The sequence below is a fragment of the Apteryx mantelli genome, chromosome 1 (assembly GCF_036417845.1).
Source record: "Apteryx mantelli isolate bAptMan1 chromosome 1, bAptMan1.hap1, whole genome shotgun sequence".
NCBI classification, from domain to species: domain Eukaryota; kingdom Metazoa; phylum Chordata; class Aves; order Apterygiformes; family Apterygidae; genus Apteryx; species Apteryx mantelli.
Genome location: NC_089978.1, coordinates 25,964,648 through 26,253,005, shown reverse-complemented (window position 1 = coordinate 26,253,005; position 288,358 = coordinate 25,964,648). Strand labels below are relative to the sequence as shown.

Here is a 288,358-nt window from a genome sequence, read left to right as displayed (position 1 = left end):
ATTAGTCACCAAATGCCTATGGTTAGCAACTAACTTCTGGATTTAACTTGCACCCACACAAATAAAACAATGAAAATAAGGCTTGACAAAGATGTGCAGAAACACAGTAACACTAAGTACCAGAAGTCCACCAAATCTACTTTAACTTCTATGGATTTATGCACAGCTATGGGAGATCAAGAATGACAAAACAGCTCTTGCCTCATTAGAGAGTTTGTGTGCTATCCATATACAACTTACTATATGAGGACAGTTCCTTAAATACATCAAATATAATAGGCTGAACATTAGATTATGCACAAAGCAATTAGCACCACAGTTTGGTTATTAACACAATGCATAACACACATCCTGTTCTGATAGGACCAGGAGAGTTTCCCACTTTGTGGATCTTCCAGCAGTGGCATGTGGCAGGTCATATTTGACTTAGCAAAAATTTTAAGCCATCGGAATTTCTGCTAGTAAAGAAGTGCATAATATACCTGTGGTTTAGAGGAACATCTGGGCATTCCCATTCTGCGGCCCTTTACAAAAAAGGCTATAATCGAACAAAGGAACAACAGAATTAAGCTCTGTGGAGCTCCAGACTGATAAGCAATTTTCTGTGCTCCAACAAATACAAAATGCTGATAACGATGAGCCAAGTATTATTGTTTAAAAGAGAGAAAAATGTAATTTGCTAGAAGATTCCAGCAGGACTCCTGGCAGGCCAACACAGATGCAGTCCAACTGCTTATGAGACTGATTTAGCAGGCAATATACAACTATCACATTGCAAGAAGAGTGTCTTTGGGTCACGGCTGTTCTGCCCCTGGAGCAGGTGGGCAGGAGTTGGTGCCATGCCCCTGCTTTGGTCACAGGGAAGTGGTAGGTCCCAGGGCCTGCAGAGCCACCAGCCGGACTGACCACGCTGGTGGTAACACACAACAATGCCAGTTGGTTCCACCCTACCACTGGGGTTGGTGGCCCTCCACTCCTACAAGCGGCTCATACTTTAACAGTAACCATGAGAATCAACAGCATTATTAACCTTTTATAATCCTGATAAATGGAAAATGATTAAGCTACAAAGTAAAAATGGATCTGCCACAAATTCTCATAAGTATGCTTCAAAGGAGTGAGATATACACTTTTGAAAAAAAGAAATACTTCCTCTGCTAATCCCTATACAGCTTCAAACACAACGCCTGTGTCAGCCACCCCCTGGAAAACTATTTGTGTGGTATCATGTCCAGAGTTGCAAGAGGAAGAAACTGGTTATTAGTTTTAGATATAGGTTATATCTAGCCTATTGGCTCCGGCTCCAGGGCTGATATTTGCTGTTTGTACTACACTGATGTGGTTGGATTGACACTAATCCCCTTGTCCCAGCACAGAGCAATATTCTCCATCCCCCTTGATTCATCATTACTCCCCCACCCAAGTGGACATGATTAGGGTTACTGAGATATTTTTGTTAGATGAAGGCTTGTGAGAAAACCTTGAAACATGCTTCAGAGCAGTGACGTGAGTGCTTCACCTCTCTCTTTCAGCAGCACTCTGCAGTGCAGAGGCTTACAACCACAACATGGTGCCTCCTGCCCTCAAAAATTTAACTCTCCGCTTCACTAACCACAGAGATCCCACTGAAAGCAACAGGGGAACTACCGTAATAGCTCATGTTAGTGCTTCATCTAATCCAGCATGCTGCCTATTCATTAGCTTGTCACAGATGGTTTGACAGAAGGTGCAACAATTTGACAATGGACAATTTTGGATTGAAAAAGCGTCTTTCCAGTTCCTCTGTCCACTTTGCTTGTATTTTGAAGCACAAGAATTTACAGCAGAAAGGACTTACAAAAAATCCTCAAGTAATTTATACATTGCATATGACATTTAAGCATCTAATCTTCTGTTAAAGAAATACCAGTATCTTCTCATTGCCCAAGTACTTTTGTCAATGAATTACACAAACTAATTACATATCATGTAAAATGATATTTGGGGTCTTTCAACTTTATTACACACACTTTACTCTTATTAAAGAGGGTAAACAGAACACACAGTTCACTTTTGGCATAAAGGCTAGTATTCTGTATATAGTTCAAAGTGGAAAAAGTTAAAAAGTGCCAATCTTCTCAATCTTGCTTTTTATGGAAGGCTTTCCAGTCTATTTATCATTGTTGCCAGCCTCTGACTTCTACTTCTGTTCTTTTTTTGGATAGCAAATGGCTGTACAAAAACACAGATCTTCATATTTTGCTAACAACTAATTCATATGGCTGGGTCAGGAAAAAAAAAAAAACATCTTTTTTGGCCTAAATTATCTAGTAAGCCACCAACAGAGGGGAATATTTACCCTGATATCTCAGCAATGTATATGTATTTTATTCCTTTTGTTGAAGAAATAGGTCCTAATATCTGTCAACACTGAATTTAATACATTAACTTATTCAGAATATTCTGTATTTCCAATAAGCAAAGTAACATGCTATCCACGAATGTACTTTTTCTCTCTCTTTTTCAGACTAACTGATGTAAACTTTTTATCCAGCACCGTATCACAGTACTCCATTAATAGATAAACATTTAATTATTGCTTTTTAAAATTCTTTTTCTATCTCAGGTTTTATAATATAACAATAGGTCAAAGTTTTATTTATTTATAATTTTAAATTAATCTATTATAACTGGTACTGTAATACCTCCACAGTCCCACAAATTGTATAAAGAACCACCTGCCACAGCAATGCTTGAATGTGGCTTATGTGCCATACTAAGGATATATCTATTCTTCCCCTCCTCCCAGGAAGGAAAAAAAAAAAAAAAAAAGAAAAAAAAAAGAATTACCACCTGTGCAGTTTATTTAAGTCTTTGAAAACAACAAAAAGCAGCCCAGCCATTTCCTTCTTTCCTTCATCCACTAGTAGCAGCAGAAATTAGAAGCAGATTCATAATGTTTACAGATTACTTCAGAAATCCATTTGAATGCTGCTGCTTCTCAGAGGGATTCGGTGACCTAAGAGCCCCCACACTTTCACCACTCACAAACTGTTCCGGAGTGCTGGAGACAGTGGGTCCTCCGGAGCTCCAGTGAACAAAACTGGGCTGCGCAGAGGGGAGTCTCATTTGTGAATAGGAAAACCTTAGATACTGCTATCCCATACCTCACAGGTAGGTATTAGCATATGAATTGCTAAACCAGGAAAAGGGAAGAGACTAACAATTCTTCCAAGACAGAATGCACTAAAAAAAAGTACCGATAGGAGAAAAACAACATTAAAAATGACTTTAATGACAATGAAAGAGGCAGCCACAGCAATCTTCCCTTCCCACAGCATGTTTATTAAAGGAGAGAAACATGACAGTAGGACTTGAAGGAATCAATCTTTTCCATTTTTATAACTAACAATGCATAAAAAAATTAAATCTCTTAAAAATGCTTATAAGTTTTACTTGTAAATTCACTCGAAGAGAACAAAAATCAGTGGAAAGCTAGCAAAAACCAGCCATGTCATCATATTAAATACCTGTATTTACAGAGAGTTTTGCATATTGTTGTTCAATGTGTGAAAAGTGAGAATACGTTCTTGCCTGTTCCTTTTGGCTTTCTATTTGTGTAAATTGCAGTAGCACCTGCAGATGAAACCTGATGCAAACTTCATCTAAACAGTCTTGTTCCTCTACCCTGTATCATTACATGACAGCACAAAAAAAACCACTTGAAAACAAATAAAACAAGCCCTAAATCACAGTCAAAAGCCTTCAGTCTCTGAAATTATATTTTATTAGAAAACAAAAATAGTAACCTTGAAGAATATAACTGTGCATTTAAGAAGAACCCAAGCTGACTTGTTGCTTATTGACTCTAAATGAAGCTCAAAACCAAATCTAACCCATAACCACTATGTCCTCGCAGGAACTGTTTTTTCCTTTGGTCCTTATTTTCAATCCATCAATTTTCTGTGGCTTCCTAGGGAGAAAAATCTCCCTATAGCCTCCTCTGTGGACTTATCAGTCACTTAGGACCTCCTGCCTAACAGCACCTTCTCAATATCAGCGTGGTCTCCAGTCCAGGGTCAGGCCCTGACCCTCGCACTCAGCACGCAGGAGCTGTTGCAGGTTGCCTGCAGGCCTGCTTGGCACAGAGGCGGACACGTGCTTCTCCAGCTCCGGGCTCACGCTGGGGGCTGCGCCACGCTGGCTGGCTCTCCTCCCTGCTTCAGGCAAGTATATCTTTCCTGAGGGCACCTGCTCTCTCCTCCTCCTTTCCAAAGGAGTCAATCTGACCCAAAGGACAACAGCCAGCACTAAATCTACAGGCAGCTGTCCTCTCCGCCCTTCACGATGGCAGCATTTTCCACCTAACATACTGTACATATGCAAAAACCTGGAAACAAATGATATATTTTTACCTTCTGAGATGACATCAGCAAGCATTTTATGTACTGCAGGAGCAATATACAACTATTATTTTTGTTCTGAAGGGCATCTGCTTATGTTCTCATGAGACTATCACAAATTGCCCTAGTCCATTTACTTGCCATACTTAAACTATGGAAGAAATACCACTGCGGCATGACTCTCCTAAAGCTATGTGCCGACAGAAAGACCTCATTACACCTTGAAGTGCTGTCCCTAGGCTATTAATATTAGCCCTGTAAGATACTCGGGAAGTTGTGACACTGATTGCCCAGACTTAAAATGTTTTCCATTTTTCTTCTCAATAGATGAAATTTGAGAAGAGTGAAGAGTCAGTCAGTCCCAGGTGACTTACTACTAGCAAATTAGATACAGCTAACAAATCATAAAATGAAATATCAGAAGTTGGCAACTATTAAAAAAAAAAAGCAGCCTAAGATGAGCTAAAATAATGCAGACTCTTTTGAAGGAAGCATTAAAATTAGTAGACAAATAGTAATGAACTGTACTTCAATGGGGAAAGCAATAAGCACTGCTGATTTTCCAAAGGCTTTATCCATCCTCATTTCTCCCCATCCTCAAAACGCTAACTTCTCCCTTTGTCCTTCATTATGCTCTTCATTCACCCCTTCTACATTCAAATCTGTTTTCTTTTCCCACCATCAAATGCCCTTACATCAATCTACCAGTTTTCCTTAACTTACAAACTACATTTATTTTTACAGTTTTTGCCTTTCCTTTTCTAGTTCTCATTTGGATTTTGCTTTCACTTCTCCTTCGTTTTTATATTGTAAGATTAAACTCTTCAGGATATACCACATGTTAATACCAATAGCACACTTCTGAGTGCTATGAGGTTTAATAATAATTAATCTTTATTGATAGGAAACAGTTTTCCATTCTCCTTTCTGCAATTAAAAGAAATAGAATATTGATTTTCATTTTTGAGAGATTATTTCCTTTTTGCATGGTATGGATTAATTTCAAGACAATTTCTGTAAGAAAAGCTCCAGATTAGATTATTCAATGACACTGCAATAGGCGAGAACTGAAATAACACTTTATAAAAATCCCCTCTACTTAATCTGAGTCAAACATTGTGTGGAATATGCGACTCCACAAGTATTTTTAATAAACTGCAGAAGTTTTACATTTGCATTATAATTAAAATTTTTTTTTTTTTTTTTGGACAGATGTCCCAATCCCATGTGTGACTCTGCACTGCTTATACAAACTCTTGCAAAGATTTTTCAGGATAAGAACATTAAGATGTAAAGCACACAGTCATCAAAATATCCTGTCTGAATAATTTGTAGCTATTACAGCTTTCAAAATATCCATGAAAATTTATGAGAAAATCTTATTTTAAAATATGGGTCAAGTATTTTATTAAAAATAAAGCAATATTTTTAGCAGTCTGGTGCTGGCAAAAGGCATTCCAAGAAATGTTATCTGGTTTTGGCACATTTTAAACTTTTATATACAAACAATTTCTTTGAGATCTCTCTCAAGAAGAGCATCAGAATCCAAAGTGTTGCAGAGTAATTCAAATACAGACTTCTGGTCTGCCTTGCTAAGGATAAGAAGCTTATGTGATCACCAGGTCTGTGGATGTGTGTCGCTCTTCCCCTCTCAGTAATTTTTTTCAACTGCTTTGGCATATATTACCAGTTTTTGACAGGATAGTGACCTCAAAGGTAATTAAATTAGTACATGCTTTATGAAAACATTCAGCCAAATAAAGAACAAGCTTCTTATGAATAGCTCAAATAAATGCCCTAAAGGAAAAAAAAGCTGAAGGATGGACTCACATCATATTACACACTAGAACAGCACATGGAGAGAAACTTTACCATGTCTTCAACACAGTAAAAACATTGATCATGGCCACTAAATCTACCATAAGATATAAATTCATAAGAAACTGAGCTTGGCTAGTTCCAGAGCTCATGGCACTACAGATTCGTTCTTAATATTAGCCACAGTTAAACAGAAGAAATAGGCAAATAAAATGTGAAAGATGCAGATGATCCATTTCATTTTTTATTGTACATCTTCTATATTATCTAATGAAGACTATTATTTTTCATGGCGAAAATAACCTCTCTTTCAGAATGTGTCTTGCAGTAAATATCTCAAATGTGCAATGTATACAACTTGTAATGTATATAAAATGTAGAATATTCAGGTACTGAAAATGTTCACTAAACAATAATCAAATTGAAAGTGCATCTATGTACTAATCGGGATCAATAAAACAATTTAGGAACAAATTCCAATTGAGTTAATGCCTACAGCTTTCTAACTGATTTCAAAGCTCATCACCCTGAAAAAGAAATGGAAAGAATGATTGATTAGTTATGTGAAGTCTGTTAAAACTATCTTATTCACCAGTATTGTATGGAATTACTCATTTAATGATAGCCTGTAGCGCTTTAGTAGAATTGAAAACAATTGTTACATTACCTGTTGTCTGTCATTCCACCCTCAGTGCCAGCACTAACTGCAGGGTCATCTGTGGCATTTCATCACATGCACTGAGGTCAAAGTCAAAGCCACACTCTTGGCTCTTGACAAGCAGCAGCATGGTTATCACTCTCACCAACTTAGCCTGCTTCTACCAATAAGAAAAACAGCTTGCTTTCCGCAAGTATCAGTTTGTGTTTTCTTTATACTAAGTCCAAAAGCCTGTAGCAATTTATCCTAAGTACAATAGCATCTATTCAAATTATTTTTGCTTTTGTGTGGAAATAGATTTTCAGTGAAGACATCTGAAAGAATTAAAAGGATATGGTAGCTGATTTCGTCCCTAAACAAATAAAACCCAGTTGTGTGTTGTTTTTATACAATATGTACAGATACACACATGATGATCGCAGTGAGAGTTATAGAGTGAATACAGATATTCTATCTCCCAAAATAAAGCTTTCTACAATTTGAGATAAAGACTCTTTTTCAGAGCTCTATTGTGTGAAGAGCATATCTTTGAAAACCAATTGCTAGCTAAATAAGTATATTTGGTATTCCATTCAGAAGAGGGCAATACCATTGTACAGCAGTGCTAAGTATCTTCATTCCCTTACATATGGGGTATACAGTAAAGTTCCAGTCTCACCCCAGAGGGATGCTCTGAAACAGCTCCAATATCAAGTTTCCATGCCTTGCCCTGACCTGGCCTGGAGGCCTTACAGTATCTGCTCCAAGACAAACCACACACTCTGATAGCAAGAATAAAATAAATCTACTTCCTCACAATCACTAATTTAACAACCAAGACTGACACATGTATTTAAACTCTTTTAAAAGTACTCTAATTATCATGCTCCTGTACTCTTACATAACTAAAGTGCTCTAACTTGAAGTATGGGATAACATTTTGTAGATGTTAGCAATGTTATCAATATTATGACATAGCCATACCTTGTTCTAGCTCATTTAAAAATATAACTAGAACTTTCATAAGAAAAATACGTAAAAATTTTTAAAGAATTGAGTTTGAAGTATGAAAATGAGCATATACTACGTTTTTACCTCTATGCTTGTAGGCATCTGCTGAGGACATTTCTTGGATGATGCATTTAAATTATATATAAAAAAAGTCAATAACAGCTACAAGTTTTAATGAAGCTGTACTGAAGAAGTTTTCTTTCCTAATTGCCAGGGTCAGAAATCCAAGGTTTAAATTTAGTTCTTACTTCCTTTGACCATAAAGTCACCAAAAATTCTCCCATCATTTCTTCAGACTAACACTGTCATCGATGCTAGGAGTAAGGACACAGCCAGCAGAGAATATAACGAGCAGCTGCATTTCAAACACGCACATGTTCTGTGGAAAACAGGTTTTAATGTATTGGTACAAATATTAGTGACCAATCACTCATGGTGGTGGAGCTGCCATTGATTAGCACAACAGCCTACAAGGGGCTGACACTCAAGCAGGAACCACACCACTCCATTCATGGCCAGTTTGGTACATATATGCATAAGTCATGATTTTTCATTTCTTGTTCCAGAAAGAAATCTGAGCAGCCAGTCTTTCACAGAAGATGAAGGAACACTGATCCAGAACAGCCCTGTGCAATTTCAGTCAAAATGTTCAAATATATACATCCTCACTTGTAGTGTGGAGCCTCTCAGGAGCTCACAGAAGGTACTGCAGAATTTCACCAGCAAACTGTAAACCTTTCAAACCCCTCTATAGGGCAGCATGCAAAGACTATAAAGTTCAGAAAAGCCAGCAAAAATTCCTAAGCAATACCATAATGAAATCTAAGCTTAGGTTCACGGGTATTTACTGAACAACACTGCCTGGTACCACTGTAACACGTGTTATTCTGACATGCTCATACATAATCACACAGCACAGAACTTATTTTTACTAGAAGCCATCAACACTGGGAATCTTGACATTATTCAAAAATGGACTGTAGGATTAAATGTCAGGTGCTGAGCATCCCACATTCAGGATGATACTGATATTGGAACTGAGCAATATTCAGAAGTGGACTGTACTGTAACAATGCTTTTTTTGCTCAGCTTCCAGTACAGGAGGGTTTTGAATGAAGATCTCTCACAACTCTGGAGAGTTATCAGTATCAGGCTACAACATCACTTTGGTCACTAGTTTGTTAAAGCTGTTCATATATAAAATATTTGAAGATTCACTGAGACAGCTGGGAACACAAACGCCACAAGTTTCACATTTCCAATGTAGAAAATCTAACTAGGAAGCTATAGGCACATCCTCCTCATATATATATGTGTGTGTGTGTGTTTATATAAATAATATATATATTATATAATATATATAAAATTTTGTTTATATATATATAAACCCCTTTTTTTTTTTTTTTTTTTTTTTTTTTTTTTTTTTTTAAGTAAACCACCACCACCTTCAACTCAATAGGAGAAGCTGAACACCCATCCCAGAACACCCCAAAAATTGGTGATTACGGGAATCTCTGAGAAGGGGGTTCTGTTCCAGGCCCTGCTCTGACACAGGTATAAAAAGAACTTGCAACTAGGCATATCACATCCAGATTAACGTTGTAATCACTGCATTTCCAAGTATAAGGAGGTGGGCAACTTCTTTCTTTCTGAATGCTATGCTAGTTCCTAATCACTGGATTTAATGGAAATTATTCAGTAAGTCTGGCCTGAATCTGTAAAAATGTGGCATTAAAAAAAAAAAAATCTAAATAAGCTAGCTGCCCCCCAAATTAGCCACAGATCTACACTGGCTACTTGTATCAGCAACAAGTATATCCAAAATTATCATAATTATGCATAATATGATCTGAAAAGGCTATTAAACTTTGTTATTTGGGTTTTATGCCAATTCCGAACTATAAACCATCAGGTTCATCTTGAATGTGGGATGCAAATTATCTCACATTTCTTCTTACAATTCCCTCTGAAGCATCTGGTATTAGTCATTGTCACAGACCCCAGGTTTAATTCAGCACAGCTGTTCTTCACTCCTCCAGGCCGTGAAGCTGAAACTCTATGAGCAGCAATACAAAATTCTGTCCTATAATAATAGTGTTAAAACTACCAACAATCTTTCTGTACACACTATGACAAGCAAATCATTCACAAGTCTTGTCAAGGGAATTCCCAGCTTTATGTTCTTGTCCAAATTAAGACTGAAATTTATTTTTTTGAATCACTGCTATCCTGGTCTGCTTACAGACATACAACCATCTTACCATCCAAGATTTTGGCCAAACAGTCCAACATAAACTATTTTAGCAATGATGCAAATCATTTCCAAATAGTGTCAAATCAAATAAAGCCTTTATACCCTCCCCAAAAGTTATATATTTATTTTATTGTAATGACCTGTAATGGGAGATTCATGAAGGTTAAGGAAAAAATAAACAGATTAAGCAGTCCATTTCTAAAACAGAAAATATGATTTTAAAAGGCTTAAAACACTAACAGAGGTAAATTTTAAAATCCCAGATAATTTAGGATCCAATGACTCTACAGAAGAATCACAGAATCGCTGAGGTTGGAAGGGACCTCTGGAGATCATCTAGTCCAACCCCCCTGCTCAAGCAGGGTCACCTAGAGCACGTTGCACAAGAAGAGATTTACACATTTCAAGAATATCTAAGACTCACACAGGCATTACATGACTAAAAACAAAACAAAACAAAAAAAAACAATAAAACTCATAATTTGATTTCTTCCTGAAGTAGAAGCTCACTACAAACAATACAAGCCAATAAGCATAATGTCAGGTGTTCTAATAATTATAAAATGGCAGATTGCTAGCTGCCATTAAATTATTTATCAAATGATTCCAAATATCATCATCAAATTCAGTGTGGCCAGCCAGTCAAACTGCTTCTAATAAATTATTTGATGTGGTTCTAATCGAAAACATGAAGTATTCAGAAGTATTCAATAATAAGCAGCATCATACTAATGCTATGAAATTCTAACCAGACATGTCCAGAAGTGGCATACTATGAATCACATTACAAATATATTTTCCTGCTTTTGAAATATTATCAGGAAAATCCAAGAATTTATGCAAATTAAGACTCAAGAAATTGTGGCAGTTGCGTTACAAATATATTCTTCTACCTCTGAAATATTATCAGCAAGGTCCAAGAAATTATGCAAATTAAGTCAAGTGATTGTGGCAGTCGTATTACAATGGAAAACATGTACATTTTCATTCTGCACAGCTGAAAACACATTTTTTCCACTGTACTAAAAAGATGCCTGCATCATTTACCACATCAACAGCATCATAAGTATCAGCCGAGGCTCCTCTAGAGCATTAAACAGTACCTATATAGTACAAAGGCAAGTTCCTAGCGATAATAAGCTGTATTGCATTGTTCAAAGCATATCACTTCCTGAGGAAAGCCTATTTCAAGATTAAAGTATAAAAGCTTTCCTTTCATTAAAATATGAGTAGACTCTTCATCATCCAGAGAGACTGTTTGACACAAATTGGTAAAAGGACTCTAGCAGAAGGTGGGAGCAAACTGTCTCAAATTCAAGTTAATGAACACAAGGCCAAGGGAAGAACAGAAGTGGGTAAGTTATTCATGACATTTATTTGATTTAAAACAAACAAACAAACACTCTTCATTGATGCTCCAGTGTCACCTTGTGAATATTAAATTAATACCCTAATCTGCTATTAACCACATTCCATAAAATGAGAAATTTAAAGCAAATACTGTGGAAGAATAAATTTCAAATTCATGATTATGTGCTTTGTAACTGTGACTCTAAATGAGAGCCTCATCTCAGAAACAGAAGACCACATGCTCTGCATAATCAATCAAAATAACTCAAATTCAGGAGTTTTCTAATACAATGTTTATTAACATTTTTGAAGCATACAGCTGAAAAAAATATGAGGAAGGTAATTGGCTCAGGACAATTTTTGAACAGTAAATAAGAGTCATGTTATCATACAACTTTTTTGCTAGGAATTACTTGTTGCACCCAAAACTCTTTAGAAATTGTCATAGAAAGCCACAAACTTCGGCACTCTAAAATTTAGCAATAATGCTCAGAATGACATAGTGAAACCATCAACCTGTAAGTCCAAAACATTGGCATGGTTTCCACTAGCTCCTAGAACTACAGATGCACACGGCCATGATCACCCATGGATGGATGCAAGGTGTACCCTGACAGGGCAGTGGGAAACAGAAATGAACTGCAACACAGGAAATTGCAGTTAGATATAAGGAAAGGATTTTTCACCATCAGGGTGGTCAAACACTGGAACCACCACAACCAGAGACGTTGTGGGATCTTCTGCCTTGGAGATGCTCAAAACCTTACCTGGACAAGGCCTGAGCAACCTGATCTAAACGGACCTGCTTTGAGGGAGGTGGCTGGACTAGATGACATCCAGAGGTCCTTTCCAATCTAAAATACTCTACGATTCTATGATTACTAGCCTTTTTCTTAAAATACTCCTACTTTTCCTTTTACACTTTGAGAAGTCTCCCATCTATTTGGGCTGGATTTAACATACAAATCAGAATTCTCCTTTGTGAAACATCATGTCTATGTCACTGAAATATAGTATTAGGTTACACCATTTCTGTTCAGTGTATTTTCAATAAAGCTGGTATATTTTATGATAATACTGCCACTACAATCAGCCAAAACAAAATCAAAAGGTTAACTTGCAAAACAATAAGCAGTACTGATCCTTGTTGCCTATTATTACTCTTTTTGTCTGTACCACCAACATATTGCTCACGTTCTGAGCAGAAGTGACAATACAGAAATGGAGAAAAATTACAGAACAAAAAAGCTCAAGTAATCCTAAAAAAGATGTGTCACATGCATACATGAATCAGGTATATATACATATATGGATCAGACTTTACATCTCACACTGAAAACACAGCCTCTGAGAGGACAAAGCAATGAGTACCTTCATGCATGTGCTTAAGTTGTGACTATAGAGCTTTCAAAATAAAGGGCAAAGTGTAATGCGTGCAAAGTGTGATGTCCAGAACATTACCTGTGGATATTAACAGGTCCTTAAGTTCTTTGGCTATGTGACTGGAACATTTTTTGCCATATAAAAATACATATTGGCCTTTGCTTTAAAAAAAAAAAAAAAAAAGTCACCCACGTGCACTTGCTATTTTTGATAGATAAATAATTCAGCTCTTTGGAAAGACAGCACAGACCTAAAGGGCAGTAGCGCACTGGAGCCAATGCCCTACAAAAAGGGCACTACTTAATAATGACCACACTAATAAAAACAACCAAAAAAAACCCAACCCACCCCACAGGGGCCTCCAGAAACAGAACATAATAAACACGCCGGAGCCTCCAAAATCACTTTCCCACTAGTGAAATGAGGCTCAGGCTGTTTATAAATACACTCAAATGAGAAGCACGCCTAAAAATAAGTTTGCTGGCACCCCCGCCGCCCGCCGAGCCGCGGCGGCCCCGCGCGGCCCCGAGGCCACAGCGGCGGCAGGAGCCCGCCGCCACCCGGCCCGGCCCGTCACCGGCCGCCGCCGCGGGGGGAGAGGGGCTGGGGCGGCCCCGCGGGGCCCCGCCGCCGCCGCGCGGGGGGCGGCTTTTGTTCGGCGGCCTGGGGCGGGCGGCGAGGGGGCTCCCGCCGCCGCAGAGACAACAAAGCGGCCGGGGCGAGGCGCCGGCGGCAGCGCCGCGGAATGGGCCGGGGGCGGCCGGGGTCCCCGCGCCGGCACGGCGGCCAGGGCGGCGCGGGGGCGAGGCGCCGCGGCACCGCTGGGGACAGGGCTCCCGCCGGGCGCCCCGGGACGACGCGGGCGGCGGGGGGGTCTCCGCCGCAGGGCGAGCACCGCCTCGCCCGCATCCCTGAAACTTTCTCCCGGGCCGCGCGGGGAAGAGGCGCCCCGCAGCCCCGGGAGCGGGGCCGGGGACCCCCCCGCCCGTATCCCCGCCCCTGCTCTTGGACCGGAGCACGGCCGAGCGCCGCCTCCCCCTCGGGCACCCGCCACTGCCGGGGACGCGCCGGCCGCGGCCGCCCGCCCGTCCGCTCCGCTCCCCGCCCCTCCCCACACACGGCGGGGACGGGCGTCGCCGCCCGCTCGCTCGCTCACTCACCCGCGACCGGCGAGAGCCGCGACCGGCGCCCCCTCCCCGCCCCGCTCGCTCCTGTCAAGTTGAGCCCGGCCTCCCTCCGCCCAGCCCCTCCTCCCCGGCCGCCAGCTGGCGTCGCCGGCGCCCCCGCCCGCCCCTCCGGGCCCGCCCCGCTCTCACCTGGCTCCTCCTGCCGCCGCCAACGGCCGGGCGGGGCACGCGGGAAGATGGAGGCGCGGGGGCGGCTCCGGGCGGCTCCCGGCAACGGCGAGAGCGCGCGGCCCCGCCCGCAGCTCCATGCGCGAGGCCGGGCGGGGCGGAGCCGGGCGGGGCGGGGCGGGGCGGGCGCACCCGCCCCGCCCGGCCCGGCCCCGCCCGGCGCCTGCGGCTCCGTTTTTAACGGTAGCACTGAGCGATCCGGGTGTTGTGAGAGACAGCGGCGAAGTCCGTGGGGAGCCGGACACGGTGCTCCCCACGGGAGGGGCGGGCAGGGCGGCACCTGCCGCCGGGATGCCATGCCATGCCATGCCATGCCATGCCATGCCATGCCATGCCATGCCATGCCATGCCATGCCTCAGCGTGGAAAGGTGAATACGGGGCAATGACCCTAGAGCTGCATGTTCACAAGCGCAGAAAGTGTTTGGGGTCAAATAACACTGCTCCAGAAGGGAGGTGCTATGTATAAGGGAAATGGAGAAGAGGGCATTAAAGCAGGTATAAAAAGCAGGAATGTGGAGTGCAGCAGGTAAAGGGTTCAGGGACCATGCTGCGGCCGTGGGGCTGGACAAGTGTCTTTAAAACTGAAACCTCAGCAGGGCTGTGCATGTGAAGTGAGTCAGAATGGTAAAATGAAATCATAAGGGAGAAAAAGGAGAAGCGTGCAATAATACATCTGCTTTGCAGTCAGAAAGGAACAGAAATCTGTATTTGCTTCTGCAAGTCATTTATGCACACTACTTCATTTGCCATTAAGTGTGTGAGCCAGGGAGAAACTTAAAAAATTGTGTTTTAAATGTGTGGCATCAGATGATTGCAAGGTGAGAATATGAAAGGAGTCACCTGTTAAATATTTTTTATACCATTTATGTTGTTTTATATCATTTTTCTTAAATTAGGGAAGTTTGAGCGGGTTGTGAAAAGGCTGTTCTGATATTTTATAAAGGTGAAATAAGTTTGCTCAAGAAGTGAAAAGTTTGTCAGCAGTGAGTTACTAAGATTTTTACTAATGTCTACTCAGCTGTAGGAAAATTGATCTTACAAAAGTAGCTTTGTGTCTTTTTGCTGAGAGAAAAACTTATTCCTTGAACAGCATAGCTAATGAGGCCTGGTTTTCTAGAGATGGAGATTTTTTTCTCCTCCTATCTTCCTCTGAGTTTTCTGCGCCTTTCCCTCCTGACAAAGCAGTTTGTAGTTTTTTTCCCATGCACACTACATACCGGGCTGCCATCCAAGTGCAGAGCTGTATGCATGCTGAGCAGCTGGTCAGTGGGCATGTGCCATTAATATTTCCAAATTAATGATGGCCTCACAGTAAAACTGTGAAATTAGTGGTGACACTAATTAGTGGAGAGACTAATTGGGGTGTCTCTTCTCCTTCTCTCTGAATTCTTATGAATTCTTATGAAACTTTGAAGAATATAGTGACTTTGAGACTTGTATCCCCTCTCTTCATTTTACCTGTCAAATTTGGTTCAAATTGTCAAAGGTTTCAAAAGTTGTTAGGGGCATGTGTTGATATACAAATGGGCAGGATAAATAAATGATCACATAAATCCCACACCCTTTAGGATAACAAGCTAAAAACAGAGCATATATAACTAATATTAGCTATAGCTCTTCATCCATTATAAATCATACGTTGGCTGGATTATAGGACACAGACACCTCCATGGCAACTAAATTATTATGTGTGACATACTTCTCAAAGGTATAATATTAATGTAACTCATAGTAATTAGTTTTAAAATTAACACACTTGAATCTCAAAGAGTAATTATGAATGGGAATTCTTATCCAACAAAGACCTACCTAACAGGGTGTCAGGCTGATGAAAAAGTAGGTAGTGTTGTCTATATATCATCTACACACCATCTGTGCTGCACATTACTACCATGCAGCACAGAACTGCTATGCTCCATTTGGGAAGAATGGAATAATAGGATTTCGCCTGTCTTTTAGTGTCTGTCATTGTTCTACCATGCAGGCTTTTAAATATTTTGGGTCTACGTCAGAGTAGTTAAAACCCTATCATATGTCCCACAGAGGTTATATAGTCAAGCTTAGTATATATTCAGAATGAGGAGGTAAGAAATAGTGTTTTCTACAGGTAACCGTCTAATTCAGTGCTTCAGCCTACCCTTAAATCTTATCAGTGATATTCTGTAGGAAAACTGAATGACAGATATTTACATCTGAGCACCAGTATTGCCCCTTACTGTGTGTTTGGGTTGTCTGTTCCCTTTTCCTGGTTAGCCAGATTTATGGTGTTCCTCACTGGATCGCTATACTCTGCATGGGAAGTCATTTGTTTGTTTTAGTCTGGAAATACCTCATCTTCCCAGACCTCTATCCTGAGAATTATTTTTTGAAAAAAATCAGCTTCTTCATTTTAGACTTTGACTTCTGTAACAATTAAGTAACAAAGGTGCTGTATAATTAGCACAGAAGGAAGGGTATTCTGAGGAGATACAGGAAAGGAGTTGTCATTAGCTGTAGCATCTACAGTATCTTTTCAAGCTGCACTATCTTGTAGGTTGATGCTAATTTCTTGGAGAGCATCTTGTAATTTTGCAGGGTGCCTTTTTGCATGAGAATCCCAATTAAACCTCTCTACACATGCAACTCTCAAAAGCCACTGGGATCCCAGAATTTAAAGGTTTTACACACAATATTTTTCTCTGAGAGTGAGTAGTACGGGGAACAAGTTAAGGCTTGGCTGATTATGTAACCTAGGCTGATACACTAACCAATGCAGCTGAGCTGCCACAGGACTGGTTGTAATTGCTGATTGTACGTGCCTGGAGAAGAACACTACCCTTTGGGGAAAAAAGGGAAGAGGGGAAATTGTGCCTTAGAGAGGCTTCAGTAAGCCCCTGTGACTCTAGGGGTACTAGGTTTGTAATAACATATAACTGAATTGCTGTTAAAGCTGTAGTTTAGACTAAAGCTGTTTTTCTAATGTTTGTGGAAATCAGTTTTGATAACTGGGTGCTACATGTAGAATGCAACTCCATCCCATCTATCTTTAGATTATGAAAGGGTGGGCCTATGGCAATATAGTGCTATATGGGAACATTACTCTTTGAAAATACTGACCTTATCAGAAGGATGCTGAAACCCATTTTGACCCAAACAAGTAGTTGACTGTGGAGGTGCAATATGTTGGAGAGTGAGCGTCTGGAAAAGCACCATAATTAAGTTGGTGTCACTCAAGTGCCCCCACTATGAGATTTTTCTTTTAAAAGAATTAAGCAGAATATAATTGTTTGTTCATGAGTTTGCCTCTGGTTTGTGTGTTAGAATGATTTAGGATGGGGTTAGGATGGTTTTATTTCAGATATCACTCATTTTATTGTTCACCTAAGTGGGAAATCTCATTCCTCAAGTGCAGAGGGGCATCATCCAGCTTTTTTGCTATCCAGCCCATAAAACACAATCAGCTCTGTTTATTAATATGCCAAGAATATCTTATAACAAGAGAAAGATAGGTGCTTATCTCAGGACTTCACTGATTGGGTAATCTATTCAGTCATTTATTAAGGTGTGGATCAAAACCTTGCTAGAACAAAATGCTAGGAGGCAAGAGCAGTATAAGCTGGGGGAGAAAAAGTGAATAAGAAGAATGTGATGACAGGGGCATGTGTGGTGATGAAGGAATAGAGGGTGTTGGGATGTATATTTCAGGAAAGAAAATGAGTGAAATTAAGGGAGAGACTGAAAGTGTAAGAAAAGTCTGTATGAAGTTACAAAATGTAGGGTGCTGAAAGAAACTCAGAAACGGGAGACTGCAGTTTAGGAGGAAGCTAGAATGATAGGGAGGATGGAGAGAGATGGGTGGGTTGAGAAAAAGAATGTAGAGTTGAGGAAGAAGAATAAATATGTGTTGAAGGAGAAACAATGAAAGAAGATAAGGTGATATGGGAAGATACTGAAAGTATTGGGTAGGTGAATGCGGGGACCAGGACAAAAGATTACAAAATGGAAAGCTGAAGGAAGTTCTAAAAGAGACAAGATAATGTGGAGGAAATGCAGAACTGGAAGCTGTGCAAGAAAGGTCACTGACGGAAGAGGATGTTGATCTCTTAAGATCCCTTCTGGCCTTATTTTCTATTATTTGTCTAATGACAGTGGCAGCTCTCAGTAATACTTGATAATGATACTTAAGTCCCTTGCAAGAGAATTAGAATGCCTGTGTTCTTGCAAGGATACTGACAGTTGAATTTCTAACCTGAAATGATTACTGATGAGGTGTGAATGCTGGATGAAGAGCTGGGAGCTGAACTGTCATTTAATAAAATAGCCTACGCACTTTTAAAGATGATGTAATTTGTCTGGAGGCCCTCCATAAAGCTCAGTGTGTTTCAGAGTATGAAGTTGGTTTTTTAATGTTTTATTTCTGTGTCTTTTGGTTTTAAAAATACCTATTTTGATGACTTAAGTTATTCTGAAACCATGTGTAATACAAATATTATAGCACAACTTCTAATGGGAAGGAATTTCATATACTGACAAGAAAGTGATATGATATGGCAGTTTGGGTTTTCTTGGTTTCTTCCTTTCTCAGTTACCAGGGAAACCAAGAAACATGCTTGAAATGGATGTCTAGAAAAATCAGCCAGAATTGCAACTGATAATTTATCGGTTTGATGATGTTAATGACAATTTTTTTTCCTAGTTCAGGCATTTCAGTACACATAGCAGAATATTGTTACAATGTCTTTTGGAAGAGAGAGCATCTCTCACAGCAGCTAACATGGCTTGTAGTCCCCACCTCTTCTACTTCCTCCCTCTTCTTCAGTTAATGGCTTATCCACAGGGGAGGACAAGGGCAACCTTTAGAAAGTTTCAAAATGTTCAAATTCAGATGATTCAAAATGATGACAGGGAGAAGCCAGTAAACATCTTTCCACCTTAATCTTCCTTATAGAGTACAAGTGCTCTTCAGCTGCTGCATTGCATTTACTTACACATTAGTGACACTCAAAGGTCAGCTCTCTTTGCTCACAATAGTTGTGACAAGTTCTGTCAAATATGTGATTTTTGCATACTCCTTTTCCTACACTGACAAATACTAAATTAACAGAGGGATGAGAGAGGAAGTTGTTATCGCTGACAGCTGACACTTTTTCCTGACATTGAGAACCCTATTTAAATAAATTGCATATATCTAAAATAACATCATTTTACTTTAGGCAGAGCTTGCCCATTTATTTTCATATAAGATAATCCAATAAAATCTTGTTTTCATTCACTGAAAGTCAGGATCATGGAAATGCACAGAACTGACATTCTCAAATACAGTCTCAGTTATTTCCAGTGACTGGAAAGGACCCTACATTTTAAAAAAAAGTTGCATTTTGTTTGCAGAGTCTTCAGTCCAGAACTATCTTGTTCAAACAAAGACATTTCAAGCAGGAACTTGACCACTTCTAAGTCCTCAGATGTGGAAGCTGACCCTTGTCAGTTTTGTTAGTTGAGATAAGTGTGGACAGATTGAACAAGAAGATGATGACAGAGCTAGATTTGGCATCTGTCAGAAGTGAGGGGAGATATAGTTACTGGCTGTGTGTCACCAAAGCACCTCCTGGCAAACATCCCACCTGGCAACTCAGCTTTTGGGGAATAATGGAGGAAATGTATTTTGATAATGGCCATCATCAGTTTGTGAAGGGAGGCACTGTTTTGAGGTGCTTTTAATCACCATGGAGGGAGCACACATCCTTCAGATGCCTTCCAAAAACTCTGCTTACTATGTATCTTCATCTGAATTGCACTGATTTTTCTGTCGGGGGAAACAAAAGGTAGAAACTTGTTGCCAAAGTTTGAATTAATAATGCTGCAGTCATTTGTCCCCTCTAAGGGACTCAGGGGTGCAATTCTCTGGGGCTCCTTGCTGTTCTTTGTCATTTATACCAGTGCAAAGACTGTGCAAAAAAGATGACATGACACTTTGCACAAATAACTTCCCTAATAACATCCTTTGATGAAGAGCAATTGTGAATAGGGTCATGTAGTGAGTTGGGAAATCAACCCTAAAGAAGTAATTGTAGTTATTCAGCAGGAATTGCAATACTAGATTAAGCACTAAAATGATGTTCCCAACATTAGAACATTTCAAGAGCCGTAAGGAATAAGATGTTACTAGCTAAATATGTACTACACAGGTTTTATCTCTGTGCTTCTTCACTGATCTGCATTTGACATTGCTGGGTCTTGAAGGAGACATATGGGTTCTAACTTCAGTCTGCTTGCTTGGGTTTGTGTGTAGCAGCAGCATTACCAAGATAATGACACACAAATACTTTTACTCGTTAAGATCTGGAGAGAACAGAGACCCTAATTTTAGAACTAAGACCTCTCATGCTCCCCTGGGAACACCATCAAGAATAAGCGGAACGTGTTAACTCACAGACTCTCTGAAACTCATCTTACCACTATCATCTCTGTTATTATGTCTTGTGTCATATGCTCTACTGTCTCAGTAATGCTAGGGCTGGATGGATATTACTGCAGAATGAGTCAAATAGTGAATAAGAGACCTGTCTCACTTTCATTTCATAGTGTATACCACTTGTATTTCTTAGGTATTATGTCTGTGGAATCTGAGTTTCTCCAAAGTGGGAGATGAGACCTTTTTTAATGAATTGGAAATCTTAGTAGAAGGTTGAGGTGACATGCCTAGGTAAGGGCCATGTGAGGAAGAATGGAGTAGAAGACAACTGTATGTATGTGCTGCTCATGTAAAACTAGTTCCCTTTGCTGCCTGAAACATCGTGACATCATCTCTAGAAAGAAAAAAGATATAATTAGGCCTTGCTTTCATGTCTGTGTTTATTATCCAGGTGACTTAAGCAACTGTCCCATTACTTACTTACATAGTTTTTTCCATTTATTACAAATGATGAAGCTGTTTTGCCAATATAATAAACAGTGGAGCAATGAGCAAGAAAGGCTTTTCACTTCAGGGCAAAACACTTATCCCAATAAATCAATTGGACAAACAGGCCAAGATTGAAGAAGTAGCCTAAAGCAGACAGACTGCAGCCCCAGACTCTGATTTCATTTGAAATACATGTTGTTGCATATATCACAGGCATGTGTGCGTGCACACACGCACACGCCCACAACCCAGTGTATTTTTTGCCTTTTTAGCTAATCACTCTTGTGCTGAGCAGTAACACATAACACCAGATTCTCCCTTGTACTCTGTATTTCCCTGGGCTAGAAGGAAGGAGAAGGACTATAAATAATACAGTCTGCTTCAGCAACTGGTACAGTCTTCATTCCTGCTTCATGTGGGTGGAAAATTAATTCCGCAGCCCCCTCCCTTCTACTGACTCCTGTTCCTTTGCATCCCTCTGGCACGAAGGAATCACCTCCTTACACAGTGCCGTTCAGTACAACATGGATAGCAATGACTCTCATCTTTGCTAATGAACGTGCTAATGACTGCAGACCAGCAAGGATGAAGTCGTACGAATCAGCAGTGTTTTTACCTTGTCCATGATTAGCCATTTCCACAAACAGGTGAAGATGTGCAGGGCTGCACACATTTCCGGCTCCTCTAGATCCAAAAAGTCCTCACAGATTCTGCTTTCTTCTTCCTTTAGACCCAAACACACAGCAGGAGAGGAGTTTCTAGGTTACCTTTCTGATGTCATTTAATTCTATACCTGAAGTCATCACATGATGTGTTCTGCTGTAATAATCTTATGGTCTCTGTTGCTTAGGCTCAGTTTACATAAATGCTTAGTGCGTCACCATCCTCATGTGAAACTGGTTATTATTAAGGTCTCTTCTTTCTTATGCAATACAATCTTTGTAGTAGGAAGTTGTAATTTTTAGGGCCATTGACAGAACATATTAACCTAAAAACTTATGCTTAGATAGATTAAAAAGTGGTTAGATGTTTCAAATAAGGAATAAGGCCACTTTCTTTAAACATGTTTTGTCTATGGGATAAAATTAGTAATTAACAATAGTTACCTTTTTCATTCCAGAGTGTCCGTACAGAGGAATTTCAAGTTATCCTTAATTGCATTGTAGACACTTTGAGTGGGATCCAGCTGCTTGAATGCCATTTGAGAAGCCCTGTGGTAGCTAAGACACCTGCACGAGGTTGCAGGTATGGTACAGGAACTGCAGAGTCTCCCACCCGCCTAGGGCCCAGGCAGGGTACCTAGACTTCTCAAATGGCATTAGACACCTATGTTTAGGTGGCTGAATTGCCCCCTTTCTGGCAAGGCCTTGTTTGGCACGATTCCTCTGTTACACATTTCCAGGCTGTAGGTGTCCTAATGTTCATTTGGGGTTTAATTTTAGTGGGACTTTGCTCAGCAGTTTGTAGAGATTCTTTTGCTGTCTTCTGTCATTCCTGTTTTGAAGAGGCTAGTTTGATGTCTGTCTGCTTGATGGAAATAAATGTGGGGAAGGAAGGCCTTGAATCTTTAACACGAGGAATTGTTTAATTTAGTTTTTTGTCCAGACCTGAGCTTTTAAGAAGCAAGTATTTTAAGCCAGATTCAGATTTCATTTTTTATACTGAAAATTCAGAGTAATTTTATCAATTTCAGAAGCATTGTTTCAGTTATTCAGCAAAGTAAATGAGGCATAAATTTATACAGTACTTAAAGTACAATAATCCTCTAATCAAAGATATAATTTAATCTCCAAATTATGCCCTGTGTTTTAAGGATAAGGACAAAGGTTTCTACAGTTAGAAAGAATTACATAATTGCAATTTTTGATTCATTCATTTTGTGTTTTTCTACCTCTTCTGGAAGCAATTATTTTATAGCCTCTTCTATTAAAGCCCATTTGACAACATATTTGTCACTGCATCAATACCATCTTCCATTTGCAATAGAAATTTGAAATGAATTCTGGGGGATCCTGAGATGCCTGATTGCAGTAGAGCCATCAAAAGTGTTTGCAAGTGCTTCTAGTCCCTCTCTCAAGGGACTGGGAGTAGAATTCAGCAAAGACTGACACTGTGGTTTTACATTCAGTTAACTGATCTAATGGTTTGCTGCTGCCAAAAGGAAGACGACTTCCCCTTGTTGCCCATTTTCTCCTCTCCAAGCTCCTGGTTGCACATTCTTGTTATTTACCCTATGCCAACTCTAGTGCTTTTTGAACTCTGCACAGGCTCGTATAATTTACCAACCTGATAGAAAATTAGTCCAGTGGGAAACTGAATAGCTTTTTGGTGAGTTACAATTTGAATTGGCTCCCAAGGAGGACTGACAAATGCCAGAGCTGATGCAAAATAAGCCAGAGTTTACAATAAGAGTGGGGCCACATGGCTGGGCATTGAGGAGGGAGAGAGAAGGAAGAATGGGTAAAGAGTGAGAGCCAGGAAATCATTATAAAGTCTTTAAGTCCAATGCTTTTAGAACCACAACCAGAATTCAGAAGTGAAAGTGTACTGGGAACCGGGGGTTACTCTTGACTCTTTAGATCTCATGGTCAAAATATGTGGTAGACTATGGATTTCATGAGCAGTTAAAATAGATTTCTGCAGAACCAGATCCTCTGGAGGAGCTAACTTGAACCAGTTTAAGGTATATACTTCATCAGATTTAATATGGTCACTGCTGGATTAGCAAAATTATGAGATACTGATTCATGTGCTGGCTGGAGTATGTGGCACAGTGCTTGCAATCCAAATGTCCTGCCCTTTTCCCATCACTTGGCTTCCCTGTGGATTGCCAGGGGCCAGCCTTGCTGCATAACAGGACTTTTCTGTGCGATTCCTGGTTGGTTCTGCTGTTGGCTACCAAAATGCCACTCCTGGAAGCTGCATAGCATTTTCACTGACTTTAGGATATTTCGAAGATAAGATTGAAAACCTGAATGCAGGTTTTCTATACAGGTGCACAAAATACTTGCTTTTTAAAACTGAAGGGCAGCACACAAACATGTCATGCAACAGAATATTTCTGTGTACTGAAAATGTATTAGATATAACGCTCTGAGCAGATCAGTCACTAGGAGTTATATACTGCTCTGTATTATTCATACATCTTTCTAGTTATAGGTGAAAATTAGGCAAATAAATTTCATATGAGGTTTGAGGGTCTTAGCATTATAAGAATCTGGCATTGGAAACAAAATAAAAAAAATGCTTAGATTAATAGATTAATAAATTGGTTGGAAATTAACTGCTGGCTCATGGAGGCTTCATCAATATTTCCATTTGTCAAAAGCTGAACTTATTCCTAAAAAAAAAACCCCAAAGCTTGCATACATTTACTAAACTAACACATGAAAATAATGTCATAAAATGTGACTTTTTGGGACATTTCGTTAAGAAGCCGATATGCTATTTGAAATCTGACTGAAAATGTTTTCATCACTTATATTCAGGGCTTTTGAGCTGAACTGGGAATTCAGTGATTAGGGCTTAAGTAGAAGCCCAGGAATATATATGTAGCTTTTGGAGGATACTGTTATCTACATGTTCATTAGAAATTATAATTATAAATATTGTTGAAAAATGCACACTATAATACACATTTGCTTTTGAATGGACATTGTCAATAAAACCTTTTACTTTATAAAACTTCCTGCTTAACTCTGTTACTAATATCATCTTGAATATTAACACTGAAAGGAACTTTATTTACTTGTGCCTGCTTAGTTACTATTTGAATTTCACTTGGCTTACGTGATGAAAAACAACATTTTTTTCAGTCTGTTTCAGTCCAAATATCTTCTCTGAATACTCAGTTTTAATTATAATGCAGCACAGGAATATTTGAATGAAAAATTATGGATTTTGCAAAAAAATCATAAATAATGACTTTCACATCTACAACTGAACAGTAACATGTAGGAGAAAAATATTTGTTAGTTATTTTCATATTTAATATTTCTTTCATTCTTTTTTTCTTCATCCTTTGTTAGGGTACTCATGAGCGTTGGTTTGAGGGGAAGGGAGGCTTTTGTCTTTGGCCCTCCTTTTCCCCTCAGTTGCAAATACTAGCACAAATAATCAAACTTATATGACTGCAGCTTCAAGGAGCATTATGTGAATCTCCAGCTGTGCTCCCATTGCCTGTGTAAGCCGATTTAAATGTGATCTGCAACCAAAAGTGGCCCATACTCTCCCCCAGCACTGGCTGCTGATTCCTGGCCTCCCCTTACTGCAGTGCTAGCTCCTGTCTGGTTATTCAGTGAGCTGAATCAGGGCAGTGATGTGGCTGAACGGTAGCCATGCAGAAAAAGCTAACTTAACACCAAGCTCTTAGATTGGCTGAGAATTGTTGCAGTCTCCATTAAAAGAAAAAGCTGGTCAGGTGATTTAGGTAAAATTTCTTCCTTTGCTATCTTTTCCTTTCCATAGCATCACAAGAAAACTTACATTATTAGCCTACAATTTGGAGTCTGAAAGTAGTCAACTCCATCTCTATAAGATAGCCTATATCATCAGATTCACTAAGGATTTTCAAGCAGAGCTGAATTAAAAATGATCATATAGCTAATTTTCTGCAAGACACAAATCTGAAAGAGCTGTTTTGGTTTAGTAGAACCTGGAGTATTATGATATTGAATAATATTAAAAACACGTAAATGTCATTCCTACAGGATGACCCACAGGACAGCAACAGCTCGAGAAGGTGGAGCAAGAAGGACAAAGAGCATTTCAGCAGAAAGGAATGGAGACGGGGTGCAGGGAAGCACCTTGACCAAAAGTATTTCTTTGCATAGCCCATCTGCTGAAGCCGTGTACTGATGAGAGGATCTGCTTGTGTGTTTGTGAAGAAGGATCCTTCCAACAAAACCACTTGGAGGCAGAAATCCCTAGACACTCCTCCATGGAGAGAGCTGGAGCTGAACTAAGGCAATGGGTCTTGATCCTCTGCCAGCTTCTCTGCCTGCTCAAAACTGATTTACATGACTGATGTTAAAAGACCCCACGATATCATAGCAGAAGAGTTTTACACCCCCAAACAAAATTGTAAACTATTCTGTAGGCATGAAACAGTGGAGATGCAGTGTGTTATTGCAGCTTTTGTATTTGGTTATTCCAACGCTGGAATAACATTTCTCTCGCACTAAGTGGAGCTGATTTTAGGGAACTTAGGCCCAGTTTTGTAGTAGATGGCAGTGGATTGACATTTCCTTCTCTGACTATTTTCTTACCCAAGCTGCACAGCAGACTGAAGGAGAAGAAGTAGTAAGAAAAATTTCATAGATACTTCATGTAAAACGCTCCTGCTTTTTCATCAAAAGCCACACTTTTGGATCTCTGTCCCTTTGAATTTCTCATAGAATCTCACAGCTGGAGAGCCCTGTTCCCATCTTATCCCATCCATCTGGGAAACTTCCTAGCTCTAAATAGCTCATTTAGGACCACCCAACCTCCAAAAGTGAAGCTGAGGGACTCTTTCCCTTTGAATAACTATTCTGCAATAAAAAGAATCTTCAGAAAATATTTGCATGGGCTGACAAAGAACGCTTTACCCAGACATTATTCCCTCAGTAGCTGTTAGGGTGAAAAGCAAGTTTCAGTCTGAGTGGTTATGTATAGGAGATTTATAAGATTTATGTCATTAACACTTTTCACTATAATGATACTGATAAATGCAATGTTCAATAACTTCTTTGCACTTAAATTGTATATGGTATTGTAGTATTGTATCTACATATATCACTTTAAAAATCACTCCCTACCTACAGTTTAGTTTCTTCTAGTCTGTTACAGTTGATATTATTCATAATCCAAATGCCTCTGATGCTTTTAAATTTAATACTGCCTGTGTTGAAAAGCAAGACAACAAGCAGTCCCTGGGGAGCTGGATTGTTCTTGACCAGCACAGTCCTGTGTAGAGAGACCAGACTGTGGCAAAGGACTTCAAATTCCTGCAGTGCTCAGGGATGTCACGCTGCAGTCATAGCTCTCTTCTTACCCTTTTGATAGGTACACAGGAACTCTCCTTGCTGCATGACCAGCTGCTGCTGACTGATGCAAAAAAACCCTAACTGGCTATGTCTACAGTCTTGTTATACTGCTTATGCCAGTTCCCGAAAGAATAAATTCCCTGCCTCTTTCCTTTGCCTGCTAGCCCTTGGATAACCCTCGGCCATACTCACAATGCATTGGGGAACGCCTCACCCAAACTGTGGCTGGTCTCAATTATGGTGGTGTGACGCCTCAGTTATTCTATGCATCTGGCATTGTAGAGCGACAGATGGTGCTTCTGCCAATGCCTAGAGCTATTTGAAGCACCCAGCACCCCTTTTTCCCTTTTCTCAGTTTCATGGGTATGTCACGTGGTGACCTCTGGGATCAGTGTGGATGCTGAGAGACTGCAGCAGAAGCAGCTCCTTGGAGCTGCATGGAGGCACCCCAGGGCACGATGAGGAGTGTGAGTTAGAGCTGATGTCAGATGGGACATGTCATGGATGCCACAAGCCCTGGTGGTGCACTTTTAGTGCCCGAGGGCCTCTCATGCTAAATGATAAATGATATGGTAAATTTGTTCAGGACAGTCTACATGGAGATGTCTGAGACACCCCTACAGATGTAGTCTCTGGGAGAGTATATGATACGTATTAAGTTGCAATAAGATACTGGGACTGCTGTTATTTTTAATAGTGCTATCATGAAGGGCAAAGTTATCTCTACTAAAAGTGAACTCCCTTCTTGAGATACCTTTTCCCTCACAGTGGAGATCTCCCATATGTTAGAGACGTGATTAAGGAGCTATTGTAGCAAAGCCAGCAGAGCTGCCATGAACATCTTGTTAATTTATCTGTGCTGTACTGCTTGGTGAACCTTTACAAACAGGATTATTCACTCGCCAATTCCTCTATTGTCATTCTGTTGCCCCTTTCTATGTGTGGTAGCAAAAGCAAAGCAAAAGAACCTAATATGTCAGCTTCTGAAAAGCAGTATTTCATTCAGTTACATGATGTTATCATCAGTGCACAAAAAGCAGAGAGCTGAAAAATAATACGGGAATAAAATGCAGATGGAGAAAAGACAGTAAAGAGCAGGGAGCATAAAAAAAAGTTAACAAGCTTCAAAAGAGGAGAGCTTCTTGCCTCTTCGCAGTAAACTTTATTTTTCTTTCTTGTCCTGCAATAACATGATGAAACAGATAGGTAGCATCATAACAAGCTTCAATCACACCATGCTTCAGGATGTGCAGTGTTGGTTACAATCCCTAAAACTCTGCGTCTAGGTGGAGGCAAAATTCCCAAAATATTGTTGGGCTTTACTATTCTTTTCAAGGAAGGAGGGATGTTATGTAGGAGATGCTTTTACTATTTACACCTTTGCTTTTATTAGTGAATACTGAATCATAAACAGACACATTAGTTTAAAAAATAACTGTCAACTGATGTGTACCATCAGCACATCAACATTTTACCATATATGCAGTGGCTATTTCAGTGCTTTGTTTTTCTTACATTTTTAGGCTACAAAACAAATAGTGTTGAAATGCTGCTCACACCACTGAATGTATTGTGTTTGACCTTTCAGAAACTATTGATATTATTGATTTCTAAAGAGTAGAATAATAGGAAAAAGCAGCCTAAGTCATGAATATGTTTTTGATGTAACACTTCTTTAGAATTAAGAGACTCTCTTTTGAGATATAATTTATTTAAGGCATCTGTGTATTTGAATGCAGAGATGTGGTTCAGCATTTAATCCACCACCACCATCATCTATCATACTGAAGTACATTTTGTAGATTTATGCAGACAGGAAGGTGACTGACTTTACTTTCTGTTCCATTATTCATGTGTTGTCCTGAGGAGACCTTTGTTTATATTACAGTACGCCTCATGAACAATCTTTGTTCAGAACAGGAAAACTAAATACTTTTATCCTGGACAAACAATGAATAATGCAAAGTCTATTAGAACTATCCTAAGGGCACATACTTACTGTAAAACACTAAACTTTGAAAATACTGAATAAAATGGGTTCATCTAAGAGCATCTCCATTTTAAAATACATCATCCTCTGGACACAGTTTTGTATCATGCAGCCAATCCTGTCTGATCCATTTTATCTTTTCTTTCAAGTAGGGAGATAATGTAAATTATTACAGTTTAAAAGATCTGGCTCTGCGTTTGAGTATCAGCTGTTAGGATTTCCAAGACTTGAAAAGTTATGTTGGTCAGCCATTCACTGGTAAAGCTACAAGGGATTGTTCTTTGCTTCTACCAAGCTTGTAACACAGAACCTTAAAAAACTTCCCTGTGTTGCAGTCAATTGAACTGCACTTGGCATTTTCACTATTTGTCTTCAGTTCCTGCTCCTATGTTTCATTGTCTTTGATCACTTATTGACTGTGAAGGACAAGAAATGATTTTATTCACCACTGTGATTTGTCAAAAACATTTTCTTCTGAAGTCAGCCATTAGGTTTTTCTATTTGCTTGTTAAACACATGCCAGTGACAATAGAGTAAAAATATTTAACACAGTACAAAGGCAACTCTCCTTTCAGTTCTTCATGGTGGGCGATTATATGAACAATATTTGTTCAGGCACAGCTGTTTGTTCTACTCTATTTTTTTCTTTTTAATTAAAAAGTAGACAAAAAGGCTGGGAAAATTTATAAAGAGTTACAGTAAGAAAGGAAAAAAATCCTACAAATCTTCTTAGCCCCACACAATATTTTATATACTAAGAAACTGTGTGAGTTCATATGAGGGGAGGTTTCTGAGGACTGGAAGAAAGCAAATGTCACCTGTATCTTCAAGAAAGTCAAGAAGGAGGATCCAGGGAAGTACAGGACAGTCAGCCTCACATCCATCCCTAGGAAGGTGATGAAGGAACTAATCCTGAAAACCATTTCCTAACATATGAAGGACAAGAAGGTGATTGGGGTAGTTAGCATGGATTTATGAAGGGCTTGACCAACCCAATAGCTTTCTACAATGAGAAGACTTGGCTTGGTGGATGATGGAAGAGCAGGGGATGTTGTTTATCTCGACTTTAGTAAGGCTTTCAGAAATGTCTCCCGTAAAATCCTCATACACAAACTGGTGGAATATGGACTAGATAAGTGGTCAGTGAGGTGGACTGAAAACTGACTAAACTCCCAGGATCAGAGGGTTGTGATCAGCAGCACAAAGTCCAGCTGGAGGCCAGTCACTGGTGGTGTATCACAGAGATCAATACTGTTTAACATCTTCATTAATGACATGGACGATGGGACAAAGTTCACCCTCAGCAAATTTGCAGATGGTACAAAATGGGGAGAAGTGGTTGATGCAACAGATGATTGTGCTGCCGTTCAGAGGGACCTCAAATCTGGCAAAATGGGCAAACAGGAATCTCATTCAGTTGTGTGATTCTGTGTATAACTTCTCCTTTTTTTTTCCTTTTAACTGTTTGTCTTTCATTTTTCACATTTTATCAGAGGAGGACATGGCCATTAAGTTTCACAACCTATAAAAAAGAGTATTAGTGTTGCAAAATTAATTTAAACACCCTTAACATTTAATGTGTAAAATGAAATAAAGTTTCAACAATGAGAATTAGGCTAGTGAGAAGTTTTTAGTCTTTCACATTCATAGGAAATTCAATTACTGCAAGTGGAAACAGCAAACACAAACTTGAATTGATTTGCTTATTTTTAATAGATGGCGTACTTTAAAAATCTGTTGGAACAGATTACCAATGGGTGTAGAAAAATATCCTTCTGTTTCTTCAGATCTGAAGATCCCAGACAGTGATATAGAGCAAGTTTAGATGGAGCTTCATGGCTAGATAAAGGTCAAGTTCTACTTTAACCCAAAGTTCAAGAGAAAGAACCAGTTGTGTTTAAGTGAAGATTTTGTCGAGGTGAGGAAAACATCATAGTTATGTCTATATTATTCTAGAGGATGTGCCCTGAGAGGCATATTCAAGACCAATTTCCCTTTTCTTCCACATTATTTATCTAGTGAAATGCCCATGGCTTGCTCCAGAAGGGCAAGAGTTGGGATGCTAGGAGTGTGTATGTAGGGATGGGACTTGCCTCTACAGAGCTCTCAAGGGCAGCCACAAGAAATCTGGCTGATCCGTAACTGGCAGCACCTCTGTTTGCAGAGGCAATATGTATTTCAGGCAGCACAGCGGCCTAACTGGGTGCTCCCCTCTGACTTCAGCATGCGACCACCCTTTCTGTGGCACCGACAGTGGGACTGCTTTGCTCCTTTCCTGGGATATCCATCCACTGTAATAGCACGGGCATATCCAAAGTGCTGCTGCCTCTATTGAGGACTCTTCCTACAGCATTTAAGGCAGCCAGAATCTACTTCGCCTGCACAACTATGAGCAGAAAACCACCACTACGAACCTGCAAGCTGCTGTAGCTGCTTGGAGTCCTGCTCTGCCATCACCAGGTAAATGCTGAACCAGAAGGCCCCGGGCAACGTTCAGGCCAAATGGGATGGCGTAGTGAATTAGGGAGCCAAATGGGTTAGGCAGTACTGGAAAGTAGATGGTCTGTATCACTGTCTGGGATCTTCAGATGCCTAAAGGCTAATTTAGATTTCATCAGGCAGAATCCCATGCTGAAATGTGTGCTGTGCAAATGCATGGGTGCAAACCTCAAAGGTGGGCTCATTGCCACAGTACATCACGTTATTATTGGACTTGACCGCCTGCCTTCACACGTATACATTTAATTTCACAGTCTGGGTGGGCCTGAATCACATATTCATTTTTTTTCATCTCAGTTGAGAAATGTTAACTGTTCAGGCTCTTCATTATTTTCAGTGATATATCCATACACTTTGGGGTTATTCTCTCTTTCTTGATCATCAATGCACCGAACTCCTTTTGTCTGATAACACTTCAGAATGATTTATGAACTGGAGCTTCTAAAACTTTTACTGAAGTTTACTTTAGTAAATATTAAAAAAAAAGTTAAAGTTTGCTGAAAGTTTTGCTTTACTCTTTTTCTAAAATCTTGAATCTTTTCTTTGTAGTAGGTTGGCAGCTCATATGTTATAAGCCGAAATACAGCTGAGATGGTAATGAAAACATAACTAATAAAGGTGAATTGTTCTTCCTTAAAAGTGCTTGAGTCCCATAAATGGTCCCCCAAATATGCACTTACCCATGCTGCCAGCATGCCTATGCTTGGTAAAAACTGATGCAATGAAAACTGAATTGACTGCTTTCAAGGATCATTCTGAGAGTTTCATTATTTAATTTTTATTTCAGTCTGGGTTCTGTTGCTTGCACAGGAAATTTCACTTGACTTTTAGTACCTTAAAAAAATTATAACAACACTACTCGGGTCTTGCAGTTCTGAGTAGTGACTTTATGTGCACAAAGAGACATCCACCTCTCTTCAGGGCCCACATATTAAATCCTACAGGATTAATACAGATTTTCATGCTGCACAGAATGTTCTGGCCTTTTCCCCCAGGAACCTTCAACCTTAGGAGAAATACTTCTCCCCAAGGATATATCCTGAAATTGGTAGTACAGTCCTAATGAGACAAATGCTCTTGAAATGTCATTTGCCTTAACTTAATATATGTTAAGAAGACTCTTTCTTGGCAAGTACAGGTACACTGACCCTCTGGGGAAGCTGGATGAATAGTACAGAAGTATTGTTGTCTTCAGCCCCAGTACACAGTATGCCTGTGTTTCAAACTGTAACACAAATCTCACATGATAAATGCAACAGTTGTCATTTTATTTTCCAGGAAGATGAATACAGAGATGGTAATGGCCAAAAAGACACTACATATAAATGTCAAAGAAAGAGATTAATACAGCTGTAATGCAATTAGGTCTGGTTTCCATGATCTTGCTGAGGAACAACCACTCAGAGATTATAAGAGTTAGTACCATCCTCAGGAATTTTTTTTTTTTTTTTAAATCCAAGCTTAAATGAAGAGCTATGGGTGAGGGAATCATCTGTCCACAGGACCGAAGTGGCCAAGGTTTTTTTGTCATTTTTGAAAACTGCCCTCCTTCAACGTCTGTCCAGTGACTGCTTTAACTTCTCCTTAAAGAAAGTAGCTGTGAGAGTATAGAGAATGGGGTTCAAGGCACTGTTTATTAGCAGAACAAATATCACTATCCAGGAAGTGGCAGTGTCTAGGAAAAAATGTAAGATATTTAGTATGTTCTTTTGTAGGAATGCTAAAGAAACAAACATGTAAAGCCTTTGCTTTCTGTCATTTCTGCAGAACTCTACCATAATATCATTTTTACAAGAAAGGGGTTTGAATTCAACATTACTCATTGTATTTTTCATTAAGCTCACAATGGGTTTTCATGAGAAGGGAAAAAAAGGACCTTTTCTTTGATCAGAGTATGTCTTTTTTTCTGTCTACTGGAATTTAATAAAAGCACTAAACATGAGCTAAAGTCTATCCCTCTTTATGATCATATTTAATATAAATTCAAATTCCATACCTCAGTAAAACCTGGTCATAAAACCAACTTCAGTAATACCTATATTTTACATGGCCATTTTCATCAGTAGGTTTCAAAATGCCTTACAAAGAGCAATCATTATTCTGACTTCACAAAGGGGAAACTGGAGCACTGAGGAACGAAGTGACTTGTTCAGAAGGCCCTGACTGAGTTGTGTGTAGGGCCTAGGCACCTTGAATCCCGCTCCGGCCATAGTGGTACATCTGAACACTCTCATGACAACCATGTTTTATTTTTAACTACCTACATGTAATCTCTTTCACCTGGCTACACAAACAGAATTTGGTGCTACTAATGAGGGTAAATAGGTTTTACATTAAAACAATTGACAGTGATGTACTTCATTTCTTTAATGCCTTTCATATTATGGGGAATTATTTACCTAATTTTCTACAAACATGAAATATACATTTTCTAGACTTATAACAGGAAAGCAGGATGCCTTTATTACAGTGTTATCATTTAGCAGCTGCAGGGTTAGCAGGGCTGCAGAGGCAGAGCAGTGATGGAGAGCTGCGAAACTGTGCGACTCCTCCACTGTCCGGTAGCTGAGAGCGTGCCCTGCGTGTGGCAGGAGGGAGGGCCCGTGGCCTCCTCAGGACCCCCTGCAAATCACTGCCTGTGCTTACGTATGTGCAATCTGGGTTGCTTAAAAACTCTCTTGTTACAGTTTTGTTTTCCAAATGGTCAAACTAATGGACTTATTCATATATAATACAAGGAGATTTTGCAGCTGTAGCAGAGGAAAACCTCTTCACTGGATAACTTGTGCTGGTTCTCAGATACACACGTGGATTTGAGGTGATATGCGTATACTTTAAAGCTCAATTTCAGAATGAAGAAAAAGTTAAATATTTGGGCAATACTTCCTCTCCTCCCCCCCACCCCCACCATGATTAGCTAGAATTCTGCTGGCAGAATCAGTCCGGTTTAAACTGAATCATTAACAAAAAAAAATCACACTCTTAGGCAGCATTACCTAGAATTTCCACCTGGAATAAGGAGAGGATTTTAATGACAAAGACAGGAATCCAGCAGATGGCATCAGTGAATACTATAAAAAAGAAACAATTGGCAACAGCAACATCCCTACGAATGTTACTCCTTACTTCTGATGTCTGAAGGGCAGTTTTTTGAATGGAACAAAACATGCTGACATATGAAAACACTATTATGATGAAGGCTAGCAGGTTCACACCTGTGGGGAAACAAGATTCAAAGCAAAAGGCATTAAAATGATATTTCTTCTCTCCCCTCTCTCCCACCACTTTTCTGTTTCATTCTCTTCTGTAATTTTATTGTAATTTTTACCAATAAACATTAATAGATACCAATTTTATGTTAGAAATAGATGCTAAATATTGTCAAGAGTCACACAGCCTACTCACATGCCACGTGTTCCCATCTGTTACACAGGGAGATGTGAATAAGTTGTAAGAAGTTACTATAGAAACAGTTAATGCACAGTGTGGGTGGTCTCATGATTCCACGGAGAGCTAATGTCCTGACTAGTAATGCTGCAATAAATCTGAAACAAAATTTCCTGTAGGACTCTCACAGTAATGAAAGAATGACACATTCCCTATCAAAGTGACAAACCCATCTAAAGCATATGTTGATATCAGATCGGCTTCTTCAGTTTTGTAAAAATATCCATCCCAAATTACTGGTGGAAGAATATATGCAAAGCGAGCTATGCAGCTTGGGTTTTAAGAATCACTCTACACTGTGTTTCAGAACAGGACTTTCAACCACTCATCAAATGGCAGCTCCCATTTGTCAAATATAAAATGATCTTCAATAAATAGGTGGTAGCCTTTGGAGAAACCATTTATGTCAAAATCCTAGCACCTGAAAACAGGCTGTTACTTAGAAGTATGGATGAAAATAAACAAAACAAATTGAAAAGTATAACAATAATTTTACTGATTGATGGGAAATTGCTGCTTGAATATCATTTGACATATGTGTTGCCTTTTTTACTTTCTAGTCAGTATAATTCTAAACAAAAAACAGTTTTATCTTTTGGTATGTAGGGATTTTTGCCTTTCTGATATCAAGAGACAAAACCAGCAATAATGGTTAAATGTATATGTATTGGCTACATAACCCACACAGCACAGCAAATACAGGTCAGAGAGAAGAACATTTTATAGCAGTTTGAAAAATGCTCAGTTTTTGCTGTGAGTGAGTGCTCTGAAGCTGAACGTAACCAGTTCATACATATTTCAGGATGGAATTTCTGCTTTTTATTGTGTTTATTTCCAGGTTATTCTATATATTTGATCAGTCATTATTCTGTGTCACTATAATGCACATAAAGCTATACTTTTATAATTTCATCCCATGTTATTTATATTATCTTAGTTCGCTGCAACACAATAAAGATGATTCTGAGTGGTAGTTGAAGGCTGCTGATTTTACTGATTTTTTAAAATGAAAAGTTTTCAAACCATTGTGCTGTGCACCCAGTACAGCTAAGTAATTGCATGACCTCACTGTTGTTATCCAAATTCTCTTCAATGTTTTCTCTTCTTCTTTCTTACACTCACTTGTATTTTGTTAAAATTAAATCCTAAACTCTTCATTTGACAGACCCTTGTAAGTGTCTGTGCAGCCAGCACCCAGCAGATGAGGCTGTGGTCCTGTTTTGTGCCTTTGGAAAGTATTACAATATGAACAGTAATAGTGTAATGAGTAATTATAACCTGATAAAAATTCAACTTACCAAGAAAAATACCAAGAGAATACCCATTGCCTCCAATTTCTTCTATTCAGTCAGAATTCAATGGGTAACAAAAGCCATTTTTCCCATAATAATTTCCAAAAAAGTCCTCATCCCAAAATGGGATTATTGCTATGAAAAATCCAGCAATCCATATAGATATAAGAATCACTATTGTCTGCTGCTTTCCAGGACAGATATTACTGAAGGTAAAGACAATCACTAAATACTTTTCCAAGGTCAGATATGTCAACAAAAGGACAGAGACCTCTGTAGATAGCATGGCGATGAACCCCATGATATGACATGGTAAACTTTCCATCCACAGCACAGCATATTTTTTATACTGTCCACGGTATTTAACGTCAGAAACGCCAATGAAGAACAAATACATCCCCATTAGAAAACCAGCACCTATTTAAGAAACAGATTTCACAGTTTACTGAAAATAGCAGTGAAATGCTTCATGTATAGTATACTTCTATGCCTAGCCAAACTCTAGCTGGTATACAAAAATAAGTTAACCCTGTGTTTGCAGCATCAGAAGTCATGTGCTATGGGGCTACATGTCCCCTGGTCATGAATAGGAGAGTGGAAGCTGGTGTGAGGATGTGGGGAGAGGAAGTGTTGCCTAATGGGACTTCCGTGAGCACGCAATAATTTGGGGTAAAACTCCCTGCTGTAGCCAGTACTGCAGCTTTTGTAGAGAGCAGGGTGCTGAACCCCTTCACTGGCTGTATTTGGCACATAAGCGTGCAGCCCTGGAGCACTCCTGCAGCAGAGCGTGGGCAGCACTCATGGTTCAGACACTACAGTGGCAGAGTGTAAGGCAGGAGCAAACTGGAGGAGTCTCAGGCAGTGCAGACCTGGCAGGTCTATGGCACTATAATAAATACACAGAAGATTTCAGACACCTTGCCAGGGATTCACCTCTTCTAATTTCACGCGTCCACAATATATAACTACTAACAAGGTGAATTCATTTTACCTGACTTCAGCCATTTACAAAGCTGAGGATCTGAGCCAGTCATGCCTTGCCTGTTTTCACAGTTAGTGAAGTCAATAGATACTTCTAGGACATGATTCATCTGGCCTATTTTAAATATCTTTGTTTAGAATTAGATAAATTACATCTTCCACTGACTATAAAGAGAGCTCAAGGTGACTAGTTCATATATGCACATCTGCATTGTAAGCATCATTAAGTGAGGCAAAATCAAACCTTTCCTGCGTGAAGTTAACATACAGTCAGAAAATAAAGCTTATAGGCTTGGCCTACTTGAACCAAGAAAGAGATATTAACCTGGAAGTAGTAATAGGTCCCATATCTTTTTAAAGGGTTAATCACCAGAGAACAGTATCACGCTATCACATCATGAACTTGCAATGAAGTAGGACTCAGTCTCAGCAAGTCTGAATTTGGTCTACATTATTATTGGTTCCAGGTCTCTTAATCTGAAAATGACTGCTGGACAAAATACTGTGCAACCGTTTGGAAGTAATCGCATTTTCTGGATAATTATGAAATATTCAATTCAAAAATCACAGAAGGATTTATTAGTTCCTGTGTCAAAAAAAGACTATGATGATTTGACACATCACACAATAAATACAAACAGTAAGTAGTCTAATGCTAGCTAGCTTGGGCATAATCTTTAAGGCAAAATGAACAGTAATAATTAATAAATAAAAATGTTTAAGCTTTGTAGGCTCTTTGTATACATCTTAACTATCTGAAGTCAAGGAACTGAACGACCTTAGTTCTTTTGTTACACTCCTTTTCATTTAGAATATAAGAAGATGTTGCAAAAATAGATAATAATACATAGGATTAAAATTTTGATACCAGTATATTCACTTATGTTTGTATCCATAATGCAGATTGAAGATACTGGAATATACACAATATCATATATTGTACTATACATATTATATAATATATAGTTTTGGAGCATACATAATATTATATATCTCATCAATTTATTATAAATCCCTTTAGTATATACTTACAACACAAAATTTTGATAGACGAGGTGTGAATCTTGTTTTCTGCTTTGATAAATGATTTCATTCCAACGACAAAAAGATTTCCAAAACATGTAATACAAGCTACGACCCACACAAATACTCTCAGAACATTGTTAGCTAAGAGGTCCTCAAATGATGAAATACCATCTGTTAATGGTGTGCATATTCGCACATGCAGAGCATAGGAGCAATACTGAAACTTTCTGAAGTAGCTGAAAGTAAAGAAGTGAACATGTAATACAGCTTGGTCAAATACAAGCCAATGTCATAGTTATATATCAGTTATGCAATCAGGTGCAAGGAATTAGAAGAGAAGAAACTTTAACAAAACCGTTCCTCATGCCTCATATAACAGGTATGATGTGAGAGGTGTTTAATCAAGGGAGGACTTATTAAGGTGGAGCTTAGGAGGTTTATAACAGCTCATATCCTTTTGGTCCCCCATAATGAAGCTTAGCTATAATGGTTGTGGTTGCAACTGCCTCTGATTTCCTTTAGGTCAGTGTAATATGTAAGTAAGGCATTGCTGTTTGTTGATTCCTGACAGGAGAGGAATGGTCAGTTTTGTTTTCACCAGCCTTTTAAGGACTTTGCTACTCTTAATTTGTTGTTGGTGTGTTCAGGCTGCTGTGCTTCATGCTAAGGTGCTTAAGAAGCAGATCTTTTATCACCCCTTGGCAGAAGGATTTTGCCTACATTTACAGATTGTGGAATGTCTGTGGAATGACTTAAAGTTGGTAATTAACATTTAAGGATCTCACTGTATCAGATCTTAAGTGTCCTAGTTCCCTGTTCACTATTTGAGTATAGTCCTCTGTTTCAGTGGAAGTGCATTCATAAAGGCTTGTGGGACAGGACATAAAGGTTCTAATACAGTAAAGCCTGCAAGAACATGGTTCTTTTAAAATGTATCTTTACATCCTATTGATTTCTGCCAGGTTTAAACATATGGTTTAGTGTTGTCTCAGTACTTGGATTTAAGGATGTCTAACATTAAGCCTGTCTATAAATGATGCTTTTTTATACTGGGAAACTGCTGTGTAGTGACTCAGTGTTAAAGACAAAAAAGAATCAAAAAGCAAATACTTAATCCTGTTCTTGTATTTATCTTTAGTTCAAAAACTTCTCATTTTATTTGTGAAATGGTGCTGATGAAAAATAAAAAAGAATATAAAAAAAAGAAGAGTGGATCTGCAGGTAAAATTCAAATGTGATATAATTACAACTGAAATATTTGAACAATTATATATCAAATTTTGCATATTGGTGTGGTCCTATTGATTTTATCCACCCTCTGCTGGTAGATAAGGGGATGGACAGGAGCTGATTTATTTTTTATTTTTCAAGAAGTAGTAAAGAATGGAAAACAGAGTATAATATGAGCTCTTTAGAAATAAAGTCAGAAAGAGCGCTGCACTGTTGATCAAGATGCTTATTCATTGTGTAGAAGAAGTAAATATTTATATCTGGGAGTGATTCTATACTGAAGACCAAAATCAAAAAAAAAGAAAAAAGAAAAAAAAAGCCTTAAGATTTATCATCAAGAATGACCTTTTAACTATTACTTTAGAGAGGTGAAAGACGTTTGAGTATATAGCCTCACTGGCATTAACTGCAAAAATATGACACTCCAAAAGCCCTTTGCCTTAAATCAGGGACTAAAGTTCAGAGGCACTCAGTATTACTGACATGTTGCTGTGGCATACTATCACAGAATCACAGAATGGTTGAGGTTGGAAGGGACCTCTGGAGATCATCTAGTCCAACCCCCCTGCTCAAGCAGGGTCACCTAGAGCACGTTGCACAGGATCGCATCTGGGCGGGTTTTGAATATCTCCAGAGAAGGAGACTCCACAACCTCTCTGGGCAACCTGGTCCAGTGCTCTGTCACCCTCACAGTGAAAAAGTATTTCCTCATGTTCAGATGGAACTTCCTGTGTCTCAGTTTGTGCCCGTTGCCTCGCGTCCTATCACTGGGCACCACTGAAAAGAGTCTGGTCCCATCCTCTCGACACCCTCCCTTCAGATACTTGTACACGTTGATAAGATCTCCTCTCAGCCTTCTCTTCTCCAGGCTGAACAGGCCCAGCTCTCTCAGCCTTTCCTCATAAGAGAGATGCTCCAGTCCCCTAATCATCTTTGTAGCCCTTCGCTGGACTTGTTCCAGTAGTGCCACATCCCTCTTGTACTGGGGAGCCCAGAACTGGACGCAGTACTCCAGATGGGGCCTCACCAGGGCTGAGGAGAGGGGGAGGATCACCTCCCTCGACCTGCTGGCAACACTCTTCCTGATACTATGAAGGAACAAGGTATGTTTTATGACAGCACAGTAAAATGGCTATGTAGAACACATTTCATCTTCTCTATAAACCTATATGGCTTTTACTCATGTCCAAAATATAAGCACTTTTCTATTTCTAAACTCATTTCCCATTTTTGGTGCACCTGAATGCGATTTTCTATTTCTGTCTGCTCGCCTTAAGGCCACAGTATCTCCAAGCAAGTGAGCAGGGTTGCATTTATCCTATTTCACTCAGAAAAAAACATGCAATGGGCAGAAAAAGAAGTGATGTGATGCAATGCAGAAATGAGGAAACTAAATGAGGAAACTAAATGAGGATCATGTTTCCTTTCTCCTGTTTCCTTAAAATAGTGAAACATTTAATCTGATGTTGAAGAAACTGGGCTCCCAATATGGAATATTGGAAATATTGGAAATATGGAAAAGCAACGCATCAGAACAGTTTTGCACATTTTTAAATGGTAGAATTATCATGGTGTCTTCTTTTATTCTGCCTACGTACATGTGGGAGAGGTTCTTCATATGTTGAAACATTCTTGTATTTATATTTGGAATCTCAATCATTTTCAGGTCTCTGGAAAATATGTAATGTCATAATATGTAAACAAATTATATGAAACAGGGCTTTCTGTCGTTATCATATCTTGAATTAAACAAACAAGTATTTTTCTTAAATCATAGGTTTCAAAGAAACTCCTTTATGGCAAAATCCATATATATTCAGTAAGAACGATCCTACTACTTTCCATCACATAGAGTTTTTTAATGAAAGATTGTGTCATAGGGATATGCATTCAGCCTAAACTCCCTTTTTAGCTATGCTATTCAACAGCTAATGCACTATCTATTAACAGAAACACAAGAAGTGAGTTGCAGAGGCATTTTTTTGGTCTCTTTCCTCAGGTGCTGAGCTTAGCTGCTCACAACTCCCACAAGTGCCAGAGAAGCACATAAAGACCAGAAGAACGTAATAAAGGGTGGATGTGGCATGTTCACAGCAGATGTAGACTGCCTTACACAAGGCAAGAGAAATGCTGAGAAATGCTGAGCACTCAGAAATGTTAGTATGGCATGCCATGAGGCAACCCACTTTGCCCATGTAGCAGGCCAACAAGAAAGCACAGGGTGTAGAGGTGCAAGGCAAGCAGCCAGAGGGCACCTGTAAGTGGAAAAGTTATACAGGGTTTTGGGTTTTGTTTTGCTGTAATACAAACAAGAACAGGACCGAAATGGGTGTATGTAACTATCTGAATAGATCCTGAGCAAATGCTAATGGCAATTAAAAAGAACAGCAAAAACAAAATACTGGAGAAATATAGCCCTCCTCCTGCCTGTGACAAGGACTTCAGTGGGACTTGCTGACTAGAGAGGACACACACTCCATACAGGGAAATACGCTATTAAATATCAGCAAAAGAAAAGGTCTTTGTAATATTTTCTATTAAATGCATGCAAGCAAAACCAATATCAGCCTTAAAAGCATTCAACTTGATAAAAATCCTAATGGCGACAGAGCCATGAAAAGACACTTTGTGTACTTGAATATATTCAGTAACGATTTCCTGAAGTGTTTGAAAGCAAATCTTCATGCTGCAACATCTCGAAAGAGGTTTGGTCTACAAATTCAGTGTCAGGAGTGCATTTGCTGTGAGGATTAGCAAACCCAGTAAGGCCAGAAATAGCAACACAACTTCATTATTTTATATATTTAGCTATAATGGAAAAAGCAAAGAAGCCATTTGAATGGATTATTTGATTAGTTGTGATGCAAACAGGCAGAGAATAAGCAAAGTGACAGATAGCCACCTGACAGAGATGAAAATGCATATAGAAACCTACTATATTGAGTGTGTCCGTTGTTGTAGACATTCAGTACAGGTACTGGTATATTGGCCCGCAGCTTATCATTTTCACCTCTCCAGTTGGACAATTGCTTTTCAAAAGATTATGTTATCTGCACTAATGATATTTCACAAAAAAAGTGCATGAAATAGTAGAAGCGTGGACAGGAATTGAAATCTTCTCAAGGATGTTCTAGCAACATGAAAAACAAAAACCTAGCTGTTCTATTCATAAGATACTGCTGGCATAACCTGAAACTGATTCACAGCAATGGCAAGACAGTGTACATGTAGCATCTAGCAAGGCCTTATAACCAACACGGTTGCGGCTGTGTCAAGAAGACCATAGGAATGCTCATATCAGATATAAGAAAAGATTAAACCCCAAGCCATAAACCTCAGAAAAACTTTGGCCCTAGGGCAGACATGCATTTGAAACCTAATCCAGGACCAGGAATCCCTATATTTCCAAAGACCTAGTAGATACTCCTGCCTCAGCTATTCCCAGCACCCACTGAAGACACCTTATGAAATTAAGATAACTTAATTAAGGCTCTTGTCACTGTAGTTAGAGAAACTGATGTGTTGTTTGTCTCAGTTCTAGGAAGCTACAGGGGAGATTCTGTTGCACAAGAATTTCAAATTTTATTTGAGGATTAGACTGAGATTTGGTTTGGCTCTTGTTCTGCCCTTTGCCAAGTGACATGGCTTCACTTCTTTTCATGAGATTTTCACTTTAAAAGTTCTGGTTTTGTATTATATACTGTCTATCCCATGAAATAAAAATGCCTGTCATCCTGTCAACATGGCTTCTGGAAAAATGAATGGTTACTGAGATCACTTTGTCCTGGTTAATTCTAGCCCAGTTAGATTTTTTGGAGGTTGACACTATGTCTGTCTTGTGTTCTTTGTTCCTGTATTGCATGTTCTGAACTGAATACGCAGATCAGACAATCATTTTGACAGGCAGGCAGGTGGTACTATTACATTGGCAGTAACATATCTATCACAGTTAATGTGCTCTCAGATTAAAAATAACTGCACTTTTCCTAGCTGGTCAAGGTTTATATAGCAACAAAGCACATCCCATCCGTATTTCAAAACAATGTCCTGTCTTATGATTACTCTCTTGCCCCTGTGGTGGCTTATGGACTGGAATACTGATAGTAACAGTTACATTTGCTGCATTAATTCTGTGAATAATAATGAGACAAAAGGCTGTAATGCTCTTCAAAAAGAATCTAGAAGGAAAAGTTAATCTGACGCAGGTGCCACATGGTTGATTCAGTTATCTATCAAGAATAATTTGAGTTTCTGGAGTATTTGAGGCATCCATATGGAGCTGGCTGGTACAACACAGGACTTAGAGGAGACCTGTGGCCTCCTGGAGGAGCAGGTGATGGCCAGGTGGGATAGATATCCAAGGCACCTCAAATGACACCAGGCACCCACATGTGGGCAGCTGAACAAGCCAGTGGTCAACACAGTCAGTGAGATCTGGAGAACAATTCATGTCAGTGTAGACTGGCTTTTGGTTAGCTGAATCACTCTCCAGACTCTGTTTTGACTAGGGCTTGATTCACTTATCTGATCATGGGTGTCTAGTATTATTTGACATGTCCTGTGGTATCTGAGATGTCTCTGTGGGCAGGCAGATATGACACAGGACCTATGAGAGACCAAAGCCTTTCTGGACTGGCAGCTGGAGGCCAGGTAAAATACTTTAGGGATCTCACATAGCACTAGACATCTGATCTGTGGCACTGAGCTGATCTCCTAAATTTCCTCTTACTATAATGGGAACCTAAGACACCTTGCTCACCTTGCTACCCTTGGGCACTTACAAATAAGGGTCTACAAAGAGGAGCTGAATACCCTATGTGTTGAGTTCCTCACATACTTAAACACCATCAGTGTTTTTCACTGTGTGGCATAGGAGAAAAATATCAAACAACGCATTGCAGGAAAGCTACTAAGAACAATTTTTGGGTAATCAGCTCCATTTTGAATTATCTGAGTATTTCCAGTGAAAACCTGACTTCTGCTCAAAGAACATTTTGAACATTCATATTAATTCAAGCTATTTGTCTTTTGCTTAATAAAAAGTGGAGTGAATTGAGGCCCAGGTATTTAAAAACAACATTTGGTTCTTCCTTTCAAGAGATTTTCCATAAAAAGTCATATAGCACAGGATGGCAGTTAATCTTAAAAAAGATGATATCCTCTTGCTTTTCAACACTGAATCCAGTGAATTTAGAAGATGCTCTTTTAGATGAGTGTGAATCTTCGCAGAGAGCCACACACATTTACTAGAGAGCCACCAGAGTGATGCAAATTAAAGAAGAAACAAGAAAACTTTTGAATTCAAGCTTTATGTAAAATACTTAGTTTAAAAAAATAAAGTGGCTGAATCATCAGTCCTGTGAAGTCATTATTTTATGAACCACCTCAAAGAAAAGTTCACCGAGGTTCTAAAATACTTGTTATATTTGTTTATGTCCTTCTCATCTGCCCAAGTACCCTAACTGTGTTTGCTATATAATTTGCTCTTTTTTAATGTGTTTTGATTGCTCCTAGGCTCACCATTTGCGAAAAACAGTAAAATTTAGTGAACTGTACATTGTGCATTTGGGCCTGCTACCTCAGTGTGTTGAGCACTCCTGTAAGAATAAAAATTAAAAGTACATCCAGCATCTCATAGAATGATGATCAATACTTCACATGCCTTCACATGTCTGATATTATTTAGTGTACTATGTTAGTAAAATATTTCAATTTTTACTTACAATGACTGAAGTTGCTGAAAATTTTCAAACTGATCCTCACAGAGGTGAGAGAGTGGATTGAAAGACAGATTGCTAAAAGAAATCAAAACTGTTTCTTACTTCAAGAAAAAAAGGCAAGATAAGTTATATTCTAAAATTCAATGAGGAACTCTCATTTATAACTTACAGCTTTTGTAAATACTTCAGGTCTTTAAAAACATAATGTGGTAATTCTGTAATCAAGTTGCTGGACAGATCCCTTGGAGAAATACAGAGAACAAAAGCAATCAGTTTCATTATCAGTGTTTCACTCATCCGTTTCAACTTACAAACTTGAAGAACTCTAAGACACAAATTTTCTCCATTTTTATAGGCAAGGAGGCAAGCTATCTCACTTAACATTTCAGTAGCATAAAAATTATCTTTTATCATTACTTCAGTTCATCCAATACTTTCTTGCTCTAATTTTATCCATAAGTCACTTTGAAGCCAGCCACTATAGGCACTGATGTTTGGTGTTTGCTAAACATGGATCTTTTAGCTCTAATTCATCATAACTAATTCAGCTGAGGTATCTAATTTGGGAACCTGGTTGCCTGAGGGTTCCTCTATAATTTATGAACTTAATCATTGTTAAGAGGTGAGATGATGCAAGTCCTAATTACATAGATGTGAAGTTTTCACATTTAATATAGGTAGAATATGGAAAAACAACAAAAAACACCCATCAAAAATTCCTCAGTAAATTCAGCACTGAAAACTGGCATTAGTGAATGACCTGTTCTTTTCCTGGGAGTTTTCACCCAGCAAACCAGTGCCTTTAACAAGGCACATTAGTTATCACCCTCCTTCAACAGCTAGTAACAGCCTGTTTCAGTCACTCCTGTCATTGCAGTCACTGACAGCTCCCCTTCTCCTTTAAGCTTTCTCTTTTTTTTTTAGGTTTCTACACCTTCTGCAGCCGTTTTATGTTTCTGCCTAAACATGTCATGCCAGATAATGAGGTAACCAAACCCCAGATGCTGTGTGACTACTTTATATGCAGATGAAGCTAATGCATACATGCTTATCCCTGGGGGGAAGCGGCAGTCTCAAATCTTAAAATAAGTACCTAAGTTCCCCAGACAGCTGATGGGGAAGAGATTGGTTCACCTCCAAAGCACAGCAGGGCTTCATGGGTGCCCTACATATCCTTCTGTAGGCTGTACAGGGAATCTAGGTATCCACAGCAAGTGATCCAAAAGAAGTTAAAAACGTAGCATTGGCTCCAGAGGACCCAAATGAAGCTGGGCTACTCTAGGTGTGGAAAAACTATATGCCCGGAAGGGAGGGAGCCTGATTCTCACCTGGATGCAGAGAGACCTTGTTTTTCAGCCTATGCATTTTGGACTGTGTCTGTTGTAAAAAACAGGCGGTCTTATAATCAGAACTATAAGGTTCTTCTCTCCCTACTACTGCCCTACTACTATCTATAGCTCGCCCTGGCCCAGTATATTTCTGGCCTTGTGCCTGTGATTCTGCATGGCCTCCTGGCCCAGCTTTAGCAGGAGAGGTGAAATACACTCACAAATTACAGATATGTAATAGCTCAAACTCTATAATATAAAAATAGATTTTAGAAAACTCACAGTTCACCCAAATCTTTTAATGAGGAAAAGGTATTTGCAGACACCAAGTGTATTTGATTTCCATGAAGAAACCTGTAAAGTTAAATATATATTAGAATAAGTATTTAATGATTCACTTTAATAGAGAGTTTAATGTTTCGGTATGACTGCTTAGCTTTTTACTTTTCCTAGTCGTATTAGAAGTTACATAGGACCCTAGTTAATTTTTACAAGCTGTAACAGGGCCTATTATTGTAGTCAATGTAAAAGAAACCTATACAGGGCTAAGTAGTTAAGTAGAACTTTCCTTAACTTTAATTAAAAGTAAGCAATAAGTAATAAGTAACAAGTAAAAGAGCAATAGGGAATTTTGTTTGATTAAAGGCCCTGGGATTTGCTGTCCAGACAGAAATTTTACATGTTCAAATTTAGATTTTTTGCTCTTGTTCTGGCTGAGTTTCATACAGTCCTACTTTAGGGAATTCTGTTTCCTCACTGATAAAACATCACATATATAACACCAAGGAACATCTTGTATTTCTTAATCTGCAGAACTTTTTCTTCATGAACATGATCCTCTTTCAATCTCTGTTTATCCTGTCCTGTGTAATTATACAGGGATACAGTTAATTTTTAAAATGATAGAATGTTATTACCATATACCAATATATTTAATTTTATCAGGAACAAGATTTTTTGCTCATGTTTCCTACATGGGGAAAGCACACTCTGAAGGAGGTACTAGTTCAACAAAAAAAATATCTGCAGGTTGAGATATAGACACTCTATATTGTTTCTGCTTTGTGATCAGAACGCAAGTAAAAGGACTTAGCAGAGCTTAAAAGCACTCTGGAACTCACAATCTGATCACAAGGCAGAAATAATACAGTATAACTATTTTGTTTGTTGGAACATGTGATATCATGACAATTGCCAAAAAGTTCCATACAATAATTTAAATAATTATAATGAATACCTCCTTGACAAAAGCACAACTATTTTGATTAAAGTTTATAAATTGAGACAAATCCTGTGTTGAGCATTGTGAGTCACACATATTGAAAAGGTTTTTATTGTTTTATTTTTATACTTTTTTTTTACTTACAATACAGTGAGTGCATCACATTCCAGGAAAGTGGTATTAGTTAAGGCCTTAATACAATTGCCTTCAAAATCCCTAAATAACAATAAGCAAAGTGGTTTTATAATATAATTTCAAAGGAGGGAGTTTAAGCTCTGGGCTCATCTTGTCTTTTAGGATCTTCCTTTATTTATTTCTTCTCAAATTTGCCCCAGTTCATTACCTAGTTTCTGAACATGAAGGTAAATATCAAACAAAGCAAATTATGCCTTTTTCTTTGTTATGATTTTGTTTCTGTTTATGGCTCAGCTCACCAACCCATTCCCTCCTCCTGCCCCGTTGTCCCCCTATTTCAGCAATAATAGGCCAATACCTGTGGCATTTCTTAAGTGTAGTCTGTATACAGGGAAAAATAGAGAACACTAGGTGGAGATTTTACATTTAATTTTTTGTTCTTTTTCTTAGAATGAAGTAATATTTTAAGTAATATAAAAGAACATTACATTATTACTACTTTTAATGCATAGACTCTGGGGGAAAGCTAATTCAGGCACACATTTTGTGCCTGGTTTTACCCTGTCTACTTGGAGGAAGCTCTCAGGGCAGAATGGATTCTCGAGAGCTGGGGTATAGATTATGACTAATAAAAAGGCAATTGTCCACCTGCTTTTTGTGATTGCCCCAGGTATTATGCTAGTATGTGCATATATATGATATGTACCTACACACGCATGTTCTGGTACATGCTGGTATTTAGAAATGCCAACATTGACGTTTTGAATTCCTGGTGCTCCCTATTCCATCTGATTTTACTTTGAAGAAAGTTCTGATACAATTGTTCCAGGTGGGATTTCAACATATATTTATATACTAGTCCATTGCAATGTATGTCTGTTTATCCTGAGTTACTTAGGATAAACATATATTTGCAGTAACTGATGTTGTTTTTATTGGAAAACTAAAGTGAAAGACGGAATTTTGCTAAACACATGAGAGTCATGAGAACAAGAAGCAGCTCTAAGGATTTATATTGGCAGATAATTGATAATTTTCAGATCATCATTTGAAACACAGTAGAGTTCAACTTTCAAGGTTATACTTCTTAGATTTTCACACCTTTAAAAGTGATTTGGTCTAACAGAATAAACAAATGTGGAATTTTTATCTTCACCGAAAAGATATATTTATTTATCAAAGGCAACTTTTGCATAATTTACTTACATCCAGTTAATAAGAGGCATTTGAGTATAGATTTTCTTGGGAAGAGACTCAAGTGAATTGTTTATCATTGACCTTCATAAAATAAAACATGATTAGAAAACAAGACATTTTATCATACTTTATAGCAAAATATGCAAGTATAACAAAGATATGAAAAAGAAAGCTTTTGAGAAAAGCAGCTGGGATTCGATTTAGTTATATTACTTTAAAATTTGAGGTAAATTTAGATTTTATAGAAGCTACACAAGAAAAAAGATTTCTTAAGTTTACAGTAACAAACCATATTATATTATCTTTTGATGCTAGCTTATTAATGTGTTTTATTTTTAAGGAATGATTACACTGAACGACTGAGAAAGATGCTAAATTGACCGACTTAAAAAAAGTTGTCCATTGAAAAATTTACATTCTCAGTACTAACACTGTGAGTTTCCCACACACTCTATGACCTTCCTCAACCCATTTCTGGTGGGAGCAGGTAAGGGTGGAAGGTTCCTCCCCAGTTTGTTTCAGTGCTGGCTCTGTGGAGTCTGGTCTGAAGGCTGCTGGAGACAGCTGTGACGTCAGCCACTGCCTTCCAGAAGCTTGGGTGAGACAGCTGACTCATTGGCTCATTAAAGACACAAAGTTTTTCATCTCCTCTGCCCTGAACCAATGGATTAGTAGTGAAATCTTTGTTTTCCATTAGCAAAACCCAGTCATTTATCTCCCTGGATAAAGAGCTGTTATATTTTCTAAGAAACTGAGATCATACTTTTCAGGTGCCGGTTTACTTCATGAGGATGGTGGAAAGAGCTTATAGGACTTAACATCTTCTCCTTCCTACCTATGATAAGCTCCACCCAATGTTGATTTTTCTGTTACAGTCATCACAGCCGTATCTGTGTGGAGAACTGTCTAAGTGCCTAAATACTATTTCTGTTTTCTAAAAGGATAGGATAGGTTTTTCTCCTGGTTATAGCCAAGAATTTTCAGTTTAGATCATGAGTTTCTGGTAGGCATTCTGAGAAAGGAGATATGATTGTAAACAGTTTTACAACTTCAAGGATGTACTTTAATTTTAACAGAAGCATAGTAAAGATTGTCATAGCATGAAAGATGCATATGAGAAATCCAAATCCAAATCTGAATTCAGATGATTTAAGTATGGGGAGTTGACAGGTGCAATTCCTTCATGAAAATGTTTGAAAGTTTTAGCAAAAAAAAAGAACTTAGAGGAAAAAGAAGAAAGAAAAGAAAGCTACTTGGAGATTGAACAATACTAATATGAAAATGTGCAAGAGTAATACTTACAGAAAAAACAAAGACTTTAGCCCAGTAAATAACTGCTTCGAAATTTTCATTATTGGGTTATAATCTAGAATTCTGGAAAGAAATAATAATTTATTAAATCAACAATAATATAAAAAAACAATGAAAAAACAGCTCAGATGAACAAGTCATGAGGAAGCTAAATGACAGCTTCTCCTCTGCATTTCCAAAATAACTAGATCTACATATTATTTCCAGGAATTAAAACGTAGTCTCTGTAACAATGATAAGGAGTTGCAAGCTGTGGTAGTCATTTACAAGATTCTGCGAAGACAGCCATTTACAAACACAGATTTACTGCTTTGTTCCTTTCTGCTTAGATCAATAGCATATACATACATTACCACTGATGAGGAGTGCTTTTACAAATGAAGAGAAAACCAGTATGTACAGCCATTTCAATTTGTGCAGATCTCTGAATACCCCAGGTTTCAAACTGGTGATACAGTTATGACTGAGATACCTGTTGAAAAGAATATAATGCTGAAACTAAAATAATGCTGTCTAAAAATGGATAGACTAACTTTAATGGGAGGGAGCAGAAAGCTTTCAGATAATTGATGAGAACAACCAGAAAGATAAAGGAACTATGGCAAGCAACGTTTGGTTTTAGAATGCTGACTGAAAACATTTTAAGCTTTTTGGCTCATAAAAGGCTGTCTGTTACTGCTAGGGCAATAGCATTTGACTTAATCTTTTAAATATTTTATTTTTGGAATGATAATGGGTAATGCATTAGAAAAATGTGCTTTTATGAATAGTTTTGGACTGCACAGGGTTTTTTGTGATGATTCAATGAACAACCTCTGCCTAGGTCTTAAACATATCCTTTTTAGAGTAAGACAGACATAATAAAAATGCTTTGTGTTTACATACATTAATCTATCAAAATGCCAATAACTATTTTTTATTCAAAACTTGATAAGAAACCTGAAAAATTAGTCTGATTTTCAAAGGCATTGAGCTTGTATCAGCTGTTGGAAGTAGTAGAGGTACCTGGATTTTGAGAAATACTGCTTAATAATCATGTAAAAAAAATTGGCCAATATGCTTTGTGAATATCAACTACTGAGGCTCTGTCAGGTAAACATACTAAACGAAGTTTATGATGGGTGAATAATGGTATGAAAAAAAGTTCCACAGTTTGTCTTTGCCCCAAAGTACAAGTAGAGTAACAGTAGGAGTAAAAATCCAGGAAGTGCTCACTTCTAACATATTTCTCGAGCTACTGGATTATGCTGGATAGTGATTGAATGAATGTTTGAAGGGCTGAAGTGTAGATGCAATTCCCCCTTTTTGTGGAAGGATGTTTCCTCTGTGATGCCCTAGAGGCAATCAATTATATGAAAAGGCAAAATAGAGCAATATTGTACTCACAGCTTCTGAAGCTTGTATAGTCCAAAGAATGCTTTCCTTGATATTGTTTGAAAGCAATTATGTTATAGAAGTCTGGTACAGATAAGATAAGAAGGCCAGGGTAATCATGCTGCATTAACTTAGAATTGTAGATGTTTCATAATCCCACTTTTATCCCCTTCTGCCATTTTAAGCGCACTACTAAATTAATGCCTGGTGTAACACCACGGAAGTCAGATTCAATATTTTCCACCAGAACAGAATGTTCTAATGACTTCTTTTGAAGCTGTTCTCTGTGTGTCTGTCTCCAGGGTGTGTCATTTCCCTTTTCTTGATTATACTTTTGGAACAGAAGATTGTAGGGTATAGAAAGAAGATATAAAATAGAAAGCACTGGAGGCTGACAAGAAAAGCCAATACTATTCCAGAACACAGGTATATTATTTTGAATTGTGAACAATCGTTAGCCGTCCTTCTTGGCACACTTATATTAATGTAGATTGTGCCTGGTGATGCACCTCAGCTGAAAATTAGTGGCATATATATTTTGATTAAATAAAATTGATTCTAGCGCATTTGGTTTGCCCACTTGGTTCTTGCCCATTCTTCAAATTATACATTATATTCTGAAGACTCCTAATCTGTTCTGAATGGAAAGCAGTTTGAGCTGTCATTAGGAACTGTCTAACAAAAGGCATATACCTTCAAATAGGAATCAAGAGCTAAACTCAGATACTGTGTGCTTAGAGGATTTGTGAGGATTTATTTTATGCCTGGTATATGAATTCTTACTCTTCACTGTTTTCTCATATAGATGACATACCTGCTAGTTTTGTATGTGTGCCTTAATTCTGTAAGAATTTATCTGAAAGATGCCAAGTACGGAGCACATCATTGATTTTTTATTAGCAACAGCTGTACTTAAAAAGAACACAGTTCATTCTGCCTCACAATGTGATATATACAAATGTTTCCCTTCTTTGTAACTTGGTGAAGGGCAGACTGGTTCCTACAGGAACTTAGAGGAAGCTGACTTGAAAGCTCTCCAAGTCAAATTCCAATAAAAAGGCCATCTTACTATATAAAGAACGTGGAAGACACCACCCAGCTTGAAAAAATGTACCAGTGGTCTATGAGAGGATTGACTACACAGGAGAACTTGCCGTATTTACAGCTTATTGCATAATTTTGCAATTAGTTTCTGTGGTAGCCTAGCACCAGAAAAAAGAAAAAAGGAAACAACCGAAAAGGTTGCATTATTTAACCTTTTAAAACAGTAAGTTGCAGTTTCACCACAAAATGGCAGTATTACTTATAAGACAAGCTTATTTTCTCCTTACTTATTTTTCTGTGACAGGGAGGGAGACCAGATCTCTGTGTATTGCTTACAAAACTGCCTGCATCTGTGCACATTTGGCTAGACAGGGAGACCAACATGATCAAAACATCAATTTCAAAAACAAATGCAGTGCTATATAGCTAAAAAGGTGATCACCCAGGTGACTGTATGTTGATTGTATGCATTCCATATATGCCGGTACCCATGCAATATTTTAATAAACTGTCAAAATACTTACATTTTCTTCACTTCTGTATACTTGCTGAAAACTTCATCTGGAAGAAAATGGATCTGGCTGTGTTTAAGTGACCTAAAAAAAATTGGGAACCGATATTTAAATTAGGTCTAGGTCTTAATTGGTCAGAGTTGCAGCTTTCAAAAATTAGACCTCAGATCTGGGCACAAGTGACAAAAGATCAGAGCCTGAAAAGGCCCTTGGGTGCATTACATTGCCTGTGAAGCCTGGGTAACATCAGCTTCCCCATCATCAGTTCTTGTTGTTCAAATCCTGAATGCAGGCTTGAGTGCCCTCCCAGGGTTAGCTGAGAGAAGACAGTCCTCCCTTCAGTCTATTTGAAAAGTAAATGTATTTGACAGTTGAACAAGCTAGCTGAAGGCCAGCAAATTTCAAGTACTACTCTTTTAAATATTCTCCTTGCTTCTGTCATCCAGATATATCTTTGAGAACTTCTCAAACTAACAAGTATTCAGCCTTATGTAAATTTTGACAACTTATAAAATAGGAGCTGGCAACATGAAATAGGGAGCTGTTAGTCATTGTTAAGAACCAATAATCCTGAAATTCCCTCTTTGGTAACTTCGGTACATTTTGGTGGCTGCCCATTACCCAACTTCTGGTTGCAACCAGTGATCTTTAGTGAGTGGCCTGGGGCTGACAAACTTTAAGCAACAGGAATGGCAAACCCAAAGAATAGCATTCAGCCTACCTATTTGTAAACATCTGCAGTACAAATACCCACATCTCAGCTAACACCCCAAATTCTCTTTAGAGGAGAGAAATAAACATGTTCTGTGTGCAATTCATATGACCTGTATTAGATGACTGGTTTACACTGCTGACACATATAGTTGGTCAGATGAACCCTGCCCTAAAGTGAACCTTGTAGCAAAGCACTCACAGCAGTCACTACATCCTCAAGCCACCTAGTAAATGTCTACAGTGGGCTGGTCCATTCTGCAATCTCTCTGTGAAAGCTGAGGGTCCATATTTGGTAGTACAGAGGTATGCAAAGTGTATTTAGCCATCTCTTCGTTTCTAAAGCAGCTTTATGTCTGAGAGCAGAGGGAGCTCTTCCTACAGGAGGGTTACGTTACTTGAAACAAGTGGAACAGACTTTAAATTAACAGCAGCACATTCTAGTTCTGTTTCTATGCAGCTGCAACCTTCTGCAAATTTCTGGGTATTGGTGGAGACCTAGGAAAAGGGATGAAAGATTTCTTGATTGTATATCTAACATATCAGTGGCCAAGCACTTCTGACCAGATGGAGTGTCATTTTGAGATCTCTTCATAGAAGGGATTGAACATCTAGATGCAAAAAAACATCCAGAATTACCTTAGTAAGGTTCACTTATCAGGAAGGCTATAAACACTGATGTTGCACATTCTGGGACTGCAGTACTTTGAACATAGTGAAAGCAAACACAAGTAAAAGATAAATTAAATTTAAGATCCTGCTCTCCATAAGCAGAATACCAGCTAGATAAGGGTAAGTAAGTGAAAAACAATATGTGCTCGATGTACATATATATATATATATATATATACGTGTGTGTATATATATATGCACACACACATGTGTATTTGTGTGTGTGTGTGTGTACACCCCCCTATACAAATGTGAACATCTGAGAACAGTTTCCATTGGAGAATGCAGATTTCTTAAAGTCACAACACTTCACAGAGAAACTGGATTTTAGTGCAGACCAGAGGGGCACAGCAACTAAACTTGCCACTTTCTTGTCATGACACTGTCCTTGCTTTTTGGGATTTCATGCAAGGGCTTTTTGGGTACCCCAGCTTGGCAGTCCATCTGGACACCTGTCTCAGAGCTGTAATACTTTGACTGAGCTTAGGCTTTTGGGCTTATGACTCTTCATCAGTAGACAAGAAGACTATTTTAGAAAGAATCAACATAAACCACTTCAAGCTTTTAAAATCTATTTTTAAAAAGCTGTTTCACAGAGAAGCCTTTCTTTTTTCTATCGTTCCAGAGTGGAATGTTGACTTTCTAAAAGTTTCCAGAAATTTAATTACCATTTTCCTGCAACTCTATAAAGCAGCAACCTGCCAGTAGCAAGTACATTCCACACTGCATCATTCTGTTCTGCTCCGGTGTGCAGGTACAAAGCTCTGGGAAATTAAAGAGGTTCCCTGAGCTGATCTAAAATTCCAGATATCTCTATAATTATGGCAAATGTATACAAATATATATACATATATGCAGTGAAAAGTCTTAAAAGTGTAAAATAGATTAAGGATACTAATAAAGGCATTTAAGTGCATTTAGGATTAAGTCAGAATGGCAATGAAATGGAAAGACAGCAATTACTTACAGCATTCTTTTGTTAAATCCAGATAATTAGGCTTTCCATGAACCATACCAAAGATACTTGCCCATCCACTATTATCTCCTATAAAAAGTATTACCATTTGTCAGCTGTACTTTAAATTGTATATCAGTTTATAAATGAAAACCAGAGCAAAGGTGAAAGAGGGAGAGGGAGAGAAATCTAAAGTTAATGAGCTGATGCAAAATATTATTAAAAGATGTGTTTACAAAAATAACTGAATATTAAAACAGGATGATTAATATAGCAGAGAAACTGGTATTGCAGCACAGAGAGTTAGAAAGAAATTGCAGTGAATATATGAAAAATCTATATGAAAATGGAGATGATTTAGAATAAGGTTGAAAGACAGAAAGTGACTCTGGGAAAACAGAAAGTTTGCACCGGACTCAATGAATGAATACACATGGAGACCTCAAATTTCAGGCAAAACAATGGAAAATAATGAGGCCATATCATGACTGGAATAGCTAAATGAATTGGCAATTTTACAAGTTATATGAGATTAGAGAGGAAATCAGTTAAAATTTATAAAGCATGGAAAATTATTTTAAATTGGCAGAAGATGGGAGTCTCTCCTACATGTGCAGAGTACCAGCCTTTGGAGCAATTACTGTTGGTACACCAGGGTGTGGTTTGGAGCTAGTACATAGGTGAATGGTAAACAGAGAAGGTACGATGTGGAAAGCCATCAAAACACATGAACACATCCAAAGTTAGTAGCTGAGAGATGATAGTAATGAAGAAGGAAAGAAGCATATGGAGGGGATTTGAGATATCTAGCGCAAAGGAGTGAAAGAATTGTAACTTCTCTAGGAAGTAGGTGGAGAGGGAGGATTGAAAGCAGGAGATAACAGTAGAGTTGACACATTAGCTTCTGACCCAACATGTTGTAGAGTCACAAAAGAAGTCAAATATAATGCAGGGGGAACCATGCACCAAAATAGGGATCATTTATTAGGCAAAAAAGGAGAGTGGTCTTGTTGCTCTGACTTACTCATTGCTCTTTTGGATTGAGGGTGGCCATGGAGATCAGTAGGACAGAGAGGAATGGTGCATATGTGTGCATGCATATATATTGACATATTTAAGTCTAAGACTCTTACAACACTTGAAATCATAGTATAATAAAAATTCTTCTCTTTCACTAGTAGAGAGCCTTATGGAGTGAAGTACCCTTATTTATCTATGGGAGTCAGTGCACCCACTTTGAAGGTTTCCCCACACAGACATGGGTGATTATCCACTGTCCACCAGCAGAGACTAATGTGGCCAGGACTCCACAGAAATTTCACCACTGGAGTCTGCCTGGGACATGCCTTTAAACACTCTGTTTTCTTTCTTGCCCAGCATAGTGTAATTCCTTCATTCATTGAAGAAATGAAGATATAAAGAAATTACACTGAAACCCCAGACTTCTCAGGCTTGTAGATCTTCTGAAGACTATTTGTGATGCAGTGTGTATTAGCTGGAGGAACACATCCCAGAACCAGATTTGGCTTCTGCATACTATAGATATTGCTGTACTTACCACAGTTTTCTTCATCTGCACCATTCCCATAGTCATTTACACTATCACAATGAAATGCCTGTGGGAGGCATGTTGTATGATTTCCACATGGAAAATAACCCTTTTGGCGGACAGCACCAGCAGAAATGCCTTCCATCAGCCAGGATGCTGAAAAAATATGGGAAGTCATGTTCTGTATATGAGAGCATGTTATGAACTAGAAGGGTCTGATAAAACTGCAACCACAGCAAGCAGTGGAATAATTTCATTCTCACTTTAATGTACATTGTATGTCATTTCAATTTTGGCACTTGTTTTATGGCATCAGCTAGAAATGGCTTATCACCACTGAAATGTAGAAAGGACAGCTTAAAGTTTCTGTTTGTTTTTCTTCTCTTTTTCCATCATCTGCAGAACAAATTGCTAGCTAGAAAAAAAAATCATCAGTGCACTTTCCTGGTAGACTGATTCCTCGATGGTGTGGGCATGAAGTAGCAAAACCCTGCTGCATGGCAGCTGCTGAACAGGGTAGTGGTATTTTGGTGTTCCTAAGGTGGAGTAATGGAAGTCTCATGCGAAGAGAGTTTCCAGATGGAGCATGTGGAAAGCCATTTCCCATGCTGAAGGCGGCTGAGTGATGGAGAGATATCCACTTAACCATTAGAGAGATACAATTTGTAAAAAAATCATCATTGCTCCCAGTTACAGTAAAAGCTTTGGGCAATTTGCAAGTCAAATCTTGGAACGAATCTGCAAAGTGTGGTCTCAGATTTATGGTTGTTCTTTTGGGATTTTTTACAATAATGGAATTAGATTTATAGTCTTGTGAATCATTTAGACAAGATGTTCAAAGCAGGAGAATGGTTTTTATTTCCTGTATAGCACACATCACAGATGACTGGAATTCTGCAGAACATTTGCTGAAAATCTGCTATATCTTTTCATCATAGTTATGAAGAATATGTCCATTTCAAAAGCACTTTTTCCTTTCCACAAAGTCTACAGGAGCTTTTATGATGAAAAAAACCCTAATGAAATAACTTTAAAACTGCAAAAAAGCAAAACAAACAATACATAGCAAAGCTCTCCCCATCATACAGAACTGGTTATTATGGTTTTTATTCATTAATGACTTCTTTGAAAAATGAAGTTCAAATTTGATCAAACAAATATAGTCTTTGTTGAACTGATGGGTCTATGGACCCACCTTGCAAAGACAGACAGGCTGACTTTAAACAAGACTCCTTTGGGACTATGTACAAGATTAAAGTGAAGCATATGGGATAAAATTACAGGGAGAAGTGACAGAAACAAAAGGAAGTAATCTAATTCCTGTGAGGCCAATGGACAATTAGGAGCTATGTAATATCTGCACATATGGAAAGGGTAGGAGTTCAGCTAAACAGTAATCTTTAACAAGTGAGTATGTTTTAGTTTTATCTAACGAACACTGTCCTAATAATATTATTTTTTGCATGATGCAAAGAATTGAGGTTGGGGCACAAGATGACAGGAGATGAAATATATAGTTGGTTTCAAAGACAGACTTGAGTTTCAATACTAGATTCATTTTGGGGGAAAAAAAATCTTGTCAAGATACACCTTGCCTTTCAAAGTGAGATACCACTAACATTCTCTTGCTACAACACTTACAGACTGAGGAAGAGTTTTAAACTAATTTTTCTGGAAGATCTTGCTGGAATTCAATATGTGAATAAAAACAGATAGTTTAGACTGGTAAAGCTATAGATCTTTGTACATCAGTGTTTAGAATAATGTTACAATTAGATTCTGATAGTTAGCTGGTTTCATCAAATTCCTTATGATACTGTCAGCACTTTTATTTTTTGGACCTATGCTTTCATGTATCACATATCAGAGAAAGATTTTTCCTTAGAGTAAAATAGTCTAAACTTCTTTATAAGTTTGTACAATACATCAGCCTTGGGTATATTACAAAGAAAAAAAGGCATAGTTGTTGGAAAAGGTTTCATTCTTATTATATACTGCATTCTAATCACTGTTGTGGTAAAGACAATCATATAAACAAAGCTATTTACCAAGAGCTTTATGCTGTGCATGTCTGTAAGTATTGCATAATGTGAAGAAATAAAACTTTACAAAGCTGTTCATATGAAATTATATATAAAATATGTATATAAGTAGGTTGAAGAAAAAAGAATTATCTTTAAAAGTATATATAAATGAATATAACTTAGCAAAAATAGGCAATTTACAGCTCAGCAAGAGGTGGGGGAAGTAAACCATTTCATGATTTGCCATGATATTGAAATAGATTAATTGCATAAAACAGAGGGGAAAACGGAATAAAACAGCTGCAACTGTTTATGAATGACTTTACCGATGCATTCCTAGAGAAGAATACCATAAAACTTACTTCACTATGACTAGTTCCCAGATGAAATATATACTGGAATGGCAGGCTTCTACCAAACTGAAGGGCAGTTTAAAGCCAGATTTGTAGAGATTAGTAACTAAGGGAAGGCCCCATGCTCTGTATTTAAGCCGCAGGGTATTCTGGTACTGGAGAACCCTTTCTTTCTGTATCAATTCAGAAATAGAAAAAGCACTGTTATGAAACATTCTTTCAAAGTTCACATATATGTTCAGTGTGGCTTGACAGCCAGTTTCAAAACAACTGAGTGTATGCATTAATTCCCAAGAAAAGTAAAGATACAACAGAATGAATGTGTGGTAGTGAAGCTGAAAATTAATCCTGAGCCTCTTCACTCTCAGCATTCATTTAATTGCCCTTATAGACAAGATATCAGCTACTACCCAACAGAAGGGGCTTGCTCTTTTAGTTTTCTCTTTGAGTCTCCAAACTCATTTTAACTTGTCTTAATTTGCTCTTTTATCAAGCACAGTGTAGTTACAGAACTGACAGATGCAATTGTTTCTGACACACTTTCCATTAAAGATCACACACAAACAGTTGTGTCATCTGTTGGATATCTGCATCCATTCTCATCAGCGTCTGGAGTAGTATATGAAGCAGTCTGTAAGACTCCTGACTTACTCCCCCACAGATAGCACTTGGGCTGATGAATACACACAGATAAAAGCGGCAGCTTCTCTTTCAGAGCAATAATACCATAAAAGCAGTTTTCATTCACTATGTGATAAAATTCAGTCTTCAGATTTCTGCCTATGATGGAGTTGTTCCAATTCTCTAATCTCATCTCAAATTTCTGAGGAACTGAAACAGACCAAACCATGTTACACACCATTGAGGCTCAGGGAGGTTCAAACAACATGTGCACAGCTCTCAAACATGTCATTGTTATTCAGCATGCTTTAATGGAACAAGTCTGTAAATTCAGTGCAAATTTAGTATAGTGCAAGTAAGGTATATGGTCTGTTTCAGTGGTTGTGGTTTTAAGAACAGTTTTGGTTAAAGCAGAAAAACTGAAACATATGCTGCTCTCTGGTGCAGTAAGACAGACCCAGATGTTTCAGTAAAGGCTAAAATCTGTACTGTGAGAGCACCTTGCTAATAGCTTTGAGCCATTGTAACAGATGTAAATAAGGCACATTTCAGATGACAACAGACTCTTTTCTGATCCCGTTGTCACTTCTCCAAGGTCACAGTGAGAGCAGACAGGTCGGTTTGCTTTACTCAGCTTCAAAATCACTGAAATATTGTATCTTGAGAGCCCAGCTATCATTTAGTTCACATACTGCTTAGAAAGGAATGTACAAGAAGAGGCAGAGGGGAAAAGAAGGAAAACAATCAAGTGATTAAAAATGAATTATAAACACATGGGATTGATGGAAAAAATTGGAAAATGAAGAGAGCAATCCTCACATTTCTGGATCCGGTTTCAATGCAGACACACACTAAAACACACAAAAAATTATTTATTTGTGCATAAATCTAAGTTTTCATGAATATTCCCCTCCCCCCATATGTTTCTTTAGCTAGGGAAAGAAAGACTTGTTTTTATATCAAATTTTCTTTGGAAAAAACAACTCCATAGATTCAAACTACATGTTAAAATGATGTCTGATGAACTGCCAGAACTTCTTGTGTCACAGAATTTTGAGAATTATTTTTTGATTGTCCATGTAATGGCCTGAACAGTAAGCAGGACTAAAATGACAATGCAAATTAGATATTGCCCATTTGTGAATTTTACAAAATCTGCAAAAATTGGCTCTAGTCATCTGAGTGTGCATTAATCTAAAACATGCTTGCCTTAGGGTTCCTACATTTACTACAGTGGCAGACTTTTCATCTGCAGGACTCCACAGTAAACCAACATACATGAACTCTCTTTTTGAAATAAATTGAGCCTTTACCAGGTTACTCTTTTCCCCTGGTGGAAAAGTCAGTCACACTATAATTTATGCTCAGTGGATGTATGACACTTAGAAATGGTTCATTGTCACATTTATAATAGCCAGTTGTTTATTACCAGAACTGATAACATAACCCATCACTAGCCTGCATTGGTACTGGTATTATTGCTTAACCATAATATATTGCATAATTATTAAGGTCCAGACTGTAAATCCCTTCCTGACACTGAGAAGCAGTTACTCACTGAAGAAGTCCTATAGCTGCTGTGAACAGCAGTTCACCAAAGAAAGAAAAGGCTTAAAAATGGTGTTTAAATATCTTATCTTTAAATTTGTCAAGCATAGAATCTCTAGGCAGTGATAAAAAAAGCCTGAAACCAGTGTTAAAGATACCTATTCTCTCAATTACGACAGAAGATCATCCTGAGTTTCTTATCAATTCAGGCTAATAAGACTTACTCAGGTGCTGACGTCTTAGCCACAGTTCTGCATGACACAGCATGGCAAAGTTAGGGCTCTGATCCGCATAGCTCTCCTCCCACTCAGCAGCACCCGAGTTTCGTTTCTCCAGCATGCCTTGGATGCGGTGTAACTACTTTCCACAGGTCCCGGCACGCTCGGGAGCCGTCTGTGAAGTCGCCTTTTGGCTGGAACACTTTGTGTCACAGTGGAGAGAGTTTTTGGGGCATAAACGATGCAAACCGGAGTTGTTTATCGCCAGCCATTAGAGGGCAGTAAAATACCATTTTTTTTTTATGTTTCCTCAGTTTACTAGCACTAAATTCTAAGGGCACCTTTTGAAGGTTGACCAGCCATTCAATCAACAGCATTTATAATCAAGTGATATTTTCCACTCTTTTAGAGTGGGATCATATATTTGTGCTAGGAATTTTAGAGTACATATCTAAAGCCTAAACAGCCCATATTCAATACCCATTTCATATTACAGACTTTTTCCCCTGAAACATGCAGCAGATGTGGGTTTCGCAAACAGTGTCCTTTGACACTCCCAAAGTTGCTATGTTTAACATATACATTTTTTAGCTATATGTAAGGGGAGAGGGCAAGACTAAAAATGCGTGGGAGCTGAGCAGTCATTCCCTTTGCATTTCTGTACCTCCTGGAGCACAGTTACACAAGGACTTGTCCACACAGGCAAATTGCTCTGAGACAGATCTTCCTCCCTGACTTTTGCCTGTACCTGTGGTTATTCAAGGCATTCGAGCTGCGACCTGTTTAGGATGGAGGCTGCAATGTCTCTGAGTGCCCGGTCATTTTGGATTCACTCCTCCTCTAGTGCAGCCTGAACTAGTCTGACTTGGCTAATGTCAATGAAGAGTTTGTTGTTAAATCAAGATAATTTATTGCAAAATTGGTTCGATCTTTTTCCTCTATTATTGACTGGGAAGCTTATAAGAAATATTGAGCTCTCAGTAACACAGCTATTTCCTTCTCTGCAGTTTTATTTATGGCAAAAGCAATTTGAAAGAATGGTAAGGTGAATATTTTCATTCTATCACAGTAATAAATAAATAAACATATGTTTGATGGTTTGTAAATAGGCAAGATAATAAGAGGCGTTTTGTTAATAAATTATTTCAAACTTTTGTTTCTGCTAATCAAACTTCTGACAATGAAAGAATATGTTGATCTGTGTAATGAAAAGGTGTGCCATTATATGTTCTTTATTAATCACACTTTATTAAAGCAAATGTGGAATAACAAAATAAAGTGTATTTTAAAATAAAAGTTTTATATGAGTAAAATGTCTTTTAACAATAACAAAATGTAGTGATTTAAAAATAGTTCTCATGAAAGAGTAATTAATAAAATTCAACGGCCTCCTGTATATTCCACTCCCTTGTAACAGGGCGTCCACAGAACAAATAATTTATTCTCCAATACTTATTTTTTATTTCCAACAGGCCAGCAATTTTTTTAATTCCCTTTCTTCCCAGTAATGTATTTACTATTTAAGTTTCTAACTTTGATCACACTATATCCAGACCTTTATGCATTATTAAAAAAAATCCTATTTAATTAAAGAACTTTTCACAAGCAGAGAAATTACCATTCATGAGCTAATTACAGTAAGAACCATTTACTCACTTTTTTGTAATGCTTCAGGAATGATTAAGTATGAGGAAACTATTCATTATTAAAAATGAAATTGTGCAGGAACTGAAAAGTTTTAATTTTGAAAATTTTGTTTAAATGAAATACTGGTGCTTCTACTTGTATGTTATTATTAAACCAGTGTTTCTATGAAAAAGAACTTTTCTCATAGAAGCAAATTTTTAGGCAATTACTTCTGATATTCAAAATTCTTTCTCAAATATATAATTCTAATTTTTAATGTGCTTATGCTGAAAGGATTTCATGGCCAAATTACCACAAATTTTGTTGCAATTGGAGAAATAATGAATTAATATCTATGAAAACTCAGTTGCTAAATTAAACATTTATTTTTTCACAAAATATGTAGAAAATTCATTATGCTAGTGGTATGAAGCTTGCTGTTTACCATAATGTTTTATTAATTTAAGTATTTTTTCAGAAAGGCTTGATTTATCATTTAGTCTTGCCTTCGATTAATTTCCTTTCATCAAAATTTAGAGTAATCTTGTTGGACAATTCAGTCATTTCATGAAATCAAGTTTCTTCATCTGTTTTAAACAATTTTTTTTTCTAGAACTGTGTTTTACAAAATCATATAAATGAAAATTCCCTACAGATTCCTTACTGTAAATGAAACTCCTTACTGATTTCTTACTGTAAATGAAAATTCCTTACTGATCCGCAAAGGTAACAAAGAATTAAGAAGGAAGTGGTCTTACCTTTGATTTCTAACAGAACAACAAGATGGAGCAGAAATAACATTGCAGACAGTCTGAAGTTAAAAAGATTGAGAGAGGAGTAACAGTATGTTTACGGCCACTGAATGATACTTAAGCTCTGGACACCTTAGTAGCTGCTCTCATAACGAAATCTCCGGTTCGGCTACCTATGCCATTGAGCACGCTCACAGCCTGCTGCTTACCAGCTCTAAGGGAAAAGTCTCTTGTCACCCATCAGGTTGTTAGCAATTATTTAAACCATAGTAACAGTTTTGTTGGGCTTCTGGGTTACTACAGGCTGTGTCTGAGAAAGGGTGTAAAGGATTTTAATTTTACTGGATGCATGTGTGATTTCTGACAGGGTAATTTTGGGATATAGTAGATGTTTCTTTTCTAATAATTGTAAATTACTTTTGTAATGGAGATGAAAATCTCTAAACAGCTTGCTGTTATTATTTGGCAACTGGCATTACATTTTGATTTTAGTTATACAGTCATCTAAGTATTAGCATCCAAATATTTAAACATGTAATTAAACATTGCGTAGAGTTGGTAATCACTGAACCCAGTTACTTAATTGTCTTCAAGAGTGATTTCTGAAATGAGAATTTCTCAAACAGGGATTATTACCTTTTTTTCCCTAATTACTATTCTGAAAAGTTTACACTTTTTCTGCCCCATGTTATGCTAGCCTTACATTATATGTGCCCCTCACTTAAGGAAACCTTTTTTTTACCAAAAGAGGATACTACAGACATCTAGAAGATCTTTTCCTACATCACTATCTGCATTTAAAATTAAATAGGCCAGACACATTGCCATAGCATTAATATGTCATTTGGTATAAGTTTTCAGTGCATTTCATTAAGATGTCCGACTAGTGGCTCCATGTTCTTCCACGGTGTATTTTGATTTAAAAGGGGAAAGCAAATGCATAAAGACCACAATGCATTTGCATAAAATCTCACCAGAAATTATTGATAGCTTTTGTCTAGGATATTTGAGAATAAATGGGATAACACCAGGGATGCAAAAATTTCCCCAAATAGGGGCTAGGAAATGCAAATCGTACAAGTGGTCCACTGCATAAATTACAAGCCTGCCATTCACATCTGTGCAAGGCAGCCAACAATTAAAATACAGAGGGATACTCATACAAGAAAGTATTTGACTTCAGTAATAGTAATATCTGGGATACATTTACCATCCCAGCTCATGATGGTGGATATTTTATAAAAGTTAGGATCTCTCTATGCTGAATTAAAAAAAAAAGATAACTCAATCTAGCATGAGAGAAGGTGCATAAGAAACTGGCTGTATTGCTCTGAACTGTTCTCTAAGCGAACTGAAAGCACACTCTGGGGCAGAATTGAGGAACCGAGCCAGCTTCTGCAGCCCAGCTGCAGGCTTGCCTTGGTTTGGGGGGTTTTCCTGTTTGTGTTAAGTTGTGCCAACCAAGGAAGACCCTGGGGATGGTTGCCTGCTTGTAGGAGGAGAGTGCTGTGATGCACCCACCTCTTGCACTTAACCCACACATTGTCTGGGAGTGCTAGCAAGGGAGGTAAAGGAGCAGCTATGTAAAGTCACCTGTGCCACAAGCCCTCATGTGCAGAGTTCTCCTAGCAGGAACTGAAGGGAAAATTTATCCAGATCAATGCCTTTGTGTTGCACCAATGGTAAAAGAGTATGCCCACTTCTGTCTGAATATGCCATCCATCCTCCTGTTCCTAGTAACTCATAGGCCTCCTCATCCAATGTGCATCTGTTGCTTCCTTACTTCCATAATGTGAGTAGACCTGATGAGGACTGAACAGAAGTGCATTTAGTTTTAAGTCTCTTCTAACACGCATCATGTGATAACTGTGAATGTTATAGTATAGCCCACTTGAAAACCAGGTATATATGCAGATCTGATATCAATTGGATCGATGGGAAGAGCAGAGTGGAGAGGAGGGACTTTACTCTGTAGTGGGCTGTTGCCTCATCTGAGATCACAACACACTGCAACATAGAATGGGAGGTGAATGAAGGTGGGAGCAGTACACAGCACACACACACATTTTTCTTCTTGCAGTATAGCACTGCAGATTTTCCGCAATTTCTGAGACAACAGAAGCAAATATGTACATTTGCCAACATTGCAATGTGGAAGGCAGACGTGTGAAGCAAAAGTTGGTGGAAAGGTCTAAAGGCTCTTAGCCAGCATGTTAAATTCACATGTGTCTTGGCACTGTTTGGCTCTCCTTCTGTTTCCTACATAACTACCCTCCCCACCCTGGCACTTGAAGAATTCCTAGCCTAAGAGGGGTGATGGGCAACATTTAGATTCAGCACATGGAAGTGACATGTGTAATAGATAATAGTAGTCATGCAGACCTATCTGGGGATCCCATGAAAAAAGTGAAATAACACTGATAAGTCTCCTTGTTGGTTCTTGCCATCCCGTTCCTAGTTTATACTCAGCAAGTTGCCTGAGCAGTGTGGCTACAAGTCACTAGCTAAAAAGGAAAAGAGCCACGCTGCTTCTCAGGTTCTTTTGGGACTCTGTTACAGATTGCACACAGAAATGTAGGCCTTCAGGGATGTGTCAGTCACAAAAGTAACAGTGATAAACACCATGTCCACGGTAGAGGTGAGACTGATGAAATCCCTAGGAATCTTTTATACCTCTGCTTACCATCACACCAATGATGAAAAGGGCAAATACCTATTAAGGAAGGTCATGGCTGATTTTGCTGTCCTGACATAGAGCTCTGCCTTAGAGTTCAGTATAGAAGAACCTGGCTATACTTGGTTTGAGCCTGTGTACTTACTGAGTTGCATTTTTGAACAGTGGTATAGTATTATCTAGATGACACATGCAGCCTAAATGTTGGTCTCTGCACAGATGAAATATGCAGTGTTCTGCACAGGGGACTTCCGTAGAGGCCTCAGCCCTTTTAGGTGTTGTTTTTTGTTTTTTTTTTGCCTAGATTCTCATCACTACCAACACTTCTCAATTTTATGTAATCTCCCTTTTCCCCTTTCAAAGTTGCTGATATGTCAGGCAGAACAGGCAGGGAGCAAGGGAAAAATGTCTACTGAGAACTGAATAGACATTCACCTTCGATCCTGTCAGCTAGTGTTCAGATAGGGGTGTGAAAAAGCAACATAAGACTGTGCCCAGAAACACAGGGGCATGGCTTTTGAGCTAACGGTTCTTAAACTGCATTCTGGATATGAAGGAAAGGTGTGGACTGAAGTCATAAAAGGTTGGTGTGCAGAGGAAGCCTTTCCCCACTCAATGGGTCATCTAGATTGCAGAGAGTGCTGCTGGCAGGCTCAGCAACTAGGACAGCAGTCCTGTCTACTGCCAGCACAGATGAATAAGATGGTTGAAGCTATGCAATGTCCTGAATTGGAGAAGGGAGATATAAAAATTGAGCTAATTGGAAGGAAGAATAGAAAACCAGAAGAAAGGGCATCCATCATTTGTAGTGTCAACAAGGACAGTGGTTACACCAGTGTTCCTGGTTACAGAGAGAGCATGACAGAACTGAGCCCACCTGCAGGAGAGGTTGAGCAAAAGCAAGGCCAAGGGAGGATACTGGAGTAAAGGCAGTGTATTGCTCTGGCAGGAGTCCCTTGTTTCCAGACAATAACTGAGGTGCTCCTGGTGGTAAAAGTGTAAGAGGACGCTCAGGAGGATAAGGGGAGATGTTGAAGAAGAACCTTGGTAAAATAGAAGGGAGGAGGTCCCCCATGAATGTTAGACATTTTATACTGAATCCCTGAAACAGACATGAGATTCCTCCTGAGGAAATGGACCTGCAAGATAGGATTAAAAAAATGAAAATGGAAACTCATGACTTCAGGTCAGTCTTCTGACATTTTTGAATCTGTTTAGTGATATTTGAATGTTGCTGTGTTGGAGTCACTGCTATTTCTCATCAGGCTGTGAGGAACAGTTGTATGTTTCTGATGATATTCTGTTTGTTGGCTAATTAAAAACTGGCATCAGGACAGTGGCTCTACAGTCACAGGGAGAAATTATTTCTATACCTGTTTCAATCCTTTAAAAATATAAAATAGTTGCTTCCTCCATTCTCTGCTGCCAAGCCACAGGGAACCCCAAACAGAAAAAAAAATCCCAATCTCAGGCAGCACTGTAGACCCATCACCATGGCTGGAATAGCAGTGTGGACAAGACAAGGCATTCTCTTGTGCAGGGTTTTCCTGGTACAGTGAGAGGGGTGTGCAGGGTTTTGATCTCATTTAACTCTGTTTTCTGAGTCTATTTTCTCAAATAACATTGTTTATCATGTTCTTGTGATGTGACTAGAGCTAGTTAGGTTTTTTTTAAGGGAAAGCATCAAAACTGTTGATTTGCAACTGGTGAATTTTTTTTTCTCAGACTTGTGTCAGCTAAATATTTATTCAACTAAATTTCTGTCAGGAAATCTTTCTTGGCTCCAGGAGAGAATTCTTCATCAAAACTGAAAAAGAAACCAATGCAAACTAAAAACCTTTTGGAATAGGAATATTGTTTTTGGCCCTGTCTTGCTGTGATTTTCAAAGCTTCCCTTGAAAATGTGTCTCTGTATACTGTGGTTCTTCTGAACAGCAGATAGGAGTAGGTAGCATCAGATATCTGTAAAGCATGAACAGCACATTTAAAGCACACAGTCTTGAACTGGCCTAACAGTGTTATCAGGTTCCGTCATTGTCAACTATCTGAGAGGACAACTCACGTGATTTCTCCCACTATTTCTCTTCGTATTGGCAAATATAAATATTTCTGACATTTCATTCATTTTTTTCTGGCCTTATTCAAATATTGAGTTACCATCTGGTTACTCAGCTCTTCCCACTGGATAAACCAAATAAATGGGTTTTGACACCTGATATTCAGTACTCTTACTGCCATTCTCCTGAAGTAATTTTTGACATCTATATTTTATTTGGCTTTTTTCTTCTGGCTCATAACACCAGCTTTCCTTTTCCCCCCAACACTTTCAGTATGCTAGCAGACTTGTAGGGAATGTCTCATGATTATTTTCCTAGGGAGCTATACCATTTTAGAAAAATCCATGTTTTACCTGTAGCTAAAATCTTACCTGGCAACATTTGTAATATGGAGTTTTCTGAGTTGATGAACGTGCTATCAGGTCAGCCCTCCTTGTATAAGAGACATTCCACAGTGCTGTCATCAGGTACTTTTCTTATTCAAAAAGTACTGGACTGGCTTCAGGCAGGCTATGAGATGATGCTGTCTGCATTTTCTTGGTTTACCATTTTAATAACTCTTTATACTTGCAGGGACAATAACTGATATGTTTTCATGCTTTATTATAGGCTGAGCCATGTACCCTTAAAACCATGTTGTTTTACTCCATTCACTTGTAGTTGTACTTATCTAATACAAGTCGTTGAAACCCCAAATACATTGCTGTTTTAAATGGGAAAGTAGAATAACACAATGCTGAATATGACAGATATCAGTGATTTCTGAGGAAGTAAAATTTAATTATTGTTCATCATTTTCAAGAGTTTCACAGGGGGAACCCTTTCTTCTAAGAAGTCAATAATATGCTCAGATAACTGTTCAGCTGCCACAGTAGGCCAGATCACCAAGTCATTGTTTCCATGAAAGACAACACAAAGTTCTAGATAAAGCCTGATGTTTCAACATCAGGCAAGGGAATAATTGAAATCTCTGACTCCTTTGAATGTTGAAATGGCTGGGTTCACTGATTGTGCTGTAGGTGTCTGAGGCCTCAATTCATGGAAATAGGAAAAAAATGGTTTTGCAGTCAATTAAAAATGAAAGTGACAATATAAAAATGAGCATGTTGCATGTGCATGTTCAAGATGCATGTTCATTTTTGGTATATCCAAGAAAGCTCTAAGAGTATTACCTAAACACAAAGTAGTTGATATTTTTAATGTGTAGTCTTTTGTAACTGGAAACAGGTGTAGTCAGAGTAAACTGAAGCCTCTGTTTGTTGAAATTGTTGCTGCTTTCTGTGCTGCATTTTATTTTGATATTAATATGGCATTGCCTCACAACCTGACTCACTCCAGGTTGAACTGCTGCTTGCCAGCATCGCCGTGTTTGAAGTTGTGTTTTGTGTATCACTGTTTAAGGAATAATGCTTAAAAAATGTTTCTTCTGTCTTCTTCGGTTGTTTATTCCTTCCTTCGTTTCAGCATACAGCAAGGGCATCAGCTCTCTGTAGGTTACGCTGTAGAAGTGAATTGTCCCAGCATGGCTGTGCTGTGCTGGCTGAGGCCTCAATCGTGAAACAGTGGTAAGTTCCAAAGCTTCACACTGCACATTTAGACCTGCTAGATGATGTGCAGTATGGTATGCATTTAATACAAAGGAAATCTCTAGAATTCATATATGGTATTGATAATAAGATCACTGCTTACAGTGGTATGGCAAATTGGACAGAACTGCCTTTCAGTAGACCCTTAATTTAGTCTACAGTTTGGTGCTGTGTTGCTTCCAACCTCTTTCTCATAACTGACTGAAGAAATATGCATTGGCACTGCTAATCTGATTTGCCACTTACATGTGTGAGAAAGTATAATTCAATAAAAGGATGCAAAATGCTTACGTGTTTTTCAACCACTGTCTTGCCAACTGTAACAGCTATGTCTGTATATAACTTAATCAGTGCAAGCTGATAAAAAAAACCCTTTTTTTTCCCTGAATTATTGTGAGCTTAAGACTCTCAGCAGGCCTGGTACACCTGTTCACCTGGAGAGGTGTGTGTGCATGCGTATGTGCATGTGCTTCCAGGGGTTAGTGAGTATCCCATGACAATTGCCCCAAAGACTTTTGGGGGCTCCAGAGTCTGCCAAGGATAAATGTTTTTCTAGATCGTCAACTGCATCTGAATCTTAGCAATGAAGTCTCCTGTTGTACCAGAGCATTGCTGTGTAAAAATGTGAGAGGGCATTAGGGCCTTCATGCTATTGGGTCTTCTACCATTTGTGACAGGAGAAGGATTAGACAGGATGCCACTTGCACTGTCCCATCTGATCACAGAGACAGTGATATGCCACGGTAATTGCTGCCATCTGTCTTTTCTCTTTTTCTCTTGTAGATGGTGATGATGGTGGCATGTTTGAAAACTTGCTTTGCTTCTCCATGTTGACACTGCAGTGTCTCTCTGTTGAACGAGATAATAAATGTATGCGGAAAATTGTACTGCCAAGTCTATTATCTTTGCAATCTGTATTCAGTTCATGAAATCAGAGTTTTAGCTACATATGACTTTATGAAAATAAAGAAACAAACTATTTGCTTTTGATTGAGAACATCAGTGCTTTGCTGGCATGAAGTTGAAAACCAATTAGACGCTGACAGGTCACCTGAAAAATCACCTGTGATATATGTGGAATGTTAAAAATTCTGTCTGTCCGATCCACCAATTTTCAGATGTTTATCTGAAAAAAAACCCCCATATACAGTGCATCTTCGGGATGCACTCATCCACACCTCCTTTTCCAGTATCAATTTTGAGAATAACTTGGAGTATTCCTCACCTTTGTTTCACATTAACCCTTCCTCATTCCTGCAGGCCTACCTGATAACATTCAAATTCAAAGTCTCTTTGTAAGCCTCTTGTGGAAGCAGCTTTTGTGCCCTGCCAGGGCAGATGGCAGCACGCAGAGGATGGCGGAGCAGCCCCGCCAAGCATGGTGAGGCCATGGCCAGGCCACTTCCAGCACTCGTACTGCCGTCGTGGCTTTGACTGTGGGTAGACGCTCCTTGAACAAAGGTGGCCAAAGAGGACCTAGAATAACATGAGGGATAACTTGCATGAGAAACTGGAAGGAAACATCAATTCTAAAAATGTCATTAATGTAAAAGATGAGCTCTGTGGCTGAGAGGCAGAGGCCTGGGAGAACATGGCTGCCCTCTGCCCCAAGCCCCTCAGCCCCTGGCCAGGCTCCCTCGCGCCACCTGCTGGCTCCTGAGGAGAGCAGCACTGCCCACTGTTAAAAAAAAAAAAATCACACAAGAAAATGTTCCTTTTCCTCCTCCTTGCCCTACTGATCTCCCCGCTAGCCCCCTGGGAATGGCGCCTCGCTGCCCTCCCCCCACCCCCCCGAGCGCACCCTTCCGGCGTCTTCCGGAACGTTCCCTGGCTGTGGCCACGGCCGCCCGGCCGGCAGGGCGAGGCTGCCTCAGGCTGGGTGCCGGGCGTGAAACAGGGGCGTCTGGACCAGCCTCCTCAGCAGATCGCACCGAAGAGAAGCGCTCACAGCTAATGTTTAACACCAGTATTAAAACAAAAATGAATGCTCTTGAATTTAGGTACCTGTATGCTCAGAAATGCATACAATAATGATGCCGTCTAGGTCGGGAACAAGAGGCAGTCCCACACAGTCTTCGTGATGCTCCCAACCTGAATTTCAGATATTCGATATAGATCTTTGTGGTAATGTTTGTGACAACCATATGCATAAAAATTCACCAGAATTGTGGAAAAATAGAGCTTGATAGAGCTGTCACCTAGCTTGAAAGGAGGAATGAATGCAATGTTCAGGGTTTTGTTATGAATGATTCATTTGGCTGCTGTCAGCAAGTCAGCCCCTCCTTCACCTCCTTTCCTCACCTCAGTGAAAATGGTGGCGTTGCCGGGAAGGCCGTCAGCCTCGGCGGTGCAGGGCCGCCTACCCCTTCTCACTGCTGGCTGAGCCACTTGCTAGAACTCACCGCAGGCGCCATGGTCCGGGCTGCCAAAACTGGCTCTTGCGGCTAGCCTGGATCAGCTTATTCGAGCGCTCAGTGGCTGGTGAGAGTGGTAGCCCCGGCCGGGGAATGGAGCTAGGACCGGGTGGGTGAGCTCAGCCCTTCTCATCCTTTTAGATATCCAGTGTTTCACCCCTATCTCAGGTTATGTTAAAAACTAAATATTCCCATAATCCACGTAAAACTACAAGCTCCCTGTTCTCCTTTATGGTTTTACCCTCAGTTTGTAGACAGGAGGTGGCAGCGGCTTTCCAGTGTCCCTCTGCTTCATTGTGGGTGGCTCCAGGGCGATGCTGGCCGCGGAGCCCCTGCTGACCCACTTTCTCCTGTGCTCAGGCAGGATGGAGCCTGTGGCACCCGACTTGCTTGCAGCCTGTACCCAGCTCAATAGCTTCGGGGTGGCAACTCCTAATGGAGGCTGTAAGGACAGAGATGTCTGTGAAGCACCACGTCGTGAGAAAAAGTCCAAAAAAGTCCCGAAAGAAATTAGTAAACCTGTCTTTAGAATAGATTGGTGAATGTGCTACCATTTCAGTGCCAATTTTCTCTGCAATTTTTCCCATTTATTTCACAGTCTAGCGTTTTGTCACCTTATTCTCTGGCAGTTACTTTATCCCTGTACACCTAAAAGAGCCTATATCTTCCTTAGCAAAAAACAAAGCCAAAAAAATCATACCTGCAGCTATCCTTGAACTCCTACTTGTAACTTTTCACCCGCTGCTGGCATAGGAGACTCACTGATTCAGTTTCTGGTCTTTCTAATCATCACTTTTTATGCCTTTGACTATTAGCTCATCATATATCTACTGGACCAACCTAATTTACTCATCTTACCGCTAATATCTAATCCTCCCTGCCAGTTCATGTTAACTAGATTTCTGGAAGTCTTGAGATTTTTTTTAAAGGCAGTAGCACAGTTTATTCAGATATTGATCTTGACTTGATTTCTGTTGAGTGCATCGAGGAACTCCATGGAGAATTGGGATCTCAGTGAAACTGAAATGGGCTCCATTAAAGACTGACATCTAAAGTGTTTTTCTATGGGTTATTATCAAGGAGCAGGAATTCTAACTGTGTAGTCCCAGAGTTAGATGGTTTCTTTTCTTTTTTTTTATATATATTTTTGTCCAAGATAGCTGTGGATAACTGTTATATAATTTGTAAAAGGAATGAAATAATTTGCTTATATATAGCATGGTATATGATAAATCAGTTGTCTTGAGCATGGCAGGTCCACGTGTGCTGTGTTGCATATCCCTTTACCTGATATTTCAAATAGCAATTCTGGGAGGTTGGGGAGGTGAAAGGGAACTCTGCTAATCTTTCCTCAGCTTTCTCATAGCATTATATGTTACACTGATGGTTCTTTCACAGACTGTAGTATGTACATTGTTCAAACACAAAATTTTTGAAGATGCCAGCTTCATTACACTTCAGTCAAACACTGAATTCTCAGAAAAAGCCTTGGTGTAGCCCATCCATTTGGTTGTTTTCAGAATAAGCACTCAGAGAAGCTTGGAGATGAATTGTTACTGGCAGGGAACACTTAATACCTGTGTTACAAAAGCATCACATATGAAATGTAGCTGCACCAGCACCTGCACACAGTGTGCTGGCAGGAAAAAAAGCACTGTTCCTTCAGTTTTATGTGCAACTGTGTTGTGTTCCTGGTGTTATGAGAGTATTTTTGTGCTGTGCACTTGTGCTCACAGGGCCTGGAGTGCTCGCTCAGATCAGGCTGTGGCTGTGCTTAGATCTTCAGGCCGGAGCAGTCCGAGAGCTCCTCTCCATGCCTACTTTTTATGACCCCTCTGGCTGCCTCTTCTGTTGGTCCTGCACCAGTGTTTGTGTAGCTGAGCAGTGAACCAGCTGAAAAATAGGTTGGCAACAAAGGAGCCAGGCAGGTTTCCTATTCCAAATGGCCATGCAGCCTACAGATTGCTTTGTCAATACAACAGGAAGGTCAGCATAAGGGTGAAGATAAGTGATGGGGAGTCTGGGGAGCGTCCGATACTGCTTAAGCTGGCCCTGCCAGCAAGAAACAGCAGCTGCCTGGCTCACCTGTAACAAAAAATGGATCCTGGCAGAGTAAGCTTATGCCATGCTAATACTTAAATGGCCTCTAGGTCCTGTTCAGAGCATTTTCCTGTGTCTGGTCAAGCAGTGTGTGAGAGACCTGAACTGAGACTTCAGACAATAGAGGCATTTGTGTTCAAAGCTGCACTGTTAGCTCGGCTTGTCTACATTCGAACAGGGACATTCAGGCAGGAAGCACAATTGTTCTTAGTAATTAGCAGTATCCACAAGTCCCTGATAAATGTTTTGTTCTTTAATTGTTGTGTTACCAGGCTGCTGGATAAGGGTAAGGTTTCTTCTTAAGGCCAAGGTGTCCTGACGGTGAGCTGGTCTGGCCCCTCATCTCCAGCTCCTGCTGGTTTAGCTTCCTGAGCACCAGGGAAGCGAGGAAAGTGGTGGCAATGTGCAATCAGGACCAGGTAGGGGCAGGCAGGTCAACCTACTCCTGTCAGGAGTCACCATGAGAACTTCTTTTCAAGATTATCAAGGATTATCAAACAAGAGCAGGAAAATAGTCTCTAGCACAATTTTTTAGCCAGGCTTTGTTAGTGATGAGTAAAAAAATCATTTTTTGTATCACTAGACGTAGGCATTTCTTACTGCTAATTTACTGCTACCTCTCCTAGTTTATATAAAGCTGGGGGCACAGTGGGAGGAATAGTGCCTGAGACTGAACATGACAAGCTGTGAAGCAGCAGAGGAATGCTGGCAAAGTTGGGGATGGCCCAATATCTGAGCAAGATTTGGGCTGTCCCAGGTGCAGGCTGGATAATGACTGTGCCCAGATATGTCAATGACTACTCTCTTGTACAAATAAGGAGTACGGAAGATGGAGGACTTTCTTGGGAAGCTGGTCAGCAAAGGGGAGCAGAACAGACTGGATGGCACTGGTATACCCAGAGATCATCTCTCATGCTTCCAGAGCTGCAAGTAGTAAGCTCCCTCCCTAGGAAGCTCCAGGAAGGGAGCAGCTGGCTGGAGGAAATATTAAGTGCTATGCTGATGTTGGTATTTCCATGGACGAAGAAAAGAAGAACTAGTTTAGGCCTACAAAGACATTCCTTTTTTCATAGCCATCAATAGAAGGTGCGAGCAGACTGTGGGACATGAGCTAGGAATATCTGCAAAACGACAGGGGGATATGGAGCCTTGAAAAGTTGGTAGAGATATACAGATTCTCTTGACCAGGTCTCATGTTTAGGGATCCCTAACTAGGTGATATCAAGTATCCAAGAACTGGATTTTTAATTTTTGTTTAATTTTACATGATATATAAACAAGTAAAGCTACAGTCTGCTCTATCAATCCCATACCAAATATCATGTCATCCCTCATTTGTAGTCAGAGCCGATTAGGTGCAGTGTTATAAAAGTGTTCTACAGGAGAACAAATCACTGCAAATGCCTCCTCTGCTTCCTTGAGAATGAGGTGGCTGGAAACCAGCCAAGTGTGCAGTACCTCTCCCAACCAGCCAAGCTCTCCCAGTACTCAGTACCTCTCCCAGTATGTTACACAGAATACAACATTTACTCTGTTGTACTGAGCCAGAGAGGCCAGTGAGTATTTTTCATGGCCTGGCATAGATGGTGCTGCAGCTCCAGTTTGGGGTTTTGCTCATGTACCTGCTTTTTCTGACAGAGCCTGTGAAGTGGTGTCCAGTGAATACATGAATATACACAAGCACAGGTTTACTGACAACCAGAGAGATGTAATGTCACAAGCAAAATTACTTGCTGAATAACACATATCCACATAATATGGAAGTATTCAAAATATGCTTGCGTTACAATAGATTTGTTTGAAAGCTGGTCTACAACCATTCAAGGGGAAAGATGCCCTCCCTAATAATGTACCTCCTGCTCTTAGCTGTTGCCTGCTAAGGCTTATGCCATACTCAGTGCATTATACTGTGCAGTCGTCATGCAAGAAGCCAGAAGAAAAACAGAGAGAGTCAGAGAACAGAGCAAACACAGTGCTACAATACTTGTGGAAAAGTAAAAGAGATTTTAAACTACAAGATCAAGATTAGGTGAAGCGAATTCCAACCCTAACATTGGGGAAATGGTGTTTGCTACACATGGAAGAATGAACTTTCATCATATGGCTAAAGGCTGAATTGCTACAATGAAAGCTGTTTTTTTTTAATTGCTGAGTTCAGGGTAGAAGCATCTCATCTGAATCACAGCAATTTTCCTCCAAATTTTGTATAAGTATTGGTTAGCTACCTAGAGGGCATTTAATGAAAATTAAAAATAGAGATATTATTAAAAAAATAAAGAAATCTGCATGCATCACTGCTGACATTTGTTGAAATAAGAAGGGACATGAAATATTAAAAAGAAATTTTGTGAGTTAGAGAGGGATGTGAAATACAATCAATATGACACCTGAGGGAAAATTTTTATGGAATATGATAATAAGCCAAAGCATTTGTGACAGTAAGTCAAAGATAAGAAATATTCAAAGAATTATTGAAAGATTTAACACAATAGACCCATATGCATAGATTTAAAATATAAAAAATATATCACACTAAATGCTTTAAAAATATATTTATTTGAAAACTACCAAAATTTCTGAGTAACTGCATAACTCACAAAGCCCCCAGGCACTACAAAATGGAAATAAAATATTAACGAAAATATTTTACGCTGCCTCTATCGTAATCAGGCTAGTATATATATATTTTTTTGACAAGTACAAAGAAACTCCATGGAACTTGCATTTTATTTGTAAACAGAACCAAATAAGTAGGACTTTTTACCCAGAGGTTACTTGTGCCTTCAGAGTTTATGATCCATGTCATGACTTGACTAAATCAGCATAAGCTGAGTCGACTTACTTTTTCCTGGATTTTAAATAAAGAATAAGCAAATCAACAGACACTTGAAGAAGCCAAGTTAAAGATGTAATAGTGCAAGAACCATATTGAGTTTACAATTAAAATTTAATCAATAGGCTAAATTGATCACCAAATTAACACAACAGGTAATCAAAACAAACTGTATGGTTAACTCTAGCAGAGACTGTATTATTTTGCTTTCAGAGATTTAAACTTGTTCTGCCTACATTCTGACTACCCAGAGCTCTAGTTGATATATGGTGTTGATATACCTGATGAAGGACATTGGTATCTTTTGGATATAAAAACGTTACAGGGCCTAAGTGTCAGTTCTGGCCTTAGACATTTGTCAAGGAAATTTCTCTGGTTCTTTTCAAGGAAGTACAGATTGATGAAGGTCCTAAATAGCTACGCTTTAACACTTAGGCTGGCCTCAATAGCTCTGTCTCAGCCACCCAGAAAGTAGCACTTAACATAGAAGCATCCAGCCTACCAGAGCGAAATCCAGACACCTGTTCTTAGTGCTTTATACAGGTTTTAAGGAAATTTGGACTTCCCCGGATGACAATCCCCAGCTTTTACACACAGAGCTCACTGACTCACACTCGAAGTCAATGTGATTAGCAGGCAGCTTTCAAAAGGATATGCAGAGAACAGAAGAACATTTGAACCCCTGTGGCCCTCTAGTCTGTGAGCACTTTATTTCAGATGCATTGAAGCATCTCTGTTCATCAGGCTTCTGCTGTCCTGCAGAGAGACACTTATAGCCTACCTTTCAATTAACTGAACTTTCTCTTTCAAAACCCAGCTAGAGGCAGAAGAGCAGCAGTGACCTCCTTTTATGTGATGGCCTATTCCTTAGCACATGCACATCGGAAGGAGAAGGCCTCTATACAGTTTGCTCCTCAGCATGCAGGGATTGACACCTACTGCTCTCGCAAGTGTGTTGAATCACAAGGCTATTGGCCTTAATAGGCCAGGCAGTGAGCAGTTTCCAGCTGTGTCTCTACGAGCAAATCAAACAGCCCTCAGCAATGTTCTTGAACACTGAGTCCAGCTAGTACAAACTGGCCCACATCTGTGCTAGTAAAACTTTACTCTGTAAGCCCTGTTTTAACAGGGCAATGGTGTCCAAATTGCCTACCTGGAACTGTACCTGCACTGTTAGATGCTTGAACACCCTAGCTGTGTCTGAGAATCAGGAGACTGCTAGCTGTCACAGGCCAGAAGTGTTCCAAATAACAATACAGACCATTGCATTCTCACACACTGTTTAATTTACTGTATAAAGGCTAACCTCCATGTCTCCTATAAAGTTGTGCTTCTCTGCATGGAGAAATTCAAAGTCTGCTGGCGAATGAAGTGAAGGCAAAGAGAGGGAGGTAGCAGGGCCAGGTACTAACACATTGGGCCCTCAGTGTTGTAGCCATCCTTATTCTCAGAACTTTCTGCTGTAATAGGGATTAGATGAAATATATAAACAACCCCCCAAGAAAAACCCATTTTTTTTTGCTTCCAAATGAGCACTCAAATCACCTGTAGTTGAAGAATCATATTCCTTCTACCCAAAAAAGAGCAAATCTTGCTTATGATTGTAGTAATTTCACAGCTGTAGCCCAATGGGAGAATGCTCTACCCAGCCACGACTACTCCTCAGGCATTGTGCTGAGAGGGAGAATATTCAAGAGGAGATGTGATTGAAAGAAAAGTTCATACAGAGGAGGGATGATGTGTCCATATGAGGTGTGGAAGGAGACTGGGAGGGGAGAAGGTATGCTGTACTTGCAGGGTTGGCAGTAACATGCTGAATAAAGTGGATTCATTACACTTTGTTTCTGCCAGGTCAGCATACCGTTCCTATAAGGTTATTTTTATTTTTGCTTTCCATTTCCTCAGTAACAAGTGCCTTATCATGAATAGAAGAAACAGCTATTTATTTTAACATTAGGTAGACTGAGACTGTGAGGCTGGCTTTAAAATAAATTCATAGGTGAGATCTGTTAGGCCTTCAGAAGGCCTCAAAGTTACTTATCTCACAAGGTAGGCAGTTGTCCAGAATATCTTGTGTAGAGTCTTTGAACCACATGCCTTTTGATTTGATGTCTAGAAACATACCTAGTAAAGCTCAAAACCCTGATCTTTAGAAGCAAATTGTCCACGTATTCTTGTCCCCATTTTTACTTTACAATATAAGAAATTAGTAGGTAATTTGCATTTTCAATGTTTTGATAGAAACAAGAAGTAGATGTTCCAGAAATGCCAGTGAAAAGGTTATCAGCAGGGGTTTGGTTAGGGGATTTGCAAGAATAGCTGCAGCAGTTCCCTAGCTCCCAGCAAGTCTTTGGCTGTTCTCAAATTCATTGTTCTTTGTGGGCCTCAGAAGAGCAGTGATTCAAAACCACTACATCTAAAGCCCTCTGCATGTCATTCCTCCCAGCACAACACTTTCCCTCTTCTTGTGTCATGTTTTCCTAACTCCACAAGCCTTTGACAAATATTTGCATACCAAGCACATGATTAAACATGTTTTCGTCTTCTAAAACTAGATGCAAGCTAAAGATAATGTTAGAGTTCACATTTAAACATTTGTTTTTTTCCCCTCACTTCCATTAGAAAGGAACTCTGCCACAGTAAATGACTGACATGTAAGGGCAGTTTTCTGATTTGTTGAACTTAACATGGACATATACCAAAATTTCTTTGGATGTGTCAGTTTGCATGCTTAAATTCTCTCTCTCTCTTTTTGTATGTGCTCATGTAAAACAAAACTTTCATTGTCTCCTTTCATTAGAATCTCAAAAGTCTCATGATTTCTTCCTCCTCCACCCTGAACTAGTTTAGTAATTTGATTAACTACTAAAATTATGGTGGCACTTTGGAATACTGCCCTTGTTGGCTTGGGAATGTCATGTTAGCAAGGCTACTTATTTGTATTTTATATCTAAAAATGAGTTACCTTCTACAAAGAAATCCTTGGTGCGCATCCCAAATATATTAGATGAGTAAAAAGATGATCTCATATCCTTCGAATTAACAACCTGAATAGACAGAGGAAGGCTGCAGAAGTGATGCAGGACAAACTTTTTTCTCCTTCAGAAATTACTTGAAGTTAATAGCCAGTACAAAGACATATGGCATTTTTATGGTGCTTTCTCATGGTGTAGTAGGACAACACTGATATGCAATCCTTTTCAACTACTTATAATCTCTGTAGTTAATACTTTTCATAGTGAAAAGGGCGGTAAGAATTATAACAGAAAAGGAGAAAAATTAGCTGTGTCAAACAATACAAGGAGAAACCCTGAACTGTGTTTATTTATGACAGCAAAATCTGGAGGTGAATGAATTCTGTGCTTTTCCAGTCAAGTTCCCCATTTTAATTTTAGCCCCACCCTTGCTCCTTGGACATAAATCTGCTTTCTGCTGGCAGATAAAAAGGCATGCTTTGTTAAAAAAAAAAAAAAATGCCAAAGCATCGTTTTTTAGCGTTCAGACACTTACTTGTCTTGGCCAGTGGTGGTACTGCTGTCAGCTGAAAGTCTTTCCCAGACAATAGGCAATAACGCAAAAGGACATTTTGCTGTTTTAAGGTTGCTCCAGCAACTAATTTTGGATATCTTATCTCCACTTGCCTTTGGTCTCATGCAATTTTGTTTGGTAAAGAGGTTCAGAGCTGCTCCCTTCAAGAGCTAGCTGGCTTATAGAAAAGAGGATACAGAACTTTAATAATACACTGAAACACATACATAAACATGGAAAACATACGGAGCTTCTAAGAGAAGAATACACTACCTTCTGGAAGAAGAATATAATAACCCTGTGTGCAAAATGCCACTGAGTTTTGAATGAGAGGCAGTAAAAGATTGCCTGTTTTTTCCAGAAGTCCAGGGCCAAAACCAGTGGAGATTTCCCATGTGGGATTGGGAACCATCTACCTTGAAAATTCTGCTGCAATTAGTAGATATGTGCCACTTTCCTGCAATGAGAATTCATTTCTTGCCAGTGTATCTACGTGTCAGACCTTATTATACCCTGCACATTGCCTGGCCTGAACTGATGTTTGTGTGGGAGCAGACTGCAAGAGGCTATCACAATAAGCCCTGCCCTGGATGCTCTCCAATGCTTCTGGAGGCACCATGCTTACTTCAAGCCTCCACCCTGAATTCTTCCTTCAGCCTCTGCTCAGTTCTGACAATGACTCAGATTGAATCTCTGGCTGTGTTTCCAGAGCCACTGGAAATTTCAGTTACATGAATGCGTCTATTGCACAATAAAAAGCATTGTGCGTTTTGAGTTTTTTTTTTTTTTTTTTAATTATTACATAGACATGGATGACTCCATAGCCACACTTCAGTGACTGAAACATGAACAGATGTAAATGCAATTCTGATTAAGAAGTTTTAGTAACCTTTCTCCTGTAGCATATGGTAAAGATTACTGGAAAAGATTTTGAAACCTGCCAGAAGAAATAGTGAAAAGACTGTTAGATAGAGCAACCTAACTGGCTTGAAGTAAACAGGAGATGCTTAAAGACAATAAGCATGTTAATTAATATTTGAGACTGTGGGATTGTCAGAAGCAGTGTGACTGTGTGTGGTCAGGAAGTTTTCATGCCTCTCCCCTGAAAATATATTCTAAACTGCTATACCTCATTCTCTTTTTTTTTCAGTTTGCTTGTATACTTATGATGAATCTCAGCTCAGTACAGTTCAGTACAGTTCAGTACAGTTCACTTTCAAATTCCAAGGCTGTGTTCTTGAATGAGTATTCTCATAAAAGAGAGAAAAAGAAAGAAGAGTACTCTGTGATTTATCAGAGGCATCAAAATAAGGCACATTTTATAGATACTATGTCAGAGTAGATTTTTTGTCAAACTATCCACAATGTTTATAGCATGATCTCTAAGTTTCAAGAGCTCTGAAAGAAAAATTGAATCATTTCCCTGCATAAAGCAATCTGACATCCAAAATGGTATTGTGTTGAAGCAATATGACATATTCATAAAGTTTGTGACAGGCAATAAAATTATTTTCTGAAATGTACATAAGCCAAAATGCAAAACAGGAGAAGGCCACCACACAGCTAACTAAATCAGTTGTCATTTTGCAGGTCACTCACTGCACAATGCACTAGGTATATAAATCCCCATCCAGTGAAATGTGAATATAAACCTTACTGCATCATTTGCTGCAATGAATGATTTTACTGGGAACTGATAAACTGAACTAAATACTAGATAGAAATTAGCTGGCAATTGGAGAAAAGAGAACATCTAGCAACCATTTTCTGGGGAAAAAAGAAATAGCTGGCACACTGTTTTACCAGTATCCAAAGCAATGGCTGCATGTTACTATTCCATGAGCTGCACAAGTGAACCTTTCCTCCACCAAAGCTGTCTGTGCCTGCTCTCTCCTAGCTGTGCTGATTGCCTTTGTGTGGGTAATCTCCAACCCTGATACCAAAAATGATCAAGCTTCAACACACAAATTTCACAGATATGGTTATAAAGCAACTGAGAAGTTAAAAATCTCTCCTGGCAGGGGTGAGTGACACTGGGGATGGCAAGGGGAAAGAAAGAGAGAGGAGAGAAACATAAACAACCACTGTGAAACAGTAACATGTAAGCATAGATGTTAGAACGAACTAGGGCCTCATTTTACTAACGCCAGAGGCTTCAGAAAAATGTTCCTGTTTTGGAAATTAAGGTCAGAAATGTTGAAAAGGCTAATAAAAGTTACCCTTATTTAAAATGAGCAGCTGAAATTATGTTGATAGATTTTAATAGCAAATGATTAGAAACAGATTCATCTTTAAAACAGGCAAAAGCACACCATGCTGAATACGTAAACTAGGTCAGCTCTCTTGGCTAAATTCTATATAATATTCTATATTCTATATTTCATTCTCATCTTTGAAAAGCAAAAATAAGAAAAATAAGAAAGCACCCAGTGGTAGGCTTTCCTACAGGGCCTTGGCTTGAGTTTAGTAATATGCCTGTATTTACCCCATAGAGAATGCCAGTGCTGCCTGTGCTGTCTTGATAAATCATATCAGCACTGCTATATTGAAGCTCTGGGGTATATTTTTAGCACAACGTTAATTGTTGCAACCATCTGGATATACTGTGAGAAGCTATCAGTGAACATATCAATCATATCAATGAAAGTACTTAGCCAAGAGTAACGCTCCAGCTTATTGTATATTGTTCATAAACTCCTAATCCAGTGCTTGCAAATATTCTGTTGGTTTTTTTTTTTGATCATCTTTTTCTCTAGTAGGCTCTCTGTGTGGAAAACTACTGTTTTTTTCTCTAGTAACAGTTGTTTCTGCATTATGGGGTAAAAGCTGCAGAACTACTGGCCAGACCAGAAGACACACACTAAAATAACTGAGAAGTAGCTGAATCATAAAAAGAGTGGAAAAAATTAAGGCAGTGCATGAGGTATGGATTTTTATATAATGCAAAAAAATAACAAAAAGGTAAATGTACACTGAACATTAATGAGAACACTGTTTTCATCAAGGTCTGTTACAAACAGGAGAAATCTTCTGTATGCAGGAAAAAAGTCTCACAATATCCATACCTTTACTAGACTAGATAAACCCTAAAAATGTTTACCTCAAACAAATGCGTTATGACTAGTGAACTGGACTGATCTAATGCTTCTTTTCACTTCTTGTTTCATGATTGCAATAATAAAAGGTAATCTCTAAAAGGTATTTCAGAATTTTTTGAAACATTTTATATGCTTTTAAAAGATTGTCTGGTCAAGTTGAGCATTTTGTCTTTCCAGCTCAGAGCTTTGTTAAAGCCTGGATGCTACCAAAACTCTCATTGTTTTAATTTGGTAGTTTCTTGTGCTTCATCCTACCTTCTCTATCGCTAATGGGAGTTGTCTACAGAAAATTGAATCTGTCCCAGATTAATTTTAAAAGGAAGCTTACACCCATAGATTCCCATTTAAACATAACCAAATTGCAGACTGTATTTTCTCTTATTTTCTACTGGTGATCCTTCTTCCTGTTTCAGAGGATCCCTCTACCACATTAAAAAAGCTTATGGCAGGTTTCTCTTTCAGGAAAACATTCTACTGAAACACAAACAAAAACATATTCCTTATATAGATGCCTATAAAAGACCCTTTTTTTTGCTTAATAGGGAAATAGTACAGTGACTGTTGCAGCCAATATAGCATATGTTGGCGATGGCTCCATATCTCTACTGGGTCAAGCCCTAGAACTTGGAAAAATGTAATGATTTTACTCTAAAATCCACAATTTGTGATATAACTGCTCAAATTTGTTCAGCTACTAGAACTTCTTATTTAAAGGTTAGTCACAGTACTCCATTCTATTTACTGTTTTATATGTTTTCAGTTTATTTTAACTCTTGCTTTACTGTAATGTCACACAGTACCCCCTTGTAGAAAATTCAGACAAAACTATTAGCACTTAGGAAGGTTTTGGATCTATTAGGCCTGAAATTTAAACCCATGTGAAGCCCTTTGAAAAATCCTGTAAAGATAACTCTGTCATGTTCTTCAGGGGATGGAAAGGAGAAAAAAATGAAAAATTTTAAATTAATTTAATATAGACATATAAGGAACTGGATTTTTTATCTATTCCTAGTTACTTTGGTTTGTTTCTACAGTTGAGTGATTTTTTTATGATTATGAGAAAATTGCAGAGAAACTTCCTCTCCTGAGTATGTATGAGACATAAGTTATTTTATTCTGTGTTTGTGCTCTTTCTGTTTTCCACGGCTTTGAACACAAGAATGTGCTGCATTTTATGCCGATTAGATTTTCTGCAATCCCCATGATAACGACTGATCAATATTCTGTTTTTGCCAACAGAGTACATCAATGAGCAAATGCCAAAAGCATTCCAAGCATGATAAGTTACAGCAGTGGTCAATACCAATATTATTCATTGTACAAAAGATATTATGTTGCCATTGCTGTTTTATTATTTTATAAAGCACTGGCTGTGGGCTATGGACCAGATCCTGATGACAAGAAAATTGATAGACAATCTCCTGCTGATTCAGGGGATTTTATCTCCTCTGTTTAGCAAGAGCAATTTGAACTATTGCAGATTGAATCAAGACACACCAGATCTTTAAATGCCACCCATTTGGCTCTGTTCCATTTCCACCCCTTTCTTGCTTGTTTGACACTCCTTCTGCTCCACTGAGACTCACAGTCAGAGATTCACAGGCATCAAATTCATGTGACAGTCAGACTGCTAAGAAGGCAAACTGTTCTCCCTCTCGAAAAGACCATAAACCCCCTCCAATTTGTAGAAGAGTCAGAAATGCAGCCTAGTAACTATGAGCTGTGATTCCTGAAGAGCTGCTCCCCTCTTTGGAGGGAGGTGGTCTACAGTGGATGCTGAGTATGGCAAGATGCCATGGTCTTTGGGGATATGGTATTTGCTAAAAGTTGAGTCAGAGAAAGGAAAGCCCCTCCAAACAGCTGCTTAGCTGCTGAGCAACATCAGTATATGCTAAATCAAATGACAACAGGTTGGTACATCAGAGATAGCTTTTCTTGGGTTTGGTTTATCCTTTGTAAATCTGAAATGAAATTGGGAACTACATGGTCTTCTACTAAGATCAGGAAGGTAAACTAAAAGTCACTAACTAAAAGTGACTAAAAGTCACTTCCTTATTAGGTCCAAGACTTCATCGGCGTTCATGCCTATACACAATGGCCAATGCAAGTTGAAAAAGTTTACAGAAGGCATATGAAGAATGCTATGGCTTTGCTTGTTGCTTATGTTTGTTGTTTATGGCTAATGCAGTCTCTGTTTAGAGCACTCTGTGGTTCCTTTATATGACAAAAATAGATAAACTGTGCTAATGAGACCTGCAGGCTTTGCTGGAGACAGAAAGGGCAGAAGTGTGCAAAACCTTCCAGCAACCAAAACTGCTTTGCTTCAGCTCACAGGACACTGCTGAGGTCAGGTACTGAGAGTCGCTTTGGAGACTTCCTTGCCCATACAGCAGGAACTAAGAGCAGAGCTCTGTTACTATCACCCCTCCCAAAGCAGGTGAGAGTTTGCATAGACTCTGAGGCTGCAGCTGTGGAGCAGGATGCCCAGCACAGTGCAAATACTCAAAGGGGGCAGTGACTGTGGCGGGGAGTGCATTGTGGTGTTATTGAATATTCACGGAGGCGGTACAGAAGAATTTTTTCCTTTCCTAATTTCACTTAGTTTGCATGTTTATGTAAGTGTCTGTGTCTGGCTTTCCCCTAAACACTGATTATTTTTTGTGTTTTTTGAATCATGATAATAGCTGCTATGATTAGTCTTGAATACAGTAATTAGTGAAGAGAAATGTGACCTTTTGTTCATGGTAGGGAATGTGTAAGCTTGTGTTCTTCAGATGTGATAAAAATTCAGTTTAAAACAATTGACTAATGGCTAAATGTGAGTTCAGGCTCAGTACAGAGCAGGAAGCCCCTAGAAATACTAATTAGTTCAATCACAGCTGTCCTTTGAGGGCCATAACAAATATCAAAGTGGCTAGAGGTTACCTTAATGTTAAGTTCCTCTAGTAAATAAACTCAGTAAAACTAAATAAACTTCATTGTATTTGAAGTGGTGCAAAAGTTGAGACAGCTCTTGCAGTAGACATGTGTCTCTGTCAAGCCCCGGTGTCCCTTCTCTGCCCTTGCAGAGCCCCAAAGGGTCCTTTCATGGACGGGTGGGGTTAGGACCTTCTAAATGGTGGATCTACTTGTGCAACTCCTGAATCAGCTATTAAGCATAACCAGTAAATGCTATACGCAAAATCAAGGTATTGCTGGTCCTTTCCAGTTTAAGCTCTCTGTCCTGCATGCAATGCGTGTGAGGACACATAGCCTTGAAATCAAAAGCTGCATCTGTTCCATATTGGCCAAACAAAAGGAATGGTTGCAACATGAGGCATATTGGTTAAACAGTGCTTGTCATTTCCAATGTCTTGGAATTTTTTTCTGTTGTTTTCATTTTTTTGTCTGCTTTCAGTGGCAACAGATGTAGAACATCCTGAAACCAGTCTGCAGTTTGGTAACCAGGAAATGCAGCAGCTTTTACATAGAAAAAAAAAAGTATTAGGGTCATCTAATCTGATTCTTGATCTGAGTTTCAGAGAAATGAAGCTGTCTACTCTTAGCAATCTTTCTTCTAAAGATTTGTATACATGTCACAGTGCCTTGTTGTAAAAAGAATGGGGTGGGGGTAAATAACAGTCCTATACCCAGACTTGTGAGGAACGTAGAGTTTCTGTGGTTTTATTACACAATATGATTACAAGGTGCAAGTGAGTGTACAAAGTGAAAAAAAGACGACATAATAAAATGAGACTGTTTATGTGTAGATCATATACTCCAGAGAAAAATGGCTTTGACTTGTTCAGTGGAAGAATCTGGACTTTTTCAGCTCAGCTTCTTCCAAGAATAAATCTTGGCTGTTTACCATCAACCTCAGATTACTGTGGAAGTAATACTGTGACTCCATTGATAAATTTTACAGATTTATAAAGCTCAATACTATTTTTCACTTAAAGTAGGAATTCATTCTCTCTTTTATGTGTGAGAAATGAGTATATCCTTCCCCAAACAGTATTAATATTCTTTTGAGAGCTGAATGAATTTTCTGAGATTTTACAATGCAATCTGCTAGGTAGGTTAAGAACAAAAATTAATGAAAACTGAGCCCGTTAAGAAATTTAGCATCTGTGTCAGACTTTATTCTTTCCCCAGATGAGCTAAGTAGTAGAATAACACAGATGCATCAAACTTCCCATATGGTTAAGCTAATTGAGAAATGGTGCATAGGCCATATCTGAAGAAATTAGCTTATAATCAATTCATAGTTATTTACAGAAAAGGAGCTGGAACCCCTTCCCCTCTTTATTAGTTTCACATGTTGTGCCGCCTAGGTAATGTGTCATTATAGTTGTGCCTCTGATGTCCTACCTTGTCCACACTGCAGCTGCCTGCAGCCCCAAACTAATGGCTTTGCTTATATCTGTGTGTAGACCCCTTTAGCACAGTTCCTTCCATTGCCACAATACTTCCCATGGAATGAGTTTTATTGCTTTTCTGTTCTTTTCAGTATTTGCTTGCTTTTTCTGGCAACAGAAGTGTAAGGTCCAGGTACAGCTGTCAATGCTAGCTTTGTACACTGGTTTTTGATATGCTCCAGCTTGCCCGCATCCCGCTTAGAAGAAATAATGGGAATAAGACAGAAGGGAAAGAGCAAGGCTATTTCTCATTCAGTCTTCTTTTAAGAACATTTTCTCTAGGTCTCAGAAGTCATATTCCTAGCAAATATCCTCAATATTCCAACAACGATACCACTGCAATAGATTAGCCCTTTCCTTTCCAGATTTCCATTGTGTGGGGTATGTCAATATTTTTATATTCAATTTTCTGTCACAAGGACAAAAATCAAAATATGGAAATTTTTAATGGACTAAAAGTCTGATTGTTTTCAAATATGAAACATTAAAACACCTACTTTTTTTACATTTTCTGTTTTAGAAAACGTCTTTGCATTCTCTGGACTCAGCCCATTGCCTTCTGGGAATCGTTGCTGAGGAACTCATGAGCCTTATTCTCCTGCTGCAGCACATCCTCCCTGGTGCACTGAGGTCTCAAGACACCTGTGGTCTTGCCTCCGCAGTATATCTTGGGGAGGGAGGGACCATGCCGAGTCTGGTGCATTGGAGGCTGAGCATGTCATGGGCCCGTAAAGGAAAGCAGAATCAAGGCAGGAATTGGATTACGACCCTTGGATTCTGAAATACTTAAAATAGAAACAAAGATTTATGCAGATAATATGTCATTTGGATTTTTCTGACATAAATTTCTATAGAAAGCAAATTCTTCCTACTAGAAAATTTCAATGAGATCCCGCTTTCCTACAGGAAAGAGTTTTACTTAATATATTTATTAGCTCCTTGATACTATTTAGCATTATGGCTAACTAATTATACAAAAAGGGATAAAAAAAATAGGGTTTGAATCCTAAAGTACATTTATTTGGATCATATGATTAGTTTCTTTATTCATTCTATTTGCAAACATTGTGTGAGCTGTTTTATCGTTATCTGAATGTTTCAGGAATGACTGCAGGATTGTTTAGTAGTTATGATGGTAATGAACGAAAAGGTATTTTCTATTTATATTCTTTATTATGCAATTCTAATTATTCTGGCCACCCAGACATAGCCTTTATACTTAATTGACCAGTAAATCTTTGCAAATACTGAATAGAATATGCAACATGGATATTTCACTGACAGATACCATCTGCTCTGCCAACTTAATAATAATACCGAATAACAAATAAGCAGAAATCACAATCAGTTCATGAGTGAACAAGATAAGGGCTATTTTCTCAATGAACATTATTATCAGTTACTAGTTACCCCATCTCTACATGTTTTATGACATTTTGAGAGCCAAGATTTCAAAAATACCATTATACAATGCAAAGACTCCATTAACATCACTACAAATTTTATTAGAGTCCTGAATTGTCTGAGCTTGAAGTAAAAATGAATATAAAGCACACAAATGTAATCTCTGGTAAAGACTTGAGCAAACTCTTAAATTCTTCTACCTATTGATGAATGTTAACTAAAAAACACCTTCTTCTGTAACATAGTGCTATGGTGATTTTTGATTCCAGGTAGACTGCTAGAGACAGGCAGATACAATTGGTCTCTGCTTTGAATTACCTGATTAGCCAGTAAAAAAACCCCAATTTTAATAATCTTAAGACTTATTAAAAATAAATAACCCACTACAGTTTAGCCAAAGCCAACTTCTATTAGCTGATACAAATGGTCAGAGGGCCACTGAAGTCCAAAAAAAAGGAATTCAAATTTAAGTCATGCAAAATTGGATGCTGGGTTTTTGGTTCAAGTCCAAATCTAAATTAAATGAAAATGCTTATGGTTAAAATACAGATTTAGCAAAGCCTTTTAACATGTGCTGTGATCCTATTCTCAAACACACTCAATTTTAAAAGTCATTTAAGATCTATTGATAACAAATTGGCACACCTTGCAACTTGTCATGTATTTTTCAAACTTTAAATCATTTCACTGTTAATGTCACTTCTGCCATGTGAATCTGTTGCACTGATGTTCTGGCCACTCTCTGCTGCATGCCTTAGGAGCAGGGAAAATCACACTCTCAGCCTCAGAAGTCCTCTAACTTCCCATAATTATGGGATACTACTGTCAGCCAAGTAAGCCTCAGAATCACAGAATCACAGAATGGTTGAGGTTGGAAGGGACCTCTGCAGATCATCTAGTCCAACCCCCCTGCTCAAGCAGGGTCACCTAGAGCACGTTGCACAGGATTGCATCCAGGCGGGTTTTGAATATCTCCAGAGAAGGAGACTCCACAACCTCTCTGGGCAACCTGGTCCAGTGCTCTGTCACCCTCTCACAGGAAAGAAGTTTTTTTTGTGTTCAGATGGAACTTCCTGTGTTTCAGTTTGTGCCCGTTGCCTTGTGTCCTGTCGCTGGGCACCACTGAAAAGAGTCTGGTCCCATCCTCTTGACACCCTCCCTTCAGATACTTGTACACATTAATAAGATCTCCTCTCAGCCTTCTCTTCTCCAGGCTAAACAGGCCCAGCTCTCTCAGCCTTTCCTCATAAGAGAGATGCTCCAGTCCCCTAATCATCTTTGTAGCCCTTTGCTGGACTTGCTCCAGTAGTGCCACATCCCTCTTGTACTGGGGAGCCCAGAACTGGACGCAGTACTCCAGATGTGGCCTCACCAGGGCTGAGGAGAGGGGGAGGATCACCTCCCTTGACCTGCTGACAACACTCTTCCTGATGCACCCCAGGATACCATTGGCCTTGGCCACAAGGGCACATTGCTGCCTCATGCTTAACTTGGTGTCCACCAGCACTCCCAGGTCCTTCTCCGCAGAGCTGCTTTCCAGCAGGTCAACCCCCAACCTGTACTGGTGACTGGGGTTATTCCTCCCTAGGTGCAGGACCCTGCACTTCCCTTTGTTGAACTTCATGAGGTTCCTCTCCGCCCACCTCTCCAGCCTGTCCAGGTCTCTCTGAATGGCAGCACAGCCCTCTGGTGTATCGGCCACTCCTCCCAGTCTGGTATCATCAGCAAACTTGCTGAGGGTGCACTCTGTGCCTTCATCCAGGTCATTGATGAAGAAGTTGAACAAGACTGGACCCAGTACTGACCCCCTGGGGGACACCACTAGCTACAGGCCTCCAACTAGACTCTGCACCACTGATCACAACCCTCTGAGCTCTGCCATTCAGCCACTTCTCAATCCACCTCACGGTCCACTCATCTAACCCACACTTCCTGAGCTTCCCTATGAGGATGTTATGGGAGACAGTGTCAAAAGCCTTGCTGAAGTCGAGGTAGACAACATCCACTGCTCTCCCCTCATCTACCCAGCCAGTCATTGCAGCACAGAAGGCCTGTAGTTCCCTGGCTCCTCCTTCTTGCCCTTTTTGAAGACTGGGGTGACACTGGCTTTCTTCCAGTCCTCAGGCACCTCTCCTGTTCTCCATGACCTTTCAAAGATGATGGAGAGTGGCTTAGCAATAACGTCTGCCAGCTCCCTCAGCACTCGTGGGTGCATCCCATCAGGGCCCATGGATTTGTGGGTGTCAAGTTTGCTTAAATGATCTCTAACCCCATCCTCCTCCACCAAGGGAAAGTCTTCCTTTCTCCAGACTTTCTCTCTTGCCTCCAGGGTCTGGAATTCCTGAGGGCTGGCCTGAGCAGTAAAGACTGAAGCAAAAAAGGCATTCAGTATCTCTGCCTTCTCTGTATCATTCATCGCCAGCGCCCCTGCCCCATTCAGTAAAGGGCCCATGTTCTTCCTAGTCTTCCTTTTGCTACTGATGTTTTTGAAGAAGCCCTTCTTGCTGTCCTTGACATCTCTAGCCAGATTTAATTCCAAACGGGCCTTAGCCTTCCTCGTCGCATCCCTGCATACTCTGACAACGTTCCTATATTCCTCCCAAGTGGCCTGTCCCCCTTTCCACTTTCTGAATACTTCCTCCTTCTGTTTGAGTTTTGCCAGGAGCTCCTTGCTCATCCATGCAGGTCTCCTGCCTCCTTTGCTTGACTTCCTACTCATAGGGATGCACCGCTCTTGAGCCTGGAGGAAGTGATGTTTGAATATTAACCAGCTCTCTTGGACCCCCCTTCCTTCTAGGGCCCTCACCCATGGGATTCCTCCAAGTAGGTCCCTGAAGAGGCCAAAGTTTGCTCTCCTGAAGTCCAGGGTTGCGATCCTACTTAGTGCCCTGCTGCCTCCTCGCAGGATCCTCAACTCCACCATCTCATGGTCACTGCAGCCAAGGCTGCCCCCGACCTTCACATCTCCAACCAGTCCTTCTTTGTTTGTTAGTACGAGGTCCAGCAGCACACCTCTCCTTGTTGGCTCCTCCACCACCTGTGTCAAGAAGTTGTCACCAATGCTCTGCAGGAACCTCCGGGACTGTTTGTGCCTAGCTGTGTTGTCTTTCCAGCAGATATCAGGGTGGTTGAAGTCCCCCATGAGAACCAGGGCCTGGGATCGTGAGGCTACTTCCAGCTGTCTGTAGAAGGCCTCATCAACTTCCTCTTCCTGATCAGGTGGCCTGTAGTAAACACCCACCACAGTGTCACCCATGCTAGCCTGCCCTTTAATCCTTACCCATAAGCTCTCGACTTGCTCTTCATCCACCCCTAGGCACAGCTCAATACATTCCAGTTGCTCTCTCACATAAAGAGCAACTCCACCACCTCGCTTTCCTGGCCTGTCTTTCCTAAAAAGCATGTAGCCATCCACGACAGCACTCCAGTCATGCGAGCTATCCCACCATGTCTCTGTAATGGCAATGAGATCATGGCCCTGCGACCGCACACACAGATCTCTAGTTCTTCCTGTTTGTTCCCCATGCTGCGTGCATTGGTGTACAGGCATTTCAGAGAGGTGATCGAGCATGCAGGTTTCCCAGGAGGGATACAAGAGGGTCCTCCATAGCCACATCCCATGCGCACTTCCCTGGCTGCGTTCACCTGCTGGAGGCGTCCTGACTTGAGCTATCTTTTGCCAACTACCCTGGCACTATAACTCTCCCCTTCCCCCGTCTTTCCTAGTTTAAAGTCCTCCTTGCCAAGTTGGCCAACCTGTTGGCAAAGACATGCGTGCCCCGCCTCGTGAGGTGGACCCCATCTCTCACCATCAGTTGTCGATCTTCAAACAGGGTCCCATGGTCGTAGAAACCAAAACCCTGTTGCCAACACAAGCAGTGCAGCCAGTCATTAACTTGGAAAGTCCATCTCCTCCTCCTCTCATCCATCCCCCTCACTGGCAGGATTGAGGAGAAGATGACCTGGACTCCCAGACCCTTGACCACCATCCCCAGAGCTCTGAAATCCTGCTTGATGGTCTCCAGTTTGCCCTTGGTGTCATTAGCACCCACATGGAAGAGCAGCAGTGGGTAATAGTCTGAAGCGTGGACAAGCCTTGGCAATCTTTCCATGACATCGCTCACACAAGCCCCTGGCAGGCCACAAACCTCTCTAGATATGAGGTCAGGTCGGCAGATAGGTGCCTCCGTCCCCTGCAGCAGGGAGTCCCCCACAACAATCACCCGCCGCTTCTTCTGGGCGTTCCGGCAGGGCACAGGGTCTGTTGTCCCAGGTACTTCCCTTGCAGCCATGCCCATCTCCTCCTCATCCTGGAGGGCACTAAACCTGTTCTTCAGCTGCAAGTCTTTGGGAGGAGTAGGAGCCTTTCTCCTCCCACGAGCAGTGACCAGTTTCCAGCCTTCTTCTACGATGTTATGATGTACCGTTTCACACAGCACAGAGCCCTCCATCAACTCCACTGCTGTGAGGGGTTGGGACTCCCGAAGCTGCACAGTCTCCGAGAATACCCTGTCTATCATCTCTTGCTCTGCTTCTCGGATGCTGCGCAGCCTACTGACCTCCTCCCGTAACTCCCTTACCTGACGACACAACTCGCCAACAGCAGCACACCTCCTGCAGGAGAGCTGACTGCCAGCCCAGGCCTCCCGGAGAGGCCCCAAGCACTCCCTGCAGCCTGAGACCTGGAGAGCTGCATCTACTGTCAGAGGGTCGGTCTGGGTCCCAGCCTCTGACACAGCAACTCCAACAGCCACTGGGGAACACGCTCTGCGGCGTGTCACAACCATACTTGAGGAAGCGTACACCACAGGGAACAGGAACGAAGGTACCTTCGTGCGCCCTTCTGTGCGAACTGCTGCGCAAACTGCTGCGTCTGTTAGCTGCCTCTGTTAGCTGCGCTCTGTCCAGGAAGTCCAGGAAGGTTGGGCAGTTCCTCTGGACTGAGCAGTAGTGATGAGTGGGAACAGGCACCACTGGTTGAGAAGTGAGGTGAAAGTTTTAGTTGCCAGAAACAGCTTTCAGCTGCCCTCCTGGTCACACCTGGTCACACCTGCCTGCCCCTTAGCTCAAGTTACTCTGCAAATTTCACATTAAAGTGATGAAACATCACTTTAAAACAATCACTTTCCCTCTCATTGTTGCACCTTGCTGTGGTAATTTAGATAGTCTATTATTTTTATTGTATAGTATTCTATATAGAGCCTTCTACAGATTTACAATATTGCAGATAAGGAAGTAGCAAGCTGCTGGGGAAATCTAAAACAGGTCTTCTGGCTATTCTCCAAACAAGCTTAGCATTACTCCCCAAATAAATGGGCTGTAACACATTTAGAGGCTATCTTGTACAAGATAGCACACCTTACTGTTACTGCTGTGCATTGAAGGCAAAGATAAAGATAGGATCAAGAGCCATTTTGATATGTCACAGTCTTTTTGTTTGAGAAAGACTGTTAAAATGTTAAGGTCATGGTGTGGGCTGAATGTGACAAATAATGGTGGAATTCACCTAAATGTGCATGTCTGCATTTGAACTGATCATCTTTGGCTGAGTTTATGATCAGTGAAAAGAAACAGGCACATCCAGACCACAGTTCCTCTTGTCCTTATAGGGACATCTAACATAGGTCAGATGGATTATGCCATAAAATGTGCCTATTTCCTACCACTGACTATAAGGGATAGTGACTTAGACATGCACGCCAGTACTGCAGACAACTGAAGTTACACACATGACAGAGCTAGCCAGGAAAAACTAACTGCTGTTGGTTTACAAGCAATTTTCAGACGCTTTTGCAACCATTTTCTAACTTGTGACAGATCCTCCACCTCTTTTCCCCAAAATATTGTAAAAGCAATTTTTGTAGAGCTGAGATGGTGCAATATATTGTTCTGAAAATACCAGATTATATATTTTTTGAAACAAAATACATTTGCAAGGTTTTCTGGAAGACAGTGATGAAATTTGACTTCTTTGTTGTTTTTGGTTTCATTGCTGCTCTTACTAAATAATAGTGGATAAATGAATTAGACTAGGATTTCCAGCTGTACTTTGCATGTGTGGTTGCATGAAGCTGACTCTCACTGATTGAGGAACCTGGGGCTTCCAGCTGACCAGGCCAGCCAGATTCCCAGGTTGCCCAACTTTTAGCAGGGTTACCAGGAGTCTGGAAAAGTCTCTAGCCTTGGGACGGTCCATTGGACAGGATTGTCCTGAAAGTAGGGGACTGCTGCTGACAAAGAAATCTGACATTTGGGCACAAATACATGTAGTTTCTTCTTTTTATAAACATTTATTTTCTGAAGAGTGTTGGTTATCTTTCAAACTTGTACTCTGAAATCAGTCAAAAGGGGACAAGTTCATGAGAAGGATGGGGAAAATATGGTTGATGCTAGTTTGTGAGACTGGGTCATCAAAAGGAAGTCAGAAAAGTCAGGTGCAACATATAAGGAACTTGCAGTTAAAAAAAAAGGAAGAAATAAATTGTGGGAAGGATGTATTTTAAGGTACAAATACTATAGTATTGCTGTGGCTGATAATGCAAACTCAGATTTAGCACACGTATATCTGCAAGTCACATCAAACTAAGTGATGCTGCTAAATCATAGAAACATAAAAAATTTACAAACCCCAGTGGCAACATGCTGGGGCTGGATGTGTTATGTATTTTTGTTTTTCAAATTAAATGTAGGCTTGACTCATGCCCTTGGCCTGAGAGGCAACGCTTAATAAAGGAATGCTTTCCAGAGCACTGGAAGGGGAAGCACAGTCAGAAAAGAAATAGCAAACAATTTATAGAGTCATCAGCTTCCTTGAATTGTTGGTGAAGCAGCAAATTTTCAAGGACTTCCAGAAGTTGCCTAATTTTTAGTGCAAAATTACCAGCAGAGGGGCAATACTTACAAAATCACAGATGATGGTGCAATGAAATGCCTCAGTTATGGTTCTTTTGCTGTTCTGGGTGACTGCAGCTGTAAAAACTGTGTACCTTTCAGCACTCCTTAGGTGACAGTCATGCAAGGTGTTCTTCATCCAAAAGGCAGTAGATCTCTGCAACTCCTTGTTTCAGGATGCTGAGGATAACAACAGTTTATGTGGGCTCAAACAGATAGCATACAATTTCATGGAAGGAAAACTAGAGGGTTCCTAACTACACAGAAACCACATCTGTCTCAGAAAGTCCCTGGAGCTGAAAACAGTCGGAGACTGGGAGCATATCAGGAAGAAATATCATATATGCTTGTCTTGTTCTCATGGTATATTCAGGTACTTGCTAAAAATTAAATTTGTGTACATTCTTTGTAACACTTTCCCTATATTTCTCATCTCATTCATATAGCAAATGACGTTCTAATAGCAGAGGATTCTGGCATCTTTAGCAAAGTTAATTTCACAAATATATTCAAAATCACAACAAAACAAGAAAAAAGGCTCTTTTTGATGTTTTCCTAAGGAGTATAGCAATCCAGAATTGACATATGCCCACAACAGTGGGTTTTCCTGGTTGCTAGGATCAGAATCCTAGGACACACTACAGCCAGGGAAATGCTGGCAATTTCTTCATTTCTAAACAAAGGGATACTGCTTAAATCCTGGGTCAAAGTAATGGCAAATAAAGGAAAATCTATGCAAATATATGCAAATCTTCATTTTTTACCTTCAAGTCTCAAAAATATTAATAATATTCACACAAATAAATGGGACAACCACATGCTTGAGTCATAGGATGACATAATTGCAAACAAGACAGAGTTCTTATGTAAATAACAAGTCCTTCATGTTGATGAAAACTTTAGAGGAGAAAACTGAGGAATGTGATGTGTTAAAGGAAACAATGAATATCTTCCATAGGCTACTAAAAACACCTCCAGATGTTGAAAGACTTAGAGCTAAAAATGGTAAAAGGAAGATATTTAAATACATTTTTCAGAAAATTTAAAGCAAGTTTCATCTCTAAATGGCAAAAGTATCTTGGTACATAGAGATAATAACAGTATATTATCAGGAGAGTGGACAGCAGCCGTTTCATAAACTCGGTACCCTGGTTTTGTGTGTAGTATCTGTCTTGTACATCTGTGAATTCCCTCACTTTATTTCAAAAAATCCAGAACAAAGGATGAATTCTTCTCTCTAACAGGCACATCAGGGAGGAATATGCTTCAGTTTTATGAAGGCATTACAGGTGACTTCAAAACATTGAGGGAAGATGTTTCTTGTAGTCCTGGAGAATGTAATGCCACCTGATTCTGACAGAGAGTTACAAACAGAATATATATTATTTTACAACCATATAGTCAGCTTCCATCTTTCTTGTAGTTGAAATGTACATGAAATTATAATGAAGATTTTCTTTTAGTTCTTCAGCAGACTCCAAACTGAAGTTATAAATAGGCAATCATCAGTGCTATGTTCAAAAGTATAAATATCTAATTAATTTAAAAACTATTCTCAATATGATATTCATAAGTATAGTTTTAGCATATGAACTACTGTAGACTAACATATCAAATGAAATATGGTGTTCACCAACACTGTCTTTGATTAAGAAGCTTTCTAAATTTGTGTTTGTCACTTTGATATGAAATTGATGAAAAATTGTAATGCACAGTAAACATTCATAAATCTATGTAGATTTTGGCTGTTGAATTTTGTTAGAGGTTGCAGGATCCAACGGACTCAGGACCCAGGGGCTTTTCCCTGTTGCTGTCACTAACTAATAGTTTTCTACAATCCCCAAACTCTCTTCCTGCTGCATCCCAAAATAAGGCCAATACCCCTCAAGGCAATAATCTCTTTATTTTCATGGCTTTCTGGGGAGCGAGTGTCTTTGCTTGACCCCTTTTGGCAGGTTTCCCATGAGGGACAGCGGCTGACTCATTCCCAGGGGATGGGCTTGAGGAGCAGCTGAGGAGGTGGACTTCATCTCTGGTGAGTGGTTACTGTGATTCCCCACCTGTCATAGGTCCTCTGAGCCTCACTGGGCCTTTGGGTTTATAGTCGTTGGCCTTTAATCAGGTAACCTAACAAACTTAAGTAAATTTAAGCAAACTTAAGTAAATACTAATCCTTCTAAGCCTATTTTGACTTAAGACTAGTATGAGAAACATAACTCTGTAACTGTAAATGTACTGTGGAGATCAATAGGTGTCCTAGGCTGAATACCTTGGATGCAATGTCAATCTTTGTATAAATCCCCTGTGGACTCCAGGCAGTGGAACAGACCTCAGGGTACAAAGGGAGACCAAAATTTCAACTCTACCTGCCATTCTGACATGTGGGGTTGGGGAGGCAGGAGAACTCCTGTCTCAGGTGAAATCTGCAAAACAGCACAGCATTTCTGAGCATGAAGCATTTGCTTCTGCAAAAGCCAACAGTTTTTCCATCCTTCAAATTACTATCTCCAGTTTATTTTTATTATGCAACTGAAACAACCTTTTGATTAAATTTTCATTGCTTTAAGTTTCCACTGCCAGCATTTCAATCCAGCTTGTAACTGAACCCTCCGGGTCATGAGAAAAAGTAAATCTGCTATTTTTCTTTGCTTCTCAATGCACACAGTTTCCAGGGCTGTTATAGTCTGACATTACTATAATATTGATTTATTGCACAAAAGGAGGAGGAAAGAAAAGAAACTATGGAAACCTCAGGCTCTATTAAAGGAAGCCTCAGTGTTTGTCAAATGAAAGCGTATAAAACATATAGATAGAAAAAGAGAGGAGCTGTTTTCCACGGTTCTATTTTAATGCCTTTCAAGATCAACCAAGTATAAAGCTCCTCGCTGATGTAGTTTCTGTAGTGTTATGTTCTTGGGGGAATCTAGTAAGTGACAGCAATTTTAAAAAATCGTTGAACAAACATATATCCTATCAGTCCCAGATACTGTAAATGCGTTCATTCATGTTTACATGCTTAAGGTCTATCGATGAAATGTCTGGGGGTCTGCAAACCTTCAAACCATTATAAAACATGGGCAAATCATTCAATGACCAACGAGTTCCTGCAACCTGCCAGAGCTTGCCACTTAACAGGCACCTTCATGCATCCAAGGCCTGGCCCTCACCTTGAGAATCGTTTCAGCATGCCCCACCACAGGACGTGACCAAGGGCTACAGCCTGGTTGTATGGAGGGGCAGCAGGGTTGTCTGCTTAGATGTTTCTAGAATCTCCTGGTGGCTGGAGGAGGCATTTTCAGGAGCCTGCTGTCGCATCCTCATCTTCATTAATGCCTGACTTTGTGTCACTAGTCCAGCTACAGCCCATAACATCTTTGTAAGAAGACTTGGGGACACCAGCACGTGGACTAGCAGCAGGTTTCTCTCAGAAGCATTTCCAGGGGTACCACGGACTTGTGGCAGAGCACAACTTCACCAACAGGGACAAAGTGAAGAGCAAACTGCATGTAGGAGGTAAGGGTGTAAATCCTATGAATAGTTATTGGAGCTACTACCACTGAAGTACAGATGGACAGTGATTTGTGAAATGATTAATCCTTAAATGATGACACAGGAAACAAATAATGACAGCTTAAAGAATAATTGGCATAAGGTGTAAAGTATGAGTAAATGTAGGAACGAAAATTAGATAAAGTGAGAAAAAAAGATTAATTGTTATTTTAGATTTTGCTAGTCAGCTAACTGGTATCCAAATCGGAATTATGGTACACAGCTAGATAGCTGAGAAAGCAGAACTTGTAATTCTGTTGTGAGATGACATAGATTTATGACAGGTGAGAATATAATGAAAATTGCAGTCACCCCCCCCAACACACATACTCAAGAGGAATAGCTTCAGTTGGTAAAGCAGGGACCAACATCAGTCAAGGAAAGTTTAGTCTTTACTGCTACAAATATCACTTTCCTGACTGTAGATTTCCATGTTGCTTGCAGAAACTGAGGGACTAGCAAACAGTAGCCAAACAGAATAAAAATCAGCATCAATGACATTCCCAGAAAACAAAGAAAATATGAATAACCTTTATTCAATGCAAAGGATTCGAGCTATCTTGATTATATTTTCTAATCTCACTTTACTGTGATTGTTATCTCTTGCACTTCACTCTTCCCGTCACAGCTCCTTTCAAGCTTCAGAAACATTTAATGTATGAATACCACAGAATATTTTCAGGAAATATTTTTATGAAATAAATGTGCTTTGACTGATTTCACAGTTGTTCTCTGTTCATTTTCTGTAGCTATGCTTATATCAAAATTTAATGCCAAAAGTCTTTTTGAGTCATTTGTCTTGAGCATCAGTCAAAATGTCCACAAAACACACTTTTTTTTTTTTTTTTAATTAAGGGGAACTGGGGGATTTTGTGCACATTAGATTGCTGGCACTGAGAAAGCTGTCCACCAGCAGGACTTGCAAGCCATGGGTCTGCTCCATGCTGCTGCCAAGGGAATCCATTCTCTACAAAGTGCCTGAGAGTCTAAATTATGGTGGAGAAAGAGGAACTGTTTGGAGACTGAGTTACCTATTTCAAACACAAATCTATGTACAAACAGAAATCCAGAGACATATTCCCTGGGGAAATGATTTCACTAGGGCTGGTTCTCCTTTCATGTAAAATGGTGCAAACCCACAGCAAACTTGGAAATATCTATATGGAGGCATTACTGTAAAAATGGTGAAGATCAGGTTCAGGATGATCAATGACTTATCTGAACGGGAGACCAAACTGTAGAACAGTTATTAGGTGACAGACCCCAAATGAGAAGGCAGCTGAGGTACTTGTAATTGCATATGAGGAAATACCAGTTCCCAGTGGTTTCCACTTAAGCTACATCTAAGCTGGAATCCCCCTGTTGTGGTCAGTCGATGGATGGGTGACTCTAGCACAGATTCAGCTAGAAGTAATTGTCACTTTTTTTCTCCTGTTGAACCTGTGGTTCAATTACCTCCTACTTGACTCACGTAATTTCAAACCCATTTGCAGCAGTTCAAAGCAATTATGGGCAATTTCCCAGCTAAACAATTTCAATAATAAACAGAAGTAGCTATTTTATTTACCTCAGTCAGGTTTAGATTTACCATAGGTGTTTAAATTTTATTTTGACAGCTGTTTCTACACGTACCTGATTGGAGGAATGAAAGTGACAGGTGGCAGTAGCTATAATTTCTACTTCCATGAGGTTTCCTGCAATTCTAAATAGTTTTGATTAATGCCTGTGCTTCCTACTTTCTATCCGTGATCACTCATATATCAGACAGATCTGACTGTTTGGATGAGTAAACAACTGTTCCCTTCGCAGTCTAGTTCATGTGTAGACATCTCTGATTTCTGGAATAGCTGATACAATACATTTTATGGACAGGACATTGGATTCTAAAAGAGTTTTTAGATATGCTGCTGTTCCAAACACTTGGTGTTTAGTCTTCCTCAGGGAGGGCTTCAGCAGATATTCTGTAACAAAAAATTCTGTAATAAAAAATTCTGAGAAAAATGTCATTTCCTCCCTCCTCTCCAGGTCTCACATCCTCATTAAGGAGTGTACAACTGGCAAAATTATTCTTTAATCTGCAACGGCTGCTGTAATTGGAAGCAGGCAGTACGGCTTTTAAATAACTTGCTCCAATATCTCAGTCAAGTATTAAAAAGCTTGTTATCATATGACATGTTCATGAACAGACAAGAAAACCTACCAAGATTTAGTGGATAACTGTTTGAGCTATACTGATTTTAAAAGTGATCTTTTTAGCAAAGAATACAGTGTTCCTCAGCTGTACACTTCATGTTCTCTGGTTCTCAGATTTAATTACAGTAAGATCTTGACAAAATGCGTGGAGACTCTAATCATCTAATGCATAAAAAATGCTGATTCTTCTTCAATGGAAGAATTTTAGAATTAAAAAGTTTCTAGCAGTCAGTGACCCCTATTATCTTTAAAAAAAAAATCCCATGTTTGCTCCAACATGTCTCCAGAAATAGCAATCATCTAGCAACCCACAGAGTTTTCCATATGCAGCAGAAAAAGTTGTTATACATTTAGATGGGATTCTCTGCTTGTTAACAAAGTTCTCTCTGCAGTCTATCAATTCAGTCCATAAGGCTGTAACACTGATTTTTCTAAGATGTCCTTAACTGCACTCTTTCCCTTCCTCCCTTCCTCCCTTCCTCCCTTCCTCCCTTCCTCCCTTCCTCCCTCTCTCTTCTTACTGAGTAGAGGTAGCCCTAATGACTAGCTTAAAACACTCTTTTTATATAGTTAAGGCTAGATGCAGTATGTATGTACAAGGTTACACTTTTCTCACCTGTCTTTCAAAAAAGCTGTAACTTCAGTAACCCGGGAGCATCCTTTGATTCTACCAGCTTTTACTGCCAATATCAGACAACAATGGTAGCTCACTGATACAGCTGGACAGGGAATGAGCTTTAGGATAAATCACCTAAATTTCTGTGTTTCTATAGCGGGCTTTACATGTGAGCAAGGAGTCTATGTTTCAGTGCCAGTGAGCAGAGATCTAGTTGGCACTGTTAGTAGAGTCCGGAGAGCCAGGGACCGTTTCCTCAGAAACACATTCCTGAGAATAGTGACAACAACTGTTGTGCTCTGCTGGAACAGCCTGAAGTTGCAGACATAATCAACACATTTGTCTTCATAATGATATTGGGATCGATGCTAATGCATGTAGTTTTGTGATTAGAAATTATAACTTAAAACAGTAAGTTATAAATTCTGCCAAATAGGAAGCTTTCTTTAATGAATTCTCTGAAATACATAGCATGGTCTTAAGTCTCAAAGATCACATTGAAAAGATGACATTTTGTCTTGTAGGAGTTTTATTGTTGGCTTTTCATTTATTTTAATACACACAAAGCTGCACACACATTGTTCTCACTGACTTACTTGTGTCAGGGAGAAGATACACAAACAGGAGAGTGGAATGTGGTGAGTTTCCAATAATGTAAAACTCCTTTGATCAGAAAAATGCTTGTACTTCATTAAAATTGTGTTCATGTCACTCTTCTCAATGACTCTGAAAACAGTTGAGAACTGTTGGGAATTTGTAGAATATTCAGGATTTCAACTTGTTTGATGTAACATTTTTCCAGGGACATGGGTGAGTGTTACTTTACAGTGATTTATCTGAAATCTGTAGAGAAAAAAAAGATTCCAGGGAGATCTAAGTACATGTATACTTTTCCACAGAGAGGAAGGGAACAGCAACAGGAACTAAGATTTCAGGTCAAGTTCTGACATCAGATACAGGGGCCTGTCTCATTCATCAAATCAAACTTGCTTTATGCATGCGATGAATAGCAAACACACCAGGGTGCTCAGGTGAATTAATGTTTAGCCCTCTAAGGCCATCAGTAAGAGGGCATGAAGGGAGGCAGAACATGTGCATGCATAAGCTGAACATAAAAATTATCTGTCTTTTACTATATTCTTCTAGAGGCCTGTTTTTGTTGCCATATCTTGCACTAGAAAATCAGCTGACATGGTAAACACAGAGGCTCACATTTTGTAATAGGCAAAGAAGGGAAAATGCAGTCACAGTACCTCTTTCCGCAGGAGGCAAAACCTGATTGCAGCCAGTCAGAAGCACTGCTAGGCAATGGCCAGTGTGTCCGGGGGTGAGAGACACACGAGAAATGGACACAAACAAGAGAAGTTCACTTCAGTATATCACACACGTTTTATGCCCATGTATTTTTGTTAGGAAAGAAAAGCCAAGAAGGATCCTTTTATAGTCACATAACCTGCTTTCAGCTCTGGAATACATTTTTTTCTCAATAATGCTTTTTTTCATTGTGTATGCATATTGCTAGCATACTAAATCATGAACACACTATAGTAAAAAGGAAAATACTATTTCTCTGCCAGTGAATAAAATTGTCACTCTTATATTCTCACTGATTTTATTAAGCTGTGATAACTTTCTGTTTTGCCATATCTCTTGGCCTCTCTGTGTCCATACTAGAGAACTTACCCAATACAGAGAGTTACTAGATCATGCAGCCTGGTGTATAAAGCCTTCCCTGCAACTGAGATAACATTTTCAAATGCATTGCAACTGCTGCCAGTCCTTACACTATACTGTAATAGCAGAAGTTACTCTAAATGACTGAGCAAATGCTGGACAGCAGTCAAAACAAAATACAAGAGAACAGACACACAGTATCAATTTTGTTAACTGCCCAGAACTTTTTATTACTGTTTTCACCTTATTAATCGCTTTCAGTTTAGAAAAAACATAAAAAAGCTAGAAAAAAATCTAGAAAATAGATGGACTCTTGAAGGAACTTTAATACCAAAAGACTGTGAAGATTGGAGGTTATTTTAAAAGAGGTTCAAATGAGCCATGCACAATGGAAAGAGATATAATGAAATGAATTCACGTACCTTTTAACACATTTCTATAGTGTAAAAATTAGGTTAAACTCAGTGAAGCTGGGGACTTATGCTCTGGGGAGAAAGAGAGGAGGTCTGATAGCTGAATCTGGGCTATAGGTCCAGTGGCAGGAAGACTGCCAGAATGGGATACACCCATAAATATCCATCTAGCTTGGAAAAGCCACTGGAAATGGCTGTCACAGCATAAAATGTAATACCAAATCAACAGATTTGCTGGCTTTAATATCAACCAGGCAGGTGCCATTCTCTGCTGACCCCAATAGAGTCTCAACCAAAATGTAAAGCTGCGTCACCCTGGTCTCCTCTTCTACTCTAGATTCAACTGCTCTGTAAAGGCAGGGAGGTGTGATTTCTTTTGCTCTGAGCCTGCAGGGCTCACTCTGTACAGGAGGAGGGAGAATTTTGCAGTAGAATGGGAGAGAGTCCATTCGAGAGTGTGCAAATTCATTTATTTGTCTTTACCACCAAACAAACACAGTGAGTGATACAGTAATTGTCCACTGATGATCAAAAACACAACTGAGGTGAGAGTAAAATCCTTAGAGAAAATTATTTCTCTGATGACTGAGGCACAAAAGCTCTTGTCACATCCAGATTAAAACTGAATGTTTCTCAGCAGCTTCTGCCACTGCTGCTGCTAAGTGGCCTCTGATGTCAGAGAGATGCAGTCAGCCTGACACAACTGATAGGTCCCAGCAGCACTGGGGGCATGGGTATGAGAGACCATCCCTGTATTACGGAGTGGGTTTTGACTGAGGAATTCTGTTTTAATAATGACTTTCTGGCAATATGTTTTTTGTACTGCATTTTGCAAGTAACTGGGTTGTAAGAGTTCAGTACTGAACATACAGAGTTTAGGAAGACTGAGCTCAATGAAAACTCAGTGGAAGGTGGCATCTCCAGAAGCCAACCCGGGCCACAGGTAGCTTAAATCACTTCCCAAGATGCCTTCCCTCTTGTCCCTCCCCTCCCCTGATGCCAATCATCTGACTTGCCTCAGTTAAATTCCTAACATGTGTCACATAAATACGTGCTGCAATTCTCTGGCTAGTGCAGCAAGCAAGCTTGATGAGCAATTTCAGTAACAGCCATTGTATCTGTTTCTCCTTTGAATTTTATGCCTAAAATCTCCTTTGCCTGGCTTCGAAAGAGCTTCCTGGCTCCTGTAAGGTCACCATTTTATAACTGAGTCTTCACTAAGTTGCAGTCCTTGTCCATCTTCCTCCCTGCCCCTTGTCCTCTCTACTCAGTGCCCAGACCTGGTTTCCTCAAAGTTTCATTCACACACAAGCCACCTGCTCCTTCCTATTCAGTCCATTTCTAGAGTCAGGTAAAGGTCAATTTGTGTTTTTAAATCTTTACACTTGATTTTCCTGGGTATTCTCCTGGGTACACATCAAAACAGCTCTACTTGAACAAAGCTCAACGGGTATTTTGCATTGGCAGCAATGAAAGGAAAAAAATTCACATGGTGAAAGTTGAAAAAAACTGCCAGCTGCCTTACATACACTAAAGTTCATAAGTGGTGTTTTCTGGCCATGGTCCAGCATATGGTAACCTATAATTAGCTTTTTCAATTTTTTTTTCAATTAATAAAAACCTTAAGAAAAAGTCAGGAGCACAATGATGGAACATACAAGCTAACAGCTTTTCTCCCAGAAAGCTACAGCTCTTGATTTTTTACCAAATTTAAGAGAAAAATTCAGCCACAGGATGATTAATGGCATGTAAGTACTTTAACTTTGGAAGTTTGAAGAATAGAAAATTTAAAACTGTCTATAGCCAACTAGTTCCACTTCAGCAACATTTCTTGCTTTGCAAGAAGTATATCCTTGTCGCATGAAAGGGAGGGAAGGAAGGCCCTTCCTTATCTTTGTAATTTACGTTTGCCTGCCAGAGCCCCCCTGTTTGAAGACTTTCCCTGAGTCAGGTTCACAAAGTAAAAAGAATAAGATTATATTAAAGCTACAGATACAACAGGTTCAGAATTGCCGTTGATAAATGCACTTGGTGCTACAAATGTTCTTTCTATGAGCTCAAACTAACAATTAAGCGCTTTCAATAATAATATATTTCCCTGGGCAACATCCGACGTCGTCGGAGGCGCAAGTCTTACCAAAGAGGCGTCCCCGTTTGGGGGAAGGGAGAAGGAGGCTCGCTCGGCAGCAATCTCTGGTGAACAGGTCGGGGGTTCGGTTTTCTTCCCTTCCAAAAACTTTAGCGGGCTGTCCTCTGTTTTATAGTTGCTGAAGGTGGGATGTGGAAGTGCGGCAGTCACACTTCATTGGCCAGATTGCCATTTGCGCGGTTGTTGGGGGTATGCCCCCCTTATTCACATATCGCTATGCAGCACGGGGTGTGTTTTTTAATAGGGTAAGCAGGGATAAGGAGGCTAGGGGTACTATAGGTCAACACTTAGTCTGTGAGCAGCAATTATTTTTTGGGATGCAACCCTTTGTGGTCAGCGGCGGAGGGTGATACCTCCATATCGCTCCCTCCTCCGCCGTGCAGCTGGAACAAGCTGTCTGGCCTTCACCAGCTAGTTTGTTACTCATGTTGCAAAAGGGTGGTGTGCTTTGGCTGCCACGTACTGTTTTTTCCTTTGTGCCCCCTTATCTTTCTCCCTGAATTCTCTCTTGATCCCACAATCCTAAATCATTATATTTTGTCAAAAATCAAGGATTCACTATCATGGCACTAATACTACAAGAATAGCTCACAGTGTTAGCATTGGTATTGTTTGAGTCTGGGATCAGAGTTTATATTATTCATCTTGGATTGTGACAATTGTTTTCTCATACAGAGTGAGAGGAACCAGGTGAGAATTTCTATATCAAAGAAATTGCTTGTGGAGAAGGTAGCTATTGTTGTCAAATTCTATGCATGGTCATCTAAGAAAAGCTTCTTTGTAGGAAGTACTGTCATGAGCTGCTCACGGAACTTTCTTCTCTTTTTAAACATGTGCAGTTAGGCTGCAGGACATCCTCCTTGTGTCTTGAGCTTTTGCCTTCTAGACATCTTTTCAAAATTCTGGCCCTAGGGCTTTGTGCATGAATGAATTTGAGGTCTAATCCACTGGCTGAATCACCTAAATTTCTCATTTAAAAATTTTGTGCACAGAGCTTCTTGATGAATAATGGAGTAAAACTGACTGGGAGCAAGAAATCCATTTTTTCTTTGAAAAGGAACAAATCCTCTACTCCCTCATCAGCTATGCTTCCTACAGTGTTCATCTATGTTCTATAATGTTTGTGGAGCTTATGTCTGAGCTTAATGGCCCCATTTGGGGTTATAACCCAGAGATGGGTGAGCAAATGGGGAACAGACTGGGCCTGATGGGAAAGACTGAGCCCTCCATAGGGGTCATGAGCTTAAGTTAGTGATTGAATACATGTGAGCCCTAGCACCAGATGCTGAGGAAGAGACCAAACAGTGGATCAGTCAGGGTGATGTAGGTGTAGAAAAAAGGGCAGAGGACTCAAAGGTGGTGGAAGGAGCAGGTATGGTCAGTAACTTACCCAAGGGAGAAGAAGGTGTGCAGAGTATCTGAGGAGGGCTGGGGGAAGTTCACACATGGGTGTGGAATGACAGCTGCAGAAGGCAGAAGAGACGGAAGAAGAAACAAGGGAGGGAGAGAGAAGAAAAGGTGAAACATTGGGGGAATGCCAATACAAGGGAAAGGCCATTTTTGTGAGCATTGATCTGCAATTGGGTTCAAACAATAGGGAAGAGCGAGGAAATAAGAGTCTCTGGGGATCAAATGAGACAACAGAAAAAAAGGAAACTATCATCACCAAGAATAAGGAGGAGAGAAGATGCTCCTCAGAGGCTGATGGCATGTGGTACCCACAATGGAAGGATCAGAACAATTAAAAGCCATTAGGACAATATAGGCTGATACTGGTGGCATAGTTGAGAAGTATGGACTCCTTCAGACTCCATCACCTTACAAGCAGCTTACTAGAACTAATCAGAAATCAGGAATTATCTTCTACATAAAAATTCAGTTTTCTTCTTGATTATTTTTGGCTGATTTTCTTCCACATCTGGATGCAAAGCTGAATTTTCTATGTTTCTAAAGAATAAAAATTCAAAAATTGAATAGTTGGACTAACTATTTCTTTTTTAACACTGAAACCTTTCACTGACAAAGTTGGATCAAAATAGGATCATTTTACTTTTGTATAATATTAAATCCAATACTAAATGATATATGTATAAATTGTATATAAACATAAATGAACACTAACAACATAGGAATTGTCATATTTTAAAGCAAAGAAAGATAGTTAAAATACTGTTTCAACTTTTTTTCCCTTTTTGCATTGTTTCTGCAAAAATCTTTTCACTATATCCAAACTACAGTTTTCTGATGAAAAGAAGTTCTCCATGAGAACTTTTTAAGTGGTTGTGCTGACTACTCTGGCAATGGGAGACTAGATTGTATCAGAAAGAAGCCCACAAAGCACTAATTTCCACACATAGGTCCTCTTAACCCATGCAATCTGCAAACAGATTGTCTTGAGAACACAGTGTCTTGAGAACACTTCCTGACAATTTTCTACTTGTGTTTATGTTTTCTTAAAGGTTGAGTTTTAACCTTTAAGAACTGTCTCCATTTTTCTGCTATCACAAGTAGACTTGGCATTGCAATGAGGGCATTCAAGAGTAAGGTTTTCTCTGCATTTAAATAAGCTTGTGGAACTATTTTGTACTGAGACTTTGACGCATACTTCTGTGACAGTGTTTTGACTGTATTTGATGTTCAATCTTCATTCACAATCTTTTCAAATGCTGGAAGAAATGAAACCTAGTTTCAACTCAGTATAACAGAAACTTTGCTAAAGTTAAAATACATGTTATTAAAAAAACAATTTCTTCACTTGCATTTTTTTTTAATTTCCATCTCCCCCTTTGCAGGCATGCATACACATGGAGCAGGAGTGGGCACAGCTCAAATCTGGCTGTGGTGCAGCAGGGCATAGGCTGTTGGGGAGCCCAGTGCATGGGCATGATACAGAAGAGAACATCACACCAAGCAGGGCTAATGGGGAAGTAAGAAACTGAACTGGCTCACCTCATAGACTACCAAGAAAACCTCATACTTTCCACTGACAGTCACAGCTGAACTTGTGCCCTAAAATTAAAAGGTCATATGTGCTGCCACCAAACCTCTACTCCCTAATAATGACTTCTTATGCTGCTTTTTCTTTAGGCCAAATTTGTCATAGGATTACAGGAAAGCAGTTCAGATAATGAATTTCAATATTCCAGTTTGTGTGGCAGGTGGACAAGGGATTCTGAAAGAGCTCTCCAAACAGAGGCCAAACTCTAGCAATTTGTAGTTCTGGGACTGGATTCTGAGAGAATCAGAGAGAGCCCTGCTGCGGCCTTACCACAAAAGGGAGACACTATTATATGGAGTATTTTTATCCCTTTGAAAGGCATAATATGATTTAGGTTAGATGGGCTCTCTGGAGGTGATTTGGTCCCGCCCACAGTGCAAACCAGGGATAGTATCAAAGGAGGGCTGCTCAGGGCCTTGTCCAGCCATATTATAAGTATCTTCAAAGATGGAAGTAACCAGAGTCTAAATACTCCCACTCATCTAGTCCATATCTCTCCACTTTGGTTACAAGGATGCTATGGGAAACCATGTCAAAGGCCTTGCTAACATCAAGCTTTGCAAGAAAGCTTTGGTAAACTCGTCCTGCCGTTTAGCTTGCCTGGGCTCCTTTGCCTTGACACTGCAGGCAGTAGATGTGGTTGGAGTGAATTGACTGTCCAGATGCCCTGGACAGTCCTCCTGGTCTGCCGCTTTCAAATGTAATTACAAATGTTACACATACCTCAGTGTCCGTGTTACCCATGGGCCTCTGCTCATCTGACGTTTCCAGGAAATTCAGTGCTGCTCTTTTCCCTGCTTACCAAAAAGCTGTGCCTAGCAAATTTCCTTTCTAAGGCTTTGAGATGCCACATTTATGTTTGTTTTATTTGCAAAGGTCATTTTCTGAACTCTTAGTTAGTGCTCTAAGACCTGACTTACACATGCCTTCCTCCTGAAGCAATCATAGATACCCCAGTACTAGATAGCTTCAGTGCATTTCCTTATTGTGAGTTAGCTGTCCGCTGTTTCATATACTGGTTTCTTATAGAGTTGTGAGCTCATGCTCTCTGCCCTTGTCTGCAAAGGGCTCGGGGGTCTAGACTCAGGATAACTACTTTTAGCATGAATTTTAGAGTGAAATTTTAGAGAGAGGTCAGCATTTCTCAGATGGGACACAAGTGTTTGCCATGGAGTCCCAGGGAGTAGTCAAAGACTCTGGGAACTGAGACCTCTCTTCTCATGGTGTCACAAAAACTGGTCAAAACCAAATTTCCATTCTGCAGGAAATGGCATTTTTCTAATTCTGAATCTGAGCAAGAACTTAAGTGTCCTGTGGAATAAAAATCCAGAAACATTTCAGTTTGACACCAAGGAAAGGTTTTGTTTTGAATAATGACTTCCTTATTTTCAGTCATGTTGATTGTTCTTTTAGCATTAAGATTGCATTAAAATGTTATAGACAATGTAGAAAGTAGTATTTTTAAATTATTTGAATATAATATGACTAAATCAAGACAAATAATGTCAAAATGGACATTTTGCCATTAAAAAATCTGTAACTGAAAACTTGACTTTTATCTCTTAAAATATAATTGAAATGTATGTTGGTAAGAGAGTGAAAACAATTTTTGTAAAAACTGCATTTTTTAAAGGAAAACTGTTCTAGCCATTTCTTTAGGCTAGGACGCTAGTTGAAAGCATCTCTTCTTTCAACTACAAAGCACACATTTTTGACTTGTTCTTCATTATTGGAAAAAAAGAGTGACGTACATATAAAATATATATATCTCAGCCAACATAAAAGACCAAAACCAACTCTTCTCTTGGAATGAGATGAGTGAAAACAAACTTTGTGATAGATTAAAGCGATTACCTGAAAATTACAAGCAAAATATTGCATTTCACTAGTAACATTACAGGTTGTCTGAAACCTCCTTAAATTGAATTTTGGTACCTCAGTCCCACATATTGACTCAGCAGTGATCAGTCTTCTATGATCCAGAAATCAATAGTTGCTCCTGTGAATAGCATGAAATGTCTCTTGGCAGCTGGAGCCAGGCAGTACATATGCTCATGAAAAATTGAACAGAAGGAAGAAAGAGAAAGGAGATTAGGAGTGATTTGTACAGTTTGCATCTAGCTCTATTATTTTAATTCCTTATAGTCAAATAAATTCTACTATTATTCTCCATTTTCTTACTTCTCATTTTAGTGCAATATTGATCTCCCTGCATTACAATATGGTCACAGATTAAGAACACAATGGTGGTCCATGAGAACCACAGAGAAGTGAGACCCTTGAATCCAGCTGAGCAGTTGACAAAATAACATTTTAATATTGACCAGAGAACCAATTTAGAATTGAATGTGAAAATAAAAACATTTATAGTTTTGAAAAGGCAAAATTTAATTAGAACATGCCCTAAATTAGAAATCAAAGTTATGTATTGTCATAAGCAGAGTTTGCTTCCATCATGTAGCTGTTACTTCTAGCCATCTGTTCCTTAATGGGAATGGAAATGCTCTGTCATTGACAATAGAGTTATTCACTGGAATAAATAGTCTGAAAGAGTGTCAGAGGAAAGGAGGAGGGTTTCTGCTTGGGTTGTGCGTTATTAAAAAGTGCATGCACAGGAAGTGTACACGAAGACCTCGTGAGATCAAAAACTGAACATGTACCCTATTTCCCCTTCCAGGGCAAGGATGTGTAAACCAGAAAGTTGTCTTTGCAACTTAGAAGACAGTTTCCAGCTTTGAAAAAGAATAAGGAGGAGGGGGGAAGACGCATCTCACTTTTGCAGAAGTAACTGGCACAATTCTATGCATAAAGAGGATTTTATTGATTTTATTGAACACAAATACAGCCCTGGAGAGAAGAGGGGTCCAGGAGTGTTGGTTGATTTTCGGAGATCACCTCTCCAAGCTCCAGACTGGTCCATCTCCAGGTGCAGAATGTCAAGCAAAGGTGGCAGGGGGCCTGCATGGATGAACAATTTGCTCCTGATGAATACTGAAACATAAAAAGGAAGCACACAAGAGGTGGAAGCCAGGTCCAGTCACCCAGGAGAAATATAGCAATACTGCTGGAGTGTGCAGGGTTAGGAGAACCAAAGCTCACCTGGAGTTGAATCTGGAGACAGATGTGAAGGGCAACAAGAAGAGCTTCTGCAGGTTTATCAGAAGCAAAAGGAAGACTAAGGAAAATGTGGGCTTGCTGCTGAGTGGGGCAGTGGACTTGGTGACACAGAATACATAAAAGGCTGAGGTCCTGAATGCCGTCTTTGCCTCAGTCATTACTGGTGCAATCAGTCTTCAGGGGCCAGTGGCTACCTGAGACCAGTGGGAAAGTCTGGAGCAAGGTAGACTTACTGTTGGTGGAGGAAGATCAGGTTAGGGAACACTTAAACAAACTGTACGTACACAAGCCCCTGGGCCCTGATGGGATGCACTCACAAGTGCTGAGGGAGCTGGACAATGTCATTTTGATGCTGCTGTCGATTATCTTTGAAAGGTTATGGGATTAGGGGAGGTTTGTGAGGACTGGAAGAAAGCAGATGTCAACCCTATCTCAAAGAAGGGCAAGAAGAAGAATCTGAGGAACTACAGGCCAGTCAGCTAACCTCAGTCCCTGGGAATGTGATGGATCAAATAATCCTGCAAACCATTTCCAAGCATATGAAGGACAAGAAGGTGACTGGGAGAAGTCAGCATGGATTTATGAAGGGGAAATCATGCCTGACCAACCTGATATAGCCTTCTGCAATGAGGTGACTAGCTCACTGGATGAGGGGAGAGCAGTGGATGCTGTTTATCTCAACTTTAGTAAGGCTTTTGACACTGACTCTCAAAACATTTTCAAAGACAAGTTGAGGAGGCATGGGCTAGATAAGTGCAAGTGAGATGCACTGAAAACTGGCTGAACTGCTGAGCTGAAAGTGTTGTGATCAGCAGCACAAAGTCCAGGCAGAGGTTACTAGTGGTGTACCCCAGGGGTTGGTACCTGGTCTAATATTGTTGAACAACTTCATTAATGAACTGGATGATGGGACAGCGTACATGCTCAGAAAGTCTGCACATGATACAAAACTGGGAGAAGTGGCTGATGCACTGGATGGTTGTGCTGCCATATGGAGGGACCTCGACAGGCTGGAGAAATGGGCAGAGAGGAAGTGCATGAAGTTCAGCAAAGGGAAATGCCAAGTCCTGCACGTGGGGAGCAATAACCCCGTGCACCAGTACATGCTGGGGACTGACTGGCTGGAAAGCAGCTCTGCAGAGGAACACCTTGGGGTCCTGGTGGACAAGTTGAATGTGAGCCAGCAATGCACCCTCATGGCAAAGGAGGCCAGTGGTATCTTAGGCTGCATCAGGAAGAGCGTTGCCAGCAGGTTGAGGGAGGTGATCCTTCTCCTCTACTCAGCCCTGGTGAGGCCACACCTGGAGTGCTGGGTCCAGTACTGGACTCCTCAGTACAAGAGAGACATGGGCATACTGGAACAAGTCCAGTGAAGGGCCACTGGAGCATCTCTCTTATGAGGAAAGACTGAGAGAGCTGGGCTTATTCAGCCTGGAGAAGAGAAGACTGAGGGGGGATCTTATCAATGTGTATAAATAAGTGATGGGAGAGTGTAAAGAGGAGGGGGCCAGACTCTTCTCAGTGGTGCCCAGAGACAGGACAAGAAGCAATGGGCACAAACTGAAATGCAGATAGTTCCATTTAAACATAAGAAAACATTTCTTTACTGTGAGGGTCATCAGCAGGAAGATCTTCCTCACCATCAGTTATACATTTGGCATGAAGAGAGTTTGCAGGATGACAAGTCTCAATTGTTTAGTATATATATGATGTACCTCAGTGAGTCTATTATACAAATAAATTGGTACTTGATGTCTTTGCAATATAATAGTAAAGGCTTATGGAGAGGAACTTTATTAACAATATAAAAGGCATTTATTGGTGTATTTTTCTCTGCTAAATCTAATAAATTGATTTAGCAACTGTCTTCATTTTTTCCCCAATGTTTTTTTTCTGTAATGGCAAATTCAGTATGCTCCATGGCCTATCATTTAATACCAGTATATCCTTTGAGGTAATGGTAGAACTCCTAGGAAGAGTCTGCGTGCTTTGGATAACTTGTATAGCTGACAGCCTTTCCATTGAGGCTGTGGATGCATGACTAGCAGGCTTGCTCACCTTTAATGTAACTGATCAATTTTATTTCACTTTAATGAAACTGGCAATTGCAAATAGGTAATGACTGCAGCTATTTAAAAGCCAACAAGAACAGCAGACTGTGCTTTCAGTTGCCTGACTCACTTTCCCAATCACCTTTCTGTAGTGGGTAAACAGCAGAAGATTGGCGAGGAGACAGGAGCATGTTGACCAATCAGTTATTCCAGCTGCCAAAACACTTGGTGTGCAGAACCCACAAAGAATGGCAGGTCGCAGCCCTTAGACTTGTGCCACATAGGTGTCAAACTGGACTTGTGTACTCCTAAAGAATTACTGCTTCCCTTGTTATCTGTATACCGAAAGAATTATCTCTTCCCTTGCCATCTGTAGCACATGTGCAGTACCCCATAGTGTAACCTGTTAATTCGCCTTACACCCACATGCCCCCCCCCGCCTTGAACCTCGCCCTAGGCTGATGCTCTGCACTGCCTGGGACAGCCCAGTCGCTTCCCCACAAGGTTTCTGGGTTCCCCTTGCAGTTCAGGGATTTCAAGATAATAAACATCTAATAACCTCCAGAGTGGTGTCTTCTACCTCTGCATATTCCAAGTGTCAGTTATTGCCATTAACACTTTCCCAGCATGAGAGATTTATTTGTAATCCCTGGTATCAGACCAACAATTTCCAAAGCTAATTCATTCCACTATCTAGAATTCTGCTTCTCCTCATCAAGCTGAACCATGGTTTTTACTCCTTCCTCAGATTTCTATTTCCATAGTCTCATTCTGACTATCCATCCTGCCTTTACCATCATACTCAAAAAAACTATCCCACTAAAAACAAAGGCAACTTATGCTTTTAGTTAGGGATCTTAACTAGATTGTTTTCAGACTGCCTCCTCACCCTCACTGAATGGCAACCCTGCATCTTTTTCCTTTTAATTCATATGATGCAAGAAGTATTTTCCAATTATTGCAGTGTAAATAAAGTGTAATGTAATTTCAGGGTATAATTTATGTTGCCTTTTGGCAGCTTTCACCTTATCCCAATGCTTCCTGACCTCTAAGGCTGAAGGTGATTTAAGTTATTTAAGTTAATTTACAGTTACTTTGCTTTGAAGCAGCCTGGAGTGCTTATACAATCAGTTCTGATGTCTTCAGCCCTGGAGGCAGTAGCTTCCAGGTGACAATAACCATTTGAACCACTTCTGTTGGAGATATGTGAGCATGTCTGTTAACACCATCTGGCATCTTGGAGTGCTTGCTTACTTTGTCATTCAAAGAAGATTAACATCAGAATGACAAAGTAATAGCTGTAAACACTGATGGGAAGCATACTTTAACTGAAGTGCCTACTATTTAAGGGTCTAAAAACCTAAGTATCAAAAAATTAAAACTCAGATTATCTTGTGGCATTGGTAAATACTGATTATCTGCATTGCTGAGGTATAATGAAAACTATAAAAAACTGCATAGAGAACTGATATCTTCTGATAATAACCCTGTATTTCTACCACAGAATGATTTTTCTTCCTCTAATATCATACAGTGAATGTTGGAGGAAGTTACAATAATAAAGAAGAGGGAGAGACTCATTCTTCTCATGTAATTAAAAATTATCACAGAGTTTGGTTTTGTCAACATCAATACAACAGACAATATCTTCTGGAGGAAAAATCCTGTATTCAACATTTATCAAGAAAGAGAGACACAGAGAAACAAAGTATATTGGATTAGAGCCAGGAATCTTAAAAGTGGATAGTTGGTCTTCAAATTAAAAGGTGGTGTTAAATGAAACATTTCCGTTTTTGTGTATAAAATTCTCTAAGCAGCTGAATTATTTATATGCTGTACTATTGCAGGATGTTACTCATTTTGAGCAGACGAAAATAAAAATCATACTGCATTGTCATAGCCAAAATCCAAATACTATGACAGCTGTCTAGCAGCTGTCATAAATTTTTGGCATGTGCATGTAACAACATCTCTTGGAACTACAGCTAGAAAAACGTCTGCTCCCACTAGAAAATATGCTTCCAACCAAGAGACCTTTCATCTGAGTTTCTTTTTAATGTTTCTGCAGCCAAGATGAAGTCTTACATTTGTATTGTTTCAGTTACGTTATTACTCCACAGGTTATGAATCAAAATAAAAAACTGCAATGCCCACCCAACTCTGAAGACCTCAATGAAAGAACAAAACCTGCCTGCCACTGCATTTTGCCATTGGAGAAAAATCAATACCTGGAAAACATCCATTAATTTACAGCTATGAGTTTTTAATATATCATCTGATAGCAAGATGGGGTACACTTCTCAGCAGAGGTGTACAAGGTGTGTCAACCTCCACTGCAAAGAATAACCCAGAAGCTGTAAATAAATCACTGTTCTCAATATTTCTGAAAAAGAATGCAGCAAACACACACAGATCTGGCTCCTCTACTCTAGCCTCCCAGCAGTATGCAGAGACCTCCCAACATGGGGCTAGCTCCTGGTTATCTCCCTCCACAGTCCAAGGCACCTTGATATCATCATAGAAACAAAAGTTACTTGCCCCTAACTGTAGCTCTACAAGGCATCTCATGATGAGTATTTAATGCAAGATATGTCTCTGCCCCATGCCCTTCAATAGAAGATTTTTGCTGCTGATGTCTGCTTGCTGAGGTGTCCTGCCCTCCTTGTCCTCCTGCTCTGTGCCCAGCTGCCAGTGGTGCTCCTTCTTCACTGCAGACCCCAGGGAACTACAGGACTATGGCTTACTGGTTGCTATGCTGCAGCCAGACCCCGGCCTTGGATTGCCTCATGCTCCAGGCAGAGAAGTATCACTTGATGATGGCCATACCTGCATTGCTGTTGAAATAAGGGGCAGCAACCCCTTCCTCTCACATGTCCATGGTGCCAGTTCACAGGCTTAAGCTCACAGGCAGGCATGAACTCCCACAGCCACATGGAGCTCTGCACATGACAGCAACATTGCTGTCATTTGCCTCCAGTCCCTGCGCAGACACCCTGGAGAAAGGAAAGAAGAAACTGCTTCTGAAGCTGGCTCAGCTAGGCCACTTGGGGAGAAAGGAGTTTTGGGGAAAAGGGAAGGAGAGCATGTCCTGAAATATGTGCTGGGGAACAGCCCTCTATGAGCTCCAGGAGCTCCTAGCACTGTGGCTGTCCCCCAGCACTGGTCCCAGTGTCAGTCTCAGCTCTGCTGGGGTATTTGGTGCTCCCAGTTTCTTCATTAACTCACCAGAACACTTTTCCTCAGCAAGACAGTTATAAATCTCCTAGCTTCCAGGCAATTTCATTGTGATGAACATAAAGTACGGAGTAAACCAATGTTCTCCTCATATAGGTATAATTCATTACAAATTCTGGATGTATCCCTGCCTCACAGAGGTTTTATCCTTCTAAAAGACTGCGCCAGGACCCTAAGGGCACTACTGGTCCTGATTGGCCCTGACCAGCTTCACCTACACCCCTGGACCCAGGAGCCCCATTTCAGCTCAGCCCAGGGTCTTCATTCCCTGCCTGAGCTATGCTTTAGGTGTGTCTGCCTCCCTTCTGTGGTCCTACCTCCTGGATTAACCTTGGATCTATGCTGCAGGTAGTTTGTCTCCTGGATGGACAGCTTGTACACATGCTGTAGGTCATCTCCAGTCCTGTCATTGGCCCTGTCTCCTGGAGAGACTTTGGACCCATGTTGTAGTCTTGTCTCCTGTCTTGTCTCTGGTCCTGTGTCTTCTTGTTCCTGATTGGATCCCTGGATTGACCCTGGACCTGGTTCACTGCTTGCCTTGCCTGAGACTGTCAATGGACCCTGTTACCAGCACCTGGCTCTGCCCACCGTGTTCAGCCCCTACAGAGCTGCGCCCTGTCGATGAGGACTGGAGGATTACCCTCAGCTCCTGGCTCATCTTCCCTTTGGGAGCAGCCAGCCCTCACACCCTGACAGAGAGGGAGAAAAACCAACAAAATCTGGAGCTCTCCTCCCAAGCTCAGCAGCATGGTGGATAATCCATTTGTTCATGGATTAATGGAAGAAACAATGTCATGCAATATAAGCTTCAAAGGAGACTTCGTTAGACGCAATAGAACTGTGCCAGAGCCCAGTTCAACACAGGTGAGTTTTATCTAGCATCACTGTGCTCCTGCAAACCCTTTAAAAATGAATAGACGGGGAACAAACTGAACACCTATTAATTGAAGTAAACTTAGACCAAAATGCAAGGCTTTCAGTGAAGAAATACAATCCAGCATACCAGGTCAATGAGACACTGAAGTCATTCTTTGCACAGTAAGTGGCATATCTTCTCCATTTGGCTACCCAGTAAATCCTTGCATAGAGTTTGTACTCATAATCAGTGTCTTTCATACCTCTGGCAAGTGTTCTTCACAGTTCTGTCTTCCACCCAAATCCGGAGACATCATGATGGAAGATTATTCCTTCTCTTAGATACCAAGTCCCAGCAGAGAGAACAGGTGAATAAAAATGAAAGCTGACAGGTACAGCAGATGCAAGGAAAATCAAGCTATTTCTGGCTTTGCCCTCCTTCATTTTCCCCAAAAACTGCCAGGGAGAAAGACTGGACTAATGAGAACAATATCCAGAATGGTTATAGAAGGAGGACTTTTGCTAATGAACATGCTCTTCGAGCATCTGTGGGCCAGATAAGCAAATATTTCTTCTGTTTTATGCTAAATCCACCATAATTTTGTCCTTTTCTAAGAGAGCATGACTGTGGTCTCATTGCTTATATTTAAAAAAAATTACCAAAAGCAAAAAGGCAAAAATACATCACAAGCAGTCACACTGTCCGAGAGTATCTGTAGCCGCTGGTGGAGTAGCATATGCAGGAGTAATAGACAACATTGAGGCATGGTGCAGTATTTGCTCCCCTGGAGTCATCCTACTTCAGACAATGCTCTAAGCAACACATCCATCATGATCTTGCTGAAGGACACTGCACTTGAGTTTTTCCTCTGAATGATGGAAAGAAGGAATCTTTCAGAAGAATATTACTAGCACATTCAGAGAAAGCCTACTGGGCACATTCAGGACAAACTTGCCATTGTTCAGTATGAGTTGATGAAGTCTGTGTCATTTAACCCTGAGACAGGGTCACACAATTTCTGGTGGAAATGTCAGGAGTTGGGACAGGTGTAACTTTGAACCACCTAGGAATATTGTGCTAGAGTCCCTAGAGAAGGAACCAAAGTGGGAGCTGATTCAGCATCACATTTACATTCTTCATGTAGGGGATGAGACAAGTTACAGTACCTGCAAAATAGCATTCTGTTTACCAACATTCAGATATCTGATTATGAGCATGCAAGAATTTCTTAAAAGGAAAATCACAATAGTAATTTAAGAGAAGTAAGATATTTGCTTATTTAATTAAAATAGGAACTTCTATACTCACAGTTCCACAGCTTATCTTTTTCAGTGCTTAGCAAACAGTGACAGTATACCTTACGTGACCGAGTATCAAAAACAAATTTGGGTCTAAAAGAAGGTCCACTCTGCTGCAAGGCCATGGAGAAGTCTTGGTAAGTCAGGCTGTTAGTCTGTCATTGCAATATTCCATGCTGACAGGAGAAAAAGAATGAACATTATTAGGCTGATGATATGCCGATTACTGCTTTTACTCCATTCAAGAACTAAATCATCAGAGAAAAAGGATTAGACAGGTTCATTTGAATAGGCAGATTTAACAACAAATAATAGCCACATCCCATCTTCAGTTTCCTCAGAGTCCCTCTGTATTTGACAAGGAATAAATTGAAGGGATGGGGAAAAGCCCATACAAAAGTATATATGAAACAGGGAGTATAGAAGGAGTGAACATACCCTGAGTTCAGGAGAGAGAAGAGGGGAAGAAGTAATGTTAGTTGTTGAATTTCTATAAGGTTTTTCATTCCGCTAGTATTTTGTAATTAGACTAATCTAGTAATTTTGCACTAATTAAATCATATTCATTAATAAATGTAAGATTATTAGCAACATTTTTATCTGTGTCAAGGATTATTATTAGAAAGAATGAATAATTTTTAAGTCTTTACTGATCCTAAGATATAAAACAGCTCTCCAATAGCATATATATTGAGGAATGCTTTCAGGAATAGTTGTAAGAATGACAGGCTAAAATATCTAAACTATACTTTGCTGATATGGATAGCAAACTTTCTCAGTGTGTGTTTTAGCTTCATGTTGCTCACTTGCATATAAAGCTTTAAAGTAATTTATAGGAAGTTTTCTCCTGAGGCTCTTTTGACTTTTTCGGAATTACAGAAGTGTCAGGATCTTTCAGTTGAACAATTATAAGAAAAAGAACCGAATAGCATGAGACAGTGCGAAATTAGCATTTTTGGCCGGAACACTGGATATTATTGACTATATGATGTCATATCTTCATTGTGATGAATAGATGAGCAGTGTCCTAAGAGAGATGGTAACTCAGACCTCATGTGGCATAGGTACAATGAATTACGCTTCCTACTGAGGACAAGCATAAGCCTGCTCCAAACCATGCGGCCAAAGGTTGCATAAAAAATTTCAGTGTTTTGAAAGGATTCTGAGAACTACCATGGAGGAATGCCCTGGCATAGTAATATCAGTACAGTTATCTCAGATCAGTCAATCACAACATCAAATTCAAGGTTATTATTCTTGAAGAATTCCACTAGAGTCCAAGTGTGATTTCTAGCCTTATTAAGATTAGTAAAGATGTAGTAAAGATGGTAACGATTAAGATGGAAAAAAGTGTTTTTAGGAAAGAGATTAATGTTACCAAAGAAACAAAAAAACAGTATTTGTCAACTACACTTACAATTTGTCCTCAGCATTTCTAGTGGTGAAGTGTTAGGGTTCATTCCTGGTTCAGTTTAAGTCAGGAAGAATGAACTCCAAAGAAAACAAAGAGGCCCTTGGAAAGGAGCACAGATAGATCAAAACACCATCAGGAAACTGTGACATTCACTTATTCATTTCTGATTCTTCCTAAGGAATTTTCATTTTGCTTTTTTTGTAGCCTTATTCATTCATAAAACACTTCTGAACAATAAAATAAAATATTTTAAAACTGTTTGTAACTATATTATATATGTCTATATTTTCTGTCTGTACAGTTTCACTTAGGCCAGATTCTGCCGCTCTATTCACATTAACAGGTAACGTTCCTTTACTCTTTGCTTCAGTGCTTGCAATAGCATGACTGAGCCAATGCAAATCAGTCAATATGGATTCAATGTGTTTTTTTACAGCATAGTGAATGGAACTAGTCAGTGGTCCTAATGTGACAACTATTAGGATCCATGGAGGGAATACTTCATTTTTCCATGACATCAATAAATGCTACTTTCGCTAACCTCAGCCAAAATGCTCAGTACCCAGACTCCTTGAAATGGGAGCTTTACCCCTTACCTCCAGTGGGGCAGACCTTAACTGAATGAGAAGCTACATCAAGCTTCAAGGAGGCTCCTGAGGACTATTTTCATTGGTGTTGTGACAGTTTTCCTTGGGGGACATGGTGACAGGGCTCTGTAAGCAGTTTGCTCAGTTTAGCAGGCTGAGGAGCAGGAGGAAACAAACTGCCACCCAAAAAAGAGTAAGAGAGCAATAAGGAGCACAGAGCAATATGGAGCAATAATGAACAAAGAGCAGGAAAGAGAACACTATAAAGAACACAAAAAAAATAAATGCAAAAAGGCAGAGGAAAAAGAGAACACTTTGTAGAAAAGAACCCAACAACCCAATGGGTAGGAAGAGCCTGGGAAAGGGAAAGAAGCAAAAATTATTATATGATTTATTAATTGAATTGATATTATTAATTAATTGATTAATGAATATGAATTCATTAATCATATATTACTATGTAAATAGTCCCAGAGTCACCATGTGTGACAGTAAGCTTTGAGTTCCTGGGGTGGCTGGGATATCTGACTCCTAAAGCCCCTGCCTGGGGAGGGATTTTCTATAGCAAGTATAAACTCTGTTCCTTGGTTTTATCAGGACAGCATCTCTCCTAGGGAAAAGATTGCTCTCCTGGGCAGCAAAGTATTAAATACTGAAGTTTTCAGTACTGAAGTTGTCAATAACATGTTAGAAAAGAAGCAAGGAGACATTTGGATTCCCTTTTGCCTAAAACAGCAACTGTTCATTGCACTTCCCTGGAAAATAATAACATAATAATTCTAGAATTGGCTAAGATCAACTTACTCATTACGGTCTTGTAAACATCTGAGCTTTTAGTAAAATAGAGCTACAGCTTTCCACTCCATGGAGTCACAGAATGCAGTTTTCTTGAAGACTAACAAAGATAAAATGGGTGAGATCAAGAACTCTGGTGCTTTTAACAGGAATACAACTCTTCTTTTTTTTGTTCTATTTTGGGAATCTTTGAGCTTAGTTTATTTTATATAGCATCTCTGAAGACATGCATCTGGGTAACAACTTTCTTAGTAATAAAATGCTGCTTTGGAATCAGCGCTGCTAAATGCATCCACCTTTTGCAATCCGCAGAACTTGGGGCCCAGACACGTTGGTTACTGCTGGCTCTGATCAGTCTTAGGCACAGAGGAGAAATGAAAACACAAGTATCTTGGAAAGACTGTGGGATTTGGGGGGACCTGTGGTGACTGGAGAAAGGTGAATGTGGCACTTATCTTCAAAAAGGGCAAGAAGGACGACTCAAGGAGCTACAGGCTGGTCACCCTCACTTCAGTTCCAGGGAAAATCATGGAATACTTCCTCTGGAAGGCTGTTTCTTGTCATGTGAAGGACAAGAAGGGGATTGGGGACAATCAGCATGGATTTGCCGTGGCTAAATCATGCCTGACCAAGCTGATTGCTCTCTATGGTGAAAAAGCTTGATCTCTAGATGAGGGGAGAGCGTGGGATGAGGATGAGAGAGGTCGATGTCATCTGTGCTGACCTGAGTGAGGCCTTTAACACATTCTACCCTAGTATGATCCAAGTGAGATGTTGCAGTCCGGATGGGTAGACAAGTAGATGGGTGAAAAACTGGCTAGTATTCTGGTAGTGATTAATGTATCACACTACCTGGATGCCAGTTACAAGCTGAATTTCCCAGGGGTGTATGCTGGGACCTGTTTAATATCTTTATCAGTGACCTGGAGGAGACAGGCTGCCCCATCATCAAGCCAGTGGGTGACATGAAACTGAGGGGCAATTGATACACTGGTGGGCAGGGCTGCCATCCAGAGGAACCTAGACTGGCTGGAGAAATGGGTCAACAGGAATCTCATGAAATTCAACCAGGACAAATGCAAAGTCCTGTGCTGGGGATGGACTGACCCCTCCAGAAGTGGCACAGATTGGGGCTGACTGGCTGGGAAGCAGCTCTGCTGAGACAAGCCTGGAGGTCCTGATGGAGAGCAAGCCAAGCAGGAGCCACCAATGTGCCTTGGCAGTGATGAAGGTTAACAGCATGCTGGGTGGTATCAACAAGTACAGAGCCCGAGATCAAGGGAAGTAATCATGCCAAGTAGATGCCCTTTTACTCAGCACTCATTAGACCATATCTAGAATACTCCATCTGGTTTTGGGCCTTGGTCTGAATTCCTGCTTTGAACATAAGACCTCCTGACATCCTTTCCAAACCTGAATTATTCTCACATGGGTTATGATAATGGCAACATGACCAAGTTAAGATATACCCCAAAAGAGAAAGCATTGGGTTTTAATGGAACATAGGATTTGTTTAGTATGTACCAAGAAAGATAACAGCAATTGCCCTGAGGCTTTCTATAGTTTATCTGGAAAAAGTTTTTCACTTGCTTCTGGTGGGCTCTTAAATGTAAGAGAGCATTCACAAAGAATAGATCACAAAAGCATTACTGTCATTGCTTCTAAGAATTTTTTTTCTAAAAGTCTGAATGCACAAAGTGACAAAGCGGCTGCTGCAGGAGTCAAGCAGTATGACAAAGAATTATCCATAATAATTCATTTGCTTCTAACAGCAAATTAAATGGTGCTGTCTTTCAAGAGCCATAGCTAAAATATACAAAGCTTTTTTTTCCTTATGAAGATATATTGCCTGCAATAAAAGGACTCATGTTTCAACAGAGAAAGCAATTGAAGACTTAGTTGAAAAGGGTGTTTTTTTCTTCATAGCCGTTAATGCCTCAAACACAGCGACATCAAAGCTTTTCTAATATTTGTGTGTAACTACAAAATTGAAGAGGAAATTATCCACTGCTTGCTAGATAATTTTGAAAATGCCAAGCAATCTCCATCAGGAATATTTGAAAATAAAAGAAAGCTATTGCAATTGAAGAGTTTGAACTTTGCAGCTGAGAATGATCACGTTAACTTCAGGAGACACCATTCTATGTACCAACTAAAGGAAAATGAAAGTGAGTATTTGTTGTGGATAGCTGCTGTCCATGGCATAGTAATACGAGGTACACTGTGGATGGCTCTTCACTTCTTTTGGAACATTCTGCAGCAGATTCTAACTACGTTTTCTCATCTGCCAAAAGAGCATCAGACTCATAGGATATCTCATTTTGTCAACTTTTAAGATGCGAAGTGAGACACTTCCCCACTAGATGGTTCTCTCTCCATCTAGAATTTTACATAAACTTAAAATACTTGCCAGCTGCCGCTAGGTATTTTTCTATATTAGATAAGACTGTCCTATTGCAGTCAAGTTCCTTATAAAGGATGAAGGTGGGAAAGGTGAAGAGATTCTTTCAGTGTCTGAATACTACTTCACTTTCACAAGGTAGTAAATATTACTTTATGATACAATTTTACAATTAGAACAGTCCGATCTTATATGTTTGTGTTCTATGACACACTAATTAAAAGGTAAGATAAAACAAAGATTTGACATTGTTTAGTCGTGTGTTTACCTACAAACACATAACGAAGCAAAAACAAAAATCCCTAAACCATAAGCGGAGGTCATTCTAAGCTAACAGTAGATGTTTTCCCACTTTGACCTCAGGAAAAAAATCCATTGAGACACCACCAATAAATTATTTATTTTCAAGAAATAATAGGCATTACTGCAGAGTTACTGTCTCTTCAGTCATCAATTTCTACAGAGAAGTTTTGTATCTTTGGGTAGCTTTAAAAATGTGACTTACAATCATTTTTCTTTCTGCAGCAGAAGGGTTTTAGGTAATTATACTCAATTAAACAGTTAAGCAACAATTTTATCATTCTCCAGCTAGAACTCCCCCCACACAGTCCTTCCTCCCTCCACCAGGAGTGGGCAGTTCTCAGCTCACAAGGAAAATGGATTTTGCACAAATTGTTTTGAGGACCGTGGGCATCACATCCTGAGATTGCCTTATGGGAAGAAAATTTTTCTGCGTAATGTATTTTTTCATCTTCTGAGATTACTGTGTTCTGCTATAGCTTGGAAGAAAGCTGTGTCTGTCCTTCAGAAGGTGTTAAAGCCAGTGGGGCTTCACAGGCATGTCTGAATATTTTCAACACGTCTAAGTTATTTCAGTTTGATATTTTACCCTTTTAAGAAGACATGAACAAAATCTGAGCAGGCAGCTAGATTGGGCTAATTTCACTTATCTTCCAATTCGACTGCACCTTTGGTCAGAATTTGCTAGTTTAGCATAAAGCTGAAGAAGCAAGAAGTAACCCACATGGAGGGAAAACACAACGTCTCCCAAGGGCCTGCCATATCACTCAAGCTATTGCTTATAGGAGGCATCTTAGCAAGATAATGCCCAGGAATGGTGTACTGGGGCAGTAGCACTCTTGTACATGTCTGAACACAGCCATGTCTCTTACCTTTCTTTGTGCATTCTGGTCTGGTTTTCAGTTCCCCACTCTGCAGTCAAGGAACTGGCTGTGGATGTGAGGAAGACACCTATGAAGAAATTCTTTGGGAAACACATATTCTCACCTGAAAGAAACAGTGAGAAAAAATATTCTTTTCACTCTCAGTAATAACAGTTAGGTCTCAGTGTTTACCTTTGGTTTAATGTAACTGCTTCAGATATCATATGTGATATCTGAAAGCTACACCCAGAAAAAAGGCAACTGGTCTTACCCAGACAATGTCAAGTTTTTTTAAGGCAATATAAAAGCTGCCTTCTTTGAAAGTAGAGTTTAATTTTGATGACATCATTCTTATTACCTGCCTGATGATGTTTGACTGTATGAAAGATGTCATTTTTGCTATTTTTTTCCAAATAAAAGAAGGCTTACATGGACGACTGTCCCTAACTGTTACAATATCCGACATTTGCTAGCTCTACTAGGAAGCAGGAACAAGACAAACTAAGAGGCAGTGATTTATCTGAGTAGATGGTAGCATGACTTGATGGATTTGGCGAAATCCCATCATAAAGGTTTAAAAGCTGTTTTGTAGATGTCTGCAGGAAACTTCTTTCTTAAAACACATGGAGAAGTGAAGTTGTTAAAAAAAGCCTTCTGCACAACTCAGCATTCCAATGATGAAAGTTGAGAAGCAGTGTAGAGGTAAATTCTGAAGAGCCTTGAAGTCCCTGGATATAATACAGAAAAAGGATCTAGTGGACAGATGTACAGAAAGATATGGCATGGTTAAAATGGTACACTTAGAAATTATTTTTAACAGCAGCATTTTGTATGGCTAGGAAAATGGCAAAATGAATCTATCCAGGTCTGAGCAAGAGTATTGCAAAACGCACTGCAGACACACACTTAGTTTTCAACCTGAGCAAAAGTCAGGATGGTGATCTCATCTCAAGTGACTGAGAGAGAAGGTCAGAGAAAAGAGTCTAAAATCTAAACTTCTGTGAGCAGTGCCAGAAAGAAGGGCCAAAGTTTTATTTTGAAGAGGCATCTGGAATAGATGTTTAAATATGCAAGTAATCACAGAAATAGCAACTGAAGCCACATTACCAATGAGGTTCCCCAGAATAAGCATAACTGACAGAGAAGGGGCTGCCAGCCTCCAAAGAGGGCTAGTCTGCAAAGGGTGCTCTGAAGGACACCCTAGGAGGGCGACCAGCAAGCCGAGAGGATGGCAGGGGAGTAACAGAAGTGTAGACATTGGGGAGACACAGTTTCAAGAAGAGCACAGAACTAGATCTCAGATCTGGTTGAGAGGAGCCATTTCAGAAGTATTTGCTGGGCAGAAAGGAGGGACACCAGGTGGCTTGGGGAAATCCAGTAGGCAGCTGTAGACAGCGCAGTCTGGAAGCTTAGAGATGAACAGGAGGAAACCTAAGGAGCAGTCATTAGGTGAAGTTATCCCCGATCCACAGGCAGAGCACAAAAAAGGGACACACTAGACCTAGGCCTACACCAGCTTTGCAAAAGGAATTCTACTTCCAGTGCACATTTTACTTCTCCAGCCCTGGGAGATAGCAATAGCGAGCACAGAGCAAGGGGTCCTCTCAGCTCATGCTTCCTTGGGATATTCATCTGCGCTCAGGGGAGCAGTGTTCCTCATTCTCCCTTTCTCAGGTGGGAAGGTGAGAAAGCTGTTGTAGCTCTTTTATAAATTTCTGGGCAATTTACACCTAACAGCCTCAGCTGGAAATCTCCTAATTCTTCGGGGTTCCAGCTGTCCCAGAAGTCCCACTTACCTTATTATATCTACTTTTTACCCAAAGAAGACTTATGTATCAACAAGCTTCGATGATCTACTTAGTCAGCCCAGATGTGCCTCTGTCCCTCACTCTCTCCCACGTATTGTTTACTTTCTGCTTTAAATGAAATAACATAATCCCTTGAGATCAAGCAACAAGAAAACAAAGAACAGCTTCTGTGTCTCATTACTACTCCTGTCTTTGCTAATTGGTCATTCAGAGGCAGTTCTTTCGTATCAGTAATTCAGTAACCTGACACATTGTGAACACTCTTGTTCAAGCAGGGACCAGCGTTATTTGGCAAGAGGAGGGGAGCTCTCTCCCAGTGACCGTGTGGCATTTTGAGTGGTTAGAGGGTGAAAGAAGGATTACATATGTGTTGTGCTTGGCCATGGATTTGTTACAATACTCAAAGTAGACTTGTACAGGAATACATGGCCATTCGTCCTCTCTTCAGAATTCATCTTACGACAAATCTTGAATTTAATAAAGGCATAAGATTATTTTGAAAAAATGGAAAGTGCAGCCACTATGTTTATTTTGAGGTAACAATTCTTTTTAAATGACAGTGATTTAAACCAATTCTTATTTAACGTGATTTTTCTTTTCCCTTCCGACAATGTGGTAAGACAAGATACTCAACAATTAGTCAGCAGTTGCAGAAATAAATTCATAGTCAAACAAATTCTTATTGATGGGATATTCTACCTCACATATATCCTGGGAGTGCTTTTGAGCTGTTCTAAAGCCCATTCAAGTTGAGGCAACAAATATTCTTGACTTCTGTAGGTCTGGATTTCTGAATTAATGTTATGAAATGAAATTATGTTAATAAAATAGAGAAGTCAGTGCTTGGATAAATATTATGTGTTATAACTTCAAAGACCTATTCTGAGTTTTCTTTGTATTTACTACAAAAATAAAGCAACCTCTATTCAAAAGGGAATATTCTGAGAAATGAAAGGACCTACTTAATCCAGTCAAGTGGACAGATGGGTTTAAGGTCTTGAACGTGGAGAAAACTTGACATATCTTTAAGCCAAAAATACAAATAAGATTTGGAATGTGCATCTCAAGCAAGGATAAAAGCTCATAAAAACAGAACTGCAATTTCTGATTGTAGGTGAATATTATAGAACCAGGTTAATATTCATCTCAAAAAGAACAGAATATGAAGTGATTTTACAAAGAACATTTTGGAATTCAAAAGTATCAACAAATTAAAACTGTTAAAAATTGAGTTGACTCAGGCCTTGCAATAGGAATTAAAATAAAAAGTGAGCATTTTTTTAATCATGTAAATGAAAAGAGGAAAGCTGTGGGCTGCTCTGTAGTGAGGTAGAGTTTATAAAAAATCCTGGAGTGTCCCCAAAGCTAGGGAATACCTTGTCCCAGTTTTTGGGCTCCCTGGTGGCTCTGCTGGGACTCTCAGGAAGCCAAGCGTCTGTGAAAGGGACACCATCGATGGCTTCATCACTGTTACAAATGTCTGATTCACAGAACAACTGTAGTTCTAAGTGCATTTCATTTCAGAAACCATGTCTACGTTTCAGGAGCAAAAAAAATTGTCAGTGCTTTTGTTTCAGCCTTACTCGGAGCCAAGCCATTTTTTTAAGCTGCTGTGGAGCAGGTATGATGGACAACTTATTTGTTCTTCATATGAGCCATTTTCCTGTAGGATGAATGGCTGCTTGCACCAGACTGGGGGAGATTATGCTTTTTTTTTTGGAGCCATATCACACCTACTCCAGGGAGAGGAGGATTCAATGATCAAGGGATCCTGTAAGTAGGAGATTGCTGCATGAAGCTGAGGGCCTCTGGCTTGTGCAGAGACACCAAAATACTTCACTGAGGATCAGATACAGCCAGGCTTCCCAAAGAAAAAGGACTCATCTGGGGACCAGAGGAGACTGGGCAGAGTATGGTGTCTTTCAGACAGTGAGTGAGCTGGAAACAAGAACTTGCCCTTGAGGATGGGCAGGGGGAGATTTCATCTTACATATATACACACATATATAAGACAAAATAAATATTTTAATTCAGTCCATCTGAGCTAGACACACAGATTTTTTCTTTTAAAAGATTCTGATTTTTATTCAAATAATGTTTGGGTTTGGGGGGCTTTAAAGCTTTCAGTCTTTTGTGAGGAGCTTACTGCAGGGGAAGGTCTAGATCTAACCATTTTGTAGCTCACATATAGGATGATGCATAAATTAATTATTAATAGCCAGTACTGTTGTAGATCTCATTATCTAAGAATAAGGGAGTCAAAGTTTTGTAGGAAGAGAGAAATTTATTTCAAGGAAACACCTGATAGAACTGGAAGGACAAAGAAGATTTTGGGCACACAAACCCTGGTTCAGGTCTGAAGTGTCTCCTCCTCTCTGTTCAAGGTTTCAAGAACTTGGATACATGAAAACTTGTTTGATCTTTGCATTTTTACCTGCTGGGCTAATCCAAATGTTAATATAATCTTTACCTCACTTACTTAAATAACAGTTGCTTAATTCTCTGATTCAAAACCTTGTGTTACACAACATACAAACATGAGCTTGTGGTTGAAGGAAATCCTGTGTCTTTTTTATGCAATAGCCACACATAAAAATCTGATGATACCACTTTATTTAGTCCCATATAACACAATGAGGCTTGTATTGTGGGGGAGAGCTGTCTTGGCCATCAGCCATACTAAGCTCTTTTTCCAGTTCGTCTTTTCATCAGTTTACTGCCTCCACAAGGCTGTTGAAAGACTCTGATGAAATGACAGGGATTAAATTAAAGCTGTGACATATAGCTACCAAAATGGTGTTTTCCCCCCATTTTCATAGCACTCTGTTGGCCTGCTTTGAGATAAAAGGTTTGCCATTCCTGAGGACAGATGCAGAACTGCTCTTAAGAGAAGCAAAATCCTGTATGAGCTGAACCTTTGCCTCAAGCCCACTAATGGGAAGGAATAAAAGAAAGGAGAGAAACATGCTGAGCATGTTTGCGTCTGACAGATCCAGCTGGGAGCAGCAAAGCATAAAAGTCGAAGATTAGACTGGAAATGCAGCAGCTGAGAGTCCCGGGAGGAGTATGGTGATTGCATGAAATAAGACAGAGGTTCCCAGGCTTCTTGGAAGCTGCTCAGTCCTCTGCCTGTGTACTCTCTTTGGGTGAGATACGCGACGTCGCTACCTGCAGCAAGAGGCTGGAAAAAGCTTTCTAATGAATACTAATAAATTAAAAAAGCTGATGGGAAAAAACATTGACATCATTCTTTGAAAGTATGTTGTATTTATTACACTTGATAAAACCAGTTTCATTAATAGTATAGATTTGTTTGACTTTTACTTTAAAAGAGTAATGGATATTAATAGCAAATGTTAAATGGCAGAGAGTTTATCTGGAAGTTTAAAGTAATTCCTAAGTGCAGAGTACAGATTCATGTTTGTTCTGATTCATGCATAGAAATAAGGACTCATTTTTCCCACTGGCATATATCCCTGTGTGGCCCAAACAGAATTATCCTACTTAAGGATTGCACAGGACACGAAACATGAAATAAGTTAGACATAACTCAAACAAAGGGCTTTACACAGTTTTGCAAGATCATAAAATTGAATCGGAAAAAGGCAAGAAATTTGTGCAGCAGATTATAGACAACCCCTCAGCAATGCTATAACACTGGTGTCCTGACCATTTACATACTACAGTGAAACCATCAATTAGCAGAGATTGAGGCAGCTTCTACTAGAGGAGTGTGCTGGGGCAATAATTCACCTCTTGCTGTGATCTATTCTAATGCCGCTACTGTAAAACATTGCTAAGTACAATTAGCAGTTTTTAAAAGGAGAGAGAGAGGTGAAAAATGGAGGAAAGAAAAGATCCCAAATGCCTTAGCTGCAGTATGAAAAGTTTAAGAAAGGCATCTGGGAGCCTGCTTTCCTTGCAGTCACTGGGGCTGCACCACAGGGAGGCCTGTGCTGGGCAGCTTTCCCAGGTTTGGGATGTTGGGTGTTTGCACTTCTGCTGAGATTCACAGATATGCCAGCAAGAGACTGGCTTGGTAACAAAGGGAATCGTATTTTTATAAAAATTTTATTTTTACGTTAAATTGGGCAATGGAGCTGCCCTGAAACTGTATGGAGGTGCACTACGCTCACACAACAAATAGATAAACCATTCAGTTGAGGGGACTGATAAACTAACTCAGTAGGTATGAGGTGAGAGGAGAGTTTGTTGGGTGAATGAGTGTAAAGACAGCGCATTATAAAAAGATCAAAAGACTTTTGGATATTGGATGTTTAGAAGCACCTGTAAGCTGCTGAGCAAAAGTTTATGAAAAAGCAAGCTGGGAGTGTTGTAGGCACAGCTGGAACAAACATGAACACAGAATTACTTCTTCAGTGATGGATACGGTGCCACTTTGAGGTCATTCTTTGCAATGCTGAGCACCTCGGTATTCTTGATCCGAGCTTTGTCTCAGGTATTAGTCAAAACAAATGGAAAAATTTGTGCCCTGCCTGTTTCTATGCTCAACAATAAATGCAGGGAAAGGTGACAGAGGTCAGAAGCCCAAATACACCAGCATTTATGTTTACGTGCAAGAATTATGCATAGTTCTGTACTAGGATTATTAGGGGCTTTTCTAATGGCTTATAATTGTGTTGAATTTAGTTGCTCTCAACTATTAGAAAAGCTTTCACACAGTTTAGACTAGACATTTTGAAAGGTTATATTTAATTGCTTATTTAAGCAAAGCCATATGTAGTTGGTAACCATTTTATCAGATTGCATATATGTTCTTTTTCTGAAGTAAAATAAATCTTTGCAGCAATTTTACCAAGATAAAGTCAAATGTGGGTCACACAAAATTTTTCAAAAGAGACTGTAACTAATGATTTGTGCGATTTGGATCTGTAAGGTACCTTTCATAACTTTTGGGCCTGTTTTACCTGATACTGTGCCTTTTTTGCATAGCTGCTAGAACTGTTTCAACTGAGGCTCTTTAAAAATGACGTGTTCTTTAGTGTCATTTCCCTTGCATAATTAGCAATGTTTGTTAATTCTATTCATAGTGCATAGCCAAGACACTCTGGGAAAGCCAGCTGAATTCTGTCCTACTTCATATCAAACATTATTCTTTATTTGAACTCTAGCTGAAGAACCCCAGGCCAATTTTTCATTTATGGCTGTTTAAATAAGAATAAAAATCAAAAACCTAGCAAAGAACCAAGTATAAAGACTTGCAGAAACATTTTTGATCTGGTATCTTTAAAGATGTGATCTTCAAAGATGCTAAGCGTGTGCAGCTCCCACTGATATCACTGAAAGTTGCAAGCAATCACTTTGCCCAGGGACCATTAGAGCTGGCATGACTTAAAACAGTGCTAGATCTTCTCTTTGTTGCAGCAGGAAATATGAAGTCTTTTGCTTTCTAGAGGCTTCCTTACATTTAGGCTGTTGCTTTGAAGTGTGGACTCGTAATTTCCCTTACCTATTGATAAAATCCCTTTTAAACTGTATTCTTGTGGTCAAAGCCCTGTAGGGCTCACACCTGATAAAAGAGCTCTGCAGTAAGTGATCCCATATGTTTAGGGAAGGAAAAAAGAATCGTTGAAAAATGACAAGGCTAGAAACCTGAACCTGACTGCCTGATTTTGGAAGGGAGAGGGAGCTCATTTAATGCAAGTAAAAGCAACTATGTTAGACTTTAGTCATTCCTATCCATTTATCCCTTATGAAGTTAACATATTAAAACAACCTGCTCATAGGCAAAATTTCCAAGGGAAGATTCTCACAAAGTTCTCCCCAGACAGTCTCTGGAAAAAAACACATGTACCAGTAGTGCTGATATCAGCAAAGCGGGGCCATCAGCAGACTAAAATCTTTGCTGGAGGACAGTGATCAGCATTGCACAGATTCAGAGGAAGCACAACACACCTGCGTCAGGACTGGCTGTCTGCTTTGCCTTCCCTTGCTTTGCTCAGTTCACCTTGAGAGAGCAAACAGTGACTGCAGTTCTTAAAGAACTTAAAGCTCTTGTCCCCGGTGTTTCTTGGAGGGGAACAGAGGCAAACTCAGTTCTGAATACCTGTCTTAACTATTTTAAGAAAGACCCACATCTTCAGAAAAATAAATAAATAAAACATGCAAACAAACATACAATATTTTACTGAGAGCACAGCTAACAGAGGCAGCGAACAGAGGCAGTAGTTTGCGCAGCAAACTAAGCTCTGCTTAGAACTTCTGAGAACCTTATTGGAAGGTGTGGAGGCTTTCTGGGGACCCTCTGAGGAACTGGAGGATGCTTGCTGTGAACAGGGAAGGAGAGCTAGGCAAGGGCAGCGGATGCAGCCCTGAAGCTGCTGGGAGTGCCTGTGGCCTCTCTGTGAGGCTGGGGCTGACAATCAACTTTTCTGCAGAAGGTGTGCTGTTGTTGATGAGTTGTGTTGCCAGGTAAAGGAGTTATGGGAGGAATTAAGCAGGCTGTGTAGCATCTGAGAAGATGACTGAGAGATAGATAGGTTATTCTCAGAGACCCTACAGCTTCAAGAGTCTCAACTTCCCTACAGCAGTGGAGATGCAGGTGGGCTCTGTGACATGTGGAACAGTAAGTCATAACTCTGTAGAAGATGAAGGCTGGAAACTGGTCACTCTTTGTATGAAGAGAAAAGCTCTTGCTCCTCCTGAAACCTTGCAGTTGATGAACAGGTTCAGTGCCCTCCAAATGGAGGTGGAGCTGGGAATGGCTGGGCCTGGCTTCAAGTGAAGCAACTGAGCTGACGGACCCTGTGCCACGTAGGAACACCTGGAAGAAGTGAAGAGTGATTGCTGTGGGTGACTCCTTGCTGCAGGGGACAGAGGCACTCATCTGCTGACCTGACCTCTTGTCTAGAGAGTTTTGCTGCCTGCCAGGGGCCCGGATCCAAGATGTCATGGAAAGGCTGCTGAAGCTTGCCCACTTCTCTGGCTATTACCTCCTGCTACTCTTTCATGTGGGTACCAATGACACCACCAAGGGCAACCTCGAAAGTATCAAATGGGATTTCAGACTCTGGGAATGGTGGTCAGGAGTCTGGGGGCCCAGGTCATTTTCTCCTTGATCCTGCCAGTGAAGGGGAAGGATGGGAGGAGAAGTAGATGGATGCTCCAAGTAAACAACTGTCTGTGCCACTGGTGTTGGCAGCAGGGTTTTGCTTTCTATGACCATGGGACCCTGCTTGGAGATTCCCAACTGATTGGGAGAGATGGGATCCACCTTACTAAATGGGGCATATGAATCTTTGCCAACAGGCTGGCCAACCTGGTAAGGAGCGCTTAAACTAGGAAATGCTGCAGCATTGATGATAACTTTCTGACACAGGTGATGGAGGAGCCAATGAGGAAAGGTGTGCTGCTGAATCTTGTACTAAGAAACAAGGAAGGGTGGGTTGGAGATGTGACGGTTGGGGGCAGCCTTGGCTGCAGTGACCATGAGATGGTGGAATTTGGGATCCTGCGAGGAGGAAGCAGGGCAAAAATTAGGATCGCAACCCTGGACTTCAGAGGAGCAAACTTTGGCCTCTTCAGGGACCTACTTGGAAGAATCCCATGAGATAGGGCCCTAGAAGGAAAAGGGGTCCAAGAGAGCTGGTTAATATTCAAGCATTATTTCCTCCAGGCTCAAGAATGGTGCATCCCAACGAGCAAGAAGTTGAGCAAAGAGAGCAGGAGACCTGAATGGATGAACAAGGAGCTCCTGGCAAAACTCAGACAGAAGGAAGCATACAGAAGGTGGAAACAGGGACAGACCACTTGGGAAGAATATAGGAACGTTGTCAGGGTATGCAGGGATGGGACTAGGAAGGCCAAGGCCTGTTTGGAATTAAATCTGGCAAGAGATGTCAAGGACAACAAGAAGGGCTTCTTCAAATACATCAGTAGCAAAAGGAAGACTAGGAAGAACATGGGCCCTTTACTGAATGGGGCAGGGGCGCTGGCGATGAATGATACAGAGAAGGCAGAGATACTGAATGCCTTTTTTGCTTCAGTCTTTACTGCTCAGGCCAGCCCTCAGGAACCCCAGACCCTGGAGGCAAGAGAGAAAGTCTGGAGAAAGGAAGACTTTCCCTTGGTGGAGGAGGAGTGGGTTAGAGATCATTTAAGAAAACTTGACATCCACAAGTCCATGGGCCCTGATGGGATGCACTCATGAGTGCTGAGGGAGCTGGTGGATGTCATTGCTAGGCCACTCTCCATCATCTTTGAAAGGTCATGGAGAACAGGAGAGGTGCCTGAAGACTGGAAGAAAGCCAGTGTCACCCCAGTCTTCAAAAAGGGCAAGAAGGAGGAGCCAGGGAACTACAGGCCAATCAGCCTCACCTGCATCCCTGGAAAGGTGATGGAGCAGCTCATCCTGGAGGCCATCTCCAAGCATGTGGAGGACAAGATGATGATCAGGAGTAGTCAGCATGGATTGACCAAGGGGAAATCATGCTGAACCAATCTGATAGCCTTCTATGATGGAATGACTGGCTGGGTAGATGAGGGGAGAGCAGTGGATGTTGTCTACCTAGACTTCAGCAGGGCTTTCGACACTGTCTCCCATAACATCCTCATAGGGAAGCTCAGGAAGTGTGGGTTAGATGAGTGGACAGTGAGGTGGACTGAGACCTGGCTGAATGGCAGAGCTCAGAGGGTTGTGATCAGTGGCACAGAGTCTAGTTGGAGGCCTGTAGCTAGCGGTGTCCCCCAGGGGGTCAGTACTGGGTCCAGCCCTGTTCAACTTCTTCATCAATGACCTGGATGAAGGCACAGAGTGCACCCTCAGCAAGTTTGCTGATGATACCAGACTGGGAGGAGTGGCCGATACACCAGAGGGCTGTGCTGCCATTCAGAGAGACCTGGACAGGCTGGAGAGGTGGGCGGAGAGGAACCTCATGAAGTTCAACAAAGGCAAGTGCAGGGTCCTGCACCTGGGGAGGAATAACCCCATGCACCAGGACAGGTTGGGGGTTGACCTGCTGGAAAGCAGCTCTGTGGAGAAGGACCTGGGAGTGCAGGTGGACACCAAGTTAAGCATGAGGCAGCAATGTGCCCTTGTGGCCAAGAAGGCCAATGGTATCCTGGGGTGCATCAGGAAGAGTGTTGTCAGCAGGTCGAGGGAGGTGATCCTCCCCCTCTCCTCAGCCCTGGTGAGGCCCCATCTGGAGTACTGCGTCCAGTTCTGGGCTCCCCAGTACAAGAGGGATGTGGCACTACTGGAGCAAGTCCAGCGAAGGGCTACAAAGATGATTAGGGGACTGGAGCATCTCTCTTATGAGGAAAGGCTGAGAGAGCTGGGCCTGTTTAGCCTGGAGAAGAGAAGGCTGAGAGGAGATCTTATCAACGTGTACAAGTATCTGAAGGGAGGGTGTCAAGAGGATGGGGCCAGACTCTTTTCAGTGGTGCCCAGCGACAGGACACAAGGCAACGGGCACAAACTGAAACACAGGAAGTTCCATCTGAACATGAAAAAAACTTCTTTCCTGTGAGAGGGTGACAGAGCACTGGACCAGGTTGCCCAGAGAGGTTGTGGAGTCTCCATCCTTGGAGATGTTCAAAAGCCATCTGGACACAATCCTGGGTAACATACTCTAGGTGACCCTGCTTGAGCAGGGGGGTTGGACTAGATGATCTGCAGAGGTCCCTTCCAACCTCATCCATTCTGTAATTCTGTGATTCTGTGAAAAGCAGCTGTTGCCATAATCACTATATGCAAAGAACAAGAGAAGTGCAAATCCTAAGAACTACATCCTGCAAAAAGTCTGTGTAGATGTAACCCTAAGACCTCATGAGCCTAGTGGGACTCCGTACAGCTAAGCAACATGCTGACACAGACCAGTGGCTTTAACATTTTGCAGTCCAAAACTCGGCTCTTCCCATATTTTCATCTGTTTGTTCCAGCCCTGTGAATCTGGCCCCTGAGAGCCAGACAGCTAATAATAATTAGCCTGATTAGCTCAATTTTCTGGCTGCTTGAGGAAAGTGTTAACACATTCATTGAGTCCTACTTATTGGACAGAGACTATTTTGCACATATTTGGCCTAACAAGGGCAAAACATAGTGCCAGTTATGGCTTTTACCAGCTAAATCTACCTCCTAGAATTGGACCATATGCAGTATCGATTCATTCAGTCAAAGGGTTTCTCACTGGGAATCTAATTATAATGCAGAGACAGAGCTGGGTGGCTCACAACAGTGCGTCAGTGCACAATACACATCAGAAGCACACCAAGAGACAGAAAGTAGCAAGAAAGCACTAGGCAAAGCTGTAGAAGGACTCCTTACACAGTCCTGATGGAGCTACAAAAGGGGGCTTTTGGGGCAGGGTCCTGTTTTAAAAAGGCAAAGGTTCAAATCTAATCAGTTTTGCACACCCAAGACACTGCATTTTGGCTGATGGCTCACTGAAAGCCTGTACCTTTCTGTTGCATTTTCTGGATCAACACTGAGGCCAAATAATCACTTAAGTAAGCAGTAAGCGGGGGAAGGATTGGTCCCCAAAAAGGTCTTGGGAGGAACTATATCTTGACATGAATATTGCACAAACTGATGTATGGTGCCAGAGTCCAGAGGCACAGATGTATATCACCCTGCCATGCACAGGGTGTCGTTACTAGACTTTTACTACAGAAATTCAGAAGTTACAGATTATTTGATGACTGAACCCTGAGAAAAGCTCAGTGACCTGTAGAGGTTTGGATTCAGTCCAGCCCGCCCTGCAAGGGAGATCTCTGTATACTTACCGGCTTGAACTTTCAAATAAGGTAGGAGAATTTTTCTGAACACAGAATTTAAGCAAACATCTCTTGTCCTTATTCAGATTATTGAAATGAGGAGAAAATGCAAGGAATTGTTCTGAAATCCACTTCATTCACATGAAAGACTATCCCAATGGCTAATAAAAGGGACTGCATAATACACTCCAGAGCCTGAATGATATTCAGAAAGAGAAAGGACCCTAAAACCATCAGGTCATACATATTCTGCTTTCCATTAGTTGATAAAAGAGTTGGTACAAAATAACTCCAAGAGCTTTAAGTAAAGCCAGCTTGCAGGGGTATTCAAAGGCATAAACTAGATTTCAGGAACACTTCCTCAAGTAGTTCAGATTGCTGTGTTTATTTCCTTTATCTTGCTAAAAGTGGGAAGTTGTTATTCAAATACTACATTTACAGAAATTTCCATTTCTGAGAGCTTAGTTTGTGATGGCCTTCAACTGCAGAGCCAAACAGAGTGCCTCTGGGATCTGAAATAAAAGCCCTAGCGATAGGTTTGAACTTGGGGACGTTTGTATTGGAGCCTTACCTGCCACCTCCTCAAACCAAACCCAGCTTCAGTCTGCTCTTAATTTACCCTAGGCCACAAGACAGTTATGTTGCTGTCTGCGGCAAACAACCTCACATTAATCATGGGAGATAAGACCATCAGGCAGCCCTGCCTTCTGCCCAGCTGCTGCTGTAACATTCATCCATCTTCCTTTTTTTCTTTGAAAGCAAGCAATTCACCATGGCTTTGAATCTTGAATTTCAGTCAAGAGGAATATCTTCTTTTTTAACCTTTAAAAATATTTTAATCTACTTCCTTTCTGACAGACAGCTATATCTAGAATTACCACTAATGGGTTTCAATACATTAAGTTTTATGACTCATTTGCTGACACTTTATATCACGTGGGTTTTCATTTACCTACACTTTGTTTGTCTCAATTCCCAAAGCCAAATTTATTAACAAATAAGAACTGGCAAAGCTGATGTAAGGAGCCGTGTTTAAAATATATTTGTCAGCCAACATGCATCTGTGATATAATGTGCCTCTCTGTGGGTTTCATAAAACATGCCTCTTACAAAGCTTTTACTGCAGGAGCCATGCAATTACCATGCTCATATATATACGCACATATATATGTACCAAACAAGTACTGAGTACTCATGTATCATGTATAGTACACAAGCAGAAATAAAATTTACATTAACAAAATACATAGCTTTCCAAGGCTATGAATTGTTCCAGTGACCAGAAAACTAAGGTGATATAAAATGGACACCAATATTTCACTAAGATTGTTTTGCTTTCTGGTGTCCAGCTTTAGATATCTGTGACCTTACTTTCAAATGTGCTGCAATCCACAAATTTCTGTAATAATAAGGCCCTGTAATTTCTGGTACCTTTGAGTACCTCTTACTTCTAAGGAGGGGCTACTCTAGTAGGGATGAGAAAGTACCAAACACATCAATTTGCAATGTCTCAGGGAAATTGGAAGCATTACTTTAGTGTCTTTATTGTTTAAGCAGATAAAAACAAATGAAGTTACAGAAAGTAAACTCTTCCCACGCCCAAAGTGTGACAGTCCTGATAAGAGAACTATAAATTTCAGTTAAACTCAGTTAAAGAAATATACAGAGCTTGAAAGAAAATTTGGGGTGGGAAAGGGGCTTTTGAAGGTTTTATATTCAAGAACAAAGATGAAGCATCCTTTTCCCCTCTCAATGGGGGGAAAGGGGCTTCACATGCCCAGAGGGAATGACCCCTCTTCCTGTGAAGAATCTGAAACTTGCTTTTGCATTTTCTGCTGAACTGGAGCAGAGCACTTTTCAGAAGTCATACAATTGAGTAACGAAAGTCAGTTAGTAAAGGCTCTCTGAAATCCTCCAGATGCTGCTTTGGGCGTGCAGCAAAAGGAGAAAGCCGAAAGGGAGGTATGAAATATCCAGCAATGAATGGATGGGCTTCATATACTGAGGGTGTTATGGATGGTGCTGTCACAGGACAGGGAACTGGTGGAAACTAAACATTTCCCCGGACCCAGCCCTATGGGGCCAACAGGTGGCTATAGGGTTCCTGTCCCTGGATGCTATATGTGTATACAGGGCCCAGGCTGCGTATGGGTCCCACTTGCCCTTGTGACACACAGCTTTGGCCTTCTCCTAAGAGCTGCCCTGCAAACAGCTCCTCTGCCCAGGCTATTGCAGATACAGATGCTGGTGGCTGGCCTGTCCACGCCGGCATGGGGTTGGGGCAGGCTGGGGTCTGAATGAAAGGCTGGAGCAAGCCCCAGCTTTCTCGACACTCTGTCCCGAAGGTCCCTGGTGTGGGCACCAGGTAAAGCTGGTCTGCCTCAGGCTTGAGCCTGAGCAGAACACCCCTGGGGACCTCCCCATCCTTTCAGCACTCCAGCGTAAGACAGCCGTTTGGTGCCTTCAGCTGGAGACACTTAGTCATAGCAGAGAGCAAAAAAACCCATGATTTCCTGGGAAACTGGCTATGGAGAATTTTTTTCCAGTTTTGTAGAGACACAATACAGCTGCACTATTGATAGGTATTTGAGGAACTGATTAATGACAAAATGATAATTGTGGGTTGGTATTGAACATGCTGCAAACCATCCCCCTTTTTCACTGATTTTTTATGGCTCTGAGCTCTGCCTTCTTCTGTAAAGCTATTCCACTTCGAGTGTGTTCACCAGGAGTTTATAATTATTCCTTTACAATGATACTTAGGCCAAATTCTAAACGCATTCAGCACTTACATACAAGGACCACAACATTAGGTAAGGGATGTGGCTATTAAAAACACAGAAAGCAGATGTGCAAAGATGTTGCTAAGGTGGCTGATGACTTTTATGCAAGAAAATATCACATTTTGTTTTTCAGAGTATTAATTGCAGCAGGGGGACTAGAAGCACTGATGCTCAGCGTACCTGGGATGTTTCTTTAGATCATCCCTGTCAACTGATGGCACAGCTATTTTCTCTGTGGAAGCAAAAAGAAGTAAAATATGCTGGCACCTGAGTAGGTAGCAAAGAATGGCAACAGTGACAAGCAGAGAGAGCGGGAGAATAGATCTGAGATGCTCTGGGCATTTTCTGCTTCACGGATAGGCTTGGTCTCAATAAGAAGGCTGTGCAGCTGTGTGACCTACTTACTGATATAAAGTACACTCCAGCCTCGTCTAGGGTGGAGTAGGTGACTATGGTCCCCCTCAACCTCCCTGGTAAATCTCTGCTTGAATGTTAGTTTCATTAGGTGAAAAACAAGCTGTAGGGGGAAAAAAAGCTTTGAAAAAAAAAGGAAAAAATAGAATTTATTTTTGGCAGGGAAGTCAAATAAGGCTACATGACAAAGAGCTTCTAAGAGTCTTATATGCCAAGGGATTTTATTAAGCAGTACTGGTTCTGAGATCCTACTGGTATGAAAGTTTAAAGAAGTGTTTAGGAGGAGTTGACAGCCTTGCAATTATCCCTGCAGAACTGATGAAATGTCTAGAGCTTCGTAACATGCCTGTGAAGAAACCCCACCAGGTTAATTCACCTCTGTTTTGTTTACAGAATACTTCGCCCTGCCTGTCTGTCAGGGCTTACGTACAGCCCTTGACAAATATTCAGAGAAATAAAAAAAAATTTTGTGTCATTTGCTCCATGAGTAAATTTTTTTTACCTCCCCTACTTAAAATGATCTGAGACGCTTGTCTAGTAAAGATTATAATGCTCATTATTTAATAGCTTACTATTTGAAATTCCTGCTTTGTGCTGCTAGGAAAAACAGACTGCCATAATTTACTGTTCAATAACCTTTTCTAGTAAATGATTTAAACTTGGGCTTTATGTTGGTTTTGTCTGAAATCAGACCACAGTTTTAAAGGTGCTGCTATTCAGAATTACCCTAGCAAATGATTTGTGAAACCACCTCAAGCTGTGACAGCTCAACTGCAAGCTACTGTGATGCCCCCAAACTGCTCCGAAATAACCATTTGTGCTGACCAAGACACATGGGGAAGATCTTGCATGTGCTGCAACACCTGGGAAAACCTGGTGTGACCTGTGATCATGGGAACAGCTCGTTGTGCAGCCCGGTGCTTTAACACCTTCCCAAGCGAGCACTAACTGAGGGCAAATAGACTGGTGCTGCCTGGGAAGGATGTGTGTTGGTCAGCAAAAGGCCCAGTTCTGCTCCCAAGAAGTCAACAACCTGTTTTCACTGGTTTCTGTGAAGGCAGCAGTACGGTCTTGAATAATAAAGAATTTTCAGATTATTGTATGATTTGAGTTTCTACAAGCCTGTAAACATCTAGCTTGTAGCAGTGTGTGGAGTTACACATGGATATTTTATACCGGAATTTGAACCTATCTTGAAAATAATTAACTTAAAAATGTATAAAGGAATTTTAAGCTATTTGTCTCCTCCTTAATGGATTTTTAAACATATTTGATAATTGCAGTAGGAAGAAGGCTCTTATGTGAAATTTGGGTAGGTACTTCTTGAACAATTAATTGTACCCTCAAGGGATCATGGAAGATGACTCAGTCAACTCAGATGTGATTTGTATTTGTCTAATACAGCCTATTCCTGTTCATGCAATAGTTTTTCCATTAGATGTATTGCAGAAAGTGCATTTAAAAATAAATTCCCTAAAGACAGAATTAAGATTGTCCTGCAACATTACTTACAGTGCCTGCAATGTAAAAGTCAAGTACCCACAAATGAACATCATATTAATTTCTTTAATTTGGTCTTGCAGTTACTGTAAGAGGGGATGAAATGACCCTCTGCTGCAGAGAGATTTTCTATGCCCACAGTGATCCAAACATAGTTTTGCTAAACAACTTCATCGGAGTAGGAAAAGAGGGTTAATCTCAGCCTTGTCATCTACATGTGTACCTCCTTCCTTCCTTTCTCTCAACAGGTCAGGCAGCTGCTCAGCAAGCAGATAGGGACACCTGGGATTTTCAACAGCAAACTGTCCACCACTGCTGTAAGAATTTCACATAGTCCAGTGGCTCAAGATAGCACAGAGAGTTTCTTCTTAAAGGTTAGAGACATGAGTTCAGATGGCTCTCAGAATGCTTCCCATCTTGTAGGTAATGCTCTCACCACTATGCTCTTGGGTAACACGGAGAAAGCTTTGTGTTCTGGACAGAGTTCATGAATATATTATGGCACCACCATTAGATGGAGAAATACCTTGCCTGTAAATCCCAGCGGAGGGCTAAAGGGCTGCACCATTGCTGCACCATCACAGCTGAGGACGTTCTGGCTGTTCTCAGTAATGGGGACCTGGGTGCCTCAGTACTCTAAACAGAAATAATTGTAATTGTGGAGTCTAAACCTTGAACTTAAATGCTTCGATCCCTTTGGAGAATTTCAGCCTAGGTGATTAGGGGACTTGAGAAAGGAATTTGGCCAAAAGCATTAAGCACATCTGAAAACATTATATGGGACAGTATAAATCATTAACCGCATGCTCACTTATATTATACCATTATTTCCCAGTCCAGTGATAGCGGGATGCTGAGCAGCAGCTACCTGTAAATAAAGGCTCTTAATGGTGACCACTGTGTAAAATCAGTTCCTCAGAGCTATTGAACACTGAGGTTTAACAGAAACACATATCTTTGAAATGAGACTTATAAATGTACACATGTAATGTGAAAGCACATAGATCTATGAAAGTACATAGATTATAAATTCTCTCTGGGCTCACTCTCCATAGATATTGCCATTGAATTTTGAGTTTTTATTTATTTGCAGATGGGAGAGGAGACTATAGCATGGTTATCTGGAAATCTGCTGTTAATAGCTTTTTTTTTTTCACTAGTCAGGAGAATTTAATGGAGAATGGGACATTTTTTTCTGAGGGACAGAAGACCCTCAGAAAGACAATATTCATCTCTTACAAGTTTTAACAGCTTTAAGATTGTCTTCTCAGAGTTATCACCCATAGGTCAGATGCCTGAGAGCAGACTAAAAACCAATCATAATTATATTATCTCTTTAAATAATTCCAGCAAGAAACTTTTCTCTGCTCAGCCCAGCTGGAAAAGGCCTGTCTCTTACAGTCAGCAATCAGGAAATCCTCTGTAGACTGACATGGGGCTCAGGAGAGACAGCACTAGAGGGCAGGTCCTTTAAAGGGGGCAGTAATTAGGGAGCTCTCTCCAGATTTTAGTGCACTCTGCACTTAGCAGTGGTGCTGCCATTTAGCTAATTGGTTGCTGTTGAAGTGCTCTGAAGAAGTAAATTGCTCCATCAGTCCTATCTGGGGCAATCGTTACTAACACTGAAGCAATATTTTTTTTTCTTCATTGTGGAAGCAGTTTGCTGTGAATATTAAGAGAGATATCTGACTGTAACAATATACTTTTTGATTCCCTTTAGGTGCTTTGAACCCTCTGCTCAGACTCCTAAGGTACTCACCTTTAGCAGCAAACACTTTTCTTCTGTTCTTTGCGCCTGTAGACAGGCTCAGTTATGGAGAAGTCTCAATCTGACCAGCAAATAACCAAAGCAGAGAAGGGTGCACTTTTACAAATGGATCACCTGTGTGCTGGAAGAAATGGGGTACTTTGTGCAGGAGTGTCACGGAAGTCACAGGCCAGTGACCAGTAGTTAGAAGAAATCACCTCCTTCCCCAATGCCAGGGAGCCCCTCCAATATTCCTCTACCCTCCAAGCAATGTCATCCGTAGGAAGACTGCAATAAAATCCTTGTGCTAGATACTGGTAATGAGCCCTGTAAGAAGGCAGGGAGGTTGAACTAGACAGTCTCCAGAGGCCCCTTCCAACCCCAGCTACTCTGTGATTCTGTGATTTTATGAAAATGCTGAATACTGTTCTCTTGAGAAACAGCTCTGACATTCCCAGAGAGGGGAGTAAAACATGAAGGATCAGTTCACACAGAAGTAACAGATAAAAATGACATGGCTCTGTTCACGGCTCCATCATTAAAGGGATTTTGCAGGTTCTACAAAGCTAGAGTTTCTGCCACATGCAAGTGAAAATGAAAATCATTGACAAGAACAAGAAACTTCCCAGCTTGGAGCCTCAGCTTTCAAGCCACAAGTCCCTCAAAGCAGTGTTCAGACAATGGCAGCACCGTACTGACTGAAGGCTGTATTTCCACATAGCTACTTGTCTCATCTCTGCCAGTTTTCTGTGGTTTTAGTACTAGCTTTAAAGCCATGTTGTGGCATGAATTACAATGTATCAAAGGACACCAAGAGTCCTGGGGAGAAGATATCACTTACAAATTATTGCCATTGTCTGAATGATAACTTACATGTAAATTCATGTTTTATGGGCTCGTGTGCAGTCCAGACCAGAAACCAGTAATAATATTGCTCTACAGGTATCTGTAGATGGTGCACAGATAGTCCCCTGATACTGTATTTGTCAGAGCTGTGCTGAGGTTGCTGTTTGTGTAAAGATGTCCAAGAATATTTGGTATCAACCAGATAAGGAGGCCAAAGTGTGCCCTGTGTCCATTTCTTTCAACCTACAAAGTGAGCAATTCATAGTGTTAAAAAGCACAAAGGGATGCAAGAGTGGAAGGGGGATCTTTATAAGTCTTACAATTCAAAGAACTGTTCTCACTTCTTTTTCTGTCTTTGGGTAACCATCCAAATAGCATTTATACTTTGAATGATAACAGGCAGTGCCTGCTGCTGTATTAGCAATCTGAAAGGAGACCTTGCAGTCCTGCAGGGAAGCTTGGTGCAGCTTTGCCAAACCCAGCATGATTCCCGGACACCTCTGAACTGGCAAACTGTCTGAGGAGGCAGTAGTTCTTGCTACCTCATCTGAGGATGTTTGGAAAGAAGATGTGACCTAGAAAGGCTACCAAAGTGAATTCTGGAGTATGTCTAAGAGATTTGGCCCTGGGGATCTAAAGGGACAGAGCTTTCTTGGGATCCAGGGCATGCAGAATCTCAGCCTGGAGAGTGTGATGTTAAGGGGGAAAAAAAAACAAGTCATCTGAACACCTAGTTCGAAAGAAACCCTGGCATAAACATGGGAAGAGCTTGAGATGTCTGAAGCGGCATCCTTTTGAGGAAGATCATTAGGGATGATCTGCCATCATTTTTAATATGTGTCCAGCAGAAACAGTGGCTACTAGGAGTTCACCTTCATGAATAGCTGGGACAGTGAGGAGGACCCCAGTAGATTAAAGGAGACTGCTATGGCAGACAACAGTCCCACTGAAACATGAGAAGTCTGGAATGGGGGGGACCTTTATAGAGCCTTTATTGGAGGATGATCTGTGGAGATCTCATACAGAAAGAAATGAGTCCTGTAGACCTGGCAGACAACAAAAAAGAAAGGAGATGAAGGTCCCATAAGGAATACCTGGACCTTCCTGAGCACCAGGAAGAGAGCACAGATCTGTTAGGTAGGCATGTATGGTGGCTACCAGGCCTCTGCCAGCTGCTGATTAGGAATCTCACAAAAGATGAACATATTTCATCCAGCACCTAAGCTGTGAGGAAGGACAGGTCTGGATAGCAGGTTCTCCCTGAATGCTCTGTGAGCACATCTGGCAGGAGGGGAAGGAGTTTCTCCCTGCCACATTCAGCAGAACTGGGAAACAGAACTGTTTTGTCCAGGTGGAGGCATGTGGAGTTATGGTGCCTTGTCTGAGGATCTTGGAAATCAGCCAAATGAGGGAAATGCATAAATTATTCCTCTGAAATATAAGATATGGAAATAATCCAGGTTCAGCCCTGCCCTGCAGCAGAATATCTGGCACTTCTAGTTATACTCTGGAGCAGGCTGACCTCAAAGCACTCTGTCCTCAAATATGATCTCTGGGATATCAAACCATAACTCCCACTCATAATGCACAGGCTAGAAATGGCTGAGATCAGCTCCCAGAGTGATCAGCTCTCCTGATAAAGAGACTGCTGACAGGTGGATCTGATTCTGTTGATATATCAGACCCATATCTTGGTCGCTTCATATGGGAAGTTGCTCAGTTTCTCTGGGATCCTAAAACCATATTCAGCAATGAGAGGTTGAATGGCTGCCCTGAAGAGCCCAAACTTTGAGATCTTTGTCTTTGGTATGGGCATTCGCCCATAAGTAAGTTGTGGTGAACCAGCACTTAAGTATGAATGTACACGTACGTGGCCCATCATCCAAGCCTTGACAGCTATTTTCTAGTCTGGGCTCCTTAGATATTATCATGGAAGAGGAAAGCAGGGATTTAACAAAGGCTCCATTTTGATTCTTTAGCTCTTAGGTGAGTCTGGACTTGTATGGCTACAGGATGCTCTAATAACTCTATATGCACTCGAACTGAAGCACTAGCCACAACCACCATCAGTAGAAAGCAAAAAGCCCAAGCCTTCCCTTGAAACTTTATGCATATAAATATTACATAGGAATGGTCATAGTTAGAGTAAAGGTCTGTCTATCCCAGTGTACCTGTCCAGTTTCAGACCATAGTAGTTTAGGGACTTAGCTTGAAGCTGTTTCCAGAAAAACACTGTGTTTATTAGCCATTTGTGGACCTTTCCTCTGTGAATTTGTACAATTCCTTTTTAAACTCTTTTATACTTTCAGCCTCTCCACAGCTTATACCATCCAGTGTGTCAGTTTAGATTTGTGCTGTGGAAAAAGTACTTTCCTCTGTTTTGAAACTGCTTTGATGAGTTTTCTGTGTATGTTCTACATACTTGGGGTTATGAGAGAATGAGTAATCACTCCCTATTCACCTTTTCCACATGATTCATAATTAGACAGACTTCTATTCCCACTCATGCCTTTTCAAGCAGATGGTTCTAGTCTGTTTAGTCTTTCATTGAACAAAAGCTGCTCCATAGGTCTACTGATCTTTATAATCTTCATATTCTTTCTTACTATTTTTAAAAACAACACCAAATGAGCTCTGTAAATTTTATTTTTTTAGTCAGAAAATAAGATATTTTCTCCTTTAAAGGAGTGTTGACAAGCACAAGACTCAAGGGGCCATAAGAATCTGATTCATTTCATTGCAATTAATGTTTCTGTTCAATATCCCTTCATACGTGACGTAGGCAATGACAGTGCAATGAGCCAGGCCACATTTATCTCTCATTTGGATCTATTCAATCCCTCTGTTTGACTATTCTGCAGTAAATTCAATTCTGCAAGTAAATTGAAAAAAAAGATTATTCTGCAATAAAGTGCATGGAGTGTTTTGGTGTTTGAGTAGTGCTTTCCAAGAAGAGCAGCGAACCCACCTGACTTTACAGAATATTCATTCAAGAAACCTGAAATATTTTAAGAATGAAGTGGCTGCATTGCTAACAAAAAAACATGAAAACACTCATCATAACCAGCCACTAGGAGGATGCTGGAAGGACAGCAAATATTTTATCGATTTTTGAAAGAGTGGCAGGACAATTACAGGCTTCTAAAATATACATTTGTTAACATGCTAATTATAACACTTAGTTGAACAAGTGGCAAACTGTGATGGACGCAAGCCAGCTCCTGTAAAGCAAAATCATGTTTTATTCTACTAGGACCTTCAAGCTTTTTCAGACTTTCAAAATGAACTTGACAGAATCTGTTATGGAAAATCAGGCTCGCCGGCCTCCATAACAGGGTCCGACCCTAGGTTCCTGCTGAGGCAGAAGTTCGAAGTCAGATTGAAGAAAAATAAAATTTAATGACATACGTGTGGTAATTACAGCTCGAGCTGGGTGCCTCCGAAGAGGGACCCCGAACAAAGAAATCCCTGGGCAATTATACCCTTACAATCTAAATTCCCCACCCCTTAAGCAATAGTTTGGACCAATAGTAATAGTTAGGTCTCGGTTCTTCCCCTTCTTCACTGGGCCCCTTCATTGTCTCTAGGCAGGCCGCTGCTTATCTTCAAGGTTGGCTACTCCTGCTGTCCATGTAACTTCTTTATCCCTCCAGCTTGAACCAGCTCTGGGGCCCCCTTTTACTTATCTAAGTAAAAGTTCACAGCCTGAGGCCTAAGGCTTCAGCAAATTTAGCTACTAATGCTAAGCAAGTTATGCTAAGCAATTAATTCTAGACAGCTTCAGTTCAATATTCTCTAACAGTCCTCCCTTTGTTTTTATTAAGCATCCCTGCTAATATGTTAAGCAGAGTTCTCGAAGCCTTTCGAGGCGTACTATCACTCTCCATAATCTTATATACAATATGGTTGTAAGCAATAGGCATAACATGGTCAAACTTAACATAACTATTACTGGGTGCAACATGTGATTATAGATCCCTGTTGCAGTTGGTGACCATCCCAGAAGAGTCTCCCACCAATGATATTCTCCATTCTTCTTCACTCTTTCCAAGATATGGAGTATCTCTTCTGCATCATGATGAACAGTGATTAGAGTTTTTTGTCCATTATTTCGGATGCGTTTTAACAGTTGACACAGGTCATCATGTTGTAGTAGTTTCTGTACCAATGTAAGGTTCATTCCGATGGGGGTAGGTAATAAATCTTGACTTAAGGTATAATTAGATTGTATTAATTGATGAGACACAACAGGAGCTGAATAATTAAAGTCACAGCCCATAACTTTAGAAAAATTACAAACACAAATATTTGAATGATTACTTGTGTCTACAGTAATGTTATCTATGAATATAAGATTACAGAGAGTTCTCATACAGACACACCCTTTTCCAATATATACAAGTACAGTTTCAGGGGTTTCATCAGGGTGTATTTCAAAATGACAAACATTTTGTTCCGTATCAAGACAAATGTCTTGAGCTTTGATGGTATTACTCTCACAAATAAATCCTTGTTGTTCCCGTACAACACATGCGTTAACATCAACAGTTTGCCATTTGTTTCTGTTTCGTTGAGCCCATACTCTATGTTCTATCGGATAGAGTATAGTCCCATTGTGGCTTAATCCCAGCGCAATGATCGGGTATATGGTGTATACCGAAGCATTGCGTATTGTTAAGACAAAAGCTGTGGCCTTATTATCGATGGGGTTATAAGTAAAATTGACTAAGTACCACCAGGACTGGAATTCTTTTTCAAATTTAGTTGCATTATCCCAAATTACCTTTCGGATTTCAGTGGGTAAGGTGCCCTCTTCACCTTCCCTTATGATTGCTGCTACCATAGATTGCATCCACAGTTGCGTTTGGATACAACTGAGAGCTAGAGAAACATTAATTTGGACTGCACCAAGTGCATCCACAATCAATTGGTGGTCCCTTTCGTTAATTCCTTCCCACTGAGGCAATACATCAGACAACAGCCATTGGTTAGTTCCCAATGCTAATAGGGAGGACCGTAATGGGTGTTCTAATTTGTTTAAGTCACTTGTTGTTGTGCTCAATTTATTTACGAGTACCTCGGCATCTATACTATTTAAGACTCCCAATCCTGTTCCTATGATACCAGTTACATCTCTCCTTGTTCGTCTTGAAGAGGCGAGGGTTCGTCCACGTAGCCGTGCTAACCATCCTGTATAGGACGTTCTTAGGAATGGTGAACAAGCTGGTTTGATTGTAGAGATATTAATTTGCATTAACAGTTCTATTTGTTTAAGAGACCATGATGGATTAAATAACACTTGTTGTTGGCCTGTATTTTTAATCACATATGGTCCAATTTTGGAAATCAGTGGGGATAGAATTTTCTTATCCTTTATAATAGTAGAGGTATTTATGCTGGGGGAAACAGTTACAGTCGGGGCGGATGTTGTATTGAGCTCCATGATGCCTATTTTGAATTTAAATGATAATCCCACACTATGGTGAGCCCAGAGACAAACTACAAAAACAGGTTGTACTAGAGTAAAATTGTACCAACAGTCCAATCTTTCAGTAGCACAATTTTTCTTTCCTCTCTTGTTTGATTTGACTTCAGTCACAGAGATTTGATTTACCTTTTTATGGGTGGACCCACTGACCACCCGGCATCCTATCTTTATTTCCTGTCCTGTCTTTCCCAGGAGTTGAGGAAGTCGGTTAATACTATCCCAGCTCCATTCATTTTCTAAGCATACTTCAGCTCCACGCATGACTACAGTTACGAGGTTCAAGTCTTTATTAGATCTTAGTCCCATACTTCCGGTATGCTTAACATGAGCCTGGGACCATGGCCATTCTAAGGTTCTTTGACCACAGATTAAGAGGAACAGTACTGTCAGTGTTTGGAATAGTAATATGAGCCCAATACTTCTGTCTGCCATCCTGTGAGGTGCGTGCTGTCACAGTTACTCAGATCAATAGTACCAAGAGTAATGCAGCGTTCCACTTCATTTGCTTCTTCTTCTTCTTGTTAGTGAAAGAGGTTTCTCAGGAATTATTCGTTTGGTCATTCACCACTCGTTTAACATGAGAATGGTGTATCCAATTTTCCTTTCCTAAAACTTTAACAGCAAAATAAGAGCTCAATAAAACAGTATAAGGCCCGTCTCATTTAGGTTCTAACTTGGATTTTCGTAAAAATACTTTAACTAAAACTTCATCCCCAGGCTGTATATCGTGCACTTGTATTTCAGGTGGTGTAGATTGATACCATTGAGCATACTTTTTAAGATTTTCAAACCTTTTTTGCATACCTATGACATACTGGGTTAGCCGTTCATCTCCATCCAACAGGCTGGTCTTAGCTGGGATATAAGTCCCTGGTATAGCTAAATGTCTTCCGAAGAGAATTTCTGCTGGTGTTAGCCCTATGGGTTGTTGTGGAGCATTTCGAACATCCCATAGGGCTAAGTTTAGGGCTTCGGGCCATTTTAGGTTAGTATGTGTACATACTTTTGCTATTTTTTCTTTTAGTGTTCTGTTCATTCTTTCTACCTGTCCTGAAGATTGTGGGTGGTAAGGGGTATGTAGGTTTTTCCCTATTCCTAGTGATTTATATAATTGATCGATTATGTTTGCTGTAAAATGGGCGCCCCTGTCGGAATCAATGGCTTCTGGAACCCCATACCTGGGTATGATTTCTTTTAGTAAGGCTTTTACTACCCCTCCTGAGTCAGCCTTCCTTGTTGGGAAAGCCTCTACCCAGCCCGATAACTGATCTACTATCACTAACAAATGTTTGTACCCATTGGCGGCTGGCATATCCGCATAATCTACTTGTAGCCTTTGAAAAGGGAAGTAGGCCCATGGTCGTCCCCCTAACTCTGAGCTTGGTTTGCTGCTTGAGAACTTTTGGCAGGTCGGGCAGCTGTTGGTTATTCTTTTTGCAGCAGCGTAAATTCCTGGAGCTGCCCATACCTTTTGTACCTGGTTGGCTACCGCCTCTGCTCCTCCATGAGCTTTATCATGGAACCACCTAGCTACAGTAATTACATATTTCTTTGGTAGAATTGGCTTTCCTCCAATTGTCCATATTCCATCATCATCTTGTTTTGCTTCCCACTTTTCCCATTGTCTTTTCTCTTCTGCTAAGTAATCTTCCTCATACATGGTTTTGGGGTCTATTAAATTTGGCCATTCGCTCTGGTCCGTCATTGGAACTGCAACCATACATTCTCTCAAAGGTTGTCGGGCTGCCGCCTTCGCGGCGGCATCAGCTAAAGCATTTCCTTTACTAATTTCCGTAATGTTTTTAGTATGGGCTGGGCAATGTATTACAGCAATTTCTTTGGGCAGTTGAACTGATTCTAGCAAATTACGTATTTCTTCTCCATTAGCTATTTTCTTTCCTGATGATGTAAAAAATCCTCGTTCTTTCCATAACATCCCAGTGGCATGACACACTCCGAATGCGTATTTTGAGTCGGTATATACATTTACTCGCAGGTTCTTACCCATTTTTGCTGCTTGGGTTAATGCTATTAGTTCTGCCCCTTGAGCATTTATAGACGGAGGTAAGGGATTAGCCTCAAGTACCTCAAAGAGGTTGGTAACAGCATAGCCTGAATGACGTCTTCCGTCCAAATAGTAGGATGATCCATCTGTAAACAGAACTAGGTCTGGGTTTCCCAAAGGTTCGTCTTTGAGATCCTCCCGGGGCTTGCTCAAGTTGACAACCACCTGTTCACAGGAATGATGAGGCTCTCCATCTTCAGGTAGGGGCAATAGCGTCGCTGGATTTAAGATGTTGCATCTCTTTAAGGTCACATTATCTGCATGTAGTATTATTAGTTCATAGCGGTGAGCTCTCTGTGGGGACAGTGATTGGGCAGCATACTGTTTCATTAACAATTCCACTTCATGTGGCACATACACAGTCATTTGGTGACCCAAAACTACAGGTCGTGTTTTTTCAATAAGGGCTGCTGTAGCTGCTATTGCTCTGATGCATCCTGGAGTGCCCTTGATTACCGCGTCTAGTTGGGTGGAGTAATAGGCCACTGGTCTGCGGTGAAGACTTAGTTTTTGAGTGAGTACTCCACTTGCTACTCCCTGTCGTTCATGAACGAATAATTCAAATGGTTTACTATAATCTGGTAGTCCTAGAGCTGGGGCTGAGACCAATGCCCTTTTTACAGATATGAAAGCTTTCTCTTTTTCTGGACTCCAGGTCAAAGGCTCTATCTCCTCCTTATTTGTCGCCTGGACTAAAGGTTTGGTAAGTTCTCCCAACCCGGGGATCCATGGTCGGCAAAATCCCACAGCTCCTAAAAATCCCCTAAGTTGTTTTTTTGTTATAGGGCGGGGTATATCAAGAATTATCTTTACCCATTCTGGATCAATCAATCTGTGTCCCTCCTTCAAGATAAACCCCAAATACTTTACCTCTTGTTGACACAGCTGGAGCTTGGACGGAGATGCTCGATGTCCTTTCTCAGCAAGAGCGTTACATAGAGAAATAGTGTCTTTCAAACATGTCTCGTAATCTTTACTTGCTAATAACAAATCATCCACATACTGTATTAACACTGAATGTCCTGGAAGTTTGATATCTGCCAGATCATTTTTAAGTATACGTGAAAAAATAGTCGGAGACCCAGTAAATCCCTGTGGTAGTCTAGTCCAGGTCAATTGTTGTCCCCTCCAAGTGAAGGCAAAAAGATCTTGACTGTCCTCAGCTACTGGTATACTAAAAAAGGCTGCTGTTAAATCAATCACGGTAAAATAAGTTGCCCAATGGGGTATCTGTAGTAATATAGTTGATGGATCAGGAACTACTGGATGTGGAGCAATTACATGTTGGTTTATAACTCTTAGGTCTTGCACAAACCGATACTCCGGATCGCCATCAGAATCCTGCCTATTTTTTCTCACTGGCAGAATTGGAGTGTTGTATGGGGATTCACAAACTCTAAGGATACCCAGTTTTAGATAGTGATCAATTTGCTTTTGGATACTCTTCTCTGCTTCCTTTGGGATAGGGTATTGTTTAACCGCGGGAGGTAATCCTCCCCTTGTTTTGATTGAGACTGGACTAGCTGATTTCAATAGTCTAACATCCATTCCTGAAGAGCTCCATAACTTTCCAGGAACTGATTCTAAACCTGTTGGAATTTGCAGATTAGTTGACTCTGGTTCTGGTGTCTCAGCCAGAACACATGAGTCCATTATTATTAATTTCATCCCTTCCGGCTGTAAGCAGATCTGAGTATCCAGGGCTTGTAAGAGATCCCTCCCTAAAAGGCAAAAGGGTGAATCCATGGAAATTATGAAACGTCCCCACACTCCTTTTCCTCCAATAGCGAGCAACAAGGGCTTAGTCAATGTTCGTTCACCTTTTCCCATTACTCCCTGTATTGTTATTTTATCTGATGACTTACATCCTTTAGGCTCAAAATTCAGAAGAGAAAGGGTAGCTCCAGTATCCACTAAGAAGGGAATTTCTTGACCTGCTATATTTGCCATTACCTGCCCCCTGAAATCCAAATCTATATCCCATAAATTTACCCCAATTCCCACGGTGTTTTCTGGGTCTCCCATCTCCTGTCATTGTGGACTGGCTGGGAATTGCCTGGTGTCATTCCCAGTACTCGGCTGTCCCATGCCATCCCTTCTATTCCTAGGCATGCGGGGTCTCACTGGGCATTCCTGCTGCCAGTGCCCTTGTTCACCACAATAATGGCAATAATCATTAACTCTTAAGCGTACAATACGTTCGCTTTGGTTCCGCCTGTCTCCTCTGACCCTTGCTCGTCCCCTTCCTCTAGTTTCTTTAAACTTGTCTCTTAATACAGCCGCTAACACACTCACTTCCTCCTTCTTCTGTCGTCTCTTTTCTTTCACCTTCTCTTCATCTCGACCGTTATATACAAATGTGGCTAAGCGTACTATTTCATCCATAGACTTCCCTGGCCAGTCAGGAACATGTTTAGAAAAATACTTTTTAATGTCCAAGGCCGTTTGATCTACAAATGTAGAAACTATTAGGGGTTTATTAGCCTCGGCTTCTGGGTCTATCCCCCCTCCAAACATTCTGATTTGTTTAAATAGTCTGGAAAGGAAAGCTGAGGGGTGTTCCTCAGGTTGTTGCTGACACTCCCTTATTTTAGACCAATTCGCAGTCTTTTGTCCTGCTAACCGTATAGCTTCTTCTAAGCCTTGTCTGGCTAATTGCAACTGCCTGTAATCTGCCTCTACATTATAATTCCACCCGGGGTCCACAATTGGCCAGGCTGTTCGGGCAGCCACAACACCCCCCTCTTCTGCCCAACGACGGTTTGCATCCAGAATTGAGTGTTTTTCATCTGGAGTGAACACGGCTTCAAGGAGCATTTGTACATCCCCCCATGTAGGATCATACGCCCGCAGTATTCCTCTTACAATTTGTAACACTTTCTCTGGATCTTCCCTAAGCCTGGGAGTTTGTTGACCCCATACAACCAAATCTTGGGGCCCCCAGGGTCGGTAAATTCGCACTGTAGCTACCCGAGGTGCCTCGTCCGGACCTGGCAGGGGCACTCCTGGCACAGGAATGACATGCAAAGGGGCTTGAAAGGCAGAGGGGGAAGGCAAGGCGGGGTATAGAGAAGTTGAAGCAGAGGATAGCGCATAGGGTGGAGCAGTTTCCACAAGCGTTTTAGCAGCTGCACTACTTTCAATACTCTGAGAAAAACTTCTTCTTTCTTTCCTAGGTGCCTCCTTTTGTCTAGCAAATGCCCAATTGTCCCATACATACCAATAATCCATTTGTCTGGGGAACCTATCCTCTAAATGGTGACGCAGGAAAGTTAACTCCTGATGATCAAAGGTCCCCTGTGGCGGCCATCGTTCCGCCGGGTTACCATCCTTTGTCAGGAACGGCCAATCCTCCTGACATAGTTGGATCAACCTTTTTTTTTTTAGGTTCTTGGTACCATCAATCTTACTCCAGTTTTGCAAAATTTCAGCTAAGGGCGTCCCCTTTTCTATGCTGAACTTATTTCCCATATTGTGGCTTTTTTTTTTTTTTCCTCCCTGCAGCAGGTGTGATCACTCTCTCTCTCTCACTCTGTCTTCTCTGGGAACCGCACTCACACCACCCGAGTCTTTGACTGCTAGGACTGCCGTCCCTTCACAGTGGGCGGCTCTGTCAGCCGACGGGTGCCCCTTTCGGTTCCCAGGTCACACGCACTCACACCAGTCACAGTACCGGTATCCACACTCACACTAGTCACAGCAACTCTAAGTTAGTCTTGCGGTGCACCTTACGCTGATCAGGCTGCGCACTCCCCCCTTCCGGCCGGAGTGAGACGGGACTCGAACCCTCTCAAAACCTGGGCGTGGGACTCGAACCCACCCCAATCCTGGGCGTGGGACTCGAACCCACCCCAAAACCTGGGAGTGGGACTCGAACCCACTCCAAACCTGGGCGTGGGACTCGAACCCACCCCAAAACCCGGGAGTGGGACTCGAACCCACTCCAAAACCCGGGAGTGGGACTCGAACCCACCCCAAAACCTGGGCGTGGGGCTCGAACCCACCCCAAAACCTGGTACGCCTTACGGTGATCAGCCCGCGTACCCCTTACAGTGCACTTTGTTACCAAACCAGAATTTAGAATTTAGGCAGGAATTTAAGACTCACCCTCTCGGTGCCTCCCGTTGCCAAAGATCCCAGGTGAACTCACCCGATGGCGCCAGATGATCATTTGGAGATGAGAAGCCCCAACAGTGGTCGCCTAGGGTCCCATCTGGGTCGCCAAACTGTTATGGAAAATCAGGCTCGCCGGCCTCCATAACAGGGTCCGACCCTAGGTTCCTGCTGAGGCAGAAGTTCGAAGTCAGATTGAAGAAAAATAAAATTTAATGACATACGTGTGGTAATTACAGCTTGAGCTGGGTGCCTCCGAAGAGGGACCCCGAACAAAGAAATCCCTGGGCAATTATACCCTTACAATCTAAATTCCCCACCCCTTAAGCAATAGTTTGGACCAATAGTAATAGTTAGGTCTCGGTTCTTCCCCTTCTTCACTGGGCCCCTTCATTGCCTCTAGGCAGGCCGCTGCTTATCTTCAAGGTTGGCTACTCCTGCTGTCCATGTAACTTCTTTATCCCTCCAGCTTGAACCGGCTCTGGGGCCCCCTTTTACTTATCTAAGTAAAAGTTCACAGCAAGTTCACAGCCTGAGGCCTAAGGCTTCAGCAAATTTAGCTACTAATGCTAAGCAAGTTATGCTAAGCAATTAATTCTAGACAGCTTCAGTTCAATATTCTCTAACAGAATCCCTCACAAGAAGATACTAACTTGGTAATTATGGAATGACTATTTATGGGTTAAAAAATGTATTTCACTGTTTATCAAGTATAAAGTTATTCCAGCACTAACATTTGTAAGATAACAAATATCTTGTTTAATACAGAATCTATCAATAGGAAAACTCCAGTGTAGAAAAACCATAATGAAAAGAGTAAGAATAAATTATTAACTTGGCTTATCAAGACAAAAGATAGACTGAGAACTTCTCGGTGGAGCTATGTGACCGGACAGAACGAGGCAGAGGTAACACAGAGTCGGTTGCAGCAGAGTTCTTAATTCATTCCGGTGATTCCAGAAAACAACCAGGCAACTCAGTGAAGGGATCCCTAAAAGAAACATCTGCAATGAACATAACCATTCTTGTTACCAAACACAAAGCTGTGAACAGGAAAACATGTGTGAGACTATTAGTCTTAAGAAATCATTTGAAAGAATGGCTTGTGAATGACCAGTATTGCCCATCAGCACTTGTGACCGACTGTACTCAATAAGCAAAGCTATTAATGCCTCCTGAGCTATAACTGAGCTTGCCCTGACATGAGTTATTCCCAAAGTTTACTTAGTATCATATTCCTTACTAACTTTTGCTACATTACTAGCCATGGAACAGACAGTTAACTGACTTGAAGCACAAGCAGCAAGAGCTCCTCAAGGCCCCCATCTGGTCCTGCATTTCTTGCCATTCTCTTGGGCTTTTGGGGAGCAGGTGCCAGACACAGCCATGTGACCCTCCTATGAAGATGGCATACAGTGCCTGCCTGGCCAAGTAGAACTAGATCTAGCACACGAGTTCCTGCTACGGTGATCTTGGATGTGCTTCAGTGTAAACAGACTGATTAGGCCTCCATTTGGAGGGTGTCAAGACTACAGTCCAACGAAACATCTAATGCATCTTCCAAAACTCACATGGCCCATCCCTTTAGTCTTTGACCATAGCCCTCAACTGTACTGCAAAAGGAATTTCAGGAGTAATTGGCAAGGATGGCTGAGAACTTCAGTCATAACACTGGCTATGGTCTGTTTTGACTTCTTATTTCAGGATCTCTTCTTTTCATTGCAATAGGCTGCAGTTTTCTCTCTCTTTCATAAAGATATTTATTTAAGTGCTTTTGAGTTAGATCTGACTAATTCCATTTACCTCCAGAACTCAAGGGTTTATAATTACCTCTACCTTATTTCTCCTGCAACTCAGGAGATGCATATCTTTCACCTGAAGATGCCTCAGTTGCACAGGCCAAAACAAGCCCTGGTTTGACTGGCTGGCTGGTAGCATGATTCCTGCCAAAACACACTCAGGGTTCAAGCTGCAAGTAAAGTCACAGAGATTAAGACTACACATCGATACTTAGCATGCAGCATTCTGAGTTGCTTTCTTTCTGAAATGATAGGACACTCAGCTGAGAGAAGAGAGGTGGGAATCCCCGTGCTTATGGTGTTTTACGTATTTTGCTTTAAACTGTCTAAGGAAATGTCCTGGACAATAGTGTTAGACTCAATTCTGAAGAAAAAAATGGTAGTTTGCTCATATTCCATAGACCAGTGACTAGAATATTCAGCCTGGGCAAAGGTATGTTTACCTGTACCATGTTCACAGAAGAGATCTGAAGCAAATTCTCCCACCTCTGCAAGGCTCAGACTCCTAAGTGAGAAGCTTAGGTAGTCACTGGCAAGCAGTCAAACACTATCAGGAGAAGACACTGGAAAAGTCCCACTCCACAATATCCTGTAGCGTAGGGAGTTTTCAGGGAGTCTTCTTAGAAGATAAAGATGCTCAAATCACTTTAGAATAAAGACAGAAATGAAAGTAAATGTCCCTGTTCTGAGTGACTATATGAGGTAAAAGAGAAATCTTACTTTAGCCTCACAGATGGAGCCTATGGTAACCCTCCATTTTGATTGCTTTACTTTTAGAGATTGTAATTGGTGACTTGATATTACTATACAAATACACAATGGCACTTACCAGCCCACTCCACTACTGCTTTCACATGACGAGAAAAAGCACCTTAATACTTTGTCCCTTGGCATCAACGAGCAACAGACGTTCCTACAAAGCTGCAGCTGTTTGATAAAAATACAACAGCAGACTCGAACTAACTGAAGATACACAATAATTTTCCATGCAGAAAATTTTATTTATTGGCTTTTTATTATGATAATTAATATATTGTTTACATTCTAGATTTTTTAATATATTTATGATTCAAGTCTGTAAAATATTAATTATTTATTGCTTTTTACTTTCTTGGAGTTGTTCTGTATAAAAGTTAGGCTCTTAAGCCTTCAGACTTACACTAGCACTGATATTTTAATCTATTTCTCCCAGAAATAGCTTAGCACTTATTTTGCTTATCTGACAAAAACAGCATGCCTACATATATTCCATAGAGAATGTTTCATGATACTCTAATTTCCTATCACTCCTCTCCATAACCTGCCTTCCAAAACATTTCTTCCTTTTTTGATGGTGAATCCTTTTGGCCTCTGTACAAAACTGTATTATGTCTACTTACCTTTCCATCTTTAAAGACATTATTTCTAAAGTATCTTTTTCCCTAGTGTTCAGGAGTAACCAGTCTATAGAGACTCCCCAAAGCTGCTCTATTCTGGCCATTTAGATGCAGCTCCTGGTAATCTGATCTGATGAGATCTCTTTGGCTGATTTCAGTGGAGGCAGTACTGTCTCCTGACTCTAACAGAGACACAGATGAAGAAGCGGGAGTTAAGGAACTGAATATAAGCAGCTAGATGCAAAAACAGAGTTCACTTTTCTCTGCCTCCTCTAGTCCCATGGGTCCATAGGTTCATAGGTCTTTTCCTTTAAACCACAGTCTGAGATTTGAAAAATGGGAATATTTTTTTCTTGATGGACAGAAATTAAATCATCAAGTAGCTACTTCCATGCTGGTTATTGCTGTAAGACACTATATGAATAAAGCTAGTCTCTGTATGTACCCTACACAACATGAAACAAATTTAAATAGAAAAATTAGCTACCTACAAACTAATATTGAATCTACTTTTTATTAAATGAAATGATTACTTAATGATATCATCCTTACTGTGATCGGTGAGGTGAACTTGACTGAACAAGGTACGTGTATATGGGACTGGGGAAGGTTAAAGCAGCCTTGCTGCTGTGATCTGGGACCTGAGAGCTAGAGCTGCACTAGGCAGTATTAATAGCAGAGGTTCAAGTGTTATTAGTTTCCTCAGTAAATCCATGACATGTCATGGGTCATTAAGGAGCAATTTGCTCATTATTCTAATTTTCTTTTAATTATTTATCAACTATATGCAGAAGCAATTCTATTAAAATGAACCAGAATGTATTTATTACCACAGAATGCTGTAAATAGCAGTCTTCAAGAGTTTTATGGTGTCACAAAAAGCTAACCTCTTGCTACTTTTTTTTTTTTTTTTGGTAATGATGTGGCATTACTGGCTTTGGAGGCACTTCACAGTAGCCCATTAAGGTAGTCCTTACTCAGTGTTGATCTCACTCTTGGGGAATCTAATGGAATGGAGTCTTGGGCCTCTGGCTATGACATATTCTAGTTCCAGCCATAATAATGGAAGTCTTAAAACAAGAGAAATTAATAAACTGAAAATAAAGTCATTTGGATTCCTCCCTCCAGTCAAGCAGTCATTAGAGCTGGTGTCAGAGCACAGCTGTCCTGCACAAAAAGTTGCCCGGATGGCAAACTGTCTCACATGTCTGTCTGTTCTCCTTTTTATGGCAGGAGATACCAAGGTCAGTTCTTTTGGGCTTTCAATGCTTGAGCCTTTGCAGATGCAGGAAAGAAAAATTGGATTCATAGCTATCATTATTCTCACTTGCGCTCCATTGTGGGGCTCAGACATCCTGTTACTCATCATTTACATGCCTGGCTATATTGAAGGCATCAGTATTCCAAGATTTTTTTGGATGTTAAAAGCAGATTAACCAACCAAATTATCCAGAAAATTCCATGAGAGAAGTATCTTAATACATGTTAATTTTCCATGTTATCAACACATTAAAAATAAACAGCCCATAATGATTCCCAGATTTTTTTCATATCACAGTGTGGAACTTCCTGGAAAATGGAACCCTGAGCAGTCCCATTTTAATTTGCCTGTTACAAAGATAACTTGTGAATTTCCTTTCTCTTGCTTTGCTTTAAGATTATACCATTTACACTCCCCTTGATTTTTATTAGAAACATTTATACTGTTCATGCTCAACACAGCTCTGGAGAACAGAATAATTTCATCTTTAGGTTTCAGATAGTAACAGCTTTGCCCTGCCTTCTAAAAGTAAATGTAATACAGAAGGCTTTGAATCTTGTTTTCAGAAACTCTCTGGGATTTTGAAATCTTGATTTGCATTTTTTGTCCCTGGAATAAAAGGTCATTCCTGTCATGCTCTTTTATCACGCTGCTGCTGGGGCTAGGGTTGCATATCATTAGTTCTGTATCTAAAGTTATATTGAGTTTTAGGGACAGAGAAAAGTCAATTGCTGCTTCACTGTTTTCACAACTATTAAGGCTGGAATCAGAAGTCTGCTTTAATTCTACCTTCCCTAATACCTACAAATACCACCAAAATCCCTGCAGTAAAAAACAGAAAAAATGGTAGGAGAAAGGATGGACTTTAAACAGTTACTTTATTTGTTGTGTCAGAAGAAAAAGTCTAAGGAAGCAAGCAATAAAAGACTGAGTCTATGGCTCCCAATCTCTAAATAAAGACAGAAGCACACAAGAGCAACGCAGCATTGATCCCAAACTAATCAGCTTTGCCTGACCTATTCTGCTTCCACAGAGCCCAAAGAGATGTGAAGTATCACATCACAGTTTTCAAGTTGGAAGTGATTCAACTACATGATAAGACCTTTGGAGAACTTGATAATGATATATATTTTGTGCGAGCATCAGGATTCCCAATCACATACAAGGAGCCCACTATAAAAACACTTTTCATTTGCACAAAACTAGAGACTAAAAAATTTATCTCATCTGGGGAAACATGTCAGGACAAGGTACGGAAAGAAATAAAACACTTAAATTAGCTTTGAGCACCACTGACCTTAGAATATTATTCAGCTGATAAAATTATGACATGGGTGCTTAAAGAATTCTGTACTCTGTTTGCAAAGAGGAAGAAGGCACAAAAGGTTAAACAAGTATGCTTTTATTCAGCTTTCAGCTCTCACAGTTCTAAACAGTAAACATAGTTAACGATACATCCATGGTACCAGACAACATAGCCCTGGTATCAGCAAAATGTTTACTGTTTAAGGCACTGATAGTGGGAAGAAAGAAAAAAAAATACATGACACAGATCACTCCTATTTAATCTGTATTTGAATATATTATGAATACGTGCTTGCTATTCAACAGCTTAAAATTCCACAAGTTCCATTCACAAGCAAATGTTTATACAACTTCAGGATTCACTGAAACAAAAATCAGTGGCTCCCCTATTAAGATTTGAAGTAAGTATTGCATTACGCTGGAATGGAATCAAATTCTAACCTACTGATAAAACAAAACAAACCACAAATGACTTCAGCAGTATGGCTTTAAGACCCTGTATTTGGTTACAATATAGCAAGCAAAGTTAGATAACAGCATACAAGTGCCATATACTGTTGTCTTAAAAGGAGCAGTTTTAACAGTATAAAAATTAGTTTAGAACATATTAAAGACAGATTTTGTACAATTTTACAAGACTGAATTACACAAAAAAAATCAAGAACATTTTAAATATGAATCCCTCTTTACATGTTGTATGCATAAAATTACTTGATGATATAAATTAGGAATACTGAAAACTTTTTAAAGCTGGCATCCATACACTATGGAAACACACACAGAAATACTGGCATGTTAGTTCTTCAAAAGTCCTTAACAGTCACATTTGTACTTGCCAAATAGATACACAGTGACATAGGTTTCTAAAGGAGCCACAGTGACCTCTCATGGCCACTTAAAAAATCCCAGTCCTTTACCTTTTTTAGATTTTTGAATGTCACTTTCCTCACAGATGCTAGTCAACTTCAAGGTACAACAGTGGTGCACGCTTGGTCCATCTATCCCATGAAACTACAATATTTGTTTGGAAGGAGTATCAAGGAACATAGCCTTCACTCAATCTAGCTACTGGTCACAGAAATAAAGTCACATCTCCTCTCTGAATTATCAAGAATCTGGTCCAGAATAGTTTAGAGAACTGTTTTCTGAAGTCAGTGAGAGCTATGAATGTTCAATATTAGGCAATGAAGAACTTCAGCTTTTGAGACACTGAGGAAGAAAATGTAAATTGATCATGTCTGACTCAAAGTCCCAAACTGAACATAGATAACGTTGTATGAGACATTTTAAAAAGAAACCAAGCTTAACAAAAGAAATTGAAAAATCAGTTAGGTGCCTTCTTCCATTGCTCTGAAGCACTGTAACAAACAGGAACAAAACATTATCTTCTGTGTCATGAACACATGAACAATATGAGAAGAACACAAAAATCACAGTTAGTGACTGCAGTACATTAATCAAAATTAAAATTCTTCTACTGTTTATAAATCCTCCCTATTATATCCATCTTTCTTTCCATTAAGGGCATCTTCTGTGTTTGGTGCCAGCCATGTGAAATATACCTTCACTGGATCAATATTCCAATGCTTGTGAAATGATACTGGAATTTGGTGAGAAAGGTAGTCTTTTGGATAGTCCATTGGCCGTGCCTAAGATAGAAGAATAAACCAAAAACATAGCTACTCAGTGATGAAGAATGATTTTTAGAACAAGAAAGTATCACCCTTCACTATCACCATTCAACTTTGTATCATCATAAAGCAACGTGGCAATGACAAAACACACTGTATGAAACCCAAACAGCTGCAATTTGGGCTGAAGTCACCACACTATGAAGTATATTAATATTAAGTATGCCTGACTTCTCAGGAAGAAATGGTTGCCATCTATAAAAGCAAGGGATGAAAAGCAGTATAGTTTATACCACATCCTTTTAAATGTATAGTCTGGATTCCATGATGAGAAAATACTTTTAGGCAATATTCTCTGTTCCTCCTCTTAACGAGAGATGCCAGCACTGTCAGTATGACTGCAGGATCTTGACTGGGCCATAAATACCACTCCCCCCCCCAAAAAATAAAATTTTATGATGGGAAAAGATTACCAAAGCCAGGAGATAGCATTCTACTGCTAGAAAACTATTTGCTATTCTTTATCAGATTATATCAAGAGACTGAATTACAACAAACCCACACGATGCATATTTCATTTTCTCCTAGACGATTTAATAGTATGCAAGTACGTCATTATATAAAACAAAAGTTCCATCTGTAGTGGGTTCTGGTTAAATAACTAGATTTTGCCATTGTAAATAGAATTTTACTGAAAAGCAAGACAGGCATGCAAGATCTTATTCAGAAAGCACTTAATATCAGCATTTTAAAAATAATTTAATAAAAGATACATTCATTCTTTCCTGATGTAAAACAATAGAAAAAAAAAGGGAGATTGGGATACTGAATCACTGAAATGACACCTAAGCTAGCAACTGATTTAATACTGTACACTCACCTGCTTGTGGTTATATTAATGCTACATGCTGCGTTCCTCATGCTGTTTTATGTACATTTTAGCCAGAAAATTAGGCCATACAATTTCACATTAAGAAATCTGCTTATGGGCTGGGGGGATGGGGGAGGTTCTTTGATATTTAAACTGCAGATGTGCTTATCTATCAAAATGCCTTTGCAGAAATCAAGGGAGCCTGTCTCCTTTAAGGCTTTTGAAAAAGCTAGCTTTGATGAACATTTTGGCTTCCACGACCTTAAGAATTTCCTGCAATTTACTTTGGATAGAAATAGCTTTTACATTTCTGAGAGCAAGGGTTTGTGCAGTTTAAGAATGCAATCAGCAGATTACTGACATATACACAAAGGAACCAAATCTGCTATAATAACTATTGTGTTTATTACATTACTAAGAATCATATTGCTTTATCAGTGGCTGACCTAAAGATACACATTCTCTCAACTTCTTTTTCTATTTTCTCCTCCTTTCTTACATTTTGTGGATTCAATTATTGCAATATTTGCTTTTTTTTGTGCTCCAGTTTGTATTTGGTATTTTATAAAAGCCAAATACACTGCTCTTGCCCAGAGCTTCTATTTTAAGACCACAATCCTGAAAGCTATTGGACGTAGGCAGATTCCTGTTCTTTTAAAGCCTCACCCTTTCAAAAGCCTCTGAAACAAGTTACAGAATATATGTCTACATTAACATGTAGCAAACAAGAAAACAGTAAGAAAGGGCAAGGGCTATAACACATCAAGGACACTCTAAGGATGGAGATATCTTTGCCTCTGTTTCATAATAATTACTTAGTAGAATTTTGATTCACTTACTTCAAGGCACGTTGTACATCATGGTATTTCAGTCAAGTCTTTTCAAAAAATAATTTTCTGGTTGACAGAATTTCTGATTTTGATTTTCTTCTCATTTTAAAAATCTTTATTGCATGACAGAATAAGTATACTGCAATTTTTATTCAGCAGTTTTCCTCCATTCTTAAGCTTTGTTGCAGGTATGTTAATTTAGAATTTATTGTAAGTGATAGTAAAGAAGAATTACAATTCAAGTGTAATTTTGTATTTGGAAAAATCAAACTGCCAGGATTTCACTTTCAAAGAGATCCAGTATCAGATGCACACCATTTTAAGGTTTACAAAGAAATGCTTTGTTTTCTTTTATAAGGGTCATTCCTACAAATCTGTAAGTTGAGTTTGGTTCTTTCTAACTCACATTTAATCAGTTAAAAAAAAAAAAACCAACCTCTGCAAGCAGAATTTATTCAATAATTCTGTTGATTTTATGAGATGCATTACTTTTTTTTTCTTTCATATTTATACTGAAAGGAGTAAGTGATGATAAAATAAGGAAGTAAACATATGATTTTATATAAGCAAAAGGAATTAAAATAATGAATTAATGTGTTCTCAGTCTTCTCATATTTGGTTTACAACACAGCATCTCTCTGGGACTCAACACATCACGTTTTTCATCATGATATCACAGTTACACTGTTAAATATTCTGGATGACAGAGTCAAGATTCAAAGCTATTCCAACACACTTCTACCAAACTGGAAAATACATACACAAGAAAATTGTGATTTGTGACCTCTTTATTCCTTGTGCTAGCATAGTCCAATTATGAAAAGATATTTTTATCATTCTTCAAAATCCATCATAAATGCAACAATGCTAGAAATACTGAGTTTTCATTATGTGCCTTCAGTAATAAGATATTTCAGAATAGTAAAAAATAAATTGATACAAAAGTTGGATAAGTAGAGATGACAAATGAAATATGTCACAGTTAATACTTCATTATCTGAAGGAAAAAAGACTGTTGTACTTTTTTTTTTCTTTTCCCCCTCAGAGGCCATACCACAAGTATTTAAACAGGTGGCTCTTAATTACATCTGATATTCAAAGTGCCCACCCCTGTTTTTTCTGTAATATGTAGTCGTAGGGGAGTTGAGATATAAACCTATTAAAGTGTTGTCATAATCCATGCTTTGAAAATATACTTATTTGTTTGATCAAACTTGCTCTGGAAAAAGATAAGGTATAGCAGCAGTATCTTGATTACAATAATTAGACATTAGTCCACTTCATAGTATTTACAAGTCCAGTTTTAAATGTATACTTAAGAGAATGAAATATATTTTAAATACTACTGAAAATAACTCTCTGACCTGATGGAAGAGTGGACTATGTGTTATAGGGATCCCTAAGCCACTGAAGCACATCCCAAGGACCATATCATCAGGAGCATCCATGCTGTAACACCGGCATTTACTAGCAAGTAGTTTCTGGACAGCTATTTTGCTGAAAACCATCCTGAATAATAAAAGCAAATGAAGAGGATAAGACAACAACTAACACAGCAGCCAAAAAGCTCTAAGTGATATCACTAGACTGAATATTGCTAAATGATATAAAATTGCAAGATGAAATGTAGCCCCTCTGGTGCAACATATCTGACATTTCAAAATTTGACCATTACTGTTAGAGGCATTTTCTGAAAGTGCTTTATATAATGAAGATTAATTATGCTGTTATTCAAACAATTACATAGCTAGCCACCATTTTTACTGCAGCTGATAACTATTCCTAGATCTGGCCAGGACTTTTAAAAGGAGGTTCTCCTCTATCTTACTCAAATATATTGTCTGGTTAGTCACCATATAACAATTAAATGAAAAGAAGAGGAAAGAACTCTAAACCTTAATTGCCATTCCTTGTAACTTGTGTTATTCAGAGCTCTCTCCATACACAAAAAAATGTTACTTGAAGCCATTGCAAAGCTTTTCTGCTCATCCTAACTCTCTTGCTCTTTTAAGTATCTCCCAGAGCCTGAAGTCTTTAGACAATTACCAGTAAAATAAGCATCCAGTAGATTAGAAACATGATCGTGATCTTAAATTCAAGAGCTGAGGGAATATACTCTTGTTTAATATTCTGTAGCTGTCTCTTTTCTGAAATCTGAATGCATCACCCAATCCAATCAAAATATATGATAATCTAGCTACTACAAATTATACTGCTAAAATCTGTACTCTGAAATCACTACACAGCTTCATGAGTTCATTCACTATATGACAATCCCTCACTTGAAAGCGGCACACAGCACAACTTTTATAAATACCAAGGCTAAAGAAAAAAAGACTGATCTGAGAATACTGTCAGATTAATGTTGTAAAAGACTTTATAACTAGCATTGCAACTCTGAAGGCAATCTAATGCATATATCATAAGAAGAAAAAAAAGGAAAGCACAATGGAAAGTCATATTTCAGTATTCAGATCAAACAGAGATAGAATTAGCTAGAGTCCTGAAAAAAAGAGTTAGGACTAGTGTCCAGTCTGTGTTGCTACACAGAAGCTATGATGTAAATTGCACACTTTATTATCTGCACTGTGTCCTTTCAGTTAAATAGAATTCTTAACTTAAAACAAACTTTCTCAAAAATAAGGTATGAAGCAAGATGGATAATCTGTGTCTTTATCTGCTTAAACCTGAGAATGAAAATAATCCCCCAAATTCCACATCTATAAAACAGAATAGAAGCTAAGAGATAAACACTAAAAAAGTACGGAAATATACAGCTGGTAACTGGCAAACATACCAGCACACAAGGAAGGTTTATTTCTTAACTGAAGTGTAAACGTGAACTACTTAAGAAAGATCTTATGCAACTATGCATAAGATAATGAGAAGACTAGTCAATTGATCTTTATTTATTCATGGATGGATAAGAAAACTAATAAATTATTATAGTCATTACTTTTCATGGAGAAGGACAGTAAGGACATTGAGATCACATAGCTCCAAAACCATACCACTTCCTTTAGACACACAAAACAGATCAGAATGATCACCTTTATCCATGCCTGGACAAAGACAGAAAACAGAAAGGAATATTTTCATGACAAAATTTGTATCCCTATATAGATATGCTTCTTTGGTTGCTCCTCCAACTCCACTACAGTTCAGAACAGAAGAGTATTTTTTAAGCAAATATGCCAATTGTCTCCACTTACCACGCCTTGATTCACATTGCAAGGTGGTCTCTGCATACACAAAATTAACTCTATCAGATGAAACAAGGCTGTGTGATGTGCTTCAAGAGGGCATGTGGTGCACTTGCTACAATAACAGGCACTCAGTCCACAGGATTGGCCAAGCCAAACTAAGATCCCTGATGCTTGCATAATTTGGATACTGTATCCTCAGTACCAATTAGTTTGCTCTACAAATCCGTTCCCATTGGGCTGCACAACTTCTTACACTTGGTTCTTTGACCATGACTATATTTTAATCATATTAGAAAACAACACTATTTCTGTTGCATCTGATTTGTATCTTAATACAAAACATTTGCATTCAAAACAGTGACTGACTGATACAGATCTCTGTAGGAGTTTAAATAAATTACCCTCCTCCTCCAGTGATATAACTATATCCTCCTGTTCCCAAGCCATAACCATAACGCTCTCCAAGAAATACTGGTTCATTTGGGTCATAGCAGCTGAGCAGTTTTCGGAGTCTGAAGATGCTATAATATGAAAGTCCATTAAATAATAATAAAAAAAAATTAGTTCATGTAGACACTTATTTTGAAACAGTTTTGAAAATCCTTACATTGCTAGCCTAAATGGCATTATAGTACATAGCACAAAAATAACAGGAGAAATTCAGAAATTCTACAAAAAACTGAGATTAACATAAATTTACTATGAGAAGTTATTTTTGGATTTGGTCAAATGATGAATCAATTAGCATATAATTATTTCTCAGGAGAAGCAGACAAGTTTCTCAGCAAAACTGAGTTTCATCTCAAAGAAAGCATGCAATGATTTTTCCAAACAATGGTAAGAACTTTGCAAATGATCTTTTTTCCCCAGAAACTGAAAGACAAAAAGGCAGATTTAATTCTAAGAATCCTGCTTTATCTATAGTTATAGGCTTCTCCAGATTCTTCTGTCATGTGATTTAATCAAAATACTATCTTGAACAACTTCTCATATTCATGAATGTGTGATCCTACTGGTTGATTACTCTGCCTTATTTCTCTTATACTGCTCTGTCACAGAATACACATTCATTTATCTTAGCAAGTGCCAACTTTGTCACACAGTCACAATCTTTCAGTTTTCACTGATCCAGTTTTCTGACACAGCAAATGTACATGATCCAATTTTATTTTAATCTTAACAGTTTTTGATTCATGTTTTTTAATTTGTTCTAAGTTCTCTTGACTGACTTGCCTGAGAGGTAATTGCATGTTGATGCATGTTCTTGCTAAACTTAACATAACTAGGCATTTATTCTTTGGTGATCAATGCTACTTCACAGATTTTCTGAAATATTATGCCCTTTGTAAAGAGTTCACTTCAAGGAACTTGATTAAAGCTGCATTTTGAATATTTTTCTATTTCTCCAGCATGGTTCAAATTCTCATTTTGTTCACTTCTTGAAAGCAATGACAAATATATATGCAATCTACTCTGAAAAGAAATTGAGAACTCTGAGCTTCTCCTCAAAAAATTATTTTTTATCTGAACATGATCTCATTTTCTGACAAAGACAAGTCCCTGGACACAGTTCCAGGTGGCTCTGAGAATCGACCCTAGCTTATGGAACCCTTTTTTTGGCTCTTTTAAGAGGAATACATGTTAGAGAGTGTATTAACAAATGACTAACAATAATCAGTTCATATATGCCTCTAACAAAGAAACACGAGACCTTCACATATTTGGACTACATGATTACACAGTAACACTATATGCATAGTTTTTATCAAGTTACATGAGTAAATTGTTCCTAGTATCAGTCAAAGAATGCTGAATGAAAAGTGATATTTTTTCTTGAAAGAATAGAAATCTGCATAACTAATAAAAAAGATGTGTATCTTAAATACAGAATAAGAGGTGAATATTTTTAAGACTCCTATCAGCATGAACAGAAATACTTTGTGAAATATTGCAATTTATACCTTATCAATGTGTCATCATCCACAATGACTAACCAAGGAGTTCTGGAAGAGCTCTGATTCAAAAACCTTTCCAAAATGGCAAAAGTTTTCCCACAGTGACCTAAATGAAGAGGAATAAGAGAAAATATACATTTAAATAAAAAGAGATTTTGTAATAAAGTTATACATGACCTAGAAATGTATTTTGCTGCACTCTGAGAAATGTTTTGGAAATGACTGGCAGAATACTTGAAAATGCAAGTTTAAATTACATCTTTGTGCTGCATGGTGTTTGTACAGATGCTTCCAACACAACCATTGCTTTCCATGCAAGAAGGATGTTGAACTATGGAAATTATTTGAATTATAGAGACCTGGACATCAAGCTGTATTTCCAGCTATTTTATTAAACTGTTGGACAGTTTGGGGAAACTGCTTCTCTTACTTTCCCAAACTGTAAAAAGAGGAGACTACAATAGAAACATCTTACGCAAAGTACTCTGAGATCTATGAATGTAAAGCGATATTTAAGTATTGCTTATACATATTCACCCACCCACAGGCTTTCACGATGCATCAGATCTATACAGACTTAAATATTTACAAGCAAGCAACAGATCAACCATATTCATAACTGTTAACTCAAGTCCTGGTAACTTCCTCAAAGGAAAGGTCTTAATATTTAACATAAAGACTATAATGAAGTTGAGAGGTAAAACACCCTTGATTAGAATGAGGAAGACAACAGAAATAGGAAGCTCTATTCAGACTTCTACAGAATCTTTTCTAAGGAAAGGAAAATTCAACTGCAAAATTTTTTTCTTCATCTAAATAACAGACAATTATCTAAAACAATTATCACTTTCAATGTAGCCATTACTAAACAAGCATTAAAAAATAAAGATGACACACTATATTTGAAGCTACTTCCACTTAAATTATTTTTGAGAAAATGCAGTATTTCTTTGCTTAAGAAATAAAGGAAATCCTGGCTTTGCTGATTTTGTGAAACCATGAACTTAATGCAGATTGATATGCAAAGAATTACAAAATTAAAACAAACATTTCTATATTGTATTCCATGATGAAAGACAGACATAAACGATATTACAACAGACTCAGCACAATTTGTTTAGTTTAGAACACCAGTACCCCCCAGGTCCCACTGGTTCCCCCAGCAATGCTCAAAGGCCAGATGCAGAAGGTCCATCCCCCATCGTGTGACCAGAACTACTGGGCACGACTTCTACAGATAATCCATGCAGGCACAGCAGGCCTGCCACCTCCTGAAAACACTCACTGGTTGCACGTGTGCTACACCACACCTGTGCAAATAGAAATCCCTGCCTATTCCCATCTGCCTCTGATAAGCCCTTTGGAAAAAAGGGCAGCTGGAAACAAGGCAAAGATCAGAACAACTGGTCTAGTGGGTCAGATAAAGTTAATAGGCCACAGCTTGGACACCTCTAATGCAGAAGGTAATAGGCTTGTAGACTCTACAGGACTAGAGAAGTAGATCAAATACAAGAAAAAAACACTAAAAAGACATTAAAAGGAACAAACTGACTGAAGCCATCCAATCCGCAGCCTTTTTTCTATTCAAATATGAAGCAAGTTACTACTTTAAACCTACTATGTTGTCATAAAAAAAAATCTTTCAATCTTAACATTTAGTTTTTATGCTTAAATAAGACATACTAGATATAAGCACATAATATCCAAATACCATATGACAAGCAGTTTATGATCAGTACCCAGCTGGCACTGCCTGAGGTCTTCTGTCCTAAACCTATGACATACTGCCACCATTAACAAATCTTATGCAAAACAGTGGGCAGACAGCAATAACACAATTTTTTCTCTCCTGGAGTAGTATCAGCATACCCTGCTTTCATACTTACAAAATTTAGGTTTCTAATTAAAAAAAAAAACAAAAAAACAAAAAAACCCTGTCCAAATAGGTAAATTGTACTCTCCATCCATTCCTTGCATGTCAAAAGTATTCTTTCAGTTTTAATTGCAAGAATGTGTACTACAGAAATGCAGAATTTCTAAATGATATACTGTACATGAAATATATGTATTATCCTGAAAAATTACCATCTTTATACAGTAATTCATGCAAAACTGAGAACAACAGTCAGAAGCTCACCTCTGTCAGTATTAGGTACTCCTAAATCTATAGTAGGAATGGAGATTTCTGCATAATCACTGTAGTATTCAATAAGGGCAGCCTCTCTTTCCCAAGTCTGCTTTACAATTGGTACTGCAAAACAATCATCAATATTGAAAAGTAAATAACTACTTGATTAAAATATTTATGTCCTTGTTATCTGACACGTTCCTTCATGTGGTAATGAAAATGCTGTTTGAAACAGAGCATCATGATTATAAACATTCATTCTATTTTCTTCCCGATAATACTTAAGAGAGAGGCAATTTTACATTTTTATGTACAGTCAGCCAGGACAGTTTTATATAGCAATAAATTTCTTTAAAGATATGACTATAATTTCATTCATATTACATTGAAAATTGCGGTGTTTACATGTATGTTAAGCAAAGTATGGAATTCATTAGTTTTATACTTGCTATGTTAGACTTTATAGCACATAACAGCAGAACACTAATTATTAGAGTTCAGTCACTCTTTCAGTATTGAAACTGTCATATTTTAAAAACAGCACATCCAACTGTATGGCATATATGATAGTCTTATTCTGAGAATAGTATTTGAAAGCAACTTCATGTTAATGTTCAAAAGCACCTATCTCTGGAAACACACTTACAGAATGACATTTATAAATATCATGCAATCATTTTTCACCCAACGGAGATTCTATTCAAAGAAAGGACTGCTTAACACTTCTCTACAACAGTAATTCTTTTCTTATCAGTTTGCCCTTTGACATAAACATTTAAAACTGATCATAAAAAATTCTAATAACGATGCTGCAAATGTATAATTATATCCTGAGGAAAGTAAATAATGAGTAACACAAAAAAGCAGGATGGCGGGAACACTTGCAGGATATTTGGAAGAGAACGATTCAATTAAAACTGATGATTCTTTTTCCATTTTAAAAATTAAGTGGTCAAAACTTAGATGAACAGCTACTCTGAAACATCTTGCATTCTGGTCTCACTATCTGCCTTATGTTCTCTGATACCATACAGTAGATCTTGTTAGTAGTATCTTGTTCTTTGAATGATCACCAAAAACCTGTCTGTTTTATATGTGTGTAATTCTGAGTAATTCTCTATACACTCAAAAAACCTACTGTGTAAGAAGAGCAAATATTGATGCAACTTTCTTTTGTCACTATATAACCCTGATCCATGTGAATACAGAAGTCACAGGTTTTAGCTCCTTGCTGGATTCATCCTTCAATTATTCTTGTTTGACCAATAGTCAGTCTAATAAGACTAAAATGAACTGAAAGTTAGCTGTTAGAATAAACTAATAAGAACTGAATGCACTGATGAGCACAGCTGCAGTATTTGGAAAAAAAATGATTTCACTCCTACAGCACTGTGCACTAGAAAATGCTGCTTTTAAAAGTTTTAGACACTTAAAATTGCACTCAATTTGTTGCAGAAAATTTTCAAAGGAAATTATATACAAAAAATACATTAATACAACATTAAGGTTGAGATTTGAAATGCAAAGTCAGGAATTTCACAATACATGAACTCTGGCTACATAGTAGGCAGGAAATGATTTTCTGATTTTGTATGAATGTTCTATTTCAAAAATGTGCTTGTTTCTCGAAAGAACAAAACCAGAACCCTTTCAGAAACCAGGGACGCAATACAGAAGTGTCACAGACACACTCAATGCTTCCAAAATTCACCTGCAACAGAACAGAGGCTCCTGTAAGGCTCTGTTTCACCTTTCTCCAATCTACGACCTAAGCCTCAGCAGGATGTTTAACATAAACAACTACTTGCTATTATGGACTGCGCCTCTCGATTTCTTCAGTGGAGTTCTCTTTCTTTGCATAAATGAAAAAGAAAAAAAAAGTAGTTCACTGAAGCAAAGACCTGAGTCTCACCTTAGTTAAGTGGTCTAACCAGGGTGCTGCTAGCTAAAGTGTCTTTCCTTCTGTTTTCCTTGTTTGTTTCTACTGGAATGTTACCATCCAGACTCTTGTCTATTGTAAACAGAATCCCACAATAGTTTGCAATTTCTAGATAACTCATATTTTCCAAAGATATAACAATTATTTGAAAGTTCCTGACCAGCTCTTACACATGCTGTTGATGAAAGCATTTACCAATATGTATTTCTACTGTTGATCACAAGAAAGTTTTAATACTACACTAGAGAGATACTTATAGAAGCTCAACTCTGTGTTCTTGATTATAATTTAGTTGTGTCACTTCTAGAACCTTGATCCGTATTTTCTATATAATCATACAAAATACATGTAAGAAGGAGAGTTAAATCTCTAGGAAATTCTTAAATTTAGCTGTTCTTGCACATCAAATTCTAAGCCTTAATGTTGCACTAATGTAGTTTTTGGCATACAATAAAAAAAAGACTTACCAGGTAAAAGGAGCTCTCTGAAGCTGGCATCCATTAATCTTTCAAAATCTTGAGTAAGATTATCCTCCATTGCATAACACTGGAAGCTGTGAGGAAAGTTCAAGAATTTTCCTCAGTCTTCAACATGTGTTTCTTGAAGGATGTTTATGCTATCTTTTTAAAGCCTTCTGTTTCTTTCTGACTTTTTGATCATCTTTAATAAAAACAGCCTAGTTTTTTATTTTGTTTGTAATTTTGAGGATTAGAAAATAAACATGGATCCAGAAAGGCAAATTCTTCAGTGAACTCCAATTACAGGACAGTCGATTTTGTTTTGTCAAAAGCTACTTGCTAAAAATATCCAAACAATTAGGTGATTAAAATACTGGAAATGTGCCTTCATCAAGTACACTAACAACATTAAGAAAAATAAGTTACATAAATCTTATTTGGAAAAAAAAAAACCCAACACCCAGCCAATAGTCTAAATTTAAAATGACAAAATGATAGAACCTCAGTTTTGAATGCATTAGCAAAGGGGAACTTAGTTAAGAAAAGAGCTTTTAACTTCATGCTGTCTTCTGACAAAAGGAATGGCAAAACCCACCACAAAATTTGATACAGCTACTAGCCATTACTTAATTTGCTTTTTTTTCCTCCCCAACAATAATCACTTTAACTTAAGCTTATAAACAAAATAGGCATAATGGTGACAATATTACATACCTGGAGTATTCAAGAATCCACAAAATGCAAGTAAATTCCTGGAAATAAATCCATTCCTGGATTTTCTTGTTAAATAAATGCCCAGAAGTAAACTAGAATGGACTGGTAGATGGCATCAAGTAGATAAGAGTATCTTCCATTAAATCAGAGGACTTGGAATTTTTCCCACCAAGTTTTGTAAACACTGGTTCTAGCTCAACTTAGCTGACACTTACTGTACATTAGCTGAGGCAGGGAGCCTTCTCTGCGCCTTTATTTTTCCTAAATCTGAGATGGAAGTTAATACGCACTGTATGTATTCTGCTGGGCTGCACTAGCTGTGTGTATGCGTGTGTGTATATATATAACTATACATACACATACATATATATATATACATATGTATATATATTTTACTATGGATACCATGGTCATATTTTTTATGGTGACTATCATTACTTGTAGGACACTACAATTTCCAGATGAAACACACTGTAGTGAGACATGCTTTGGAAGACTTTAAATCTGGGCCATGTCTTGGACTCAACACGAAGTACTATACTTGGCGAGATTTCTACACAACAAAATTTCCTATTATTAGCATTACAGAACACCTGTACACATCCAATTGCATACAGTGACATTAGATAAAAGCAACACAACAACTCAAGCTACTCACTTCTTTTATGGGGGGAAGGGAAGAACAAATGGAAGGGGGAGGGGAGACAGCTTTCAGTCTGCTCAAATTTCTGAACCAGCTCACCCTACAGCTGCACAAGTATCATTGCTAGTACAAGGAATGGGACTTGACCACCTATCCAGGGGATACAGTGAAGGATATTAATGCAATAGCTGCAATTTAGATCAGTGTAAGCAAACTTTAGGCATATTTTTAAATCAGGTATTCAGTTTCAATACTTTTTACCAACTAATCACTAATGATGAAACATCAAACTAACACAACTTTTTGTCTCGAGCATTTCAAACACTCCTGAACAACTCTGAATAACAAAAAAACCCCTCTACCTAAAGAATAACACTGTTAGAATTCTGAAGCTTTCATCCTTCCCAGTGGATTTTGCAAATATTTAGTTCCAAGAGCTACACAGCCAAATAGTGTATCAGCTTGTTTTTTAAATATTAATTTCCTAAACTATGTTGTATAGAGCTACTACCTTGAATAATCAAGAACTTACTTCTGTCTCCATGGAATTTCCGACATGTTTTTACAGCAACAAAAACATCTTCCTTTTTCACTGGCTCTCCCTATAGGAACAGAACAAAAATTAAGTTTGTAATTGCAGGCTCTGCCTCTAACATTTTATTGGATTTGTATATCCATACCAATAATAAAACAGAAAATATTTTTTCATTGTATAGCTTATCAAGTAGAATAGCATATTGAGTAATACAGTAGAAAGTATATTTCTGTCCCTTGAAAGAGTGTCAATAGTGGTTTCAAATTCCTGAAATAACATTACTGAAATACCTTTTCCATTGATGTAGTATTCTAACTTGAACTAAAACATGTATCATTAGGAAAAGAAGAGCAGTAGAACTTGTTGTGCTAAGAATGATTTACCTGAAAAAAAACATTTTATTAACTTCTTTGTAATTAAAATAATCACTACAAGAAACTGTTGAACTGTATCATACTGGGAAAGAGAAGCTTAAAGGTTACGTACTAGAAACCTGCAAGCTTCCTCAACTCTGTTGAAATTGTGTTTATTTATTTTCTTTTTTGACACCCAGAATTTTGTTTTCCAGGCAAACATGGCAGTCACTTTTTGGCCCCTAGTAGCAGTTACCCGCGATATCTTACAGGTATTCTCCTAGAGATAGAGATATGGGTTGTACTTTAATGCACTTAAATGCTGTATTGCATTTTATCTTTAGATGCATCACATTTTAGATTCCCACCTCTAAAATGAGATTATCTGTACTTTAGTACATCACAGAGTCATAAGGAGAAATACTTTAAAGATCATGGGCTGCTAAAACATTGCGGGAAAATCACGCACAGTAATTGTTTGCCAGGAAATACTACATACCACAGAAGGCTGAAAGTAAAACAAAGGAAAATGCCACCAGAAACAATTTTTTTGAGTTTACTGAAAAACATTTTCTTAAGGTCTGAGATTTTTTTAAGTCAAGTATTATGCACTTTAGTGAGAGTTTTACCTTTACTAAGCAAGTGGCATTTAAAATATGGTACTTACACAAAGTGGCAGAAAATTACTGAATGTTGTTGCACAATGATTAACCTTATATGAATTCACATCATCTGTACAGAACTCAGGCACTGGAGTAAGATGTGGTCCATCCCCTTTCTGCCAAATATATAGTGCGATCTATCAAAACGCAAAACATTTATATCAGTGAGTAGAGTAACTGGATAAAAATTCCCAGGGAAAGCACAGAAATCATCATATTACAGGATAAACTTAACAGGAAACAGTTAAAAATATAGGATGTCATAGAGGATTTGTGCCTTAGTTGATTGACTTGCTGCATACCTTACTCCTCCACGTTTCTAGAGCCAAAATATAATTTTTTGCTATAATGGAAATTTTACAGATGCTCAAGGTTTAAAGGATTAAAATTGGTTTCATATAAGCACATGAAAACAACTCATCTCTAAATTTGTAGAAGAAGTAGTGAAATGAATATTGGCATCTTCTTTTAAATAAAATAAAATCCTTATTTTGTTGCTCTTTGAAATTATTTTGATAATTTGGAATAGCTAGTACTATTTCTTCCTATGTGGCAATATGTAGTTTTGCAAAACAGACCCATTCTCTGGTGACAATTTAAAGTCATTTAAAATCAATAATGAAACTAAGAAATTGTGAAATAGACTGATGGATAATGTTGGAGATTCTTGTCCATTTTAAATGTTAAAAAACAGCAAAAACTTACAAAGAAAAGGGAAAAAGCAAGCCAGTGATGTTGGAAGAAGACAAAAAAGAACCTTTTATGTTTACATTCATATAATTCATAATAAAATTAATAATATTTCAAGTTGTATTTCACTACAGATCAAAAACACTTAGACTTGTCCAACGTTTCCGTTACAAGCCTTTGATATTGCTTATAACTTGGCCAGACTAAGTGCTTAGTCAGAAATCGTCTATGTTGGCTACCTATCTCAGATTAGTTAAAAAATTAACCTCATTTCATATAAAATTGTTCAGGCACTTAAAAAAACAAAATTAAGTTCTTAGAATTTAAAGGGAAGAAAAGAATGTCTCAGTAAGTATGTGGTGGATTCAGGATTTCCCAGCTGCACTGCCATCCACTTTGGATTCTGAATGCTTAGTCTATTTCGAGGGCTGGTACTTCAAAGATGCGAAAGCACTTTCCTTTTGTATAAAAGCTGTTTGAGCATATGCTCAAGATATAGATATGTATTCCAGGTTTGCTTCTGTTAACTCAGTCAGAAGTTGCAGCTTCTACTTTTCAAAAGGGTGCCCAAGCCAACAAATCAGATATTCTGGGACAGCGACTCTCCATTCTCCCTCAGGAAACTGAGTTATTGTGTGAAAATTAAGATTCATGGAACCAACAAGATAGTGTAGCAAAGAGGAGGCTGACTCTACAGCACAGGGGAAAGGGTTCTCCTCCAAGGAAGGAAAATCCATCTTGGGTTCTAGTTGCTGTTTCCAGTGCTGCTTTTACATATTCTCAATGATTCTTGCATGGAAAACAAGTGCTTCACTGAAATATGGGATCAGAACGAGCACACACCAAAGCCAATGAGAAAATAAGTCTCTTTTTCACTGTTTTATGCCTGGTTGGGAAGTAGGAACCGGTAGGTTCAAACCTCCTCAGATTATGTAGGGGCCAGAACCCAGATCATACTCTTTGTAGGGAGTTTTCATTAAGCTATTATTAAAAGAACAAGATATTTCCTCCCCCCTCCCTGCAGAGTTCAGGAAGAACACAGTGCAAACTAAGTGCATTACATATGGTCTGGACATAGGAAGTCAAACCATTTACAGACTTTAAGTTAGAGATCAGGACCTTCTTGCCCATTGCATTCATATCAACCTCCTCAAAAAACCTCAACAATCTACACATAGCTATTTCTGGGACTTAGTGGGAATGTAACAGATGCCAATTTGCTTCAGGCACAGTCAGGGCTGGGGGGCAGGCTTGAGAATAGAATCATATTCTTGAAACTTAAGCTTCTAGCTTTGGCAGATTTTAGATGCCAAAGAGCTACGCTACAGTCACATAATAGAATACAACCAGCTGATGACATTTTAACAAGCTGCTGGTTGAACTGAACTGTCATAACTACACAGGCACTCCTAGCCCACCTCAGCTACAAAGTAAAACATATTCAGTTTAATTGCACTGAAAGGTTTAAATCACTGTATTTTTCTTGTAACTGAGGGGGAATGCAGATGACTGGGAGCTGTGCAAGCAAACATGTTATTACTACCGCTCAGTTGACAGCAACTTTTTAAGCTATTGCAACTCAGCTGCAGGTTCCTACTATACCAAGATGAGTTTTGTAGTTTACAAATAAATTCTACCTTCTCTTAGCCTTGCCATTAGTAAGTGGTCTGCTTCTCTGCTGTTTTAGCAGTACTTCTGAAGACACAAATGATCTTAGCTTTACAGATGAGTTCAAAGAACTAATGGGGAAGAACACTCTATATGGAAGCAAATGCAGAAGCACATGAGTGGCAGTCAAGCCTAACATTATTCACAGTGCTCGGAGTAGAGGAGGAGTGGGGAAATGACATGCAACAGACACGTGCAAGTGGTAAGGAGTAGACAGTAAACATACATACATCCCCAAAGTATCTTTTTACCTTGTTGCCACATTCACCTTATGGCACGTAAACTGCTCCTGACCCTGCCTTGGTTAGAAGGCTACATAACAGTGAAGGATGTGATTTCATAAAGAGCTTCCAGCACATTTTAGGATTGTATTATCTCAAAACTCAGCTATTCAGAATGAATGTCTAACACATGAATCAACAAAAAAGCAATGCTCATGCTTCACAAAGAATATTTAATTGTAACTTAACATGAATTATCCACTCATAATTTATGAAAATTCATCATGTGCTAAGAAAGCAGATTTCTCATAGAATAATCACATCTTCAATAGAAACCCTTACTATAGTGTGAGGCTACCATATTTCAGAAGTAAGAGTGCCATTTTTGGGGCTATAGGATAGGAAGACAGACAGGCAGACAGACAGACAAAACAGGCAGACAGACAGACAAAACAACAAGAATAGCTTGACAATAAAAAGACATAAATACATTAGTCTTTTGTTCATATCTAACAACAGCTACACAAAAAATCAATTATCCACTTCTAGTTTTGAGTAACCATCAGCATGAAGAGAATATGCTATATTACACATATTTTAAAAAGTCTAGAAAAACACCTACAAATGAAAATCAGCATGACAAAAACCTTTTAACATATTTGTAAGATTAGTCTTCCAGATGGAAAGTGATATAAGCATTAGAGATGTAAGAATTAAGGATCTGGAAAGTAGTAGGAGAAAAAAACTGATACAGAGCACAGTAAAATACCAAGGACTAGAGGCACATGTTATTAGGGCTGTGTCAAACCAAGATGTTTCTTAAGACATTTATCATCCTTCATAAATTTAAACATTACACACACACATTAAAAATCTCAGATTATATCCTTTGATTTGTTTTCAATCATGATTCATGCAAGAAGGATGTAGCAAGATAAAAAAGATTGAAGAAAGAGGAGATAGTGATTTATAAAATAAATGAGGGAGAATGGAACTGTCTCCAGGGAAAGATGACAAGAGATTGTGTAGAAAGAACAACTGTAGGGCTGAAGTAAGTTACCAAGAGCAATGAATTTGAAATGGAACATAGGCAAAGAATTGCTAACAGAATATGAAGGGGGATGGAAGTCTTTTTTGCCAGTCAAGTGATCAATTGTTCTTCAATAATCAACATGGCACACAAATTAAAAGTCTGCTAATGAAATTTTTTGATGACACTACATTTAGAGGTTTTGTCAGCGCTGAGGTAGACTGGAATACTGGGAATACATGAATGACTTCAAGATAACACAAGAAGATGAATAGTGTGATGCACAAGGTCTTGCATTTAGAAAAATTAACAAGAGGAAAGTAAAACAACTTGCTGGCTTGTTTCATGGAGCAAAATGAAGGCTGAGGGGGTCCAATTGCCATCTAGAAATAGCTCAGGCAAGGAGAGAAAACTAAGTGAAAGAATACTGTTGGCACAAAGCCAAATGCATTTAAATACACTACTGGATTTATAAATTTATAGTGTACCTATAGTGTATGTGAAATGAGGAAGTTTGTAACCATTATAGAATAAGGATCTGGAATATTTAAGTAAGGTTTTTAATATGCGCTGGAACCAGAATTTATAGCTGAATTTTAAGAGAGTTTTAAAAAATTAAAATAAAATCAAAATCACTCATGATTTCAGGTCAAAATCTAATAGCCTACCCCAGGCTCATCCTCCCCTTTCCCCCTGGTTCTGATGTTCACTTTGACGACACTACAAAACCCGGGGTTGCATGAGCATTTTGGAGGCACAAAAAATATGCTTCAGAAAGGGTAGCACTGGTCTTGCTTCAGATCCCCACTCCTTTTTTTTATGTTTCTTTAAATCAACTCCCTTATTCTCTGAAACATCCAGTAGCTGCCTTTCGGAACTGCTGCAAACCAGTGGCAAAAAAAAAAAAAAAAAAAAAATTCCAGACTTCCATCATACGTGTTGCAGTGTTGAGCATTCACACTGACACAACAGTTCCAACAGTTAGGTTCCTCAAATCCATCCTATCTAGCTCCTATACACTAATTAAAATGTGAGTGTGGCTGTCTAGTATTTGAGATATCATTCATGCCAGTTTAAACTTCATGAATTGGAAGCTCTTTCCTTCTCTATAGAGTAAGCCTTAGAAGGTACCTCACTGTATACAATCATGTAATGTTAATACAAATGCAATTTTCTTCATGAATTCTTCTACGCTTGTGGCATAATTTTGAACTATCACATGTTATAATATTCTAAAGGAAGGGAAAGAAATTAAACATGCCATTGTATTCAAAATTTTTAACAACCCCTAAAAAACCTGTTATTTCTTCTTTACTTTATGAAGATTCAAATATATAATTTTGAGAGAATTTTTCTTACTCACATCACAGGAATAATCCACTGCTTACCTCATGTTTTAAATCTATTGTAAAGTCTGACTTGAGTGGTTCACTCTTCAACTTGTTCGCAAGCCTATACAATAAAGATGATGAAACTTACTTCAAAAAGCATGAACATGAGAAATGCAAGATCGGCATCAACTGACCCTTTATATAAATGAATAAACTTGAAATTCTTATATCTATGAAATATACAAAAATTTCCTAACAGTTTCTAAAGTCAGCAATTCTTAACTGCAGTTTCCATGGCCATGATAAGAAATCTGTAGCAGATCTATGAAACCAAAAGTATTTTCCAGAAAACATTTCATAGGCAGGCAGCATAGCAATCAGAGAGAAATGCAGACCAACAGTAGACTATCGGCACAAAGGATTAGGGAAGTACTGCTCTATATAAAGAGCTACCTATAGATATTTCACAAAAATGTATCTGATGTATTTTCTAGCATATTTAAAAAAAATTTTAAGCAATAATATTTGAATGCCTTCTAATGCCATACTTCTATCATATTACAAAATAAATCACTAGCAGTATGCAGTGAAGTATGGTTAGTATTTTTGACAATATTCCTCCAAAAAATCCCTCTTCTGTATTTATTGTCCCAAAAAGCAACTTGCATTTTTTTTATATCAAATTTTCTTGCATCTGAGCACAGTGTGATGATGATAATATTCGTTTTCAGCACACATTTCAACACATTCTTCCTGCCCGAGAAGAAAGTTCTCTTCTAGAGTGGATCTACAGTCTGGCATAACATTTTCAACAGATTAAAGGCAGCAGTGTGTTTGAAGCTGCATAGTGATCAGCATCTCAAACTTCAGACAACATTCTCTTTTTGTGTGTTCCAAAGCACAATATTCAGGCACCTTCAATTTATGAAAATACCAATTCTTGCTACAAGATACATTTAACTTCTGAAGTCTATGAACTTTTCAAATCTCATCTAAAAACTAAGCATCTAATCTGAACTAAGCATCTATGTTCTCTCTATAGGATGAGCACTTACAGAGGGCAATGCAGTCACCCTAAGATCCAGGAATAAATCTGCTGTCTGGAAGAAATTACTTTTTTAAAAATCACAGAGAGTATCAACAACTAGTTAACATGATGTTAACTTTTAGATAGGCAGAGCTAAGAAAAATAAATCATTCCTAAAGGGTACAGCAATGATACAGAATTATATAAGGAAATATATTTCTGTGCACGTGTATTAACAAATTCTTAAGTGTTTATTTATGGTAATTATGTTTGAATGTGTGGAATAAGGAGAAAATGGAATTTTGTGAATAAAAGAGTTTTTTCAGGGTAAATCTATAGTGGGGGTACAAATCTATGTAGACATACCTAGAGGTAGCTGTAAATTGAATGTCTTGCTACACACCTTAGATCCTCAAACCAAAGGCCTTGGAATGATAACATAGGGGCGGCAGGAGCAAGGGCTCAGTGCACAAAACCAATCCATGAAGTCAAATAAAATAACCGAGTGGCCAGTCTGCACTGATGGAGTACATTCCAAGTTGTGCGCCACAGCAGGCTACAATCGCTATTCAAAGATGGGTTGAAATTAAAGTTTGACTGCACATCTACATGATCTGTAGTAAAATCTTCAGCCGTACTTCAGGCACACCTTTAACTTTTATAGAAAATATTAATCCATAAGAAATCATAATACAGTAAAATAATATTGATTAGCATCTAGAAAAAAGATATAAATTCAAAACTCTTAATTACTCTCAAAAAACAATTAAGAAGTGATTAAAAATTCAACTCTTACTTGTTAACAAGTGGAATGCTAAGTGCCCAACCAGCAGCAAAATCTGGAAATTTAAAGACCGTAGGATTTTCAGCAAAGGCATAGTGGTGAATTATTGTAGATTCTTCGTCATACAATGCTTTACCTAAAAACCACTCCTGTAAAGGAATATAGAGAGCAAATTTGTTCATCAACAGTATCCTCTTAGTGAAGATGATGACTTCATTTATGCTAAATAAAGCAAATCTGAAAACAAGAACAAGGGAAGTATATTCTTCACAATAAATCAGGCAAAAATTTTACTCTATAAGAAATGAAACAAAAGGTAGTTCTCTAAATGTTCAGATGTACATTGTATTTTCAGACTCCATCATTAGGCCTGCATTCCAGTGGTGCGAAGAGCACTGAAGAAGTCAGATATTATTGGCTACTGATTAGACAGAGCACTCAAAAGTATTGCACATTCAGGGTTTGAATGTACATCCATTTTGGATTTCCATCTGTTTAACCTACAGTTATTTTCTGCTAGGGAACCTGAAAAGCAAATACATTTTAAATACCTTGATCCTCTGAATCACCCTAATGGTTATATTAAGTATTTCAAGACTGGAGCTGTTCTTTGCATTATGACAGTAACTCAGACTTTTTTTCTTCTGGCAGTTTCTGAGCTCACCATTAAAACAGATTCAAAGTTGTGGTGATTATTTTCTCACAAAAAAATAGTCCTATTCATTACAGATACATTCAGACCAAACACTACCATAATCCCTTGTAAAATTTATAACATAGTCTCCATTTTCCAGGTCTTTTTAAAAATATTAATCTCACAGATTGTTTGGTTTTCATTCTCTTCCTCCACACTCCCGGCCTTATTTCTATTCTTCCCTTCCTTTAAGGGGGCAGCTGTCAGCAACAATGAAAAATACCTTCATGGTATTAGCACAGTTCATACACTTGCCATAAGGTAAATAAACAATTTACACATAGCTCAAGACAAAAGGGAAAATATTCAAGCAAAAGTACTGTAGAAACATCAGGCCAAAACACGATAGCCCCAAGAAGCTCTTCCTTCTCAACAGCCATCTCTACAACTCCATGCAAATGTTGCTATACAGACTGAAATACAATTTTGTAGCTCCCCAGAACAAATGAGGAAGAATGAGTGAGATTTGGCCAAGGCCGGGTGAACTGGCCAAGAGCAGGAGAGAAGTCTGAACACACCAGGAGAGGCACATCTCAGCCCAAAACAGACGGGCTGAGCCACACAAGTGTGGCTGCCCCAGAGGACACTTGATCTGGCAATCCCAGAAGCTTCCAGCTGGCACTCAGTCCAGCAGCCCTAAAGGCAAAAGAGGGCAGAAGCCTGGAGCTGCCAAGAGTATTTGTCTTCCTGCACGCACCAACTCAAAGCTATGAGGTGCTGCCTGCTTTAAAACCCATGGGTCTACAAAGGTCCTTCAGCGTGGCCAGCCTGTGACCAGGACTGGTATAAGCAACCATGAGATGTATCTTGCCACAAATGCTGTTGCGAAGCTATGGGATGCCATCCCTGCTCGGAGACCTGACTCTCCTAGGACCCTCCGGCTCAGCCAGTCAAGTACTAGGGACCGGTGCAATTGTAACATTGAGTATGCATGTGCATGAGACAGTATTTTCCCCCTGAATTCTGCACGTTTCTCCCCTCTAGTTCAATCAGCCACTCTAAATAAGACTAAATTGAATGTAGCTGATACTTGACTAGTTACTTCTTCAGGTAACACAAAGGCTGAAAACTTTTTAGCTCCCATAATCCAAAGTGTTTCCTGAGGCTGAGTGGTCTTCAGCAGTCTGTTGAGGAAAGAGCCAAAATTAAACTGTCTCTACTCAAATTATGGGGGAGATAAAGATGAAGATATTTTTCCACATTAAGCACCTTCATAGGTGGCTACCCTCAATGGTGGCTACCTGGCACCTTACTTAGCCTTTGATTTATACCTTCCATCCTAACAGACCCTATTTTCTCTCTCCTTTATTGGAAGGATTCAATAGTGTTCCCTGGAAGGATTTAAAAACTAACAAAATACAGGGAGGTTGACGGGCGAGTGAAGAGTTAACAGGACTGAAGTTTGTCAATTGATATGCAAAAGAACTGACAGCACAAGAGCTGACTGCGCAAAGCTGTTGAACAGAGGACTTAACAGGACTAAAGTCGTCCACCAACCGATATGTGCAAGGACTGATAATGCGCAAGGCTGCGGAATGGCAGCATTAACAAGACTGAAGAAGTCTGCCACCTGGAATCCGCACGGACCCCCGGGGAGGGAAGAAGCAGTACGGAGGTGTTGGGGTCTTGCCTCGCCAGCAGGGTCCCCCCGAGCAGACAAACAGACAGTCCTGTGATTGCGAAACTTGCAAAAAGTCAGCAAAAGCAGTGCTTGCCCAGAGCCCCAGCTGTATAAAAAGAGACTTGGGAGCTAGGAGAGTTTGAGCAGGGACGGGAACGTGACCTGACCATCCTCTCCGGCTGGACCGTGAGTATTCCCCCCCCTCCCCTTTTCCTGGGACGCTGGGTTAAGGTAACTCCTCGAGGTTGAGAGCCCTCTCACTAGGAGAGTGAACAAGAAAGCCTTCAAGTAGGGATAAGCAGTTCTTCCAATTAATAGTGCAGGAATCGACGGTTTCGGGTTATCCTTTCTAAATTAGTAACTGACGGTTTTGTGTTATCCTTTCTAAATTAGTAATCGCATTATTTTAATGGATGTTACTAATCCAAGAACCTGTGTGAGGAAATAAACATCTTTTTTATTATTATTATATTACTGGCTCAGTTGTTGCTATTGAACCTTCATAGTGTGACAGTGCAACAGAGGTGAAAGAAGATGGGCAAATACACTAATTTTTATGCACAAAGATAATCTCTTTGGAAAATCAAAATAATTCTTTAGAAGTATTTTGTGCAAACAATTTTTAAACTCTAACTTTAGGGTCTCCAGGGCTTCAAAATGTTCATAACAAAAGCATTCTGTTCATTTCAGAAACAGATAATATTAACATTTTCATATAGCAATACTAGCTGCAGACAACTCTTTTCAGAACCTTGACTGCTGTGTTAGACAGTGCATAAAAATCTTTTCTTATCCTAATTCTGTGTGCTAATTTTGACACTAAAACAATAAACTTTCTCTCAAGCTTACGGATTAAAAAAAACCCTTTAATTTCATTTCTCTATAAAACATAGAAAATTAAACCCATACATATACCCTCCTCAGGCTTTCACAGAATATCATGTCTGGAAATATTAAGTCACAAATCAACACTGCGAAGGCATTTTAGGTTACAGCTGATATTCTCCATGCTTGTCTGTTCAAATCAAAATAGTAAATAATCAGTGTTCTATAGGACAAGTTGGTCTGTGCAGGTTGGCTTTACAAGCAAAGATGAAATCAGTTATATACTAAGGAACTTATAATTTGGCTTACAAGAGGCATGATTGTAATCATATTCTACCTGTGAAAAAAAAGTAGGTGAAAAAAGAAAAGAATTCATTGTATTGTGGGTAACTACCATCCATGGGATCAGTTAAAATACTGTGCTTCAAAATTGGCAAAAATCACCTCCCTTTAGTAAGGGCACTCCATATTTTTGAAACACTTTAACTAATATTGAAAAATTTCATGCAATGAAATCAATACCACACTTCAGGGCAGGGGGAAGTGATTTTACACAGCTTGCTGTGTAAAGCAACCCACTTGCTCTTGTATCCACTTACTCACAAACACTATGGCAAATGTGTCCAATTCATCCTGCCAGGCCTTGTGTCCGACACAGAGAACAAGACATTTCAGCTGTTGCACCCTCCCTGTTGAGGTCTTATGATCCTCAAAGACAAACCTGTTCTTAGACAGATCCCTTATACCCTTTAAGTGTCAATAGCTATTGTGGTATTGCTGCCCATCATCTTGGTTTACTTATTTTGGGTATCTTCAGGGCTATAATCTGTCTTCCTGTTAAGAGGCACACTCCTCATATATTTCCACATACAATTTGGTTTAACCTTGCTGTTGTCCTCCTGCTATCAGTGCCCAGGTTTCTGCTGTTGAGTCACCTGAACGTTCACCTTTGGTCTTGCTGTAAATCAGACATTCCTTGCCAATTATTAGTTTTACAGCTATCAATAGTGTCCTTCATTATTAATGCAGGCTTTTAAAAATAAATAAATAAAATAAATAAATAATTCCTCCATGGTTTCTTATGGTGCTTTCACATCTCTACTTCCATGCATATTACATTCTCATCAGTCTTAAAGTTCTGTTACTAATCTCTACATATCCAGACTGAAAAGCTGCAGATTCACCAGCTATTTATACGCTCCTTGTACATATTTTATTGTGATTAATGTGCGCCAGCTTCTTATTATGCAGACTGCTGACATGATAAAATTAATAATGAGTGAACTCATTCTGGTCTAACTCAACATCTTAAATTATATAACTGATGGACTATTATATTATACAAGGAATCAGTTATGGACTGTTATACTAAGATGACCATTACTCTGTATAAAAGCAAAACATTTTATTTCCCTTTCAGTGCAGGCTGGAACATAATTTGTTATTATAGGAGGATTTACATGTACTGCAAAGGAGAGATTAAAACTGGCATGTGGACAGCATCCAAAACAAAAATTTCTATGAATTCTCAGGACATCAATTTGAAGTAGGTGCTTCTGAAACAAATGACTATGTTCCAAAGGCCTGAAAATATTTAGTAGTCCACTTTGAAGAGAGAGTATTTTAAAAATATAAGATCTCTAAATTATTATGGTTATCATTTTGGAAAAGAATTGTGTGGAAACATGACAAGGCCAAGTGCCTGCAACAGAAGTAAATATACCAAACTGAGTCTGGAAGTAGGGTTCAATACTTGATCAAGGTAACAATACAGAGGAGAAGCATATTTCTGAAAGGAGATTTCGGTTTCTTTTAGTCCAGGCAATGAAAGACATCAGGCTGAATGTTTTCAGAACATTTAGAATTCTAAACATTAACAGCTTATCATTTGCCTTGCCAAGTTTACTTTGTTTTTGGTGACTGGCTTTTTCTTTTGTTGTGCAAGTCTTTCGGTGGTCTTTCTTTTCCAGTAGGTTAACATTTTACTTCTTTCTTACCACCAAGACAGTTCAGAAACAGAATGCAATAAATGCCCTCCCATATTAGGTCAGAGCTAATGAATCATCCTGCCTGATGATAATCAGAACTGATGATGGACAGGAAAAAGACACACAGCAGACTATATCCACCTTTTTACTGCTGCTACAGCATTTTTAGGAAATCCACAGAAGGAATCTTCTTTTTATTCAGTTTTAGTAGCTCTTCAACAGCTATACATGCCCTCTTACTGCTTCATGTTCAATACCTTGCCCACTCCCAGCTTCAACATCAGGACTCTATCCCCCTATTTTACGCTGTTTGAATATCTCTCTCCAAAAGCTGGGGGCTGAACCATACAGTCAATGTTGTAACATGAAATTCTGGACAACAGAAATTGTTCCATAACTAGGAATTCCAATATTCTGTATTTACAATTTTGTACTTAAAAAAGGACTTTAAATGATTCTCATGTTTCATCAAAAAAACCAAAAAAACAAAAAAAACCCAAAACCATTCAAGCACATTCTAAAGCAAATTGAATATCTAAATTTTTATTTTACCTTAGACCTGTCAAATCTTCCAAGTGTTTCCAGAAGCTTTAAAACCTGTATTCTTGTATCTTCTTCACAGAAGAAAACCCATGAGGAGTTCCTACCATAGGTAACAGAGAAGCTAAAAAAAAAAAGAAATTAATGTTTTACTACAAAACTGGCTTTCGAACAGAATCATAGATTCAACCTCCACTCCCCCAGATATAAGTACTTGGAAATTTACACACAAACAGAAACTTTTACTACTTAGAATTACATATCAGAGCACTACAGTAAACAGATGAAGATACTGCCTCCATTCCTACCTATTTGTATAGCATTAGTTATCTCAGAGAGAAAGAAATATAGATACATAAAGAATGTCAACTGAGAAATACATAAATACTATAGGAATAGGCACTTATAAAGGCAGAAGTTTATAGACAGCAATTTAAGTTACCTTCCCCTCTGTACCTTAAATTTCTTCCCTGGAGCCCCCCTGTTGGGCATTAACACCCATTGCAATAATCCTGAAACTGCCTAATGAGAGGTTTTATTACAGCTGTTTGACACTGACCACATGCTTGAACCAAATCTAAAAACTTCATGCAAACTTTCATTCACTGTAAACCCCATACAGTGATGGAGATCTTAAGATTACACTTGATGGAAGTCTTCAGAAAATATTCTGTCCAAGTTAATCTGTGTCCAAGAAATAAAAATCAAGAATTGTCATAAGTGTGTACAGACCTCCTTAAAAATGGTGATACCTAAAGAACTGAGGAAAGCCATTCTACTGAAAGCAGTTTCCATTTGAGTGCAACTGGCATCACAATTCCTAGCTTCATCAACCACTGCAGAACTGGCTAATCACTTAATCTCTTTCTCTTCCTCCTCTTCTGTCCACTGAAAAAAAACCTAAACAGTACAAGCCTCACAACATGTACCTGTTTCTAAACTGCTCTATGTCTTCATTCTGCTCTTCTGCCAAAAGTGGTGAACAAAACAGGAGACACATGGAACTGGTTATTCCAGAATTCTCTTCAAGCTGAAAAACCACCGAGATTCCATTCCTGATTACTGAAGAAATTTCTTTTGCTTTGTCACATGAACTAGTATCTGTATTTTTGCTTCTGAGTTTTTCTATCTTGCAAGAGCTCTTTCTGTTAAACCTTGTCATTGAGACATAAGTAATTCAGAAAAGTAGCCATTCAATCACTGAAAAAAGGGCTAAGAAAACAAAGATGATTCTGATCTTTCAGTTTTTCAATTTACTTTTATTCTGCTTTTGCTTATTTTTACAGCTTATATAAATATATGTGTATATATATATAAATATAAATATATATAAAATGGATAAGTACTACACAAGCACCATTTCAAGTTTCTACTCACATAGAAGGCAATGGAAAGCAGAACAAAAGAATCCTTTTGAGTAACTCTGTTTACATCAGAGGAAGAATAATATTGACTAAACTAAGCCTCAAGAAGCTGCAGAGCCTCTGGCATCAATTTCAAATGCAGGTTTTAGGCAAAGGACAGCCTTCAGTACCAAGGAGCTTTAGGACTTCCTGAAATGGCAATCTTTGTTTCCTAATAGTTTGTAACACAGTACTGTGTAAATGCAGCAAGTCTCCCTTGGAACCATCTGCATAAGCTAAGACAAGATATCTGAAATTTCCTGTATTATTGGAGCATAATGAGATGACAACTGGCCATACAAGCTTACAAAAAGATGTTGAAACCTATACCTCCTCACTACGGAGGAGGACTACCTCTTAGAAACACTGTAAACAATATATGATAGAAACCCCAAACAGGTATTATTCATTATCTGCTAAAAAAAAAAAAAACAAAAAAAAACACTTTATTTAACCAAGTAATGTGAAGAATCAAAAATTCAGCAATTTTTCACACCTCACACAGTTTGAGCAGCTGAGAGAAAAATGTAAATGCTATTTCTTTTCACTAGTTTACTTTTCTAATAATTTTAAAATACACAACTATTTAAGGAAGGTAGTTGTTCAGTTATGTTATACTATTTCTTTTTTAGTTCCTCTCATATTTAAAATAGCCTTCTCTGATTTAATGAAATTTAACAGCAAATCGCTTTGGAAAACTAAAGAAAAGAGTAGAAAGTGAAAAGATAAAGTTGCAACTCCCATCCAAAAACAGGTATCCACTTTTTTCTGAAAAAAAGTTTGAGTAATTCATATTTATCTTCTAGGTTACACAAAACGCTGAAAACAACTAATACTCAGTACACTTACTCTCTCATTAATGGCAATATGGTCCATGCACCTTCATGTTTGTCCATCTGATGAATAAGCAGAACTGTAGGTAGTTCCTTTAAGAAAGTAAAAATATTCATGTTAAACATGACTGATGTACACTTTTTTTCCTCAAGCACCAACTAGTTTAAAAACAAAATTACTCTGGAATGATTTAGCTCTTCAGTGTTTTCACTGGCAAACAGCCCTGCAAAATAGAAGATTTAGGATAGTACGAACCGAGGTGACCTACAATTTAAGGAAAGTGCTTCTAACTCACGGTTTCTAAATTATAGATCAGATATAAAGCTAATACACTTTTAGTGAAGTATTTGGTATAGGTCCCATGTACTCGTTTAAGCTACATTTCATATTCTTGTTTATCAGATCATAAAACCTCATATTGCAAAGAAAGCCTTCTAAATAATGTAGAATCTTCTATAAAGCAGCTGTGACAATCACATTGCACAGTTTATGTAAGAGTTCTAAAACTACTCATTCCTTTGCTGAGTCCAAGTCTGACGTGTCACACTAAGATCATGACAGAAAGTCACAGGTTTAAGCAAAAATCAAGAGAAGTAGTTCACATTTTTTCTTACTGAAAAACAAAGAAGCTTCCTAAAATGCAATTTTTTTTCTATAAACTTCTTTGCTCTTTTTTCTCTTGAAATCTCTTTGATGTGACAGACCAAGATGTCTAGCAGTCAACTGATCATCACAGAGGAAGCACCCAAGAAATCATCCTTTGAACACAGCTCTCCGAAAACCCAAATCATGTAATTTTTTCTTTAGTTTATAAATATATACACACACAAATATATATAAACTTTTATAAATTCTATATATACTGTGCATATATATATATATAAAGTTTTAATATAATATATAATTCATATTTATAATTATCTATCTATAAAACTATACTTTCTATATTTACTTTAGCTATATTTAGCAAAGACTTATGCTTTGGTAGTAGTGCAATGACCTAAACCAAAGAATTTGGATGTGTGAAGTTATTGTGATCCTAATGATGCTGCAAGGGAGAACTGATATACTTGTAAATAAATAGGTGCTAAACCAACGGAGTAAAACGTTGCCTATATATTGTGGGATATAACTCTATATAATTTCTACATATCCATATAATTTATATATATATAGCTTATATATAAATACTTCATATATAAACTACATATATAGCTTTATAGTTTATATATCTGTATCTATTTATAGATACACACACTACAATTTAAACTCTATAGCAGCATCATTAAGGTCACAACAAGTTCACAAATGTCTAAATCCTTTGGGTTAGGTATCTGGACTACAACTGAAGAAAAAATCCTTGTGCCAGAAAAGCCTTACCTTCCAAATAATTTATCTAACTTCCTCATCCTCTAAATACATTCCATTACAACAAATTAACTTAATAAAGCACTGGTGTTGTTAATGTATTTTAACACAAACAATTTACCAGGAAAATTATTATTAATACACCATATATTACAGACATAAAATAACATAATATTTACATCATATTATATATATGAAACCCATAATATATTTTTTTATATTATATACAAATTTATTTGTAGGCAAATCACCCCACTTCACCATTATGCAAACTGTTAGGTTATGTGATTAAAGGCTCATCTCCATAAACCCAAAGCAGCACAGAGAAACAGTGATGGGGAGAAACCCCAATCGGAGCAAACGTAGCCCCCAACCTGGCTCCTGCCAGGGCTGCCAGAGAAGAGCCATCAGGCCCACTGCTGGGTGTGACACCCACCAGCTGAGTGAACAGGAGAGCCTCCCCTACAACCTTACAGACTGAGGAGGGTTGTTGCCTACCAGGTATGGGACTCATCATGGGATGCAGGAGAAGAGCATTTGGGGATTGTGCAGACTTAAGATAGGATGTTTAGGGGAAAAACCAAAGGCAGGTAAGGAGAGGCATCAAGGTGGTTTGGGGAGGAACCAGTGTGGGTAAGCATAGAGAAGAGGGGATAAAAGGGGCCGGCTGCTTGTAAACAGGCTGCTGGTCAGTATGCTTGTCTGGCCATGCCCTGCGCCCTGTCACCGCAGTCTGTCCTCTCCTCTCATTAAACTCCATTTCTAGCTTTTTTCCTGGGAGAGGGGGCTCTGCGCATGTGTGTATGGAGATCTAAGTGCCAGCAACTGGAGGGGGACCACAAATCATGGGGTCCACGTGGCTGCGGTGCCAGCAGCTGCAGAGAGCAGCGAGAGCGTGTGTGTGTGTTGTGTGGTGCATATGTCAGTGTATGCGATTGCTAGTGAGCATCAAGCTGGACTATCCACGAGTAGAAGGAGAGAGGAGCCAGGGATCAGAATGGCAAGAAGTCTGGGATGGACACTGGAAAGACCAAGGGGTCTGACAGTTGGCAACTGCAGGGACCAGGAGGTCCCAGCCTGCTACTGGAGAGACTCTGGGGTCCAGGGATCAGCTACTGGTAAGGTCATAAGTCCGGACCAACAGAAAGACCCATTTGCATGCGTGTGTCTGTGCATGAGGCAACTGGGAAGCCAGGGGAACTAGGGGCCAGTGACTGGATAGCCTGAGTGTCTAAAGCCAGCTACTGGAGGGATCCATTGCATGCGTGCATGTGGGTGTGCATGAGGTGGTCTGAGGACCAGCAACTGAAGTGGAGCTGTGGGCCTTTGCATGCCTGGGTGGCAGCAACTCCAGAGACCAGGGGATCCAGAGGCAGCTACTGCATAGACTGAGCAGCTAAGGTCAGCTACTGGGGGCCTCCATATTATATATATGTATATAATACGCATGCTTCCTCCACTAACGGGCTTTCATCTTGATCAGCCAGAGAGGCTGAAAGCCTGTTCTTGTCATTCTCCAAATCCCTCTAAAACAAGAATACATATATACAAGAACAGGCATTTCAGCTACACTGAGATTTCCAGAGCCACAGCTAGGTCACCTCCTCTGGGACCTCCCAGTAGATCTGTGCTTGCTTTGCCTTCTTGTAGAAGACAGTCCACCGAATTTCATCTAAACATAAATAAATCTTGCCCAAAATGTATGGCTTGCTTAGAACATACTTTTTAGAAAATAATCCAAACTGGATGTTGCTCACCAGTATTATGTGCTTTATGTGACTATTATAAGCTACTATATTTAAACACATCTGACACTGATGAAATATAATACATGAGCAATAAGCAAATATTTAACACATTATAGAAAAATATAAAAGTATAGAGGAATCTGTTCTTAATGAGGCCAGTATACTGGTATCTGCAAGTATCTTGTGTATACCCCTTTGCTTTGTAGGTTTATTAAGCTGCCTCATGAAAATCAGAAGTGTGTGTGTGCGTGGGGGGGGAGGAGGTTAATTGTCTTCTGTTTGTTGTTATCTCCAGACATTGCTGTTGAATCCCACAGCTCCAAAGTTAGAAATATTTTCCTAGTTTTTACTCTACAGGCTCTGCAAGCAGTTATCACCACTTTCCCTTCTCTTTCAGATTAAATGCTTCTTCTGCTTTTCAGAAATTCATCTCCAGACACATTCCCAGCTAGCAGATGTACCTTCTTCTCAGCCCTCCTGTAGGTTAGGTAAGCCCAGCTCTCCTAGTCACCCATGCTGACCACGTATTCATTTTCTGCTGTGACAAAGGAGAGTCAGAGAACACACCGAAGTCTCCCTACAGCTTTCCTTCCAAAGACTTTTACAGACCTCTCAAGGATTTCTAAAATAAGAGAAAGTTAGAGCATACCTCCTACCTCTAAATCCAGAAGTTCAGTCATTTGCTAGGAACTGCCACTGTCAAGTGCTACACTATACATCATCTCTATTTTCTAACAATTAGCTAAAAGCATTGAAAACTACAACATACATAGTATCACAAGACGTAAGTATCAATATTTATCAGAGCATCAAGCCCAAGAATCCAGGGCAAGACATTATTTCAATATACCCCTTCAAACAAAACTCACAAATGATTTAAATTTATATTTTATATAGAAGTGTTACAGATGCACTTTATCTCTATTTAAGACATCAGTTATTAGGCAGCTTGTCCAAGATGCACAAAGACTAAAAAGGTCATGACCTATTTCTCCCTTTAAGCTGTTAAAAAAAACAAAAAAAAACCCAAAACCCCCAAACCCAAACCTTTGCAAATGAAGTGCCATAGCCAATAAATAGATGGTTTGTAGTCTTTTGCTTCTCTTGGAGTGTCAAGTAATAATAATAATAAAAAAACCCTACTATTCTCCATTAAGAGAGAATCTCTACTTCTACTCTATTCTCAGATACTGGGTTATCATTTTGAAAAAGGCACTGGTTTTCTTAAAATGCTATGTGCAGTTTCAAAAGGTTCAGGGAAAGGTCACAGCAGTACACTGCCTTCATAAATCAAGACAAAAATGCAGTTTATGAGTCTGTCTTCAGACGATCTTACATTAAAGAAATGATGGGAGCATTTATTCAACCACATGGAGGTAGTAACTACAACTTTAGAAAGTGATTTGAAGTGGTCCTGACTAACTTGAGATAAGAGGCAGAAAGAAGGAAGAAGTGAAGAAGTAAGAAGTAGCAATTTTATTCATCTTCCTACTGTACACTATATTGAAAACCTCAGAACACAACTTAGCTGCCAGCAAAATATATCTGAATGCATAACCAAAGCGCTGACTCTACAATTCTTGTCCTCTAGATTCAGCCAACTCAATGCCTGGGAAAATAGCTATGTAAGTATTTGTATTTTTAAAGAACTTCTTAGGCAGTTAGTTTATTGCATATAAGGGCTGATCTTCCAACTATCTCCTCATCAAAAAGCTTTGTGTTACAATGTATTTCTGTCTCAAAACCCTGTAATTATCATTGCTGTAGCTTCTTCATGAAGGAAAGATGTCTGCAGCCACTAATTTTTTGATTTTACTAAGGTGTTCTTCAATGATAGTCTGATCAGATTTCAGCAGTGCAGATTACAATGTTGGCAATTGCCAGCACGCTGCCTAGAGTTCCCACAATTAGAAAATCAGTAAAAAGTCTAGTAAGGTTTTTGTGAGCCAGAAAGAAATAATTCGCTTGTATCAGCAGTCATCACTGTTCATTTATTTTGCATTATGGTGGTAATGACACCAAAAGATTTTCCTGAATTCTGATAGAAACAGTGTTCTGGAGCAAACTGAAAAACATTCATACAACAAGGAAGTTATAAATGTGCCTACATTTGCTATTATCAGGAGCAAAAAATATGACATCAATACACTTCCATCCAATCTTGTAGATGAAAGCCTGAACAGATCATTATTCAGATGACCAGGATGCCAGAAGACTCAAGAAACTACTAAACCGAAAAACATTTTCAGAATATATGTCCGTCAACAAACAAATTAAACTATGACTAAAATAAACTTTAAAAATATTCAAAAAACCATAAAATGCATCTAATTTATTTTAATCTACATTGTGATACATGTTTCAAATATCAAAATGAGTCTGGAGTCTTTGATTTTGCTCACTAACAGAGTGGTAGGCTCCTGACTTTTGAAATTGAACGATACAATAAACTCATTAATTTCACTTTTATAATTACTGGGATGTGAACAAAATTCAGAGGTCTTAGCCCATTTCAAAATGATTACCAAAATGCTTAATCTTAATATCTAGTAAAAAAGATATGTTTGCTAAAGATCAAATCTAACTGCAAAATTGAGTCCTGAACCAAACGCAATTCCTACTGCTTCCTAACATTTCCTAATATATTCAATCTGTGCATAGACTCCCATGAAGAAAATGAATATAATGTAATTAAGAGATTAGAATGAGATTTCCACACCATTATTTGAGCCTGTAAAGTCTTTTGTTAGTGGATTCTTTTTACAGATATCCATATACTTTAGTTCTCTAAGAACTACCAGTACATTTCTAGATGTGTTTCACAGAAATTAAGATCCTTTCTGTAGCTACCCACTATTAAGGTTGTTATAGTGAGTGTTCGTCTACATTAGCATCTTAATTCAAATCAGGAGTGAGAATTTGAAGTGTGCTTTTTGATATTTTTTCTACTTACTACTCTTTACCTTGGATCACAGAGTGCACAAATTATATTTCTTCTGGATAAAATTAAACCAAAAGATGTGCTGCAACTGGTAACAGACCTTCAGTTCAAAGAACCAAATCAGAGTTAGTCCAAAGTAAAACCCTTTGGAAGTTAATGTACCCTCTTTATTCCCTGTTCTGTTCTTTTGAGAGTTAATGATCACCAACATCCCCCAAAAATATATAGGCTAGAAATTCTTTCTTCTTCCTTTCCCCAGCAGTACTATGCTCCCTAATCACTCTAATTTTGTTGAGTAGATGAAGGCCGAACCCTGAGGGACTTCACTTCTGGAGAAAGTCAGATGTTCCAGGTATCCCTTCAGCTCCTCCTCCCTCACCACAAAGGGGCACAGGACCTCTGCTCTCAGCAGGATACCTTCACACAGTCTATCGCCAGCCACGTGTCAGAGGCAACATTTTGCCAGGGAAAGAGAGGAGACCTGCTGATCTGCCAAAGACATAAACAAGGCCTGGGCCAAGCAGAGTAAAGTACAAAATTAGTATCACAGATGCCATGACAGTATCTCCACCAGTAACTCTGGTATCAACTGCCATCTGGTCTTTGCTCTGCAAAGAGGGGGAAATGATGGAAAGCTAATAAAGAACACGTGCCAGAGTCTTGCTTTTCACAAATAAAAACAAAATCAATGAAAACTGTCCACTAAGTAGTAAGTAGTAATAGTAAGGTAAACTCTTACTTCTTAAGGAATAAGAAGAACTGAGGTGACAGGCACATTTTGTGAGGCTATGGGATTTATTATTTGACATGAATATATCCTTGCAGCAGAAAAGAAAGCTGTTGCTAGGAAGGAAAACAGATTCTTTATACAGATCTGTACGCTCACATTTTACAAAAAAGGATTCTAGATCTAATAACATTGGGAAATAATATAATTAAAAAATATGTATAAAACAGATTTATTGTAATACAAAAATTGAGAGTTTGATGCTGATATTGTGGAAAATCTAGCCATAAAGAGGAACTGCTCTAAATGAGAAGACAGAGGGGAAGGACAAAAAGTAACCCAACATTTTACTTAAATATAATCAGTTAAACACCAGGAAAGGAAGGGAATAGGGTTTTCACACTAGAATCTAGACTTTCAAGCAAGAAATCTGGAAGTTTAAACTACAGGTACGTTACAGATTGTATCACATTTATGGTACTAATTGTGAAAGGTCTCTGGCAAATTAAGTCCATGAACAGTGCATTTAGATATACAGTTCAGTTTAAACAAATCAGTCGCAATGAATGAGAAATCCTTTCACTAGATTTTATAACCACAGGATTTTTAACATGTGTGTTAGGTTTACAGTAAGGGTAAGATAAAGAACTGTTCAGACCTACTTCAAGACTCTGAATCAGAGCTTTTTGTGCATCTGGATGAGGAATGTATTCCACAAATGAACAAGCATACCTGTAATAAGGAATGAAATAAAGAAACTACTTTTACACCCCAGGAAAAAGCAAGATATGGGTGTCAGAGCTCATAGTGGGAATAGCATCAAACAATAACAGAGATCCTGACCATCTGGAAACAGCCATGGAAGCAGAGTTAGGAACTCCAAAAAACATTCATTCACCAAGAACAGGAATGAATATCCCAACTGGCAAGTTCAGGAAAAAATAGAAAGAAAAAAAAAAGATGCACTCTAGAAATGTCCTTAAAGTAGTCTCTCCCAGACAGCCATGAAGAAATTAACAGAAAAAAACTGGAGATAGAACATTTCAGATGGGAATATGGTGATAGCTTAACATATATACATTAATATTTAAGCAAGCTAATTTTACTTATTTCTCCTCAATACTTTAACACATAAATCTTTCGTATTATTAAAATTTAAACTCCACAGTGCAATGCCGCAACCAGTACAGCCTAGGGAACCAAAAATAACAAAATTTTAAAAACACGCCATGCTCAACAACTGGCACGTTTTTGATATTTTAGATACGGTGAGCATGGCTCTAATAACATAATAAAACAAAGCTGAGATAGGCACCAAGACGCTTTCCCAGGTTGCAGATGCAGGAATTAGGATATTGATTTATGGTCAATGTGTGCTGGAAGCAGAAAAACAGAACCTTCTGTAAGCATGATCCTGAGGGGTAACAACAAGACTGAACTTCTGAGGCACAGATCAATGGCACAGTCCAAATGGGTTTCTGATCTCGTTTGTTCCTGACGCACTTCAGGAAACAGGATTTTGCAAAATTGTTGTAAATAAACAAGAACACAACTAGGATGCTCCTAACATTTGTTACCTATTTTCATCTCAATCAAAACATTTCAAGATCCTGAGCTGCAAATGAATAGACTGACAAAGAAACAGTATTATAAAAATGTGATGAACTATGTCCTCAGTAAAGATGTTAAGGAAGGCAAACATTTACTCAAGCAACATAATATTGAAGTCTTCTGTGCACAGTTCCATACTTGTGCTTGTACTTATTTCTTTTAAACTGATAATAATAGTTACTACAGTAATAATCCTCAATGAACTCACAAATAGGGAGCGTTTCTTCCTTTTATATGGAGGACTAATTTAAATCTGTGAAACTTCATTTCTATTATATGATACAAAACACATGATTTTGCTCAAAACAAAGTAAGCCTAATGGTACACATACTGCAAACAATAGTTAAAACAATTCTATAAAATAGAGTTCAGAACGTCACTACATCTATTGTTCATACGGAAGCATGTGATACTCATTTTTGTTTTCCAGGATTATATGGAATCAGTCTTAAAATTATATTCTTGCATTCACATTTTTTAAACTATTAAATAAATATTACTAGGTTCCTAATTTGCTATATTTCTTCTGGTTAACATACACAGAATGTCCTTTAACCTCTAGGATTTTTAGGAAAATAAAAAACTTAGTGAATACAATGAATTGGTTTAAGGTGTTCCAAAGGAAAAAAAAAAGGCATTTAATCTACTAAACAAGTCTTCATAGAGAAATACACAGGCCTTCGTCTTCAAAATAATCTTATGATCCTAGGCAACTAAATAGCATTACTGCATCAAAAACAAGATTTCAAACAAAATCCATCATTTTTCAAAACAGTATTTTATTTGTTTTCCAATTGTAAATGTGTTAGCCAAAAAAGCAATCCTGTTGCTATATTTGTTAAGATAGAAGGAGGACAGTCAAAAATACTATAATTTCACACACTGACAGCTTCCTTATTCTTATCTTATGTTTCCTAGGAAAGCCTAGTTTGCAGAGCTTCTTAAAAGTAGAAAACTCAGAAAATTAAGAAAATTGGTAAAAACCTTAAGGAATTTTCTTCGTTGCTATGGTCTAGACATTGTTTAACGTATCTCGGTTCTGGTTAATTCTTAAGAAATATCTATGAATTACATTTTTAAGCATGAAAACAATACTGACATCTACTGGTGCCCAGAATTACAGATTAATTTCTCATTAAAAATTATTTTTAAAGTGCACAATGAAAGAAAATAAATGGACAAATTAAATGTAAAGATTCATGTAAACACAAATGTGATAGAATCCATTTCAAAGCAACACAGATATTCTACTTCAATTAAACAAAACAAATGTAGCAGCAGGTTTCCACTTTCCATTTTAAAACAGTGCAAAGCAATAACTAGTTAATGGATCCTTCTGGACTAAACATCTACTCTTTGGTTCTCTGTCAGCAGACAAGTGAACCTAATGATTCAACTGATCCAGTCCTTTGTTTCTGTACTGCAGTTATACTTTAAGATGCAATGATTTAGCTTCCTTTGCCAGAAAATAATAATTTCATATGTATTCTTTTTAATGAAAAATGTGAACTTCAAATATTGATGTGCAGGATTGCAGAGATCTTCTGTCTCCTATCAGTAATTAGTACTATTGAGTCATGCCCAGAAAAGTTTAAAATCCTACAGTGGAATTGAGATTTGACAAAAACAACAGGGACACAAAGAATAGGCTGGCTATGCTAATTTTTTTCTGTAAATTAATGACTTATCCCCTTTCCCAGATTTTGGGTATGAGAATTTTGCTTTGATTCATTTCCATCACTGCTTATCTGAATTGCCATGAATGCTGTTTAACAGGTACCACTTAATATTGAAAAGCATTACCATTTCAGTGTTTCCATAAAGGAATCTCTTTAGTTACAAAATAGACATTTTTAAAAGCCACTGCAATTTGTGCAGGACAGAGGTAGTCGCAGGTACAACTCTTTAATTACAAAAAAAGCTTTTACCTATCTCTCATAAAATGCCTATATTTCTGTCTCATTGAAAGTATTTGTATTTCCAGTTCTTGATCTTCTCACCATTCACATTATGCGACACCAACTACAGAATTCAACTAAGATCCTTATTTTTAAGGACTAAAGCCTTAATCATGTCTGCACGCATTGTATCTGAACACTTGCCTCAACTAAAAGTGCATTTAGAATATGCACTGAAAGTGCAAGATTAAAAAGTGCATTTAGAATATATTTAATTGCAATAAGTTTGATAAGCTTGGATAGGTGAAGCCTAAAACTAGGAGCCTAATCTAGCCATTCCAGTTCAGGGCCAAGATATGCATGATACTATTTATACCAAACTTATTTTTCCTTTAGAGCAAAGATTCTGGAATTGAAAAATAGGTCCAATAACCTCAGAGCTGGCTATTTCTTATCAGGGTATGCATCCCTTTCCCCACCTTTTTTTTTTATTAAAGACAAAGAAAACAAAGGATTGTTTATGTAAGTCTTAACTGTCAATGTAAGTCTCTTAAAAACCTCTTCTCTCTAAGCTAAAGCTTTATGTGAAAAATTTCATAGTAGAATATTATGTCAAAATCAGCATAACATGCTACATGTGTCACATAACATGCTGCTCCCAGATCAGCAGGGCCAACCAGCAGGGGAAAGGCAGAGTGCTCTGCCTGCAGTTGGAGGGCAGAAGCCAAAGACTCTGGAGTGGTTAGGGAGGCACTGCAACCAGGGACAGAAGGGTACAGAGGTGGGCAAGAGAGGTGTGCAAGGCCACTGCTGTAGAAAGTAGGAAATCCTGTGCTGAGATTTTTTTAATATTCATGATGCAGTCCAACTGCCACAGTGCTACAATGAAATTTTGATAAAAAGCTACATTACAGCATTTTCATTGGCTCTAACAACATAACAAAGTACTCACCTAAAAATTATTCTAAGTATTACTTAAATGATTATGTGCATTCACCTCATAAAAAAGAATCCAAACATTTTTTTAAGATATTACAGTAATTTTGGATAACTTCTTTGTAAGTATTTACTCTTCAAAGTCTTTCTTTTTATCACTTCTACATCAAATGCCATCTAAACAAAAGCAGTTGTTATACAGAAAGGAAGATAGTTTAAATTAAAATTATTTGGTGTTAAATCACTGTATACAACCAGTACATTCCCATTGAAACAGTTTTCTCATAAGTACACACAGAAGACAATTAACCAAAGGAATAAATTGGATCATAAAAAAGGCACAATAGAAAACCTTTTTAGTAAAATGCTGTAAAAACATATATAACAAGGTGCAATCTATATTATCTAAACATACCTTTCCAAGATCTGCAGCCTGTTTTAAAATACCTCTTTTTAGATCTTCTGCTCTCTTGGAATGAAAAGAATTACTTTGACTCTGGATGATAAATACAATTTCTTTTAATTCTGTGAACCAGAAAAGAAGAAGATTTAAAGACAAAAGGAGTTATTTTAAGTTTTGCTCCAAAGCTATTGAGAACATGCCAGGGAGGGATGGGGGAAATCTATTATACAGCATGCTATTTAACGACACAAACATTGCATGAAATAGTAAAAAGAGCTAATTTAACACACACAAAAAAATCCAAAGTAGTCCTTTTAAGAATTAACATGTAAAAGGCATGACATAACTATGAGATTTGCAGCAACAAAGAAATTTATGCATCCAGTAACAGTAACCACATAAGTCATATAATTTCATGAAGTTGTTTTCTAATACACCAGCACTTGTTATTACCACAACATTAAAAGCTACTGGTCATAGACCAGCATCTCACCTAACTAGGCAATGGATGATCATGAAACAAAAGAGATGTTTCCTGACTAAAGAGCTTAAAACCTCAAAGACAAGCATCAGATGGAGAGACACACGCACAGGAGAACAATGAGGTAACAGTCTTTTATACAATAGGGCAGCATCAACACCTCACATTTCCCTAATTTACCATGTTTAAGGGCATCACAGTTAAGAACTTTCAACAAGAGGAGACTAGGAGAAATTTAAAAGAAAATAATGAAGTAGCTTTGCAAACATTTATGGACATAAAAATGTGCTTATTAGAAAATACAAATGAGTGATGAAGGCTGTACCACAAGGAAACTGAAGATAGTCAAGTTTTCTTGATGATAATAGGTAGAATAATCCCTTAGCACTTTGAAAGCTAGGTAAAGCAGGCAGATTTGATCCAGTGCAGAACTAGAAGACAGCAGAGGACAACAGAGGATGAGAAGGTGAAAGAAAGAGGAGAGAACCGACAACCTTTCCAAAATTCTAAGCAAGCTTGACCTAGGCCGCAAGCAGCAATCAAGGGATGAGATGAGGAGACACCACACTGTAGTTTCAGCTGTTTGGTGGCAGGGAAAGACTGAACTTCACTGACACTATGCAGAAAGCATGCAAACGAAAAGCAGGGCAGAACAACTTAGAGGTTCAAGTTATTGACTGACAAGTTAATGGCTAAAGAACAAACAGGATATTAATGATGCTGTCCAATGTACAAGGAGATAACTGGAAGACTTGTGGGAAAGTGACGGATTGAGAACTCCATTTATATCCTGGTAAAATCAAGGTGATAGCCAGATGAGGCATAAGAGATAACAGATGTTAGTTTGTTCGAGGAGGAGACAACACAGAAAAGGTAGTTTGAATTTTGGTGATGATATCACTCCAAGACAAGAGAGTGGGAAAGAGGAAGAAATCAAAGATGAAGTGTTGTGAGATTTATATAGAATGTCAAAAAACATGGAGAAGGATCAAAAGGCACACTGAAAAAATTATACAGGTACAAAAAAGGATGTAGGAGTCAAACTTCAGGAAGGCAAAACTTCAAGAACAGCATCATTAGCAACATTATGAAAGCTGACAAAGAAAATAAGGAAAGAGTAAGTACCTCTAGGAGGTCTTTCTAAGAACAGTTACTGGTATTTCTGGAAGTAACACTTTCAGTGGGGTATAGGAGATGTCAAATTGAAAAAGGTCCAGGATGAATGTTCAGTTGAGAAACTCTGAACAGTGATGGCTTACTGAAAAGCAGCCAGATTTTACAAGAGAAGTCTGGGTGAAAACGAACATCCCAAGGAGAGAGCACCTTACAGGAGGCACGTAAAGTTTCTTGTCAGACAGAACAGTGCTCCAGCACTTGTAATCTGCAGTTGCAGTGTGATATAAATTCAAACTACATGCTGCAATGTTAGTTTATAAAATGAATATTCTTGCATCATAGATCAAATCAATCTACAAGGTCCTAGTGTCACACTAAGATCCTGACCTCCAGGATAAAAATACTAACATAGCTCTACTCTAACTAGAGTAGAATGAATGAAGAACAGTGGAACAAAAAAGATAGAGAATAAATTTCCAAAGAAAGGAAAAAGGGAGTAGTGTCAAGGAAAAACCGTAGAACTGAGCACATGAAGAGTGATCGCAAGACAGTGGCAACAAAAAGAACATTAACACAAAATATCTGTGCTAAGATTACATGAAAAAAATTAAAATATCCAAGGCCTGACCATCTATTACATTGCTTTTGTTCCTCCACATAGTTTCTTGTTTGCCAATTTAGAACTATGACAGCTCAAATACAAGTTATCAGTTAAGTGTTTTTCTACTTTTACCCTGATGTTCTTTTCCCACAATTTATTAACTTATCCATCAAGACAAACTCTGAAGATGTCAAACTGTGGTAAGTTGCTGATGATAAAGTTGTGAAAACGGCATAAGCACTGACATAGATACCAGTATTGATTGCACATTGTTCTTCCACATAACATCCCTTCATGTTCTGACCCACTTGACAGATTGCTTAAAAAAACCCTGTGGAATAAAAACTTCTGAATACCAGCTATTTGTTATCTAGCAGGAAATAAATTCAGTGCAGAAATTAGCATCAATAAAGTGTAATTGTAATGAGAGCCAAAGGGCTAAATTTACATGTACAACAGTGAAAATATCCCAAGAGATAAAAAGCAAAAACTAGATTGCTTTGTATAGTTACTGTTTTATAATCAGCACACTTATAAACATCTGAATTAGACTCAGTTTCACATATGGTATATTTAACAACTGTGATATTCTGAAATAGTATACTTTCTAGAAGTAATCTAACACCTACTTTGGTGTTACTGCTTTAGTCCAATGGAAATATTTTCCTCTGGTGTAGGCACTTTAATTCATATAAAGAAATATGCACTGTATTGAAATACCCACAAAAAGTATGTATAATTTTATAACTGTTTTACTGCACACCTACATCAATTTTTTCTCAAGCTGAGAAACAGCCAACCAAGCAAAACAGAGAATGGAGTCTTTCAGAAGATTAATACCCCAACGAGCTACTGATATACTGATACTTTATTTCTCTTGCTGTTGTCTTTTTCTTTTTCATTTCCCTAAGACATTCTCATATCTGGAAACCACCTTCAATCTAAAATGCTCATTGATTGCAAAGATACTGCAAGGTCACACACAAAAAAAGAGTTGGGAAATAGAAAGACTGAAACTTCCCGAGCCTTATCACGACCATGTCTCATTGCTAAACAGAATGGAGCCTTAACAAACTACCAACAGTGATGTGTGTTCTAGAGAGTACACAATGACCCTATGCAAATTGGTCTTCTTTGGGATCATCGCTAAATCCATTCAAAAGATGCCAGTGGGAAAATATTGCCGTTTCAGGATATGCCTTGCAAGATAATGACCTGAGTGTTTTCTCTTTTTTTTGGCAGTTTATTCACCACAAGAAATAGTTTTAGTCAACTTTAAACTACTGAAGAGTTTATAATGAACATTTCAGGTAGGCAAAAAAAGAGGAAGAAAGCCCCAAACACTAGAGGAATATAAGATGATGATAATGTTGCCCGTTAGCCTTTCTCTTCTAGCCAGTGGTTAGAGCCTTCAACCAGGATGCGAGAAATCCAAATTCGAAGCTGTTATTCAAGGAAGGCAGGATGGACCTGACTGCAAGTCTTTGGTGTTCCAAGCAAGCATCTTAACCACCAGGCTGCAAGTAAATTCTGAGGTGGGTCTTCCCCATTCTCTCCTACTGAGCTAGATACAGAGAAGAGAAAATGACTCTCTAGCTTCCTAATCACATAACTCACCTGACACAGTGGGCACCTAGAACTATGTCTCTGACTCACTGAATATTTAAGCACTTCATTAAAAAGCATGTAGAATAGGCATCAACAGACAGAGCATTGCATGATGATTATTATACTTTCCTGGGGTATGTGTGATGCAAGTCCAAATCCTTTCCAGCAATTATACCTATGTCTCCAAAACAACTAGACCAGTAGTTAGAATGCACTGTATTAAGTAAAAGAAGGCCACTAGCATCTTCACAGCTTTGTCAAGCTTAAATCAAGCTCTTCATTTCTTTGGGACTTTTCCTAAGAAATGATGGGAAAAATTAATTTAAGACTAAATGAAATATTTGTACAACGAAAACAGGGTTTTAGTTCCAGTGAGAAAGTATACTGTCTTTTACTATTTAGTCAGACACAGCAAAACAAAACTGTAGAGGTACTCTGGTGCTGTAACTCACACACTGGTGACTCTGTGTTGATCAGAAAACTCAGCTTCCAATTTGGGTGTCTAAAAATTAAGCCATTTGCCTATTCTGTAAGTTTCCCCCCTGCTACACCAAATCTAAAAGCAACCTGAAACTCCAAATCAGGATCTTTTAGTTCTTGTATTTTGAGCAGATTACTGCAGCACAGTATAAAGCTTCCGTAGTTAAACTCAGAGAAAAGTCTTTTCTCACACTGAGATAAGAACAACAATTTCTAAATGGGTTTATATAAAGTTACTGAGATCTTTCTAGATGAAAGGCAGTGTATGCATATACATACACATACACACACAAATATACATATAATCTGAAATGTGTGTGCATACTTATTTAGCTTATATGCAATACGCATCATAATGACTGATCTGTTTATAGCCTGAGAACTGAAAGCCATTCTAACTTCACTGCCCCTGAACACAGTTTGAGTATTTATGATATTTTTATTTTCTGAATTTTACTAAACTATTTGCCTTAGGAACCTGTAAAAAACTTCAAAATTAATTTCAAATGTGCCACATTGAGTACACCTGTGTACCTTTTAAAATTAGAAATAAGAAAACAGTACACAGATGTTCTTAAATAAATTATGCATCCTTTCATAGCTTTGTAATGCATTAAATATATTGTTCACCACTTCAGAACCCCGAATGTCTTTACACTTACTTAAGAAAAAAAAGTTCCTCTCCTAAGCGTTTGCTCTGATACCAAAACAAACCTTATTTATAAATAGCAGTTGCTTACCTTACACCTTTGTAGGCGACCTGGGATCTTCAGGATGATTTTTCCATGTGCCTCATGCACATAAGATCAAATACTTGGCTGGCAGTGTCTAAACACTGCATGTTGTTCTCACCTTTCCACGCAATTTTCCTTACTAACTCCTAGACATCCTGGATAAATTGCATAATAGGCCAGGGTGGCTATTAAAAGAATACCACTGAGTAGAATACTTTTGATCCTTTCAAGATATTGCAGATATTTGCAGATCATCCTCTTTGCAAGAATCAAATCCAAGAAAAAAGTCTCAGGACTACTTTACTTTTCTTCACTCATTTAACACGTGTTAAAACAAACAAAAGACCAAAACAAACAAGACCTCACCCCACAGTCAAAAGCTAGTGAATGTTCTTGTGGTGAGAGACATATCTCTAGAGAGAACGATTCAGTCTACCTAGGATCTCAGTCACTCTCTGGAAGTGCTCCTTTCTTTCCACAGACTGCACAAGGAATCTAGGAAACCCATGCTCCCAGGTTCAGTGCTTCCTTGAGTTTCCAGAAAAGGTGGCATCATTACACACTAACCTCAATCAACGCACTGCTCATATCAGGGCCCCTGTCCACCCCTCAAAAACAGGATATAAGCTAATTCAGGGGTTATGCTGAGGCTATCCTACAAACTACAAAATTTTTTAGAGGAAGGTCACAAATCCTGCCTAACATAGCTATCCCCAGTTGTAAATGACTTTACTGATCTTAAATGCCAACATGTCATCTACTTCATTGAAACAATGATGCATATTCAAAAAACTTTCTCAATTATCTACTCGGTCTATATTCACCAACAGTGAGTTCTCCTATATTCTCAGAAATTATGGCATACCTTAAGCTAATCAGAAAGTTTTCAGCAGGAAGCCTTGCTCCAAGACTCCAACATTCATATGTTTAAACATATGAAAGATGAGCAACTGCTACACCTGACTGAAATAGTCAGTGCCTCCTCTCTTCAAGAAGAGATTTCCCTCTGTACTTCAGACACGCTAAAAGCAAAAAAACACAGCTGGCCAGCAATCATCCTGCCATTAGGGCACAAATACACCCATCATTAGGAGGTATACCCACCTGAAGACTTTTTGCCATGGCCTGGCAATGATGACCCAACATCAGTAAGTCACATCACTATGATCTTTTGGCTGGACTGTAATGCAACATATCCACACAGGGAGCTCTTCGCACACCAGCTAATGTAGAATGCTACATCACATTCTGGGAAGACAAAGCTATGATGAGTTCATGAAGCCAAACTTCACTACACTTGTCCTCCAGGGGCTAGGAAATAGAAATTTTGATTCTTGTCTTCAAAGGAAAAGAAAGGCTAGGCTAAGGACACTTAAAAGATCTCTTAAATCTCTGAAATGAAGACTACGGACAACAACTTTGCTTCCTTGGCACAAAGGTGCAGCTTATTTATAAAGGAGACAGAATTTGTATAAACGCCTGAAAAAGAAGAATGAAAAAATCACAGAAACTAAGCACCATCAAGAACTTCATCATTTTCCATTTCAAGTGCTGGCTTGATTTTCTTTGATTTTACCCTCCTCACAGAAATGCTTGACAATATGCATATTAAAAAGAATTAAAAAAAAAAAAAGAGAGATAGAACACTTCATCAAGGTAAGGTAGGCTTTCCATTAAAACGGATAAGAGAACATAAAAAAAGACCTATTGGGTCAGACCAATGATTCATCTAGCCCAGCATCTTCTCTTTGACAGCTGCAATAGGAAACATTATTTAGGGAGATCACGAGACCTTCACTTTCTGCACTGCTCCTTGTACTCCACCAACATCTACAACTATTATATTAGGAATGCTAGAAGATACACCGCTGCCTATTTCTTTTAACATACATTTATGGACTAGTCCATGGACATATCCAATCCTCTTTTGAACCTGCTGGTACAGTCTAATTCCACAACCTCCTGTTGCAGGAAGTACCTGAATTTCATTATCTGCTGCACAATGTACTTTCATTTGTCTGCTTTAAATTAATCTCCTACTAAAACAAATAGATGACAGATACCAGTTACATCACTAACGTAACATTGTAATGTTCCTAAATATAATATTCCTAAGTAATGAGATTATATTAAAACCTATAAAAACAGCACTGGCAAAAGTCAAAAAAAGTTGTCTGCAAATAAACATCTAGGTGTTCTATGAAGTGAGGCAAAACAGGTCTGCTGGGAGTGATAACAGCAGCAACCAGCACCTAGCTCTGCTAAGAGATTCCACAGAAATAAATGAAAGAGCACAGAGAAAGAGGAAACGGACTTTGTTTGACACTGCAAAAAGATGATGAACCAGGAAACAGAGTATTAAAGCTTCTATAAAAAAGGTCCTGATCTCTCAATGGTAGAATTGGAGATTACTGGGACAAGGGATTTAAATATTTTCCACGAGAGTGGTTATCTGTGCTAGGGACAGAGCTTGCAACTAAGTCAAAATAAAATAACAGATCTTCTCAGTACCATTAAAAGTTCCATTAGCAACTCCAGTAAAAGTATATTAAGTGTTCCTGGTATTGGGCTTTGATACCAGAGTGAACTTACAACTACTCAGAAGCTACTGCAACAGAAACATGGTCAGGCTGGCTCCTTTCAAAACAAGCAGATCTAAGTGCTTGGGGTTAGAAGAGTCAGAAGTACCCTAACAGTCCACATTTCTTTAAAACTCAGGTAAGAACTGATTTAGTGTAGTAGGGGCAGCACAAGGTTTCACTGAAGATATTGGAAGATCTTATTTCAGATCTGTGAACTGTTTGCTGAAAGGACAGTAGACCTGCACTCAAATTTTATTAGAAAAAATTCCTGCAACCCTTTGAGGCAGAATCTTGCAGTATTTTTATTCTCATAACTTATCTCACATGTCCGGTGAAAATTTATTTTATCGACCAGTATCCTACTAATGTTTGACATATTTTTAAAATACTTCTTTCCAGTTATTACAAGTCTCCTGCACCATGAGAGCCTATCAGAATGGCAGCATTCAGTATTATATTAAACCTTTACAAGAACTGCTACTAAGTATCATGAAATTTGATTAAAAACATCATGTACTACAAAAAGCAATACCTCAGTGTCATAATGCAAAAGTGCACGTTTTCAGAAAAAACACCTAACTACAAGAACTACAAATACAAATGAAAATCAAGAAGTTTCAGTTTGATCAAAATATATGAGCAAGGAAAAAAATATGTATTTAGGAAGCAGCAATTAACTAACAATACTGTTGAGCATTTAGGCACCATTTACAGACTCATTTTTCATAGAGTAACTGAATTTTACACATAGAAGTGAAAACGAATACAGATTATGCAGGACCAGCACAGAAAAAAAAATCTTGCAGTGTATAAACCTCAGTACTGGCTTAGTAAAGGTTTGCACACAAAAATTTTGTACTTACCTCTGTTTATTTTACCCATTGTTCCGCTTTTTTCAGACTTCTAGAAGAAAGCGGGGAAAAGCAAAATTAGGATGCAGGCAAAACCTCAAATATTTTTATAGAGAGATCCAGAGAGTGAAAACATTTACTAGCTTGTAAATGGATATAATAAAGGTTTTAACTCAAGGACTAATAACAAAACAAAAATAAAATAAAAGAGTAAGATGTTTTTCATCAAGAAGGAAGGATTTTCTACATGCTTGCATACTATTACCTAGATAATATATTAAAAGAATATGAAAAAATATGACTGCTTTTTCATGACTCAATTTATACTGGAGCTTTTCAAGTTAATACTAGCAATTTCTTTTTCTTTTTCTTTCTTTCTTTTTTTTTTTTTTTAAGTCTCCTTTGTGATCAGAGCACAAAGTTTGGAATAAGGAACTCCATAAAACACAACCATTTGGGGGTATTAAAAAAAAAAAAAAAAAAAAAAAACGGACAGACATTCATATCTGATCAACTATCAAGCACCTATTGAAACATGATTCTTAAAAAAAGCCCCCAAAGCAATTTATATCAAGACAAATAAATGTGAAAAGGTTGTTGTACATACCTAAGTAAATCCCAGTAAAGTCATGTTATTATATACATTTGTGATGGAATTTTAACAGAGTGCTTAGGAACAGACAACAGTGACATTACATTTGCATCATTACCCAGGAAACCAAGATACAGATTCTAAAAATATCTCAGGAGTGTATTCAACTGCTTCTGAGTAACAGAGGCTGGCTGGAAAAGCCTGTTTAAGAACTGCTGACTGGTGGAGAGATTGGACTGGAGAACCACCTTTGCACTTCCTACAAAAACTGTGGCAAGGAAAGCAGAGCCTGTATTTATTTGAACAATTTCTCCTTGGTAATAGCACCTCAGTGCCTTGGATCCTCCATATGTAAAATCACAGTAATATTTACTAATTGCACAGAGATGTTGTAAGATTTATCTTGGTTCAAGTGTTTTGAGACCTTCAGATAAAAATAGCATACTTAGTGCTCCTAAGTAATAATTTTATATACTTATTCTACATTCATGACTTAATTTCTATTTATAAGCACTCTTACTCTCCCCATTTCTCAAATACTATATCCATTTAATCCTATTAGACCTACTTGCATCTTTCCCTCTGTCCAGGTCTGACTTTTATACTGAAATGCATAATCAGAGTGGAAACTACAAGCATGTAGTACTCTATGAACAGACCAATAACTAAGGCAATGTACAAACTGATGTAATTTTCCCAAATCACTTTCCAGAAATGACACCTAAATGCAGAAGAAAACACCCTAAAATTAGTTCCCTCAGCAACAGTTTCAACAATGAAATTCAGGCTAAAGCAACCTGGAAGACTGGCCACCTCTGACAGTCAAGAGGTGACCTCACTACACAAGTCTGATGCACTTTTTATTCTAAAACTAAATGTAACTGTCCAAATCCTTGTCCCTGTGTTCAAATGAGATGCTTATTCTAGATAGCAATCTTCATATCCAAATGATTCAAGCAACCACTACTTTGTTAACATTAAAATAGCTAAATATACATTTAAAAAACCAAATGCATCGTAGACACCAAATGTAACTGAAAAGGTATCCATCTAATGCCATAGGCACCCTTAATACTTTATTGACATGGTAAAATAACTAGACTTTAATGTTGACTTGAGCAGATCCGTAGAAATCACTTGTACAATCCTCTCAGTTGCAGATCTATTTAATCTAGCAAGCACTTCCTCACAAATCAGGAAGAAAGTCCTTGCACATAAACACAAACAAAATCAGATACTCAGTTCCCTTTGCAATTCATGACACTGTTTTAAACGCATGGCTCTCCAACCTCGTTAGCCCTCTGCAAAATGTTTTCAGAATGACTGTTGTGTCAGTGCTTATGACCCTTTTTTGCTGACTGAGTGAACAAAGTTTAAAAAAAAGTCTTTAAAGACTTAAGTTATCTTGATGACTATACACAGTACTGTCAAATCACAGCATAAGATTTACCACGTTCTAAATTAACCTATATCCATGTTGAGATTATCTTTCCATGCAGACAAGTTATGTGCTTTGTAGAATACACAGTATAACAGGTCATACTTGACAACTACTTAACAAAAACAAACAAACAAAAAGACAACTGTTTACAATTATTGCCTGTTCCATTTCTGTTACACACATGCACAAAAAGGGATTTCAGCCTGAAGAGTTCTAGGAGGCACCTCTGACTTCATCCAAGAGAAGCTTTTGAAACTATAAAATAGTAGGACAGCTTTCATAAGATATATCCTATATAAGAGTGATGAAATTAAACATTTATGCTGGATTGAAACAGTACTGGAATTTGACAAACAGCTATTTAGAAGTAATGAAAACAGGATGATGTATCCTCCGGTCTGCCAGATAAACTATAGAAGACCAGGAGTTTAAATAGGGATTTTTGTTAATTTATGAAAATTGGTGCAAGTACAGTAGTCATCAACAACAACTATTAAGAAACACATACCTTGGACCATACTTTCTATTACATTTGATGTGAGATGACCAGATCTAAGCGGCTTTTATAGATTCTGCTGTTGACTAATTGTAGTATTTTTGCTTGATTTTACTCCCTTAAATTTGTCTTTTATATATATATATATATATATATATATACACACAGACACATAAATGCATATCTTTATATACACACACACAGAAGTCTGTTAAAGGACATACGTTCACACATGCCTAATACCCATTATGTTGTTTAACAGAACAGTAGGGCTTGCTCTGACCATTAGTTCTTCTAATCTGCTAACATGAGATTTCATATACAGGCATACCTCATATTATTGCGCTTCACAGATATTGCGTTTTCTTTTTTCTTTTTTTTTTTTTATACAGACTGAAGGTTTGTGGCAACCCTGCATCGAGCAAGTCTATCGGCGCCATTTTTCCAACAGCATGTGCTCACTTTGTGTCTCTGTGTCACATTTTTGGTAATTCTCACAACATTTCAAACTTTCTCATTATTATTATATCTGTTATTGTGATCTGTGATCAGTGACCTTTGATGTTACTATTGTAACTGTTTTGGGGTGCCACGAACCACTCCTATAGAAGACGGAGAACTTAATCGATAAGCGTTGTGTGTGTTCTGACTGCTCCACCGACCGGCCGTTCCCCCGTCTCTCTGCCTCTCCTCAGGCCTTCCTATTCCCTGAGACACAACAATATTGAAATTAGGGCAATTAATAACCCTACAATGGCCTCTCAGCGTTCAAGTGAAAGGAAGAGTCGCACGTCTCTCACTTTAAATCAAAAGCTAGAAATGATGAAGCTCAGTGAGGAAGGCAAGTCAAAAGCAGAGACAGGCTGAAAGCGAGGCCTCTTGCGCCAAACAGTTAGCCAAGTCGTGAATGCAAAGGAAAAGTTCTGGAAGGAAATTCAAAGTGCTACTCCAGTGAACACGTGAATGATAAGAAAGCAAAACAGCCTTCTTGCTGATACGGAGAACGTTTTAGTGGTCTGGATAGAAGATCAAACCAGCCACAACATCCCCTTAAGCCAAAGCCTAATCCAGAGCAAGGCCCCGACTCTCTTCAACTCTCTGAAGGCTGAGAGAGGTGAGGAAGCTGCAGAAGAAAAGTTTGAAGCTAGCAGAGGTTGGTTCATGAGGTTTAAGGAAAGAAGTTGTCTCCACACATAAAAGTGCAAGGTGAAGCAGCAAGTGTTGATGTAGAAGCTGCAGCAAGTTATCCAGAACTAGCCAAGATAATTGATGAAGGTGGCTACACTAAACAACAGATTTTCAATGCAGACAAAACAGCCTTATACTGGAAGAAGATGCCATCTAGGACTTTCATAGCTAGAGAGGAGAAGTCAATGCCTGGCTTCAAAGCTTCAAAGGACAGGTTGACTCTCTTGTTAGGGGCTAATGCACCTGGTGACTTTAAGTTGAAGCCAACGCTCATTTACCATTCCGGAAATCCTAGGGCCCCTAACAGTTATGCTAAACCTACTCTGCCTGTGCTCTATAAATGGAACAGCAAAGCCTGGATGACAGCACATCTCTTTACCACATGGTTTACTGAATATTTTAAGCCCACTGTTGAGACCTACTGCTCAGAAAAAAAGATTCCTTTCAAAATATTACTGCTCATTGACAATGCACCTGGTCACCCAAGAGCTCTGATGGAGATGTACAACGAGATTCATGTTGTTTTCATGCCTGCTAACACAACATCCATTCTGCAGCCCATGGATCAAGGAGGAATTTCGACTTTCAAGTCTTATTATTTAAGAAATACATTTCGTAAAGCCATAGATAGTGATTCCTCTGATGGATCTGGGCAAAGTAAATTGAAAACCTTCTGGAAAGGATTCACCATTCTAGATGTCATTAAGAACATTCGTGATTCATGGGAGGAGGTCAAAATATCAACATTAACAGGAGTTTGGAAGAAGTTGATTCCAACCCTCATGGATGACCTTGAGGGGTTCAAGACTTCAGTGGAGGAAGTAACTGCAGATGTGGTGGAAATGGCCAGAGAACTAGAATTAGAAGTGGAGCCTGAAGATGTGACTGAATTGCTGCAATCTCATGATAAAACTTTAACGGATGAGGAGTTGCTTCTTATGGATGAGCAAAGAAAGTGGTTTCTTGAGATGGAATCTACTCCTGGTGAAGATGCCGTGAACATTGTTGAAATGACAACAAAGGATTTAGAATATCACATAAACTTGGTTGATAAAGCAGCGGCAGGGTTTGAGAAGATTAACTCCAATTTTGAAAGAAGTTCTACTGTGGGTAAAATGCTATCAAACAGCATTGCATGCTACAGAGAAATCCTTTGTGAAAGGAAGAGTCAATCGATGCAGCAAACTCCATTGCTGTCTTATTTTAAGAAATTGCCACAGCCACCCCAACCTTCAGCAACCGCCACCCTGATCAGTCAGCAGCCATCAACGCTGAGGCAAGACCCTTCATCAGCAAAAAGATTACGACTCGCCGAAGGCTCAGATGATGGTTAGCATTTTTTAAGCAATAAAGTATTTTTTAATTAAGTTATGTACTTTTTTTTTTAGACATAATGCTATTGCACACTTAACAGACTACAGTATAGTGTAAACATAACTTTTATATGCACTGGGAAACCAAAAAACTCGTGTGACTTGTTTTATTGCAATATTCGCTTTGTTGCGGTGGTCTGGAACTGAACCGGCAGTATCTCCAAGGCATGCCTGTATCAGGTTTACTTGAGCCATGATGTGCACAGCGATATGTAAGAAATCTAATTTAACAGCAAGGCACTCATTTTCTTCTTAATGTATTGTACATTTAACAAAATTGAGAAGAAAGGAAAACACATCTCTGGAATAATAAGGAATAATATTTTGGACAGCATGTGATAGCACTATTGACTTCTAAAAACCTCAAAATAGCAAAGATTTTTTATTGTAAGTTTCTAACATGCTCTTAAGTTGATCTTGGAAAAAGAAACTAAACTTTTCTAAATTACTATTTTGTTCTACAAAAAAAACTCAAACAACAAATTCTCTTAATACAAACCAACATAAATCAAAAAACAGCCAATGTAAGAAATGATTCAAAGGTGCTATGTATAGGCTCGTTTTAGTAATTCCAAGAATCTGAAGGATAAATTAAGATGCTAGTAATACTAGAAGAGTAGTGCTATGTGTAATGTGTGTCCCATTAAAGGTGTCTCATGTGCCTCACGGAAGAGAAAGACATTGCATGACATTTAGCCCCACTGAAGTCAATGACCAAACTAATCTATGTCACAGATGTTAGACTTTCTGCTCTGGTCTCTTCTAGATGACTATAAAATCTCTGTAAAATGTGGCTGCTCTGGCAATTAGAATTTAGTACCTGCAGCACTGGTAGTTCAGTCTTTTCTTCTGCACCTTCAGGAACTATACTTACTGCAAGAGCTGAAAGAAAAAGCAGACAATTTTTTTCAAATTACAGGAGTTCATTTTCATACTTGACAAAGTTCTGCACAGATAGAAAAAAAATATTTAAGTAATTTTTCACATTAAATGATACTATATTGGTGATAATCCTTTTGAACATAAGACAGCCTGTTCTTATGGAACCTATACTTTTGCAGCCTGACAATTCTATTCCCACGCGTCTCTGAAAAGATCACTCTCCAATGCAAAGCCAATTTATCTTGGCTTCAGGTCAACTAAATCCCATGAAAAAAAGAAAAAAAGAAAAATTATATCTGTCCAGTCCAGTAGTTCACTTGACAGCATAACATGCTACCACATGGGAGACCTGCATTCTACTCTGTCTTTTAGGATAAAGTTTGGGTTATCAAAGCTTCACTTGGAACTACAGAAACTGACAGCAGCTGCTACAAAACTGTCTCATACTGAAGGTGGCTGTCATGTCTTGAATGTCTTCTTTGAACAACAGTCTAACTGCTGCTAATGTATGAGACCCAAATAAATGTTTGCAAAAAGAACCAAGACCCAAAAGAGCAAATTTGCACAGATCTAGCATTATCTTACATCTCTTACACTGAAACTGCCATGTACATACACTTTTGGTTTGCATTAGAAAAATAATCATAAAAAAGGGTTCTGCAGATTTTTTTTGTTTTGCTTTCTTGTTGATGCAGTCTTCTAATCAATTTGTCTCATCTTACTCATTTCTAAAACAGTAATTATATTTAACATAGAAAGCTTTGATAATATTCTTTGTAAGGATTTTTTTTCTTAAAGGTAAAGAGATGCAAATTAAAGCTAATTGCTCTACCTTGGAGGGAACAAAAGATACTACTCATTGTGGTCAAACAGTAGATGGGTCTTCTTCAAGACTAAGAAAAATTAACAGATTGAAGTGGAGTTTCTCACTGCACTTTTAAATTATTTATTGCTTGAAATGGATTTCAAAGTGAATTGCTAGCAACTCTCAATTGCTTATGCTAGAAACTTGTAATTTAGGAAATGGAGAAGACAAGATTGTCCAAAGCCTGTGACGTTCCATCTCTGTTTATCTGATTATCTATACCCCTATGCTCATTCAGCTGAAGGCCAAATTTCATTATGTTATGGAAAATCAGGCTCGCCGGCCTCCATAACAGGGTCCGACCCTAGGTTCCTGCTGAGGCAGAAGTTCGAAGTCAGATTGAAGAAAAATAAAATTTAATGACATACGTGTGGTAATTACAGCTCGAGCTGGGTGCCTCCGAAGAGGGACCCCGAACAAAGAAATCCCTGGGCAATTATACCCTTACAATCTAAATTCCCCACCCCTTAAGCAATAGTTTGGACCAATAGTAATAGTTAGGTCTCGGTTCTTCCCCTTCTTCACTGGGCCCCTTCATTGCCTCTAGGCAGGCCGCTGCTTATCTTCAAGGTTGGCTACTCCTGCTGTCCATGTAACTTCTTTATCCCTCCAGCTTGAACCGGCTCTGGGGCCCCCTTTTACTTATCTAAGTAAAAGTTCACAGCAAGTTCACAGCCTGAGGCCTAAGGCTTCAGCAAATTTAGCTACTAATGCTAAGCAAGTTATGCTAAGCAATTAATTCTAGACAGCTTCAGTTCAATATTCTCTAACACATTAATTATCTAAGAGCTGTGTTTCACAATGACATCTCAGGTGCTGATCAACTGAATCTCAAATCATACCAGTAACTGTAGACATCCCAAGCTCATTCTAATACAGTAGACTCATGTGACCGTATCTCCCTTTAGCCTCAGAAGAAAAACAAAAAACAAAAAAACCCAAAACAGGACACAAGTAGGAGTCTGCCCACACAGTGTTGTCCTTCAGAAATATTTTGTACTTCAATTTCAAAAGGGCACTGAAAATATCTACATCTGCCTATTATATCCCTTGCTGATAGCATTTTCTGATCGTTTTCCTCCCACTCTTTCAGTGTAACAGTAGTTACAGATCCAGGTAAAAAATATCTTCCCTTAGGCAAACCAGATCCATATCTTCTACCTGACACAACCATAATTTCAAGAACAACACAAAACACCCTTCTTCTGGGGTATGTATTTATTACATAATATTAAACTGAAGTATCATCACCTTGTAAATTCAGCTCATTTGCAAAACTGCAATGTAAGTAGAATTTTCAGGATTTTGTTTTTAAAATGCAACTGGGGAACTGCATTCAGAGATCTGAAATAACTGTGATTGACAAGAGATGCTGCCTCTCTCACCATAATATTAAATAACCCATGCCACGCACCTTCTAAACTTTATAAAATATTAATGCACATGAACCTTGAAACAAATCAAACATTATTCACAAAACCTGGAAAACAAGGCCTAGCTCATACCATATTGTTGAGAGCACAAAGGCCTTTTAGGAATTTCTTTTGTATAACCTACTTCATCTTCACATCACAGAATGGCTGAGGTTGGAAGGGACCTCTGGAGATTGTCTAGTCTGATCTCCCTGTTCAAAGCAGGATCAGCTACAGCAAATTGCTCAGGACTGTATCCAGTCAGATTTTGAATATCTCCAAGGATGGAGAGACTCCACAACCTCTCTGGGCAACCTCTTCCACTCTTATAGTAAAAAATGTTTTTCTTATGCTTAAATGGAATTTCTTGTGTTTCAGTTTGTGCCCACTGCTTCTTGTTCGGTCACTGGGCACCACTGAAAAGAGTCTGGCCCCATCCTCTCGACACCCTCCCTTGAGATACTTTTACACATTGATAAGATCTCTGCTCAGTCTTCTCTTCTCTAGGCTGAAGTTAGCTCTCTCAGCCTCTCCTCATATGAGAGATGCTCCAATCCCTTAATCATCTTTGTGGCCCTTCGCTGGACTCCCTCCAGCAGGTCCATGTCTCTCTTGTACTTGGGACTCCAGCACTGTACAGAGGTGGCCTCACCAGTGCTCAGCAGAGGGGAAGGATCACCTCCCTCAGTCTGCTGAGAATGCTCTTCCTAATTCAGCCCAGGATGCTGTTGGCCTTTGCTGCAAGGGCACATTGTTGGCTCTTGAACAGCTTGCTGTCCACCAGGATCACCAAGTTCTTTTCTGCCAAGCTGTTTTCCAGGCAGTCAGCCCCCAACATGTACTGGTGCCTACAGTTATCTCTTCCCCAGGTGCAGGACTTGGCATTTCCCTTTGCTGAACTTCATGAGGGTCCTCTCTGCCCATTTCTCCAGCCTGTCAAGGTTCCTCTGAATGGCAGCACAACCATTTGGTATATCAATCATTCCTCCCACTTCTGTATCACCTGCAAACTTGCTGAGAGTGCACTCTGTCCCACCATCCATGTCATTAATGAAGAAGTTAAACAGTATTGGTTTCAGTATCAACCCCTGGGGTACACCATGCTGCTGATCACAGCCCTTCGAGCCTGGCAATTCAGTTAGTTTTCAGCCCACCCCACTGCCCATTCACTTTGCCTGTACTTCATCAGTTTGACTATGAGGATGTTAGGGGAGACAGTGTCAAAAGCCTTAATAAAAATCAAGATAAACAACATCTACTGCTCTCACACCATCCACCAAGCCACTCATCACATCATGAAAAGCTATCAGGTTGATCAAGCACAATTTCCCATTCATAAATCCATGCTGACTTCTCCCAATCACCCTCTTGTCCTTCATATGTTTGGAAATGGTTTTCTAAATGCCCTTCTTGAAGATAGAAGTGACATTTGCTTTCTATCAGTACTCAGGAAATTCCTTGTAATGACATTGTCCAGCTCCCTCAGCACTCATGGGTGCCTCCTATCATGGCCCAGGGACTTGTGTATGTCCAGTTTAAGTGTTCCCTAATCTGATTCTTCTCCACCAACAGTAAGTCTTCCTTGATCCACACCTTCCCATGAGCCCCAGGGAACTGGGATTCCTGATGGCAGGTCTCACTGGTAAAGCCCATGAAAAAGAAGGTACTTCATCCTTTTCCATGTCCTTTGTTACCAGGTCCCCTCCGTCATTCTGCAGCAGGCCCACATTTGCCTTAGTCCTCCTTTTGCTGCTGATATACCTGCAGAAGCCCTTCTTGATGCCCTCACCAGATTCAACTCCAGGTAAGCTTTAGCTTTCCGAACCCCATCCCTGCACACTTGGACAGTATCCCTATATTCCTCCTGGGTCATCTGTCCCTGCTTCCACCTCTTACATGCTTCCATTTTACGTCTGAGTTTTGTCAGGAGCTCCTTGCTCATCCAAGCAGGCCTCCTGCCACCCTTGCTTGACCTTCTGCACATGGGGACAGACCATTCCTGAGCTTGGAGGAGGCGATCCTCGAAAATCAACCAGTCTTCCTGGACGCGTTTTCTCTCCAGGACCATCTCCGATATCAGTGTTTATGTACTGTTAAGGAAGGTGACAGACTCAATATGCCTGGCTAAAAATGATTTTTGTTGCAGCTCCCCTCAAATGCAATACAAGCTCAACATTCACACATACCATTTGCTAGACAAACTGAAATCTGAAGTTGTAATGAACATTAGTCTCTCTATATAAACCATTATCCTTATCCCCAGTGACTTCAGACATGCAGGTCCCCTTTTTTTTCCAACAGATAAACATATTAAAATGACTTGGCATCTTTTACATTAAATATTTTAGAAGATTTTTTCCAGCTAGTACATTTAATGCTGAGACAAGAACTGTTCAGGTTATTTTCAGCTACCAAAGAACCACTCACTAAGCAGCCTGAAGACAGCACAAGGGGGAAAAAAAAAAAAAAAAACTTTAGGAGTCTTGACCAAGCTTTTCAGTCAGGCAGACTATATGAATTTATTTTAGCAACAAATATACCACAGTACTTCTACTACCTTACTAGCAAATCCGCTATGCTTGCATAATATAATCTGATTTGAGCAAAGCACTCTTCAGAAGTAGACAGGAATGTACCCGTGTGGTAAATTCAAGTCTTCCTAGGATGTGGCCCAGATGAATTGCTCTAGGTAAAGCAATCTGATCTCTCGGCCTGGAAATAAATAACATCTTCTAGATTTCTCAGGAAAAGGTTGGAATGAGAAGAATTTGGTGAATCCAGGTGGCATACCACTTGGAAACTGAGATGATCACAGGGTAGCTAGGAAATCTAGTGCTTGGGAGCAAGTGGCCACCTGTAGATTAATCCATCCACTCACAACTCACTCCCAAAGGAGTCCTGAAAAAGGCGTGCTCAGAAGTGGACCACCAATCGAAAAATTCTTTAACTACATGCAGCTCATGACCAATCAGTTGTGCAACATAGGTATAAACTGTGAACTCTCTGTGGCAAGGATCTCTTTGTTGTGTGTATAGTACACAAGCACAGAGATGGACCACCTATGAACTGAGAGACCTATCAGATGTGATTATAATAAACCAACAACTTTCCTTGTCCAAATATCATTACTAATTCAGATAACTGCTACAGATCTCTTTTAGTAAAAAATTCTTTAGGAAAGACATCTGTCTTTAGAGTTGGAGATACCTTTGCCAAATCCAGAAGTTCCTCCAGTCCCTTTATGTTTGCGTTGCATGAAAAAAAACCAGCTCAAGTGGACCACTGATTTATTATAGGACAAAGAAAAAATATATTACAAGAAGAAACTGGTCAGCTGGTAAACTTTCAAACTCTGTAGATACCACAGTAACAAAAGTGCTAATGATTAAACTGCAGGATTTCCTGCAAATAAAGCTACTAAAAGAGAAAAAAAACAGAAAGGAACCATTTTAAATGCAACCTATAATTTTACTTTTGTCACTTCATTATTTAGAGAACTGTATACTTAAAGACTGTGGGCACAAGTAGCTATTTGCATGATTTGGCACAAGCATGAAGAAGGTGAACATGTAAATTGCCAGTCCTCGCCTTCTTTTGCTAACTGCTCAACAGTTGAGGCTAAGTAAGGAAAGGAAAGAAATTCTAGACAGACTGTAAACTTCTGTTTTCATCAAAATGATCTTTAGGTCCTTTGAAATCAGGATTAAAATCAACTGAAAAGGCTAGCCAACATTTTTTGATCCATTTCCACAAAAACTTAATCAGAGAATATAATACAGGCAGCTTCAATTGCTATTTTTCTCTAGTGTTTCATTATTTCCATGAATATTTTGATAAGTGGACCCGCTTATTTTACTAGAAAGTAAAAATCAATCATTTATTTTCATTGTTCAGCAGCTGAACTGCAGGAATAAGGGCCAAACTATTAGGTAAGAAGAAGTAAATACTGTAGCATTACATTTATATAATATATTGTATTTTTATGTTCATAATGTTATAATACCATATTATGAATGTACAGGTAACCTTTTTTTCAATAAAGCCCTTTCAAGTGAAAACAACTTAATAAATGTTTATGATTACATATCCTTTAAGAGCAAAGGACATTAAAAATGGAGGAGTTAATTTTTTTGCTTTCATAGATCCATTTGAGGCAGAAAGACAGCACTTCCGACATCTTCCTCTTTAAAGGCCTGATTCAAGGCTGACTGAACACAGAGTCGTTCCAGTCACCTCACTTGGCTGTGGACTGGTTTAAATAAGCTACAGAAAAGTTACGATTCCATGACTTATGTACGCCAAAATCATGATTAATAATAACCACTTCAAATAACTAAAGCCATTACATCATGCACAGTACATTAAACATTTGAAATAGAATTTCTGCATATTTATACCAATTTTTCTCTGCTCACCTTTTTTTGGCCTATTTTGGTTTTGGTGTGGGTTGTTTGTTTTTTTTCCCCAAAATTTCAAAGAACAGGAGTCTATGTATTGACATGATTCCAGAAAACATCTGCACTGCCACTGTCAGTCAAAAAGATAGGATCTTCTACAATGAGACAGCCTGGGAGCACTATCAGGCAAAATGAATTAGTTTTACATATTTACATGCAAGTTTTTATATAATTTCTTTTTCATTGTTGCTACCCAATCTGCCTCAAAGACCATGATCTAGCCAGCTAAGATGAAGACGTGCAGATTTATCAAGTCCAACTTGGGGGGGGGGGGGGAATGCAAGCATGATTTCCAGCATCCGAAACATCTGACGCAATAAAAGCAACTCATTTTGTTCCTTGAATTAATATCTTTAAGCTAATGCCACATATGGGGGAAAAAGACAGGTGAAATCACCACTATAAGCCATTAAAATGTTTTTAAATAAGTGCTGTGTATACCAGTATCTTTATAAAAGGTAAGCAGAGAAAAATATTAAAAGAGCAAGCACCACCATCATCCCTTCTGATTGTCTGAAAGTTAGGCCAAACAAAATTATCTGAATGTATTTTCCCATTCTCCAAGTTGCCACCTTCAAAGCTGGAATTTATGAAATGATTTAACCAACCGACGTGCTGTTTTCTTCTGTGAAATGTAATCCAAATGATTTCTGTTTTCCAAGAGCAGATTATTATTATATTATATTTCTGTTTTCCAAGAGTTGATTATTTTGCAAAGTTACTATCTTTGCCATCTCAAAAGCACAGGGCATTTAGAAAAGATGGGACTTTAACGTAAAAGGATACTAAATACAGAAGAAAGTCCTGATACTGCAACAAGCTTCAGGTGAGCAAATCCTATACAAACATTAAACAAGACCCACTAAACTAGAGACAACTGCATAAGCAAGAACCCAAGTCTTTCCATTGCTGCCTTCTAAACTTATCCATCTATCTATATAAAAGCACATACATGCACACATGGGGAAAGATCGGAGCTGCTTTTCTCTGACCGTGATGACAACCTGTTCAAGGTTATGGGTGGTACAGTATCTTGCTGAAACACTGGAGTAAAACTATACATCCCCAGAAGAATGAAATACAGCTTTAGGAAGAACAGCAGGTATTAGGACTCCTCCAAAAATCAAACCGCATGGGTGAAACGAAGAACTTCTTACAAGAGAAAAATCAAAGTATCACTTTTTTTTTTTTTTTTTTTTTCTGAAAAGGGGATTTTGTATTTGTATTAGGTTTCGGCTCCATGATTTTTGACCCACGTGCCATGCTAGTGGAAGGAAATCGGATCCAAAGGCTGCAAACAAACTGGCAAGCCTATGCTGGCAGAGATGTAAAAGTTCAGAAATGCAAACAATGAGAAACTGAACAGATGTAAATATTATTTCCATTTTATAATTTGCTGCAACAGCTCTTAACTCCAAGATCCTGCGGTGATCCAACTGCTGACACGCTACTAACCCTTCTCTTTTAACCTTCTCTCACATACCAAGACACATTAAAAACGTCTGTAAAATGCACTAAAAAAGGTGCTTTCTTCTTTTTGCTGACGTTTTAACCAGGCGGTATTACCTCTCCTAAGAAACGCGCAGGCAGTACGGGTCTACCTCAAACAAGAGCACGAGTCGCTTAGTGGTGGGTTTTCAGCCAGCTGAAGGTTTTTCTGACCCGCCCTGAGGGCCCCCGAGCTGCCCTCCCCGCCGCGGCCCCCCCAGCGCGGCGCCGCGCAGCCAGGGCGCCCCCAGGGGCGGGAAGCAGGTCCCAGCGCGGGCCGTTAACGGCCGCCGCGCCGCGGGGCTCGCGCTGCCCCGTCCGCGCCGCGGCGGCGCCCTCCGGCCCAGCCCGCTAACAAAGTTCAGGGGAAGGGGCGCCTCCTCCCGCCCCGCCCGCTTCCCCTCCCGGGGCGGGACAAGGGGGTGAGGAAGCGGCGACCGCGGCCCCGGCGCCCCCCGCTCCGTCCCGTGCCCTTTCCCCCTCCCCTCCTCCCCACAGGGCTGCACGTCCCGGGTCGCCGCCCTTCGCGGCGCCGCGGGGCCCCGTCCCGCCCCGCGGTCACTCACCCCGGGTGCGGAGCGGCGGGAGAAGGAGGAAGAGGGGGGCGAAAGCGGCGAGCAGGAGCCAGCGGCTGCAGCCGGGCTCCCGAGACATCTTGGCAACGGCCGCAGAGCCGCACGGCGAGCGGGGGAGGAGGAGAGGGGCCCGGCGCGCCTGGCCGCCCGCCTCTGCCGCAGGAGCGCGGGCAAGCGGCCTCCGGCGGGTGGCGGCGCGGCCGGCAGCCCCCCTCCCTCCCCGGCAGGGCCCGGCAGGATCGGGCGCCGGCGCCAGGGCGGGGGAAGCGGCGGGCTGCCCGCGGCGCCATCTAGCGGGCGGCAGCGGCCCCGCGCTTCCCCTGCCGCCGCCCGCCGCGCTCCCCGCGGCACCCGGCCCTTGCGCCGCGGGCCCCCGCGGGCCTTCTGCTGGCCTGGCCCTCCGCCGGCCTGGCCCTCCGCCGGCCTTCGGGGCCGCCAGCGCCCCACGGACGCCCAGAGCTCCTGCAGCCAGCAACTCTTCGGCTGGGCCGGCCAGTTTCCAGGCCTCCCGCCTTCCCCAGCTCGGCCCCAGACAGCCAGAGCCCTCCTCCCCACTCAGCCCTCGCATTTGCCAGCCCAGTTTCCCGCAGGGATCATCAGGGCAGCACCTACATTCAGCTTCCACACAAGCCAGGACCCCGACCCACCCTCTCCTCCTCTGAAAGCCACCGCAGGCTAATGCGTATGTCCCAAGGAGCACATGCAATACAGCTGTTCCCTGGAGACACCATTCAACTTTTTATACTGTTGCAAAATAAAATGATCAATTTAATTTTGAAATTATGAATAACATCCCCATTTATGGCTATGAACTAAATATTCAATACAAGAACCCCAAATAATCCCCAGTAGCATAGCTCTCCATATTCATTATCAAACATCCAGCATCTGTTACCAAAAACAATTAATGTCTTTAATTCCTAATGCTAAATTAATAACTCTACTGCAAGTTCTCAAACAAGGATCTTAGTTTAGACAAAAGAGGGATTTTTTTGATTATTAGCTTCATCATCATCCACTCACAAACAAATGTAAATATTGTCAGTCAAATGTTATCCAGCACTCTGACAGGAACTTGATCCAAATTAATAAGTGGCCTGGTACACCTCTAAAACACCTCACACCAGTTATCTAAAAGGCATAGGTAACACCTTCAGAGAGTCAGTTCATAACTACCTGTGTAACCAGGAAGCCCTGCAATACAGTAGTGCTGTTGCTAGTAACAGGCCATAAGGTTTGTACTGAATTTGCAAGGCCTCAGGACTGAGGCCTGTCAGGCTTGCTCTGTCTGAACATCTCTTGACCTGCCTGAAGCTTTGTTTCATTTGGATTAGCTGTGACAGCAATTTCTCTAACTGGTCAGGTGTATTTTACTTGTTTATCTTTCTATAGTACAACCATTTATATAGATAGCAGTAACAAGCAGTTATTCTATGTAGAATTAAATATTTACAGCTCTAGCACAATGAGGTAGCATACAGAAGTACAGGCCTGGTACGATAGCAGATGCCTTAAAAAGGGGAGGCACAGGATGCAGCATAGAGGAGTACAGGCATGAGATAAGAGATGGGGAAAAGCCTTTGCACTGGAGACTCCGTAGCTATAAACAACTCACCAATGATCAGTTAAATAAATGCAGACCTAGAGCTGGAAAAATCTGATTTTAGGGGTATAACGAAGAGACCAGATAGTATCCCACATATGTAAAAGGCACCATATAGAGTAAATTCAAGTGTAACATGAACCTGCAGACCAGTGAAGAAAGAACAAAGGTGTAAAAGCACGTTAGCAAACAAACAAAAATGACCCCAAGCAGATCCTAGAGTGAGGACGAATAAGTCATCAACGTGAACATCTTATTTCTCCCAGTGAAGGACTCCAGATGCTGACAAATTGCTGTAACATCCGACCTCCACTGTCAGAATTAAAATACTGACCTTAGGACTCAGAGGAACAGTCGAAGGGTAAGAATAACACCACGAAAAGGGGCAGAAACCAAGAAGTGTGCATATAATAATTTTAACTGCATTGTTATTCTTTTTCTGTAACAATTAAACCTAGACTAATAATGATTCAACTCTTCAGACTTCAGTTATACTAACAATAAATTCTTGGCTTTACTTACGCATAAGGTATGCTTCATTTTTGCCCCTAAACAATATTTTGAGTGTAACACCTACCACCCCTAGGTAATAATTCCTTAGACAGTGGGTCTTCATACACATGAATTCCCATTACATCTGTATGTGGATGTTTTCCTCTTAAATACCCACAGAAGGTTTCCTGCACACACAGTCCCCTCTCTCCAACCCAATCATTCAGTGTGCACTAATCTCTCTCACTGGTGCAGTGTACAGGTAAACTATGAACTTCTCATGTTTTAAATCCAGTTAGGCCAGCAGCACAGGACCTAGCTTGGATTCGTCCTAAAAACCCTGCAGCTTTTAGGTCGACTGTATTTTTCTCCTGACAGATGGAGTGTTCAATAGGTACCTTAAGTATGTCAGAGAGGTGATTGTGAAGATGAATGGAAATCTTTTCACAGTGATAAATTTTCACTCTCCCTGCAAGTTCAGGCAAGCACACCTACATCACTTTAACCAGGTACTAGATTTCAGAGTTTTCTTTAAAACTATCTCAACAGAAATATACTAGCCTGATTTCCTTAGAAAATTAGATTTATTTAATCTATTCTTATCTGCTTTAGATTACAGGGAACTGAAGAGAAAGGGAAAACAAGACACAAGTATGAACAGCCACAGATTATAATTTGCATTACAGAACAATTTCTTGTTGCTGACATTCTGATTCACTAAAGTTACTGGCCTAAAAATAATCATTCTGTTGCAAATTAAGTAGAAACTTTCATACTAGGTTTCTCTCTCTGATTTTATGTGCATGCTCATTACCAGGAAAAAAAAAGTGTTTATTTAGTTATCCTTTCATTTCTATACCTATAACACAATAAAAGGTGTTAATCCTTCTGAATATCATATGTATCATATTGTTTTTCCTTATAAATTTCATGAGTGTTTTCTGGCCTTTCTCCTATTTCTCCATTCTGCAGTGGTTTCTGCAAGTACACACATACTTTATAATCAAAGACCATGCCCACAGAAGTTGGGCTAAACTTGAAACTTCTCACTTGAAAATGATTAAAATATACCTATGTCAATGTTTCCCCACTCAGCAAGTCGGTAAGAAAAAAATCTTTTGTTGAGATACAACCATTGTTTTGGTTTCTCACATATTAAGAGAAATTTCACTGCACTCACTAGAAATAAGGAACTGTTACATGAAACCTAATGCTCTCCAACTGTTAAAAAAAAAAAGCACTAAAATGTTTTGCATCTTATATTTTGGGCTGCAAGGGGGAAGGAGGAAATAAATCTTTTTCTTAAATTCTACTATGCATACAAACTCAGATTGTGTTTGTTTTTCTAACTACCCTCTCTACTGGGGATTTTCCATTTCAGGCAGGATGAAAATAATGAACTTTTTGGTAAGGAATACTGAGTTTCAGAGCAACACCACACTTCCTTTCCTGCTAGTATTACATAGATCGTATGTTAATAAATAACTCAAATATAGCACTATTTGTGTGCCATCTCTCAAATTATCCAGGGAGATTGCAAATACCAAAGAGACTGTCAGATATATGCATCAAATTTATTTTGTTCTCATGTTTATATTTTATCAAGCATAAAGATAAACCTTCACAATATATATAAACGCTACTTGTATTCTAACAGTGCCATTCAGGCTAATGTTTTATTCATTCATTCCTTTACATAAATCAAGGGATATCCAACCTTTGTAGCCCCGAACAAAATGTTCTGATAGCCAAAAAACCCCCACAGTCTCAAAGTATCAAGGGAAAAGGGAACACTGGGAGAAGTTCAGAGGCAGAAGATGACAGAGTCCTTTTGAGACTGGCTGGGCTAGCATGGGGTTCACGGGTGGTTTGCCCTTGTGAGCAGGCAGCTCAACAGTGGTTCACGATGGCCAGGAGGCTCTGTCATAGAAAAAGGCCAAGTATTCCTATAGAAAGACTATGTGGGAGAAGCAAAAAGAAATCACAAACCAGAAACAAGGGCAATCAGTGAGTTTGAGAAGCTGACTAGAACTACTTTGCTATGTTAGCTGTCTGAAAAGTGTTGAACTAATCCAGGAATGACAGTGTATTTGTATGGTTTCTTGAAATTGATGGGGCAGGAAGGCCTTTTTGGCAAAGAGACAGGTCTATAAATCAGAAGACTTGACTTGATTCCAGTTCTACCTCAAAGCAGCTGCTTTGTCCTACTCAGCAAGTTATATAAGCATAGGCCTAACTTTAAGCTTACAAATAGCCTTGCTGGAATCAGTACAGCTACTCAAAATGAGTTCAAAATTACACAACTACTTTTTGAATCACAATATGCATCTGTAGAATACAGTGAGTTTCCCAGCTTCCGGCTACTTGGGAAAATAGTGCAATGACAACTCTATTAAAATCACGAATGGTCAGTTAATACCCTTGGAGCACATTTACATTTGTTAAATACCAGGCAGTGAGCTTGAGCGTGGGAGCCCTGATAGTCTACATTGCTCAGCTCTTAACTTCACTCCCTGGTCCTTTTGAACCACTCTAGCTTTTCTCAGGAGAAATCTGCAGTAGAGTGGCAAGCCCTAAATGGTGTGAATGTGACTCAGTCAGAGCCACTTGGCCTGGGACTTGCCCCATCTTGTTCAGAAAGATTTATATAACCACAGCATGAGCCCAGCTGCACGATCTAACCTGACAACCAAACCACTCAGAGACATCAGCACTCTAGCAAAATGTCTGTGGGCAGCCCACAACATAGTTTGAGCTTCTTAGTCTCTCTCCTTCTTGGACTAATCTAGTAAGCACTTGATCTTAGTTAAAATTTTGAGGACTCCACACTGAGATTAGTCATTCAATCCAAGCTTTATAGAGAACTGGTCTGGGACTGTAGCAGTCTCCCAGGGACACAGAATTCACTCAAGCAATTTCTCTCTAGTTGACCCTCAGTATGTGATTGATATTGCTGTTATTAGATTATAACCCCTTTAGAAAAGACTAGGAAAAACACTGGACATGCTGAAGAAAGTAACTGGTCCCAGATTCTTAGAGGATTGTAAAGGTGGACCAAAGATGATTCCCTGCACACAGGGCAAACTCCTCTGTGATGTGGCACAGAAACACAGAAAATCTCTCATGAAACATATTTTCTGAGGCTTGTGATAGCATTGTCCAAGCAGCACAGACTATGGGTACTCAGGGATGGCAGGGGCAAGTACTTTAAGTATTTTTGAAGCATTACAATCTAAACCATGCATGAGAAACAGGAGATCTATCAAGCTGTGGAACATGAAACAGATCCCCAGAGTGCCTTGAGACAGCTGCTTAGAAGTTAGTGCTTCAGTATCTCTCGCAGACCACATTTTGAAATTTCTGACTGGATCATTCTCATAAGCATCACTGAAAACCTGTTGCCTCAACACAGCCAGATTCCAAACACGTCTCATCTTCTGAAATACACTCTTAAAGAAACAGCAGCAGGAAACCTAAAATGGTTAGCCTTATTCAGCTAGCATAAATATAACTTATAGCTGCAGTCTTGTCATGCTTCTTAAATTTGTGGTTTAAAATATACAGTAGCTGTAAATCAACAGGTCTGTGTAAAAGAGATACAGGTTTGGGATCCGGAGTACTTTGGAAGGTGAACCTAAAAACTAAATTCCTTTTTTCCCTTTCTTGAAGCCTTCTTTCCCACTCATTTCTCTACTTCAGTCAATAACTGCCATCCCTCCTTCCCACAGGCTCATAGCTTAGTTACAGAATCTGATTTTTGTTCTCTCTTGCCGTATTGATTCAGACATTAAATTTTTCTGATTATATCTTATAACATCCTCAGATGCTCCCTGTGGCTCTTTATTCTCTCTGCAAAGTCACTGCGTAGGCTTTAGTCATTCTGCACTCCTAAACTGCTACCTCCTCTTTGGCTTTCTCTCACTTACTATAATACCTCTAATCTTCCAAAAAAATCTATTGCAAGATCTATGTAGTCTATCTGAAAATTACAGTACTAAGCTACCATATCACAGAAGGGATTCAGACTCTCAGTGTCCTGTGACAAGCATCTTACTATCCCTAAGTTAGTATTAATATTTCATAACATTCAATTATGTGCAACTGTAAAGTTCTTCTCTAATTTTGGAAGCTCAGTGTTGTCTCAAATTTTTAAGATTAAATCATTTGATTAGGACTTTCATCTAGGTTCAGAATTTAATGTTTGAAATTATTTTATCTTATGTCATATAGACAGGCAGTTTCAGTTATAAATTATTTGTGGCCCAGCATTCCTGAAAAGCTATAATATAAGCTCTTGCAGGATTAGTATCTGCAGACAAATACTTGCAAAGTTAAAATTATGAGAAAATGCATTATTTTGATTTCTTGAGACTGTCAGGTGATGAGAGGAAGATGATTTATGCATCTTTCTTTGTACTGCACACAGTCAAGGAGAAACAAGGGTAATACTTCTACAGGCAAAAGGAGAGAGAAGACTAAAGCTTTTCAGTCTCCATAAGCCATGGGCATATCGCCCACTCCTCTGGTCAAATGAACAGCTTGCTAGAAAGAACTGTCAGACTTGATACTATCCTCTTTTGTCTCTTGCTGCTTCCCTCTGACACAGAATTGCCTCTACCAAGCAAATTTGAGCTCTTTATATTTTCCTTGCTAAACTGCAGTTATTTGAAAATAGAAAGTATTAGTCCTAAACTACTTGATAGTGATTTTTAATCAATATATGAAAATATTACTTTGTCAATCCAGAGAGTATAGATGAACAGCAAAGGATTTAAGAGAGCAAAAATACACAGGAACAGAATGCTTCCATATATTTTAAAGAGCTTAGTGGTGTTACTGACCACTTTCTCCTGCTCTTTTTCCTACTAGAAAAGTAATAGAGTAATATAAAGAATCACCTACCTTCTCAGTCACAGTGACAGGGAGAAAACACTGCAGTGGATGGTCAATTATTATCCTCTGAATTTGTCCCGGTACTTTTCTATTGTTTCGATATTCTACAAATAACGGTGTTGACTCAGGTGTTGACTAGTAGGCTAAACTGCATCAGCTGTTGGGATTACTGCCTCAAGGTGTCCCTCTTCACACAGGTGGCGTCCACATATTTTGTTTTACCTTATTACACCTGCACTGTAAAGTGTGGCAGTTCAGCAGGAGCTGTCTTAAGAATCATTACACCATCCCATTGTGCAGCAAAACCCCCCAAAAAACAAAAACAAAAAAACAAATACTGCCACCATCCCTCAGAAGTAGAACAGACAAGTTAGACTTTGTACTACATCTGCATTACAACTTTTAACGCCATTAATCCTGAGAAGCACAGGTGATTTACATTTGGATAAAAACACTCCAAGCAAAGGTAGGAGTATAAGGGCTAGTTTCTTCAGCTGAAGTAGCTCTCCTGTGAATCAGCTCAGATGTGCACAACAATCATGCCCCAGGACAAGCAGGGTTTGGAAATCCCCACCAGTCACTAAGTGGGAATGAGAAAGGTCTCTACATTGAATTGTAACATAAGATTAAACACAGTTTTCTCACTTTGTTACTCGCATCTCAATAGACTTTGTATCTATACTATTTCATAAATACTTTATTTTCTTAGAGGGACTTGAGAAACCTCATCTATAGAGCTGTAGAAAAAGCATTTGCATTAGCTACTCAAATGGCCTTCAAACCAGGACACATGGGATATTCTCACAGCACCCCAAAAACCTTTTGACAATTACATCAGTGTTACATTCTGCCCTGACATCTGAAGCTACCTAAAACAAAATGATAAAATACAGCAGCTGTCTTCACACCAACAACTCTGGGCCACACAGACAACTGTTTGCTTTCTTTATCACTGTCCTGAACAACGGGATGAAGCAGAGATGGTGCCAAACTGGGGGGAGAGAAGCAGTCGACAGCTTGGAGGGCAGGGCTGCCATTCAAAAGGACCTTGACAAGCTAAGAATGGGCCAATAGAAACCTCATGAAGTTCAAAGTCCTGCACCTGGGGCAGAATAGACTCATGTAACAGTACAGGCTGGGACTGGCCATGGAGCAGCTTTGCTGAAAAGGGCCTGGGAGTCCTCATGGACAAGCTGAAGAGAAAGCACAGCCCCTTTGAGATGAAGGCCATCAGTACAACAAGCTGCATTAGGAGTACAGTCAGCAGGTCAAAGAGGTGGCTAGTTCCCTCTGCTCGTTACTTGTGAGGCTGCACCTGGAGTATGAGGCCCTCCAGTACAAGTGGGAGGCTGACAAACTGGGGCAAGTCTGATGGGGTGCCACCAAGATGGTTAACAGCTTGGAGCATATGATATACTAGGAAAGTCTGAGGTAACTGGGTTTGCTCAAACTAGAGGAAAAAAATACTACGGGAGATTCTAATTGCTTTCTTCAAGTTCTATGGGGGAGAAGCCAGAGGTTCTTCTCAGAAGCACACAGCAAGCGGATAAGAGGCCACAATTTGCAGTAAGGGAAATTACAATGGATATAAGGGGAGGGGGAGACCACAGAGAGATGATCCCTCGAGACAAGTTGCCCAGAAAGATTGAAGAATCTCCATCCTTGGAGACATTCAGAACTTAATTGGACAGGAGCCTGAGCAACCTTATCTAAGTTCAAAGATAACCCTGCTTTGAGCAGGGAGTTGGATCAGATGACCTCCAGAGATCCTTTCCAACCTAAATTATTCTGCAGTTCTAAAATGGTAGGGACAAAGGAAAAAAAAATAACGACACCTATCTGGCACTTACCTACGGACATTAACAATCTATATTTCTGGTTTGTAAACTGCCTCCTGGCATAGAGGTTGGTATTTGCCACCTGTTGAGGCACCAATTTTGGCAAAATAGCAGTTTAAAATCATTATCTGGCAGAAAGACCAGTCATTATTAAAGGAAAAATGATTCAGTGCTGGGGTGGCCAACCATCCTAGCCCATGAGTGAAGTCACCATCCCTTGACACGAACAAAACCTCATGCTATGAGAACAGTATTAATTACATCCAAGAAGCATTTCTACATCCAGATCTTGTTAGCTTAAAGGTGTCTGTCTGCCTCCTTATGCTGTCTGAGGTAAGAAGAGACAGGGGTTGGGACAGTTAACCAGATGAGCAAAACTGACAGTAGGGACCACAGCACTCCACATTCCAGAAATTCTCTGCTATGATATGGCTCATTGGAGCCATTACTGCCTTGTGTCACTTAAGAACAGGCTGCACTGAAGATAGTTGCATTAGCCTCAAAACCGATTACATCCATCAGCAATTGCTCCCTTCAGACCATTTCATTCTGCTTTTGACATGGAAAGTCAAATGGAATTGGATCACAAAAATATAAGTGTCACATGGGGTACAGAACCATTCATATATAGCAACGTCAAGTGAACATATAGGAAAAAATACCAAAGCCAAAAGATGTTCAGGAGATTGATGGCAAACCCATAAAGAAAAACATTGCCAAAAGAAAGCATAAAGCATACAGTTCTAAATCAAAAATGCTAAGTTAAGACTCTTTGAAAAAATTTGCTTTGTGGACATGCCCATCATGTTATATACTATTTAATAGCAGTAACAAGACTTATATACCATTACAAAAAACACTATAATCCTGAGAAAATGCCTGAGATGCACAGTAAACCTCAGTAACTGGAGCTTTGTGTAGACAGTGTGGAAAGCCACTGACTTGAATTTTACCTAAAAAGTTGTAAAGACTGGCCAATGATCTTCTCTAAATCAGTAACAATTTTCTCTTTTCATCACCATTATTTGACAGTGAAATTACTGTAACAGATCACACAGCTTGATCTAAACTAAGCAAGTTTGAAATACAAGTTATTGTTTCCAATAGATTTATCTACTCCAGAATTTACAATATTAAAATTAAGGAGGGGAGAGGGCACAGAACTTAGAAGAAATCTCAAAAGGTCATTAATTCACATGTGCTCACAGCAGGACCTATGCTGCCTCTCAAAGCAGTAAGACACCACAAATCAAAAGCATCTTTCAATTCTGCAAGACATTGACTTCCAGTTCATGTTTGACAGAGTTCCAAACTCCATGAGGGTCAAGAGGTACAATATCAGCTGAGTAGCCAGTACAAAAAAAAAAGATATGGTCTAGCACACCACTTCTTGAACCACAGTCCCTAGTACTCTTATCTTCTTCCCAGCTCCATTCTGAATGATCAGTGAACTGGATCTAAACAATTTTGACAGATGTTTGAAATCTCCATCATTAGACATTGTTATGCAAAAGATGAAAGATCTACCTCAGTACGTACCTCTCCTCATCATTAGGAAGTTTCTCCTGATGTTTGACTTAAAGCTTCTTTGTTCTAGTTTTAGGATATTACTTCTTGTCTTACCCTTTACAGGTCTAGAGATAAGTTCTTTCATAATTCTTCCATACTTCTGTTATCATATTTTTGCTCAGTTTTTTTCCACTAAACAGACAGAATAAAGAAGGTGGGATTCTTTTAAAGTTAAATCACTGATCCTCACTGGTTGCCCCAGTGTGAATATTTGCAGCTTCTGTCCATTTTTCAGGTCTAAAACTGGACTATCTGTTACTTCAGAGGCTTTAAATATTTGAAGAATGAAAGACCTTGAACTTGCAGAACTGCACTGCAATCAGTTCTAGAGAAGTATAAACAGGTACATCTGATCAGATTACACATTACAAATAGATAATCCAAGAAATGTGATTTAATCATCTGTTCTTGCATTTTGTAATCTGGTCAGACTCTAACACATTCCTTACAAGGCTTGAACTAGCAGTGCAAAATTCTGCATATAGAAGATTCATAAACAGTTTATAACAGATACTGGATAATACATGATCTGTTATTTTTTCTGGTATCTCACTGGATGGCAACATTTTCTAAGAATAACAAATAATATTTTTATGCAGATTTTCATTTATGCTAGAATTGTGGTATCTTTAGCCAACATACTTGCATATTTTGCCCAAAATACAGACATAAACTAAAAATTTCCAAATACCGTATTCCTTTTCACTTGCTCATTCCGTCCCACAGTAGTAAACACTGTATAACAGTCAATCAGTTTTCAAAATGCAATCATTGTCAGTTTACTTCATTAATCTAATGGCAAAATGCTTTCAGTTTTCTATTATTTGAATATTTTTCTGTACAATTGTTTTAATCCTCCCAAGATTTGTACCAGTAGCTAAATGAGGTATTTGTCATAAGCTTTACAACAGTAATATATATTAATTTGAAAGTGGCATACATACAAGCTTCTGATCTGGAACAAATTGTGTGCCTGCGAGCAAGGAGATTACAATCCAATTAAAAAGGCCTAAATACATCTTAAAGGTAAACTGCTTAGAGAAAATTTCATGTTTACAGAAGCATATAATGGTATTCGGTATGTCAGCCATGTAGGCACCAACAGAAAGCAGCTCTTAATTCAGAAATCAATTTAAACCAAAGACCAGAATAAACCACACAGGTACAATTCCTGCTTTTTACACTAGTGCACAGCTTCACTACAGGCTGGCTAAGGCACATACACTAAAGCAGACTGGCTGTAAAGTACATCTTTATTTCTGTCAAGAGCCTCAGAAATGATCTGTAGATTAGAACTTGAAATCAAAGCAGAGTTCCTTAAACTAAGCAACATCAGTTCTTGGTCAGAAATCCATTACCATTTAGAGCAAAATGATTACTTAAAAGCAAGCTAAAAAAAGAAAAGAAACAACTACTATTCTGCTTTTTGACTTGCCTTATATAGTTACACCAGAAGGCAGAATGAAGCTGGCCCAACACAGTAAAACCTAATCTAAAAGGCATCTATACCGTGGCTTACACGAGACTATGGTGCCCCCCAATGTCCAGAAGTTATATATAAGCTTGGTTTTCTCTACTGATCCAATAGCATGCAAAAAGCAACCTATATGATGCTTATTAATAATCATTCCTGTATGTCATTTCTTAGAGGTTTGGCTCAGAAATAAAATTAACAGATGTGGTAAATTTCAAAACAGGCATATATTTCTTATTTAGTTTCAGGACATTTTGTTTCAGCTTGAATTCTCTGCAAAATGGATACTAGCATAGCCCACGGGAATTCGGACAAGTTGTCAAAATACATTTACCAGCATTTTCATGATTGCCTCATTATTTTAGTCTCCTCATCTTTTGGCCCACCAAGTGTGAGCCACTCATAGGGACCAGTCTTCAGCATGTTCCAAACAGTGCACAGACTTTCCTGCAACACTACTTCAATCCACTCTCTTGCATGACAACACAGTTTTCATCCACTGATCCTTGAATCTAGGCCATGTTCAGAGGACAGTAACTTTTTAGAAATGCAACTATCCATAACTACACATAAAGACTTCAAATAAGAGTTTATCATATTGGAAAAGTTTACCAGGAGTTATTGTTACATGTTTGCATTTCATTTTTTCAGTCTTGCTCTCATTCTCCCACCAGTGGATAACATCACTATGTCTAAAATGAAAAATGCTCTAATAAGTGAGATTTAGAATTATCTGCACAAGAAAAAAGTCTGTAAGTAAATCTTAACAATGGATTATTTATACTTTTTATATTCATCCTTCGTAGAGTATGTTCTCTAAGCTATAAAGCATTCCAGCAGTTATCTGAGATATATTCAAGTCTTCCAAATTCTTTACAAATGCAAATACAAGAAACTACACTCAGCAAATCACAGTCATATTTACACAATGTCTAGATCACATGAAGCAACTTTGTGGTGATATCTATTCCTCCATAGCAGAGCAACCAGAAAAAGTTTTTAAAATAGATTATATTACTTCTTTCTTCACACTTGCTAGTCCTTTATACAACCAAGGATTATGTTATCTTAATCTCACCATGGATTTATGATTGAATTTTATGGTCACCTAGGAAAAAAGAAAACAGAAAAACAGCTTCCTTCATAGGCCCTTAGTTTCCAGAATACACTTAATACTCCTTAGTCAAGCATATTCAATCTTTTTCTTCGAAAGAATGATTTTCACAGGTCCTGTATGTATCACTTCAGCATCATTTTTGAACAAGAAGGGAGCAATCTGACCTGTTTTAGTAATTACTCAGTTTGCTGATTTTTAGTTTACAATATTTGATATTTTATCCAATGGATTTTTCTAGGTTTTACATGAGGACATTTGGAAGTTTTAAATTCTCAAACTACATTTTATTAACAGATTTATGTGGCAGCATGTTTAAGACGGTCATATATTTATAATAGCTAATTTATTCCAAATATAGCTATAAACACACTATAAACCTTAAAAAGGAACTTACTTGCAATATTCACAGAATCACAGAATGGTTGAGGTTGGAAGGGACCTCTGGAGATCATCTAGTCCAACCCCCCTGCTCAAGCAGGGTCACCTAGAGCACATTGCACAGGATCGCATCCAGATGGGTTTTGAATATCTCCAGAGAAGGAGACTCCACCACCTCTCTGGGCAACCTGTGCCAGTGCTCTGTCACCCTCACAGTGAAGAAGTTTTTTCTCATGTTCAGATGGAACTTCCTGTGTTTCAGTTTGTGCCCATTGCCTTGTGTCCTGTCACTGGGCACCACTAAAAAGAGTCTGGCCCCATCCTCTTGACACCCTCCCTTCAGATACTTGTACACATTGATAAGATCTCCTCTCAGCCTTCTCTTCTCCAGGCTAAACAGGCCCAGCTCTCTCAGCCTTTCCTCATAAGAGAGATGCTCCAGTCCCCTAATCATCTTTGTAGCCCTTTGCTGGACTTGCTCCAGTAGTGCCACATCCCTCTTGTACTGGGGAGCCCAGAACTGGACGCAGTACTCCAGATGTGGCCTCACCAGGGCTGAGGAGAGGGGGAGGATCACCTCCCTCGACCTGCTGGCAACACTCTTCCTGATGCACCCCAGGATACCATTGGCCTTCTTGGCCACAAGGGCACATTGCTGCCTCATGCTTAACTTGGTGTCCACCAGCACTCCCAGGTCCTTCTCCGCAGAGCTGCTTTCCAGCAGGTCAACCCCCAACCTGTCCTGGTGCATGGGGTTATTCCTCCCTAGGTGCAGGACCCTGCACTTGCCTTTGTTGAACTACATGAGGTTCCTCTCCGCCCACCTCTCCAGCCTGTCCAGGTCTCTCTGAATGGCAGCACAGCCCTCTGGGGTATCACCACTCCTCCCAGTTTTGTATCGTCAGCAAACTTGCTGAGGGTGCGCTCTGTCCCTTCATCCAGGTCATTGATGAAGAAGTTGAACAAGACTGGACCCAGTACTGACCCCCTGGGGGACACCACTAGCTACAGGCCTCCAACTAGACTCTGCACCACTGATCACAACCCTCTGAGCTCTGCCATTCAGCCACTTCTCAATCCACCTCACGGTCCACTCATCTAACCCACACTTCCTGAGCTTCCCTATGAGGATGTTATGGGAGACAGTGTCAAAAGCCTTGCTGAAGTCGAGGTAGACAACATCAACTGCTCTCCCCTCATCTACCCAGCCAGTCATTGCAGCACAGAAGGCCTGTAGTTCCCTGGCTCCTCCTTCTTGCCCTTTTTGAAGACTGGGGTGACACTGGCTTTCTTCCAGTCCTCAGGCACCTCTCCTGTTCTCCATGACCTTTCAAAGATGATGGAGAGTGGCTTAGCAATAACGTCTGCCAGCTCCCTCAGCACTCGTGGGTGCATCCCATCAGGGCCCATGGATTTGTGGGTGTCAAGTTTGCTTAAATGATCTCTAACCCCATCCTCCTCCACCAAGGGAAAGTCTTCCTTTCTCCAGACTTTCTCTCTTGCCTCCAGGGTCTGGAATTCCTGAGGGCTGGCCTGAGCAGTAAAGACTGAAGCAAAAAAGGCATTCAGTATCTCTGCCTTCTCTGTATCATTCATCGCCAGCGCCCCTGCCCCATTCAGTAAAGGGCCCATGTTCTTCCTAGTCTTCCTTTTGCTACTGATGTTTTTGAAGAAGCCCTTCTTGCTGTCCTTGACATCTCTAGCCAGATTTAATTCCAAACGGGCCTTAGCCTTCCTCGTCGCATCCCTGCATACTCTGACAACGTTCCTATATTCCTCCCAAGTGGCCTGTCCCCCTTTCCACTTTCTGAATACTTCCTCCTTCTGTTTGAGTTTTGCCAGGAGCTCCTTGCTCATCCATGCAGGTCTCCTGCCTCCTTTGCTTGACTTCCTACTCATAGGGATGCACCGCTCTTGAGCCTGGAGGAAGTGATGTTTGAATATTAACCAGCTCTCTTGGACCCCCCTTCCTTCTAGGGCCCTCACCCATGGGATTCCTCCAAGTAGGTCCCTGAAGAGGCCAAAGTTTGCTCTCCTGAAGTCCAGGGTTGCGATCCTACTTAGTGCCCTGCTGCCTCCTCGCAGGATCCTCAACTCCACCATCTCATGGTCACTGCAGCCAAGGCTGCCCCCGACCTTCACATATTCCACCAGTCCTTCTTTGTTTGTTAGTACGAGGTCCAGCAGCACACCTCTCCTTGTTGGCTCCTCCACCACCTGTGTCAAGAAGTTGTCACCAATGCTCTGCAGGAACCTCCGGGACTGTTTGTGCCTAGCTGTGTTGTCTTTCCAGCAGATATCAGGGTGGTTGAAGTCCCCCATGAGAACCAGGGCCTGGGATCGTGAGGCTACTTCCAGCTGTCTGTAGAAGGCCTCATCAACTTCCTCTTCCTGATCAGGTGGCCTGTAGTAAACACCCACCACAGTGTCACCCATGCTAGCCTGCCCTTTAATCCTTACCCATAAGCTCTCGACTTGCTCTTCATCCACCCCTAGGCACAGCTCAATACATTCCAGTTGCTCTCTCACATAAAGAGCAACTCCACCACCTCGCTTTCCTGGCCTGTCTTTCCTAAAAAGCATGTAGCCATCCACGACAGCACTCCAGTCATGCGAGCTATCCCACCATGTCTCTGTAATGGCAATGAGATCATGGCCCTGCGACCGCACACACATCTCTAGTTCTTCCTGTTTGTTCCCCATGCTGCGTGCATTGGTGTACAGGCATTTCAGAGAGGTGATCGAGCATGCAGGTTTCCCAGGAGGGATACAAGAGGGTCCTCCATAGCCACATCCCATGCGCACTTCCCTGGCTGCGTTCACCTGCTGGAGGCGTCCTGACTTGAGCTATCTTTTGCCAACTACCCTGGCACTATAACTCTCCCCTTCCCCCGTCTTTCCTAGTTTAAAGTCCTCCTTGCCAAGTTGGCCAACCTGTTGGCAAAGACATGCGTGCCCCGCCTCGTGAGGTGGACCCCATCTCTCGCCATCAGTTGTCGATCTTCAAACAGGGTCCCATGGTCGTAGAAACCAAAACCCTGTTGCCAACACAAGCAGTGCAGCCAGTCATTAACTTGGAAAGTCCATCTCCTCCTCCTCTCATCCATCCCCCTCACTGGCAGGATTGAGGAGAAGATGACCTGGACTCCCAGACCCTTGACCACCATCCCCAGAGCTCTGAAATCCTGCTTGATGGTCTCCAGTTTGCCCTTGGTGTCATTAGCACCCACATGGAAGAGCAGCAGTGGGTAATAGTCTGAAGCGTGGACAAGCCTTGGCAGTCTTTCCATGACATCGCTCACACAAGCCCCTGGCAGGCCACAAACCTCTCTAGATATGAGGTCAGGTCGGCAGATAGGTGCCTCCGTCCCCTGCAGCAGGGAGTCCCCCACAACAATCACCCGCCGCTTCTTCTGGGCGTTCCGGCAGGGCACAGGGTCTGTTGTCCCAGGTACTTCCCTTGCAGCCATGCCCATCTCCTCCTCATCCTGGAGGGCACTAAACCTGTTCTTCAGCTGCAAGTCTTTGGGAGGAGTAGGAGCCTTTCTCCTCCCACGAGCAGTGACCAGTTTCCAGCCTTCTTCTACGATGTTATGATGTACCGTTTCACACGGCACAGAGCCCTCCATCAACTCCACTGCTGTGAGGGGTTGGGACTCCCGAAGCTGCACAGTCTCCGAGAATACCCTATCATCTCTTGCTCCGCTTCTCGGATGCTGTGCAGCCTACTGACCTCCTCCCGTAACTCCCTTACCTGACGACACAGCTCGCCAACAGCAGCACACCTCCTGCAGGAGAGCTGACTGCCAGCCCAGGCCTCCCGGAGAGGCCCCAAGCACTCCCTGCAGCCTGAGACCTGGAGAGCTGCATCTACTGTCAGAGGGTCGGTCTGGGTCCCAGCCTCTGACACAGCAACTCCAACAGCCACTGGGGAACGCGCTGTGCAGCGTGTCACAGCTATACTTGAGGAAGCGTACACCACAGGGAACAGGAACGAAGGTACCTTCGTGCGCCCTTCTGCGCGAACTGCTGCGCAAACTGCTGCGTCTGTTCCATTTAGTGTATTTGTCGCAATTGCCTACTTTGTGACAATGCAAGCAGAAAAATAACATACATACCAGTTCCCTTCAAGGAAAAAAAAAAGTGTGTTGGTCTTGTGTATGCACACACACTTTTAAGATTTATTATAACAGAAAGATTAACTACAGATGTAATTAAGGCTAGCTCTTTAAAAAAAAAAGCATGTTTGCTGTAAACTATAGTTTGGCTATATCTAATTATCTATCTTTTTATACTGTTCAGGCCTAACTCTGCTTAGTCATGGTATACTTTCAGTAAGGCAGTGAAACTCAGAAAGAAATCAATTTCCTTGTGTCTCTATAAAGGTTTTTTAAGTAAGAGTGTTTTTATTTATTCCATTGTTTTAATTCACATAAAAAGAAAAGTCAGAATGTGGACACTCCTTGAAATGCTTGAGACATTTTCTAGTGAAAAAACGGTTTGGAGTCAGAAATTCATAGCAAGTACTTGTCATACTAATATTGCAAGTGTTATTTTTAAAACACTCTACCAATGCTGAAAGCACAAGAAGCCTGCATAATTCCTGCTCATCTAATTAGCGCTGAATCATATAAATGATATATAATGATTTGGCAGCATATTGCCAGATGGTTTGCTATCAGATAAAATAGTAATAGCTTGGCTTCTTTCTTTTCTTCCTCCCCCCTCTCTCCCCCAACCTTCAACAATTTTCATTTATATTCATTTTTATATCTATTTCATATATTTAAAAAATAATGCTCAGTTTCTTTGATTTTACATACACAAAGCAGTCAAAAATCATTCTTTGAAATATTGTTTTAAATCAAGACTGTCTCCTTATTTTGTAATATTTTTGTATTTACACACACATTTATTTCATTAATTACACTCAGGCTTGAGAGAATTTATGCAATCAAATTCCAGACTTAAAAACTGTTCCCTTGAACTCTTCACTACTTTCAATTTGTGATGCACACACCTGGACATCTACATGTGATTTGTTTTGCACTGTAATCAGATCAGGTTTTTTTCTTATTCAAAAGACTTCTTGTGTCTAAGCTACAGAAAAAAAAAAAAAAGGTTGTAAGAGAATCGCAAACACATAAGCAATCAAGCTAAAGTATTTGAGATTCATGAATACTTAAGGCTTAGCATTATTGGAATGCTACCAAACTCCACAATTTGTAATTTAAAACATGCATGGTACACTTATTTTGATATAATAAGTCTTTTAAATATTAAGTAAATAAAGTTTTGGTGTTCTTTTTCCTAAAATCTTCACATTTTCCAGTGAGAAAATTCAGTTGGTTTTAAGTGAAAGGATTAAAATATCTGTGCTACATTTAAATGAATAAAATTGATAAGTTTACAATACCTTGGTACTGTAACTTTTAACTTATCTTCTCCAACTTGGTATTATTTAGTTTCTATATATATATATATATATATATATTTTTTTTTTTAATCCAGAGAATGCTTAACCAATATTAGACAGTTATGGCAGTTTCTTAGAAATCAAAACAAAGATTCACAATCACTTCATTTTTGCAAAATTCAGACTAACCTCAGAAGCAAAGTCTGCTCCATTTCAATCCATGTTTTATAAGCACACTACTTAGGTCTATTATTAGGTGGGAAAATTAAAGAAATAAGATTCCAGAAAAGAACTGGGACAGCCTTGCTTTCAGATTTAAAAGCTACTTTGGAGGATAAGAGTCTTACTTGGGGTGTCAGCAAGCAAGATAAAAAGCATCATTCCCCCTTGGTTACACTCACATTTGAATCCATGCTGTGCTGTCTTCAAGTATGCTGATACAGGGGTAGAGCCATGAAGAGTCACAGTAGAGTTTGCCAAGTGCTGAGGCTTTTATCAAGCAGCATGCAAAATCTGGCAAGTGAAGTTTATTTGCCTTACTCAAAGGGCTGTACATACTGTTTAAAATGCCTGTTCCCAACAGCAGGGAAGCTCTGCACAATACAGGTCAGATGTCAAGCCTTTAGAAAGCAGTGCCCATTGGTTGCTATGCTTCAGACCGCCTACACTGCCACTTTGGTGACATACCCTCTTTTTTATTTCCTTTTCCAGGATCAGTTGTGGGGGGCAAGGCATTAACAAAGATCAAGCTATAAAGCAAGAGTAACATTAATACTTCCTATACAAACAGGAAAGACAAAGCCAAATGGAAACACTTAGCCACTTTACATACAGAATATATTATCTATTACTTATTTTCTATTGCTTTGTATAGTTGAATAAGCTTTTGACATCCCATATTATATATGGAAGTAAAAATATCTGTGCTTGCAAATCCCCGTGGCATTTCACTTAATACCAGCATCTTTTTCACAAGTTGCAGAATATATATATACATAAAAATAAATATCATACAGTGATAACATATATAGTAATATAAATATCGGTGTTAAAAAACCTGCAGTACAACACTCGACAGCAAGGGAGACTACTGGAGCTATCTAGTGAATTTTGTATTTCCTGAGAACCATGATTAGATACAAACTTCAGTCTCTGGAACAAAGAAATGATCTCAAATAATATATTTGCTCTTTAAAACTTTGTCTGGAACCCAAGATCAAAAGAACTCTAATCTCATCAGGCTCTCATTAAAGGCCTTCTCAAATAGAGAAGAGGGAGAGAAATGGTACAAAACCTTAGATTGACCAGCATATCCATTGTATACTATCATAAGAGCCAACTGCTTACAGTTACAGTATGCCAGCTGCAGTAAAGCTGGCATAGGCAGCCTCCAAATAGATTAGAAAGAGATAGCATGGGTTGAAATGCAGCTCAGTCCACAAAGGGAAACTGAGAACATACATGAGTCCCCAAAGAAATGACAGAGAGGCCTATTTATTTTTAATTGCAAGGTTTAGACGTTGCCTGTCTGTGCCAGGATACGTTTTCCTGTTTTTTCTGTTGTTTGTTTGTATTATAATATGAAGATTACGTAGAAAGGACACTGACTCTACTATCCCAGCAGATCTTCTGTACATCTCTTTTTGGGCGCCAGCAACATAGCAGAAGTTCTGAGAACAGATTTGCATGTTATGTTCTGTGACATTTTGGCCTTCCAGAGGGACATGAGACAGTCTTAGTTCAGCTGGGTCATGCTTTATAACTGTAATATTCCCTGTACAGATATTAATGTCATTCTGCTTCTACCACATTACAGTTTACCTACATCAAGCTTGGTGTAGTAGATGAGATCCCTCCACTTCCCATGTTGAATTCAGCTTCTTAACACTCTTATTAACACTTTTAGGCATGGTAGAAACCACAACATAGAACATCCAGTACCAAAGAAGAAAACAAATTTTAAGAAGTCTAATCAACTCATGAAGATTGTTTTTTCTCCAAGTCAGCGTATGGCCATGCTTAAAGAGGCCCTTAACTATTACAGACAGTAAGAGCACCTAGTTAGCTGAACTTCCTGAACATGCTGATGAATGAAGGAAAATCCACAAGAGATGCTTGTTTGTCACCGAACCATCTCCTTAATCACCATAAGTTAAGCACCTATGTAGTTAGGATGAGTATTTGAGTACCCAAATATTCTAACTAAGCAAGGGAACCTTAAAAAGTTGAAAAACGCTGATCAACTGTTATATTCTGATAATGCGCTGCAATAGCTGATGCTTTGTAAAAACAGAAGGGTTGAAATAGAGATGGAGTATCCATACCTAAGAATCCAATATCCCACTGAACAATGAAGTTCTGAAAGCAAACCAGTTTTTTTCTAAACTTTTTTAAAGGTTTATTATCTCACCTGTACAGCCCTTGGTAGGTCACCGTTTCAATGATTCCAATCTTGCTGGCTAAAACTAGAGTGTCATAGTCTAGCCAGACAGATACTAGTCTTCCCAGCATCAGGCCTAACCAGTACGTTAACCTTAGCCGAACTGACCTGATATTTGTTGGTTGTCATCAGCAATGAAAAACAGGGTGTTGTTATTCATTACGTAATGGTCAAATCTGTTCCTCCACAGAGCATTCTCCTGGGAATACATGGGCTGCATCCACAACTACCTGGTCTTAAGCCTCCAGAAAGCAGGCAGTGTGCAGCTGTGGCTGCACTTTCAGAATGACCCTTACTGCTGTCTGTCTGCCACAGCCTCATTCTTAGCCTTCCTGGGCAAGCACCTTACCACTATCCCTGACTGACCGTAGTACATCTTACCTCCCCTCCACTTCCTCCACCCAGCCCCAACATCACTTACAGCTCCACAGTGGGAATTCACCTCATAGAGAGCAGACCACTATCAAGAAGTGCTCCTGCACCAAGATGAGCTGGATTCCTATATGGGGATCCCACTTCTTGGGAGCCATACTTGAGCCACTGCACCACAGCAAACTGTACTATACCATAATACATCAGACAGATGGTGCCAACAGGTAACCTGCAAATTCACTGTTGAGCTTAACATTTTTCTCCCTTTAGAGATCAGCTGCAAATCTGGACAAACACTCAAGTTTGTTTATCCCTGAATAGGATAAACAGGATAAAATAGGAATATCCAATTTACAGCAATGGAGCAAAAAAAAGCAAAAGGAACGTTTGTTATCTACTTTTATCATCTATGGTGACACAAACTACTGGGTATACTGTGTATTTGTCATTTGCCACAAAAGGATTTTCTAAACAATCACTGAAAACACTAAGCACCTGGCTTTTTGTCAGATAGGGCTTACGCTGACATACATGCGAACTATTAACAAGCAGATTAGATTTTCTCCTACAAGTCCTAGAGAAGTATTATCTGGGACACAAGAACTGGGACACTTGTGAAGAAGGCAGAAGTGCTTGGGGCATTTTCAGTATTATCTAAGAAAAGGCTGGATATTTAAGTACCTAAACACTTTAAAGAAGTCTACCTCCCTGTTTAAGTTTGAAAGTGCAGTACCAGGAATATTCACAGAATGGTTGAGGTTGGAAGGGACCTCTGGAGATCATCTAGTCCAACTCCCCTGCTCAAGTCCCCATGTCAAGTAGGGATAGAAAATCTCATCAACAGACATTAAATTTAGCGTTTTGGCCACCCTGTCAGCTAATTCTTGGATTATAAATTACATCCTCAGTTACAGTAACACAACAACCTCAATGGATTTTTCAGATGTCTGGCTCCTCTGAAATAGGTAAGCATTAAGACACTATGAATGTGCCCCATGGTATTTTAGGGGATCAGTTCCTTCCCTTATATTCTCAAGGTGGCTCCGGATTCAAAAGACAAGGAGCTGAATTTTACTCAGCTCTGATGAATAGTTTTAGCAGAGATAGAGTGCCATAGCACAGCATCTAGAAAGGTAGTAGGGGCAAAATACTGACACTTTATTCCACACAGGGACACTCAGGACCCTGAATGCTACCATCTCCTCCTGCCCTTCAGGACAGCCAGGACCAGAAGGGCAATGGATAACTGGTGTAACACTGGCAACAGAAATGAGACCTGTGTACCTGCTGGGCCTCCACATGGAAGGCAGGAGGCCAGTGGCTCAGGCAGCCTGCCTGTACCAGGGAATGGGGTCCTGAACAGAGACCTAAAACTAAATAGCTAGGAGGAAAAACAGGTGAACATTATACTATATTAGATTATGACACCTGACCCCCCCCCAAAAAAAAAGAGAGCGAGAAAATCCATCTTCAGAAGGACAAGTGATCTAGAGCATGAATACATGAATTTTTTTAACCTGTTCCATTGCTTTTTCTTAGTCCTAACAGTAACCCAACAGCAAGTTAAGGAAACAACTAATTATGTGATACCCAACTCCACACACACACAAAAAAAGGTGAACTAGAGGACTAGGGATATTGTCACAGCTAGCTGCTTAACTACCATGCTTCCACACAAAGAGGCGCAGCGAAAGACAAGTTCCCTGAAAGGGGCAGAGCAGAGCTGAGCAACCTGCCTGCCAGCAGAGCACTGCCTCGCTGCACCAGCGGCTCCACCAGGCAGCCCAGCGCGCCGTGCCGCGGCGCTGCCGGCCCCGCGGCCTGCCCGGCGCGGCCCCACCCAGCCGCCATGGCTGCAGCACTCAGCAGCTCGTATCCCCGCCACAGCTGCACCGCGGCTAAGCCCGGGCTCCCTCCGCTCCCTTCAAAGCTCACACGCGCACTACCGTTTGCGGCCCGAAAGCCATTCGCGCCCACACGTTTTGACAGAGCAAGAGCGGGTCCCTCCACACGGCGCCGCCTCGCACCGCGGGCAGCTCCGTCACGGACTGCCCTCGCCGCCCGGCCCCAACGGCTCCAGGCCCTCCCCGAGCAGGGGGGCAAACCCCGCCGCCACCGCGGGAGCGCCGACAAAGCGGCGAGGAGGCAGAGGCGGCCGGGGGAAGGCAAGCTGAGGAGCAAGGAAGGAAAGGCGGCTGAGAGCGGCAGAGCAAAGGAAGGCGAGGAGACAAGGGGACCGCACTGCGGGAGGCGTCACGAAGGCGCCGGGACAGGCGGACTTGCTTGTCGCCCGTCCGCTCCGGAGCGCGCGGCGCGGATAATCCGTTTAACGTCCACCGCCGCGCGCGCGCGCGCCAAACACCCACTACGCGCTCCGCTACCCCCCCCCCCGATCTTTGGCTCCTTGGCCCCGCCCCTTCCCTCCCGCCTGGCCACGCCCCCTGCTCCGCCGGCTTTGACAGCGGCCGGCGCAAACTCGCCCCGCCTCCTCCCCCCGCCTCTCCTCTCAGAGTCGGCGGCGTCCGCGGTCGTCATGAGAACAGCTCGTGTCACAGGGCCCCGGCGCCGCTGATTGGCAGGAATTGTTCGAGAACGCCGCCGAAGGCGGAAACGGAAGCCGCACGTGGAGCCGGTGAGTGGTTGCCGCAGTTTCTGGAAACTTCGTCTCATTGTCATATTTAAAGCGGCGGTGCCGGCCTCCCTCCCCTTCGCCCGGAGACGCCGCGCGCGGGACCGGGGCCGGGCGCGGAGCCGGGGTGGCCACAGCGCCGGGAGCGGGCCGGAGCCGCGCGCAGCTGCAGCGGGGGCGCGGAGCGGGCAGCCCCTGGCGGCAGGGCCATGGCCGTGGTGGGCTTCGACCTGGGCTTCCAGAGCTGCTACATCGCCGTGGCGCGGGCCGGCGGCATCGAGACCGTCGCCAACGAGTTCAGCGACCGGTGCACGCCGTGAGTGCGCGGGGCGGGGGGGCGGCGCGGCCGGCGGGGCCCCGCAGCCGGGAAGCCGTTACCCCCGTGGGGCTCTCCCGCGGGGGGGTTAACGGTCGGCGGAGGGCCCCGCGCTGGAAGGTGCTGGAAGCTTCCGGACTGCTGGGGAAGGGGGCTGGCTCTGCTGTGTGTGTGTGTGTGTGGGGGGGGGGGGGCAGGTGACCTTGTGCGGGGGGCCAGAGCCGTCCGGCCCTGCGCGGGGGGACCCCGGCCACCTCCGCTGCGGGGAAGCCCGGTGCGGGCGCTGGGCGGCGGCGGGGGGAGCCGAGCCGAGCCGCCCCGCGGGGCCCCGCTGCGGAGGAGCCCGCGCAGTGCCCCGCGGGGCCTTTGGTGTGTGTGTCTGTGTGTGTGATCACGCAGCAAGCTGCCCGCTCTGAGCCGCGGCTGAAGCGTGTTTTGGGGGACACGTACTTGGAAAACGGGGGCAACTTGCAGAGGGGGTGTTTGTAAGCCTAATGGTATGGCAGGCTGGGAAAGTCTGTTGCTGCGGCGTGAATTCCCACCCAGGGGATGCAATTGGGTGCACATGGGTTAGAGGGTGGTCGCTGTTAGCAGGTAGCTTCTCCCCCGTATCTGGCGGAAGGCAGTACTGGAACTGAAAGCCTCAGCTTTGCAGTGAATGACTTTTAAGGTCAGCTTGGGTTTATTTTTCACGGGGGATAAAGGGAGAAGATTCAGTTATAGAATTGCATTCTCTTGTCTCTTGTGCAAATGCATATTGCTGCGGGCAGTTAAAACAGTTTACGACTTAGTAATACACGCAAATGAAACCTGTTTTGTAATTGTTTTGTTGGTGATGAAGTTTATCAGTCTATTTTTTTATTGAAACCATTCCCCAGAGCTAAATATGCATGAATTTGAAAGTTCTAGATTTTATCTGTTTTAATTTAGCCACATCAAAAAAATACATTTTAACCAAAAAAAAGCCAGTTTTCCTACAGTAGGGTATTTCAGTTAGCTGAGTGGATTCTCTTCTAACTGTCAAGAGCAGTTTACCTTTATTCTGAGGTCAGGTATAGAAATCCTCAGGCTCAAAGCAAGAGTTGTAAAGTTGTGAGCAGTCAAACAGAAATGGGCAGGATGGAATCTGGATGTGACAGCTGTAATCATATTTAACTGTGTTTGAATAAGCCATTGTGAAAAGTCCTGGATTCAAGCCAGGACTTTAAAATGGATAGGACTCTTACTGTAGTGTGTTACCACAAGCTGTAAGAACCTCACTTTGTGTAAAACCTGAAACTCTGTTTCTGTTAGTCCTAAAAAATGTATCCACAGCAGTTCTCAGTACCATTTATGGTCAGTAAGGCGTTAATTAACCTGTTGTTCTTTTTCAGATCAATTGTTTCATTTGGATCCAAAAACAGAGCTATTGGTGTCTCAGCTAAAAACCAGGTAGGTCATTTCCTGACATTTGTGAGGAACAGTAAAACAGCTAATGCAAACCTTTGTTCAGGTACCAGTGTGTACCTGTCACTAAAATCAAATAATTTCTTCTTGTCAGTTAATCACTTTTTATTTTAGAAATGCTGCACTATGCTGCCATGCTTCCTGCAAAGAAATGCAAAATGCAAGTTGTTTTAGCAAAAACATTACTGCTCTCTGTTTTATTAACAGTAGTATCTTCCAGTTGAACACATTCCGCTTCTGACAACTTACTCATCAGGTTTCTTGTCCTAATGCTTGCCTGTAGGATTTTCCTGCATTCGAAGGAAAGCATTTTAGATAATGGATATAGTTTCTTAAAATTAGATGTGAATCAAGACTCTTGGCCCAGATTCCTAAAGCTATTTAGGTACCTTGTTACCTTTGGTTTCTTTAGAAGGTAAGTGCCTATGTGTTGGGGGTTTTTTTTAAGGTGTAAGTCTTCATTTTTGTTCGATTGAGCTGCTCTGAAAGGGACTTGAAGAAATACTTAAAGTTATATTATAATAATATTTTCATTTTAAAAAGAAATTTCAATTCTGACACATCTTAAAGTAACTAACTGCAGCGATTAAATCCCCAAGTATTGTAAACCCCTGTTTTGTAGGTTGTTACATAACTACTGCCAGTATAGACCAAGCATGCAGTTTGTCTTGACCTGTGCAGATCTCTCATGTAGTAAAGGCACTGCAATGGGTTTCCATGGAGAGAGCAGTAAAGGAGACTTTTTCCCACTATAACAATTTCCTTCTTAATTTTCAACAGCCAAGGAAATAAGAATAATTTGTATGTTCATAAGCACACATACATCTTCAGTTACAGGTTGACATTCAATGTAATGCAGTAAATGTGTGTGTGTGGCGGGGGGGGGTGGGTTTTTTTTCCCCCTTAGAGAAATTTCAGTTTTATCATTACATCTGTTTATTTAGCTGTTGGCTTCCGCTGTTTTAAGTCATAAAATAATTCATCAGTGTACAAAAATAAATGAGTTATTATTCAAAACAAATGACCTAAATTCTATGTAGATTCTCTTGAGACTAACTGAAAGATATAACAGTATTATTAGATCATTCTATTAAATCCTGTCCAGAACTTCAAGTAAACTGAAAGTGGAATAGATTGTCTCTTAAAATTGCATTTAAAAGTGTGTGTGCACAATTGTCTTGTGTTTTCTGCCTGCCTGGGACTTCAGTTGCCTTCAGACTAGCTAGCCTTTAAGGGATGTTAATATATTGAGTCTTTCATGCTTAGTTGTCCTAGCAGTTGAAACAAAATATTTTTACCAGAAGAAAAGAATGTGAAACTTAAAATGATAAAAGATTTCAGAGCATGAATTCCTCTTGTTGTAAGCAATCCAGTTTTGCTGACCACCTGTTGTATAGATCAGGTTTCTTTTGTAAATGTGGAAGTTTCTTGAATTGAACAACTGAGAGTTATATTTTCAGTGACTTAGAATGTAGTAGCTGCATATATCAAGGAGGAAAATGATTATCTTACTCATTTAAGTAATAAGTTTCTTAATTAAAAGTCTTGATTAGTGACTTCAAGAATGTGACTATATGTGAGAGAGCTCAGAATACTCAGAGGTGGTCTCTTATTCTGACACTTTAGCTGTTTTTGTAGTGTTTTTTTTTTTTTAAAGAAATTCTGTGATATGTTAGGTAAGTCTTGGAAGAACTGGATGTGAGCAACTGTGTGTCAGTTAACCAACTGTGATCTCAGCTTTCTTAATTGTGACTAAGCAGGAAGATATTGAAACATGCTAGAGATCTAATGGAATAAAATTGCTCTAAAAATATCCTAAGAATGTTCTCTTGGAACAGGTTGGAGTTTAAACTCAAAGGTTTTGAGTTTAATTCTAAATTAGGTTATAAAAAGCCACCAGAGTGTGTGTGCTTCTCTGCCCACTGCATAATAATTATTTTTGCATCCACATTCTTCCCCAGTACAACTGTGAGTTACAGAGCATTCAAGTGGTATGAAGTTATGGCTATACAAATAATGACACAGTGCCAGAAAATGGTTTTGGACACTGGAACTTAAATACTTCATTGTGTTAAAGTATTGGAATATCTCCTGACATGATTTTGGCCTGTACAAACTAGTACTCTCCATTACAATTGCTGGGCACTGTTTGGCAGTTAGAATAGGCCAGGAACAATTTCCAACAGCGAGTTTGAGTGTGACATCTTTCCCCACACACATGATGATGTTTGGAAGTTAGCATTTAATAGTATGGATATGAGCTGCTGCTTTGTCAGTGGGTTTTCCTGTTGGAGAACTCTCATAGAAACATAATTTACCAGTATAAGATATAGTTTTAATTCTTCAATCCTGTGATGGATAATTTTGCATGTAATAAGAAAATGATAGTTTCCTTTGAGGGTAGTAGAGGCAAGAAGTCTTCCTCAATGTGTTTATCCTTTGACTTACTGCCATGGAATCAGTTGGTGCCTGCCTGAAATTATGCCGGAGAGAACAATGCACTTCTATAGTTTCCATCCAACAGAATAGGCTTCATTCCACTCATGGAAGTATTTGCAGGTATATTTGAGGTGTATTTCTTCTAGGCCACTCTAGTCATCTAGAATGCCTCTCTGGGTTGGTTCTACAGGGAGCTTGCAGTGTATTTCAGCGGATACTTTAAACTGACACTGGTTTGAAAGAGTCTCATCTTTCTAGCTGCTTGTTATCACACTGCATCCTCCTTTGGTCTGGCACAATGATTTTTGCGACTGAACAAGGGAACTGAACTGGTTTGAAAGTAGCTTGGGGGAAAAAAGCCAGTATGTGCTGAACGGGATCAGGAGACTGATAAGCTTGAAACTGAATGACTGAACAAACAATTGTTTGTGCTTAATGTAATGAGGGCAAAAAAAAAAGGACTGGAGGTGAGGTGGCTGGGATTGTGGTGCCAGCTTGCAGTCATTGACGGTCAGTGACAATGAAACTGGCTCCTATCTGTAATTATTTGAATTGCAACTAAATTAGGTGGCTAAAGTAGTAGATATTGTAAATTCTGTTACTGCTCACCTGACTGCCTCAAGATTTTAGAGCTACTTGTGTTGTGTAGCTCTGACTCATTTAGGTCTTCTGCAATAATGAGCTGGTATAGAGCTGTAGTACCAGATAGCAATTACAGGTGTGATGGAAATAAATGTAGCAAGTAACTGAACAGTCGTCTTAAAACTTGACTGGTGCTTGGGGTCATATAGAGCAATGCTGAACACTGGAGGATGAGTAAGAGTAGTTTTCAAAATATCCTGTTTTTTCTTTGCAGCAAATTACTCATGCCAACAACACAGTATCTAACTTCAAGAGATTTCATGGCCGTGCATTTAATGATCCTTTTGTTCAGAAGGAAAAAGAAAAGTTGAGCTATGATTTGGTTCCTATGAAGAATGGTGGCGTTGGAGTAAAGGTAAACTTGCAGTGCAACTTTCCATTTTTTATAGCCAAATGGAAAACTTTACATTTCAGCATTTAATCATAAAAATACAGGTTTCGTTTAATCTTTCTAAAGGTTTTCTTTAACCTTTCTCATACAGAGGAGCGGTTGCATGAATAGCCAACTTCATCTTTAAGTAATGTATATTAACTATCAAATAAAGCCTCATTGCAAGTAATTGCTCAAATATGAGCTTCCCTGGTGGCAAATTGCACATGCAGCTCAAACATTGTAGCAGAAAAACTGCTAAGATAATTACAAGGTTATGTGGCTTTACTTTGAAGTATTAACCTTTTTCTGTCTCATGTGGAATGCATTGTAACAGTCTAATTACATGGTTACATACTCCTCAAGTAGTAGAAGCTCTTTAAAATATTTGTTACAAGTGAGCGACATCTTTGTAGTGGACTGTCTGGTATCCTGTAAGTTACTTGCAGCAGATGTTCAAAAACAGTCTTTACAACATAATCCAGGTTTGTGCCTTGCTCACACTACAAGGAGTTTGTTGGAACTATGTCAGCTTTTTCTAAAAAAGAGGTGCAGTTACTAACATTAGATTCATCTAAAGAACTCTGTAGAAATACTGGTATGATAGGTTTGCTGGCATAACAGACTATAATGCTGCTTCCCAAATGAAGGCTCTAGCTTAGTTAGGGCTGTGGGCTTATGTTTTCTTCTTTTCTCCATGCCTTGAACTGGTGCCTCGGAACTTCAGTATAGATCAGACTAAGTAATGAATAGATTACATAAGAGATTATGCATTAGACTGAATTTTCTGACTAGAAGGATGGTCAGGTTTTACAAAGGACGAGACACTTTGATGCAGATTGTGACTGGTGATGTTAACAGTTCCAGACAGAAATTAATGTTTTCCTTTAATTACAGTAAGTGTAGATGTCTTTTACTGTACAGGAAAGTTTAGTATTGAGAGAACAGCGCTACTTGGTATTTCTTTTTGTTCTCAGTCCGTTTGGAGAACAAATGAGTGTGTTCTTCTATTTAATTGTGTGTGGGGGGAAGTTTTGAGAGTAGATTCAGTAAGTAGCATTCAGTAGGATTGGGGTATTTAGTGACCAGTTGTTCCACTGAAACTGCAATGCCCTGTTGTTTTCTGCAAGTTGAAATGATGTGAATAAAAGGCAAGTACTACTTTAAGAATCAATCATAAAATGTTCTTTCCCTTTGCTATTGGTATTTATTCTAGTACACAGAAAACTGGTGATTCAATAGTAATTTTTAGGAGGGAGCAACATGAGAATTAACTTTTCACTAAATTTATATTTTAAGCTTATACTTTTATATGCATAAGGTGAAGTTTTCATGTGCAGTTCTTCGTTTTAAAATCACCATCTTGGTTAGGCTTTTAAGGGAGTTAATTTTTTGGCAAAACTCATGCTCTTCAAATGTTTGAACAGAAGTGCAAAAATTTCGGGGGGAGATAATCACATAATTCTATACTTTTCTGCGGTTGTCAGCAGTTTTCAAATTATGGCTATTTTCACTTTTTTAGCATAATACTGTGGGACCATGTCTTATTCGTGTTTTACATTCAAGTCACTTTCTAAATCACTTGAAACTCCCAGCCATTTTCTTTATCTGTGGGGTTAATATGGTCCTTGATGCTTAAGTCTGTGTCAAAATAGAGTTATTGCTTTTGTAGACACTCAAGTGGCAAATCAAATTGTAAACTGCAGTTTTATAACGGACTAATTAAGCTTGTCAGGATTGAAAAAGTATTAGGCAGTAGCATATCCAAAAATGTTAAATGTCAATTTTTCTCCAGTTGAAATGGTGGAATTGTTTCTCCTATTTTTTTTGTCCAGGTCATGTACATGGATGAGGAACATATCTTCAGTGTGGAGCAAATTTCAGCTATGTTGTTGACTAAATTAAAGGAGACTGCAGAGAGTAACCTGAAAAAGCCAGTAACTGACTGTGTTATTTCTGTAAGTAATTGTAGTGTACAGAAACAGTATGTCTTTGAACTTCAGCTATTGAGGGCATTTTGTTTCTATTTGCGTATAGTGAAAAAGAAACCATGTAAGCACTTACAAAGGGATTAACCCTAACTAGCTTTAGACTTAAAGAATTCCCAGGCTGCTTCCATATTCCAGTCCTTGAACTACTTCATGAACTCATTCTCTTGGTGATGTCTAAACTTTGGGGCCCAAGAGCATTTCCAGGATCCACGTGTGTACCCTGCTGCAACTAGATTCCATGTCTGAGCACACTACACAATGAAGATACCTTTGCATATCACAGTGTGCCCTCTGGCAGCTGAGAACTTTAATTTCTGTCCTATTTTTATTCATCCTTTCAGTAAGGTAATTTTTTTTCAATTTATGACTGGTCATGAAGTGACCTTAGATAAAGAACAGTCATTCCATTGCAATGCTTAAGTATAAAATAGCATTCACCTCTCTGTGCCCAGTGACACTCTGAAGAAGTTGTTGTATCTAGGAGTATTTGGCTTTGTTATTAGAAGAATTTGTTCTCCAGTCAGTATGTGGAAAGTTAATGTCTTCTAATGATGTAATTTCTGTCTCTGAAGACATCAAAGGTCTCTGTCCAAAGCCAAGGCTAAAGATTTGTAGCAAATATTCAATAATATACTCCTTCAGAATCTCTTGCCGTTTTTTGCCCAAAGTCCCTTTGGCCAAAACAGATTCTCTTTATTCATATTATTCTTTTGTACCCTCTCATCTGTAATACTGCTGTACTTTTTTTTTTTTTTTTTTTTTCCCTTGGACAGGAATACCTGAACTAATTGTGACTGTGTTTCTTCTATGTCTCTCTCCATAATACCTGGTTGCATATTTTGCACCTGTAATTCAAGTTCTGTTTTCTTGCTTGAGTTCCTACCATTTGTATACAGATATGTCATTTGCTTCTCACTAGTATGTACTAGTGTAAATTAGCTGACACTAGCTTAATTCCGTCTAGTGTGATTGAGTAGAATGTTTAAAGCCTTGATTCTGTACAGTAGTTGTATGTTAAAATCTTGCAGTGAGTGTCTTCCTTAAAGATGTAGAACAGACACAATTTTTAAATGAAAATTTTCAAATGAACAGTGTTTCACGATGTATCATTTTCTGGAAATAACTTTCTGTTCTTATCTGCTTTTTCCAGGTTCCATCCTTTTTCACAGACGCTGAAAGGAGATCTGTTCTGGATGCAGCTCAGATTGTTGGATTAAACTGTCTTAGATTAATGAATGACATGACAGCAGGTAGGTATGATAGAATAACAGTTTCTGTGAAGCTGTGTATGGTAAAGGTACGTTTAAGTACTCTAAGAAATAAGGCTGGTTTTAAAAATCAAATACTAAACAAACTTGTTCAAAACAGTTGTTTCTCTCCTCTTGATTTATAATCTTTCACATTAATGTCCTCTGTATGCAAGTGTAGATGAGATGAAGCTTTAGCAGTAGTTATGTTCCTGTGTGCTTACTTAAGAGTCATCACACATGCCTGGACTACTCATCCATTTAGTTTAGTGTCCAGATTTCAGTGGAAGAAACCTTCTAATGAACAGTTATCAGATTAAACACTTTTAAAGGAAATTCCTTGAATAATCTTCACACTTAATTTCCAAAGTTTTTGTCAGTGTAATCCCCTTTGCTGATGTGTTCAGGATGCTAAAAAATAATTGGCGGAATAAATAGCTTATTTGGTCTTTTTTAAAAGCAAGTGTTCTTATCCTAAGTATTCCCAGGTTTTCTGTATGTGTTTGAAAAATTGGGAGGGTTTTATTTTCTCTGAAGAAACAGGAACTTTCCATGCCAGCATTTTTGGTGAGCACCAGGTGAATTCATGTTTCTGAATCAATTAATTTCTTTTAAAGAGTAAAATAATCTTAAACATGTATTGATGCATTGATATTTTCATGTTTTCTAGAATTATTTTCAGATACATATCTATGGTGAAGTGCAGGGTTGCTAGTGAACATTGCCATTTGATCAGTATTAAGATTTTTACATTGAGCACTCTGCGTATTTACACCTAACAAGAAACAAGCCTATAGGTATATGCTAGTGTTATCTAATTTCAGCTTAGTTTCTCATTTGTATAGCAAAGAATGCTATAGAGAGCATGTGGCAGTTTGAATTCTTGAGCTGGGTAAGTGTGGATCCCACAGTAGATACACTTGTGTCCCATGTTGGTGTGTGCGTGTAATCTTCTGAACTGCAGTATTCAGCAGGACTGCATGCCTCTTGGATGTAGAAAGAGGAGGAGGAATGACAAATATCCAACCCTCTGCTTTTAGCGTTCAAATCCCATTTTAAAGATATTTATGAAGAAATCAATCTCCACAAAAAAACACTTAATTTGGCATTCAAAAATAACCTTTCCAACCCCTTTCTTTATTGAAAGAGAGGTAACCCTTCATGCCTGATTCAAAGGTGAACTGTCATGGGCGGTACGTGCAAACTAAAAACCTTGCCACAAAGGCATTTCCTTTTCTGCTTATTTGGCAGAGCACTTGCATCAGCTCAGTCTTTGGCCATACATGAATCTTAAACTTTTCAGGACTTTTTAGCAAGGATCATTAGAATCTTTGCCTTTGAGATGAACAGTCCCCAGGAATGCAAATAAGCTCTTTCATATCCTTAGCACCACCAGCCTATGTGTAGCATTATAGCACTTCTCATCTTGCTTTCTTGGCTTGAAGGGCGAATGAGCAATGTTTTCTAACATTTTAAATTTAAGAATCTTTTATATCTGTGGGAAGAGGTCCTCATTTATAATAAGACAGAAAAGAAAAATAGTTTATTTCCTTTTGTCCTAATAAAAGGCAAATACAGCTGCTGCCTCCTGCTGTGATTTATCAAGTTCTGTTCATAAATTCATTTTAGCCTGGAAACAAATGTAATGTGGTCTGTCTGAATATAAAGTCAAGAATATAAACATTAAATGAGTGGCCAGACCAACACACAGTTTCAGCCAAATTTAGATCTCAAAGATATAGCACTTGGACATACTACATGAAATAGAGCTTCTGTTCTTTATTTAAGCATCTGTAAATGACTTGGCTGTAGGAGGGCCTGCTGTGATGCTGACAGTGTTTTTTTACAGACCCCAGAGAATCCACACAGGTGAAAATGAGTGTGCCAGCTGCAGGGAGAACTTCATTAGACCCCAGAATTCATAAATCCCAAACCTCTGCTCAGTGAGAAACCAGGCTGTCCTTGTTCCAGATGGTCTGGAGCTACTGGTTTTGATGTGAGAGAGGTGAGCCAGTGTTGCATTCTTGTCATGTAAGAGGATGTCACTGGCTACAAAACCTTGCTCTTTAGAGCACTTATTCACAGCCTTCCTTACAACTTACTCTAATGCTCTAATTCTCTTGCTTGAGAATGTGGTCTGTAACCTGGACTATTATCTTCCACATGGGATTCTTTTCATCATGCTCAAATGTCTTGCACGTTCTGTCTGTCATGTCAAAATTTCAGCCTTTCCTACATTATGAGGTAGCTGAAACTCTAGGCTTTCATTTTTCATCTGTTACTGCATCAGCCCTATTTCTAGCTTTGACACTAATATCCATCCAGAATGCTGCTGCAGAGTTTCTGGTGTCCCTTGACTGTGTCATCCTGTGTTTACATACCCCATTTGCTTCTATTTTACACTTCTGGCGCACTTCATAAACTGTCATTGCCTGATATTCCTTGCTTAGGCTGAGATTCTTCCCTTTGACAAGCCTCTGCTGGCTGTTCGTAGCATTCTTGGACAAAACTTCATGCCTGGAGTGTTCCTTGTAAATACAAAACTTCTTTTAAACACTATTTCTGATACCTAGAAGCTAAAAACTGAGCTATTGATAAAATGAAATCAAAGTAGATAATACCCAAGCAGGGTCATTGCTTCTTAGACTTGCATGCTTAAGCATTTAGGCATATACATGATTGAGTAGGAGTTTTTTGCTTTTCAGATTCTAGGGCATATATTAACAGGATACAACCTCTGTAAAGGTAAGACCTTGCATAGGCATACTATGTTAAGTACATGTCTGTTTTTCTCTTGCTGCTTTTGATCCTATAGCTAATGTTCACAAGGATGTGATGGGGTGTACTTGGAGACTCACTAAAGATTGCATGATAATATCTGATACTTGTTTTCCAGTGGCTCTGAACTATGGAATTTATAAACAAGACCTTCCAGCTCCTGAAGAGAAGCCACGGATAGTAGTGTTTGTTGATATGGGACATTCTGTGTTTCAAGTATCAGCCTGTGCGTTTAACAAGAGTAAACTGAAGGTAGTAAGACTAACTGAAAATAAAAGGCTTTATGAAACATAAGTATCAAATGATCTGTAATCCTACTTTGCTTAAATAAATTCTGAAATTTAAAGCATGTGCAGTGGCAAAGAAATGAAAGATGAATACTACTTTTATCAATGCCCTTCATTAGAATGGTTTTAAGCAGAGGCTGTAAATTGCTTGGTATACACCAATATAAGGTATACAGTACAGTTGGAATCACTCTGTTTTATCTAAATGAATGTGTGTTTGCATTAAAGTTGTGTTATTGCTGAGATTTTGGCTGCTTAGGGTTGTCATCTATCTACTTAGGCTTACTTCCACTGTTAAAGTGAAGACCAATTTTTGGCTGATGTGGCTGATTAAAATAGAGCTTGTGTGTTAGAACATAGGCTGGTTTGTCTCCAACTTTTTTTGGAAACAAAGACTTGCTGATGTTGGAAGACTGCTACAACATTTGATTTTCACTGAGTGTAAGACTAAATAATTGTGTTCTTTCAAACCAGGTACTTGGCACAGCATTTGACCCTTTCTTAGGTGGAAGAAACTTTGATGGAAAGTTAGTAGATTACTTTTGTGCAGAAATAAAAGCAAAGTACAAACTGGATCCAAAAGCAAAAGTTCGAGCTCTTCTTCGTCTGTATCAGGAGTGTGAGAAGCTGAAGAAACTAATGAGTTCAAATAGCATGGACATTCCCCTAAATATTGAGTGTTTTATGAATGATACTGATGTATCTGGAAAAATGAACAGGTGAGGTCTAAGACAGGCAGTTGCTTTGGCCATGTTTCTTAAACTGCTTCTTCCCATGTCCTAAAGAGACTTTTTGTTATAGAATTCAGGGCAAGTACTGAAGAGCTGTGGCATTTTCTTTTAATGCTAGAATAACTAAGGCTAGAATAACTGATGTTCAGCTACCTGAGCAAAGAGATGCACTGTCTGAGTGTAATAATGTATGCCTGATAAACATGGATTCTCTTTGTAGAATAACACATTTTTAAAACCGTAGACAGGTGCATGCAAACCAGACCGGTGGGGTTGGTTGGACATTTAGGTCTCCTCCATATTTAGGTGGCTTTAATCCCATACCATTCTTAAGATAGCAATGAATGGAGCTTTTTTTTTTCCTGTCCTTACTGTATTGTGGATATTAACAGAGAAATGGAGGACAGAAACAGTGCTACTGGAGGATGAGTTGATTATGGCCTGGTGTAAATGAGGTCTTTTTTAAACACATGTATATGCTCATAGGCACAACTTTATTGGTAGTTTTTGCTAGTCCTGTAACTGATGTTGAGTGAGTGTTTAGTCCCCAGTACTTAGGGAATAGGTTTTCATAGTACAGGAAGTGTCAGTGCTTTTTGTGTTCTTACCTGTAACCTCTGCTTAGAGGCAAAAATACAGCACCTGCCCAAACAATACTTTGTCTTGCAGTTAAATTGATTAACTGCATTAATAACAGCATAGGAAAATCTGTAGAGCAGCTGTTCATGCACTGCCTTGTCTATTGCTGTCATCTCAGTCCACTCACAGGGGCTTAACCTTAAGTCTCGTGTTTCAATGTAGTTAACAAATTGGCCAGAATCAGTTTAGAAACAAAAACACTAGGAAATCGTAGTGGTGGGACAGGCATGTTTTGATTAATTTTTTTTCTGTTCCTTAGGGCTCAATTTGAAGAACTGTGTGCTGACTTACTGCAAAGGATAGAAGGGCCTCTGCTTTCACTGATGGAACAAACACAACTGAAAGTGGAAGATGTCACTGCTGTAGAGATTGTCGGAGGAGCAACCCGCATTCCTGCTGTCAAAGAGAGGATTGCTAAATTCTTTGGCAAAGATGTCAGTACAACGTTGAATGCAGATGAAGCCATAGCTAGAGGCTGTGCTCTGCAGGTACTGTATTGGCAGCACTTGAGAATCTTTATACTTCTATTTCCGGGGAGCACTCTTTTGGAGAGCTAACCAAGTGGTTAGGAGAAATGTTAGAAGACCACAGAAAAGAACCATGTTAAGAGTGGTTCCTTTAAAAGCAGGCAAAGGAACATACTTGTTCACCAGTCTGTTTATGGAACTGTGCTGTTAGAGTTCACAGTACTCTTCTGTGGTACATTATTTAAAGTACTACTGTTCAGTGTATTCTATAAGCAGGCCACTCTTCTCTTTGAAAGAACAGGATATAGGAATCTTCTTTTAAAGAAAAAATTAAGTTGTCAACCTGAGAGAAGAAATTCTTTCATCACCAAAGTGTACAAAAAGCATCTATGTAGAGCCAAAAACACTGCAAGTGTGCATTTTCTGGTATCCAACTTTTCATCCATGTAAAACTGACTTTTATTCTATTGTTGTCCCCGTGCTCCCCTATTTATTTTTATGGTTTCCAGTCCAAGTGAACTTTTTTTTTTTACAGGCAAAGCACTCCTTCCTTTTCTTCTTTACCCATTCTCTTATTTTATTCCCTCTTCTTTGTCTTGTTTCTTTATCCCATCTTACTAATTGCTTTCCATCACTAGCAGTCAATTCTCTGCAGGGAAAGAAGCAGGACCTGTAAGACAAACATTATTTCTTTTAGGGCTAAGTAATGCAGCACTTCCATTCTTTGCAGTCCTGCTATTTCTTTAGACTGTTACCATTTTCACAAGGTATAGTAAGAATAAAAAATGACATTCTTAGATTAAATGTTTGAACTAAGAATAATAGGGTTGTCTTAAGATTGGGCCAAATGTCCCACTAATGCAAAGAATGTAAACACTTCTATAGGAGATTTTTGTTTTCTTACCAGATTTCATTAAAATCAAACAACTCACCTAACTCCCTTTTAGTAAAGCCAACACAGTTCTCGTTTTCCTCTGTTTATAGAAAGATGTTTTAATGTATTGGGGGGGCAGGGAGCAGAAAGAGCAGTTAACTAACTGTAATACATGTCTGTTTTCTTTTAGTGTGCAATTCTTTCCCCAGCTTTTAAAGTGAGAGAATTCTCTGTGACAGATGCAACACCATTCCCAATATCTCTGTTGTGGAACACAGAAGCTGAAGACACTGAAGGGTAAGTAGCTCAAAATACAGTGTTCAGAAGCTTCTGGCTTTCAGAATTCAAGGATAATGTTCTTGGTTGTATTTAAATTATGATCTTGGCATTTTGATGCAGAGACAGTGTAGGTCCTGCACCAGAGACTGATGGCAGAATTCTGTATAAAAGCATGTGTTAAAGTTTTAGCCATAGCTATCTTCATATATTTCAAAAATAAATAAATTACAACTTCAATAAGCTGTCAGCCGATGTCTTGTTTCCTTGTACTTCCCATATCTGCTTGTCTGGTGTTTTGAATACAAAATGAACTACATGAACTTCTAGATTCTGATCACATTTTCCTTTCTGGCTTTTGTACTCAAGGTGTTCCTAACACCGATCTGGATTACTGCTTTAGTAGGAACGTTATGCATTACATAAATGTCAGCTTCTGTGGATACTGCTCATCTGGCTGAAAGCAGAAGCAAGGATTTAACCCTTCTGTGGTTTCATTGACTTGTTGGACTGGAAGGGAGAAGATATTTCTTGCAATTGCAGTGTCTTAAGACAGTCCCATTAATTATGGCACTGTGCCATTAATTATGCCATGCCTATGGGAAATGCAGTTCTTGCTGTTCAGGATGTACAGAGATCTAAATTCTACTCTGAGAATTTAGGGAGAGTAGTAGAGGGACTTGTTCATTCTCTTCTCATGTTCTCTGTAGTTCAGCCTTTAGTCTTTTGTCTCTTCCTTCTGTGGGGAGGCAGAACCTAATATTTGATAGGTCACAGGCTTCTGAGAACAAACTATGGGTTTACATTCCAAGTGAAGCACTTATTTTCTCACATTTAGGTTACTAGATGAGCTCCTTCCATAGTTAGGAGATAAAAATTAGTTGGAAATTAGAAAGAATCAGACTGACATAATGGGGGACAGAGCCTAGAGAAAGAACAGAAAGATGTGGGGTGTGAGATTTCTGCCACCCCCCCCCTTTTTTCCCCTCTCTCCACTACCTCTCTCCTCTCCCTTGTCATATCAAGGAAGGAATAATAATCTGGTGTCAGGGTTCTCAACTGAGCAATAGAAGGCAAATGAGTAAGGAATTAGCAGGGTTATAATTAGCTTTTGAGTCTAACTGAGGAAGGGTGCAAATTATGATTTAAATTATGCTGTTCCAAGCTCTCAGAGTAACATCTTTGGAGGAAACAAATTTTGCAGGTCTGCTGATAGTCTGTCACTCAAGTTTCCACCTACATCTAAACGTACTTGCTTCTGAGACTCAAATCAAAATGAGTGGAGTAAGGTAATTTGGCATTATAGTACACAATGGTAAATCCCCTCCTTTCCCCTTCTCCCTCTCCCCCCCCCCCCCCCCCCCCATCTTATTGAACAGTAGCAAAGACTCTTTCTCGGAAATGTCCGGAAGGGTAAATTTGTCAAAGCAGGGTGTTGTTTCTCTTGACAATTTCTGACCCTAAATCAAAACATTTCAGCTAAAAACATTTTGCTAAGACTGATGTTTTCTCTTAATTATAGGGTCCATGAGGTATTCAGCAGAAATCATGCAGCACCTTTCTCCAAAGTTCTTACCTTCTATAGGAAAGGTCCATTTGAGTTAGAAGCTTTTTATTCTGATCCTAATGGAGTCCCATATCCTGAGACAAAAATTGGTAAGTAATTATTCTGGAAATGGTGCTGTCTCACATTGCTTGGTATCAGTGTTGGTCTTAAATCAACTCTGCAATAGTAACATGCTGCATTGTGTTACAGTACAGCTATATGATGGATATATATTTAATCTTTTATGTCTGGAGGACTCTATTTTCAACAGTCCCATTTCATACGTAACTGAGTTTGGCTTTTGCCTAGCTTCAAAAGATGCCTCAGTGTGATGAACAGATGAGGGGGAACTGGAACAGAATGGCCAGGACTAGAATGGGACTGTAATTGCAAGAGATGCTTCTTAACTTCTTTTAATCCTCTTCTCTGCCTTTCATTAAAGAAAGCTAGGAATATTTGAAAAATACCTTCTGTATATAGAAAACTTAAGTATGAATTATCCAGTAGCAGTGAAACGTAAAACACTTGAATTATTAGTTGTTGCAGTTTTCTGTACTTAATGGACTTTCCTTAATGTTAAGTTTTAATCAAGGCAGCATGAGACATTGGCAGCTACAAGACTATGGTAGTGATTTGAATTGTATTGGTAACATTTATGAACAGCTGTTTCTTTCTTTTTGACAAATTAAAATATTGAGGTGTTGACAGTTACAAAGAGTTTAGAATGCAGAGAGATTGTGATGGTAAAGACAGGCCAGTTAAATACTTGCTCTTGAGTTCTAAGCATGGATTCAGATGTTGTATGTTTGCACAGTAGGATTAAGATAGAAATTTGTTACTAATTGTCAAGTAATTGCTTGGTTTTGTTAGAAAACTCAACAGTTACTACACTTTATTTTTTCAGGGTTGTAGAAGGAATGACAAATCTCTCTTCTCAGGAAAACAGTTGCTCTTCTGTTTTTTTCCTTTTGTTTTTTGTTTATTTGTTTATACCCAAACTATCCATTGGTTAGGTGTTTCACAATACAGCTGTTCTGTTGGTTAACAGTACACTTACATTATAATATCATCAGAATGGTAGTATTAAAGATTAATTTTACAAATACTTTGGAGGTGGTTGGGAGATTACATAGGGCAAAACCATCTCCATCTGATTTATTGATACTTTGGCTAATATATTATGCACTGCAAAGTTAGCTATAACTATTGTTCTAACAGGAACCATCAATTGTTTTCCTTGTTTTGAAGTAAATTATGTGGTTGTTTCACTGATAGTCACAAAAGTCAAATACTCTATATCTTAGAAAACAGCATGGTATTTTGTAGTCACAGAAACAAGACTTCCATTTCTGTAACTATTACTGTAAAGACCAGTAGTGGGATTTGTATGTTCAACTTATATGGCTCTAACAAATGAAAAGATGTTTAACTGCTGGTCTGCAAATTGAGCATGGAATTTGAAAATCAGATTGGTTTCAGCTTACCCACCCACTAACTCTTTGCTCAGAACAGAGTTGTTAATAGCTCTGAGTGAGTCAGTACTTGGGATGAAACTGTCAAAAGAGAGGATAGGTCACAACCCCAGTATTACTGGAGTTACAAGAGGGGATTACAGTCTTTAACCTATAAAGTAGGCAGATAAAAACTCATACGCATGAGGACCAGATCCATGACAACAAAATAGTGTGTGTGAGTGTATGTATATTCATCCTGTGATGAAATTAACTGCTAAATAGCAATTCATTATATGAGTATCATAATTTCCAAGTTGCTGTTTTGGTGATAAACATATGACTGTGTAGTAGGCAGAAAAAACATTTGTCTGCTTTTAAGTTAATGTCAAGGAGATCTGACTTTTCATGCACTTTTAAACTAGTTGTCTGTCTGTTTCTTACTTTCACAACGCTTATTTCAAGTATTACAGGGGCCACAAAAATACACTTCTGCCTCAGAGTAAAATGTAAGGACAGATTTATGTGGATATTAGAAGCTGAAAATGAAAATATGATTTTTATACTTCCAGAAATACTGTTTCTATACTGGACAATAACGTGTATTAAAAAGATACTCTTCAAAACATCTGCATTAAACTAAATCTTTGTGTAGTTTTCTTTTATCCCATTATTGCATCACAGACAGCACAACTACGGGAGGGTGAGCTTCTATTTTTGGTATTTATTCTATATTACTGGTGTTAGGAAAACCTACCCTAGATAGAGAAAATAAACATTCTCCCTTTTGAGTTGTAAGCAAAAATATGCTAGTATTCAGCCAATTTTATGTCTTCAGTAGTATTAATTTCATTTTGAGGACTCTGAGATGCGCACAGATAGTAAGGCATTGTAAAGGCTTTCAGAACTTACTACTGATGTTGAAATAGATATGAAAAAGCATTCAATTTTATCTTAGATTTGTGGGCTGAATTTTACAAACCTAAAAACTAAGGTGAAGACGTGTTCTTAATATTAGGCACAGTTGGCATGAAGCCAGAAAGACAGGCTTAAAAACATGCAATGATATATCTAGATGATTTCTGTCCTCTTCTCCTGCTAATTTTGTTCCTGGTGGAGTGCCCCGGTGAGAAATTCATGAGCCATGAATTTCTTAGGCTCCATTGGCTTGGTCAAATACATTAAAAAAAAAAAAAAAAAAAAAGTGTTTTGTATGAAAGAGGGAGGTATTTTCCTAACTCTGTAATGTTACCTAGTTATTGCCATCATGTGAATATTCTTTTGTTTTTAGGTAGGTATGTTATACAGAATGTGGCAGCCCAGAAGGATGGAGAGAAGTCTAAAGTCAAAGTGAAAGTCCGTGTCAATACTCATGGCATTTTCAGTGTGTCCACTGCATCCATGGTAGAACCGGTTAAAACTGAGGAGAGTGAAGATGTCACTGTTGAGACTGAAGTAGAATCTCAGGACCAGAGGCCTCCTGAAAATTCAAATGATGTGAGTTGATCTTTCTTGTGCATGAATGTCCTTACTATCAAAGTGCATTCTGCTGTTAAATACTTAGGAAAAGAAATAACATTTTCTAAGGAGGCAAAGTGATGTTAATTTTGAGATGTGCAAAGCTGTCAGGAAAAATAATGTCTTTATAAGAATGGGAGAAATTTAGTGCTGCTATCCTGAAAAAGTGTGTATTTCAAAATCAGTTGTAGAGCCTGTTCAGAAAGTGTAGGTTACCTCCAGTATAGCCAAATGGCAACAGGAGGGTTACTTGAGGGTGGGTTACTTGCAGCTGCTGTAGTTATCTCTGTGCTCCAAAGAGGAGAACTCAGTTGGGTTATTAGTCATCTGTGCGCTCTGTGTTGAAGGGATTTGTTTATAATCCTGCATATTAGTCAAGTTTTGAAACTTCTTGTGAAAGGGAAAACTGGATTGTTCTACCGCATTGAAGGAAGGGGGACAGTGGGGAATAATGCAGTATTGTTATGGTGGACTTGATGTTTTAATAATTTTCTGAGGGGATGAAAAACCAAAAAGCTATGATTCAGTAAAATAAAAGCCACTTTCAGTAAGAGAAAGTGGTAACACACACACATGCAAGTTTTAGGCTGCCAGCCTGGCACTGGCAGCATTTTCACTAAGTCCTTCCTGACTTGCGCCTAGCTTGTATCTCTTTGTTAAAGCATGTGTGTGTCTGCGTGTGCACAGAATGCTTTGTAGGGCACATTGTATAGTATGTGTGTCAGAAGTGAAGTGCCCTATAACTCTTATTAAATACAAGTGCACATGCCTTCTACATCCTTTGTGCCTGGGCTTTCATTTCAGAAAAATATCCAGCAAGAGAACAGTGAGGCTGGAACACAGTCCCAGGTACAAACTGATGGTCAGCAAACGCCACAGTCTCCCCCTTCATCAGAACCTCTCTCTGAAGAAAACAAAATCCCAGATGTCAAGAAAGTGAGTGACCCTTTAACTCTGTTGAAAATGTTATACTCTATAATGGTGGCATTTAAAATGGTAACGTTTTCCAGAAAAGTAAGGAACTTGGTGCTCAGGACTGCCTTCATTTCTGTTCTTTTTTTATTATGAAAAATGATCTGTATAACTTCTAATGATTTTTTTCAAAGATTTTGAAAAAATTCCTGCAAGGAGTAAGTCTCTCTACCACACCCCTGTCTTTATGCAGTGTTGCACAGCTAATTGGTTTGGATTGCAGAAATTTCAGTTTGTTTAACAGCTGCTAGAGGCCAAGCTTATTAGACCTGCTGAGAGAAGCTGGAATTGGGGATTCTTAAACCTAAGAGGAAACAATTTATGTGAAAAACATGAGTCTGCATGACATTGCTAGTTGTTTGCTTTTATATGGATGGAAAATGTTTTTGTCTAAAATCTTGCCACTGTCAGCATCACTAGTGAAGTGCTAAGCTACAGATGGGCACTTCTGGAAAAACTGCAGAGACCATATATCTGGGAGATGCCCTTTCTGTCGCTCAGTACTGTCCGTGAAATAGATGGTAAACAGCCTAGAATATGAGATGTAATCCCTGAAAGGGAAAGTGTCTTACAAGCGTATATTGAAAATTATGAAAGAACACAGAAAATCTCTGTGTGTTCTACCCAGGAATGTTTCTACCCATCCAAGTGTTACATCATCAGAAAGAAGTTAGGAATATTATCTTATTTTTCTTCTCTCCAACTCAGACAAATGAGAAGAAAGGTGATCAGCCTCCAGAAGCTAAAAAACCCAAGATAAAAGTGAAAAATGTGGAACTGCCTATTGAAGCTAACTTGGTTTGGCAGTTAGGAAAAGATCTCCTCAATATGTATATTGAAACAGAGGTGAGTTAGTGTGGTTAGGCTGCTTTCTTAATTAGTTATTTAACATTTCTCTGCTTTTTATGGCAACCTCTGATCTTTTAATGTAACCCCAGAATATGGACTCTGACACCTAATTTACTGTGAGCTAATGCACTGTCTAACGTTAACACATAGCTGACAAATGTTAATAAAAAAAATGAAGTGTCATTTATAGTGATAATATCAGAACTGTATTCCCTGATAAGATCACAGGTTGGTTCAAGCTATTTCAATCTAGAGAAGGACATCCCATTTCTTCAGGTGAGTCCACTGTGTAGCTATCAGAATGCTAGCAGTTATGTGAACCAAGGCCTCTGGGGGATTATTAAGTTTCACAGAAGCTGTGCTTTTTATGATGCCATTTGAATATAGATATTTAATTAAAACATCTTCTGTTATTATGCAGGGTAAGATGATTATGCAAGACAAACTGGAAAAAGAAAGAAATGATGCAAAGAATGCAGTGGAGGAATATGTGTATGAGTTTAGAGACAAGTTGTCTGGACCATACGAAAAGTTTGTTTGTGAAAAGGTAGGTTATAGTTTCAAGAGCTTCTCTGAAAACATTATTATCAAATATATATTCTGTATTTCTTGGTCAAGCTTTATCATACCCATCCTGCGAGTAGCTGAAAATTGTTACTTATTTGAATGATGGCTGTGACTGATCAAGAATTAGGTTCTGGTTTTGCAAATAGTATATATCCCTGAAAACAAATTTTGTCATCAGGGAGTAAAGTTATGTTTCCAAATAAAGTTGGTGACTGGAAATGGAAGCTGTGTTATGGTATCTATAACCAAAGACATAAATTAAAGGCACACTCCAAGCACTGGCTGAATCCAAGGCAACCAATTGCAAATGCTACCTATGTTGCAGACTTGTGTATTTCCCAGTTAAGAAGATGATGATTTAATTGCCTTAATTAAGCAAAAGCTGCAGTAAAAATGGAGTTTCCCTTCAGGAGGCTAAGAATTAATGCTTATATTTAACTGTCCTGTCTGTATAAGACAAGCACAGTCAATTAGTTCATATTTTGATGCTCAACATGTTGAATTATATTGACACATAGGATCTGCAGGGATTCTCTGCACTCCTAACAGAGACAGAAGGCTGGCTGTATGAAGACGGTGAGGATGAAGCTAAGCAGGTGTATGTAGACAAATTGGAGGATTTAAAGGTAGGTCTGTTTGTACACTCAAAAAACAAAATTTCCAAAATACCACAAGAAACAGTGTTAATGAATGTTAGTGAACTGTGTCATGCATAGGAAATGCTTTTTCTAGAAATTAGGTACTCCAATTGAAATGCGTTATCAAGAAGCAGAAGAACGACCGAGGCTTTTAGAAGAACTGGGACGCAGGCTCCAATATTATGCTACAGTAGCTGGGGAATTCAGGAATAAAGTAAGTGCCCTGAAAGTATCTATCTTTTACCACACAGTATTTCATTGAGGCCCACCAGCTGGGAGAGATTTCAAATTCACTCTCAGATGACCTGCAGTCTGCTATTGTATAGGTTATGAAATTAACACCACAGATGTCTCCCAGTACTCAGCTTCAGTTGCTTGATATTTCTCTGGATATTTTCAGGCCCAAAAGGACATTCTCATAAAAAGTGAAGGCTAAACTGTAGTCTGATTATTGATCTTTTAAAAGCTAATCTGACTTCTTTAAAGGTGTGCATTAAAGGTGTACATTCCAGTTCTTTCAGGAGCAAGAATGGATATTGTGCCATGCTGAGAAGCATGAGTATAAAAGACAGTTCAGGATAAACGAAAACATACAGCATTTTATGTATACGATGTATGTTTTTTTGGCCACTGTCATTTGAAAATAACTTTCTTCATAAGCATGCCTGCCTCTGAAAATTTAGTCCATGGCTTTCAGCTTACCAGTTTAAATAGCACAGCTCACAACACTCAAACTAGTTAAATTGGACATAGAGACTTGCAACAGAAACAATTCTGTCTTCACAGCTGTAGATTTTTAAACCATTTTTATTAAGTGAATCATGCAGTAATATTACACAGTCCTGAAATAACTAACGTCATTGAATACAATAGGTTTAAGATTCAAATCCATCTCCTGAATTCCCAGCCAAAATCATAGGTTGTGTTGCTGGGTAGGTCCTTCCCTGCTCTGTTAGTTACTTGCATAACTGTTAGTATGGCACAGTGGGGAATGCTCCCAAAGCTGAGCCACTCTCCGAGTGTCCGCTTTCTGTGTACAGCAGAATGGCACCATCTTAACTGCCCTGGGCCCACATAAGACTTCCCAGAAGAGAGGGCAGGGTTTCCTTTAGCAATCCTGTTACGAATGTCATGTTATCTTATTGCATGACCTGTTTGTGAAGCCTGCATTCCCTTCTATGAACTAGCTCTCTTGCTTGATTATCAGGCAAAGGAAGCTTTATTTTGACATCTGTATTTCTTGGTGTCTCTTGCTGTAACAGATCTGGCTTGTTGCTGACTTTTGTTTATTTTCAAAATCAGTGAAGATGATAAATGGTATATAATTGAAATAGTCTTGTCAGCATAACTTGATGCCAGTGAACTTGACATTATTAACTAATATAAAACATCTTCATTTGTGCAGGATGAGAAATACATACATATTGATGAAATGGAAATGATGAAAGTAGAGAAGTGTGTTGGTGAAGTGGTGGAGTGGATGAATAATGCTGTAAGTGCACAGGCTAAGAGGAGCTTAGATCAGGATCCAGCTGTGCATTCAAGTGAAATTAAGGCAAAGCTACAGGTAAGTACTGAAAGAAACCAATTTTAGAGGCTGGTGCTAAAGCTAGACTTACCTTTTTTGTTTTTTGTTGTTTTGTTTTTCTTCACATTTAATCTTACTGCTCCAGTGTTCTTAAAGTGTAGTTAGAAAATACGGGTAGCATGCACTTCAGTAGAAAGCAGAGGAGCTTATAATAATACTGTATACAATTCCGTGGAGCTATAGACGTTTTACATGTCTTTCAGTCACCTTGAAAAGTCAGGTTGTTTTTCAGTACTTTTGGCAGGTACAGAATAGTCTTGAAAGACACGTAAAATACAAAATGTTAAATGAAGTACTTTGTCCACAGAACTTTTACAAAGTAAATCAGTTATTTCAGGGTGCAATCTGTACTTGTCAGTTTGGACTTGGCAAGCAAGTAAAGAGACAAGTTTCAGACAGTAACAAGCACAGGGCTCAGCACACTGGTGAAGCCGATGGCTCCTTAATATATATTCTGACCATAGCTCTTTCCTCTTTCTTGCAGGAGTTGAACAATATCTGTGAGCCTATTGTAACACAACCAAAACCAAAAGTTGACTCTCCTAAGGAAGAAAATCCATTAAATGAACGGAGTGATTATAAAAATGAAGACATGGGAGAAGATGACAAAAATTCTGAAATTCCTCAACAAAATGGCGAATGTCATCCAAGTGATCAAAACACCATGAGCATGGACTTGGACTAAACCACTGCACTTGCAGCAAGTTACTTCATCCCATGACAGAAGATATTTTTGCTGTCGTATGTGATGGGGGCAGGGTGGGGGGATGCATTGTTTTGGGAACTATTTATATTTTTTTCTTAAAATTTGTCTGGAATATGCTGTATTATGGGAGGAAGAATAGTAATAGTGGTGGTCATGACTATCCTAAAAGGAAAATTGCCTTGGTAACTTTCAGATTCCTGTGGAATTGTGAGTTCATACTAAGCTTCTGTGCAGTATTTAACCATATGCATCACTAAAGATGAAAAGAAGCCCTTGCTCTGAAATATACTGCTCCTTCAAGAGGTTGTAACAGAAACCTTCGTAGGCATTTGTAGATGCCAAGGTAGTTTTCTTTCATCTGGACATCTAATTGGGTATGTCAATAAAAAGTCAGTGTCTATCCCATTCATAAGGACTTTCCAGAAAAAATCCTTCTGTTCTGAGGTTTTTGACTATTGCAGTCCAAAGCAGTTATCAGATAATAAGATGGTGAAATGTGTTAGTAGCATGCAGAAACGCTTACGTTTCGTCTCTTGCTAAACAATACATTTTTCATGTGGGGTACATAAAATGAAGGAAATGCTAATCCTGTTAGTGTTATTGTGAAGCCTTTTAATGAGCTTTAAAATAAAGTTCATTTTACTGGTATCTCCTGACTTGTTGGCTTTAGCTGTTTTCAGTACTTCTGGTATAAGTCAGTACCATTTTCAGTGTTTATGGCAGATAACCAAGGCCACTACTTTGCATTCTCGTGCACAAGTCCTAAAAAGCTGTAGCTCTCATACTTAGCACAGAATAGTTTGTGTAGTAAGCTGAAAGTAACAACTGCTTAACCAAATAGACAAACCTTTCTTTTCTTTGCCCTAAGGAATGAGCACACCTGAAGGAACCCAGAAACTTCACAAATGTAAGGCATATGATAAAATTTGTAAGATTTAGATTCCTGTAGCTTAGAGACCAAAATCTGCAGTTCAGAAGATGATGTTAAAAGCTGATTAAAGACTTAGCACAATTTCAGGTGCCTTTTGTTATAGACTGAGCTAAAAAGGCAAAATGAGGTTTCAGCTCGTTTTAAGCAAGTGACTCGGGTTAGACCTTGATAAGTAGTTTAAGAACTAAAAATTCTTCAGGTGAATCTCTGAAGTCTATCAAAGAAGCTTATTTTTAGGTACATGTAGCAGAGGAAGGTGCTGAAAGAGATAATTCATATCCTCTGATTTAGACATCAAACTGCACTAGCGAATCAGGCACTTGAAGTGGGTATGGAAGGGATTTTTCTTTTTGGAAGCATATTCCAAAGTGTGTTTGGAATCTCCACTGATGTGTTGGAGCACAGACTATGTAAGCATTAGGGCTGACTAGTCTTACTCTTGCCTAGCCTTTCTCTCTTCTCATTACTGCTTTTAGCAACATACCTATCTCTTCTAACAGCCGGGGCAGGAGCAATGCTACAGTGCATGCAGCTTTCCATAGCAGTGTCCAGGTGTTAGCATTGGCTGTAAGCAACTTGGACTATCAAAATGCAGATCCATGTGATAGGCTCCTCATGCCTGCTCTTTCCCTGTGCTGATCCATTAGGCAATTGTGTACAGTAGGCAACACCAAATATACTTAGATTCTTCCCCATCCTTTTTCTAGAGCTAAAGAAGTTAGACTGGATTTCAAAACTCTGGAGTGTGGAGGAGGTAGTACTTTACTTCTGTCAGTCCTAATATAGTGGTAGCATCTAGACTTAAGCATTAAGATCTAAATTTTTTTTAAACTACTTCTTGCTTAGGTTATTAATTGCTGAAATGGACAGTATGGCTCTAGCACCGTGAGGATGTTAGAACTTATACTGCAAATCAGAAGAATCCTATAGCAGGAAGCTTAGTCTGATCATAGAAAGACTTTGTAGAGGCATCTTATTTAAAGTAGAATTCTGTTGGAACAGCTACTCCAGGAGCTACCAGAAAAAGCTTTGCTGGCACTGGAGTGATGGATGTTCAGTTACCTCTAGAGAAGGTATTGCTCTAATTTTCCTCTAATGAGCTTTCATAAAAGAAATCTGTACCAAGTACAGACAAATCAGGTTTTTCACAAATTTCTGGAACATTGACTATTTCATAGCAGTTAATGGTGTGGTAAGTGCTCAATCCCTTATGATTAAGTGGCTTATTTAAATTCTTAAAGTACTTGTGCTTCAATCTGAAAAAAAAAAAAATGAAAGCAGAAATTAGTAATGCAAGCTTCTTCTCCCCTCCCTCTGAATTAATGAATTTCTCACTTTCTAATTTACCTTTCACCAGAGATCTGTGAAAGCCACTTGTTCATTCCCATTTTGATCTCAGCATCAGTAATAGAGATGTGAGGATGTTTGGAATGGTAGCTTTCTTTGTGCTGCGACATACCAAAAGAACACTCAGCAGTGCAAGAAATAAACTGATTGCTAATGAGTTTAATCTTATTAACATGGTGATTCTTTGGTCTTACTGCACTACTGATTAAATAGTGCACAAAGGTGTCTCTCCTCCCTCCCTCCCCCCCCCCCCAAAGGAAGAAAACTTGATTGCTCTAAAACAAAGTTTTGAAATTCTTCTGATGGAGTATTTTGGATAGCGTGTGTTAAGTCATTACATTTACTTAACAACACTCATCTCTAAATTCCCAGTTTTATATAAGCCTTTACAACTGTTTTGCTATTATAGCATTACTAATAAGGAGAATATCCAGCAGTATTCAATGTATTCTTACTGTTTAGGTATGCTTTTTCAAGCTATGTTCTGAGATTTTTTGGACTTCTTTGAAAGATCCTAGAAAAGTGTCTAATAAAGACCAACTTCTTTTTAATCCAAAAATCTGTGTGTGAAGTATACAGGGAGATCAAATCCCCACTAAAAATGTTTAAGGATGAGTCGCAAACCATCAAAAAGCTTTTACTCAGACTGCCTTTATGGGTCATTATTAACCTTAGTTAAGTGTATAAATATGCCTTAACTGCCATTATCTTGCTGACATAATGGACTTATGTATTAACTGTTGCTTTAAAATGAAGTTTGTAAGCCCCCAGCACACATCAAATAGCTTGAAATTCAATCATTATGTAATTCTGAATTTCAGATGTTTCAAACTGAGGTAGAATACATAAGACTTACTAGAATTCTAGTATTTTAGTTTTTCATTATGTTTTTTCAAAAGATTGATGGAAGTAATAATTGTGGAATGATGCTCAGTGTTAGGGGGAATCACCCCTCCCCTGCAGATCTTTGTTTTCAACCACTATGGTAGAGTTTAGATCCACAAACGGATAAGGGCAAAGCAAACAATGTAAGATTAAAATATATATATATATACAGCATAACTTCTCCCATAAAGGCTTGATCTAGCACATCTTTCTTTACATTTTTATGGACTAGCAATGTACAGACTGACTATTATTAAGGTTCAATTGGTGCATAATAACACTTGGTCATGTGTCTGGTTCCTCACTGAAATGTTTCTTTCATTATTTACTACTTTCCCTGTTTTTGCAATAGTGTTTTTTCCTTCCTGGACACCTGATAAAAATGATGAAGCCAAAATAAAATAATCTTTCTGAAATACCAAATATGCCAGCTGCACATGTATTGAAGTTTTAGTTTACCAGATGGTAGTCTATTTAATACACCACAGGTTGAATTTAATTCTTTCTGTTTCTTAAGCTGTTGTACAGAATCCAAAGATGTGCCCTAAGTGCATCACCTTGCCTGCATCACTTGTTTTACTAGAGGACAGCAGTGGAGACAATGGAGGTCTTCTCCATTGCATAGAGAAAAACTGCTGTGTATGCACAAACCTTAGGCACCGGCTTCCCCTGGGCTTTGGGACTCTGGTCTGAGTTGATGACTTGCAAGGCGGAAGATTGTCCTTCCAGCACTGGATGAAAGGGCAGGCTTTGTGGGTCTGTCAGGATTTCATAGGGAACCCTGGGGTGTTTCCAGGAGGCAGGAGTGAAAACCTCCCATGGCTCTGTCTGGCCAAAGGTCCCTGGAGGGGGGAGAGGGGAAAAAAAAAAAAAAAAAGATATCCATGTTAAGAGGCAGATGTGCTGATTCACAGCCTGCTTTTCAGTGGACTCATCAAAAGTCAGTGTGGTACCAGCTAAAGGTCATAGGAAATCTTTGAATAAACTTTCTTCTGGGGAGAGGAGGGGCAGAAAGCAGGATGACAACATACGAGCTGCAACAAAAAGCACATATGGAAAACAGTGTCACTGTTTTAGGCAAGATACCAAGGGAGGAGGGACTTGAAGCATTGCTGTGATTGATCTTTGGCTCCAGGCTATCTATTCATGTGAACTAGGGCTGCTTTCCCCTAACTATGAAATGAAGGGTACTGGACTGCTAGGTACATTACTAAATTTGATGTGGGGGTGGGGATTTAAACTTCTCTGTTACAGCTGAGCAGCCTGATTACCAGGGTATCTGCTGCTCTGATACAGATATTTGTCATGCATATATTTGCATTTTTTGTATCTGCCTGTGATTAAGCTACAGTATAGCTCTTTGAAAAACATTCCATAAATAAATAAATACATTTTATGTAATCTTCAAAGTCAGATGTTATTTATTCCATGGACCCTGATCAGTCCCAAAAAACAGTACTGAATTCAGGGGATGTTAGCTCAGATAATTTTGAGTGACTTTCAAAAGTGTTGAAGGAGCCAAAAATACAAATAGAAAAATAGGACCTGAACATATAATTTCCACAGATTAAAAAAAAAAAAGCATCAAAAACCCTTAGCATCTGCATCTTCAGATTTTAAAATGTCTTAAAATTCTGGCCTTTAGTTCTTCTGGCTAGAGGAGTTCACTTCTAAACGTGGCTTGATAATACTCTTCCTCCTCAGAAAGTAAGAGGCACACTGGGAATGGGAAAGAAGAAAACCCCATATGCATTCCTTGTGGATATTAACAAAAACCACTCAGTTATTCAAGTGTAGCCCCTAGTGATGTAAAACATAAGATGCAAGAGTGAAAAGTACAGGTCCAAACCCTAAATCCCTTGCTGCAGTCCAAGAATCTGTTGCTTAGACACCCACTAATTTACGACTCCAGTGGCAGGCTAATTATAAAAGTCCACATCACCTTCCTGCAGGTATTTCTTTTATGTGCATCTGCTGTTTGGCAACTAGTGCCTTCTGAGTGCTTAGCTGTTAATATCACTTACCAATGTATTCTCCATCCAGACTCCACAGGCGGACTGTGCAATCTGTAGATGAGGACAACAGGACTCTGTCTTCATCTATCACTTCTAATCTATCAAAACAGAGTGGAATAGAAAGGTATGTGCAAAGACTCCTACTAGGAAACCTGTGACAGCATCATTAACTTGCACTTTCTGTTGTTGAGCTTTCTTGCCTCAAATTTCATCTACGGTGGGTAGCTTTACAGGTTGACTTCAACATATGGATGCTCATCCATCTTGGCATGCCTCTACAGAGCCCGTGAGGGAGAGGGATCCTCCAAAGAGAGATTCAGAAAGGGAATCTACCTCTCGGGATTGGTTGCCCACTGGGGTTTCTGCTCCCTCAGACTGTTGAGGGGGCTGGTGAGTCCAGCCCTCTTGGACTGAGGAGCTCTGCTGGAGCGTGTGATACCCGTGCTGAGGGCATGCGACAGCTGATGGAGCTCTACCAGAGCATGTGATACCCATGCCTGTGGCACATGTGACAGTGCTGATGTTGTAGGTCTGCCAGAACATGATATACCTGTGCCTAAGGTATATGTGGCAGTGCTGATGTAGCTCTGCTGGAGCGTGTGATACCCATGCCCAGGGCACATGCAGCAGTGCTGATGTTGTAACCCAGCTGCTTGTTTTGAGGAACTGAAGCTCCAGGTAGTATCAGACATATCTGAATGACACTGATGTAAAAATGGCACTTCACATGTTTTGAGAAAGTAATTACCACAGGCAACCTCCGAACATTAGCAGAGGAGAGAGCTGAGGTTTCTAGTGTTGCCAGTGTAGATGATAATTAAGTATCCTAAACACATCTGCACTAAGAAACAGCTGTTTATAGATCTGTGTGCTTTGTAGATGTTTACACAGCCCAAACCGTGCTACGTAAGACCATACTTACGATACAACCATTTTTATGTGTGCTCGCCAATGATGCATATCTACAGCAAAATAAAGAATAAATCTGTAATATTCCAGATTCACAATAATACACAAATATGTCAATAGCAAAGAATATTTCACTGTGTGTCACTTCAGACAGGCAACAACATTTTGTGCAAGGCCAAACACAAAGCCTACGAAATAAAAGCTAAATATTTCTGCCTCAGTAACATTGTCTTAATGCAACAATTTTTAAAATAGTTTTCACCCAGAGCATGTTAAACTGATGCATGTCTGTTTAGCTTCCACTAAACTGCATGGATTTGAGTGTCACAGGATGATATGCCAACATCCTTACTGAGATTTTGCTCAATCCTTACCTCCTACTGAATTCAAAGTAGGTTTGTTAGTATTTAGCCAATGGACCATTAAATTGTCTTACTTAAAATGCTACACAAGGGCAAATTTAGCTGTGCTGAAAACAAGTCATCACGTAACCAAGGTTAGATTTTTGAGAGTGTACAAGACAGGAAAGCAGATTAAAAATGTGGCAGGGAGCAGTACTTTGATTTTCTTGGATTTTTTTTTTGATATAGCCTCAAATCATAAGTACTTTGTTCATTTTAATCCTTATTTTCTCTTATTGTGTTTGCTCAGATGCACACACATACATATGACCATTCAAACAGTTTATCTATGTAAAAAACAATTCATACCACATACATTGTGGTGGCTCCTGCTCTGGATTCCCAAGGGCATAATCCTTGATGCTGTAGACATACACATAACCATCACTATCAGCCGCATAAAGAAACAAATCATCACGAGTGACAGCTATGCTGCTGATTGGAGATTTCACTCTAGACTGAAACAGACATTCAAGTATGATTAATCAATAATTTACAGTCTGTGATAATACAGTACAGACTATTTCAATGGACTTAAATTGCAACATACAGATGATATAACAAATCCAAAGAGGAGACACACTTCTGTAACAGCTAATCAAGGAGATTGTACTTTTCCTCCCCCTTCTTCATATACAATTTACCTGGTACTGTAAGGATAGTGCCAAACAGTTCTGCATGGCCTACTTTTGCCAGTGTCAACAGCCAAACTTACAGGTATGAAGTTTGCTGGAGGTGGGGCTCCGCTGAGCAGACTCCAGAAGTTGAGAGAACCTGCAGAAAAACAAATCAGAATGGCAAAAGTATTTCTGAGCAATTGTGGAGCATGAGTCTATTGCGACAGGAACATAGAGATGATGAAATCAAAATTAAAAGCAATGATCAAACTATTCTCCACTAATCACCACTTGTCTACAAGGTACTTACTACTGATCTGTAAAACACTGGCTTTTCTAAAGGTGATGTTTCATCTTTTTTATTATTCAGTTCAGGTATTCTCCAGGTATTTGCCTTCTGAGCAAATGATTATTTTCACTTAAAACTTTAACATAAGGCAAGGGAAGGATCAATAAAATATCCAAATTTAAGGGGGAAAAACAGCAATTAAAAAAGGTTAGACCAAGTCCTGCTATCAGTGAAAAACAAAGTTCTCCCGTAGAATGGATCAGCATATTATCCCAGGGCCAGAGCTCCTGCAGATTTTACTGCACAGGAGAGGAGTGTTCAGCAGCCACAGGAACACGTTTTAAGACGCTGACCTCCCTTTAGATGCTGTAAATCAATAATCTGAAAATACATCCTTATGGATTAAAAGCAAAGGGAGAGGAAAGATTAGTTATGACTGCAATCTGAGAAACAACTAACTCACAGTTTTCCAAAAAACATAATTAAGGTCTCTTTTTTTGAAAAACTGTAGTACAGATCATTTAAAAAACACCCCATGCACCGCTGAGCTGTGACACTGCTGGGACATATACCACATCACAGTGCTAACACCTACCTTGAGGCCCATTGGAAATGAGAGTTGCTGCTCCAGATTCAAGCGTAGTCACGCGGGTCCTTAGAAATACAACTTGGGTAACACTTGTGTCTACACCTTAGAAAGGAAAAGGAAGAACAAAATTCATGTTTTCACTGCAAACCTGCTTAAATGCTAAAGAGTTCAGAATTACTTTTCTGTAAAGAATAAAACAGAACCAATAAAATAGATTATGTTGACACAGCAAAATGTCCCCCTGTTGCTGTATTGAAATTATGATAACTAAAACCCTTACTTCTGTCTTTTTCTAACAACACAGTTGTAACGTGCTCATATGTATTTATTAGAGCTGTCTCTTAAAAGCCTCACAAAACCAACACTGATATTGAATATCATCACTGATGGCTTTCAGTAGAGCTGATCAGAGAAGGATGGAAATCTTTTACAGTGAAAAGCTTGGGTCTATTGAAATGGAAAGCACTCTGCAGAATCATGTTTTTTACCACAGTTTTATTTTGAAGTTTAAAAAAGGAAAATTCTGAGAGTTTCTAAAAGAGGCTCTTTTAATAGTTTTAGAACAAAACTTTTATTTTTCTTTAAAAAATAGTTTGAATGATAAGGTTTACTACTTGTAAGATATATATATATATATATATATCTGGTAGAAGTAACCTCATAAAAGCCAAAAGCAACCATTTTAATCTATCTTAAATATTTTTCTGGTCTTCCTTTTGCAAATATTTTGGAAAGCTGAGGTTTGCTCATTGTCACTGCATTGCTCCCAAACAGTACTTGCCTCCTCCCTCAGTGCAGTCAGTAGGAAGTGGAGTGTGAAGTTTGCAACAGACACAGCCAGAGCTCATGTTCCAAACTATAATTTCACCATCGTAACTAGCTGTGGCGAGCAGAGTTGGTGGACAATGAGCAACACACAAGATATCCTCTTTATGACCTTGGGTCTGGATGCAAATGGAAAAAAAGCCATGAAGGAAAAATTGTTCATCCTCCCCTTTTACTCAGCAGGCTCTCTTTGGCTCGGCCCGATCACACGCAAGAGCCTAGAAGAAGTGATCCCTGCTCTCAGTCTAATGTGCTATGCACAAAACATGAGAATAACCTCTCCCTTCTCCATCTCCCCTTCCCAAAAGTCTTGTATTTTCCATGACCCTGCCACAGGCTTGGTGGCACCTGCTTTCCACCTCCCGTCTCAGTTCACAAACATTCAGCTTTAT

The 288,358-nt window shown here is 39.4% G+C and overlaps 5 protein-coding genes and 2 long non-coding RNA genes across 23 annotated transcripts; 1 reads left to right on the top strand and 6 right to left on the bottom strand.

Moving 5' to 3' along the window:
* Positions 1-32,942: 32,942 nt before the first annotated feature.
* Positions 32,943-62,177, bottom strand: RXFP2 (relaxin family peptide receptor 2). Its single transcript, XM_067289857.1, is given in 20 exon segments — positions 32,943-33,261; positions 34,583-34,801; positions 36,332-36,742; positions 38,339-38,568; positions 41,161-41,232; positions 45,286-45,357; positions 45,452-45,523; positions 46,893-46,964; positions 47,977-48,048; positions 49,174-49,245; positions 50,467-50,538; positions 50,876-50,947; positions 51,862-51,933; positions 53,418-53,489; positions 54,499-54,614; positions 54,756-54,769; positions 55,756-55,833; positions 57,302-57,448; positions 60,321-60,500; positions 62,063-62,177. Coding segments are annotated over 20 exon segments (2,505 nt in total). The 3' UTR covers positions 32,943-32,986.
* A 47,945-nt stretch (positions 62,178-110,122) lies between these two features.
* LOC106500377 (uncharacterized) lies at positions 110,123-160,079 on the bottom strand. Of its 13 annotated transcripts, none has more exons than XR_010883381.1 (9): positions 159,417-160,079; positions 127,934-128,048; positions 124,370-124,460; positions 122,982-123,077; positions 121,575-121,740; positions 120,414-121,432; positions 119,003-119,169; positions 112,944-113,999; positions 110,123-110,676 (listed from the first exon to the last, which is right to left on the bottom strand). It is a non-coding gene; the product is annotated as an uncharacterized lncRNA (long non-coding RNA). The 13 variants fall into 13 exon arrangements; XR_010883390.1 differs by lacking the exon at positions 110,123-110,676 and adding an exon at positions 146,923-147,052 and having other exon boundaries at positions 113,806-113,999; positions 159,417-159,806; XR_010883386.1 differs by lacking the exon at positions 110,123-110,676 and having other exon boundaries at positions 113,806-113,999; positions 120,414-121,134; positions 121,222-121,432; positions 159,417-159,802.
* LOC136991271 (uncharacterized) lies at positions 151,136-153,691 on the bottom strand. The gene has a single exon (XM_067290981.1). It carries the CDS (start codon positions 153,674-153,676, stop codon positions 151,589-151,591), a length of 2,088 nt encoding a protein of 695 aa, XP_067147082.1. The 5' UTR covers positions 153,677-153,691; the 3' UTR covers positions 151,136-151,588.
* On the bottom strand, positions 153,208-155,675 carry LOC136990967 (uncharacterized). The gene has a single exon (XM_067289432.1). It carries the CDS (start codon positions 155,673-155,675, stop codon positions 153,903-153,905), a length of 1,773 nt encoding a protein of 590 aa, XP_067145533.1. The 3' UTR covers positions 153,208-153,902.
* A 5,165-nt stretch (positions 160,080-165,244) lies between the features above and the next one.
* Positions 165,245-230,781, bottom strand: B3GLCT (beta 3-glucosyltransferase). Of its 3 annotated transcripts, none has more exons than XM_067290991.1 (15): positions 230,591-230,779; positions 221,741-221,802; positions 215,843-215,882; positions 207,390-207,499; positions 195,760-195,836; positions 193,520-193,631; positions 187,852-187,988; positions 186,086-186,149; positions 181,094-181,225; positions 180,071-180,140; positions 175,794-175,907; positions 173,663-173,762; positions 172,103-172,222; positions 169,860-170,004; positions 165,245-166,812 (listed from the first exon to the last, which is right to left on the bottom strand). In XM_067290991.1, the coding sequence occupies exons 1-15, from the start codon at positions 230,676-230,678 to the stop codon at positions 166,645-166,647; spliced, it is 1,539 nt and encodes a 512-aa protein (XP_067147092.1). In that variant the 5' UTR covers positions 230,679-230,779; the 3' UTR covers positions 165,245-166,644. The 3 variants fall into 3 exon arrangements, with proteins under 3 accessions (XP_067147092.1, XP_013817570.2, XP_067147101.1); XM_013962116.2 differs by lacking the exon at positions 230,591-230,779 and adding an exon at positions 230,103-230,156; XM_067291000.1 differs by lacking the exon at positions 172,103-172,222 and having other exon boundaries at positions 230,591-230,781.
* Positions 230,782-254,985: 24,204 nt separating this feature from the next.
* HSPH1 (heat shock protein family H (Hsp110) member 1) lies at positions 254,986-284,400 on the top strand. Of its 3 annotated transcripts, XR_010883374.1 has the most exons (19): positions 254,987-255,136; positions 256,510-256,567; positions 259,878-260,018; positions 261,869-261,991; positions 263,175-263,274; positions 266,168-266,301; positions 266,811-267,055; positions 267,966-268,194; positions 269,238-269,344; positions 270,846-270,979; positions 273,612-273,817; positions 274,643-274,774; positions 275,519-275,656; positions 276,081-276,206; positions 276,745-276,852; positions 276,959-277,078; positions 278,270-278,431; positions 278,937-279,193; positions 284,365-284,400. XR_010883374.1 is itself a non-coding variant. In XM_067290962.1 (18 exons), the coding sequence occupies exons 1-18, from the start codon at positions 255,030-255,032 to the stop codon at positions 279,135-279,137; spliced, it is 2,571 nt and encodes an 856-aa protein (XP_067147063.1). In that variant the 5' UTR covers positions 254,987-255,029; the 3' UTR covers positions 279,138-279,806. The 3 variants fall into 3 exon arrangements, 2 of the variants coding, with proteins under 2 accessions (XP_067147071.1, XP_067147063.1); XM_067290962.1 differs by lacking the exon at positions 284,365-284,400 and having other exon boundaries at positions 278,937-279,806; XM_067290970.1 differs by lacking the exons at positions 276,959-277,078; positions 284,365-284,400 and having other exon boundaries at positions 254,986-255,136; positions 278,937-279,806.
* On the bottom strand, positions 284,365-286,093 carry LOC136991276 (uncharacterized). The gene is made up of 3 exons (XR_010883404.1): positions 285,963-286,093; positions 285,259-285,298; positions 284,365-284,434 (listed from the first exon to the last, which is right to left on the bottom strand). It is a non-coding gene; the product is annotated as an uncharacterized lncRNA (long non-coding RNA).
* Positions 286,094-288,358: the final 2,265 nt, after the last annotated feature.

What these genes read in the sequence shown, in the direction of transcription:
- LOC136991271 (XM_067290981.1), bottom strand. Translation starts at nt 153,676, where the DNA reads ATGGCAGACAGAAGTATTGGGCTCATATTACTATTCCAAACACTGACA.
- HSPH1 (XM_067290962.1), top strand. Translation starts at nt 255,030, where the DNA reads ATGGCCGTGGTGGGCTTCGACCTGGGCTTCCAGAGCTGCTACATCGCC. An exon ending in TTCAGCGACCGGTGCACGCC is followed by an intron (nt 255,137 to 256,509) that starts GTGAGTGCGCGG and finishes GTTCTTTTTCAG; the next exon opens with ATCAATTGTTTCATTTGGAT. An exon ending in TAACTGACTGTGTTATTTCT is followed by an intron (nt 261,992 to 263,174) that starts GTAAGTAATTGT and finishes TGCTTTTTCCAG; the next exon opens with GTTCCATCCTTTTTCACAGA.
- B3GLCT (XM_067290991.1), bottom strand. Translation starts at nt 230,678, where the DNA reads ATGTCTCGGGAGCCCGGCTGCAGCCGCTGGCTCCTGCTCGCCGCTTTC. An exon ending in CTGAACTACCAGTGCTGCAG is followed by an intron (nt 215,883 to 221,740) that starts GTACTAAATTCT and finishes GCTTTCTTCTAG; the next exon opens with AAGTCTGAAAAAAGCGGAAC. An exon ending in ATATTGCCATTAATGAGAGA is followed by an intron (nt 193,632 to 195,759) that starts GTAAGTGTACTG and finishes TTTTTTTTTTAG; the next exon opens with CTTCTCTGTTACCTATGGTA.
- LOC136990967 (XM_067289432.1), bottom strand. Translation starts at nt 155,675, where the DNA reads ATGACTGTGTATGTGCCACATGAAGTGGAATTGTTAATGAAACAGTAT.